The sequence below is a fragment of the Zootoca vivipara genome, chromosome 12 (genome assembly GCF_963506605.1).
Source record: "Zootoca vivipara chromosome 12, rZooViv1.1, whole genome shotgun sequence".
In the NCBI taxonomy this organism is placed as follows: domain Eukaryota; kingdom Metazoa; phylum Chordata; class Lepidosauria; order Squamata; family Lacertidae; genus Zootoca; species Zootoca vivipara.
Window position 1 is genome coordinate 23,765,697 of NC_083287.1, and position 288,358 is coordinate 24,054,054.

The 288,358-nt window shown below is 42.8% G+C and overlaps 6 protein-coding genes, 1 long non-coding RNA gene and 1 other non-coding gene across 40 annotated transcripts; 5 read left to right on the forward strand and 3 right to left on the reverse strand.

Annotated features, from left to right (window-relative positions):
* The first annotated feature begins 1,888 nt into the window (after positions 1–1,888).
* SPMIP4 (sperm microtubule inner protein 4) lies at positions 1,889–16,982 on the forward strand. Its single transcript, XM_060281057.1, has 6 exons — positions 1,889–2,022; positions 3,719–3,874; positions 9,166–9,275; positions 13,221–13,340; positions 14,546–14,637; positions 16,200–16,982. Exons 1-6 carry the CDS (start codon positions 1,889–1,891, stop codon positions 16,980–16,982), a joined length of 1,395 nt encoding a protein of 464 aa, XP_060137040.1.
* Positions 16,983–21,348: 4,366 nt separating this feature from the next.
* LOC118092242 (cytochrome c, testis-specific) lies at positions 21,349–24,943 on the forward strand. 2 transcript variants are annotated; one of them, XM_035130101.2, is made up of 3 exons: positions 21,349–21,493; positions 23,256–23,432; positions 24,518–24,943. In XM_035130101.2, the coding sequence occupies exons 2-3, from the start codon at positions 23,264–23,266 to the stop codon at positions 24,664–24,666; spliced, it is 318 nt and encodes a 105-aa protein (XP_034985992.1). In that variant the 5' UTR covers positions 21,349–21,493; positions 23,256–23,263; the 3' UTR covers positions 24,667–24,943. The 2 variants fall into 2 exon arrangements, with proteins under 2 accessions (XP_034985992.1, XP_034985993.1); XM_035130102.2 differs by having other exon boundaries at positions 21,363–21,493; positions 23,259–23,432.
* Positions 24,944–31,652: 6,709 nt separating this feature from the next.
* On the reverse strand, positions 31,653–34,259 carry LOC132592839 (uncharacterized). Its single transcript, XR_009558354.1, has 3 exons — positions 34,151–34,259; positions 33,347–33,393; positions 31,653–31,817 (listed from the first exon to the last, which is right to left on the reverse strand). It is a non-coding gene; the product is annotated as an uncharacterized LOC132592839 (long non-coding RNA).
* A 19,958-nt stretch (positions 34,260–54,217) lies between these two features.
* OSBPL3 (oxysterol binding protein like 3) lies at positions 54,218–150,909 on the forward strand. Of its 6 annotated transcripts, XM_060280715.1 has the most exons (24): positions 54,315–54,406; positions 55,529–55,661; positions 90,978–91,182; positions 102,383–102,499; positions 102,658–102,711; positions 102,926–103,039; positions 104,721–104,894; positions 106,026–106,152; positions 108,784–108,887; positions 109,000–109,092; positions 112,566–112,722; positions 117,190–117,320; positions 127,171–127,278; positions 133,612–133,746; positions 134,264–134,357; positions 136,174–136,424; positions 137,724–137,861; positions 138,674–138,737; positions 140,986–141,064; positions 142,381–142,525; positions 142,749–142,893; positions 143,485–143,611; positions 144,026–144,148; positions 145,553–150,909. In XM_060280715.1, exons 3-24 carry the CDS (start codon positions 91,090–91,092, stop codon positions 145,647–145,649), a joined length of 2,670 nt encoding a protein of 889 aa, XP_060136698.1. In that variant the 5' UTR covers positions 54,315–54,406; positions 55,529–55,661; positions 90,978–91,089; the 3' UTR covers positions 145,650–150,909. The 6 variants fall into 6 exon arrangements, with proteins under 6 accessions (XP_060136697.1, XP_060136700.1, XP_034985113.1 ...); XM_060280714.1 differs by lacking the exons at positions 54,315–54,406; positions 55,529–55,661 and adding an exon at positions 54,218–54,308; XM_035129222.2 differs by lacking the exon at positions 55,529–55,661 and having other exon boundaries at positions 54,234–54,406.
* LOC118092400 (U6 spliceosomal RNA) lies at positions 116,304–116,406 on the reverse strand. The gene has a single exon (XR_004693515.1). It is a non-coding gene; the product is annotated as a U6 spliceosomal RNA (small nuclear RNA).
* Positions 150,910–153,814: 2,905 nt separating the features above from the next.
* Positions 153,815–168,089, forward strand: LOC118091805 (uncharacterized). Of its 4 annotated transcripts, none has more exons than XM_035129220.2 (13): positions 153,815–153,932; positions 155,148–155,183; positions 157,470–157,518; positions 157,614–157,680; positions 158,571–158,621; positions 161,008–161,035; positions 161,301–161,331; positions 161,842–161,899; positions 162,735–162,765; positions 164,321–164,357; positions 164,722–164,757; positions 166,248–166,283; positions 166,920–167,086. In XM_035129220.2, exons 1-13 carry the CDS (start codon positions 153,926–153,928, stop codon positions 167,074–167,076), a joined length of 624 nt encoding a protein of 207 aa, XP_034985111.1. In that variant the 5' UTR covers positions 153,815–153,925; the 3' UTR covers positions 167,077–167,086. The 4 variants fall into 4 exon arrangements, with proteins under 4 accessions (XP_034985111.1, XP_060136703.1, XP_060136702.1 ...); XM_060280720.1 differs by lacking the exon at positions 153,815–153,932 and adding an exon at positions 167,635–168,089 and having other exon boundaries at positions 155,008–155,183; positions 166,920–166,947; XM_060280719.1 differs by lacking the exon at positions 153,815–153,932 and adding an exon at positions 167,095–167,551 and having other exon boundaries at positions 155,008–155,183; positions 166,920–166,947.
* Positions 168,090–168,752: 663 nt separating this feature from the next.
* On the forward strand, positions 168,753–202,328 carry GSDME (gasdermin E). 7 transcript variants are annotated; one of them, XM_060280713.1, is made up of 12 exons: positions 168,761–168,862; positions 175,298–175,388; positions 176,014–176,068; positions 176,469–176,708; positions 177,815–178,007; positions 180,499–180,670; positions 183,028–183,148; positions 192,786–192,962; positions 195,214–195,341; positions 195,489–195,684; positions 196,395–196,468; positions 196,831–202,328. In XM_060280713.1, exons 4-12 carry the CDS (start codon positions 176,498–176,500, stop codon positions 197,068–197,070), a joined length of 1,512 nt encoding a protein of 503 aa, XP_060136696.1. In that variant the 5' UTR covers positions 168,761–168,862; positions 175,298–175,388; positions 176,014–176,068; positions 176,469–176,497; the 3' UTR covers positions 197,071–202,328. The 7 variants fall into 7 exon arrangements, with proteins under 7 accessions (XP_034985099.2, XP_060136696.1, XP_034985100.2 ...); XM_035129209.2 differs by lacking the exon at positions 175,298–175,388 and having other exon boundaries at positions 168,761–168,866; XM_035129214.2 differs by lacking the exon at positions 176,014–176,068.
* On the reverse strand, positions 200,156–235,143 carry PALS2 (protein associated with LIN7 2, MAGUK p55 family member). 18 transcript variants are annotated; one of them, XM_060280708.1, is made up of 15 exons: positions 234,844–235,141; positions 232,348–232,421; positions 230,182–230,340; positions 224,006–224,197; positions 217,690–217,808; positions 215,978–216,130; positions 215,358–215,510; positions 214,528–214,755; positions 212,396–212,527; positions 209,004–209,103; positions 208,545–208,613; positions 207,580–207,741; positions 206,783–206,985; positions 206,157–206,285; positions 200,156–204,762 (listed from the first exon to the last, which is right to left on the reverse strand). In XM_060280708.1, exons 5-15 carry the CDS (start codon positions 217,804–217,806, stop codon positions 204,586–204,588), a joined length of 1,623 nt encoding a protein of 540 aa, XP_060136691.1. In that variant the 5' UTR covers positions 217,807–217,808; positions 224,006–224,197; positions 230,182–230,340; positions 232,348–232,421; positions 234,844–235,141; the 3' UTR covers positions 200,156–204,585. The 18 variants fall into 18 exon arrangements, with proteins under 18 accessions (XP_060136691.1, XP_060136693.1, XP_034985096.1 ...); XM_060280710.1 differs by lacking the exon at positions 234,844–235,141 and adding an exon at positions 233,132–233,867; XM_035129205.2 differs by lacking the exon at positions 230,182–230,340 and having other exon boundaries at positions 217,708–217,808; positions 234,844–235,143.
* Positions 235,144–288,358: the final 53,215 nt, after the last annotated feature.

Here is a 288,358-nt window from a genome sequence, read left to right on the forward strand (position 1 = left end):
TTACAGTGGTCAGGCAGATGGCAATGGGGAGCTTGCAAACAGGACCCAAGCACAATAACACTCTCTCCCCTCTTGTGGTTTTCTGCAACTGGTATTCGGAAAGTTTACCGCCTTTGACCGTGGAGGCACGGCAGGTTATTAGTTAATAGCCCAGAATGGGTGGCTGATGAGGGATAATGGCTAGGTTGATAGCTGGCGTCAGGCTGCAGGGAATCCGTTCCCCCTCCCTCACGGCAGGCTGCCAGTAATGGGGGAAAACAAGAAGCTCTTACCAAGGTGTTTTATTCAATATTCACAGAGATAGACATAGGATGCAGTCTCTAAGATAATGACATTGCTCCGAGTAAAGTCCCACCCCCTCCGTTTCTCCTATTATACATCATCCCTGCCATCAGCTAATCTGTGCTTTTTGCCTCTGAGCTTTCTGTTCTCCTACTCTCAATGCTTGCCAGGTCCTGCGAGAGGGGAGGATCAGGAATGCTTTCCAAAGACACTGCATTTGTCAGCTGCCCCTCCCTTGCTTCTTCTTCCTGCTCCTCTCCCAATATTCCCCAGCTTCTCCCCTCTGCAGCCTCTGAACTATGACCTTCTGCAAACCACTGTTGTAAATCTATATGGTCTCCCTCTTCTCTGGGAAGTGCAGGAGGGGGGCGGCCCCCACCATTCCTCCTCAGTGTAGCCCCTGACAGCTGGGATGCTTTCTATGCCTTTGAATGATGTACCCATTGGAGCACAGAGGAGGTGACCTACAACCACCCCTCCAGCTGAGAGGCGGAGGATGATGTGAACAGTTTGTGTAAACATAGACTATTTGCCATTTGGAAGAAAGGAACACAGAAGGAGTACTGATTTCTGGCTGAGGGCATCTTGGAAGTGCAAGGTAACTCTGTTTGGGAATCTGCTATGGGGCAGCGCATCTCCTGCCTTGGAAGAGGGCCTCTTTGCTTCTCCTTGTGCCAAACCTGTGGCCCTCCAGATTTTGTTGAACTTTGGCTTTCATCAGACCCAGTCAGCATGGTCAATGGGCAGAGATGATGGGAGCAACATTTGGAAGGTCACAGGCTTGCCATCCCTGCCTGCCTTATGCTCTGCTTGTATATTTCTTCCACTGGGGGGCATGGTACAATTGTATTTCTGCCATGAACTACATCTTAAGGCCAATCAAAGTAAGAGCTAGAGCAGGCATAGGCAACCTCGGCTCTCCAGATGTTTGGAACTACAACTCCCATGATCCCTAGCTAACAGGGCCAGTGGTCAGGGATCATGGGGGTTGTAGTTCCAAAACATCTGGAGAGCCAAGGTTGCCTATGCCTGAGCTAGAGTTTATTGAATGGCTGCTAAGAAGAAACTGACCCAGATTCTTCCCACGTACCATTTGGTACAATACCCAGAAGCAGAAAGAGAATTTCCCCTCATACAAATAACTTTAATCCAGCATTCCCCCAACATGGTGTCTCCAGATGTTACTGAACTCCAACTCCCATCAACCCCATCCAGCTTGGCCAGGGATGGCAGTTCTAAACATCTGGACTGCATCAGATTGGAAAAGGTTGCTCTAGTCCCTTCCAATTTTTTTAGGGACTTTATTTTAATATGATACTGTGTCACTTTGAAAAAACAAAATTGGCTTCTTCTTTTCCAAAATCCCAAGTTTTCAATGTTTCTAGTTCATCGTGAAATTCTTTGTCATGTCTAATTTTCTCCAGACTCTCTCATTTTGACATTGCAATCTGAAAAGTGATCTCTTTCAGTAATGAAGTTGGCGCTGTTGCAAAGTCAATTCTAGTTACCTATTGAAACAGAATTTTATCTGTTCAAACTAAGCAAAATGCTAGTTGCTTTGATCACGGACTTTTCTGTGTATAAATTTACTCTGTAGCTATTAAAGATGGAAATGCATACGGGTATGACCTATTACAATAATGAACAAGATGGAACAGCCTTGGTAACAAAAACCTTGGAATCTACAAATCACCTGACTCCGCTGCATATCCCCCCGGGCCCACCTATATCACCAGAAAGGTAAGAAGTAGCTATTCACTCTATTATTTTTTCAATATCTCTATGTAGCTGACTTAGGTCTTATACAGTGATACCTCTGGTTACTAACTTAATTCGTTCCGGAGGTCCATTCTTAACCCGAAACCATTCTTAACCTGAAGTACCACTTTAGCAAATGGGGCCTCCCACACAATTTCTGTTCTCATCCTGGGGTAAAGTTCTTAACCCGAGGTACTACTTCCGGGTTAGCGGAGTCTGTAACCTGAAGTGTTTGTAACCCGAGGTACCACTGTAGTATGAATATACTCATCAGCAGCCATTAACACCCATCTACAGGTTTACCACTCCCATCAGCCCATCTCCCATTCCCACCCACACCCACCACCCTCTGTATATATATAGGGTCTGACACTTCTGTTTCTAGTGTATCTGAAGAAGTGTGCATGCACACGAAAGCTCATACCAAAATATAAACTTAGTTGGTCTTTAAGGTGCTACTGAAGGAATTTTTTTATTTAACCCCAGAGTTGTTCGTGACTGGACTTAACTGTCAGGGGTCCTTTACCTTGTTTAAACACACACACACACACACACACACACACACACACACAGGACTGGGCTACACATTTTGCAAGTAGCAACCCATGAAATAGCAGAAATTGCATGCATGTCAGTTGATAGTTAACATGGACTGAGCAGGGACCAAACTAGTCGTGATATGTCTGCATTTGTGCTAGTTCCTCTCAATGCAAATAGCAGCCTCAGATGAGTGATTCCCCCCAGGAATTTGGCAGGGGGGATACCATGCCTAGTCCAGCATCTCAGTGCCAATAGCATTCAATGAACCTTGTTGTATGGAACATTAAAAGTAACCTTTAAAAGCACAGTCACAGCATAGATGTTTCAGTGGAGGACAAACTGGCTAGCTAGCCATAAGTTTTGAAACTTATGTTAGCTAGCCATAAGTTTTGAAAGGCCTCCTTTCCGTACTCCGTCTCCTGCTTTTTGCAATCCCCCTTTGAGCCACACTTGCTTGCTTGCTCTCCCCACCCTCCATTTACCTTATCAAAAGATTGGGGGGGTGCCTATACTGCGTACTGTTGAGTACTGCCAGGGGGGAAAGCCTTACTTACCTCTGAGTATACAGTACATCAGGCATAGGCAAACTCTGCCCTCCAGATGTTTTGGGGATACAACTCCCATCATCCCTAGCTCCAGATGTTTTGGGGATACAACTCCCATCATCCCTAGCTAACAGGACCAGTGGTCAGGGATGATGGGAACTGTAGTCTCAAAACATCTGGAGGGCCGAGTTTGCGTATGCCTGGTATACATGGCTAGACTTGCACTGTTAGTCACTATGAGCTAGGTGTCCATGTGTCCTGCTTTATGAGGGACAGTTCTCTGTTTGAAGGGCTGTCTGTTTCAAGTCTGATATACACAGAAACGACTCTGAGAAGAAGACGAGAGAGCCTTCAAGTTGACTATCAACAGTCAGAGCCTGGTCAGCAGTCATGCCCGCTATGGCAAGATGCATTATATTTCTATTTAAACTTCAGCAAATTGCTTCCAAATGTGAACCAATGCATCTTAATCAGCATGTGCAAATCTGTGTCCTCTTTTGAGGTAAGTGGCCAGCCTAGCTATGAAGCAAGCTTCACTCAGGTAGAGTATCGTTGTTGCAGCTGCTCTTTGGGAACATTTGGTCTGATTTCAGATATGAAGAGCTAAGGGAAATATTCCAGCTGCGCAAGCCCATCTTGAAAGGAGAACAAGAATCTGAACCGCTATTGCCAGAAGCCCACAGAATCTACGAGCCACCTTACAAGTTTGATCAGCAACACCAGTACTATGGCAGAGATGCCCCACTAAGGTAGGCTATCACCTTTCTCTCTATCTGTGGATGGTTGGATATTTGTGTTTACATCCAGAAGCCAATTCAGAAATGCTGGTGTCTCTTGGAAAGCCAAAAGCCAAAAACCGATGAGGACTAAACCTGGAAGAATATTTATTTTATAAAAACACCCCCTCCATCCTATGGTCAAAAGAGACTGCCCAATGTGAACAGAGAGCTTTCATGATCTATGATACACTAAGCTCACGTTTAAAATACCTGCAGTGTTCAATAATGAGGCATTGGTGTCACTACATTAACAAGTATGTTATTATTTTGGCAATAGTGCCATAGCAAAGAGCACTCCTTGTGGTTTTGCATTTATGTTGGTTGAATGGGTTTTTAGTCAGCATCACTAAGATACACAGGTATCTTCATCACAAGATTCAGGTCACATATATCCTAATATTAAAACCACAAATTGTATTGTGACCCCTTTAAAGACAACTGTATTATAAAATGGGCTTCTGTGGACTTGACTCCAACACATGTCAGTTCATAAAGACTTGTGTTAAAGATGAACAGCTTGGGCTTCCATTCTTATTGGTTTGCAGGAAGGTTAGGCAACTTTGGCTATTTAATAAGCTTTCATTCTTATTTGTTTCTGGGGAGGTTAGATGACAGAATTCCACTTGAAAATAATGGCAGTCTAAAAGCACCCTTTGTTACATTTGCAGCAACAGGCTAACACGGTTGTCTCTCGAGATGTTGTTCCCAGCTCATACTGTCTTTAAATAGCACATGGAGCTTGAGTGCTGCCGTGGTTGTGTCTTTAGATTTTGATGCAGGGTCTCAGTCCTTGCAGAGAGCTTGTGGTTAAGTTAACAACTGATGAAAAGGTTACAGGTAGGTAGCCGTGTTGGTCTGACGTAGTCGAAACAAAATAAAAAAAATCCTTCCAGCAGCACCTTAAAGACCAACTAAGTTTTTATTTTGGTGTGAGCTTTCGAAAGTTTTTATTTTGGTGTGAGCTTTCGAATCTTTTGTGAAGAAAAGATTCTCTCATTGCCCCTATGAAAACTTAGCCGGCTGACAGAAATTTAAGCATTGTGGGATTAGAACTGCAGAACTATAGTTTTGCCACCTGGTGGCACCAAAACACAAAAAGTGATGGCTACACGTTTTTAGAACTGGAATAAACATAAATATTTGCTTGAACGCCTTTATCATTTAGAAAGAAACACATTTGCATAATGAAAAAATTAGGATACATTCCAAAAGCAACTATTGCAGCCCACGTGAGATCCTTTTAAATATATATATATCTATTTGCATTTATACTTATCCAAAGATATACAAAGGTTCATTCCCAGTACTGTACAAATTATCTTTTATAATACACCAGAATAAAATAAATACTTTAAAAATCTAATCTAAAAAGGAACAGAAGGAAAAAGGAAAAGAAAGGAGGGGAGATTAAAAGACTTCTGGTTTTCTGTCCTTCAGCTAAATAGAGTATTCACTCATTAACACCCACCTATTCTATTTTTTATAACCACATATTTTTTTCAGTCTTCAAATCCATATATTACAATGAGTCCACTTGAGATCCTGAGCTGTGCCCCTCCCCTACTAGGTGTTGATGTAGGGAAGTAGTGGTTCCTTATTTTAAAACATGCCGTACTTCCTTCCCATGTAGTGTTTGCAATGTTTGTGGTTATGTCTGGACACACGTCATGTCAGGAAACCAGCCTCCAGAAAGCTGGAAAGAACAGACTAGATAGATTAAACCTGCTCTACAAATTCAGCAAAGTGGTATGTTTAGAACTGCTCCCCTTCATAAAATTGCTCTTCTTGCAAGTTAAAAACCTAGCACATCTGGAAGAAAGGATTGTCTAGCTGGGCCCATTCCATGTTGCCCTAGCTTTCCGCTTGCAAAGATTCCATACGCAGGTAGACTCTGTATGTGTGGGTATTTGTTGTCTTCATTATTTGTTTTTTTGCCCATTATACACGGATCTTGGAGACGCGTTCTAAATCCCGTTTGATCAAGACAGCAGTCTCTCCTCGGTGGAGAGAGTTCTGTGGTTGTTGAGTAACTCTAACACCCTGGGGCTCATAAAGTCACTCCTTTTGCACTAGCGGCAAGAAAGATTAGGAAGAAGGAATTGGACAAAATAACAGTAAATTTTAAGGAAGATTTGGAGTTCTAAATTGAAATATGCTGTATGTGGTTATGGAGGCTCCCCATTCTCAGTCTTGCTTGCAACAGATGGTTCTGTTTGTTCAAATAGAGGTTTTGCTTTATATTTTATATTACCTGTGTTATATGGTTTTGTCATGTCCTTTGGCTAGCACAATAAATTTACTGAACTACTTCCAGTGAGTTGTTTATGTACGAGGAGTATTCATAGATGTGATCTACCACCTGCAGTTTGAAATGGCAGTCTCTTTTACCACCTCAGAAGTCGACCACCTCATTTTACTGCACACATGCAAGCCTTGCTCCCTATAATTTTTGGTTGCTGCTCCTGCTGTTATTAATTTCATTTTAAAAGCGCCCTTCAGCCCATAGGATTCCTGAGCAGTGGACAAAAATAATTAAATAGAAGTTACCTGCTAGAGGTGCAGCAACAAAACTGCTAGCACATTTGCAAAGCTAAGCAGGGTCTGGTCTGGTTTCAAATTGGATGGGAAACTGCATGCTGATATTCCTGCCTTGCAGAGGGTTGGACTAGATGACCCTTAGGATCCCATCCAGCTCTACAATTCTATATGATTCTAAATACAATACAAAATACGCTGTTTAATAGCAGAATAATTATCAAAAGCAATAAACCACTGACGTAAATATTTTGCAACTATGAATAATTCAGCACAGTGCAGGCAAAATACTAATTGATGGATTCCAAATAATATTTGTCTCCCAAAGTAGATCCATCCAAGGAGGTTCTACTCATTTTCACTCATAACAATGCAAAGTGCTGCTGTTACAATCTATGTCCAAAACATGAAGGACATTTATTATTATTATTATTATTTTTATTATTTTTAATTATTGTTATTATTATTATTATTATTATTATTATTATTATTATCAATTGAATTTATATACTGCCCTATACCCAGAGGTGTCAGGGTGGTTCACAGAATAAAATCGAAATATAAAACCACAAAATACATAATCAAAATAAAAACAACAACTCAATAACCCCCTCCAAAAAAAATATTAAAAGGGCATAGGATGTCAATCAAATCAACCAAATGCCTGATTAAACAGGAACATATTTGCCTGGCACCTAAAAATGTATAATGAAGGCGCCAGGCGAACTTCCCTGGGGAGAGCATTCCACAGATGGGGAGCCACTGCAGAGAAGGCCCGTTCTCGTGTTGCCACCTTCCGGACCTCTCCAGACTGATGGGTGAAATTTTCAAAGCTTTGAGTATATCCTAAAGTCATTTGGTCAGATTCAGCTGCAGCAATCAGAATAGTCCAATTACGATTTCCTTTTGGAAGTATAGGGTATCCTATACACTGACGTAATTGGCTGACCTCTCTCTTATTACAGACTTCCTGACTTGCCAGAAAATTCACCGGAGTAAGTATAGTTAACTTACATCTGTGTTAAAATCTGCGTGTTTTATATTCAGATAACAGAAAAAGTATGACTAACATTTTTTTATCCATTTTCCAGCCAAACTGGCTTCTAAAGCAGCTTACAGTTCAAAATGTACAATATATTAGGACTATATGGAGGAGTTTGTGGCTTCTAGTTCCTGGCAATTGATGCCCCAGTCCAGATTCCCAGCTCTTCCCCCCTGAGGCGACAGAAAGAGCTGAAGATGACCACAGAGGCTTGCTGGTGACAAAGACCCTTTGGTTTATTGTCAAATTAGTTTCTGTATAATTTATTGGCTAGGAAATGATGGCCCAAGCTTACCACTGGACCTTGTTCCCGAATTCTGCATTACCCTTCCTGAAGTGCAAAAAAAAAGTTAAGAAAGAAAGAAAACAGGTGTGTGCATTTAGCACTCCGGATTCAGAGAAGGGCAGGTGTGGGGTCATCTTCCTAGGGAAAGAAGACGTGCTGAGTAATAATAATAATTTATTGCTTGCACCCCAGCCACTCTGGGCGGATTCCAACAGAACACCACACCAAACATTGAAAGCTTCCCAAAACAGGGCTGCCTTCAGATATCTATGAAAAGTCATATAATTGTTTCTTTCCTTGACATCTGATGGGAGGGCATTCCACGGGGGGGGGGGGGGTGACAACCAAGAAGGCCCGCAGCCCAGGGGCGTACCCAGGATAAAAATTGGGGGGGCAAGGGGCGGGAGGGGAGGGGCCACAGTGGGAATGTGGGCAGGGCTACGTTGCCTGCGCCTCCCCGGTCTTCCGAGGAGGCGGCCCCAGGCTCCTGCTCCCGGCGCGAAGCTCCAGAGACACGAGGGGAACGCGAGCCTGTGGCTGCCTCCTCCGCTTACGTTCCCTACTCCTTCTTAGCGCTCCTCCGCTTACGCTCCCCGCGCGCCTCTGGAGCTTCGCGCCAGGAGCGGGAGCCTGGGGCTGCCGCGCCTGCGCCCCTCAGCCTTTTGCTGCTAGGGGGGCAATTGCCCCCTCCTGCCCCCCCTGCCTACGCCCATGCCGCAGCCTGGTTCTCTGTAACCTCAATTCTTGCAATGAGGGAACCACCAGAAGGAGCTGGACCTCAATGTCCGGGCTGAACAATGGGGATGGAGATGCTCCTTCGGATGTCCAGGGCCAGAACAGTTTAGGGCTTTAAAGGTTAACACCAACACTTTGAATTAAACTCAGAAACGTACTGGGAGCCAGCGTAGATCATTTGGGACAGGTGTTATATGGTCCCAGTGGCCACTCCCAGTCACCAGTCTAGCAGCCGCATTCTGGATTAATTGTAGTTTCCGAGTCACCTTTGAAGGTAGCCCCACGTAGAGAGCATTGCAGTAGTCCAAGCAGGAGACAACCAGAGCATGTACCACTCTGGTGAGACAGTAGGGATGCCCTTCCCCCCCGTGCCTTTGGCTCATTCTTAGGACATCTTCTTTCTTTCTTTTTTAAATACTGTTAGTAAAATCTGGGTGAAATGTGTTGCTGTAGCCTGTAGTTTAACAGCTGAATCCCTCGGCCGAACTCAGGGCATTCCTGTTGGCAGGTATGGAACAGCTTGTACAGAAGTCAAGGTAAAGGTATGGAGCAAAATTAAAGGATTGTATTTCTTCATCTAAAATCCATTCCAAGCAACTGAAGCCCATCATGACCATGCAATGTTCTTTGTCCCTGTCAAAAACTTTCTGCTGTATTTGATAGATATGAGAAGTATCTAAGGAACAAGTCGCCCGACAATCAGGAGACTCGTCTTGTGGCCGGCCGTCACCGGCCACTTCATCCTTACGTCCACAATAACATCAACATCACAGGTAAAAGCATTGTTCATTTGTGCCTGTGTGCGGTTTTGGTTTAAGCCTTCTATTTTCTCATGTCTTTTTTTGTCAGCTAGAGAAACTTAATTTTAAAAACTGCTCTTAGGATAGCTGTAAAGAAGTGTGCAACCAGAGACCCTCCAGATCATGCTGAACAAGAATTCCCACCTGCCCTAGCAATCTTAGCCAATGGCAAAGGGATGATGGGAGCTGTAGTTTAGCATCTGGAACAGTAAATGTTCCCCACGCCTATTGAAGATCATATTCTCAACTGTATAAGACAGGCATCCCCAAACTGCGACCCTCCAGATGTTTTGGCCTACAACTCCCATGATCCCTAGCTAACAGGACCAGTGGTCAGGGAAGATGGGGATTGTAGTCCAAAACATCTGGAGGGCCAAAGTTTGGGGGTGCCTGGTATAAGATAACAGACTTCTCTATTTAGAAGCTTTAAGGCATTATATTGTGGGAAGGTGGGGAAGAGCATTATTTCTAGATAATTGGAGGGTAGAAGTCAAACCAATGGCTTCAAATTACAAGAAGATTCTGACTAAACTTCAGGAAGAACTTTCTGACAGCAAGAGCTGTTCAGCAGTGGAACAGACTCCCACAAGAGGTGGTGGACTCTCCTTCCTTGGAAGTTTTAAAGCAGAGGTTGGATGGCCACCAGTCATGTATGATCTAGTTAAGATTCCTACAGCACAGGGGGTCGGACTAGATGTCCCTTGGGGTCTCTTCCAACTCTACCATTCTGTGATTCTATTATTTGTTATGCTACCTTTCCCAAAAGGCAGGTAAGTGGAGGAAATACTGACCATCTCTGTATGCAGGGCTTGCCCATCTCCCCCTCACCTGCACACTTCTGCCCAAATGCTAAACATCCTCTGACTCCGAGATCCATGTAAGGCACAAAACTATTTTGGAATCAACAGAAATCTGCTGGTGAAAAAAAAAACATCAGACTCAAATCTACTGAGTCACGGGAGGCTAAGCCACAGACTCAATCTTGATGGCTGAAACTTGACTTTTGAATTCAAGCTCTGTACAGGTGCACATAATATAATGGGTTTATTGGCAGGCTTCCATAGAGTTCCTGGTGGGGCTTTTAACTGAGGCCTGCAGCAGGGTTTCTCCTGTTCCAAGGAAAGGGGGAGATAGATCCTGGAGATTAGGTTGTAATGTAGTGACATTATCAAGGCTCCTTCAAGTCCTGCTTTTGTTACTTTATACATCTGTCCATGCAATACAAACGTGTGCCACTGAAAGCAAGGGCTTTACAGCTGTGGCCCCGATATCTTCTGAAACTGAGGGATTGTTCTTCTCAGCCTGATCTTTCGGACAAGCCATCCCTTCTTTATCTAGCTATTGGGGTTTGCCCCTTACGGTGCTTTCAACTGGCTAATACACACACATTTGGTTTTTTTATTTATTAAATTTCTATAATGCATCATCATCCCAAGATCTCAGGGTGGTTAACAAGATAAAATATAAAGCAAAAGCACAAATAAATAGTTAAAACAATAACCCCTCCTTCTGCAAACACATTTAAAAGGTTGTAGAATATTAATCAGCCAAGCCCTGGTTGAAGAGGAATGTTTTCACCTGGTGCCTAAAGATGTTTAATGAAGGTAGGGGGGTGCAGGTGGCTCTGTGGTCTAAGCCACTGAGCCTCTTGGGCTTGCCAATCAGAAGGTCGGCAGTTTGAATCCCTGCAATGGGGTGAGCTCCTGTTGCTCTGTCCCAGTTCCTGCCAACCTAGCAGTTCAAAAGCACGCCAGTGCAACTAGATAAATAGGTACCGCTGGGGTAGGAAGGTAAAAGGCATTTCCGTGCACTCTGATTTCCATCACGGTGTTCTGTTACGCCAGAAGCGGTTTAGTCATGCTGGCCACATGACCCCGAAAGCTGTCTGTGGACAAACGCCAGTTCCCTCAGCCTGAAGCAAGATGAGTGCTGCACCCCATAGTCACTTTTGATTGGACTTAACCATCCAGGGGTCCTTTACCTTTACCTTTTACCTTATAATGAAGGTGCTGGATGAACCTCCCTGGGGAGGTGCATGTATATGCATGTTTGTTTTTATTTTATTATTCCAGTTTTAATTTTTCTCCTTTTCCCCCCAAATTGCTTTGAATGTGTTGAAAAAGTAGCATAACAGCTTTGAAACAAATGAATGAATGAATGACCATACTGCGCATTGAGACTTCTATAAACGTGTTGGCAGTAACACAAAATGGATTACAGGCATGTAAGAGGGAAACCTCCTGAGACTACTGCAGTCACAGAACATTTGTCCAGTTTAAATGCATACAGTGTTAAGAAGCTTTAATCATTGGGAAGTAATGGCATTAAGCAACAGGTCAAGTTGAGTTAAGGAGCTGTTATCTCCAACCCCCCATCATCACAATGCGGAATAGGAATGCTGAAGCACATTGTGGGATCTTTGCCTAGTTAACAGAGGAGGTTTGTAAGACATTATTGTACAATAGTGTACAATAATAGCATTCCTCCTTCTGAACTTTCTCCCTTCTGCCTGTACTTCATTCTAGACTGGCCCTAAGCAGTACAAAGATGGATAGATGTGCGGTTCTATTTTTGTTTTGCAAGGGACCATCAGAGGACAAGTTCTATTCCAAGCAAAGCTTATCAGGTTAAGAATTATGGCCTTCCTCTTCTTCAGCTGTGTTCCTTCTTTGCAATCAGACGCTGGCAGCAAAACACACACCGCTACCACCGACCCAGAAAGAAACCTGGGAACTTTAGTTGACCCTTCACAGAGCACCCTTAACAAACTACGTACCGTGCCCAAGATTGTGCTTTTAATGTATGGTGTGTGCTCATTTTTGCCCCTCTTCCACAAACACTGTTAAAAGTGCTCTGCAAAAGATGGTACTCTTCTCCCTTCTGCCCAACTGGGACACAGACCAAAACCTACTGGTAGATCTCTGATTTGCGGTGGATCAGAAAGCGTTTCTTGAATATAGCAAAGTAGCTGCCCTCTTCCAAGTCAGATTCTTCCTCTTACCTGAGCTGCTTGAATTTCATATTATGCAACCAAGTATTTCCTCCTGAATTTTAAAGGTGGCCCCGAAAGAGACGAAAGAGCCGGCGAACCTTTAGACAGACGGCTTGGATACTTTCCTGTAGGTAATCGCTACTATGCTTGGGGATTTTAATATTAGAGGGAGGGCTACAGCTCGGCAATCAAAAAGAACCAGGTTCAATTCCTGGTTATCTCCATCTTTAAAAATAAAACCTTAAAACCTCAAGTAAGAAAGAGGTCTTGGAGACAGCTCTGGTAGAGTAGACTAGCCTTTCCCAACCAGCTTCATGGACTATAATATTATTGTTGTTATTTATTAACTGCCTTCCACATATATGTCTCGAGGTTATGCACAAAATAAAAACTACCTTTTTTAAAAAAAGTTTTAAACAGAACAATGACAGGAAATGTCATTTTTTTTAAAATCATACAAAGTAGACATGCCCATGGCAGAGGCAATGCCTTCTTTGAATGGAGGAGGTGGGGGAGGTGGCAGAATGTGTGTAGAAAATATCCCACAATACTAAGGTAGCATTCATATTAATAGCCCATCCCCTTTTGCCTCTGGTCCTGACCTCCACTAGCACATGGCCTCTGGAAGGTTGCTCAAAAGGGAATGTGGCCCTCAGGCTGAATACAGCTCCCCACCCCTGCCCTAGACTCTTATCTGGAAAGTGCATCCAAACTTTTACCACCCTCATTCATTTGCTCCCAATTGGACAGATTTCTAAAACCGTATTTTAAACCTTGACAGCTTCAGTTCTGAAAGCTGTGTCCTTCCTACCCTCTCAGCAAACACTCGCACGGTTCAAGCAGGAGCATTTATCATGCCTGTCCTACTTTTTATTCTCAGAATGGCGGTGAAAATGGTGAGGCAGGTGACCCAAATGCTTCCCCAGAGGGGGGCCGCAAGATGACTTCCAAACCCCCGGAGCTTGACATTTCGTACAGAGCTGCCAACATGCTGGAAAATGTCAAAAAGGCCCTCTGGTTGTCGACTTACAAGCGTGACTACACAGGTACACACCTTTTAAACATGCAAGATTAAGGCTGGAACACAAAATACCGGCAGATAAAAATCATCTTGAGACTTGCTCTGCATTTTCCAAAATACAGTGGTACAGTGGTGCCTCGCTAGACTAAATTAATTCGTTCCACGGGTCTTTTCTTATAGCGAAAAATTCGTCTAGCGAATCCCATAGGAACGCATTGAAATTTTTTTGAATTTTTTTTTGCCCATAGGAACGCATTAATTGAATTTCAATGCATTCCTATGGGAAACCGTGATTCGCTAGACGAATTTTTCGTAAAACGCATTCGTCTAGCGAGGTAACCTCCGCTCGAAAAATCCTGTTGTTAAGCGGAAATTTCCTTAAGCAGGGCATTCGTTAAGCGAGGCACCACTGTACCTCGGTTTATGAACACAATTGGTTCCGGAAGACTGTTCATAAACTGAAGCGTTCATAAACTGAAGCGAACTTTCCCATTGAAAGTAATGGAAAGTGAATTAATCTGTTCCAGATGGGTCCGTGGCGTTCGTAAACCGAAAATTCGTAAACCGAGGTGTTCATAAACCAAGGTTCCACTGTATTATGATGAGGGTTGGGGGGGGCAGTCTTGCTGATACCTGGGGTCCCAGTTCTTGGGACCTGTACCTGTAAGGCTAGAATGTATAAGAGGGAACTTGCAGAATGGGTCGAACTTATCATGGTACTGGCTTTAGTGGAGCCTTCATGAGCATCTCAAAGAACGAGCTAAGTGATGCTACTCTCCAGGAAAGGGGGCCATAGGAATCTTCCCCACTCCCCTCACCTGACTAAAGGCCACATGATCCTAGGTAGAAGAGCAATGCCCAGAATTGGTATAAGTGTGAGACGGGAGCTGGATGTTAAAGCTGCAGACACAGGGACATGACTTTGTGTCTCCCCTGGAAGCTTAAAGGGGAAGCAACAACTACGGAGGGTACTGATGCTGCGAGCCGCTCCATCCTATGCTTGGGATCTATATATGTGTAAATAAAACCAGTTAGCCTGGAGACATCACCATCTCCATTGGCTTTCATTCCAAGGAAACCAAATCCTGGGTTAAGCACAGGTACCCCTGGAGTCTCCAACAGCTTGGAAACTGGGGTAACACATAACAATATCATTGCTATTTTTCAAAGAAAAGTACCACATATTACATATTAACTTCCTAAACTGATGTCAACATTGTTTTGCTTAAGGTAAAGGTTCTATGAAACCCTTGCTGCTGGATGACCATGATTCCAAGATGATTGGCAGAGCAACTGGAGAACTGGGCAAGGACGTTGAACTTGTAAGTATGGCAACTAGGACCTTTCAAGCTGGCCGTTCCCTTCTGTTTCTGATGTTCAGGCTGCGAGTGCCATTGACGATGTAGCCAGAAGGGCAGCACCCACCCACAGCACCCAAGAGGGAGATATCATCAAGCTGGGAGGCGGGCACAGAGTTTGCAGAAATGCAAAAACAAACCAACATGTCTCTAAGGGAAGGGGGGAAACCACAAAAACAGTCCAATGAGGACTGAGCATGCTCAGTTTCATAGAACAGCCAGCTGGCTGTCCTAGAAAACCAGGTGGGAAGGAGAATGGAATGGAGAGGCTGGAAGTCTGAACAATAACACTCCACACTGCAACCTTATTGTTGCAAGGCACACTTTTTCTATGCATTACCTTTGTTTGTGATGAGACACGTTTTAATGATCTGTAGTGATGAAATGTCTTCATTAAAGCTTTTTTTTAATGGAGTGTAACAAATAAACTATTATTATTACTACTAATAATGGAAATAAACGGTAAAAAAGGTAATACCCTGAACATAGCTGTCACCTTGCAATGCCTACAGCAGCTTTTAATCCTGCATTGACACTGAAGTTGCGAGCACCAGGTTAAGACTTTCCTCTTTGATAGGACTGGGGGACATATCACTATATATGGTATCGGCTTCATAATTTTTGACCTGGCAATATATCACTAACCATGATGCGTGTTTTTGTGTGCTATGCAAAAAATCACAATGTGGGAAAAACTGTGAACCCAAACAATGCCTTTATACATAGCTCCATCCTTATTTCAGACATCACGATATATCAGTATATCGCAATGTGTAGCTGGTGATATATCACGATGTTGAAAACCAAATATCGCCCGGCCCTATTCTTTGACCACCCATTTCTAAAGGGTTACATCTGTCCTCCAGTCTGTTTGTTCATTTCATAGATGTTGTCTTTTGGTTTCTTGTATTCTCTTGTTGCTGATATTACCATACACTGCACTGGAATTTGCTTGCACGAAGGACAATTTATTTGAATATTAAATCATCAAGCAAATGATATACAGTGGTGCCTCGACTTACGAATTTAATCTGTTCTGAAGGCACCTTCGTAGGTCGAAAAATTCGTAAGTCGAAAAGCGCCATTTGAAACGCGATTTCCCATAGGAATGCATTGGAAATGGAAAATTCGTAAGTTGAAACAACCCCATCTAAAAATTCGTAAGTCGAAAAAACCCTATCTAAAACCACCGTGGTTTCCGTTTGGATGTCGAGAAATTCGTAAGCGTGCGGCCATTTGCCCCATTCGCAAGTCGAAAAATTCGGTTGTCGAGTCGTTCGTAAGTCGAGGTACCACTGTATCTAGTTTGGTCCTAAAACAGAAATGGGGAATTTCTGGCATGGCAAATACTGCTGGACTACAACTCCCATCATCCCTGATCATGCTGACTGCAGCTGATGGGAGTTGGGAATCTAACTGCATCTGGAGGGCCAAAAGTTCCCCATCACTGCTCTGAGAGTTGTATTTAGAGAACATCACTGTAAACAGAAAGGGTGGCTATCAATCCCAAACTATCTGTTTTTCAGAGAGAATCATTTCCGCCAGCTGAGATTCAAGTAAGACCATTAGAAGGACATATTGCTTGCGCACTTCCAGGAAGACCAATTCGCCCCTATGACCTCCAGCAGCAGGATCCTGGCTTCGTTTGTGAGCACCCGCCTCTATGGACAGGCGATTCACTCATACGCAAATGTTTAGATGTGGTGCAGAGCGGCGGTAGGCAAATGCCTCCGGAAACAGACAGTGGAGGAAAGGCTGAGGACTTCCAACAAAATCAGATCGATCGTCCGGTAGGTAACCCGAGAGAAAGCATGAAACATACGAAACTTCCGTGGAGCAGGTTTCGGAAAATTACAGATACTTGGAAGACGGAGAAGTTATATCAAAGGCAGCTTGCTGTTCCCCCCGAACCAGAGATTGTTCTGAAGCCCGCTGAATCCATTCGCTACGAAGATCTGCCCCCCTCCCGCATAGGCAATTACATTGTGTGGCACCATCCCATCAGCCTGTCTAAACCAGGCCAAATAGAGGCGAGCTTTGGAACATGTGACGACATACCGGCTGTTCAAGGTGTTCCTACTGTGTTCACAGGGATCGAAAGCAAATCCGGTTTCCCGGAATGGATTCCTAACTGCGGGATAGCTCGGCCTCAAACAAAACTAAACGATATGCAATATTGTTTTAGGAAGGGCGAAGCCATCAAGCGCCTGAGTGATCTAACTAGAGGAGGAATGAGGGACCTGAGGGATCACGACAGGAAAGGCAGAAGGCACAAATTCTACGGCGTGAATGCCTATCACTATAACTGACACACGTCCTCATCCTTTCGAAAAAAGGGAGGGGCGAAAATGATCTCAGCCGATTTCTTCAGCTGCTGCTTCTGAATTGGTTTGCTGTGCTTTATAAAACACTCTCCTAGTTTTTCAGTTTTTTGCGTGAAGTACTGATTCAGTGTCGTCCAAAGTTAGGTCAAGGCAGCTCTGAAGGGAGTTGGTAGGAATCAAATGAGAACTAGACAGAAAGCCTCTTTGCACATAGGGCCACACCTGCTAGCCATGCTTCTAATATTATGAAGTACAGTGGTACCTTGGTTCTCAAATTTAATCCATTCAGGAAGTCCGTTCCAAAACCAAAGTGTTCCAAAACCAAGGCGCGCTTTCCCATAGAAAGTAATGCAAAATGGATTAATCCGTTGCAGACTTCTAAGCAGCAATTTAACATGAATTTTACTATCTAACAAGACCATTGATCCATAAAATGAAAGCAATAATCAATGTACAGTACTGTACTATAAAATAAATATGACAGTATTGTAAAGGTAAAGGGACCCCTGACCCCTGACATTAGGTGCAGTCGTGACCGACTCTGGGGTTGCGGTGCTCATCTCGCGTTATTGGCCAAGGGAGCCGGCGTACAGCATGACTAAGCTGCTTCTGGCGAACCAGAGCATCACACGGAAACACCGTTACCTTCCTGCTGTAGCGGTCCCTATTTATCTACTTGCACTTTAACGTGCTTTCGAACTGCTAGGTGGGCAGGAGCTGGGACCGAGCAATGGGAGCTCACCCCGTCAGGGGGATTCGAACCACCGACCTTCTGATTGGCAAACCCTAGGCTCTGTGGTTTAACCCACAACGCCACCCGTGTCCCTATGACAGTATTGTACAGTGGTACCTCGGTTTATGAACACAATTGGTTCCGGAAGTCTGTTCATAAACTGAAGCGTTCATAAACTGAAGCGAACTTTCCCATTGAAAGTAATGGAAAGTGAATTAATCTGTTCCAGATGGTCCACGGAGTACTTAGACTGAAGTGTTCATAAACTGAAGTGAACTTTCCCATTGAAAGTGATGGAAAGTGGATTAATCTGTTCCAGATGGGTCCACGGAGTACTCAACCTGAAGCGTACTTAACCCGAAGCATGGGTGTAATTGGTTCCGGAAGTCTGTTCATAAACTGAAGCGTTCATAAACTGAAGCATGGGTGCAATTGGTTCCGGAAGTCTGTTCATAAACTGAAGCATTCATAAACTGAAGCGAACTTTCCCATTGAAAGTAATGGAAAGTGAATTAATCCGTTCCAGATGGGTCCGCGGCGTTCATAAACCGAAAATTCGTAAACCGAGGTGTTCATAAACCGAGGCTCCACTGTAGATGATAACAATTTTTTTTAAAAAAAAATCTTACCTGCACTGATTATAGTCATTGTTTGGATGACCGGCTTTTATCCATTTCTGCAGCCACACAACCAATCACTCAGTAGCTGAACCGAGTTCCACACGGTCACAAAAACAAATTAACCGAAAAAGCCTCAAAAACAAAAACGCAAAATAAATAGCAAAAACAAAAACACCAAACTTAATCCGTTCCGGAAGTCTGTTTGACTTACAAAATGTTTGAAAACCAAGGCACAGCTTCTGATTGGTGCAGGCACCCCAGAAACAATAGCCAACAGCCGCATCGGACGTTTGGCCTCTGAAAAACCTTCAAAAACTGGAACACTTACTTCCGGGTTTTCGGCCTTTGGGAACCAAGGCATTTGAGAACCAAGGTACCACTGTAATTGTTAATTTGCATTTTTCTTCAAGGAACTGAAGGTGGCGGTGAGCATGGTTCTCCCCCCCTCTCCTCATTTAATCCCAACAGCAACCCTGTGAGGTAGGTTAGGATGAGAGGCAGCGACTGACCCAGGGTCAGCCAGTGAGCTTCATGATCGGGTGGAGATTTGAACCCTGGTCTCCCAGGTTCTAGTCTGACGCTTTGACCACTACGCCACACTGGCTGTCATCAGCACACCTCTCTTTCTATGCCCCTGACATTTGTGTGTTCTACTGAATGTGAAAGGAATACTCCTTTATGCAGTATTGCATATGCAAGGATCTCATTCGTGTACTCAACTGCATGTGAGCAAGCAGAAGGGCGATCTGCGGCCTAATTTCATGCACTCATTGAGAGCACCGAGGGAGAGGAAAGAGGGAAGGATTTAAAATGTGGGGAGGAAAAATTAATCAAGTGATGGAAAGTGGAATGAGCAGGGAGCACTCTGGAAGCAATTAGGATATGTCTGTGGCAAGACCAAATCTGTCTCCAACAGCTCACAGGACAGGAAGGCAGAGGGAGGGCAAAAGAAAGGGGGTGACCCCACCCACTTTTGGCTCCTGTCCTGCCTACGGTACTTATGGAACACAGCCCCTGATAGATCACCCCAGAATAAGTGCAGCCCGCAAATGAAAAGTATTCCCCACTCATCTATATGCACCAATCCCCCCAGAGAGAGAAAATATTTTCAGCTCTTGAAATTAATTTAAAATATAGTGGAATAGTCAATTTGCTACTCACTTGTCAATCTATATGGAGATCATGTGCTTTTAAGAGCTCCATAAAAGTGAGAAGCCAACAGCCTTTGCCTTCATACCTGTAGAAGTACTCTAACTTCCTTGTTCAGGCAATGAAGCGGAACTTTCCGTTCATTTATTATGGTGGACGTAAAATACACAGAATGCAACATGTATTTGCATTTACTGAGAATACTCAGTAAATCCATATCAGTGAACTTTAACCACCCACCAGCATTTCCAGCTAATTATATGGCTAGCAACCACATCATGGGATTTAAAATCAATATAATGCTAGGTGGGGGTGTGCAATTGTTTTCGGGGCTGCAATGCACAGGGAGAAGAGACTTAACCTTTTGCTTGCCTGACCAAAACCTCAGCAATTTGAATCAGCAAAAAGCACCCATGCCTGCACTATGATGCTGGTGGGTGATTTTCTTGGGGATCCTATCACATCACATCATACAAAAGAGTTAAAGCTGCTCTTCCCATGCAATGTGGCCTTAAAAATCCTCTTACCCACCGTGCCTAATATTAAATTTTTGTCAATTCCTTGATATGGACTCTATCCATGTGATTGACGTAACATCTAGTTAGGCTATCCCTGCCTCACTGTGACTGAGCCTGGAGTAAGGGTCATTGCAGTTTGCACCAGATGTTGTTGGACTACAGCTCCCATTATCTCTGACCACTGGCTATGCTGGCTGTAACTGATGGCAGTTGTAGTCCAGCAGCATCCAAAGGGCGCCATGTTGGCCATCCTTGTAGTAAGGCATAGGACCTTGGGAGCTTTGAGTGGGAATTCAAAGGCAGTAAGACAGGTGTTCTGAGGCATATACAATTGTGGGAGAAACGTGCTAAGAGGAAGGCACGTTTGGCAAATCCACATCGTCATCAACTCCCGCCCAGAGACCAATGTCCCCACTGTGGAAGGACGTGTGGCTCCAGAATTGGCCTTTACAGTCACTTACGGACCCATTGTTAAAAAGACAATCTTACTCGGATACGAGTGATTGCCAAAGAAGAAGAAGATACAATTGTGGCACACTAAGTTTTGCAATGTCATATCGACACAATCACTGTCACACAGGACACTAAAAGGCTTCTTCAAAAACAAAATTATTATATTATATCCCTAATGTAAAATCTACACTAGCTAGAATATGCATTTCATTCCAACAGCTGCAAACCTATACATGTCTTCTCAGAAGCAAATCCCATTGATTTCAACGCAGCTTGCTCTCAAAAAAATATATAGTTGGATGCTAAACTGTTTTTATCCACCCCTTTCTTATTCTGTCTTTGAATATTTACTCAGAGAGATACAGATGAGAAAACAACCTTTGGCCCTTAAAAAAAATGTGGCATAATAATCCTCAGACTATACAATTTAATACTTTGCTCTGGGTGCGCAGGTTAATAGAGCCGTTCCAACTTGTCTTGCTCCGTAATTGCATCATTTACCTGTAACCTTGTGACTACACCATGATTACCTGAATGGGGCATCCCCCTTCCTTGTACGAAGAGAAACTGCAATATCACACACTGGGCGAAATTCCCACGCACGTCACTTTCTGCAGGGAGGAGCATCCAATCACATGATCTTTTTTAAAAAAAGCAGAATTCTCAAGCGCGCTTGACCTTGCCGCTATCCCTCTTCTGCGCACGCGCCGCTGTCGTCACCTCCCTACGTCCCTGCCTTTGCGCAACGCCGAAGCCGGCTCACCCGAGATCCCCTCGGGCTCAACCTAACATGCTGAGATTAGTCACGTTGACAGGCGTCCGGCTGGCCCAATAGAGCTTCCCCGAGCCGGCGTCCGATTGGCCAACTGGGAGAGACGGCGGCAGGCGCCCGGACGGAAGCTTGGTTGCGCGGACACCGGTTACATATCGCTACGTACGGGGTGCCCTTGGGCTCAGTCTGCGGAACTCTTGACCGGGAGAACGCGCGGCGGCGGCTTTGCATCCCTTCCTCTACTTTGCGTGGTAATGAATGGGGGAGCGGGGAAGTGAGGAATGGAGGGGGGGCACCCCGAACCGGAGGAGCGGCGTTAGGGGAGAAGCAGAAGCCTGCGCTGTAGGCCGGGCAGGGTTGAGAAGCGGGTCGAGGCGGAAGCGGGCTGTGCGGAAGGCCAAGGTCAGGCAGGCGATTCCGAGGGGAGAGGCTGGGCCGCCTCCACGTGGCCTGGAGCAGGAGCGCGGCGGAGCCCGGCGCGGAATCGCGGCCCTTCATGGCTCCCCCGGTCATCTCCTTGGAAGGGGCTTTAGATGCAGCCCCTGCAACGGTCCTTCCCTTCCATGGGCGCTGGAGACGCCGGTGTCTCCTGCCGGAGGGACCCGGCGTCCCCAGAGGCCCCGCTGCGGTGACTCATAGGCGGCGGCGGCGGCGATTTTATCAGCTTTCGAGCATGCGCCTGAGAAAAGCAAAGCGTAGCCTGAACATTGCTGCACGCCGGTTTGACCCCCCGCGTGAACTCGTGCCCTTCATCCCGCCCTAAGCAAAGCTTTTCGCGCGGCCTGGAGCCTCCCGCCAAAAACCAAGCATGGCTAAAGGGACAGAGTGAACTTGGTCCCTATATATAGGGCGTCCACATGATCACACCGAACAGCAGGGATTAGCAGTCTCTATTTGCCAGCCACACTCACAAATACTGTACGGGGTTGGTGTTTAAAAGGATATATTTTAAATATATACACACACATATGTGATATATGTATATTGAAATATTAAAACAATCCTTTTTACCAACTCCATATTTTTGAGGGTGGCTGGCAAAGAGAGGCTGCTAATCCCTGCTGTTTGGTGTGATCTTGTGGACGCTCCCTTAAGTCTGAAACAGAAGGCTCTAGAACAGGCATCCCCAAACTTCGGCCCTCCAGATGTTTTGGACTACAATTCCCATCTTCCCCAACCACTGGTCCTGTTAGCTAGGGATCATGGGAATAGTAGGCCAAAACATCTGGAGGGCCGCAGTTTGGGGATACCTGCTCTAGAAAGCATGCTGGACCAAGGCCTTTGGCAGCAGTGGGTCCTGTTGGGAAAATAAGGGTCATGTTAAGGGTTATTTCTCATCTTGCCTCTCAGTTTGGGGGCAGTCTCAAAAACAGGGGGTTAGGACAGTGACACCAGGAAAATGGCTGTTGCTCTGCAAATGTCTGTGTTACAGAGGTCAGTGTGAGGTTGGAATGCCTCTTGCTTAATAATTTCAGCCATGTGTATGTTGATTTGGAAGCAAGAACCTCCCAAGTAAAGTACATAGGATTGTAGCATTGCACAATAACAGTGTCATGAACATCTTAGCTTCCCCTGATTGTATCCTGGGTATGATGACACTACAGGGATATACAGTACTATGAATCAGACAGGATTGAAAATATCTGATACCTTGTTTTATGCAGACAAGCTCTTTGATATTCACTTATGTTGAAGGTTATCTTACTCTAGAACAAATGCCCCAAATAAATTTCCTGAGATACAGTTTTGAACCCAAGGGACTGACCATTTTATTTAATGTTTCATTTTAACATGTAACATTAGTAAAACCTAATAGCTTTTGAAAGTTGATTTACTGATCATAGTCACTGGCTTTAAAAATGCATTGTTTTGTGCTTGGTTTTTTGTTTTCTTTATGGCTGCTTTTAGAAGTACCTGGATCTTTGCATTCTTTCTGCTTTAGTCATTCACTTCAGATGAGCCCAACTGACCTTGAAATGCTTAATGTTGTATGATGTTCTTGTTTTTCTTCAGCAGTGACCATGGGAGACGTTGAGAAGGGCAAGAAGATCTTTGTTCAGAAGTGTTCGCAGTGCCACACAGTTGAGAAGGGAGGCAAGCACAAGACTGGCCCTAACCTGCATGGTCTTTTTGGCCGAAAGACTGGTCAGGCCGATGGTTTCTCTTACACAGAAGCCAACAAAAGCAAAGGTAAAATGGAAGTGTCCTATTAGCTTTGCAAATCAGATTGCAAGAAAACTAGTAGCAGTCAATAGGGAGGACATGGCAGTAACATAGAATGCATGCTCACTCCCATGACCAGGGCATTCTGGAATGTGCTCTGCCTCTTTCCAAAACTCAAATCAGTCCCACTTCATTGCCTGTTATGTGCCCTGCTTTTAGGTCATCAAGGAAAGGTGGCTTGGGAGTTGACTGCAGCCTATCAGGATGCAGGGGAGGAAAGTTAGCTCTGTGTGCATGGCATCAGTGGGAGAGCTGGATTGGCTCCACTGGTTCATCCACAGAGCACTGACCTTGTCTCAGCATTGGAGTGGCTGCTGCCACTCCTGCCTGCTTCCCAGAACTAACTTGCCATTTAATTTCTCTTCTCTCTGGAGTCAGCCTCCTAACTTCCTCTTTGCAACAGTTTTGAGCTGCCATTTAATCATGAGTCAGCCCACGCTAGATTTGTGTCTCTCTTGCACCTCCCAGCCCATAGCTTTTGGTGCAGGTTAGCTGGCAGAAAATAGTTTGCCAAGTAAAGAAACACCACCTAGTGGTTGCATGCAGTTGGCAGGCATGTAGGTTTTGACTGTCATGAGAATGAGCAATTTCAGAGTTCCTAAAACAAAAATACTCAGGACCTCATCCTAACAAATGCCCGCTTAGGGGAAGACTTGGCCATGCATTGCACGGCAATTTACTGCCCATATGTGACTTGGCTTTTATCTAATATAGCATGGAATTTTGTAGGTAGGATCATGTACAAACAAGCTGTACAAACAAGCAGGGTTGAGCAGGAAGTGTAGACTCCCATCATGTGCTTTCAGTTCAGGGCCAGTAACATCTTTAAGAGTGATGCCTCAGTGACTGGTCCTATAAGTTGCCAGTTCATGTCCTGATTGCCTAACTTGTCTGTCCAAATCTGCTGGTGGTTTTAAATTTAAAATGAACCATATGACATGGTTTTCATGGTACTTAACATTGGACCCACAGTATTGAATTTTGGGGGGCGGAGGGGTTGTTGGATTCTTTATCTATAAAACATCTTGTTAAATACTGTTGTTGTTTCCTAGGTATCACCTGGGGAGAAGATACACTGATGGTTTACTTGGAAAACCCCAAGAAGTATATTCCAGGAACCAAGATGATATTTGCTGGCATTAAGAAGAAGGGGGAGAGGGCAGATTTAATAGCATACCTTAAGGAGTCCACTTCTAACTAATGGCTTCTGCTGCCTTATTTATTTCACCATACAAATGGAAATGACTCTCTGATGAGATTGGTTTTTAAACTTTCTATTTTTACATGCATTATATTGTAACAACTTCAAAAAGCCTTCTCGTCAGCCAGAGAACTTTTGATCATGGATGGTTCTTAACATGTGTACTTGTTCTTGTATTATAATTTATAGAATTGTGAAATCAGGCTTGAATGGGTACAGTCAGGGTGACTGTAATGTTTCCTGATCATGTAATTAAAAAACAAACAACCCCTGTCAATGTGTCTTTCTGCTTTTTCTTTCCGAGTTCAAGCATATTTGAAAGCAATGAGCATGATGCTTTCTATAAGCAAGTACATGTGGCCCTGTATGCCTCTCCTGTTATCCTTCACCATAAGACAAATCAAACACAAACTTTTTTCGGCAGGTTCTTGCGTTTTTATGAATACTACGGTATTTTTGAGGGCTTTGAAGGAAAAGTCACTACAAGATAAGGGCTTGGAGCAATGCCGTAATTATACCAGCTTTAACCATAGCCAATATAGCCCAACGGTTAGGGATGAAGGAAATTACAGACCCAACAGCTAGAGGCCTACAGATGCCTCACCTCTGAACTAACCAACACAACCATTTTACTTCCAAATTCTTTTTCCTTATCACTGAACTCATCATAAATGAGTTGAAAGGTTCATTGACTACTTTATATAGCTTAGAGGTAAGACATACTCAAACCAGATTAAACTACCTGATCAAGGGGAGTCGGTACCACTCTATTCTGCCTTGATCAGGCCACACCTGGAGTATCCAGTTCTGGGTGCCACAATTTAAGAATGATATTGACAAGCTGGAATGTGTTCAGAGGAGGGCAACCAAGATGATCAAGGGTCCGAAAACCACCCTTATGAGGAACAGTTGAGGGAGTTGAGTATGTTTAGCCTGGTAAAGAGGGGTCTGGGAGGCAATATAGCCATCTTCAAATAGTTGGGATAGCTCAGTCAGTCAAGCATGAGACACTTAATCTCAGGGTTGTGTGTTTGAGCCCCACATTGGGCAAAAGATTCTTGCATTGCAGAGGGCTGGACTAAATGACTCCCGTTGTCCCTTCCAACTCTACAGTTCTATGAAATGCCTAAAGGGCTGTCACATAAAAGATGGAGCAAGCTTTGTAAAATGAGAAAATCTGAAAATAAAATTTATTTTTTTAAAAAGGGAAATGAAGAGCGATGTCAAGGATATTTTTACTCGGTGCGGAAACAAAAACAAATAGAATTGAAAGCTTCGACTGTGCTAATTTGTGCCACTATCTGAAGTAAAACATTCATCCAGTTTAGCCCCCAAATAAAAACGTTATATAGACTGTTGGTGAGGGAGAGCAAACCTAAAGGTGTCCACAGACCACAGCTGGATGAATTTGCAATTTAGCAACTTTCCATATTCTGTGTATAAGACACGGGTTTTTTAAAATAATGTCCAAAATTTGGGAGCATCTTATACATGGGAGCGTCATATACCGGTAGATGGTAATTAGAGGGTGCTATGATTTCGTCCACTTCGGTCAAAAGTGGTGGTGGAGGAACCTTATAGTCAAATAATGGAGAGAAAATGAAGCATCTTCCCCCCCCCCCCACGCAGATTTGGACACTGAGCTGAATCAGACAGCCTCTGAAGCACTTCGGAACAAATCTTGCCCTGTTACAGAGTGCCAAGTCCAAGCTGAATATTGAGATCTGCTCACAGCCCTACTTAGGAATTTGGTTGGATAATTGTTTCTTCTGTATGACCAGGCAAAGGAGCCAAAGGAAAGGAAAGCTCATTGATTTTACAAATGCACATATTCCTGACAGCAATAGTGGAGGCGGTATTATCCTTGAATAATCCGATTCAAATTATGAATATTATAATTTTTAAAATTATGGGGGTTTTTTGGTAAGTGACACCTTACCAGAAGTTACAATAAGAATTCTTTCTATGACTTGCACTATTTTTTTCTTTTGATGCATATACATCACTTAGCTATCTGGGAATATTGCATTATTTTCTTTCAGGGTGTAGTGAGAAGAGTTAAGGATCTTTTGGGGCACCATTATTCCTCTGGGGAAAGTGCTTTTCCCACAACACTTTGTAGAGATCCACCCTCTGGAGGCTCAGGCAGACTCTCAGAAGTGCCCCCCTTCTAGGCATGCCCCTCTCAGCTTATCTAGTCAAGGAGCTGCCTCACTGCCCTGCCCTGGTACACAGTGGCTTTCCCCATTAGGGGAGGCAGCTCAAGGTAAATCTGATAAGAAGCTGGTACCCACCTGGCCTCTGTAACAAGGTGTACAGGAGACATGGAGATGCCAGTCCTGACACACACAAACCTCCCCTAGCCAGCCCACCAGGAGGAATGTGTTTGCTTGCCCAGTCTGAGGACTCCAGCCACTTGCTGTGCTAAATGCCATGTCCATCCCATCCTTTAAAAGGAAGCAAAATTTTAAAAATTCCTTCAGTAGCACCTTAAAGACCAACTAAGTTTTTATTTTGGTATGAGCTTTCGTGTGCACGCACACTTCTTCAGATACGCACACGAAAGCTCATACCAAAATAAAAACTTAGTTGGTCTTTAAGGTGCTGCTGAAGGAATTTTTAAATTTTGTTTCGACTCAGACCAACACGGCTACCTACCTGGATTTAAAAGGAAGGGGAGAGACAGATTTTGGGCAGAGTGACCAGTTCTGCCGCACTGGGCGCCGAGCCTAGGGGGCGACACAGCATCTCAACATATGATGGAGTGAACTGAACAGAAGGCGAGAGGCTGGCGGGCATAAAATTATGGCTTCACACAGGGTGACGCTGAAATTTTCAAGACCAAACTCCATCCCTGGGAAGGGGCAGAGGGGGTGTCACTTGTTGCTTCAGCATCTTAGCTCATGCCTCTCATGCAGCTGCTGATCTTTGTAATCTGTGACTTGCTTTTCGTACCGTTGTAATATGAAATTAAAAGCAAAACCGGAGTCACGAGTTGCAGTCCCTCATCGGATAGAGAGTTAAGACCAGGCATCCCCAAACTTCGGCCCTCCAGATGTTTTGGACTACAATTCCCATCTTCCCCGACCACTGGTCCTGCTAGCTAGGGATCATGGGAGTTGTAGGCCAAAACATCTGGAGGGCCACCAGTTTGGGGGTGCCTGGTTAAGACAACTGGCAATAAATAGTGTCCGGCATCTGTTGCCTTCATGCCTCCTTGTGATCTTCCGCTAGGTGTCTGGTTGACCACTGTGAGGAAAAGGACAAAGGACTAGATGGGCCTTTGGACTAAACCAGCAGGGTGGTTCTTAATGGAGTGCAGCCAGTTCAGTACATGCTCCAGAAGCTTCAATAGAAATGGACTACCAAGAACTCTACTTACGCAGCCAAAACATGAGATAGAATTCGCCCTGCAGGGAAGCATTCTGTCGCAGCTACAGAGAATCCATTTTACACTCCTGCCCTTTCTTTTATTCCGTGGCTTTTGATATCCTCCTGTGTTCATTTTTGTTGCCTATTAATAAGTGGCTGGAGAAACAACAGTGTGACTGTCGCTTGCTGCATATATCAAATGGCAACTTTGTGGAGTTCAGACTCTGATCCCTCTTGTGAAATGCTAGACTCTTGGGTCCTCCATTAGATGGTATGATTGAATTTCAGAACACTCAGTGTTATCCTTTGATTTCGGCTTGGGATCAAGTATTTACCTGCGCAGCACAGTGTCTGCATTAGCTTATTGCATTGAGCAGCAGGCAGGCAAACAAAGGAGAGAAAACGGAGACTGCCGCTATGGATTGCACTTGTGGCTCACTTTAACATTCACGGGATAAATAATCCAGAATGCCTCTGAACAGAACAAGCCAAACGTCTGGTCTGCAATGCTGGAGGGGGTTTGGATACAGTAGAGATGTTTCACACCCAGACCTGCCAAACTCTGGGAGATGGGAACCCCTGTTGAAGATAGTGAAATTTCAGCAAAGAAGCTCAAATCATATATATGATTGACAACCTTCTTTGAAAATTAAACCAATGTCAATACTTTAACATTCAAAAACTTTACTTGCAGAAACTTAGTTATAAATGAATTAAAACAGAATATTTACAGTCATGTGCTTCTCCAAGCATGGGCTTACAGTTTCTTCTTCTAACTTCCAAACAAACTGTATTTTACTCCTTTTCCAGAGCTCAGTACTCAGCCTTCTGTATCTCAGTTAGGCCATGCCTTGCAGCTCCTATGAGAGATTTCCACTTTTACCTTTTCCTTCAGCTTTTCTGTCTTTCTATCAAGCAAAGAAGAAGCTTCACTTAAACATTCTATTCAACTTAGCAGTGTTCACAGTGGATTCTAAAACACAGTCATCTTGCTTGACATTAAATGGCGTCTCCCATTCACTAGATACCGCCATGTGACTACTAGACAACTCTCTAGAATTCAGTTACCAACCAATCAAATTTAAACACATAGTCATGCATAAAAGTATTTTAAATATCAGTCAATTAAATTACAGTGGTACCTTGTGTGGCGATCACACAGGGTCCCCGGACATTTCACGGTCTATTGATCCCTGTGCCACCACTTTATTTCCCGCTGCCACCAACCAGACTCTACCTGGTAAAATACTGAGTCCAGTCAGGGTTAAATTGGAACATAAAACTTCTGTTCATTTATTGCAGTTTAGCAAGCATGTGGTTTCATAAACGGTCTTCAGTCAATTATAAACACTTGGTGCCTATAGCGGCCTATACCTTCCTATACCTGCTAACACTCCCTAAACCAACCCCCTCCTGCATCCAGTTCCACCCTTCAGTTATCTACTGAACTTCCTAGCAACTAACTGTTACTGACTCAGCTTATATTCCACTACACTAACTCAACCTACCCACAGATTCCCCCGCAATTCAACTCCCACTCCAATCCCAACTGAACTAACCACTTCGAACTCACTGAACTTCCCCCCAGAGCTGGTTTTATAGTCCCTCTGACTCCACCCCCCTGGGTTCTTATTGGGTAACCCGTTTAACTATTTCAACTCCAGCACTTATCATAGGTCAATGTCACACCTTGGTTCTCAAACAGCTTAGTTGACGAACAAATTGGCTCCTGAACGCCGAAAACCCGGAAATAAGTGTTCCAGTTTTCAAACTTTTTTGGAAGCTAAATGTCCGACACAACTTCCACTTGTGTGCAGGAGGCTCTTGCAGCCAATCGGAAGCCGCGCCTTAGTTTTCGAATGGTTTCAGGAGTCGAACTGACTTCCAGAACGGATTAAGTTTGAGACCCAAGGTTCCACTGTACTATACTTAACAACCCCCACCGGCAGGGAGAGCCCCAATACACCTGCCAAACCAGATAGAAGTTACCGCTGGTGGTAACCCATGCAACTGGGTACTTTGGAGGTGGGGAGAGAAGGTGGCAGTCAGAGTTGGAGCAGCGCAAAATCTGCTGGGTCTTAGGCTGGTCCTTCTACCAAAATGTGAGGGCAACAGTTGTTTGTGACAAGCCAGAAGCTGGGATTGAAGAGCATATCAGGACAAAAAGATAAATCAGGATTGAGGAGCAAGCTCACTACCCAGTAGTGGCTCTCTCAGCAAATTCACTCCATATAAACTGTCTTGCAAGCTTTTCATTAATAGACTCCTGCTAGGCAAGAGTTATGAAACTCTGCTGATGAAGTCAAAATAATTATAATTCTCTTACTTGGAGACGGATGCGCATAGTGAGGCTGCTTAATTGCTTCCAGAAGAATTAGAAAATATACATTTTCTAATAAAACTCCCTAAGCTCCTACTTCTGGGAGAGATAATTCTAAGAATTCCTGTAATATATGCTTTCAACTGTGGCGCTGAAGATGAAAGACATCCGTTGAAAGAGTTTTCTCTGAATCCGTTTTTTTAGAATTATGATTTAATGCTGCTCTCTGCTATTTTGTAAGGAACTGGAAACTCAACTCATATCTTTGCTGTTATATGACATATTACGAGGGGATGTAATACAAGTGGGGTGAGGGAATAGCCCCACACCACAGAGGCCCCAGGATGCAGGAATGAGGCAATGGAGGGTGACGGAAGTCAGTGGGAATGTCAGGGGATGAAGAGAAACAAGACATGCATAGCTGTCAAGTTTTCCCTTTTCTCGCAAGGAAGCCTATTCAGCGTAAGGGAATTTCCCTTTAAAAAAGGGAGAACTTGACAGCTATGAAGACATGGGTAAGGGAGATGAGAATGGACCAAAGCAAAAAAGCAAATACATAGTGGCATTTCAGCCATCATTATGACACAATTACGTTCTGAATATTTGGTACTAATCTTTTCTATTTGAATTCCATCACTTGACAAACATCACATCACAGCAAGATGGACTTGTGGTCTTGATTCAACACAAAAAGGTTGCTACATCGGTGCATCCTACTGTGTCTTGTCTTTACCATTCTGCCCACCCGGTATAGGGTGGTATATAAATTCAATAAATAACAATAATAATAATAATTGCTGTTATGGAATGTTAATGTAGCCTGATGAGCCTTAAAAATGGCAAAATAACGTGATCTGCTCCTCAAGCCAATAGTCAAACCAAATACTGGTAAATTTGCGTTTTCACCACTTTTCTCGGTGTCTCCAATGCCCTAGTCTAGCCACCAGAGGGAAATCTTCCTCTCTCTTTGTCACTGAATTCAGACACAATCTAAACCAGATCGGTCAACCAGTTTTTCAAACCGGATGTCTTGACGCAACTGATAACTGATATTCATTCAGTCTGTCACAACAGTAAAATAAAACTGACATTTCATATGGTGTCCAAGGTAATAAGTGTCAGAACACTGTCATCAAGCACAGAAGACATGCCATGTTCTATAAAACACTATTGTTACGTAGGTCCAATCTTGGGGAGGAGAAAGCATTATTTGCAAAATTTGATGCCCTCAAAGAGCACCTGAGTTCATTTTCATCTGTATATAAGAACATCACACACACACACACACACACACACACACACACACACGGTAGATTAAGTGACTACCTCTGGATTCCTAGGGATGGTTTCTGGCAACTACTTACAGAAGAAAATTGCAGATGACATTAGACTTACCTTCCATTGGTTTGCGAGGACAAAGTAGATGGTCACAACCAAAGTGTTAGGTTCCGATTCTGTGCTGGATTATGTACAAAGATTGGCAGAAAATATTAGTTTCAACTACTGTTTTTGTTTTTTAAATACGTTGTCAGCCCTGTTATGCAGCAGAGTGGACTGACCTGCTTCTGGTGGTAGATTCAAGGGGGACAAGTGAAGGCAATAATTGGTGTATAAACAATGCCTTCCTGTATCATACAAAGTGTTAGCCCTAGATGAGGAGCATTTCAGCTCTGCTTCAGGCAGCAAAAAAACTTATGCTGGCACTGAAAGTGCTTTTTCCCATAGTAAAATATGACCAGTTCTGAAGATGTGCCATGATCCACATCTCTCTTGGGTGCCAAAGGACACTGTATGCTTTTACTTTCAAATACAGGACTTTGGTGACCCTAGTCATAGCTGCTTCAATGTGGCACCCATGGGTGCAAAGGCATCCCGAGGGCTTCTGTTGCTCACAAAGCCTCTCCTCCCTCTCTCTCACAAACCTTTATCCACAGAAGGCTGCAACCCAGGTTAGTGCTCCTTACCAGCACATAGCATGCCAGTGCTAAGTGATCTGCATTAGCTGCCTATTAACTACCCAGCCAATTATAAGGTTCTGTTTCTTGCATATAAAGCCCTAAACAACTTATCTGAAAGACCATTTCCCCCTCCATTGCCTCGGGAGGGGCATTAAGAGCAAAGCTACAGCATGATAACTGGCTACTCATAACATGGAGGCAGGCTTTTTCACTGATGGCACCAATATTGTGGAATTTTACTTTCTAATCTCCCTATTAGGGACCCAGGTGGCGCTGTGGTTAAACCACTGAGCCTAGGGCTTGCTGATCAGAAGGTCGGCGGTTCGAATCCCTGTGACGGGGTGAGCTCCCGTTGCTTGGTCCCAGCTCCTGCCAACCTAGCAGTTCGAAAGCATGTCAAAATGCAAGTAGATAAATAGGAACCGCTACAGCGGGAAGGTAAACGGCATTTCCATGTGCTGCTCTGGTTCTCCAGAAGCAGCTTTGTCATGCTGGCCACATGACCTGGAAGCTGTACGCCGGCTCCCTCAGCCAATAATGCGAGATGAGCGCGCAACCCCAGAGTCGGTCACGACTGGACCTAATGGTCAGGGGTCCCTTTACCTTTACCTTTACCTAATCTCCCTATTAAAATGTGAGAGGTCCCATCAGTATTGCCATGCTGATACCTCTTGAAGGCACGCTTTTAAAGGCAAGAATTCCCCTAATTTCCTAATTTTTATTATAAGTGAAACAATAATATTCTTATACAGTGATACCGTGGTTCTCAAACTTAATCCGTTCTGGAAGCCCGTTCCAAAACCAAAGCATTCCAAAACCAAGGTGTGCTTTCCCATAGAAAGTAATGCAAAACAGATTAATCTGTTCCAGACTTTTAAAAACAACCCCTAAAACAGCAATTTAACACGAATTTTACTATCTAATGAGACCATTGATCCATAAAATGAAAACAATAATCAAAGTACTATACTATCAAATAAATAAGACAATAGTGTAAATGATAAGAATTAAAATTATTCTTTTTTCTTACCTGCACTGATGACAGTCATTGTTTGGATGGAGGGCTATTATCCATTTCTGCAGTTACACAATCAATCAGTCAATTAGTAGCTGAACTTGGTTCCATACAGACACACAAAAAATTAACCAAAAAAGTCTCAAAAACAAAAACGCAAAATAAATAGCAAAAACAAAAACGTCAAACTTAATCCGTTCTGGAAGACCATTTGATTTCTGAAATGTTAGAAAACCCAGGCACAACTGGGTCTGATTGGTGCAAGCGCCCCGGAAACAATAGCTGACAACCACATCGGACATTCAGCTCCTGAAAAACGTTTGAAAACAGGAACTCTTACTTTCGGGTTTTGGCGTTTGGGAACCAAGGCATTTGAGAACCAAGGTACCACTGTATATGAAAGCTTAATAATAGTATAACTTATTTACTTGGAGGTAAGTTGTAAAAGAAAACTTGGTTTATTATTAGGTACAATGTGTTAGTAGTAATTAATGGTTTTGCTACTCCTTAAAGAAGATAGCTAGAGGCCTGCTCTAGTACCTCTCTGTGTATGATAACCTCCTTAGCCAATTACTCTCCAACTCCAATCACACACACACACCCTGCCAGTTAACTCATAGGCTTATCTGGAGGACATTCCTAGAAGTGTGGCTCAGGATTCATTGCTCTAGGGTACCTTTTCATTCCAGCTTTACCAAGATCGTCATCTAAAGTCTTCACTCTGGTCAGCTTCTACTTGTTGTTAATCTGACCTCAGTTTCCCCCAAGACTGCTGCCAGAGTCTTCCAAGCCTCTCTCACAATCATCCTTAGTTCTCACCTCAAATCATTTCAGCATCCAGCAGAGGTTCTCCATTTTCTTCAGTTTGCTTTGGGCTCAATCTCTCGGCTTCCTTTTGGCTTCAATGTTTCTTTTCCCATTCTCTTCACTGTCCACCGACGACTGTTCAACTGACCCCTCAAACAGTGCCTTATATCCCCCTCAGCTGGGACCTCCAGCCAATCAACTTGCATCTGATGGATTTCCAAATTCCAACCCTTTGTTGGCCTATAGTTATGGACCAATAGCTTAGGACGGAATGTCCACCAAATGACCAACCATGCTGACCGTTTTTGGGTGCTGTGAATGAAAGCCCAAACCAAGCCATCACCTTAGCAACGGTGAACAACTGTGACAGTTTAACTGCCAAGTGGCAGGCCTCATATATTCTGTATCTGTAGAAGTCAAGATGATTCCTCTTCCCACAGCTAACGGCTTACATTCCAGTCTCTGCTTAAAGCCATCACAACTTTCATAGCAATACAAATGTACCTTACAAAAAATACGGTACCTGCACATGAGCTATGGGCATCTGTCAAGAGTGGAGTCAGGAGCTGTTGCCAAGATGCAAACCAGTGTATGACAGAGCAAGGATATCACTCTTCTTATCTCTGCGGCTGCCATCTCCTGGGTGACATGGATGCCATTAGGCAGTTCATAGAATCATAGAATCATAGAGTTGGAAGAGACCACAAGGGCCATCCAGTCCAACCCCCTGCCAAGCAGGAAACACCATCAAAGCATTCTTGACATAGGCCTGTCAAGCCTCTGCTTAAAGACCTCCAAAGAAGGAGACTCCACCACACTTCTTGGCAGCAAATTCCACTGCCAAACAGCTCTTACTGTCAGGAAGTTCTTCCTAATGTTTAGGTGGAATCTTCTTTCTTGTACTTTGAATCCATTGCTCCGTGTCCGCTTCTCTGGAGCAGCAGAAAACAACCTTTCTCCCTCCTCTATATGACATCCTTTTATATATTTGAACATGGCTATCATATCACCCCTTAACCTTCTCTTCTCCAGGCTAAACATACCCAGCTCCCTAAGCCATTCCTCATAAGGCATCGTTTCCAGACCTTTGACCATTTTGGTTGCCCTCTTCTGGACACGTTCCAGCTTGTCAGTATCCTTCTTGAAACTGTGGTGCCCAGAACTGAATGTGCATGCGCAATCCATCCATTTCCCTCCCCCCCCACCCTTCTGCATGGCCCCAGATGCTGGCAACCCACACTATGTCACAGTTCTAGTGCAGCTACAACAATGCCCAATCTCCTACCTAAACCATTAGAATAACCATTAGAATATGAGGAATGCCTTGTGGACTTTTATGCCTCTGCTTCCTCCATGCTTGGGGATGAATTCCACTCTCCCCTTCATATTCGGTGCAAACTGTGGTTAACGACTATCATATTTGCACCGGAGCTTATGAATCATGCTTTTAATTTAAAGCACCTACTTCTAACCATAGTTTGCAACTAACCACATTTAGATACCCGCTATGCTATCCATGGTTAGCTTTGAAAATGAAAGGGAGAAGATAAAGCAGGAGTAGTACCAAAGACCTCACTTTCTTAACTATGATTAGAGGATCATCAGGTAGCATTATAACTGCTCTCAGCCTCAAAGTTTGCAATAGAAACCTTTATGTATCCCAGCAAAACTATTGTCAGGCTCATTTGCCCAGGCCTGTCCGTTTAACTTCCTAGAACTCGATGTTCCAGTCCAATCTTGGAAAGCAGGTGAGGCTGGGAGGTCAGCTTCAAAGCCAAGAAACATGACCTTTGTAATTAAAAAGATAAAGCAGTCTGGTGGAGTAAGTCAGGTGTGGTTTTTTTTTCTTTTCTATTTCTTAGTTCTGCACAGCAGCAAATCATCTCTGTGACCCAGAACACTCAGTGACTTAGCTGAGTTGTACTTCGTGAGCAGTCGTGAGGAAAAGACCTAGAAACCTGTTTACTGAGTCATCCAATGGTGCACAGTTCTAAGAACTGCTTTGTGATGCCAGCGGCGTCGGGCACCCGGAGTGGCAACCCGCTCCGTACGGCGCATGCGCAGCATCACTCCATATGGCGCATGCGCAGCGTCGCTCCATACGGTGCATGTGCAGTGTTGCTTCGTACGGTGTGTGTGCAGCGTCACTCTGCACGGCGCAGGCACCATACGTAGTGACGTTGCGCATGCGCCGTATGGAGCAGGTTGCCGGTGGTGGCACTCGAGCACCATGATCCTCTGCTCGTGGCTATGGATCCCAGCGCTCGAGCGCCACTGGCGGCAAACTGCGAGCAAGCCGCAGAGCGGGTTGCCGGCAGTGACGCTCCAGCACCGGGATCCTCTGCAACTCCATAGGACTCACAAAAGTGATTAAATCTCTTGGAAATTTCTGTTCGTGTAGGTGAGTTCTGCTATCAAAGGGTAGCATCCCTAAAATAGCCATCTATGAATCCTGACTTTGCAAAAATAAAAATCTGTTCTGTGACCCTGGTTGGCATTCGATCTTCTCTTTTAGGTGTGTTGAAGATCAGAATTTAATATGCTAATGATGAAAGTTGATATTTAAATTTTTAACAATTAAAAAGTCCGCACTTTTACTTCAAAGTCCTACTGTTAAGTTGGCTGTTTGAGAAGCAAAGTGCTTGATGTATGAATCACTTGGTATCCTGCAGCTGTCACTCTATTTAGAATCCTTTACTCCAGTTTAGCAAACTTCCTTTCCAACACATTTGAAAAATAACTCGAACTTGAGTGGTGCTTAATGCCCTCTGCTCCTCTGTCAAGTATATCAGGAATAATGACATTTGCAATTAAACAGAAGGAACACACTATTGACGTTCTCCTAGGGCACTCTGTGGCATTCGGGTTTAATGGCTGGTCTAAAATTTAAGCACAGTGTCGGAACAGAAAGATATAGATTCCACTGGAAGACAAAGTTGGCTGGAGAAACAGATTGAAAGTGCATTAGCAAGGCATTACTTCATTTCAAGGCATTAAAAAGTTAGTATTTACAGGAAGGCAAGAATGAGATTGGCAAATGTGACTGAGCTGCTGGTTATTTTTTAAAAAATGACAAAAGAGGTGGCATCATCTTGAAACCTTCATTTTGTTCACCTCTTTCATGTTAGAGCTCCAGTATAGAGAACATTTAGAGTTTATTTGGGTGGGCTTTCTAATACCGCTCTTTGCAAACTGCTTATATAATTCCTTCCTCTTCTTTCCTGCAGTGCTATCTGGCCTCTCAGCTCAGCTCTCTCCAGTCCCAACAAAGTGCTAGCTCCCTCCAAGGCTGCTCTGTCCACTTTGAAGATTAGTGATTGTGGCACCCTTCCATGATGGCTACCGGGTGTTGAGCTCAAATGGCGAAAGGGCATTTTTTTTTGCTAGTCTGAAATGCAGTCCTTGGGTTCCTATCAAGGTTGCCTTCACGATGCTGCACAAAGCATGTGAGATTTCCCTTCCGACCAGTCAAAATGAAATCAGGCACTCCCTCACCTTTTAGGATGGCATTATGTAGTATTTAGAAGGGACGCGGGTGGTGCTGTGGGTTAAACCACAGAGCCTAGGGCTTGCCGGTCAGAAGGTCTGTGGTTCGAATCCCTGCGACGGAGTGAGCTCCTGTTGCTTGGTCCCTGCTGCTGCCAACCTAGCAGTTCGAAAGCACGAAGTGCAAGTAGATAAATAGGGACCGCTCCGGCGGGAAGGTAAATGACGTTTCCGTTCGCTGCTCTGGTTTGCCAGAAGTGGCTTAGTCATGCTGGCCACATGACCCGGAAGCTGTACGCTGGCTCCTTTGGCCAATAAAGCAAGATGAGTGCCGCAACCCCAGAATCATCCGCGACTGGACCTAACAGTCGGGGGTCCCTTTACCTTTATGTAGTATTTAACTTACTTCAACATGCAGTAAGACTCTGCTTGCTCCATCTGCTGAGTGAGGCCCTGGGCTTCTGCCCTAAAGTCCTAGATTGAGGGCCTTTTGGACAGCAATCATCCTTTAAGGACAAGCATATTTCTTCTTTTCCGTTCAGCTGCACGTTGGTATCAGTGACTAGATGTCAGATTTCTGTCCTCATTCCATCCTCATTTTTCATTTTGAAAGGCTGATAAATTAGGGGAACTGGAGAGGATGCTGGGACTGAGAATTGTTGACTGTGCACCAAAGAAAGAAAGCACTCAAAAGCAGTACAGTATTACACAACCCCACTATCGGCTAGGGATGAAGCAGAAACTCAGTTCTGTCCTCATTTAAATATGAACCTACCAAATGAATGAAAAATAGGATGTGGAAATCCCAAGGGAGCAGAACAGACAATTTATGTATGTGACCACGGCTGAGCAGATGTTATTGGCCCAGAGATGGAAATAAGATAAAGTCCCTACCAGAGAAGAATGGCAGATCAAGTTGATGGATTCTGCTGAAATGGCTAAAATGACCGGAAGAATCAGGAATTGGGAAGACCAAAATTTTAATAAGGAATGGAGAAAACTTATAATTTATCTTAAAAGCCATTGTAAACAGTTAAAATACTTGGTAGGATTGGAATAACACTTGTACAGTGGTACCTCAGTTTAAGAACAGTCCTGTTTAAGAATGATTCGGTTGACAAACTCCGCAAAACCAGAAATAGTGTCCTGGTTTGCGAACTTTACCTCGGTCTAAGAACGGAATCCGAACGGTGGAAGGGCACCGGCAGCGGGAGGCCTCATTAGAGAAAGCATGCCTTGGTTTAAGAACGGTTTTGGTTTAAGAACGGACTTCCGGAATGGATTAAGTTCGTAAAGCAAGGTACCACTCTAGTTTAATGGTGAATTTTGGACACAATGGAGAGGTAAAAGATTTGGATTATTATAAAAGATGCAGGAGGAAATGATTAACAATAGGACCCACAAAGGGGAGGAGGGAAGTCCAGGAGATTCTTTGGAATCCTGTTTCTATGTTGGATATGTGACTGTAAAACTTTAATCTGAAAAACCATATATATGGGATGTGGAAGTGTAGAGAACGAAACTTAAAACTGGAAAAAAATGAGAAACTGATATTGTCAGATTTGTCCATACCTAGTCCCAGCTAGCATGGCCAATGTTCAGGGATGATGGGTGTGGGAGTGTGAGGCAGGGAGAGCCTGCAGGATCAGGCCAGTGGCCCATCTAGTCCAGCATCCTATTCACACATTGACCAATCAGATGCCTGTGGGTAACCGACAAACAGGACCTGAGCATATGATCACTCTTCCTTCCTCTGGTTTCCAGAATTCAAATCTCTGGACGGTACCACACAAGCTACTCCTGTTCTAAAGCCCCATGGTCAATTCCCATGGTTTTGGGGGCAGGAGTGGTAGCTGGGAGAGAATAGATGGATTATATATGGGACAATTTACATTTGAGCTCCGTAATCAGGACTTCATTTGGTATGAGGCTCTTGGACAAATATTGAGAAGGGAAGGTTGCCTTGGTGCTCGACTGCTCTGTGCCACAGATGGCAGAGTCCCAAGCAATGGTTTGATTACTCCAAAGACAAATAAGAAATAGAAGGTCCCTCATGTGCTGCAGTGCACACCCAGGGTTCGTAAGTGAAATGTCAGAGAGAACAAGCCTTAATGAAAACAGAGAGGGGAGGTCCCTGCTGAAATAGAAAAGAAAAAGTTTTAATAACGTTTGGAGTTAAAGCAAAAAAATAATAATAAATCCTTCCAGTAGCACCTTAGAGACCAACTAAGTTTGTCATTGGTATGAGCTTTTGTGTGCATGCACACTTCTTCAGATCACACGAAAGCTGATACCAATGGCAAACTTAGTTGGTCTCTAAGGTGCTACTGGAAGAATTTTTTTTTGCTTCGACTATGTCAGACCAACATGTCTATCTACCTGTAACTAGTAGTTTGGATTTAAGTAACAGAAGTCTTTTTGCATTCTTCTAGAATATTTACAAATTCTAACCTCCAGAAATCTCAAACAACATCTTTAATGGTAATTTCTGAGGTCACAAGATGGTCAAGCACTTCAAAATGTCACTTGCAAGGTCTTAGCTCACAATTTCCATTGTTTTAAGCCAGGATTCTGTCTCTTTAGACTGCCATCCCAGTCTCCTCCTAATCTTACTTACTAGGATCTAAGATCTATTAAAATCAGTGCAACTGACTCCCAAGAAATATGCTAGGCATTAGCCTGCCAGCTACCTTCAACAGTTCCACACACCAGCATAACATAAAAAGGACTCTAATAGCTGGGTCCTAAATATGTTTACTTGGAAGTAAGCCCAAATGAGTTCAGAGGGACTTGGCTGCCACTAAGTATCAAGTCATTTTCAAAAGAATTCTAAAGAGATATCACTATACAGTCATATCTTGGTTTAAGTATGCTTCGGTTTGAGTACTTTCAGTTTAAGTACTCCGCCGACCCGTCTGGAACTTTCCATTACTTTCAATGGGAAAGTTCGCTTCAGGTTAAGTACGCTTCAGGTTAAGTACAAACTTCCAGAACCAATTACACTTATACTTCGGGTTAAGTACGCTTCAGGTTGAGTACTCCGCAGACCCGTCTGGAATGGATTAATCCACTTTCCATCACTTTCAATGGGAAAGTTCGCTTCAGGTTAAGCACGTTTCAGGTTAAGTACAGACTTCCGGAACCAATTGTGTACTTAAACCGAGGTACCACTGTATTAGCTTTCTTTTGAGGGGGGGTTATTGTTTTTATTTTGATTATGTATTTTGTGGTTTTATATTTTAATTTTATTCTGTGGACCGCCCTGAGACCTCCGGGTATAGGACAGAAGAAGGAGGAGGAGGAGGAGGAGGAGGAGGAGGAGGAGGAGGAGGAGGAGGAGGAGGAGGAGGAGGAGAGGAAGAAGAAGAAGTTCCTGTCTTCTCCCTTGTACTTTATGCAGTACACAACACAAGTTCTGACAACAGGTTATAGTCAATGGAACAGAACCTCCCAGGTCTGCTCTTGGAATCCCCCTAATTCTTCCTGGCAGAGATTTGGGGAAAATCCCCCTGCACTAGTGCAAATCTTTGTGTTAGTCCACAAATGTCATTGAATTGCGCCCAATAGATCAGCCTTCCCTAGTCTCGTGTCCTCCATATGTTCTGGACTATAGCTTTCTTCATCCCAGACCATGGGCCATGCTTGTTGGGGCTGATGGGAGACACAGTCCCAAATATCTGGAGGGCATGACATTGGGAAAGGCGGCTAAAGGCGGGGTTCTGTTGTTAATACAGTCATACCTCGGTTTAAGTACTCCGCGGACCCGTCTGGAACGGATTAATCCACTTTCCATTACTTTCAATGGGAAAGTTCGCTTCAGGTTAAGTATGCTTCAGGTTAAGTACAGACTTCCGGACGCAATTGTGTACTCAAACCGAGGTACCACTGTATATTTCAAACAGGAGTGAGTCAGCTCTCCTAATTTGCTCACTAGAATTAGAGAGATGAAAGTGATCAATGGAAAGAAATTTCAAGGGCATGACTGATTATCAGTTTATTTATGGAAAGCTAGTAGGTAGATGTCAGATAATGGAGTCAGATTTTCAGTGATTGCAAAAAAAAAAGCCTGAAAATGAAAGTTTTAGAATCCTTGTTGGAGTGGCTTCCAAGACTACGTAATAATAATAATAATTTATAATATCAGATGGTGATGATGATTATCATTCAATTGATTATGTGGTCTTCACCAGCAGGTCCCAGGGCAGGCTGCAACAATTTAAGATTTAAAAATGAAAAGCAGTTAAAACAGATAACAGCCACAGGGAAAGGGTAGGCCCTGAGAATACACACCTCACGTGTCAAAGGCCAGGATAAAAGATGTCAGCCGTGCTGGCTCTCACCAATTTATTTATTTTTACAGGTATTTCACCAATTAATATAAATGACCTAAGCTTCTCTTGAATCTTCTTAATGCCACATCCCCTCCAAAGGGATTTGCCACAGTGAATCAGTCTCTTGCCCAGAAAACAGATGCTCTTTGGAAATGGTAATATTGGATGAGCTGCATCTGTCAAAGCTTTGCTGTTAATGCTACTAAATCATACCAGGCCATATGGGGTGGTATCTTGCTATGAGAGAAGCTAAGCAGTGTGAAAATACTAGTGCAGCTATTATTCTGAGGAGACCGACTGAAGGGAAGCCGATTCCCCATGCGTGTTGTGGGTTCGTCTGGTGACAGAATCTCGCTGTAGCAAAATCTGAGCATAGGGCCAGCTTCTAAGATCTTTTATATCCTTTATCTTCAAGTCATGAACTTTCCCTGGGCTTTTTTAACCTGCAAGATGTGGGGTGTGCAAGCATTGCCCCAGTTGCAAAGTACAAACAGCAATGCTGTTTTCTTGAGAACTACTTGTGGTTCACCACATTCGTCACTGAAGAAGTAGTCAAAGTTGACATACAACAAATATTGCCTCATTCAAGAGGTTTCTCACACATTCCATCCAGAAATGGAAGGCTAGATTGGAATGATCCCAAAATTTCATGGAAGGAAGAGTTAACAGATCAGTTAAACTCCCAGTGTTTAGGCAGTTTCTGTGACTGAAATTGTGACTAAATTTCTAGGATGTCCAACATACTGGTTGCTACACTGAAACTTCCTCTTGGAAATTCAGAAATAATAATGTTTTACTCAACAGCTTTATGGTTTGGGACATAATTTCCAAACCCTCTCATTCAAGACCCAGAATGAGATAGCCCAGAGTTTTTCTTCAGGCTATCTCCAGATCTAGAGATACGGAATCAACTTTAGCAGAAGAAGACAGAGAGGTTGTTTGAGACCTAGTGGAGGAGAAATATTAGAGATTTTATTTAAGTCCTGTTGGAAGGTGGTTGCTACAATTCTATTTTGACTGAGAACAGGCAAGGGGGTATAATTATATCCACCTTTTTCTAACTATTTTCTTATTTAATAATAAGAAACTAAATAAATAATTCTTTAAAAATATGGATTCCCTGGCAGTTATACTGCTTTGTCCTTTGCTCTGGAAATCACTTGTTTCAGGTGCTCATCAAATGCAAAATGCCCCTTGCAGAAACATTACATTTCCCCTTATCATAAAGTCTTTTCCATGGCTTTGAAGGGATAAAATAACAAAGAATCTAGAAACACCTTAGCAGATTTCTTATTATGACATAAATTTACAAAGACCAGATTCAATGATGAGAAGCATGAAAAGCGATCTTCAGTTAGGAGGTCTGACGTCTGCCTGCCTCCCCCTATATATATATATATATATATATATATATATATATATATATATATATGGAAATAAATTTTTATTTGTTTTCAATCGACATTAATACATCTTAGACATTATATACATTATATACATCAAGATCCACAGCGTGACTTCCCTCCTTCCAGCAGATGGTAAGTTATTTCAATCTTATATCCTATTGTCTATTTAAATTTATATGTACCATTGTAGGACTTATGTAATTACCACTAACATTTTCATACCTTTATAATTATCCTTAGCGTATTCCACAAATTTACTCCATTGTAATTTGAACTTTCCCTCGTCCTGTTCCCGAATTCTACAGGTTAATTTGGCCATTTCCATATATTCCAAGAGTTTCGACTGCCACTCACTAATTGATGGGATTTCATTGGTTTTCCATTTCTGGGCTATAAGAATTCTCGCTGCCACAGTGGCGTAGAGGAAAAAATATTTATCAACTTTGGGGATTTCTTAATCAATTAAACCCAATAAAAAAAGCCTCCCCCTATATAAAATGGTAAACAGTAGAGACAAAATACAGCAAAAGTAATACATCATTATTAATGATTACCATTCTATGTAAAGCTTAAATGTATACTTTCTAAGCACCGTGACCATATCCAACAGTAGTAACTAGTGATAATTGAACTGATAAACTCTGTAAGCCTTTAATCTTGTAAAAGAAGCGTAGCTGAGGAATCTTTTTAGCATATTAAATCCAACTTCAAAGAAATTATTGTCAATGCACCTGGCTGTGAGGGTCTTGTGAACACTGATCAACATCCTACATTGGCTCAGATCCTCAGAGTTGATTGGAACCAAGTTGTCTAGAAGCTAAATCCCTCCTTCTCTAGCACCCACGTTGAAAAAGGTTTGGCAACTACCGATGGGTAAATGTCAGATCGCTGTCCATTTGTGGGAACTGTGCTGTCCATCCTGTTAACAAGATGTGAGTATTGGAATTCTACCCGAGTAACCTGCTCACTTTTAGAAACGGCACAGTACTACAGCTGGTGGAAAGGACAGACGTACAGTCAAACCTCGGTTTGCGACCGCCTCCGTTTGCGACCGCTTCGGTTTCCGACCACCGCGGACCCGGAAGTGTTTACATCCAGGTTACGCGGCGCTCGGATGCGCAGAAGCGTGCCTTCGGCGAGCAACCGATTCAGGGAGCGACTGGCTCCGCGGAACAGGTTGCGGTCACAAACTGAGGTACCACTGTAGCTTTACTCTCTTTTTGGCTGCTGTTGCCTATTTTCATTTTTCTACGCCTTGTCGACACATTGTGTTCTAGACAGGTTGTCCCTGAAATCTCTAAATCCACACAAACATGCTTAATTAGTTGGTGACATTACGGATCTGAGAGGAAGGGGAAGTTTAAGAGGCTACCGTATACTGTCCTGATGTATTCAAGGAAGCAGGTTTCAAAGGAGTCAGTAGTAGCTGAATAAAAACGCCCGACAGCATAGTCCAGAGAAGTGAGTTTTGTGGGAATGCACAAGATCATATGTGGGGTTGGGTAAAGCTCTTTAGGAGGTGGCTTCCTCAGGTGGCAATTGTGTGTGTTGTCCAACACATTCTGTGCTCCCTGGTCTAATTTGCTTTTCTCATATGCAGTGGAGGAAACTGTCCTGTTGCCAGCACAGAAACAAGAGTCAACTGACTTTCTGGTCAGCATCTACACATGGAACAGAGGGTGGCCCCATCTTGTCCTGCAGGAAGATAGCTTGGGCCAGCCCTGAGAGCCCTTTCAGGGATTGGAACCTGCATTAAAATTACCATTATATTTAATGAAAGAGAATACAATGGCTTATGTTCCAAATCAAAAAAATAAATAAATATTTCACTTTCTCTCTCCCCTCTTTCTGCCTCACCCTTTATTGGCCACCTGTTTATTTGGCAACTAAACACACAAGGACAAATTTAATGAAATGGAGGGCAGGATGTATGGGGAAGAACCCAGCTACAGGAAGGTTTGGGGTCCTTTAGAGAGTGGCGGAGGGTGGGAGGAACTACATGAGCATATCATAACCCACCAGTTAATTAAACCTCAGAATATAAAAAAGAGCATATTTAATCAAATATGCTGCAAGCTTTTGAAGACACTTTAATTAGCTTGATAACGAAATTATTCCGCTACTTTTTTTTTTCCTAAGGAATTTCAGAGAGCTGTTCAAATATGTTGATTTTGAGCTGGACTGAAGTGCTATTAAAGCCAAAGGGATTAATGGGCTGGTAAAGTGTACTGAGCAACCACACCATATTGGCATTAAATACTGGAGCCATCAATTCAAAAGCCCCATCAACTTCAACAGGGCTTAAAAAGGTAAAGGGACCCCTAACCATTCGGTTTAGTCGCGGATGACTCTGGGATTGTGGCGCTCATAAATGCTTTTAATCTTATTCCTTATTATTATGGTTAAAAGCATTTATGAGGGAGTAAGCTCTGTTGAAGTTGATGGGGCTTCTGAATAATGAACAACGAAATTCCAAAGAAATTTTAGAAGAATTTTCATGTATGCTACAGTAGCAGCTAGAATTTTAATCGCAAAGAGTTGGGAAGGAGATGCTACCCCATCCAAACTAGACTGGCAAAACAAAATGTGAGAATATGCAGAACTAGCCAGACTATCAGAAAGGTTTCGAGATGTCACTGATCAAAAATTTAATAGAGAGTGGGATGTGTACAGAGTTTATTTAAAAGAACATTGCAAAAACATAAATCTGTTGGCAGGTCTGGATTGACTTTCTGTGTGTAACAAGAGAGCTTTATAAAAGCAATGTTATCAAAATAACCTAGAAGAGATAAAGCTTAGTGTGTAGTAAAAAGAATGTAATTTGGGAACCACAATGGGGGGGGGGGCGGAGGTCATGTGGAAACCGACTACAAAATGTTACCTACAACAAGCACTAATTATGGTATGGATGTTTGTTTATTTTCTTTCTTTCTGTTGATTACTTTGTGTTGTGTAAAAAGGTAAAGGGACCCCTGACCCTAGGCTCTGTGGCTTACAAATCAATAAAGCATTAAAAAAAACCCAACATAAATGCTTTTAACTTGTGAACTGTCCTGAGATCTTTTAATGAAGGGCGGCAGCTGGTTTCCAGTACCTCTCAAGTGGGCACCATTGCCATTGCCTAAGGCTAAGGGAATGATGGAGGTGTTTATGGTGAGTTCCAGCACCTCTTTTTTCTAGAAAAATAGCACTGAAGGGCAGTATATAAATCCAAATAATAAAATAATAACAAACCAGCATGCATAGGATTGCAGCCCCATACAGCCATTTTTAAAGCCCCTACATGTAATTAACTAAATGAAATTTGCACTGAGCTAATTGCATGAATTCAACCACAATATTACACCCAACTTTCTGCCTGTGCTATTTGCATAAGTGCATTCTCATTCTCTCTCTCTCTCTCTCTCTCTCTCTCTCCCCTTCACAGAGCAACAATTTCCAGAGTTTTAAACCAACTTTAGCTCTGGGAGGGAAATAGGGGTCTCCCGACAGCTCTTAGCATCCTTCACAAACCACAGCTCCCATAATGCTTTGGGGGAGGCAACAGCTGTTTAAAGTGTCATGTTAAGTGTGAATGTGGCCCCCAAAAAGCTTTGTCCTGACCTCCCTTTCTTACTTCTAGTGTTGGCTCTGTTCTCTCCTGTTGCCATGGCTGTTGCTGTTTTGTTTTGTTTTTTTTCCTTGGGTCAAACCTGACTTGGCAGCAAGAACACAACTTCTAGGAATCTGCAGATATTTAAGGCAGCTTGTAAAAATATTTCACAAAATGTGGAAAGACAAACGAGTGCTCAGTATCGATTGCAAAGACCGCCCGTGAGGCTCAGGCAGATTCATTTTGCAAGGCACTGACGAGTGGGAGAGAGTTCAAATGAAAGTGGTGTGGGTGGCAGCAGGGTGCAAACAGGATGTGACATGAACCAGACTTAAACCCCTTTCAGTCTTCTTCTGAGGATACAGGGAATGTGTGGGGAAGTAAGGAGCCCAGATGATGCTGTTGACCAGGGATGAGAAGCCTCAGGCTCTGGGGACAAATGTGGCCACACATCCTTCCTCACCCTCCAGGTCAAACCCCTCACGGGCTCTGTTGTGCACCCAGAGGATTCTTGCTTGGTTGGAATGTCTTCTTGAATTCTGATCATGCCTCTTGCTTCTTTAGATGGAGGATTCGGAGGGGCATGTGAGCACGTGTAGAAACTGGCCTACTGTTTACATTTGTTCTCCACCCACTTTAGTCTTTGGTCCTCCTCACTACTGGCATATGGTCCTCAGGAGGTTGTCAAGAAGGGGCTGCTGACACTGCCCTCACACTGGGAATTTAACACCAGGTACTCACTGAGGCCCATGCCCTGGGATGGGACCCGTTGCTAAGAGTCTGCTAAGCCTGAGACTCTTCCTCTTTACTGTTGCCACTTATTGCTTACTCCATCCTTTGGCCCAGAGAGTATGGGACCATACCTGCCAAGTCTCCTGTTTTTCGCGGGAAATCCCCGTTTTTAAAGCCGTTTCCCGCTGCTGTCCCGAATGGCGAAATATCCCGTAATTCCCCTGCATTTCCCCCTGCATGTCTGGGCACCGGAAATCGGGCAGCGCCGGCACTGGTAGTCGCTTCTACACATGTCTGGACATGTGTAGAAGCGACTTCCGGTGCCGCGCCGCTGCTGACCCCAGATTTTTCAGTCCGGGAGTTGACGGGTATGATGGGCATGTAAGTGGTGACCAGTGGCATAGTGTGGAGGGGGGTCCCAGGGGTGGTTGCCCTGGGTGCAAAAATGACAGGGGGTGCAAAATTTCAACACCCGGTGCTGCCTCAATGCAGCCGTGTACTTCCGTCGCTGGGTTCCATTGAAAACAGCTTCTCCATGCAAACCAGGAAGTGACCTTTTCTGCTGGGCCCCTGCAAACAAACTGCAAGGCTGCGCCTGCTACCAGAGTTCTTGATGTCAAGAACCGACCACACTATGTGTTATCCAGCAACAAGATTATAGCAGCTTTCTGACAGGTCATTCTGGTCCATCCAGAAACTTTATCACCTTGTATTCTACCAATCCATTCTCAGCTATTAATAATATATTGAATATTGGCGTGGAACACTGGTTCCAACTCTGAGCCATTGGACGCTCCTCTGTTAATTTCCTCCCATGCTGAAAACAGGTAATTTATTTCTACTCTTTGTCCCCTATCTTCTTACTAGTTTTTAATTCATGACTTTCCTAGACCAAGTCATCAAGTTTCCTCTGAGCAGGCTTTAGTCAAGAGCCTTTTGAAAACCTATAGAAATTATATCCTTTCATTCTCCTTTGCCTACTGTTTGGGATCTTTGTTGTGCCTTGATTTGCTTAGATGTGGCACATTTTATGGGAAAAAACCCATATCTGCCCCCAACCCCAGCTGAGGAGGGGTGTTTTAAAAACACAGTTGCTTGCAATTTTTGTCCTCCAGCAAGCACCGTATTAAGTTTGACCCTGATAGGTTTTCTTAAAATGGGTGAGTCAAAAGTTTTCTGATTCCCTAAATGTGGAAACTCATGAGCAAACTTTTCTAAAGATGTCATTTCCATGTAAGTAACATCATTTCCGCATGTAAGTTGTAATGTGAAACAACCCACATTCTTGCATGTGCTTTTTGATATGTGTAGGACTGTCTTATTAGATGCAGGAATTGTGAGCTTTCTAAATTCTGCTCGCAGAGGGAAGGGGGATTTGGTAATATTGGTAAAAACAGTGTGATGCAGCAGCAAAAAAGGGCTAATGCTATTCTAGGCTGCATCAACCGAGGTATAGGGTCCAGATCAAGGGAAGTTTAGTGCCACTCTGTGACTAGTTCTGGGCACCACAATTTAAGGAGGATATTGACAAACTGGAATGTGTGCAGAGGAGGACAACCAAGGTGTTGAAGGGTCTGGAAACCAAGCCTTATGAAGAACGGTTGAATGAGCTGGGTATGTTTAGCCTAGAAAAGAGGAGACTGAGAGGATATATGATAGCCACCTTCAAATATCTAAAGCAGTGTTTCTCAACCAGTGTGCCTCCAGATGTTTTGGGACTACAACTCCCATCATCCCTAGCTAGCAAGACCAGTGGTCAGGAATGATGGGAGTTGTAGTCCCAAAACATCTGGAGGCACACTGGTTGAGAAACACTGATCTAAAGGGCTGTCACATGGAAGATGGAGCAAGCTCGTTTTCTCCTGCTCTGGAAGGTAGGACCCATACCAATGGATTCAAGTTACAAGAAAGGAGATTCCGACTAAACATCAGGAAGAACTTTCTGACGGTAAGAGCCTTCTGACAGTGGAACAGACTCCCTCAGGAGACTGTGGACTCTCCTTCCTTGGATGTTTTTAAGCAGAGGTTGGGTGGTCATCTGCCGTGGATGCTTTAATTGAGATTCCTGCATTGCAGGGGGTTGGACTAGATGACCCTTGAGGTACTTCCAACTCTGCGGTTCTACATTTGATTTGGCCTTTCAAAGAAGTTGAACATCCCTCACCATGTTGAGCTGCTGTTTCTTTGTCTCTTCAGACTGTTGCATTGCAAAAGCAATCAGCTTTTTTCTGAGTGGCGGGGGGAAATGACAAAAGAAGCTGTCTCCCGGTTGGGCAATCAAGCTCATTTGACACCTAACAAGACAGACATTGATACACACATCTCGTGCCCAAGAAGAGTACAGTATATGAGCATGAGAAATATTGTGTGAGACAACTGATTGGCATCAAGCCGTTCTGCATTTATTTGCTCCCAATTAGCCTGTTAGAGATGAAGGGGGCTGATCAGATTGTCAGTGGTACCCAAGCCAGCTACTTGGTTTTGGGTAATGATGGACAGCTTGGTGCTAGGTTAATGAATGGCACTCAAGCTTGCATGGAGACTGCAAGTCAGAGCTTTCCATCTTCCTCTCGCCTCTTCTTTGTTATTCTTGCTCACATACTGTGCTAGAGGCAGAAACATGTGGGAGGCTTTTGCATCTGTGTTCACAATATTGGTTGATCTTCTTAGATTCTGGAAGGGATCATTTGCAATATTATTGCTTTCTTCCCACTCAAAAATATTCTTATGCACAGACAGAGGGTTTTACTGTTTTGATATTTTCACTTCTGCCTTTCCATCTAGATGGTAGTTGTTGTTCAGGGAGGAGGAAGGTGAGGGGTGAGGACTTGGAATCCTGGACCTTGACAGCAAAGACTCATGAATGAACTTAGGAAGCTGCCCTATAGCAGCTCAGACTATTTGCTCAGGCTCCCTCAGCCTCACTCATACATGTGCATGTTTATTCATCTTCACTTCTTTAACGTTCTCCTGCCATCAATGTTCTCCTGGGTGCATGATTGAGAAAGTAAATGTGCATTTAGAAGCCTTCCCGAAGTACCAGGAATTGAGGGTGCGGGACAGAAGGCCGTTTTAAAAAAAGAAAAAAAGGGGTTAGGAAGGAGAAAGGTTTATTTCTGCTTCTCCAAAATGCCTTTTCCTTAAGTTGCTTTTCCCTATAAGAAGTGGTCATTTGGGTTTTGGACAAATGCAGCTTTGCCCTCATATGTGTTCGTATTATTTATTTCATTTATATAAAACCCTTTTCTTGTATGGAACTTCAGGCAGCAGATTTCCCAGCAGCTCTACCATGCAGAAAATGATGTGCCTTCAAAACACATCATAGGAGATAAACACACACCACACACAGAGAGAGGGGGGGGGGGAGAGAGAGAGAGAGAGAAGGCTCTGTGTCTTCATATATTTCTGTATACAGTATAATAGTAGATATTGTATACATAGATATGCTTTTACCTAGGTATACTGGTCTACTTTTAAAGTAATGGTCAATAATACATATTCCACTGTCCTAGATTTCAGCTGGCAACCCCAGTCACATAAGGATGTCCAAAATGTTTGGTCATAACCAGCCCTTTGAACTGGGTCCGTAGATAGTTCCATAGCAATGTCTGCCTCTCCGTGAATTGGTGCCATCAAACGAACCATGACTGTTAAATGACATGCTAATTTATGAAAGGCAAACTGCGTTTAGATGGTTGTGATAGCTTAGCTTTTATTTCAGAGAACGATTTGCCTTTGTGATCTTGCAATTTAATGTTGTAGTTAATGTAATTCAATTTATGACTATCAAAGAATAATGGGGACTTCTCGTTCAGACTAGAGGCCAGAGGCAACAATCAAAGCTCAGCTGCACTCTGGGCATCGATTCTTATACAGTAATTGGTTCTGGGTGGCAGCTTCCGCTACTGGGATGTCAGATGAAAAACTGGAACAGGGCTCCCCTCCCCTCTGCTCCTTCTTCCAGGGCCTAGCAGCTTGTCTGAAGTCACCCTGTGGGACCACTTTGACCACGGCTCCATCCCAACTTGCTCAGGAGTTTCTAACGTGCTTGACCCTTGTCAGTAAGTTGCAGAATCATGAGATTTGTTCATGTCAACCCAATTCCATCAGTTAGTTCACTTGTGTTTAGAAAGAAAAATGAAACCCAGTTTCATTCTAGAAAAAGTGGTTATCCAACTCAGAACCCCCAGGTGTCTCTATTTTCTATTTGATTTGATGCTGAAATGTCCTGCGTTTCCCCAGGTCATCCCTATTTTCATCAGAGAAATGTTAGATGGTATGGAGTTATCCGACCCTCGAACCATCTGAAGGCAGCCCTATATAGGGAAGGTTTTTTAAATGTTTAATTAAAATTGACTACGGAGAGTTGGGAGAACCCCCCCAAAGCAGATTGGGTGGGGCATGTGGGGTGAGGAGAGGGTGAGGATATTCCTTTGCACAGCCAAAAATTCTTGCACCGGTGGTTTGATTTCGCTGGACACCATGCAATATTTTCCAATTTTTCAATCTTTTTCTAAGGGCAAGGAAGAATGCTAAATTTCCTTTGATGTGGAGAGCATCCTGTTGTTTCCTTCCTTCAACACAAAAAATTCTGGGCCTCAGAGCTGCATAGGCAAGGCTCTGAAGAACAGCAGGCATGAGAAACTAATGGGGGAAGCCCCAATTTTCTGTATGGCTTAGACTGTTGAGTGAAAGGGGTTCTATAATGGAAATAAACACTGCTCTTGGGACATTGAAGAACTGCTATAATGTTCAATGTGAGATGAATGAGTATATTGTGAAACATGTCAAAAGAAGCACAGGAGAAACCAGCCCCTTACGCCATATCAAAGAGAACTACCACTTCCTAGAAAGAATGTTTGAAAAATACTGGCTTAAAGGATATTCCTATTAGTGTCCCTTTTGCTCCCAGTAGATTCATTTCCTGCTGAATTGCATGCACACGAAAGCTCATACCAAAATAAAAACTTAGTTGGTCTTTAAGGTGCTACTGAAGGAATTTTTTTATTTTGCTTCGACTCAGACCAACACGGCTACCTGCCTGTAACTATTATTTAGGTGTCCTTTTTTTGGCTTTGTTTCAGCATTTGGGTCAGAGTCCAGTTGCTACAGTGATATTGCAGCTCCTTGCCCTTGAGTAAGGCTATAAAAAGACATTGTGCAAATGCTTTGAAATTAGCAGTAATTAAACCATCCCACTTCGCTGCTCTTACATCTCTGCTCTTAGTCAGCCATCCCCCTCATTGTCAGGGCTCTGGAGCAAAGACCATTGTACTGCTCTGCACAACTGAACCTCCCTTTTCTCTGTATGCAAATGGTGCCTTCTAGGCATCCGCTATTCCCTAGGGGAGTGTAAATAGTATTCATCCTGAATTCTGTGCATTGCAACCCACTCTTAAGAATGGTGCAGAAAACTAGGCCCCACTGAAATGGATGACACAACATGCTTGGGATCAGGTAATGCCAATGCCTTGGTGTGTGTGTGTTGCTTAGATCTATAACTTGACAGATGATAATTTACAGGGGGGTGGAGTGAAGGCAGGGGAAAATGTGAAAAATCTTGGGTATTTCGGTTGTGCATACTTAGGTTTAGTTACAATTGGGCATGGGCGAGAAACATTTTTCATTCTAAGGGCCAGTGATTCAGATTTTGGTGCTTATAGAAACTTTGAATAGCACAGATGAGGAGTCAATATCCCTCCCAAGAATGCAGGGAGAGAAAATGTGTTTCATCCTTCATTACCTTTTTTTTTAACAATCCTCGCTAGGTTTCAAAGCGTATTTTCAGGTTTTCCATTTTTGGAGGCCATTGTATTATTGTCCAGTAGCAAGGCTGGAGACAATGAGTTCCGCAGGTCAATACTGCGATAATTACACCTGTATTTTCTTATGTTTATTTTCTTGAACAGTTATGGTTTTCTGCACCCTAACCCAGAAGCATGCATGCTCCACCACATTTTAAGATGTCAAAAACAGGGCAAAAGCAGACGGAAGAAACTTGCAACAGTAGCTTTCAAAACGATAAGCAGCGTGGTTTGAGCCCGAAGTAGCATGCCATCCGTTCTTTGCTTTCACCCACGCAAACTGCAAACTAATATTTTTAGAATGCCCACGTTAAAGGCTGTGAAAAGCCTTCATTTGGATACGTATTTGGATCTTCAGTTGCAAAAATACCTCGCCGCCCTCTGCTTGATTCCGTTTTCGAAAAACAACCAAAACCCCAAACCTCCTGCTAATTTTAACATTGCAGTGAGTTTCTATTTTGCGCGGTTGGGGCAGAAAGTGTTCTAATCGGAACCAACGGCGTTCCTCGCATGCGGCAGTGGAATGTGGGAGCCCATCTCACCCCAGAACTGGGTGTTTACGGGGCAGCGCCCTAATGAGCTGTCTGTTCTTCCGGGGCGAGAAGCGCCACAGTTGGCTCCTCATCAGCCCAAATCCTGAATGGTGCCAAGGCGTTGATGAGATTACTTGAAGAAATGCAAGGCGAAACCCCGCCTCCTTGAAAGCAGCCAGTAAAACCCGCCGCCTGGGAGGAATCTGGGTGGGACTGGCGGACTCTTTCCTTTGTCGCTGCATTGAGAGAACTCACAGAATGGGAAGGGAAGGAGTCTTCTCGAGAGGCAAGTGTCCGCAACTCTGAAATCTGTGGCTGGGGCAATTTGAATATGCCTGGGGATGCTTCCAGCTTTTTAATTTCTATATGCAAATTAATAACAAGGTATTCATCTTGAGAGCCTTTCTGCATTTTGCAGTCTTTGTGGAGTTTGATTTCTCACTCGGATGGTTTCATGATAGCGAGGGGCTATTTTCTTAAAGGTTTAATGGCTCTGCTTTAATTATGTGTACAGGTTGCGAGTTCTTTTAGCTAAGTTGTGGGAGTGGTTGGGCTTCTTTGCAGCAGCTTCCTCCTCCAAGCTTTTCCAGCTGAGTTTTCAAATCTGGGCTCGTGTGTGCAAATATTCCTTAACTAAAACGCCTCTGCTTTCTTCGGACGCTGTCCCCGGCCACGGAACGACGGCTTGAATGGTTCTTAATGGTGCTGCGCGTTCCTCGCTGGCGAAATGGGCTTTTTTTGGGGGGGGGGGACACTTTGGCAGGACAGGCGACTGCAGGAGCGGGAGTTATTCTAGAATGGTGTGTTCATCCGACCGAGCCGCACTGCAAAGAATGGGAAATATTGCATGCGTTTTGTGGTGCAAATCCGAAGTAATTATGGAAACTGTAAATCGCTAAGCTCAGGAAGAGGTGCAGTAAAGCTGGTTCGGGATTAGTTTGTTACACTGAAATCCTGACTCTGTACTGTAACAGGGAAGCGGCCGTTCTCCCGACTCTAAATCATGCCTCTTTGCCTTGGGCAGTTTAAGCCCACCTTTCGGGTTAAGCACCTTTGCCTCTGTTCATCCGGGTGAACTGCGATCTCACGCGAAAGTCTTGCCCCAGGGTGACGGGTGCCCTTGGTGCCGGCCCGCCCGCGCCGCATCTCCTCTCCCTACCTGTCCGAGAAACATTGCTCGCTGACATCATGGAAACACCCGACGGCTGCCCGGGAAAGCGCGAGCGAACGCCGCCTTGGCGCTGATCCGTCCGGAGATTCCCCTTGGTCAGCGCCGCTGTCAATCAACCGAGACGATTCTTTGCCCTCTCCGGAACCTCCCTGGGAGGAACCAAGCTGGGTCTGGCCGAGATGCTCCGCCCCTTTCTCGCCGCCAAATGGGAGTAGCAGGGAGCAGGCAGGTAGAGCAGCTTATAGGGTGCATCTTTGTGTTTGTCGCTCCCGCCCGCCTCGTCGCGGCTGTCTGCCTGTCAGTGGCTTCTCTGACTCCTGGCTGTGCTTTGGCAGGTTGCTCAGAGGTGAGGAAAAGCCGCTTGGATCTCGCTCCCTCCAAGCCCTGCCTGCGGTGGGGGCACAACCGCAGCTCGGAAGAGCTTACTTTATAGCCCGACTGATGCTTGCGATCGCTGTCAATTCCCAGGTAGGAAGAGGGTCGAGTTTCCAGAAAGCTTGTTACTTGTTCTGATGTAGTTTCCCCCTGGGTTTTCTTTGAGGGGCGGGAGAGTAACCAACTTTCCAATTGCATACAGTATATCGATTTACTGCTCCTTATTTTCTGTCCAATTGCCCTCTCTGGTTTTCCTCTGCAATTTGGCTTGTGTGAACGCTCAGCTGTTACGTAGCTTTGTTTTATAACTACATGCATAGACACTTTTAGCCATAAATGTGCCACTGGGGAGGAGAGAAAGAGAAGGATGTATGGCAAGTTGGTTTGGGAAGATTAGTGATGCAAATAAAAGGACTCTCACTATTATTTTGTGAGCTTCTATCTTCTGGCTGCTCACTGCTGGGAGACGGAATACTGGGCTCAGGAGACTCTTTGGGTCATTCCAGCAAGGACATTCCTACCCTTTCCCCATCTTCACCCAATGGTGGTATCTTACTAGGTTTGGGGAGTTGTATGCTACCTTGCAAAACTCAGGTGCATCTTATATTCTGTGCACAATTTTTTCACTTGGTTGCTGGAAAGGTTTGCAAAAGAGGTATTTTTTTAAAAAGAGCTTGATAATTTGTCTGTGAAGTTATACATGGCATAAGAAATATTTGCATTGTTTCTTCCAGTACTGAGTTAAATTAGAGAAATCTTTGAGAGAGGTCTTTGCTTAATATCTGGCTGCTACTTTTTATTTTGCCAGAGTTGTGTGGATTGATTTGTTTAAAACTTGAGTACTTTTTCCACCAATGGTAGTTGGCACTTCAAAAGAGCTTGTATTATTTCCATAGTTCTTAGGAGTTTTTTTTTTTTGTGTGTGTGTGTACTGGTATAGTTCCTGTGGTTCTCAGCATCTCAGACCAATACAGTAATATCACTCTGTGTCGTACAACTGCTACATTACGAGAAATTTATCCCACAGCAGGCTTGGTGTTGGGGAGCTTGTTTCCTGTGAAAGCTGTGATGATTGCATGAGAGGCTCTGGTCTGGGTGATTTAAATAAAGATGCCTCATATAAAGACATTCAAAGCATCAAGCTGGAAGTTCAATGCCCCTGCCATCTGCAAGATACACAGGAGTTCCCCATACTGATTCCTGCTGCCCCAAATAATACGCTGGGGCTATCAGGATCACAATACGGGTGGCACTTTCAATGTAGGGTATTGTAACATGAACTCACCATGCCCACTGGTAGTATTTATGAGGAGGAGGGGCAATAAACCACATCCAACTGTGGTTCAAACTGCCATTTGGATGCAGCCTAATCATTGCTTTCTTATCTATCTTTGTGATGCTGTGCAGCAAGCATAAATGAGCTCAGATCTTCTGAAATGTAGAGTGCAGCTGCATGGTTCCCCTGTTAGCCGTTAACTGGAAATGAACTCATTAGCCTGAATAGGCACGAGCAGATGTCCTAGTTTGCTTGCATTCTCTGAAACGATTCAGATTCTGAACATCATCTCTCATAGTCATCTCTCATAAAGTCTATTGCAATCCTCAGTGGTGCTGTTAGAGAGCAGTATTTGATGTTCCTGTATTGGTTTTTATCCCTTCAAGAATACGTCTGTAGGAGCTTGGAATGAACTGCAATGTTGAGGATTTTAAATACATTTGTTTTGTTTTGTTGTAAGAGTTTACTTTGTGCACTGAAACATATCTAATTCTGGATTAATTGATGCATTCACCATGTATTGCTTACTACATCTGGGGGTGGAGAGCTGAATTTCTGGGAGGCCCATCAGCAGGGAAGTACCACAAATCTTGCCTTCTTGCTGTGTGCCTTGGAAATGGCAATAGACAACCAGCTGGCTGCTGAATGTAAGCTCAGAGATCCTGAGAATATCTGCACTTTTGCAGAAATAGCTTGTGGCCTCTTTAATTCCCCCCCACCGCCCGGTTTGCATCAATGGAAAATTTCTCTTTTCTCCTTTCTTGATCACTTCTTAAGAAAGGGGAGTAATCAAATCTAGTTACTTCTAGACACAATGCCACTGGTTTCCTGTTTATTGGATTCAGAGAAAGCAGCCTGATCTCATGGCCAGCCAGGGCAAAATGGTCACTGCATGCAATGATGCAAACACATTGGTGTCAAACTGCCAGCAAGGGACTAGCAATTTTAATGCTAGGCCCAAACTGGTCCTCTGGTATCTCAAATGTTTTCTTCTTCTGCAAATGGGGCTTCAATTTTTCTGTTTCATTTCATGGGCACTTCAGAATTTGTTTAGGGTGTAGCTTTTGAGCTGGCTGAGGGTGGTGTGGAACCCTTTCTCTAGCGCTCTGCAGCTTCCCTGACTGCCCAAACTTTCTGATCTCAACAATCTCTAATGGAGGATTTGCCTCATGATCTCTTTTCTTGGGCTTCAGTTGAGGAAGGACTGTAGTTCAGTAGTAGAACATCTGCTTTGCATGCAGAAGGCCCCAGGCTCGAGCCAGCCATCTCCAAGCAGAGCCCCCTGTCTGAAACCCTGAAGAAGCGCTGCCAGTCAGAGTAGACAATACTGAGATAGGTGAACCCAGTGGTCTGAGTGTGGGCACCCAAGAAGGACGTATAGTGCAGACCCCCAGTGAGATTTGTAGAATGTAAGAAAGGACACTCCTTTGGACCACCTCAGAAGTACAGGTGGTATGAGAACAGCCCTGTATTCCACCCACTGAATTTCTTCCTCTCTCATATACACACACACACTTTGAGCATTTTCAGTTGCAGTTTCTGTTCTCATTCATTGAGAGAGAAGCGGAAATAACATTTCTGATAGCCTTATTAAGTGCTGAAAATTTGACACCAACCACAGTGGTGCTAGTAGCAACCGTGTACTACAATTAGCCATTCCCACAATGCTTTCGGACTGTTTTTCTTTATCGTTTTTTAAATATTTGCTCCCCACACCAAGAGAAAGTGGTGCCAGGATTCCTGGCAGTTGGCGCCCTTGGAAACAATTGCCCACCTCAAATCTGCAGCTCACAAAGAATGGGTGCCGCAAGGGCTGGTGGTTTTCCTGTAAGTAGTTGGCTCACAGATGCTATGAATTAGAGGTCAGCAAACTTTCCCAGCAGGGGGCCAGTCCACTGTCCCTCAGACCTTGTGGGGGGCTGAGCTATGGGGTTTTTTTGGGGGGGGAATGAACAAATTCCTATGCCCCACAAATAACCCAGAGATGCATTTTAAATAAAAGGACACAGTCTATTCATGTAAAAAACACGCTGATTCCCTGACCGTCCACGGGCCGGATTTAGAAGGCGATTGGCCCGCATCTGGCCCCCGGGCCTTAATTTGCCTACCCATGCTCTGGATTGTGAACTATATGAGGTTGTGGAAAATTAGCGTCCCTCACTGAATGACTGCCTGAAGAGCCCTATGGGAATGTGACATCTTAAAACAGAGAGAGAGGTGAATATAGCCAAGGTGGGTAGAAGGTAGATTGGAATTTACTGGCAGATCTCTAGGTCATCTGTAGTAGAGTGGCAAGGGTTTTAGGTCCCTGATGGCTTTAACAGCAGCAGCAGTAACATTTCCCCTGTGCTAAATTATACTACTAAAATGAAAACAGCGTGGAATAATCAGGATTGGATGTATGTGTGGAAGGACTATGAGCTCAGTTTATGCATCACAAATTACTGGGTTCTGAATCCCTTAATTCAAGGCCTTTTCCTTGCAAGTTGGATGGATCTTGATGTTCATGTAGCATAACATGCCCTGTATTGGGAAGTTTTTAATGTTTAATGTTTCATTATGTTTTTGTATATGCTGGGAGCCGTACAGAGGCCGGGGCAACCCAGTCAGATGAGCAGGGGTACAATTATTATTATTATTATTATTATTATTATTATTATTATTATTATTTATTCAATCACATATGCTTGTGTGCTTTTCATGGCTAGCCCACAACTTTTCAGAATGGAGAGTCTGATAGTGCTACTTTTCTAGAAAAAGAGGTGCTGGAACTCACCATGAACACCTGCCTTGTTCTCTTAAAATGGCAATGGCACCTACCTGAGAGGTGCGGGAACTGAGTTCCGGCTTTAAAAAAAAAGCCCTGCTGCTGACATACACTGCATTTTAGCAGATCTTGTAAACTAAGTTCTGTATTTAATACATGAGCAATGACTTAACAAAGGAATAAAGCCTGTGGCAATCTTGAATCTATTTCTAGTAGCGCTTGGAACTATTTAATGCTGAAACCAATACAGTAGCTCCCCAGTTATAGTATTCTCCACTCTTATTTTTTTGTTTTTGTCCAGTATACCTGAAGGAGCGTCTCCACCTCCATCGTTCTACCCGGACACTGAGGTCCAGCGCTGAGGGTCTTCTGGCGGTTCCCTCGCTACGAGAAGCCAAGTTACAGGGAACCAGGCAGAGGGCCTTCTCGGTAGTGGCACCCACCCTGTGGAATGCCCTCCCACCAGAGGTCAAAGAGAACAACAATTACCAGACCTTTAGAAGGCATCTCAAGGCAGTCCTGTTTAGGGAAGCTTTTAACGTTTGATGTATTTCTGTATTTTAATGTTTTGTTGGAAGTCGCCCAGAGTGGCTGGGGGAATCCAGCCAGATGGGCGGGGTATAAATAAATTATTATTATTATTATTATTATTATTATTATTATTATTATTACCGGTATTTGCTATATAAGCTCAGCAGTGCAGTGTAACTGGCCAAAGAGCTCTGTTTTGTTGATTTTGGCCAAGGCTCTCCACTCAAGTTCTCTGCTTGAAGTAAGTCTCAGACACATTTCTATCTCGAGGTAGAAAAACCTTGCACGGCCAAGGTCTTTTTAAACCTTGTCCTCCATTACCTGTTTCACTTGTACACAGGCCCGGCTCTAGGGGTAGTCTCGGTGGCGCGGGGCTGGCAGGAGGGCGCTGCGTGGCAAAGCCGCGCTGCGCCCGCCTGCCAGAGTGGGGGCGCCGGAGCGATCTCCGCGCCACGGCACCAGGGCGCCCGACCGGCTTGAGACAGCCCTGCTTGTCCGCTTTCTAAAAAAACAATTTGTGGCCGCTGGGTCGTTTCCTCCAACCTCTTCTCCATCTTCTTCTCTGGGCTGTGCTAGGTGCTTCTCTTCCTCATGGCGGCCCCCAGACACAGGTTCCAGGCACCCCATTTTGCAGGACAAACCAAAGATATTAGGCTCCCTGTGGTAGAGCTGGCAATTGTGCCGCACCAAGGCCAGTGAAGTTATTTTGGTGCCTGAGGCTGAAAATCCCACAAGTGCAACCCCCCCCCACTTCTTTGGCAATAAAAGATAATAAATTGAATAACTAACAGTGTGCTGCCCTTTCTGACACCCCAAACAACTGCCTGAGGTGAATGTCTTTTTCTGCTTAACTGTGAAATTGTGTCCTTGATAAGTGAAGATGCACCTGATACACTGAAGGAGAAATACACCCCTTGTCTTAGACCTGGAAATACCGTATTTTTTCATCTATAAGATGCCCCCATGTATAAGATGCCCCCTATTTGGGGCGGGGACTCAGATTTAAGAAAATGTGAGGAGATGGCCCAGAGTATAAGATGCCCCCTATTTTTTGACATTATTTTTTTGGGGGGGGGGCTAGTCTTATACACGGGAAAATACGGTAATTTCAGGCCGCACTTGTCCTAGTGCTATATGAATCTGCCATTTTTCACCCATTTAAAATTATCCTTTTTTTTTTTGATACGGTCTTTCATAGCCCCAGCTTCTGCTTTGTGGCACTGTGTGGTATCTTGGCAGGCTTCAATGTGTGTAGGTTGATACACACTAAATAAATAAAAAAACCTGTTACTCTCAATATGAAATGGGATGCTGTGGTAAATCCTTTGTTTTCGGCTACTCTCAAAGTACAGGAAATATGGATGAGGTTTGTCTCTTTAAAAACAACAACGCTTAACACATTCTGCTAACACTTTTGTGAAACAGCTTGGAAATTAGAGTACTATTTGTAAGTACTTAAGGGTTGTTGGTGTGTGTGTATGTGTCTTTTCAGTCATAAAAATAACGCTTTGTTGCCTCAGTTGAAGCTTCAAGGAATAAGTGTAAAAATAGAATAGTTGTAATGTGTGTATTTTTTAAAATTTGAATGCATACTTTCTGAGAGTCAGATGGAAAATGATCCAGAGTTTTACAGCAACTGTAACAACCCCAGTTGCCAAAAAAGGATGGCATTCATATAAATGGACACACGCATACACACTATTTAATGTCCATTTTCAGGGTGCTATAATGGAAGATAGCACGAGTGACCCTTTTATTATGTGTTCAGTCTACAGGCAGATTCTGATTCTGCTGAGGGTCATGGGGATTTTGCTTCAGTAAAACATTTGAATCCTATAATCCCTCCAAGGATTTTAGGCATTCAAGTAGTTATGCCAGGGGTAGGATACCTCTGACAGGCAGTTTTCACCAAACCATACTCGCCCACCTATCAGCTGACATCTCTAGGGATGGATGAGAGGACGGGGTTTAATCCTGCATCTGCTGCTCGGCCCATTTCCCAGCAGGGAACAGGATCATGCAGCCCTAGGCAGCAGGATCGAATCTCTGGGTATTAGCTGATGAGCGGAGATTAAAGATCAGCATGAGATTGGGAATTTAGAAGGGAGTAGGCGAAACTCTCAAAGACTTCCCATGCAAGCCTCTTCCCTTCCAAATTCCGAAACTCAGAGACTTAAAAGGAAAGTTGGCGGAGGCTTGCAAAAGCCTTTGGAGCAGGCATGTCAAACCTGCGGCCCTCCAGATGTTTTGGCCTACAACTCCCATGATCCCTAGCTAGCAGGACCAGTGGTTGGGGAAGATGGGAATTGTAGTCCAAAACATCTGGAGGGCCGCAGGTTTGACATGCCTGCTTTGGAGTCTCCCCACTTCTGTTCATAGCTGCCAAGTTTTCACTTTTCTCGCGAGGAAGCCTATTCAGCATAAGGGAAAATCCCTGTAAAAAAGGGATAACTTGGCAGCTATGCTTCTGTTCTAAATTCGCAATTTCACCCTGATCTTAAAACGTGTGTGTATGAGGGAGACTCTCAAAGGCTTTTGGATGCTTCCTTCTGCTTTCCTTTTAAATTAACTTGGCTCACAGGACTATTGGATTAAGGTAGGGTGAGAGATAGTGACTTTGCCCTGTGAGCAGGAGTTTCGAGTCATAGACCTGGAACAGACCTCAGCAGCCTGCTGGTGCAGAAAACCCACTGTTTCAGCATCCTGGATAGGTGGTTCTCCAACCCTTGCTTAGATACTTACAGTATCATACTTATCATACATTGAAAGAACATGGCTTCCCCCAAAGAATCCTGGGAATCATCGTTTCACTCTTGCAGATCTCCAGCACCCTTAACAAACACAGTTCCCAGGATTCTTTGGGGGAAGTCATGTGCTTTAGATGTGTGATGTGTATCAAGTCTCTTTCCAAGCTTGAATTATAGCCAGTCTAGCACGTCACAAATATTTGTCGTAGCTCAGAGAACTTGACTACAACTAGCCTGGTGTTTCAGTCTTATGATTCCAGTACTTGCTTGCTGATAAGTACATTTTCTCAGGTGCCCTTCAATCATGGTCCTTGGGTACATGGGACCCACTTTTTCCATGATGTGCCCCCCCCATGTGATTTGCTTTGTCCTTGTGCTAAGGTGCTGCAGAAAACCAGCTCCTACGTGGCTGAGGTTGGCAGCTGAAGGGCACCTCCATAATGCACATAGTTTACATTTAAACTGTTAGCTTGCTTCTTGTTAATGCAGTTGTTACTTTTAAAATCTGCTCGGTCTTTATCTTGCCAGCCAGGTGTTTGGTTATGGGATATGTTTAAACATGGGAATAGCGGCGATTAGATAAATTGCAGTGGAAATCTTGTCATTTGAGGTAGGCAACATAACAGCCAGTGTGCATTTCCTTAATTTGAGGTCATCTGCTCAATTTGTGCCTACACCTTGAAATGCTGCTAAAACTTCTGTATGAAAATTATCAGTTGAATATATCACCATAGATATATCTCCTAAACTGCACGTGCTTAAGGCAACAATCTGCAGCCGCTTAGTTTAGTGCAGGCACTGGTCAGGGATGATGGGAATTGTAGTCCAAAACATCTGGGGGGCCGAAGTTTGGGGATGCCTGGTTTAGTGCAATCCCAGCCTATTTAATTGAACTGCTCTGGAGTAAATGGGTTGTCAATTACAGCCTAGTTTTCTGGAGCTGCTTAGATTTCTGGAGCACAACAGCAGTTTGTGCTGCCACAGTAAAGTCAACATTCTCTGGTAAGCCAATGATCCAAAGCCATGTGTCTCTGGCAGTGTTCGAAATTAGCTAGGTGCCAGGATCACACCTGACATCTCCACCATCTGGAGGTGCATGCCTGGGGATCATTGGATCTGGACTGTTTTCACACACTAGCAACATATCCTGTAGAATTCTATCCATGGTATTTTATCTGCACAATCAGAATGAATTTCAGGAACCAAAATGCTTTTTCTGTGCAGCCTGAGCAGGAGTAGTGAACACCACCACAGCTAATTGTTGTAGCTTTTCTTCACCTCACCCCCACTGCCCTGCTCACAAGTTGTGAAGAATATCCGTACAGTATGAATGATCTGTGTCACCATTAAGAAAAATAGGTAGAAATAGGCCAATATATACCGGTATGTGGACTGTCCCTGGATCAAGCGGTTTTTTAATTATCAAAGCTTAGTGGATTTAGAAGCTGACATACGGTAGGAAAGGGTTGCCTGTCTTCTAGACAGTTGAAGAAGGCAATTTGTCAGCCTGCAGGCACATTGCATTGTTAGACTCTTACTGAGGCTGAAGCCTGATCTACCTTGAATTTAGAAGTCTTGGCAAGGTTTTATTGCCTGTGTGTGAGAGAGGTCAGCTAGAGATCTTTGCATGCCTTTGGTCTGCTTTTGAGAGATCAAGGGTTGGTTTTTTGCACAATAACTTTAGCAACTGTCTTCAGGTGGGAACAGTATTTAAAGGTTTTGTATTTTCTTGTGAGCTCCAGCAGCTGCCCCTTTAACTGAAGAAAGGGCATAATTTGGAGAAATGCATATGGCTGTTTATAAAAGTTCTTGAGATATAATTGTGAAGTAAGCAATTGTCTTTCCTAACCAGAGTTTGGCTGCTGGGTGGCTGTATGCCCCCTCTGACATCAGACATGCTGTGCCTATTAATACAGGTATGCTGGGAAGCAGAAGTGGGAGAGAGTTATTATTGTCCTCACACCCTGCTTGTACGTTTCTCAGAAGCATCTGATTGACCACTGTAAGATATAGGGTGCTGGACTTCATAGGCCTTGTGTCTGCTCCAGCAAGGCCGCTTTTATGTTTTTAAGCTTGAAAGATGAATTACTCAGCCAGACATTCCAATTTCTGAGGGATCACTGTACTGGAGGAATGCATAAATGCAAGAAAGAAGCTATCTTGTGGCATCTCTGCTTTTCAGGAGGCAGCTTTGATTCAGTAAAACAGGTTTATTGTTTTCACTCCAGAGGATTTTCTTGCAACAAGTATTGTCCTGTCCTAGTCAAATTATTTTGATCATAAGAGCCTACTCATGCTTGCTTAAAAGCTGAGAGAAAAACTAGTTGATAAATTTAACCAATTACCATTTTAAAGCTTAATAATAATAATTTTATTATGTACTAGCTGGCCCTGCCACGCATTGCAGTGGCTCATCCGTGTGATTTCCCCCACCTTATGCCGATGCATAACGTATCCCGCCCCCTCCTCCCCCCACCCCTGGCTTATCCCTGTGGTTCCCCCACCATGTCCCAACCCATGACGTATCACACCCCCTCTTCCCCCCACCCCCCGGCTCATCCCTGTGACTGGTCCCACCATGTCCTGACCTATCCCATCCCCTCCTCCCCCCAACCCCCACCCAGGCGAGTCAGTACCTCCATTCGGCCTAGTCTGTAAAGGTTTCGGCCTAGTATGTAAACGGGAGCCGAGGTGCTGTTGAGAGGGAAGGTTTTATAGGTGTAGTACCAGTGTAGCCGCCGCTAGAGGCCGCTGGTTTGCAACCTGTTTCTTTTCCCAACATGCATTTTCCTCTGAGTGGTGTGTTTTGAAACACGGGGTTTGGTTTTTTTTACATGGCACAGGTGTGACATCTGTCTTTGAAAACGGTACGGGGTTGCTCTCATATTCGCATGCAGCATTGTGTCAAAATTTGAACACAATCGGTCAAGCGGTTTTGGTGAAACGTGGATACTAACGGACATGGCCAGTTTACATTTTTATATATATAGATATGCCACCCATCTGGGCAGCTCCCAATAATATTAAAAACACAACAAAAACTTAAAACTTCCCTATACAGGGCTGCCTTCAGATGTCTTCTAAAAGTCAGATAGTTGTTTATTTCCTTGATATCTGTTGGGAGGGTGTTCCATAAGGAGGGTGCTACTGCCAAGAAGGCCCTCTCTGCCTGGTTCTCTGTAACTTCACTTTTTGCAATGAGGGAACCAGCGGAAGGCCCTTGGAGCTGGAGCTCAGAATACCAATGTCTGCAAATGTATGTGTTGCTGTTGCATCTCTGGCATGAGAAGGACAGAGGAAAGGGGAAGAATTATCCGAGGCCACTGTATGAAAAACCCTATTGAAATATTTTAGGTAATAAAAATAAATGTGAAAGTGAGCATCCCATTTGGAAGGAGTCCCGCCGTGTTAATTGGTGCTTGCTCTCAGGTAAGTTTGCCTTGCAGCCGTCTAGCAAACTATTTAATTCTGCCCCAGTCCCACCCACCCCCTTCATGAGTTTTTCCACAGAGTAGCCAGCTGAAGAATAATAATGTTGACATCTTAAAGGGGAGGCAGCATTAATGGACTGCTCATTCCCACTTACAATTAGTCTGGCAGTTGAGTTTTATTTATTGAGGTGATGAGTTCCTCAGTTTGTCTGATGAAAGACCATCTCTCTGCTGTATAAATAGACGTCTGGTGGCGGGGATGGAGGGAGAGGGAGAGAGAATATAAAAGTGATTGGTTGGTAGTATATGCCTGTATTTTATAGGCTGTAAAATTTGTGGGAGTGTCTTTGTGTGTGCACGCTGATTAATTTTAAGACGCATTAATGTGTTTCACAGCTTTAGTTTGTGCTGAACATCACGGATGACTTTGCTCAATATTGTGACAGTCTTGCCAGGCACCTTGTTTTAAACATTTCAGTTTAGAGCTTGTTTTAAAAACAAAAACTTACCGGTAGCTTTCTAGCAGACATCTTCTCCTGAATCACATTAAATAGAGTGGTGATAGCAAGATTATCAGTGCCGTGATACCTTCATTCTCTCCTGGGAAGAGAGCATCAATTGGGAAGAGAAAATCCCAGCTACTGTATACTTTTACCTAGTTTGGATTTTGCACATCTAAAAGTGCTTATTTTTATTAGCTGAGATTTAAGTAAGCTGCTTCTCAGGATATCATGGTATGCAGCTATTTTTCTAGAAAAAGAGGTGCTGGAACTCACCAGGAAAACCTCCCCTATTCTCTTATAATGGCAATGGTGCCCACCTGAGAGGTCCCGGAATTGAGTTCCAGGGAGTTCCAGCTGAAAAAAAGTCTGATGATATAGTTTTAGCAGGGAAGTAAGGGCACCTATGTGCGATTTAGACATGTAATTTTATCCATCTAGGTTTTTCCTGAGTACATCTACGGTATATACTGTACACAGTATTTTCTTACTCCTTGCTATTATTATTATTTATTAATTTTAAACTGGGCCTAGAAACTAATTGGCAGCCATTGCAGTCGGGCCAGGATCAGACTGCCACCAAATTCTGCACTAGCTGGAGTTTCCGAACCATCTCCAGAGGCAGCCCTGCGTATAATGCGTTGCGGCAATTTCACCAGAAGCGAGGTATTGTTGACATCGCTGCATGGTCAATGGCTGTATCTATCCACCCACATCCTCTCCCTCCTCCCTGTTGGAAATGTTCCGGTACTTAATTGGAAACTCGAAACCTGCTTGAAAGTATGGATGTCTAGTACTGTGTTTTATTTATTTATTTAAGGAGAAGATAAATTGCATCTCCCTCTTGCAACTTGATGTAATCTTGCTTCTGGTAATATAGTTGTGTTGCATTACCCAAGGTTGATTGCTACGCAAACATGCCTTATTTACTGAAACCAGGATTACATGGGTGGCGTGGTTTAGAAGGACGGTTGCATCCTGCGAAACTGGGCTGAATCTCGGAGGCTCACCCTTGTATATAATGTTCTTGAGGTTTCGGGTCAGTCCTCCATCCGCTTGGCTGTTGAATGGACACGATATTAATTTTAAGATAAGCATCTTCTCCCTTTTGTTGTTCAACCTGTTGCCACTCTTGGAAGCAGTGTGCTAGATTTTAGCAGAGTCCTGCACATGCACGAGCAAGGGGCTTAGCCTGCAGTCCTAGCCCCAGTAACCTGGGAGAAAACCTCACTGAATTCTGAGTAGACATAGAATCATAGAGTTGGAAGAGACCACAAGGGCCATCCAGTCCAACCCCCTGCCATCAAAGCATTCCTGATAGATGGCTGTCAAGCCTCCGCTTAAAGACCTCCAAAGAAGGAGACTCCACCATACTCCTTGGTAGCAAATTCCACTGTCGAACAGACATGGTGAGGTTTGCACTGTAAGCAAGTGCTGGATGCATTTTGGCAACAGGGGCTGTTTTGCAGTCTTCCCGCCATCAGGTAATGAACTTGTTTGGGCACATTTATTTACCTTTCATCCTACTGTTAGTATATGCACACATGTGTTTGCATGTGTCAGACAGGCTGGCCAATATCTGAAGTAGTGTGCATGCACACGAAAGCTCATACCAATGACAAACTTAGTTGGTTTCTAAGGTGCTACTGGAATGATTTTTTTAATTTTGTTTTGGCCAATGTAGGGTGCTGGATAAGAATGTTCCAATTGTTTGTGAAGGATCCATACTCAAATTCCTGCAGACTCATGAAGCTGGCTGGGTTTAAGTAAGGGGTTTCTCTCTCTCTCTCTCTCTCTCTCTCTCTCTCTCTCTCTCTCTCTCTCACACACACACACACACACACACACACACGCACACACACACACATTCTCCCAACTGGCAACTGATATGATGGAAAATGCCTTTTTGTGATGCCAGGATGTGGTAGTGCTGTGCTACTCATTTCAGTAACTCATTTCAGCTACAAAAAAAGGGGTTGCATGCAGACTGGGCTATATAAAAAATACAAATGCTATGCATTTCTGTTCCTTTTCCAGGGTCTTTTGCCTCAGCCTCCTGCTTAAGAAGTTAAGCCGAGGAAGTACACTAAGGACTCATTTTAAAGGCCCACTTTTGAGAACAGTTTCAGACCACGACATTTTCAAACCCATCACCAAGCCTAGAATAATAAGAGTTGGAAGGGACCTTGAAAGTCAATTAGCCCAACCCTCTTTTCAATGCTAGATCTGCAGTTTTTAGGGAACTTCTAGGGAAGTTTTTAATGTTTAATGCTGTATTGTGTTTTTAATATTCGATTGGGAGCCGCCCAGAGTGGCTGGGGAAACCCAGCCGGATGGGTGGGGTATAAATAATATATTATTATTATTATTATTATTATTATTATTATTATTATTATTATTATTTATTCTTCAGTGTGTGTTGTATCTACTGTGTCCTTGACATCTAGTTGTCCAGCCTCTCTTGTATGAATCTCTCCAGGTAAAGAGAGCCCATTATCTCCTAATGGTTAACTAAGATCTGCTTTCCTTTAATTTCCACCCATTAACTCTACTCCTGCCCTCTGAAACAGCAGGGAAAAAAAGCCTGCTCCGTCTTCTGCATGACAGCCCTTCAGGTATTCGAAGGCCGCAATTATGTCTCCCACTAAATTTCTCCTCTTCAGGCTATATTTCATCGTACTAAGTCAGCAAGCTCAGGCCTTTTGAAGATGTGACATGCACAGAGACCAACGTTTGTCGCGTGCAGCTGGGAATTACCGGTAGGTTTCGGAATTAGGAGAAATTCCGAAAGCTAGTTCACACTTGTGGAGTTCTGCTTGCAGCAGATTTCTCTTCTAGATTGCTTGAAAACACCCCCCAGTTACATTGTGTGCTGCTTTTGTAGAATCTTAGAATTGTAGAGTTGGAGGGGACTTTGAAGATCATCTAGTGTAATCCCCTGCAATGCAGGAACATGCAGCTGTTCCATAGGGGGATCGAAACTGCAACCTTGGCATTATCAGCACCACAATCTAACCAACTGAACTCTCCAGGTACTCATTTCTATTATAAAATAATGATGCCAGCATAAAATCCTTTCATCAGGTAATATTGCCATGAACAAAAGGTTTAGGATTAGGGGCATATATTTTTCTTAAAATATGTTCATAACTGGCTCCCTCCCTCTTTCAGTCACCCTGGACTGAAAGTTAATTAAGGATCTGTTGAAATGAAGTACAATGTTAGTATGAATTTAGCTTAGGGGAAAGGAGGATTTCGGCAGCTGATCTATACAGATGGCTACCGAAGAAATTGCTAATCATAAAATGTGCTTTGGGTTATGGATGAGGAATACTTTACAAGAGGAATAACATTTGGCATTGTGAGGAGTTGGGAGATTATCAGATTATCAGTCCAATGTAGGACATACGGAGTGATAATATCAAATGATACTCCAAAGCCTTGCCATGTAGGTTAATGTCTTGTTTGTGCAATTTTTTAATAGGTTTCAGGTAACCTATTAAGTAATTCATTGGTCAAACTGCTTTTAATAACTGCCTTACACAGCATGTAGAAATGGAGAGCAAAGTCCACTTAAGTCTCAGCCTGGTTTGTGAAATCTTCTCCCATTTCTAGGAAGCTTATTTGTATGTCATAATATTTCTCCTTGGTTTAAAATAGCTTATCCTCTGCCTTGCCCCAAAACAAAATGCACATTCCTTGATTGCATCAGTTCCTTTCTTTCTTTCTTTCTTTTAAAACCAACACATGTGTGTATGGGGAGGGAAACCCAGACACAATTCTTAAGTGTTTTCCTAATTGACTTCTAGAAATATAGTAGTGAGCGGCAGGTATAATTTATAAGTGCATGGCTAATGCTAATACTTGACTGCTCTTTGAAAGCACCGTGATACAAGAACAAAGCTTTTCTTTACACACTAATGGACCGCAGTCATAGTTCCTCTTTTTAAACTTCCCTTGCCGTTGAGAAAGAAACAAGCTCATTACAGCAATTTAACTACAGGTTTATAGTATGTTACAGAGTTAAAATGCAAGTATGTGGAATGGGGAAGGAGGTTGTTCATTCATTTTTCCAACTCTGAGGGCACTTCCCTCTTTTTCCCTGGCATCTTAACTTGACTAGGTCCTTTAACCATTGGGCTGTCACATGGTTGATGTGGTCCAGTGGTTAGAGTGTGAGCCTTGGACTGGGCATGCTCAATCCTACTTGGGCTGTTTGCAGGGGGAATTACCTCCCCCCCCAAAAAAAAGTACTTCTGCAAACTTTGAGGTTCCACCAAGCATGCTGATACTTCCCTCGTCTTTCTCAGTGTTCCCTTGTTTTCTGTACAGGTAACTCTCAACTTACGCTGGGGTTACACTCCGGGGATAGAGCATAAAGGATAAATCACGTACACTCAAAACACGTTGGGTTCAGTGGGGGATGGGATTGCCAAAGTATTTTCCTCCCCGGACACCTGCCTTCTTTCTGCCTCCTTTTTTAATTTTTCTTTTTGCCAAGTGCATAAAGCTGAACACGCAAAAGTTGAATGTGCGTAAGTTGTGAGTTACCTGCCCAAGTCTGGCAGCGCTTGCCAGCTGCATTTGCTATTAGAATGGAAGATGAACCTATCCAGATTAAGAACACAGGCTGGAAAATTTGTGTTTCCACCTGAAAATATTTCTCTTCCATTAAGATAAATGAGATTCGTAAGACAGTAGGGTTCTTCGTGGTTTTATTGCACCATCATCTTGAGGAAATGTGTGTGCTGGGTTCCCATTTGAGGATGTGCTATTTTCCTTGTGGTCGGTGATACATGGACTCTCCACTAGCCATTCTAAGGGAGCATAAGAAGAGGAAGAGGAAGCCACCTTTTCTTCCTTTTTCCTTCCCCTCCCCTAACTGGAATATCAAAACAACCTAAAACTGGCTCCCAAATTCGAATAACATATAGTTTCTGTGAAACTAGCACTGGAGAACTTGTTTGGCAACTTTTGCAGGTGTGGCAAGTAAAGGGGATTAATGTTGTCACCTTCCAGAAAAGAGACCAGCTTTATCTCTGTTAATGTGTGTGCATGTACGTGTGTGCATGGTCAGAAGAAACATCAGTGGATATTTGGTGAACCCAGTATGCAACATCACCTTAATCCACAATTAAACATAAGTAATCTTCAACTGAGTTTCTAGTGAGACCAGTGAAGATGTGAGGCAGCTTCTTCATTGGACGTAAAAACAGGTCTACAGATGTGAAGTAGCATGTTAGCTTCATTGTTTTCTGGAACCTTATACTGTAAGCTGTTTTGGGTACAGTAAGATAGGAAGGAGGTCTGCAAATTAAAAATGAAATAGTAGGATATATGTGACAATGAGTACACACCTTTTTTTTTTTACTCTGAATATATACTTGAGATTAGTTAAGACTTGGATTCAGTGAGTATCTGTGCCTAATCAGTTCATACATTCATACGAACCATATGAATGTATTCGTAGCATCTGCACATTGTTGATGACACCAAAAACTTACTAAAATTCACTGGTTTGCAAAGATGTTTTGGGAAAATGGTGTCTAGAGATGGAATTATGGGCCCTTTGGATTATGTCTTTGGTGTTTCCTCTTAATATGGAATGGTTTACTTTGATATCTTTCACTGCTTTCTTAGGGCAGATAATATGTACAGTGTGTCTCTGTGATATTCATACTGGACATGAAGAGTTGTGACATTCTGGTTTGTATTTCTATAAGCCACTTTGGTGAGTCAACAAAGTCTGTTTCTGTCTCTGTGAACATAAGGAAGGAAGTCTGACACATCTCTCCGCCCTTCACTAGGCTTTTCTGTGGCATGTTTTTGTGTTGTGAGCCTACTTTCCCCATGTTTTCTTCCATTTTTAATACCAATAAGACTTGTTTACTAGGTAGAGGTGGAGTTGCATCCTTTAACCCAGGCACCCCGAAACTTCGGCCCTCCAGATGTTTTGGACTACAGTTCCCATCATCCCTGACCACTGGTCCTGTTAGCTAGGGATCATGGGAGTTGTAGGCCAAAAATCTGGAGGGCCGCAGTTTGGGGATGCCTGTTTTAACCTGTGCAGCATCACTTACTGGTGTTGGCTGGCTGTTTACAAAATCCTGCATCTTTCATACACAGCAGTATTTGAAGCCCAACTCTGATTTCTGAGTTTTTTTCATATGGACCTTTGCTTCTTTGTCTTTTTTTTTTTTTAAAAAAAAGGTGTGTGATAATAGAACAGCCATGTTATTCGGGTCAAAGGAGATCTTTCCCATTGCCCCTCCCAAATAACAATCCATTTTGAGTTGCTGGTACTGGACCTATCACCTCTGTTCAGGAACACAATCATTACTGGAAACAGACTGAGGTGAGGTACAAGCTGAGAAGGGTAATTAAAAAAAAACACAACATTTTTCACCCTGGGTGACTCACAGGTACTCCACAGTTTTTCCCGAGTTTCAAAAGTCTGAAGATAAGGAGCTGGTTTTTATGCCAGAGACACGTCCTATTTTCTGTTAGGAAAGTATTTGTGATGCCTGTGTGCTGTGTGGAATCTGGCGAAGTCTATTCTAACATTCTGTCTTGAGACTCCTGACTATAAACGAAGGCTAGAATTGTACTTGGGGTGGAGTAGAACTCAAATATTTCACATGCCTGTGGCTGGTTGTGCCAGTGCTCTTGCAGCGTAGTTTTTAAAATCCCATTTGCTGTGCTTTTGCTATACTGTATTGACGCTGTGGTTAAACCACTGAGCCTAGGGCTTGCTGATCAGAAGGTCGGCGGTTCGAATCCCTGTAACGGGGTGAGCTCCCGTTGCTTGGTCCCAGCTCCTGCCAACCTAGCAGTTCGAAAGCACGTCAAAATGCAAGTAGATAAATAGGAACCGCTACAGCGGGAAGGTAAACAGCGTTTCCATGTGTTGCTCTGGTTTGCCAGAAGTGGCTTTGTCATGCTGGCCACATGACCTGGAAGCTATACGCTGGCTCCCTCGGCCAATAATGCGAGATGAGCGCGCAACCCCAGAGTCGGTCACGACTGGACCTAATGGTCAGGGGTCCCTTTACCTTTATTGATTCCAGAAGTTGGAAACGAAAGACAAAATAAAAAGTACCCAACTGAAATTAGAGCAATTTTCCTCTTCCTTTCATTTTAGAATGTAGAAGGGACCAGAATAAAGTGGTTCTTAGGGTGGCATCCAGTATAAAACTTCATGATAGAAACAGTGTCCCACTTCTCAGGTATAGATTCCCCCTATTTGGATGATGATTCAAATTTACTGTTAGGAACTGAACTTTGAATTATTACAGTCACAGATTTGGAAAGATACCTACTGAATGCACAGGCTTCCTGTAAGAAGATAACTGCAGAGCTGAAAATGTGCACAGTATCTTTTAATTTATTTAGTTTTAGGCTACCTACATACAGTTAAAGCATGCTGACCCCCAAGGATCCTGGAAACTGCAGTGTACACCTAGCAGAGGCATAATTCCCAACACTCTTAACACACTACAGTTTCTAGGATTATTATTATTATTATTTTTAAAGGAGAACATGCTTTATATGTGATGGTGCATACATAGCCTTATGTAATAACAAACCTGTTGCCCACCCATCAAGTGAAAATTGTTAACAGTAGAATACAGGACTACAGATCCTTAGCATGTTATCCTGCTGGTACATAGAAAAAAATGAGTGTTGCAAGCAATGACACTTATTCAAAGAGGATTTAAAAAAATCTCAAGAGGGTATAATTACAGCTAATGCAGATTTCAGGGGAGGAGTGTGCTTTCTTAAATCACATTAATTCCCCCCGCACTACCCACAATTTCTTGCTTCATGCCTTAGCCCTGTCTCTTGTACAATGCTTCCTCTAAATTACATTTCCCCCCCTTTTCCCATCTTCCTGCTTTGACTGCAAGGTTAAAAACAAAAGGAACACTCCTGTTTACTCACCCATGAATGTTGGCAGCAGTGCTATGAAAATTGTCAACTGGCTGAAAGTGGAGCTGGGCAAGTCAGGGGGATTTGCCAAAAATTTCCAAAGTGCACAAAGATGGATAAGGGTTTTGCAGCACTAAATCTGCGGCGGGGGGTGTGCATGCCAATAGTGTGTACCAGATTTTTGGGATAAAAACGTGTCCTGTCTTGATCAGCGTTTATAGACTTGCAAAACAATGCCTTTAATTCATTGCCCTCCTCCTTGCCATTATTCTACTCTTTCCTAGGCAGGTGGAGGGGTGAAAGAAAAGAGATTTGCATACTTGTTACCTGGCTTTCAGTGCTCAGTACAGGATGATCCACAGTCAATAGCAAATGAGAAGGGCACTTTTTTTGGGGGGGGGTGTTGATTGAAGAGGAGACTACTTGCAACTTTTAAAGGTCCTATCACACAGGAAGGTGAGGTTTAGTTTATTTACTTGTTCGTGGCATTACGGATATCCAAACTGACAAACAAAGGCATCCTATGATGACAGGTGTAATAATTGGCTGAAAATTCTGAATGCTTACTTTGGCCTCCTTGTGAGGCCGCAGCTTGGGTGATGAATGGAAGCCTGTTTTTACCCCTGAGTTGATGTTTTGAGGCTGCAGTCCTAATCATGCTTATGAGGGAGTAAATGTCATGTTGTTGTTTAGTCGTTTAGTCATGTCCGACTCTTCGTGACCCCATGGACCATAGCACGCCAAGCACTCCTGTCTTGCACTGCCTCCCACAGTTTGGTCAAACTCATGTTTGTAGCTTCGAGAACACTGTCCAACCATCTCATCCTCTGCCGTCCCCTTCTCCTAGTGCCCTCAATCTTTCCCAACATCAGGGTCTTTTCCAAGGATTCTTCTCTTCTCATGAGGTGGCCAAAGTATTGGAGCCTCAGCTTCATGATCTGTCCTTCCAGTGAGCACTCAGGGCTGATTTCCTTAAGAATGGATAGGTTTGATCTTCTTGCAGTCCATGGGACTCTCAGGAGTCTCCTCCAGCACCATAATTCAAAAGCGTCAAATCTTCGGCGATCAACCTTCTTTATGGTCCAGCTCTCATACTTGGTGGTATTTTATTCCAAGCAGAACATGCATCCTGTGACCCGGGGAGATACCGCCTGTGCTAAAAGATTGCTTTTATAGTGTGCATGCACACGAAAGCCCATACCTATGACAAACTTAGTTGGTCTCTAAGGTGCTACTGGAAGGATTTTTTAAAAATTTTGTTTAAACTCCCTGAGTTCAGTGGCCGCAGCAGATTTCAGTTGGCTTTCTGCGAGCTTCAGAATGCCGCATTTGCATGTAATGGCAATGTCAGGGGTTGGCTGGAGTGAGTGATGGCTGGATACTTATATGGGGAGAAAGGGGACTGGAGTCTGACTTGGAAGGAAGGGATCGGTGACCTGGAACAGCCCGAAGATGAGAATCGGTGGCAGGAGTAGCTGCAGGATTGTAGCATGAAGAAGAGGTACAGGAGAAGGGAGAGATAGGTCAGGCTGATGTAAAGTCAAGGGCTTCCACACCTCTATCTTCTGCTCCCAACTCTCTTGCTCCTAGGACCAGTGGAGGATTGAAGAGGGAGAAGCAGAAATAGGTCTGTGTTGCTGCAACTGCCTCATTGGATAGGAGTAGCTGAAAGACGTTGGGTCGATGGACATGCCTTTTTCTAAGTTGTAAGTGTACTTTTAACAATAGTAAACAGTTACTGTACTTCCTCACTCTGGACATTCCTTGCCTGGCAAGTTTAATGAATCATAATGTACACAAGCTTCATGCTACTGGTGCTACTGGATAAACCAGGTGCAAGGAATTTGTGGCACTGCAGATGCTGTGGAACTCCAGTTCCCATCAGCCCCAGCCAGCATGGTCAGTGGTCAGCAAGCAGAGTTGTAGCCCAGCAGCAGGAAGTCCTCAGGTTCCCTACCCCTGGGATAAACAAATCAGGAAAGGGCTAGCTTAGCAACCCCCCCCCCCCGGAACATAGTTCATGTCACCCTAGCAAAGCACAGATCAATAAACCAATAACAAATCTTGATTTAAGGCTGCCCAGTGATTCTGGCTTGTTAGGACAAAACAAACCATGATCCCAGGTTTGGGTGTAATGCTAAGCTACTCCCCTTCCTGGTATGTTTCCCTGTTGCTGGGGAAGAGCAGTGATCTGATTGAAACCTTGGCTCACCATTAAGGGTGGTGGCAGCATGCTCAACCAATTATCAGTATGTCTGCGCTGGGATGTCCCAATGCACGATCAAAATGCCTGTAAAATCTGCACATGGTCCTGGTAATGTTTTGGGTAAGGAGTCTGGTTTCCTAGCTTTGTTGTTGGAAACACTGGCACCACTTTAATGATGTTGCTCATTATTTCTAGATAAACATCACAGAGAAAGTTGTCCGCATTAGCTTGCTGCTCAGATTAGCATGGAAGGATGTCTCCTTATAAGTGATTAAGACTATTTAGCCTGCAGTCCTGTACCACTTATGCGGGAGTAAGCCCCATTGAACTCATGGGACTGAAGTCTTAGTAGGTTTGTGTAGGACTGCACTGTTAATGTGGCCTGCCAAGAATTTTCAGCAAATAATCTTTTCCAGCAAATAATATTTTCCAGCAAATAATCTACTTGGCAGGAGGTGACCTGGGCAAGGTTGGCTAAACATTTTTGCCTTTTGAAAAAGTTCGCGTGCGTTCAGCTCTGTCTCCTCCTTTCTCTCCCGGTTGCCTGAAAGAAATGCGCTTACAAGGAAAGGAGATAAGAAATCATGAAAGTTGATCTTGCCTGCTCACTTCATTCTGATAGACGAGGTGGAAGAGAGATAAAATAAAAAATAATTCCTTCAGTAGCACCTTAAAGACCAACTAAGTTTTTATTTTGGTATGAGCTTTCGTGTGCATGCACACTTCTTCAGAAGAGAGAGTCACACAGCAGCTATGGAAGGTAGACCAGGTGAGAAGGGGTTTCTCTTCAATTCCGTGCAAGGAAGAGGAAGTAAGTGACATTTCAGTAGATGATACTATTGTGAATAAATGGCTGTGAAAATGATGTCTTATGTCTGAAAATTAATTGGAAAGTATATGGGGCAGAGGAGGCAATTCTTCCTCTCTGAGAAGGAAATGACTTGCGAGGGGCCATTTTACAAGGGGTGGGGGGACCTTTTCCTCAGAGCGCGTCCCTGAGACAATCGAATTGCTGACCTGTGCATTGTACCAGTATGGAGGCAGTGGTGTTCTGAGTCAATGTGTAGATTCGGAACATCTTACTGTAGACTTCCAGCCTTTAAATACGCCCAAATCGTAGGCAGCTATGTCAGTCCATTGGGGAATAGTTCAAAAGCAATAGTAGGGTAGTGCCTTTATTAGGCCCAACTAAGAGTCTCAGAGGAAGCTTTTGAGTTGTGGAAGGCACATCTTCAATATGGATATTAAGCAAATCAATAATGTGAGGAGGGCAAAAAAAAAGCCTGGTAAAGATGGTGGGGGGACCCAAAGTCTTAAGATAGAAGACTAGGAATATTACCCAGGTTTAATGGAATTAGAACAGGCATAGGCAAACTCCGGCCCTCCAGATGTTTGGGACTACAATTCCCATCATCCCTGACCACTGGTCTTGTTAGCTAGAGATGATGGGGATTGTAGTCCCAAACATCTGGAGGGCCGGAGTTTGCCTCTGCCTGGATTAGAACATGCTATGTGACATTTTGACCTGCTTAAATAAACATATCTGAGTGAAAACGTCCTTGTTGCAAACCAAGTTTAAAACACTATTTAAGTGGAGCTGTTTTCACTATGGAGATATTCTTGCTGAAACACAATGTGATTGAGCAACCCTAACCATAATACAGGGTGCATGACCTTTCTTTAGTCTCTGTAAATCATCTTCAGGATTGATGTCTTAATAGCAGCACTGTTTTCATCGCAACTGTTGATAGGTATGGTTCAGTTTTTTTAAAAAAAAGAAGATTGCCTGGGTAACAAACATATAAATATTCTAATAAACTGGAGTACTGTTTGTTTAGAGCAAATGAAATTTTATTATAGTACTAGCTGTACCCTTCTACGCACTGCTGTGGCTCTGGTAGGGCCCCCGTTTAGGCACACAGACGGAGGATGTAATGACAGGCCTCCCTCTGTTCCCCTGGTGGATGACGTCATATTCCCCCCACGTGATGTCACCCTCCATCCCGAGTCCTCTCTCTCTCCCCCTCTCATACTGTCTGGCCATGTTGGGGAGGTTCTGCCCAGTTCCCCCGGCAGATTCCTCTGGGCGAGAGGCTGGGTCTCGAGGTACGGTCTGGGTCTCCAGGCAGCATGGATGCCGGTGGCGGGGTGCGGCCTGCCTCTCGTGCCGTCGGCAGAGGCGGCTTCGGGGCTGGCCTGGGTCTGGAGACCCGGCCTGGCTCTGGAGGCAGCGTGGACGGCAGGGGGGGGGGTCCGCCTGCCTCTCGTGCCGTTGAGGGAGGCGGCTTGAGGTCTGGCCAGGCTCTTGAGGTCCGCCAGGCTCTCGAAGCGGAGGCGGTGGGGTCCGGCTTGGTGAGGGAGGAGTCGGAGGAGTCGGGGGAGGGTGGGGCGTGTTGGTACTACACAAATGGTGTCTGTTCCTTTGACATCCACTGGAGGGAGCTATTATTTTTCCACAAAATCATTTTTTTACCTGTGAGAGGCGTCACATCTGTGTAATCTAAGTTTATGCAAACACTCACATATTGGACTGGAGCGTTGTGTCCCAATTTCAACGCAATCGGTCAAGCGGTTTCGGAGAAAAGTAAAGATCCACAAACATGCACATTTTACATTTAGATAGATGATAGATAGATAGATAGATAGATAGATAGATAGATAGATAGATAGATAGATTATGCTGCTTCTTGACCAGATGGTTGAAAACTTAGGCATGCTGCCAAATCAGCGAGTTGTTTTGTATAAAAGTCCTGGTGGGCAACTGGTTTCAATTGGAGGCCTCCTATCCAATTTCCTACTGCGTAGCTGCAGCTATACTGTACTTCTGAGTAGGTTGAATACAGAAGAACTTACAAGTCAATTTTCTTAGCCATTCTCTAGCTCAGTTCAGATCAGGTATCCACAAACTTCGCCCCCCCCAGATGTTTTGGACTACAATTCCCATCTTCCCCAACCACTGGTCCTGTTGGCTAGGGATCAGGGGAGTTGTAGGCCAAAACATCTGGAGGGCCGCAGTTTGGGGATGCCTGGTTCAGATGCACTGCTAAGACAAACCATGGCCTAGCATGAGCATGTGGGCTCCTGGAAAGGCGGTGGCAACCCCTGTGCCTTCTGGGTCTGTGATGCCGTGCTACCTGAAGCTAATCCATGGTTTGGTTTAGCATGTTGTCTGAACCTGGGCTCATGCTTTGTCTCCTCCAGACAAACCATGAGCTGTGAACCAAGATCAAACCTTGATTACAGCTTCTAGGAACCCACACACTCATGCATTTGTGTGCCAGCTGTTGTTTGACTTGGTGTTACATGTGAACCAGGTTTCGGTTTATAGTTTTCCTGCTTTGTAGACATGCTGCCTCAATAAATGGATGGGGTGTAGGATTAGTGAATACCACTCAACTCCCCCCTCCCGCAACTTGTTAATCGCTTAAGAATGACTGGACAGGGCTTTGCACTTCCAACTCACAGAAGGGGTTGAGATTAAGGCCTTTGCAGATACTTCATTACAAATTCTCTCTGTGCTAGGTTATGGGGTAGGGAAACTGTGGACTCCATCTCCCATCAGTGTTAGAAACTCAGATATATAAGCTAGGCACCAAATGGCTCCTAAAACCTGGGTTACAGTCGCCAAAATGGAATGCCTAGTTTGCCATTTTGGGGCCAGACAGCTCGAAAGTCATATATTTCAATACGGCTTTTTGGTTCCTGAAATTCATTCTGATTGTGCGGATAAAATATCACGGAAATAATTCCACAGGATGCATTGCTAGTGTGTGAAAACAGTCAAGATCCAAGGATCCCCAGGCATGCATCTCCAGATGGTGGAGGCCTCAGGCTTGGCATCTTCACTTGTCCGCGAGTGGTCAATAGCCAGGTGCAAAATGCGCCTAGCCCCTGGTGAATTTCTAAGGCTGCTTCCCATCCGCCACAGGTTGCAATATGAACTCCAGTAGCTGAAACTAAACTAGCAGAGCCCAAACTGCAGTGGTAGAACCTCTTCTGCCTCCCTTCTGTCAAGTTGCGTTGATTCAGTTTATATGCATGCTTCCTTCAGGCAGTAGTCAGCTGCTACATTATCCTCCCAAGGACACAGTGAGCGAGCTGTACTGAAAGGGAAGGTCATAGCTGGGTAACTTTGACTGCACTGGTCTTATGTTTTTGCCTGGGATATTCCAGATAGGTTTTTCATTACAAATCTGTACTTCGTTGCTGAGTACTCGAGTGTTGCAGATGGTTTCTGGCCATGGTGTCACTTGAGGTGCCTGTCATGCTTTCTTACACTTTAATGGTTCAGAAGAGAATAAAAATTATGAAGACTCTGCAGCAGAACTGTGAACAAGTAATTACCTCCGTTTCCATACCCAGTGCTTAGGAGCCAATCAAACCAGAACAAAGATCCCTGAATAATGCTTGTCTGGTGAATATTAAGGAGATTATTTTTTCTTAGGCAGTGATCTCCACAGCCACCAAAAGATAAATAAATTTGCAAGAGAAAATTGCCAGTGGTGATCTACAATATTCTTTCTTTCTCAAATCAGAAGCCGCTTTCCCCCGAATTCCCTTTGCAATGATTCTCTTGAGGAGTAGTTCAGCTTAACTCCTTGTTAGCACAGTTTTGTGTCAGTAAATTGCACTATAATGAATACAGTACCTATTCATTCTGCTGTAGGGATGAGTAATGTTGTGTCTTGTTAGACAAGCATAAATCTGTGGAATTCTGTGCTGTGTTACTGACAGCTTTCTTTTCTCCTTATTAGGCATGGGAGAGAAAACTAAAACTGATCAAGAGATAATATCCGCATAAAAGACAGATAAATGTATTTGCAAATTGATGCCAAGAGTGTTCCATGCTTACGACTGCCAGAATTTATAGCATTAACCACATGCTGTTCCTTTTTCGAAAGGGGACTGCATTACACGTTGAGTGTATTGGCAAGTAGAAAAATAAGATGATGCGGCCCTGTAATTAGTTCCCCAGCCCAGAAGAGCGAAGCTCCTCTGAGTAGCCACCTCCATTATTCAGTGTGCCATGGTGGGGAGGCCTGAGCCAGACAAAAACTTTGCGAGCTGGTAAAAAAGGAGTGATGGAGCTGCCAGCCCAAGAGCCCCCCAGGGAGGACTCCAAAGTTGAGCCCTGAGCCTGGTGGTGGGACATCGAGGAGCAGTCGGCAGAAGGGATGAGCTGGCAGCTGATAGAAGCAGGAGACTTGAGTGATCAGGGGGGATTCAGGAGAAGGAGGGCCCTCTAGGACATGATTAGAAGCTGAGAGTCACTCCGTACATGCAGACAGTCCCACTCCTGCTGTCTCTCCTCCCCCTCTGACCTCCTGCTCCAGGAGGGTCCTGCATGTTGCTGAGCAATGCGCCAGACAGGACCAGAGGAGGAGCCCACCTGCTCGACACAGTTTGCTTGGGAGGGATCCAGAGTGAGAGGCTAGAAGGAAAGGGAATGCCCAGAGCTTAGTTTCAGCAATGTCTTTGTTGAGTTAAGACGAACCAAGGACACTGCAGTCTTGTTTTCCCCCTGCTAATAAAAAGCTAATTGCATCCTGGGTCTTCTGTGTGTATGCCTGCCTGGTAGATGACCTCGCTCATGGACAGCTCCTTGATATTGTTGAACTCCCATTTCCAATCAACCTTAGCTTGCATTGAGTCAGGGTCGAATGGAGTTGGAGTCCAGGAACATCTGGAGAGCAACAAGTTCCCTACTCCTTCCATTATCATCATCATCATCATCATCATCATCATCATCTTATCATTTATACCTCACCCATCTGACTGTGTTCCCCAGCCCCTCCAGGTGGCTTCCAACACATATAAAAACATAATAAAACACCAAACATTAAAGTTTCCCAATGCAGGGCTGCCTTCAGTGCGCTACTTAAGGTTGCAGTCCTATACACCAGTAGTATTAAGGTTACCAGAGGTCCCCGGATTTACAAATCAGTCCCCATAAAAAATCTATTGAAGTTGAAAAGTGTCCCCAGATTCATTGAAAAGAAATCTGGTAACCTTACAGCAGTAGCTAATCTATTTCATCCTAAGGACAGTATTGACAGTCCCCCTCCAAGGACCACATAGCAGCAATATAGGCAATCTCTGGACCCTGCAGTCACACATCGTTCTCCCCCTCTTTCACACACAACTTGCATCCACAAAACCATCATTTCCAGCCCGCGCCCCCACTCCAGTGTTAGGGTGGTGGTAGGGATAGAATTGCTCTCCACTGCAGGACCTGTCAAAGTAAAATGCAGAGTTTCCACCCATCCCCATTCCATGGTTGAGCTGGGGGGAAATGTTGCCTTTTGCTCCTCAAGAGCAGTTGGAAGGTTTGTCTCTAATCTCAGCGCTCTGTTGCTTAGTGCTGAGATGGAGATAAAAGATCCCCCTGCGACAGGCAGATAAAGCACTCTGTCTGCCCTTTAGAGATTTATCTCCCAACCAAATGGAAAGATAAAGCTGTGGGGACTGGGAGGGGCCTTTCTGTGGCTTGGCGGCCATGTTGTCACTCGTGGCTTGGCCACCCATGCTATGCATGCATACGCACTCAGGCGCAATGAGAAACTATGGTTAATGAAAACTTCCTGGGTTACCCAGCACACTGAGGAGAGATGGGGTCTGAAGGCACAATGGCTTTTGCACATCTTGGCTTATTGTGCTGAAATATGGTTGGCTGAATGCAGCCTGTGGCAGAAGCAAGATCCAAAATATTGACTTCATAGGTCACTCTTGCACTACCTTGGATGTGCAAACTATCTGCAGCCTTCTAGCTTTGAATGCAGCTGCAAGGGGTATGCATGCCCTCTTCTGCATTATTTATTTATTTATTTATTTCGTACACCTAGCAAAATCTGCAAGTTTTCTCTTTCTATGAGGGGCAAATAATATGCCCATGAAAATGTGTGGAACAAAGATCCAGTGGCTGCTCTGTTTTCTGTTTTCTTTCAAATGAAAAACAGCTTTATGGTGAGAGTCATTTTGAGCAAAGAATTGGCTTGGGGAGGTAGTGCTTGCCTGGTTGCTGTTTTACCCATCCAGACCACTCCCAAGTTGTCGTCCCCCACTCCCCAATGCTAGTTGCCTCTCTGCTCATGAGCATAGCCAGGGGAGGCAGGGAGGGGCAGCTGCACCCCTACATCAATAAAATTCAATAAAAAAACATAGGAAGCTGAGGTTCTGCACCCCCAACAAAAAGCATCCTCCCCCCCCAAATATCCTTGCTATGCCCATGTCTCCACTCCTCAGCATTTTCCCTCCCAAAGCTTGCTTTTCATTTTAAAATCAAGGAAACATGCATTGGAGTGCAATGTGTTTGCCCCTCAATAAATGGAAGCTAATTTATTTGTAAGTCAGTCTGCCATATTGACTCTGTCTGGATTCCAGAATCCAATTAGTACTGGGAAGTGATGGTACCTGAGCTCTTATGCCTTTCAGACTAACAAGAGAGGACAGCAGGCTATAAAATATTTAAGCGCTCTATCAAAAGGACACAACAGCCATGCACTAAATAAAAGAAAGGGCTGATCACTTTGTTCAAGTGTGGTAAAGGCTGCAAAGTGTTTTCCAATTGACGCTCTTCAAGTCTGAAAGGCAGCATTTGTGTGTTTTGAAGAAGCATGCTTGCTCAAAGAAGAGTGATGTATGAATGCTGTCGGCCCAATCGGGAAGCTCACTTTATTTAGGGTGTGAATCTGAAACGGACGGGCTATGTTTAGAAAATCCAAGCAAGTTATTTTATGAATGTGGAATATATTGGAGGTTAATGGGGGCAGATGGTTGCGCTTGCAACGTACAAGCCCTTCTTCCTCAGTGTAAGCTGTATAAAAGCACCTTCTGGCAGTTGTGCTAACTTAGACGCACTGCAAGGATGAGTACAATCTGATAAGCTGGTAAGGAAACCCACTGCAGGATGCAAGCAGCATGGACTGCTCACATTTCGCCGTTAGGTATCTCAGGCAGAGAAACGGAAGATGAAATCAGCACAGGAGGAGATGGTAAGGCAGGATAGGTCCCAGTGGGCTAGCAGAGGCATGGAACCCGATATGAGGAACCTCTGGTCCTCCAGGTGTTGCTGAATTACAACTCCCATAATCTTTGATTGTTGGCCGTGCTGGCTAATGGACTTTGGATTCCAACAACATCAGGAGGGCCAGAGACTCCCCTTGTCTCGAGTTAAAGCAAGATGAAAGATGAGGTTGCTGTGCGGAGTAGTAGACTGAGGCATCGGGAAGGAATGATTGGGCCCAACAAGAGAGGAGACTGTGGACCAAAGGCAGCAACAAAAGAGGCATGCATTTGTAACTGGAAGTGATGACGGATGCAGCTAATGCTCTTGTTCCTGGGGAGAGAACCCAACACAGCCAAAAGAGAACTTTCTGCTTAGGGAAGTAAGGCGGCAAGTAGCACAGAGACTCAGGGTGGGTGGGGAATTTCTGAGCCTGGGAGGCAAGAAAGGCACACAAGGATGGTCATTGTACCTATAGCTATGGCTGTTTCAAAAGAGAGCTTGCAAACAGTTGCCAAGACTCAACAGTGGTAGAAACGTGAAATCTTATGGTACAGAAGTATTCCCCATGAGTCCTATGGTGGGACAGTCATTTCCAGGACTCAAAAGACCTTGCATCCAGATGCACCCACATACTGATTGATAAGCTGCTATTATTATGAGCAGCATGGTGATCAAGCCGTTAAGATTACCTGAAGCCATGTATGAGCTAGTGCTGTGCTGAAAATGTCTCTGGCAGTTTCTTTTCTTTATAACCATTCTTCATCAAGCGACAAGAAAATAAATTGCCTTCAAAAATCATCAGAGGGGAGAGATTTTTTTTAAAAAAAGGAAGTTCTCATAAGTGGGTATGTAGGATTTTGTTGCACCTACCTTCCTGGTGTGATTTCCTCAGGGGTTTTGTGTGTCCTTTTATTCTGCATTCAACAGTAGCCTGCAGCCTTCCTAGGACCACCCACTTTCCCCTTTGGCCCCACCCACCACCGGGATTTTTGTTCAGAAGGGAATGTGGAAACCTTGGTGCTAAGAGAGATTCTGCAACCCTGGTTTACTGGGAAGAAAAGCACATCTAGTACACAGGGCTTTTTTTAAAAAAAATCCTTCTGTTTTTCCTCTTGCTTGGAATAACCAGGGTAAGAGCAGATGCTAGCAGAACACACCAGTTGTAGCCAAATCGTACTTGAGTGTCTATTTTTAGTTACCTACCTGCTTAGGGAGTTCAGCACGTGTGGTGTATTTTGGGAATGCTCATCAGTTCTTCATAATAGATCCCATATGGCTGCTAAAAGGGTGGGGTGGGTATCCAGGATATTTAAGGAATAAAAAATGGAATGGAAATACTGGCCAACTGATGCTCAGGGGCTGTTATAGATTAGAAGTAAACTAACACAAAATGTGGTGTTGCTAATCAACCCGTTTAAATGATTTTTTAAAAAAAGAAAGAAAGAGAGAGAGAAATTCATTTTATTTCCTTTGTCCTTGTGAGGTCTTCTGTCAAAATCTTGAAATAAGCAACCTGATGGAACATAACTGAGTTGATTTTTGTGGATGTCCTGGAGCTGGTCACATTGGGAATTCATTGCTACTCTCCTTTTAGCTACTTAAAATACTCTGTGTAGACAAGGCCTGAAAATGAACGTGTTTTCTTTACGTTATTTAAGGAAGAATTGCATGAATGATCAAGCAGGTTGTATTTATAGATACAGTTTTGTATATTCTAAAAATACAGTTGATAACTACTGGGTTAGAGATGAGGCATAATTTCTAAAGAGCTGTAGAAAGTGCTAAGCAACAACAGAAAAATTATAATTGCTCCATGGCAACTCCACCGCCAGCTTTCCCCTCTAATATTTCTTTCAGAGGATCTGAGATCGAAGTCACACATTGCTATGTAATAATAGTACAACATATTGTAACAGTGAAGCATTGTGACCATGAATGCAAAGGCACACCAAAATAGTTCTCGTGTCTTGTTGAAATTATTGAAACTTTTAGATATATATTTGGAACTTGAGTGTATCGACCAGGGAGGGGGTGGTAGCTGTTCAGATATTTTTGCTGTTTTTTCAACTTGCATGCTGCTTCAATTAGGAACATTTGTATTAGGATCCCCCTCTCCAAAAAAACCCCCCACCAACGCAGCCATTCAACAAACTTGAAGTATGAAGCAAATAACCTGCCACATTACATGAGCCGCTTCCGCAAAGAACTTGTGGTCAAAGGTGAAAACTGAAAGTGGGTGGAGCAGAAATTTGCAAATTGCTGAAACAATTCTCTGGAGCGAATTCTGTGGCCTTCCTGCTTCTTAGCTGTTGCATAATGATTTCCAGAACTGTCTGAAACACCTGTACAGGGTCTCCTCCCCCTTCTTGTTTCCAGAACAATTAGAAAGAGTGTTGAAAATAGAAAGGCAGAGCTCAACCTCTAGGAGGATTTGTGCGGTTTCCCATATGAAACGCCTTAGCAATAATAAATTCAGAGTTCTGACAGCAGAGCATGATTGTACCTCTGCCCCAAGACTAAATTCTAGCAGCTGAAGATGCTGCTGGATTTTGTTGATGCAGGAGATACTGTTTCATGGTAACGGAAAGTGAAATGAGTTTCACCAGGCCTAGACAGTTGAAATAGATAATTAGAGGATTGGCTCTTCCCAAAGAGCTCTTGGGAACAAATTGAGAGTTCCTTTTTAGAACCTCTGAAAAGAGAGGAATGGGTGCTTTAAAAGTACAGTAAAGCTTGAATCATAATGGAAGAACCTTATTCTGCTAACCGAGAATACGCTCAGGATCGTATTAACGTAGGGCTATGCCATGCCTGAGAGTCCTGTCTGTGGTTTTCCCCACCCGCTAGCAACAGTTAGCCAGTGATTCCTTCGCACACTTGGACTTGTGATGTCAGGATCTGGGGCAAAAATAATCAATTCAAGAGAACCACAGCTGGCCATAGCTGTTGAGTACAGTGGTACCTTGGTTGTCGAACAGCTTGGCTCCCGAATGCTGCAAACCTGGAAGTGTTCCGGATTAAGTTTGGCAACCAAGGTACCACTGTATTGCAGCCACATTAGGCAACTTTATAGCAGAGTTTTAAAATATCCCAGTGGTGCTTTTTAAATGTTGGTTGCTGCATACAAGCTATTGGCAGCCATTCACAAAGGCACTTGAGATGTTGTTGGTTTTTTAAATAGAACGAGTGTGATATGTAGTGTTTAGATCGCAGCACTTACGATGAGATGCCCTCTCCTTTCTGTATCCCACTGAATAGGAAGAAGACAAATGGGCCCTTCAACAAAATCTTATAGTTGCATTCTTTCCCCTTAGCAGGCGTGTTCCTAACTGCTGGACTCTTATAAGGTGTGGTAAGGCTAAAGCAGGCCGATTCATTCATCTCTATTTACCAGCTGGTTTTCTTTTCCAATTGCCAACATTCCCTGGTCCCTGGAATGCATGAGCAATACTCAAACTGGACTGTTTCTGAAGGTGTTCAGATGTTTTGTACTTCCCCATACCTCGGGGTTCAGCGGAACATGCTGCTTTTTCTTCCTTCTTTCTCAGTGATCCACATTTCAACGCCAGTGCTGTTGGCACTCAACCACCTGAGTTCACTGTTGGGGGGAATGATGACAGATCTGGCACAGGATTCACTGAAGCAGACCTTGCCATATGTTGTCACTCAGGCAGCTTGGGTGAATAAATGTAGCCATGGTTCTTAATTCAGCACCAAGTAGCCAGGCATGTAAGCGGCTATAATGCAGAACTAGCTTGCTGCAGACAAAAAAAACCAAAGTGAACTGGCATTGTCTGGGGAACATTTTAGTAGAACACACTGCATGAGGCATAATACCATAAAACTGATTTTAGCAAGAGCGTATTCTGTGGCCATTGTGCAGACACAAAGAACAGGAAAAACTCCAGGGGTGGTATCCGAGCATTTTTTAAAAAGCAAACTCTATAATCTATAAACTAGACATTGGTGTATGGCTTTAAAATGATTAGATTTCATATCCTGAAAAGAGTTGTTGGCAAGACATAAGAAATGTTTTACAGTATTTAGATCAGGCTTCCTCAGCCTCAGCCCTTCAGATGTTTTTGGCCTACAACTCCCATGATCCCTAGCTAGCAGGACCAGTGGTCAGGGATGATGATAATTGTAGACTTAAAACATCTGGAGGGCCGAGGTTGAGGAAGCCTGGCTTAGATTATTTATATATTGTCAGCTTATATATTGTCAGCACTACTGGAGTCCAAGAAGAAAAGATCAAAGTTAAATATTGATCAGTATTCTGAACCTTCCCCCACATATTACATAATTACATTACCTTATTTTGACCACTGTTGAATAATACAATATTTTGTGTAATAGTACAGTAAGAGACTTTCTTACCCTCAAGTTTGTGAAGGGTGCTGCCCTTTAGTCTAGCTTTTGTGAAGTGGGAAGAATCTGTTGCCATGGTTACCACAGCTCACGTTTTCTATATTGTCCCTGGGACTTCCAGCAAGGTTCTCGATGCAGACTGCCACCTTGGTGCTGCTATTAAATATTGTTTTCTGGCAGACTTGACAACAGATGCCTACTTAAATATCTGACCTCATCATGCACTAGAATTGCCATTGTGCGGCAGTTAAAGGTGTTGTGTTCTTAGGGGCGGCAGTTTCCATAAATGGGTTTTCCACCAATCATATTGGCATTGTTAATACCTTTGCCTCCTCTATGGGGGTCACTTATTGCTCTCTAATCATTTCCTATGGGTATTTTCTGTTGTTTATCTGTTCACAGCTGACAGGTTTTTAAATGCCCACACCTTTAAGTGCTGCTTCAATAATTGGGCAATTAAAAAAAAATATTAAACAACAACTTGGATGAGTTTAAAATGTGAAAATGACTCACCAGATCAACTATAAAGACAAGGTGGTCCTAGAAGTATTGTCTTCTGGTAGAGGTACAGTTAGTATGGTCTGTGAGCTCTGTGTATCTGTATGGATACATCAGAAGGTCAAACTCTCTCACCCGAATCATGGAATCCATGCTGGGAAGTGTTCCCACAAATCACCCCACCCATACCTCTGCCCCATGCCTAAAACATAGTTGAGGGCTGACATAGTGTACTGGCTTAAGCATGTGGGTTCGGAGACCCTGGTGCAAATCTAGCTTTGGACATAAACACAATCGGGCTTCCTGCAATTAAGAAGGGCTTATCCACGCTTAACTTTTCCTCAGCACTATTGAGACATGGTCTGTCCTTTAAAGCTTTATGTCTGAGCACCCTTTCTTTTGCTCCAGAGCTTTCCCCACAAAAAATGTTCTTTAAAGCGGGGAAAGTTCGTGTGTGTTTGTGTGTGTGGCCAGGAATGCTCAGCCATGAAGTTTTAAATTGCAGGCCATGCCTGAAAAGAGTGGAGGAAAGTATGGGTATAAGCCTCAATATGAAGTGTTATGAAATACACTCTGGCACTATGTAAATAATTTTTCTATTGTTAATTATTTAAATTCTCCGCCCCCCCCTTCAGAGCAAGCTCTCTCAATGATGCCTGTGAATAAAAGATAAAACGATATTTCATGATAAAGAAATGTACAAGAATTAAAACTTCAGCAGGTAATAAACCTTAAAGTGAAAAAGGAAGAAAACCCTGCCGGTCTTTATTTTCGGACCACTTCTATAAACTGTCCGAGAAGTGGGGTTGGCAGGTTGTTTCACGGTAATCAAAGGCCCTATGTATCCCTAATATTACCTGGTTCCTATTCAGTTTCTTTTTGCATGCCTCCGAAAAAGGCAGAACATTACACTAAATAATACTCCGTGTCCATCTGCCTTCCCATTCTTTTGTGACGTATTTCAACACTACTCATCAAGTCTTGAATGTTACCCTTCATAGCTTATTGGTTTGCTAATTTTATAGCAATGGTGTCACGTTGCATTGCTGAAAATCTGAGCTCTTTATTGTTGTTAGAATTGCTCTTGACTAAAATTGATGGTGTGCTGTTGTCTCCTTTCCCCCTTCTCACCCTCCTGCTCTGTCTTTTAGGAATTTCCTTTGAGCACCACCCTTGGGATGCATTTGGAGATGCGATGACTCTTGCCTTTCTCTCCCATGTCTTCTCGTTTTGTCGCTGAAAGAAGAAACTCTTTCGGAGACCATGACTGAAGAAAAGAATCTCGGTGTGTCTCAGAAAGTCTTGTCGCCTTCAAGAAGTACTAGTAGCTGCTCCTCTAAGCAGGGGAGTAGGCAGGTAAATATAAAGTGTTTTTATCGTCCCCTTTTGTTTAACACCACATTGATTGAAAAAATATAGATCAAGATCTGTATAGAAATATAGATCAAGGTTGGAAACCTGTGGCCCTCCAGCTGTTGCTGGTATGACCATTGGTCAGGGATGATGGGAGTTGTAGTCCAACAATCTCTGGAGGACCACTGTTTCCCAACTCCTGTTGCAGATGATTCACTTCCTGATAGTTTGCCCCTTTTCACTGTTTCTGGTACTTTGGATTAATTCACATGACCAAGCTGGTGTTCTGAGTATGGGGGTTGAGTAGATCTGTGGTGAGTTGGTTCTGCCTTGGTTTCACGCAACAGGCCAAGTTTGCAACCTGGCTTTCAGTAACGTTTTAATTGGCACTGCTAGTTCTCTCTCTCTCTCTCTCTCTCTCTCTCTCTCTCTCTCTCTCTCTCTCTCTCTCTCTCTCTCTCTCTCCCCCCCCCCTTGGTGGATTTCAGTAGTCATATTTCATTTTCAATTGTGCCAGAAAGTTCATTTACATAAAAGAGAGCGTGATGCCACTTTCTTAGGTTGTGGATGGTTGAGCGGAGATGTACTATTAAAAAATTGGCCATGTATGCATGGTATAGATAGCAGACCAGATAAGGAAAGTAGATTATGCAAGGACATAAGAGCCTGCTGGATCAGGCCAGTGGCATATCTAGTCCAGCATCCTGTTTTCTCAGTGACCATCCAGTTGCCTGTGAGAAACCAGCCAGCAGGACCTGAGTTAGTGCAAAAAGCATTCTTCTCTCCTGCAGGTTCCGGATAATATGGTTTCATATTATCATGGCCCCTTGCAAATTCCTTTCGAAAGCCAAGATCATGTTGATACTGGCTTTCATTAGAAAGATCCACTAAAATCCATGGCACTTACCACACATCCACACTTGAGTGGAAGTTCAGAACTTGGTCACACACTTTCAAGTTCCTTGCAATCCTAAGGACTGGAACCTTTTTAAACAATCAATAGAGGCAGAAGAGGAGAGGTATGATGGGTTAACCAAAGATCTGTATCAGCCAGCATTTTGTTTCTAAATGCTAGCCATTCAAATGCTTCTGGGAAGCTTATAAGTGCACTCTTGTTTGCCCCCAGCATCTGTTACTTAAAAGAGGGAGGGAGAGGGAGGGAGAGATTCTGGGCACAAAGATCTCATATTAAAGTGAAAGCTGAGATTCTCAAATACATTTCTGCATGTTTATAAAGTAAAAAAACACATAATTTTGAATCAAAACCAGTGCAAGAACCCACCCACCCCAATGCAATTCCTTATTTATGAATATTTAGAGATTTAGCAAGAGTTGCACTTTTTCTCTTCTGTTCCATTTGGTGTAGTTCCCCCCCCCCCAAAGCACATACAAATACTGGTTTTAGCCGGACTTTCTGCTTTCTTATTAACCGGCCAAGTTCTCTGGGAACATTTCCTACTTTTTCACACTGTCTGTGCCGTTGATCAGATTAAGTAAATCAGATTATGTGGAAGAAGACTGTATAAACAGATTCAAGGGATAACAGCTGCTGGCAGACATTTTGTTTATATTTCGAGGCATCCCTTTCCAGTGGTTGGGAGCAAGCATATATCTTTGCTGTTAGGGTTGCCAGGGCAACCAGGATGTGGGTTCTATCCTTGGCTGTAGCCCAATCTGTCTGCGCTTGGATTTGGCCACTTTATTAACGACCTTCCTATGTTGTCCGCATGAAGGGGGGGCACCATGTGATTATTGGGGAGTTGGGGTGTACTCCTGGTCCCCATACCTAGCATCTCTGCTGGAGACATCCATATTTTAGTGTGGCTGTCTGTAATGAAGAAGCCCATGCACAAGTAGCCATTGAGGCTGGCTCATTGAGATAAATGGGGAACTGCCTTACCAACCTCTGATGCCCTCTTGCATCTCTGCCTTCCAAAGGCTTGCACAGCTGTTTGTTGCAGTGGCCCTGGCTACAAGCTTCCCAGCCGAATGGTGCTTCTGGGGCTGGCTTCCTAGGCCCCGTGGGGCAGAGTAAGGAGGCACCTCTCTTTGAGGCAGGGTGGGGGGACAGTTCAGAGACGACGGCAGCTGCCCAGAGGACTCTGAAGGAGAAGGGGAGAGGAGAGGAGGGAATGCTCCACTAGCCTTCTCGGTGGTGGCGCCTGCCCTGTGGAACGCCCTCCCAACAGATGTCAAAGAGACTTTTAGAAGACATCTGAAGGCAGCCCTGTTCAGGGAGGCTTTTAATGTTTAATAGATTATTGTGTTTTATTTTTCTGTTGGAAGCCGCCCAGAGTGGCTGGGGAAACCCAGCCAGATGGGCGGGGTATAAATAATAAATTATTATTATTATTATTATTATTATTATTATTATTATTATTATTACCCTGTTTCTCATATTTTAAGACATACCCATAAAATAAGCCATAGCAGGATTTTTAAGCATTCAAGGAATATAAGCCATACCCCGAAAATAAGACATAGTGATAGGCGCAGCAGCAATGCCGGCCGCGGCAGGAGGAGGAGGAGGAAATAAATAAGACATCCCTTGAAAATAAGCCTTAGTGTGTTTTTTTGAGGAAAAAATAAATATAAGACATGTCTTATAATATGAGAAACACGGTATTATTATTGGAAGGGTGTTCAAAATAGGGTGAGAGGCTGCCTGCTCTTCAGCCAAGAGGTGACATAACTGGGCTCCTGAGCCCCACAGGGGTGCCACAGAAAGAATGTAGTTGGTCAAGGCTGAAAACCTCTGCTCCAACTAACCAAACCTTAGCTCTTGGTCCTCCCATGACATTCCTGCTCTTTTCACTCGAGGTCATGTTTCTATTGCAATATTTATGAGCAAGCAAGGGATTACAGGTACAGCTGAATACTTCTTTTAGTTTAGTTTACCTCCACCACCCTTGCTTTAGCTACCTTTTTTAGAGGGAAGCCATTGTTTTCAAGCCATCATTTGATGACACTGTTCTTTTGCTAGTGCATAACTGATGACTTTGGGCTGTGGCCACAACCGTTTGAGTTGCTAGAAGAATCTTTCATGGGTATGAAATAATAAGTTTCTTTGATGGTGATTATTTATACCATTTTGTAAGCATAAGATAGGGTTTGGGCATATGGAAGAAAAATATCTTAAAATCACTTCATTGGAACCTTCTTTGGATCAGAGGCGTCTTTGATTCGGCCCACATTAGAGATGCCCCACTTTGCTTTGAACCCAAGGCAAAGCTTTGCTCTACCTTCCTCAAACTTCAGATGTCTCCCCACTACTTTGAGAGTAGCCAGTGTGAGATCAGGCAGGAGCTGCCCTGAAGTCACGAAAGAGGAAAATACAGGCTTGTTGTTGTTTAGTCGTGTTCGACTCTCCGTGACCCCATGAACCAGAGCATGCTTTGGAAACTCTCACTTTCTTCTCAAAGCTTCTCCTTTTTTTATGTCCATTGAGTTTTCTTGGCAAAATACTGGAGTGGTTTGCCAGTTCCTTCTCCAGGTGGATCACATTTAGTCTAAACTCTCTGCTATGACCTGTCCGTCTTGGGTGGCCCTGCACGGCATAGCTCATAGCTTCTTGGAGTTATTCAAGCCCCTTCACCACGACATGGCAGTGATCCATGAAGGGGGGAATACAGGCTACATCCCTGTAAATGGCTGGAGCTGGGGAAAGCTAACACCCCAGCAAGGATCCTTGGGCAGTGGGGTTCATGTTGGGTGGTGGGCTTCCCTACAATCTTTTTTTTTTTAGTGCAACCTTCCCCCCCCCCCCCTTCATCACATGCCTCCATGTATGTCTTCCTATATTGGGGTTTTGACAGCTGCCCAATATCCTAAGTTCTGAAATTGATTCAAAGCTTTAGGGATGGCCCACTTTGCTTCTGATTGCTTCAGAGATAACCTGCTTCACTTCAGCAGAAGTCCAAATGCCCCCAACATGACCCTCTTCAGTACAGTATTTGCCTTTATCCAAAACAGATGCGCCCCCCTACTATAGAAGGTGGAGTGCAGAGTTTGTTTCATGTCACTCAGAAACCAAGCAAGCAATCATTTTATTTGTATGCCGCCTTTCGAAAGTTAAAACCACGCTCAAGGCGGCTTACAACATATTACAAAGTACTGTGCATAATTAGACATAAACAATAAATCGCCGTTTAGTCCTCTTAGTCGTGTCCAACTTTCCGTGACCCCATGAACCAGAGCATGCCATGGAAATTTCTTCTCAAAGCCTCTCCTTTTTAATGTCCACGGACTTTTAATGGCAAAAATACTGGAGTGGGTTGCCAATTCCTTCTCCAGGTGGATCCCATTTAGTCTAAACTCTCAGCTATGACCTGTCCGTCTTGGGTGGCCCTGCACGGCATAGCTCATAGCTTCTTGGAGTTATTCAAGCCCCTTCGCCATGACAAGGCAGTGATCCATGAAGGGGAAACAATAAATTCAAACATCAAAAAGTGCACAACCAAATTGAACCATTTCCACATAAGTCATAAGATCTAAAATAAAGAGACAAAAAATAATACTAATAACAGCAACAATAGCTCAATACTGTAGTCTGTTAAGGAGCCTCAGCTTTTGTAGTTGAAGTCAGTCAGGGCCCCGCCCTCCACAGTCAGGTGGGAAAAGGCCTGCAAGGTCTTCCAGGACTTGCAGCTGAGATGATCTCTGGCCTCTTCAGCAGCCTCATCTTTTGTAACTGGAGTATCTCTTGATCTGCTTTAGATTTTCTATAGAACTTGAACGCTGTCTGGACAGTAAATATGAAACCCAAGGGATTTGCATCTGGTTACACTGGGATTTATTTCAGCTTAACTTGCAGACCTTTTTAGCTTTATTGTGTTTTATGTTTTGTCTGTGGAGAATTCTTACCTTGTAACATGCAAGAATTGTGGCTGTCTCTGCTGATGTTTTTATATTCCAGAAATGTGCTAGATGTGAATTGGAAGAATTACTGTTGGCAGGATACTGGAAGGGAGCCAGACCCTGTTCGAATTATTACTGTTTGCGTATCCATTTATTACCCCTTTCCCCTTCCACCTTGGCTACTCATAAAACCAACTCTGGCTTCTGACTAAACTTTTTGTATCACTTGGAAGATTCTGATGGTGGATTCCATTTCTTTATTGTAGTTCACTGTAACAATTGCTACTAATGCAAGGCAATATTTGCTACTGCCACTGTCTTCTGAATTTAAGAGTCAGTGACTTTGCTGATCTGCAGAATGAAAAGTAGCAAATCAGTCCTGTGCCCTTTTGTTCAAAACTAAATCCCAGTGAGTTCAATGGGGTTACTTCCAAGTAAGCGTTCTTACAGCCATAGATGCTTAAGAGTGTATACTAATGATAAAAAGGAACAATATAGAGAATATTTGGGTCATGTGTGGTACCAGAGAGAAAACGTAGCAATGGCTCTGGTGGGAGTAAAAAAGAAAATTTAAATTTAAAGTCATTTGTGCCAATTTTATGAACTGTAACAAATGTTGGTGCTGCTGATGTAAAACCCTGTCTTCCCCCACAAAGATGCTTTCTATTTTTGGCACTTGCAAATATTCACTACAGCAGACTGTGTTTTATTCTAGACAGAAGTCTGGCGCTGTCATCTGGTATGTTCAAGGAGCTGTAAGAGAAAATTTCAGCCTGATAGTTATTCTATTTCATTGCTTCATTCTTTCAATATGGCTTCTACACAATATGCATACTGTGCATTGGAAATTGGGTGGCTTCTAGCTTATTGCATTTAATATCATTTTATCATCCAGGGCTTTTAGAAAATGGGCTATTATTGTCTTATTAGATCACACCAGCAATCCATCTTGTCTAGCATTCTGTCTCTATCAGTGACTGGCTAAATGCCTACATAAGCTAACACATAGGACAGGCTTCCTCAACCTCAGCCCTCCAGATGTTTTGAGACTACAATTCTCATAATCCCTGACCACTGGTCCTGCTAGCTAGGGATCATGGGAGTTGTAGGCCAAGCCAAAAACAGCTGGAGGGCCGAGGTTGAGGAAGCCTGACATAGGACATGATGGAGATAATATGGGGAATGGGCTGGCTCCTAGCATCCTTCAGTACACAAATGTTCCACCTTAATTATAATGAATAATGAGCATTGATAGATGTGTTATCCATTAATTTGTACAATCCTTTTAAAAGCCATCTGAGTTTCTAGCCATCACCTTTTTTGGCCATCAGCTCATCTCATGGCAGGGAATCATTTCAACAGTTTGTAGTGTTTCCTTATTCTTTTTTCTTTCTTTGGTGATCACTCGTAGCCGAGTAAGATTGTCTTCCATAAACACGATTTTAACAATGGGTCTGTAAGTGACTGTGGAGGCCAATTCTGGATCCACACGTCCTTCCACAGTGGGGACATTGGTTTCCGGGCAGGAGTTGATCATGTTGTGGATTTGCCAAGTGTGCATTCCTCTTAGCACGTTTCTCCCTTGCGTCCTGAGATCGAGTTTCTTCAAAGCCCATGACACCTTTGGTAAAGGCTGTTCTCCAACTGGAGCGCTTGCAGGCCAGTTTTCCCCAGTTGTTTCCTTATAACAACAATACAATTTGGTAATTCTGGTCCAGCATTGGACTGACTGGGTGTTGCAATTATAGAATTATCCATATGGTATCTTCTGTGTCTCCTAACACATCAAATATGCATGGTGAAGGGAGCAGAAGGCTGGTGAAAGAAGAAAGGCTGGAGCAATGTTTACTTTCCTCCGGGCTTCAGCCTGATGTTTCCAGAGGTTGTATAATGTTGGGCTGTGTTAGATATGTTTCTGGAATGTGAACTCTAGTAGTTCTGGCCACAAATTGCATATTGCAAGTTGAGAATTTTCCCAGCAGAAATGACATGAACTGAAATCCTCATCGTGAAGTGCTAGGATCTATTTCATGAACCTTACTTGTTGTCCTAGAATCCCACATGCTTCTAAATGAATATTTTTAATGGCGGTTTGATTTTCTGATAATTTCATCTGGGATGTTTGGCACCATTTCCATTGCCTTGCATCCAGGAGCCAGGAATACCTGCAGATATTCCTACAGTCTTGCTGCCTAGTAGCAGCAATTAGATTCATTGTATTCAGCGTGAGATTAAATCGATTGTATGGGGCACTCAGCTAGTAGCTGAACTCAAATTCTGAAGAGGCAATTTATAATGTATCATATTGGCTAATTTTAGTGTAGAAATCCATCTAAATAGTGAAGCACTTCCATTCCCACAACAAACAATTTGGTGCAATTGTGCTCTTTTTAATGTAATCAGTTGTTGTACAGGTAATCACAGGTTTCATACACTGGTCCTAGTCTAAATATTATATATTTATGTGGGGAAATGTTAGGAGACCTCTATTCCCTTCAGCTAGCTGGTTGCCAGAGTCCTCCCAGAAAAGCAATTGATTTTTAAACTGCTCTGGGAATTGTAGCTCTTTGAGAGGAATAGAGGTCTCCCTGCAACTTACATCATCCTTAACAAAGTCCTGTTCCCATGATTTTTTTGTGGTGGGGGAGCATTGATTGTTTAACATGATATGACACTGATTTAAATGCTTAGTGAGGGTGGGGATCATTGTATATGTGTGTGCATAATCTTGCACTCAAGGGTAGAACTACCCTGTTAAGGTCATGCATCATTTGGCCTGAAGTCAGTCTTTAACTGCAGGATTTTAGGTTTCAAGAGATTGCTTTCATGCAGAGCAACTCTATCTTTAACAGAAATGGAGCCTGGTTTTGTGACTTTCTTTTTTGTTGTTGTTGTTGTTAAAGAACAGATCTGCTTTTATAATAGTCCTCTGCTGCTCTATAGCCTATAATGCATGTTTTCAGATACCTAGATATCTTTTGCCTCTGTGATGACTGATACTTCAGGCTCCATGTGACAGACGCCATACCTTTTGTCTGCTGAGAGTTGGTAATCTGCCCCCTCAGTCCCATTTTAATTAGGTATTGTCAGTTTTAATGAAAAGGCTCATTGGCAGGAAATCTGATGAAATATGAACCTTCAAGCATCCACAAAGACTCTTGAGTTGCAGTCTTTTTTTTCCTTTTCCCCTCCTTCCACAGCAAAATAGTTGACGGAGAAGCCAAAATGGCCCTCTCTGAACTATAGTATAGCCATTTATTTCTGAGGGCCATGTCCCACGCGTTCTGGCACAGGTATCTGACAGCCATACCCACATGTCCGTTGAAAATGTGTGCATTTATACTGCTACTTTCGCCCCCGTGTAAAGCCCTTCTTTGCAATTTTGCCGAGAGAAGCCCTGATTTTAAGTGTACATGCACCATTCCCTGGAGAAGATGTGAGGATCTGTTTTGTGCTCTGGTACCTGCGCCAGACTATAAAAGCGCAAAATGAGAAAACTGTCCTCCAGGAACATGTTTCTGATGCGAAGCTGTTCTAGCTGTTCTTTGCTTTCAATTTGCTGCTCACAGGCTTTTCTTCTGGTCCAGGCAAACCGATGAGATTACAGTGGTACCTCGGGTTACAAACGCTTCAGGTTACAAACTCCAGTAACCCAGAAATAGTACCTCAGGTTAAGAACTTTGCTTCAGGATGAGAACAGAAATCGTGCTCTGGTGGCGCGGTGGCAGCAGGAGGCCCCATTAGCTAAAGTGGTATCTCAGGTTAAGAACGGACCTCCAGAACGAATTAAGTTCTTAACCAGAGGTACCACTGTAGAGGGGTTTCTCAGAGGTGTTATTAAAAGGTTAGACTTCAGATAGTGGAACACAAGTTGCTCAAAATGTTGCAGTTTTCCTGGTTTTTAAAAGGTTTGTGTCCCTCATGCATGGCAGCTCCTGGAATGGAAATGTTTCCTATTCCCCTTTAACCCATCCTAGGAAGCTCCCTTCCAGGAGGCCCATCTGCCTCTCTCGTGGGGACTGGGTCTGCAGGCCTGAGATTCTCTGACGAATCAAACAAAGCATTTGTGCCATTTCATTTCGCTTTATCAAATCCTTTGCGAGATTAAATTACCATTTTGAAGAAGGCAAGGACAGGTGGCCGAGAGGATTTGCCTTTGGCCTTGCAGTTTCCAAACCACTTTCAGTGATTTGTCCCTGTTTTCCATGATGAATATGTTCCCTCCTATCTTGTGAAATTAATGTTAGCATTCTTTTGTTACTACTTCTTAATGCATTTATATACAGTGGTTTGCAGTGTTAAAATACTACAGCAAATAAATTATTATTTTTTAAAATGGACCGTTCGCCCGGGATGAGAAGGTTTCAGGTGACTAATTTTTACCTTTTGGGAGTTATTCCACTGACATTTCCGCAAAGTTTGTTGGCAATTTGAAATGTGATCAGTTCACTAACTCCTATTGCTCATTGCCTTCTCACTTGTTGGGTTTGATTTGGGCTCTGAATGTTGTCATATGCATTTTCCTGCTGTTTTGCAGCTCTAAAATGTGGAATAAGCATGCATATTTCATTTGAGGCAACAGAGCATTTTAGGCTTTGTTGTTGTTCATTATTCAGAAGCGGGGGAAGGGAAATGGGTAATAAATATTCAAAAATTTACAAGGATCTTCTGGGCACAAAATACCACATATGGTAGGAGAGGATGGGATTACAAGAGATAGTTTAGCATGGAATAATCACACTACCATGAGAGCATATAATGATCATTGTTGTTGCATTGATAATAACATTTAAAATATTCCTGTTATTGCTATATTAATGTACTTCATGATACTTTGGCTGTGTTTGTACATTCATTATGGAAATGAGCCTATGAATCTTTAGGGTTGCAGGCTTTCCTTCTATGGTACAACTACAAGTGGCAGATCAGAAGCTTTTGCTTCTTCTTTTTTTGACAAACCACAGATTACCATTATGAAGTTAGAGAATGTCTAGATTTGGACAAACCATGGTTAGTCTTAATCATGGTCCATTAAAACAATGTCCAAACATAAAGAAATTTCAAACCATGGTTTATGAAGCCTGTTCGTTTTAATAGACCATAACTAGATTAGACACAGGGGGTTTTCTGCAGTTATAGAGGTATAATTGCTCTTCTCTCCAGATTTTTTAGCACACTGCCACATGACATCATCATTATTCATCTAGTGTTCTGGAACAAAGACCACTTTTTTCTCCCGACCTACAATTCTTAATAGTTTCCATTTGTGTACAAGTATTGCCCCAGTTTTTGTGTGGAGGTAAGGTTGGAGAGCATGGCTTGCGAAACATCTGTTTCACTCCACTTCCCTATGACGCTGCAAGATGTCAGTTCATGGGCTCAGTTCAGAGGAGAGAGATTGCAGACTGAGATGGTGATAATGATTCAGAGTTTTGCCCATAAGAGCAAAAATTAGCTGCGGACAATATTCCTCACAATAACTAGGTTCACCAGACATAATAGTTCCTCTTCTTATCTGCTATACTATTAGAATTCCAGAACACCGTGAATTAAATTAAAAAAAAGAGCCACAAAAGTGATATTCCTTGGACATGTTCATAATTCTGACATTTACCAGAGGAATATGAGAGTATGTAAGGGGTGTGACTGGAGCCACACAACGTTTCTCAGTTCAGGCACAACCTACTATTGTAGAAAGAAAATATTTACTCGTCCCTTTCTAATAACAGCAACATGTGGCCAAAGGTACAGACCATCAGCTACAAATTCACTCTTAAAAACATTAGACCAAACAGCAACTAGACCACCACAAAGGATAAGTGCGGAAAGGCCCACAAGTTCTCACATTTCACTTAACTGTGCAGAAGTGGAAACAGAAACAAAAACTTCCAGACTTTCCCTCCTGGTTGTGCCTGAGGAGTAAAAGGAAGGGGACATGCCCTATTCCAAGGCTTACTTAGACTTGCTCCTGTAACCATTCAGTATAGTTTATTGTTTCATTTGTTGCATATTAAAAAGTGTTTAATTTACTTGGCATGCTGGTAGATGGGAATTGTAGTTCAGAACACCAGGTTGGCAAAGACTGCTCCAAACAAATGGATTTATAGGCGCCTTTTGTATTCTGTCCATAATGACAGTTCAACCCACAGCCCACTTAGACTGCATTAGCTGCACTCAATCTGGAAGCCCAGTGGGGCGGCCATCTTAAACCCAAGTGACCCCAGTCTGCTTGGGATTTTGGCCTGCCATTAGCAAGTTAAAGTTGCTGCTTTTGTCACTGTCCTCTCATTTGACAAAAGTGGGGAAACCACACGGTTAATATATTCTGGGCCTTGTTTCTGAACAGGACAGCTGGGAAATTGTAGAAGGACTGCGGGGAGCCATGAATTACACGCAGGAACCACAGAAACAGGAAGGCTACCTGCTGAAAAAGAGGAAATGGCCTCTGAAAGGTTGGCACAAGGTGAGGACATCTGTCATTGTTGTTTGTTTCCATTAACATTTAAGTCACTTAGTCTGGTGCCCTTGTTGGAAGCCTGGGCGAAGGAGTATTACAGCTCCTCAAGGAACAGTCGCACTGTCTTACACTTCCTGACTAAAAGAGTTTTCTCTGTATTACAGAGATGCTTCTTTCTGGATAAAGGGATTTTGAAGTATGCAAAGAGCCCAGCTGACGTGAGTACCCCAAAGACACATTGTGCAAATGTCGTGTGAATTAATTTGATGTCTGCTCAGGTTTTTGTGAAATAAATCAGTGATTGTTTACAAGGATATCAGTAGGCAGAAAGAGGTAATCTGGGAAGTCGGGGTTTATTTGTGGTTGTGTTTTGGTTTTTTTTGCTGTCCTCTCCCTGAATTGAAATAGTTATTTTTCAACGACTCTTGACAGATAGCACGAGGGAAGCTGCATGGGTGTATAGATGTTGGGCTTTCGGTGATGTCCGTGAAGAAGTCAACAAAATGTATAGATTTGGATACAGAAGAACACATTTATCATTTAAAGGTAATCCTGTTGTTAAGTAGAATGTCATTCTGGTGCTGGAAAAGATTGCATTCAACCTAGAGATCTCCATCTGTTTCCCCAGAATACTGTTGAATTTGCTATATTTTGCCCTATTTACTTAGTTTGCTTAAAATGCAATCTTAGTCTCAACTTGGTGCAAGGTCATATCTTTCTCTAAGCTTGAACCGAAAGTGTTGTATGTGACTGAAATCAATAGTGTAACTTGAATTTCCACACATGAGAATAAAGTTTGAAGAACAGCATAGTTTTAACTACTTAATACTATTTCGATGTTTAATGTACATTTAAAGTATGTAATGGTGCCAAAAATTTATTATTAATAGGCTAAAGCTTATTATATGCTTTTTAGTGTGAATGATTGTGATTTTGCATGTTAATATCAAAGGATGTTATATATCAAAGGATATGGGCATAGTGTAGTATGCTGCAGCATGGTGCATCAGAAAATCAGAGTTATAGAAGATCTGCTTTTAATCTTCAGAGGAGTGATTGGACTGAGGGAACTAGAACCTCTTTTGCCCGTCAGTAATATGTGTGTAGCTAAGGGAAATCACGCTTCTGCAGTTGCTCCTGCTGTTTTCCCATGGTGTTCAGTGCTCTGCTTTCTAAGATACATGTACAGTTTAACTTTATGTTATCAATTTTTAGCTGTAGGGTATTTCTTAAAAGCCTTTTGATCAGAGCAACCCTGGGGGATGGAACCTGAAGCTGGAATTTGTATTTAGCGTTGGCTCCAGATGAACCCACAGAAAAGGAATAATGGTTTGAAGTGGAGCCGCAACTGAGTCACAAGCCATACAAGACAAAATTGGCTGATGGGGTAGTGCCCCAGTGGCTGCATATAAGAAACTCTGCCTTAATACAGACATTGATTTGTTTTTGTTTTATGCGTGACTAGAGTGTGATGTATTTGATATGTTTTAAATCATTATGAACTTATATAATAATTAAGTTGGACTTGGGATCCAAATTGCTGCCCAGGAACTTCAGACTCGAACTTCGGTCCAAAGAATTTGTGTTGATCAGTACAGAATACAACTTGCATATATAGCAAACTCAAAAAGAAATGCAATAGGAGCTGAGTATTTTGGTGTAGAATCCGTTGCTACTTTAACTTTGGTTCGCTGGTCTGATTGGTTATTTGGAACAGGACATGGTCTCTGTGTCACCCCTTCTACACTTAGCCTATAGCTTTCCCTTTGTTCTGTAGATGCCTGTGCCAGGCCCTGTTTGCTACCATGTTCACTGCCTTTTGTCCTTCCTGCATCCCCTCCATCACTAGGCTGAGAAGTAGAATCAAATTACCAGGACCTCACTAGGACAACTCCCTTCCATCTGCTGCAGCAAAACCTCCTCTGTCATTCAGTTCAAAGGAGTGTTGTAGGAAGAGTGGGGTTGCGCTCATGACCTGTTTCTGGCCACTGTGAGAACAGAATGCTAGACTAGTTGGGCCTTGATAGGTGTGGCCCAGCAGGTTGCTTCCTATGTAGGTTTTCCAGCTGGCAAAGCAGTCCTGGACTGCAGAATTATTCATTTAGTATGGACTTTGAACCAATTGAGGGAAGATAAATGAGATCTTTCATCCCACTTATGCTGGGTAGTAGTAGTAGCAATGTGGAAAAATATAACTATTGTTTTTGTAACCTCTGTTTTCCTCTAGGCAAAATCTCAGGAAGTCTTTGATGAATGGGTAGCAAAGCTACGCCATCATAGAATGTATCGTCAAAATGAAATTTCCATGTTTCCGCATGACATCAACAACCATTTCTTTCCAGCATCGGCTTCTGTTACAGACTCCGTAACAGGCTTTCTGGAATCCACGGCAAGCAGAAAGGTAGAAACCACAGGAATGGCAGATGATGGGCTTCCCTTGGGGCTTAATTTGGTCTGACCTCTGTGTGCAGAATACAACAAGAAATAGAGTTGATACTTGAGGAATAAATGCAATATGTTCCTCTCAATAAACCACTGTGGTGCTCATTCTTTTTCCAGTGCCAGTGGAGGTAAAGAATGAATGTCAACAAAGGTTGAGTGTTTTGTGGCGATTTGGGAATTTGGTGGCTTCAAAATAAAACATAAAGAAATCGAAACAAAGCTTCATCCAAGTCAATTGATACTAAGCAGCATAGTTTAAGTTTACATTAACTGAAGAAAGGGCCACTTTTCATGCCCTCTTTATGTGCTGTGTGACCTGATGAGTATTTATATGGATAAGCAACATGGTGCCCTTCAGACATTGTCAGACTACAACTCCCATCATCCCTGCTCATTGTCCTAGCTGATTGAAACTGATGAGAGTTGGAGTACAGAACATCTGGAACGCACCAATTTGGCTAGCCTTGTTCTGTGGCGTTTGGTTGGATACAAAGTGCACTATAGCTCATCTCATTCTTGTTGTTCACTTTCCTCACTTCTTGTTGTTCTGGCAACAACTTGGTCATTTAGGTAGAGAAACTGTCCAGTTGCCTTCCTGACAGACCATGGATTTTCTTTGCCCAAATGTCTGTAACGGCCTGATGGCCATTGATAGGAAATGTCAGTGGTGAAGCAGTTGGGAAGTATTTGCATTTTTGGCTTGTAGAAATGACAACATTAATGGGACTTTGCTAGTATGTAAGAATTTAGCTTGAAATTCGGTTATTTTAGCAGGGCAAGGCCTCTGGGTATACTTTATCTTTCAGCCAACCTGCAGATTAGCAATGGTGCAGGTTGAGCTTTACTTCAGGGATGGAGAACCTGTGGCTGCCCAGATGTTGTACTCCAACTCCCATCAGCCCCCTCCCCAGGTTTCCCATCCCTGCTTTAATGCATGCAGCTTTATTACTTGGGGAAATTGCTTTTGCAAAGCCTTTTCCACCTGAAGTTAAACGTCTGTACTGTCATTCACCATAACAAACCATGGAAAGTATTTCTCCCTTTACTGGAATATTTTTATTGATGATGTAATCCTGTTTCCACGCAACAGCGAGGCAGCATGACTCAGCAGAATTCATTGCAGACTGGAAGTAGTTTGTCATTCTCCTGCTCAAACAATGACTCAAGGATCCCACCTTGGCTGCAGTCTTCGGAGGATATGGAAAGATGTTCAAAAGGTAACTTTTCTGTAGTAGAAATTCATACTTTTAAGTTACTTAGCGTTTACAGGACGTTCTTCAAGGTTCTCTGTCCTGATGCAACATCCGCCTTAAAGTCTTGGAAAGCAATTTTTAAAGCAAGCTTTGATAATAGACCATGTGGCTCTGAAGTTAGGGTTTCTTTTCTTCCTCTCCATTTCAAGAGCCTATCACCTGCCTTGTCAATTGCTTCAGCCTCTAAAAAGAACTGGACTGCAAATAACAGGGGACTGAAGTTCAAATGGAGAGTTTGAAATAACTTGTTCCTAGGTGGGACATAGATGGGTGGTGGAAAGATGTGTAAAGCGTGTGTGTGTGTGTGTGTGTGTGTGTGTACCCCCTGGGAATGAAAATGGGGGTGGGGGGTTGTTTCCTTTACAGCCTTTGGGCTGGAGTTCCTTGGGCTAAAGGTGATGTTGTCAGAGGTGTTACAAAACATAAGTTAGGCAGCATAGCTAATGATCAGGGTTGGTGAGAACTGCAGGGCAAGAAGAAGAGGAGGAGGAGGAGGAGTTTGGGTTTGATATCCCGCTTTATCACTACACGAAGGAATCTCAAAGCGGCTAACATTCTCCTTTCCCTTCCTCCCCCACAACAAACACTCTGTGAGGCTGAGAGACTTCAAAGAAGTGTGACTAGCCCAAGGTTACCCAGCAGCTGTATGTGGAGGAGCGGAGATGCAAACCCAGTTCACCAGATTACGAGTCTACCGCTCTTAACCACTACTCCACACTGGCTCTCCCAACTTGTCCTAGCACTATGCTCCAGCTCACCCCAGCTGCAGGACTCCTCACTGTGAAAGTATATATGGCATGTGGGTGTGTTTCCACTTTTCACCGAAACCGTTTGACCGATAGCGTTCAAATTTGCACACAACGTCCCATGCTACCGTGAGATTAATCTTATAAAGTTTGCTAAGACAGATGTCACACCTACGCCACGTAAAAAACCCCAAACCCCGTGTTACAGAACACACAACTCACCCAAAAGTGCATGCTGGGAAAAGAACCAGGTTGCAAACCAGCGCCCTCTAGCAGCGGCTACACTGGTACTACACCTATAGAACCTTCCCTCTCAACAGCACCTCAGCTGCCATTTACATACTAGGCCGAAACCTTTACAGACTAGGCCAAATGGAGGTACTGACTCGCCTGGGTGGGGGGAGGAGGAGACGGGATACGTCATGGATTGACACAGGGTGGTGGCAGTCACAGGGATTAGCCACGGCAACGCGTGGCTGGTCCAGCTTTTGTGTGTGTGTGTGTGTGTGTGTGTGTGTGTGTGTGTGTGTGTGTATATATATATATATCACAAATGTTTGTTGCTAGTGTCCTTTTTAGGCTGGGAAGGAATGAGGAACGTGCGGTTGAGTACTCTCGGCATGGGGAGAAAGGCCGAGAGGACATGCAGGTGCACAGGAACTGAAACTTGGTTTCAGAACAGATTAGGAACATAGCCAGCAGCCTTCTAGTGAGTTAAGCCAGTGAGCTACAGCCTTTCCTTGGTTTGAGAAGAACAGATGGAGGACGATTAGAATGCCCCTGAAGAAAGGATTTGTTCCAAAACGCATTGAGCCTAATAAATCCTTTTCCTATGTACTTTGGGGTATATTCCATTTTTCTTCCTGTGACTGGGGTCTGAGTACTGCCAGCATCTTCTATTAGTGTGTTCCTCTCTGCTTTCCTACCCAAAACTCTCTCAGGAGCTCTCTTTGAGAAAGCAACTAAGTCAGGCATGTGAGCTACCTTTAAAATACTTTTTTTCTCCTAGCCTCTGTTTTCTAATGGGGTGTGTATGGGTTTGTTTGGGGTTTTTTGGTGGGGATGGAGAGGAAAAGAAAGACTGGCCCCCAGAGCCTAGTTTATGTGGAACATCTTCTGCATTCTTGTTTACATGTCACTCAGTTTTACTGCTTTGATTTTTGATAGGGCTGTTTCAGTTACATTCTTGTAAGAGAGTGCTAACTTAGCTGCATATTAAGAATTAGACAATCTCATCCAGTCCCTCGAGGAAGCTAATAATTACAGTGAGAACAATGCTTTATGGTGCTATTAGTCTAAAGAAATGGAATAAATGAGGGCCAGGACTCCCTCAGAAGACAGTGGACTCTCCTTCCTTGGAGGTTTTTAAGTAGAGATGGGATGGCCATCTGTCAGGGATGCTTTAGCTGAGATTCCTGCCTTTCAGGGGGTTGGACTAGATGACCCTTGGGGGGACCCCTACCAACTCTATGATCCTATGCTCAAAGATGCTGGTTAAACTCTTTTCTCCCTGGAAACGCTAATGCAACCCTTTAAAACATGGATCATATATTTCATAGGTGCCGTGGTATGTTTTTGCTAAAATTCTACCCGCCTATTCGTAAGCTTCACTTTTAATAGTTGCTTCAACAAATCCTGGAAGAGTAACCGCAGAATCAGAATGTAACTGACAGCCAGGCACATCCTTAATATCTTCTGAATTACCTAGTAATCAGTTACCATTAGAGTTCTGCTGAAAGATACATTGTGCATACACTTGATAAATGGAGGGATAGATAACCTCTTCCTCCCTCTCCCCTCCCCCTCTCTTTTACAAAGCACTGAAAATCCTCTCTTTTCTTCCAAACAGACCTCTCCCACTGTCATAACTATCTGTTGGAAATGAGCCAGCTTCTGCAAAGCATGGAAGTTCTCCACAGGACATACTCAGCACCTGCCATAAATGCCATGCAGGTTAGTTGTGGAAATTGCTACTTCTGTTCGGTCATGCTGCTAGCTCGTGTTAGCTTTCTTCCTAGATTTGTGATAAATGCCGTTCTTCTCTTTCCCGTGTGCTGTTCTAAAGGGCATCCCCTTTGAAAGTCCTAAAAAGGAAAAAAGAACACACCGGAGGTGGCGCTCCCGAGGTCTTAGTAAAGATGCGAAAGGAATGTTGCAGGTAACCAGCCTCTCTTCACCCAACCCCTTCCAGCTTAGCCTAAAAATGTAGTGTGGATGAACTGGTGAAAACCTCATTTTCTCCAATATAATTGATAGTCTTGGTAATTGCTCTCAGTGACAGATGGTGATTCCGTTCTGCTGGTGTGATATAAGCAGAGGGTGCTGCATTAACTAATCTATTGAGCCTTTCATTTGCTGAACTTTTGACAGCATAATAAATAACATTTATATCCAAGATTGGCTCCATCCATCTGGAGAATGCACATTTACAGGGGGCTGCAGAAGGGTGAAAGGGGTAGGGCAGTCGTCAGAGTACACACTTTGCATACATAACACCTCAAGCCAATGCCAAGCATTTCGTAGTGGTTTCTTAAGCCTTAGAAAGCTGTTGTCATTTTGGGGTAGGGAAACTAGGCTAGAATTGGTTTGACGCAGATGAGGGTAGAGTTATGCATACTATAGGGTTGTCATGCTGGTCAATTGATTGGTCAAATACGATTAATTGGCTGTAGTCAGACATGTTAGGAGCACCCTGAGTGACTAACAGCTGGGACCATAGCTGCCAAGTCTCTTGTATTCCCCGGGAAACCCCCGTTTTTCCAGCCGTTTCCCTCTGGCAGCAAAACCCCCTGTAAATCCCCCGGATTCTTACCGGCCCGGGGAGGCTCCTTCTGCGCATGTCTGGAGTCTCTGGACATGCGCAGAAGTGATTTCTGGCGCTGCGGCCATTTTGGAAATGGAGAGAGCATGCGTAGAAGCAACTTCCAGTGCTGCTCTGCCCATTTCCAACATGGCCACAGCGCGACTTCTGGCTCTGCGGCCATTTTGGAACTGGGCAGAGCTTGCGTAGAAGCAACTTCCGGTGTCACTCTGCCCAGTTCCAAAATGGCCGCAGCACAACTTCCGGTTCCGCGCAGCTGCCGTTCCTGGATTTTTCAATCTGGAAGTTGGCACCTATGGCTGGGACTAACATCCCAGTGTCATCTGACAGCAATACAAACAGTGAGAGTCCCTTGCTGTGCAGCCCTGAAGGAATCAGGGCTGCGCATGCTAGCCCACTCCTCACTTTTTGGAACAACTATTCCCTGACTTTCTGAGTTCTCCCTCACTTTTAAGCAGCATGGGGGAGCTTCTCCTACTAGTCACGTATTGTAACCACAGCCAGCTTTGAACAGGAACTTGTGCTTCAGGCTGGAAGCATCAAGGAAACATACACAAACAGTCCTCATGGAAGAGACACTGGTCTAAGCTTATTGGCTAGCCAGAAATTGACCCTGTAGCATAGGGGTGAAGAAACTTTTTCAGGCCAAGGTCCTCATCACCCCATGGTAATCTGTTGGGGGAGGGGGACATTCCAGTAGCAGGTGGGGCCAGGCCCACACACCATTGCACAACAATAGATCTGTTTATATTATCTAAACTTCACTACCATTAGGTCTTTTGGGAATCCACTGCTTATATTTCAAATCCTGCCTGCAACTTCATGTCTGGATGATACTTTGATAGATAATCTATCAATGGTCCCAATTCCTCCTTAATCATGATGTCCTCTTAGTTTGGCAGTTAATTTCACTGTTTCAGCCTAGACCATCAGTTTCATAAGCCAGTATTCCTTTGAATTGTTTGCATTTCCTGTGGGGAGGAAGGGCTTCAAGTGTTTTTTCACAGTGCTCTATAAAGCTTCTGGGAGGTCCCCTAGCTCTTTGGGCAACTAGCAAATTCTCTTTATAGCATACGTGTTTAAATGCTTGTCTATTATTTGACCAGTCAATTGACCAAGTTTTATGTTTTTGTTTCATTTTTTTATTTTCTTGACCGGTCAAATACCACCCCACCCCTAATATATTGGCCAATGCGCTTTCTGTCATGTCCGTACTCCAGCCTAGCAATCCCACCACCCCTTACCTTTTCCTTCCCCATACCTCCAATCCTCTGAATTCAGCAAAGCATTTAATGAGGAGCTGGAGCACATCCTTTCAGGTGAGTGAATGACAAATTCCTCCGCAGGTTAGCTGGGGACTTTCTGAAAGAGAGCAGGAGGCTTGAATAAAGCTAAGAAAGGAGACTGTTGAACTGAGAGGGGGAGGGGGAATTGCATAGATCGACAGAGGAGGAGAGGATCTAATTCAGCTGCAGAAAAGAGAGTTGAATGATGTACTCTGTTATCACCTTTTAAGCACATGTTAATTGACACTTGCATTGGTATTGGCATGGCCTCAAATTAACCTCAGGTCCCACCCACCCACCCCATGCACAAGCAAATCCCACAGTACTTACACTTATTTAAAGTCGGGTTGCTGTTGTTTTTGCTAAGAATATAATATTTGGAAGGACAGATCGTGAAGCTGAGGCTCCAATACTTTGGCCACCTCATGAGAAGAGAAGAATCCTTGGAAAAGACCCTGATGTTGGGAAAGATTGAGGGCACTAGGAGAAGGGGACGACAGAGGACAAGATGGTTGGACAGTGTTCTCGAAGCTACGAACATGAGTTTGACCAAACTGCGGGAGGCAGTGCAAGACAGGAGTGCCTGGCGTGCTATGGTCCATGGGGTCACGAAGAGTCGGACACGACTAAACGACTAAACAACAACATAATATTTGGACTTTCATGGGATTCTTTTGCAAAGAGTCTGTAAAGAAAGTAGAAATGATTGCATTAGGCCCAAGCACATGGTTTGCCATTCAGTGTTTCAACTGTAAGCTGCTGTGGGCATCTGCTTGTGAAGCGGGAAATAAATTTTGTTAAATAAATCAAGAAATAAGGAGCAGGGAAGGAAGAGATCAAGGAGTGGTAAATAAGTAGTGAGGGGGAAAGCGAGGTGTGGAAGTAGTAAGGGGGAAAGCGAGGTGTGGTATAGCCGTCGTTCCCAGTGAAGCTGGGATTGTTCAACCACGGTTTTGCTTGAAAATGTGGGTATTGAGGGAGGAGAAAGTGACGGTGTTCAAGGAATAAGGAAGTTCCTAGGCGAAGGAGGCAGAAGGGAATTGTTGGCAAATGACTCTGGGTAGAATAGAGCAAGTGAAGGAACTATAATTGTGGATAAGGAGCAGGAGAGTTTTCAGGGTAAGGTCTAGAGAAGGATACTGGAGCAGAGGGTTCAGGATAGAGGGGACAACTTAATGGAAAGAGAGTAGCCCAGCATCGATTTTCTGAGCAATCTGAAGTGAGAAGAGAAACAGCAGGAAGGAAAGCTTCAATGAGGAAGGTGCAGAGATGAAGAGCACCACTTGAAATGCTCCAGCAAAACTTCAAAACCCTTAACTAAGGGTTTGGGTAAGCTACATGGACAAAACTGTAGTGTAAAATGTGTGTACAGAGGGGTGGGGGTGGGCTCCTTCTGATTTGCAAGTGGCAATGGTCTGTTTCAGATCAATGTCTTTCCCTTCCTTTCTGAATCTTGAATGTAAGTTGCTGGCAACCTGGAACCTTTTGTACTAATATCGCAACGCCGGTGTGTGTTCCTTGTAGGTCCCAACTGTTCTTTCTGGTCCATTGAGACTGCACGCTTCCAACCCCAATTTGTCCACGTTAGATTTTGGCGAAGAGAAAATTTACTCTAATGGTTCCGAAACAACATCGGAATTCTCTAAAATGCAAGAGGACTTGTGTCACATAGCACACAAAGGTAAATGGGATTTTGCTCACAGTGGCAATTTTTTTATATAAACAACAACATGGAAGTTAGAGGTGGGGTTTGTGAGAAATCCAGTAAAAAAGTGGTGTGCAGTTAATGTTGTAAGAATTCAGTTGCTTTTAAAATGTCCCTTGCACAATGAGTTATCAAAGTATGGAATTGTGATTTGAGCTTTGGACCTCCTTTTGAATAGCTTGAACCAGACTAATTATTGTTTCTTTCAGCCTTATCTGATTTAATGCATAACTTTATGTATGCGCACATATTAAGGAGGCATCTAGAAAAGAATGCTCTGGTCCATTTTGCAAATCCTCCCCATTCATCATAATTCTCTGAAGCTGGCCTTCATCCAACACCCCTCATGAATATTTGTGGCAATCTAATCCATTTTTGAACTGTTTATGTAAGTCTAGGGAATCTTCTAACCTGAAGAGCAGTTGCGAAAGCCTTTATCTGAAAATGCAGCTGTATATTGCATCTGGTTTATGTGTACAGATGTTGAACGTAGCTTCCTGAATTTCAGACTTGGCATTTGTGATGTAAGGGGGTTGCTATGGTAGTAACCTATTTTTAGTGGATGCAGAATAGGGGAAAAAAAATCATTTTAAGGCGCTATGAGGCCAGCTCTAGCTGGCACTAGTCAGCCCTTTTGCAAGATTAATAAATAAACCAGCAGCTCACACTTTATTAGTACGTCTGCTAAATCATACCATCTGTATTCATTTGAACAGTGTTCTAGTTGCAAAGGGAAAGGAAACCTTGGAAATGACATGAGATAATTATTCAAGCCTTTTATAAAAAGGATTTAAAAAAAAAACACACCATTTCATTAATCACAGAAAATATTCTGTTACTTTTCCCACCTCACACCATCTTTTTTTTGTAGGTAAAATGCTGGCTTTTTGAAGCTGCTTTAAATCTCCATGTTGCTTTGCATGATTAAATCCATTAGTTAGTTCAGGCTTTGCTCAGGGTTAGGAGGTGAAGCTGTGTTTGTGCAGAATCACAGAATTGTAGAGGTGGGAGGTACCCCCAAGGGTCAAAAAGTCCAACCCCCTGTGGTGCAGGAATCTTTCCCCCCCAACATGGGACTCAAAAACCACCACCTAGAGATCGAGAGTCTCATGCTCTACCAATTGAGCTATCCCAGCATAGGGGAACCTGGGTGGCCCTGTGGTCTAAACCACTGAGCTTCTTGGGCTTGCCGATCGGAAGGTTGGTGGTTCAAATCCTCGCAACAGAGTGAGCTCCCGTTGCTCTGTCCCAGCTCCTGCCAACCTAGAAGTTTGAAAGCACACCAGTGCAAGTAGAAAAATAGGTCCCGCTGTGACAGGAAGGTAAATGGCGTTTCTGTGCACTCTGGTTTCTGTCACGGTGTTCCGTTTCATCAGAAGTGGTTTAATCATGTTGGCCACATGACCCAGAAAGCTGTCTGTGGACAAACGCCGGCTCCCTCAGCCTGAAAGTGAGATGAGTGTCGCACCTCATAGTTGCCTTTGACTGGACTTAACCGTCTAGGGGTCCTTTACCTTTACCTGTCATCGGTATAATGATGAAATACTTCATTATGCACCCAGAGAAGCCGTGCCTCAGGGGTATCTTGGTTCCTCCTGCTGCCATCCCTCCCTGTATCGTTGTTAGTATACATTTGTAGTCTGTCCCTCTTACAAAGGATTCACAGTTTCATATAAGGACTGAAACTGTGACCTAGAGCCCTGTAGCTGTCATCACATGGTGACTTTGAACATTGACTTCAGCTGGAAAAAGTGCCCAAATGATGAGATTACCATTAGGCAATGGGTAGTTACATCATCCAGGTCCACCATTAGCTGCTGTTACATATTTCCTGTATCTTGCAGTGATAACATGCCAAGTTATTTTTTTGCTCAAGGCTGCAGATGTACGTAACATGAAAATAACTAACCTAACCCTTAGCTTTGCATTCCTTACTTGCTGTTCATTTGTATTTTGTTGTTTAGAAAATGAACACACCGAAGATCAATGCTCTTAAAACTCATTTCAGTTTAGGTGCTTACTGCTTTTCATATTGCTGAGAAGCAGCCTGGTGCAGCAGTTCATGTTGGACCTAGGCTCCAATCCCCACTTAATCCTATCGCACAGAGGATAGAGTGGGAATATAATGCCAAATACAGATACAAAAGTTATCAGATCAGTAGGGAAGCCTTGCAAACAAGCCCACAAAAGTTACTAAGCTGCAGGACTTCTCTTAGCCTGCTAAGAAGCCTAGTGCCTAGTGTCAGGGGCAGCAGATCCCTCTGTAAATCCAGTCATCCAATTTACTTTTTAACTGCTCGTATGTTTTTAGCTTAAACTGTCCTCCTTCTTCTATCAAAATATCTCTATATTTTGGCCATCTGGTTTCCATATTCAACTTTTTTTGAGCCTTCGCCTCTATAGGTGAAATCCATTTAGGTGTTTTCCTTTCTAATAGATCTTTATATCTATTCCACACGTTAAACAAGGACTTTCTAATTATATGATTTTTAAAACCTTTATGACCTTTGACCTTGTCATACCATAAATAAGCATGCCATCCAAATACATTGTCGTACCCCTCCAAATCCAACACATCTGTATTTTCCAACAAAAACCACTCCTTCAACCAGCAAAAAGTAGCTGCTTCATAGTAAATTCTTAAGTCTGGCAGGGAGAAGCCCCCTCTATCTTTGCTATCTGTTAAAAGCTTATATTTAATTCTGGGTTTTTCCCCCTGCCATATATATTTCGAAAGTACCTTTTGCCATTCCTTAAAGCACCCCATTTTATCAATAATTGGCAATGTTTGAAACAAAAATAACATTTTTGGCAATACATTCATCTTTACTACAGAAATACGGCCTGACAAGGACAGTTTTATATCCGACCATCTATCTAGATCTCGCTTAATTTCATTCCATACCTTTACATAATTTTCTTTATACAAATTCAAATTTTTTGATGTCAAATTTACACCCAGGTATTTCACCTTTTTCACAAAAGACAAACCAGTGGCCTCCCTTAAATCATTTCTTTCCTCTGATGTTAAATTTTTATCTAACACTTTGGTTTTACCCTTATTCAACTTGAAACCTGCGACATTTCCATATTCTTGAATCAAATTCAGTGCTTTAAGAAGAGGAAGAGTAGAAGAGTTTGGATTTGATATCCCACTTTATCACTACCCAAAGGAGTCTCAAAGCGGCTAACAATCTTTCCCCTCCTCCCCCACAACAGACACCCTGTGAGGTGGGTGGGGCTGAGAGACTTCAGAGAAGTGTGACTAGCCCAAAGTCACCCAGCAGCTGCATGTGGAGGAGCGGAGACGCGAACCCGGTTCCCCAGATTACGAGTCTGCCGCTCTTAACCACTACACCACACTGGCTCTCATTTCTGATTTCTGGTTCTTGTAAAGTCAAAACCAAATCATCCGCAAAGGCTTTTAATTTAAATTGCTTTTTCCCTACCCCCACCCCTTTAATCTCTTCCTCCTTTCTAATCATTGACAATAGCACTTCCAGGACTGAAATAAACAATAGGGGTGATAGAGGGCACCCCTGCTTGGTTCCCTTTTTTAAAAAATGGAACGCTTCACGAATTTGCGTGTCATCCTTGCGCAGGGGCCATGCTAATCTTCTCTGTATCGTTCCAATTTTAGTATATGTGCTGCTGAAGCGATTTTTAAGCATTCAAGGAATATAAGCCATACCCCCAAAATAAGACATAGTGATAGGCGCAGCAGCAATGCCGGCTGCGGCAGGAGGAGGAGGAAAGAATAAGACATCCCCTGAAAATAAGCCATAGTGCGTTTTTTTGAGAAAAAATAAATATAATAAGTGTCTTATTTTTGGAGAAACACGGTACATTCTGAGGTTTTTTAATTGTGGATTTCCCGCTGTTCCTAGAATTGTGCAAAGCAGCAAGATAAATAAATAGTAGGTTGCATTTCCATACTGTTCATAGAAGACGGAAAACCATCTCTTCTCTAGCCAGCATGGAAACTTGAGCTACCAATTGCGCAGGCAAAGGAGGGATGGATTGCTCTGTCTCTTGTGTCAGCTCTTGCATTTCCATATTGACCACAGAGGGAACAGGCTGGTGGGGTGGAGCGATTTGCTGCTTCTCTGCCAGCCTGCTCACTCACCTGCATGAAATTCATTAAAGCTGCCAAGTGAGTAATTAAATACAAGGCTTATCTGGTCTTGAGCAAATAATCATAATCATTGCCCACAGTTGCATTACATTGTGGATTTTGTGTGTGTGTTTATTTTATGAATCTGTATCCCCCCCCTTTTACATTAAAATCTTGCAAAGCACATTGCTTAGTATTTATGTAATCAGCAACAGAAATGTTTCAATTCTTGCTTTTTGCCATGCTGTGTTTGTCTCTCCAGCTGCTCTTCTGCACACATTTTGCCCTTGCGGTTGTGTTGTTTCTGTAACTTTGACTATTTTCTACAGTGTACTTCACCTTAAAGTCGGCTTTCAGTGCAATCTCGACGGAGAGAGAGAAGCTGCAGCAGATGTTTGAACATGATTCGGCCTCATCTCCATCTGCGCAAATAGCTGGACTGAAGAATGCCTTATCATCTGTAAGTGACCCACATGGATTGCTCTGATGTTCAGAGGCATGCCTCATAAATCACTTGCTTATCTCGTTTGATCTTTGCCTGTGTTTACAACTCACTGAAATGATCCATCGAATGCATGAGGAGCCTTTCGTGTCCTGAACCTTTTGATGTGTGCATATTCATTTCTTTCGGTCATGAGTTGTCAGTCATTAGAATGCCAGGTTGCATATGAACAACCTTGTATGTCTAAGGGGTGTTCAAAGGAGATGCTATGTTTGTCTGTGTGCTGCACATACAGATTTATGTTGCAAACCCCTAAACCAACCTTCCCCAACTTGTGGTCCTTGAGTTATTTTGGACCAATAATCATGCCAGCACAGCTAATGGTTGAGGATCATGAGAGTTGTGGTCCAAAACAACTTGAGAGCACCAGGTTTGGAAAGACTCTTGTACGCATCGTGTGAGCAGGTCTTGCATTTTCAGCAATGTTGCGTCCCAAGTGTTTCCTTTTCCCCCATGGGAATGAATGATAGCCATTCTGCTACATGGCGGAATGAGAAGTAGAGCAGTTGAAAGCAACAGTAAGGGCTACTTGAGAGATGAATCTGATTATGTCCAGAGTGTGTTCCCAACACACTTAACTGTGGCTCGGATTTTAGCCCTTTTTTCTTTGCTTTATATAGTTCATTGAGAGATACTGAGAACTATCTGCATAGCTCTGGTTTATGTTCTGCTTCTTGGTTGAGTCTGCTGTTTTTCTGGGCCATGGGATCAGGTGACAGAACTCAAGGCGGCTTTATAATACACATATATTGTAATATATACACATAGGGAGATTTTTTTTTGGGGGGGGGGTAAAGTAGACCAAACCAAGTGTGTCCGTTGTTGGAATCCATCTGTCTCGAGAGACAATAGAGTGCACCTCCAGGGGTGAAGTTAAACTGCTGGAGAATCACAGCGCCTGTTGTGGCTGCAGAGACCAGTTATTCATAACTGCTGCCTCCAGCATTGCTTCTGCTGTGTTAGGAGCACTGAAGTGAGCACAAGCCTGGGCAGAGTGTATGGAGGTCCTGGGTTGTCCAGATGGCAAGACCCACCCACTCCGGCTTCGCTTGTGGGCCAAAGGAAAGCTTAGCAATGCATTTGGCGTCATCGTGGCTACAGGAGTTGGAAGAAGGAGATGTACAAGGTGCCATCCAACTGCCTTAGGGACTCCACTCCAGATTTGTGTAGGGTTTACTCCTTAACCCTTTCTTCTCCCCAAAATATCCCACAAGGCAGTGGGTAGGGATTTTTCCTCGGGGTTTACTCCCAAAGCCTTTCTCACCATTGAGTATAGCTGCAAAGCAAGTGGAGGTTTAGGCTCAGAGTTCTCCTTCTCCCTGGTATCAGTGATGGATTTTTCAGCATTAGTTTCTTACTTGACAGATGCAGTTCGGCAATAGGGCCCATGGCTCTTGCTCACTCTTCCACAGTCTTCATGCAGAGGCTGCATTATGGAGGATACTCAAACTCTGGATTTTCTGCATTGAGCACTAGAGGCCCCCTATAACTCAAAGACTCTAGGCAAGCAAAATGTGGGCATTGTATAAATATCAATAAACTTACTCAGTACCTATAAATTAGTTTTTAGAAATGGTGGGGAATTAGTCAGCAACAGATTAAACTGAGTATTTCTCAAAGCCCATGTAGGTGTAGTTCATTTTTAAAAGGCTGTTTTACTTTTATTGTGAAGATTTTTTTTATTTTTATTCTAAAAAACAACAACTACAACTCATCACTGGAACATCTAGTATGTTCCCTGTCTGCAGTGCTCTGTGTTGGGTAGAATGCATTTCACACTTTCTTTCTTTTTGTGATAACAAAATCAGACAAGGTTTTTGCTAACTTGATGCTACTGCCACTAGACAACCTGGACCTTAAAACCAGATTACTCTTCTTCCTTAGATGCTCAATGACATTCTAGCATTCACCTGCTCTCCTTGCTCTGTTCTCTTGGCAAACCTACCATGTTGGCTTACAGCTTAGGTCCTGCTTTGGAAACCAGCCTGAGACCTGGGGAATATGAGAAGATGACTTACCATTTTATGTATTTTTATTACATGCATGGCTTTCTTCCCAGGAGGCATCTCAAAGTGATTAGCAGTGAAGTTTGGCTGTAGAATACCTTCTGCTTGGGCTGTCTGTGATGTGAGTCATCAGGTTAAGGGTTGTTAGCTTTGACAGGGGAAAGAAAGGCATCTGCTGCTCTCCTAGGTTAGAACATATGGCGTGCACTTGTAGTTGGAAGGCAGGAATGAATCAAGGACCGGTTAGCTTGACAGAAACGCATATTCAGCTGGAGTAGATGCAGAGTGGCAGCTACTGCTCATTTGACAGTTGCTTTCTGAACACTTTCAAGGTTGCAAGCATTTGGCTTTATCTGTACCTTAGGGCTCTGTGTGGAGCAGGATGAACTGGTAGGATCCTGTAGATCCAGGATCCAGCTTGAAGGGGGTGGGCCCTTTTTCATGCTCCCCTTAGGTATGTCACTGAAGCAAATAAAAAACCAAGTACATCAGGGAAAGGGGTTCTAGACCAGTCCTCTAGTTTTATACTTGCTCGGAAATGGTTGTGCAGAGAAGAATATTTATTTAAAAATAGCACTCCCTATCTGAAGGTATGCTTTCCATTTACCACTTCATGACTCTTATTCCCTCTTTATGTAGCTTGCATTTACTGTATAGGCCAGGCATGAATCGGAGGGCATCACTTCCAAGCACTAGTTCAAGTTCAGTTTCTTAGCCATTTTAGCCATGGACTTTTGTAAAGATGGATGAGGAAATGGCAACAAGCAACGTTAAAATTTTACTCGCTTTCTAGAATAAAAACAGCCGTAGAGTGCATAAAAGTGTTATGTATGGGAAGATTACTGTTCTTCAAAGGTCCCACGAAATCGAATTATAAAATCATTTAAAAACACAGTACCATTAAATCCCACGGCAAAGTAACCCCGCGCTAATGCTTCGTCCCATTTGTCTGGCTTAAATATTCTGCATCCTGCAGCTCTTGATTGCTGTACTGTACATTCTTGTTCTGGATGCAATACCTTGGCTTTTGTGAAGAGCTTTAAATGTGTGTTCGGGGGTTTTCCATAGAATAAAAACTCAGGCTGAGTGCCAAACTATTCAGCCATATTTTACGGAACTCTGTTGGAAGCACAGCCTTTCAGCTGCCTGTTTCTCCTTTCAGCTCTGCCCAGCCTTGGCAAGCTGGCATTTGTGCCTGAACCAGCAAAAATGCACAGGGGTTGTCAGTGGCAGATGGTTTCTCCCCCAAAGCAGGAATGCTACAAGTCCCACACAGACTTCTTAAGAAACTTCTTTCTGCTCCATCTTATCAAAAGCTTCTCTACTAAAGTTCCACCCATAGGTAGATTCTATCAGCCATAATAGCTAAATTAAGCTTCCAAGATCAGGGACATTATATCTGCAGAGAGGAGCAACAGTGAGTGTGGAACTAGATATGATTTGCCCTAGGCCCTAGTAGGACAACTAGTGAGGTGAGGTGAGACTATTCTCTGGACAACAAAGCAGGCACAAGGTATGGGTGGATTTCAAACCCCGAGCAGTTATCACTCTCTTCCCTGCCATTTGTTGCAGTCAGACATGCTCTGGAGTTATTTCCTCTCCTGCCCCTTTCTGTACAAGAAAAATGAGTTCAGGCAGTGTTATGAAGCAATACGGCAGGCATTTTTTCCTGCAACACGTCATGTAACTTAGCAGGATTCATAGCCACGAGGCACAGTGATGAAGTACTACCAGAAAATATTGTTTCATACCACATGTTTTTCCTGAATGTTTTAAGACTTGGTGTTTGGTGCTGTCTATTTAAGACACTCGGTCAAGCAGATTTTGTTGGTTTGTTTTTCTCTGTCCAAACATATTGGGAGGGAAGGTGAGCACCTTCCTTTTTCTTTCTTATCTCAGAAAAGAGCATTTATATTCTTCCTTCTCTTACTCTTTCACAAACAAAGTCTGTGATTATTGAGAGAGTAGTAACTGGAAACTACCCTGCACACAAACATATGCAAAGTGCACTCCAATTCTCTCCTTTCTCCTTGGTTCATAGTAGCTACAGCTAGTCAGTACGGCCAGATCAGTTACCGTAAACAATGGCTTACCTCCGAAATGGTTTGGGAGTCCGAAACAGGCCTTAGAATACTGTTTCAAGCTGCTGAATGCGCCATATTGCAGCTTGTTTTTTGGCCATGTAAATCTGCAGGCAGTGTTTTTTGTCTGACAAGTCACAGACAAGAAATGGCCTTGAAACACCTGGATGTATTCTTAGAAGAAATAGTGACTATAGCTAAACGTCTCCAGGAAATGCTAGGGAGGAAGAAGTGCTTGGCAAAAAAAAGGTGTAAACACGGTTGGCCCTGCCAAATGCCCCCCAGGAAGGAGAGGATACAATTCAAAAGCAGTTAATGAAAGTGGTCCTCTGGCGTTATTCCCAGCCACATAGGAAAGATTTGATGCCTGATGAGAAATGGATGCTTGGATTACCCGGGTAGGGAAGGAGACCCATCCCCCTTAACTACTGACTGGTTTCGAAGGCCACAGAAGGAAGGGCTGTGATTTTGCTCAGGGAAATGGAGTGTGTTGGGTTTCATGTTGGGCGCTCAATAATTCTAATACTCTGGTAAATGTTAGGTGTACTTCAAGCTATTTCTCCCCAAAGAACTATCACATTCAGTAAATAGAACTGGCACCAGCCAGGGAGCCAAAGCCCCTGTTTACTGCTGGACAGTTTTGACAGATTTTAAAACGTATTTTAAATTGTCTGTGTCTGGGGGGCAGGGGGCGGGTATTGATAGAAGAATGCGGTATCTTGATTTACAAGTGTTAAAGGAGGGCTTCAGCATTGCCTCCACATTCATAGCTTCTTGTTGACATCTAAGGTTATTAAAAGCCTGAAACAACAAATGCCATGGCATTTTCCTTTGCCGCTTCTTTAATGGCAACATCGAGTTGCTTTGAAATTTCGTTCTGTATATGTAAAAATGCCTAAAGATGGGACATGAGACAGAGTGGGCGAAAGAGTGGAATTTTATTATCTTGAGAAGAGTATGGAGCATCTCTCAACTATCTCAAAAATAAAATAAAATATGGAGACAGGGCGGGGATCCTCTGACCCAGGGGTCAGCAAACTTTTTCAGCAGGGGGCCGGTCCACTGTCCCTCAGACCTTGTGGGGGGCCGGACTATATTTTGAAGGGAAAAAAATGAATGAATTCCAATGTCCCACAAATAACCCAGAGATGCATTTTAAATAAAAGGACACATTCTACTCAAGTTAAAATACCAGGCAGGCCCCACAAATAACCCAGAGATGCATTGTAAATAAAAGGACACATTCTACTCATGTAAAAACATGCTGATTCCCGGACCGTCCGCGGGCCGGATTTAGAAGGCGATTGGGCCGCATCCGGCCCCCGGGCCTTAGTTTGGGAACCCCTGCTCTGACCCCTGAGCGGAATGCTTTCCATCCAGCCACCAGGACTCAACTACCTTTGGGCTACTGAGAGAAAGGAATAATAATAATAATAATAATAATAATAATAATAATAATAATATATTATTATTATTTATACCCCGCCCATCTGGCCGGGTTCCCCCAGCCACTCTGGGCGGCTTCTAAAAAAACAGAAATTCTAAAATACAGAAATCCATCAAACATTAAAAGCTTCCCTAAACAGGGCTGCCTTGAGATGCCTTCTAAAGGTCTGGTAATTGTTCTCTTTGACCTCTAGTGGGAGGGCATTCCACAGGGTGGGTGCCACTACCGAGAAGGCCCTCTGCCTGGTTCCCTGTAACTTGGCTTCTCGTAATGAGGGAACCGCCAGAAGGCCCTCGGAGCTGGACCTCAGTGTCCGGGCAGAACGATGGGGGTGGAGACGCTCCTTCAGGTATACAGAGCCCTGATGTGGATTGGGAAGCTGAGGTGGCTGATACAAGGGCTCTAAACCTTTCCCCTCAGCTAGGATCTCAGTCCAGATTAGGGGGCCCCACGCCTGCTGATTTGCATTGTCCAAAAAACAACCCCATCGATGCAAAGAGATCCCACAGCTCAGTTCCTTTCAATTCAAATCATTCTGGATCAGGCATCTGTTATGTGCATTGGTGAAAAAACCCCAATTGGAGTGTGTGTATTTTGTGTGTTTAGGTAAGTAGGTATGGATGGTGTCAGGGGACCTTCCTACAGGGAGGTTTCCCCCACTCCTGCTGACCAGCACTTCGCCCAGTGAAAGCAGCAGCAGCAGCGGGTCAGAGGGGAGGAATGAGGAAGTTAGTGGGATGGAGGAAGCAAGGCTCAGTGATGTGGGAGAGCCCTTGCAATGCCTTGACCAGCAGGTAGAGGGGAATACGCAGCCCCTTCCGGCGCCCGAATTAAGGCGCGCCACCAAACGTAAGGTCGGGAGGAGGCGTTTCGGGGTGCCCAAGCTCTTATGCTGGTCACATAACAGGAAACGTCCACTCCTGGATTCTGTTATCTCTGCACTGTAAATATTATGCACAATAAAACCGTTAAAGACAAGCACGGACTTGGGCATCTTTACTCGAGAGTAGCCACAACAACACCATTACAGTTGGCTAGTTGGTTAGATGGATGGATGGATGGATAGATGCACAGACAGACAGACAGACAAACAGACAGACAGAGAATTGTGTATTTGTACATAAAGGAGACTGAGTAGATCAAGGATTCCCAACCTTTTTTTGGCCATGCCCCACCTAAGCATCTCTAAAATCCTGTCATCGTCGTCCTCCCAGTGACATATAATTATTATTCAAAAAGTGAACTCCTATTCACGTGGAGGAGGCCTAAAAGGCCATTAACTGTTAATAACTCATTCTCGAATTGCCCCCCCCCCCAAAAAAATCAAATTGCCCCCCTGCGGGGCATGTGCCCCACATTGGGAACCACGGGAATAGATGGTGGGTCAAGGGGGTGTTCTTGTTGAGACAGGTTGATAGGGATGGTGCTTGTGAGTGTGAGAAATGCCCACATTTGACTCAACCCCTGGGATCCAACCCCTGACACATTTCCCCTGAGCTAAGATTAGTCTGTAGCTGAATATAGATTAAACCACATTAATGGGCCATTTAAGGTTGTCAAGTCCTAAACTGACCAACTTGAGAGCCCAGGGGATTTTAGGACTGCACATTGGTTAATAGCATGACTTGCAGCCACAACAGGTTGTTTTATTGCCCAGGTAGAAAAGGTTTAACCCTTCTCTCCCCAGCCAGGACCCTGCCGATGTGATCCTGTTGCGGCAGTGAGTCTGAAGGGGGAAAGTCTTCCTAGTGCCAATGGGAGTTTTTTCCATTGCCTCTTGCAGCATGTGGGTCACTTTTCATCAAGTAGGATTAAACTTTACCTCCTCATGCACTGGAGTACCAATGAAAATCCAGGGATTGGGCTTATTTTTTAAAACAACAACAACTTGATATTACAGTTAGGCTCCAAGCCTAAAGGGAACTGGTACCTTTTTTTATCTAGATGCATTTGGGATTGTGCTAGAAATGACCCCCTAAAGATCAGAGCAGAAGTCTTAATTAACCCATTTTTGCCTCACCTGATTTTATCAATAAAGGAGGGGCGGACATAGACACTTGGAAAATTCAGATGTTTTCAACTTTTCCATCAAGTTGAGATACCGTCCAAGCTCTGAAGATCTCAGGACATTTGTTATTCTGGGGACAAAGTCCCATCCATAGAAGTTTCATAGAATCATAGAGTTGGAAGGAATTCATGGCATTTGCAAGTGCATTTCAGAATCCACACTTCTGGTTGCCCCACCGCTTCTCCCTGGGGAAACCCGTGGTTTTTTGTGGAATTGAAGCAAATGGCAACCAGGTTTTCTGTGGATTTAGCACTATAAAGAGCAGGCTTTCGGGGGCAAAAGCGGCAGGGCAAAGGCAAAACCGCTTGCAGCCGCTCATGGAACTACATTGGCTGCCATTCATAGAATCATAGAGTAGAAAGGTACCCCGAGGATCATCTAGTCCAACCCCCTGCAATGCAGGAGTATGCAGCTGCCCCATATGGGGGTCAAACCCACAACCTTGGCATTATTAGCACCATGCTCTTAACCAACTGAGTTAATGCTACTTGTCCAGAGCTTGACAAGCAGAAGTGTGGGTGAGCCCTAAGTTTCATTCAAAATATGTCTTTTAAAAAAATAGCTAAGTAGAATAATTTAAAAATATAAATTCTCAAGTGATTCATCACACTTGCCCTAAAAACATATTCTTGTTTGAGGAAAGCAAGTGTTTACTCCCACTTGCTGAAGAGGCATGTTTGATCTTGCCCTGGTTATTCATAAATCAATTTTAATGTCAGTTCCTTATTACCATCTGAGAGTGCTTTCCCTGTCTTTCACGGGCTTTTGTAATGGGTTTGGCTACATGCCACTGCCACTAGAACTTTTCTATAGAAGCAGGGCTGGTTTATACTTAGTAGGCCTTACACTTTTAACATGCTGTCTTCTCCCGTCCCCTTTAACTGGTCTAAATTTGAAGATTGACAGGAGAAATGTCACCTTGTAAGTGACATTTTCACCTAGACGCAATAATGCCCATTATAGTTTTCTAACGCAAAGCACAGTAAGTGCTCACTGGTAGATGTTTAGTTATTTGGTGCATGGTGATCTGCAACAGAGAACCCTGTGTAGAACATAATTAACCAATGTAAATTCCAAAGTAGTTAGTCATACAGTATTCCGTTCTAAGGAAGCCAAAGGAATGTGAGGAAATGGGTGTTGCAATGGTTTGAGACGAAGATATAACCCAAAAAATAACATTATTTTTTTTACCAAGTACAGTGGTACCTCTACTTACAAATAACTCTACTTACGAATTTTTCTACTTACAAATGGAGCTCCGTCTGCCATCTTGGATGCGGTTTAGATAGGATTTTTTCTACTTACAAATTTTTAGATAGGGTTGCTTCGACTTACGAATTTTTTCTCCCAATGCATTCCTATGGGATTCGACTTACAAATTTTTTCGACTTACAAATGTGTGTTCGGAACACATTAAATTCGTAAGTAGAGGTACCACTGTATCTAATGAAGGGCTTATCTGAAGTCACTTGCTATGTCTTCTACCTTTGTACGTTCCAAAGGCGAACTTCAGTGTCTTCAGGTGAGGCAGGGCACACAATAACCACTTTAAATGTTACAGTGTGCAATAGGAGTACAATACAGTGGTACCTCGACTTACGAACAACTCAACAACCGAATTTTTCAACTTACGAATGGGGCAAATGGCCGCACGCTTACTAATTTCTCGACATCCGAACGGAAACCGCGGCGGTTTTAGATAGAGTTTTTTCGACTTACGAATTTTTAGATAGGGTTGCTTCGACTTACGAATTTTTCCGTTTCCAGTGCATTCCTATAGGAAATCGCGTTTCCAATGGCGCTTTTCGACTTACGAATTTTTCGACCTACGAAGGTGCCTTCGGAACGGATTAAATTCGTAAGTCGAGGCACCACTGTAGTTTCATTTAAGCCCAATGTTAACCGCACCTTTTGTTTCTAGAAATTAGTATAAAATATGTAGCACAGTAAGTTTCTAAGCAACTAAAGTGCAACTCCCCGTCACCTAAATCTGCTCTTTACTTTAGAGGAAAGGAGAAACTCTTTGAATTAATTGACGGTGCAAAAAGAGCCATAAAGAAACATGTGGGGTTGGGTTTTTTTTGCCTTTCAAATATCTTTAGAGCACTAGACTATCTGTGTTTTGAACCATAAAGGCAACCATATAAGATCAGCTGAGACACCTTAATAGCCCAAATGTACTTTTTTTTTGTCTTAAACATTTCAGGCCATAGCACAAAACACAGATCTTAAAGACCGGTTACGCAGAATACATGCCGAATCTGTGCTTCTTGATTCAGCAGCTAATGCAAAATCCAGCCCTGATTTGGCAAAGGTGGGTATAGATTTTTCTGCCCTGGTTTGGCAAAGGTGGGTATGGATTCCCTGTCCTTCTGCAAAGCTGCTTGCTGCATCTCCCCACCCACCCACCTCAGCCCAACCAATGCCTTGCTTCTTTTCCCACCCTATTCAGCTGCTCCTTTTCCTGTGCTTATGACTCATCTGTTGTGACATGAATTATTGTGCATACTTCCCATAGAACAGCTTTATTTCCAAGCATGTTTTTAGTGCTTTTTGCTGACAGCCTAGTAGTTGTTGCCCTTCCGCTGCTAGAATTTTGTTAGCAAAAGTTGTCCTGTCATTTTCTTTGGTGTCGCTGAACAGTTTTGTGTCTCTAACTAGTTTTCTATAGTTCCTTCCATTACAGCTTTTGCGCACGCTCTCTCTCTCTCACACACACCCCACGTGTCATGAGACACGACTTGCATTCTGTTTTGTAAATAGCCAAAGTAGAATATTTCAACACTGCTCATCAGCCTGAAAAACACATCTCTCAAAAGCTACTGAAAAAGAAAGTGCTATAATATGCCAATGTGCCACCACCATGCCAGGTTTTGGAAGAATAAGGTGAAATCGCAAAGCATCACTGGAGCTGCAGAGTCTCCCTGCCAGTAGCCAATTTTACCTCTTTGCTTGAATGTCTTTTTGGCACTTGCCACTGCGATTTCCATCAAGCTGAACAGAAATATATTTATAAATCGTAGCAGGTAGATGGTGGCTATTTTAATATGAGGGAAGCAGGGCTGTGTTACTTACAACACACTTTCTAAATTTTGACTAGCGCAAGAACTTAGTCTGATCATATGTAATAATTTTTGAGGAGCCAGATAGAAATTGGTAGGCTGATTTAACACTGATTGACATTTTGAGTAAACAGGTGGTGCCAGTGAGCACCTCATGATTAAACTCTGGAACGTACAGTGTTACGACTTGGAAGGGAGGAAAGATCGAAAATTAATGGCCTTGTTTGCACATAGTGCTGGGCCAGTAGTGCTTCCTATGTACTTTTTTCACTGATAACACAGAGACTTACAGTAACACCGCAATCACAAGAGGCAGCAGAGAATGCATTCAAGGGCTGCGACAGCCGCCAACTTAGATAGATGGTTTTAAGAGAGGCTTAGACAAATTCATGGAGGACAAAGCTATCAATGGGGCTAGCCCTAATGGCTGCTAGCAATAGTTTGCTAAGGTGTACCTCCACAGGCAGGATGTCTTTGAATGCTAGTTGCTGGAAATGGCACGGGATGGGATTACCATTGTGCTCAGGTGAACCTTGTGGGCTTCCCATGAGCATCTTTCCCACACTCTGAATATCACGCTTTGTGTGTTCTTACACCCCCACTACGTTCTGTCCACAGTAATAGGCATAACATAACCATATGGGATGCGGGTGGCGCTGTGGGTTAAACCACAGAGCCTAGGGCTTGCCAATCAGAAGGTTGGCGGTTCGATTCCCCACAACGGGGTGAGCTCCCATTGCTCGGTCCCAGCTCCTGCCAACCTAGCAGTTCAAAAGCACGAAAGTGCAAGTAGATAAATAGGTACCACTGGGGAGCCAGTGTGGTGTAGTGGTTAAGAGCGGTAGACTCTTAATCTGGGGAACCGGGTTCGCGTCTCCGCTCCTCCACATGCAGCTGCTGGGTGACCTTGGGCTCGTCACACTTCTTTGAAGTCTCTCAGCCTCACTCACCTCACAGAGTGTTTGTTGTGGGGGAGGAAGAGAAAGGAGAATGTTAGCCGCTTTGAGACTCCTTTGGGTAGTGATAAAGCAGGATATCAAATCCAAACTACTACTTCTTCTTCTTCTTCTTCTTCTTCTTCTTCTTCTTCTTCTTCTTCTTCTTCTTCTTCTTCTTCTTGTAAGGTAAACGGCGTATCCGTGCTCTGCTCTGGTTTGCATGACCTGGAAGCTGTACGCCGGCTCCCTCGGCCAGTAAAGCAAGATGAGCACCACAACCCCAGAGTCGTCCGCGACTGGACCCTTTACCTTTTAACCATATTGGGGGGGGGGGTAAAAATACACACAAGGGCACAATTTTAGCTGTGAGTTAATTCTTTAAATTTATATTTTTTAGATTCGTGCCAAAATGCTTCATTGATTTCGTGCAAATTTTAAAATATTTTTCTTTTTTTAAAAAACACATCTTGTTAAAACAACACTATCCATAAAGAATTATAAGAGAGGTGCGTGAAGAGAAGAGACGTGGCAAATAGGGCTCAACCTGATGAAAAGTTTTAAAAGGATGGAAGGATTTGCACTAACTTCTTCATTTGCAGAAACTCTGCTACTGTTTCATTTTCATTTTTATTTTTTAAGTCGCCGTTTGTGAATGTTCAAAGGAAAGGAGAATGTTCAAAGGCAGGAGAACAACTGTTGCTCACTTTTTAGAGGCTGTCTGTGTGATGTTGTCATGTAGCAATTCCAGAACTTACTTTGATTGTTGGTCAGGATGATAGGCATAGACTTCACCAGTTCTGAACAAGTGATTTGATTTATTAGACTTGTATATCAATTTATACTTTTTTTAATTAAAAAAAAGAAGTATCAAAATGGTGTACAATATTTTTAATACACCGAAGCATGATAAAACATATTAACATAGGAAACTGCCACATACAGAGTCAGACCAATGGTCTGTGTAGTTAACTGTTGTCTACACTGGCTGGTAGCAGCTCTCCAGCAGGAGTCTTTCCCAACCCTACCTGGGAAGGTCAGGGATTGAGTGACTGTAATAACAATATCACTGAAGCTGCCCAGGATGCTTAAAAATAATAATTATGTGGCACTGAAATCATAGTAAAGTAGACTCCAGGCATCCCTATCTGGGAAGCTCATTGAAAAGACAGAGAAGGCATATTCTCTAGTCACCCATTCTCCATACTTATTTTGGAGATGGGACACAGAAAGGGTGTGTCCCAGAGGATGAGCACAGAGTCTAAGCAGGAAAAGAGACGATCCTTTAGGTATTTAGGTATTGGGGTTGAAGTGAGGCTGGAGGGGAAGAAGTGGGAGTTCACAGTTTAGAATTAAAAGATGTTACCAACAGTGGCTGGTTTTTTTTTTATCCGTTATTTTCATCATGCATGCCTGCAAAAGACATCTGAAGCGACAATGCTCAATTACTTTTAGAGAAGCTGATAAACGTTAGCCCACCCTTGGTCTGGGTGTATTTCATTTTGCAGCTGAACCATATGACATTACATTTATATTAGAGTTTGTAATATGATGTTCCAAGCCCAGGTTTTGCAAAATGGGTTTTGAGGAGGCATTGATTTTTCTGTTCCAAGAGATGCAATTGATCTGTTTTGGATGGAATGTTGTTGGTGAATTATCCTTCACAACCATATATTTCTGATTGCTAAAGATTAGTTGTCTTCCTTGAGCTGCAGGAACGGCGCAGAGTTCTTAGGCGCAGTGTCAGGACTTTAGCCTCCCATCAGTTTTGAACTGAAAGCCTGAGGAATATCGGGCAGTGGCTTAACTTGCGAACCACCACTGAGCTCCGTTGAAAGCAGAGAGCTTCAGGGAATAAGCTTCATCTGCCAAGGAAGCTTCCCTTCCACTGGTGGGGCAGAATTGGTCTGCTGATGCTCCATTAGCTCTGTAAAATCTTCTGGTTCAGGACTGTTAACCATCTAAGTTATAAAGTGACAAGCTCTTACTATTTGCAGGCTTCCTTTCTTCCCTCTCTGTTTTTGTCTCCCCTCACCATTGGCTGTGCAGAAGCTGAGTCTGATGCACAGAAAACATTAAAGAATCCCAGTGCTGGATCATTTAATGCAACTTCTTTACGTCATTTGTTTCTCATCCTATACAATGGAACCTCAGTTTTCAAACGTAATCCGTTCCGGAAGACCATTTGACTTCCGAAACATTCGAAATCTGAGGAGCAATGGGCTAGCTGCAAAGTCAATGGGGGGAAATGAAAAATGTGCCCCGGAAGCCGTTCGACTTCTGAGGCACGTTCAAAAACGGAAGCGATTGCTTCCAGGTATTCGGCATTCAAGTTCTGAATCTTTTGGCTTCTGTGATGCTCGAAAACCGAGGTTCCACTGTGCCAGTCTTGCCTAACCTAGAACCCTCCTGATGTTTTGGACTATAACTCGCACCATCCCTGCTCAATGGCCTTTCTGGCTAGGACTGATAATAGTACAGAACATCTGGAGAGCACCAGATTGAGGAAGGCCATTGGTGAGAAGTTAACTTGCCTACACCCCAGACCTCTCTTCTAGTGGTTGTAAAGCAGGAGTAGGGAGCTTATGGGTTCTCCAGATCTAGTTGGATTCCAACTCCCACCTGCCCCAGCATGGCCTACAGTCAAGGATGAAGGGAGTTGTACTCTTGCAACATGGAGATCCACAGGCTTCCTACCCTTGCAATAAAGCATAGAGCAGCTCACAACAACTATTTGTGGTGTCCTTCACCCCCCCCCCATGGAATGCCTCTTTGCATTGAGTCTGGATATAAATGGCAGCAGTGAATGGGACACGAAACCTTTTTACACGATGGGGCTGTGGTTTAATATTGGGAGTTGTGTGTTTGTTTTTTTGTTAACAGCTGGACTATACTAACATATGGATACCCTCCCCAGAACCTTTGGGTCACAAACATTGAAGAAATGGAAGAGGAAAGGGAAGAAAATGAGGAGTTGTAGTGATGTTTTCTATGGCGTAATAGTGGCTGTGACTGCTGTGTATTGCATTACACCAAATCTATTGGTTGGTTGATTTTTCCATTAAAAAGAACCATATTAAGCTTTAGACATTGTCAAACAAACAAGAAACATGTTTTTACCCATCCTACTTTGGTAACAGCACCTCTTCTCCTTTCATGAATGCTTTGATCCATCATGGTGTATTTATTGATAAAGGTAAACCTAGCAGTTCAAAAGCACACCAGTGCAAGTAGATAAATAGGTACCGCTGCAGCGGGAAGGTAAACAGGGTTTCCGTGCACTCTGGTTTCCGTCACAGTGTTCTGTTGCGCCAGAAGCTGTTAAGTCATGCTGGCCACATGACCCAGAAAGCTGTCTGTGGACAAACGACGGCTCCCTCGGCCTGAAAGCGAGATGAGCGCCGCAACCTAGTTGTCGCCTTTGACGGGACTTAACTGTCTAGGGGTCCTTTACCTATTTACTTTCTTACTTATTGATGCTGAGCTTCTCTTGCATAAGGCCAAATCTAAGAATCCTAGTAACTTACTTGAAAGCCAACAAAAAACTTTCAGTGATATAGCCAAGGCTCATGGAGTCGAGTGTTCCATGTGCAGTTGGACTTTAATGAGTTATTTTAATAATATGTGTAGTGCCAAGGCATGACACATCAAATAGCTCTTGATAGTTAAGTGACCAAATTATCAGAACTAAAACAGCAAAGCTGTCGAGTGGAAAACACTATTGTAAATGCCTTTTTAATAGAAAGAAACATTACAGATAAGCTTGTGGATAAGCTAAGGACGTCACTTTCAATTAGCCAAGTGTGCTGCTTACTTCCCAATCAAAATCTATAAAATGCACCATAGAATTGTAGAGTTGGAAGGGACCTCCGACAGATGCCTTTTGGGGGGGGGGGAGGGTAAAGAACCTTTCATTGGCACGAAACGATTGCCCAGATTTTACCCACCTCAAGTCTGTATAAAATGAAATTATGAAGTAGCCCTCCCCGTGCAAATGTTGTTGGATTACAGCTCCCATCATCCCCAACCATCAGCCATGCTTGCTGATGCTGCATTTCGACAAGTCAACACAAGTTGGGATATTGATAGTACACCTGCCAAATTCTCTGTGGCGGACAAGAGGAAAAGGTTTTTTAAAAAATGATTAAAATGGGAGCTGACTCCCTCCCTCCCTCCCTTTTTTCCCCTTTTTGTTTTGTAAAACCAAGCAATTAGCCTGATCTGATGAAGTGTTGGGGCTCTACCACTTTACCGAGCATGTGTCCTGTTTTATTTTCACAAGGGACGTGCAGACTCATAATCTGGGGAACCGGGTTCGCGTCTCCGCTCCTCCACATGCAGCTGCTGGGTAACCTTGGGCTAGTCACACTTTTCTGAAGTCTCTCAGCTCCACTCACCTCACAGAGTGTTTGTTGTGGGGGAGGAAGGGAAAGGAGATTGTTAGCCGCTTTGATACTCCTTCGGGTAGTGATAAAGTGGGATATCAAATCCAAACTCTTCTTCGTCTTCTTCCACTTTGAATGCAGAAGGTCCGAAATGCGACCCCTGGGAGTCTCTGCCAGTCAATGTAGACAAAGGGGAACCCCCTCCTCCTTCTGTATTTAACAATGAAACTTTCGCTCAAGGCTCTTTTCCGTCTCTCATTTGCAGGAAATCTCGGACGACGAGAACAGGGGTCTAGTTCACCAGCTTTCCAACGAAAGTCGGCTGTCTATAACGGATTCGCTCACCGAGTTTTTTGATGCTCAGGAAGTCTTGCTGTCTGCCAGCTCTTCAGAAAACGAGGTCTGGGCACCGGTGTCGGAAGCAATGGTCTCATGTCGCTTGTTTCAAAGCTGTTTGACCTTTACCATCTTTGCACACTAATTGCAAACCCAGGGTAGCAAGTGACATGTTATGTACCTTTCAGAATACACAATTATTTATCGCTGCTAGGTTTAAAAAGGATTTTTAAAGAGGGGAGGAGGGGGTTGCAGGAAATGCTGCGTATAGATGTTACCATGGAGGTTGTTTTGTTTTGTTTTTTAAAGAAAGCTTATGTTCAAATATTATTTTCCCTGTGTCCGTCTGACAAATGTTACAAAGGTGTGTGTGCGTGTGCAATCTAGGGATGTGTATTTAGGCTTTTGTTTTGCTCTTGACACACACAAGTAGAATCCCTAACAGCAGGGTTTGGTTGTTGCAATATCAGTTTCAAACTTCATGGCCTCTTTTTATCCACTTTTTCAGTTTCACAAATACTGTGATGGTGTTCTGCATGTTCCTTTTAATCAGAATGAAAGCGTATTTCCTTCCACCTCAGGTATCTGATGATGATTCATATGCCAGTGATGTGAGTGATAACATCTCCGAAGACAACCTAAGTAACGACATAGAGAATGAAAGGCAAACCCTCGGTAGGAGTTACAGATTTCTTTGCGGTCTGTCCTGGGGGTTTCTGCTTTCTCTTTACCAGAAACTTGTAGTGCAGAAAGGAAGGTGCAGATGCGTTCAGGATTGTGTTTCCTTTTAAAGGATTGTTTTTGCAACAGTGAAATGGCACACAGTGATCTCTCCCCATGTAGGAGAAACCACCTGTACATGGAGGGAATAATAATAATAATAATAATAATAATAATAATAATAATAATAATAATAATATACCACCCTATACCCGCAGGTCTCAGCGTGGTTCACAACATAAAATCACAACATAAATGCACAAAATACATAATATGAATAAAAACAAGAACCACAGAGCTCAGAGGTTCTTACCCTCCCTTTCCCATCCCTGTACAATCATACACAAATCCTTCATCCCTAGTAATGGCCTGATGCGCTGCAGCACACAATGCCAAAGAGGGTGGGGAGGGGAGGAACATAGCTCCATTGACTCCCATGGCATTGCTTCCAAATGCACAGCACTTAAGTGGGGATGGATTGCGCCCCAAGGCCTTAGTCCAATAAGCATGCAGCAGTTGTCGGGTCAGCCGGGGGCAAGAACGATCCCCAGGCATAATGCAGGAACAAATCCAGCCCGTCTCTCCCATCAGCGTGCGGCGTGCAGCTCTAGGGAGTTCCGACAGCCCTTTCCCGACTATTTATTACGACTTGTGTCTTGGAGACACTGAGCACATATTCAGAGCCCAGCAGGGATAAAACGCAGGCGGAGCCAGGCTGAGGTTGTGTACTAAAAGCTTCTTTATTAAGCGTAAGGCAGAACAAAAGAAAACATGTCTCCTCTTGCTGAGAGAAGCCCGAAGGAAAAACAAACAAACCCAAACAGAATACAGCAAACATCCGCTCCCGTGATTCCAACAATCTTCGCTGGAATGCATAACACAGGCATGTGACCTGCACAGTGAGAGCAATAGAAACCTAACAGCAGTTACCCACTTTTGTGACACAAGGCCCAGGTGCTTTCATTCCCCTTCCACTTGATCAAGAGGTGCCAACTACAATCAAATATGGCGGGGCAGGTAAGCCCGCTCCCCCCTCCAAACATGATGGATCACAAGACTTGGCACATTTTAATGGCAATACTCACCAACTTTGGGGAGGCCCAGCCCCCTCAAATATTTTATGGGGGGGGGGCAAAAGGACCTCAGCCCTTAGGAGTTGGGCTCCTATGCACTAGAGTTACTGGTGGTTGTTTTCTCTTTCTTCACAAAGGAGGCAAAACAAACAGAACGGTCCAGAGCTATCAAACATATATGCTTTCCCTGGAATAAAAGGTCCTGCTTAAAATGTGGCAGGGTGTTGTTGTTGTTGTTGTTGTTGTTTTATAAAAAGTGTAGCTGATAAAACACATGGCACCTTTGGGATTCTTTCCCATGGTTCTGGGCTGGCAATTGGCTGCACTGGTCCCATGTTGCGCATCGTTGGTGCTGGAATTTGAAAACTAATTTCCTACTTGAATACACAGAGATGATCTTCCCAACTGAGGCAAAATTAAACACTTGCTTAAAATGGGGTGCAGTTCAGTTTCAGGGAAACAGATGGTGGGGTGGGGATAGAGGTCCAATTTGGTGCAATAGCTGAGGAGTCTCAAATTCCTGCACAGCTATGAAACTTTGCTGGTTGGTCTCAGGCAAGCCATTGTGTCTCGGCATAACCTATGTCCTTCTCAGGACTGTGTTGAAGGGAAGCCTCTTTGCATTTTGCTACAACTGCAAAAGTGTGGATATTAACCATGGGATGTTGGCAAATTTAATCCGGGCCTCTGTCTTCTAGACAGTGTTCCCGACGACAGCTTGGAATGCCATTCCAAGCGGAGGACGTGTCTGCCGGCTCCGTGTCCCAACACTAGTAACATCAGCCTCTGGAACATTTTGCGGAACAACATCGGGAAAGACCTCTCCAAGGTGGCCATGCCAGTGGAGCTGAACGAACCGCTGAACACTTTGCAGCGTCTCTGTGAGGAATTGGAGTACAGCGAGTTGTTGGATAAAGCGGCACGTACGCCCAACCTGTTTGAGAGGATGGTAAGAGGAAATTAGGCTCCCTCGGCAGCCCTAGAAGGAAAGTGAGTTCTCTTTTGCATGTCCACAGGCATGTAATGGTTCGTGGATCAGCTGTCAGGAGCGAGCCAGCCAGCAGTAAATCACACCAAGTAAGTGGAGTTAACGCTTTAGCAGAAGAAACAGGAGATAAGCACAGGAACTCTTCTTCGGTAGGTCTTGCCCCTATGAAGCAGTTGCGGAGACTGAAGATTCCTGCCTTCCCTCAGTTGCCTTTGTCCCCTCCTCTCCAGGGCTTTTCCCAAGCAATCTGAGACTGTGTCTGTGTGCCCGTCTCTGCTCCTTCCCCTTCATCTCTCTCCTGGTCCTGGGAAACTAGGGGTGAGGGGAGCTTGGCACAGCAGGATGGGGAAACACCCATACCTTTTCACCAGCCTGACTCATCTCTTCCTCTTGGCCTCCCTCTTCCCACTCGCATGCTTCAGCTTCTGCCTTGGATTCTGGACATCTCTCTGCCACAGACTCTCCCAGCTCGCTAAACCCTGCTTACCTCTTCAGCTTCCGACACCTCCCCTTCCTAGTCTGCTCTCTCTTCTCTCTCTGACCACTCATCGTCATCCCACCACCCATCGAGATGAATCCCGAGTGTGTTGGATACAGTAACGTATAAACTGTCCCTTAGAAAATAACCAACCAGTTTCCCTCTGTTTCTTTGTATTTGCCTTCTGGAAGCTATTTGTTGGTGTTACGATTGCAGGGTGCCTGGACCCCCCATGAAAAGCACAATAATCTGTTTTTGCACCCCTTTCATTCTGTGCATGAAGCAAACATTCTGGCTGCCATTCAGAAAAATTCACGCTGACAGCTCCATCTGCCCTCGATGGAGCTTTGACATGGTTTGTCATGGGAGTCTATCTCTGCTATTTCTATGAATTGGTCTGGAGATGCTTATCGTGCTTTTAATGAGAATGAAACCATAATAAAAATCCAGTAGTCATTTTATTCATTGCAATGGAATTCAGTTCAAAAGAGCCATTTAATTTTTGTTTTCTCCTTAAAGTCTATTGCAATTCAGGAACTTTAGTGTCATTCTATAAATACTGAGTCATGTTCCCATGCTAAAGATATTGTTCCAGATTGCAGGAAACATATCTGCAAATATTAAAATTGCAAAGTAGGGAGAAATGGTGTCTGGAGTCAGTGTGAGATCAAAACACCCTCCCAAAAAATATATCATTTTTTTAAAAAAAATCAAAATGCAGCAAGACATGACACATACCCCTTTACTAATGACCAACATAATATAATGTCTTCTGTTTTTAGGTATACGTGGCTGCTTTTGCCGTATCGGCTTATGCATCTAGTTACTACAGAGCTGGAAGTAAGCCATTTAATCCTGTGCTTGGAGAAACCTACGAATGTATCCGAGAAGATAAAGGCTTTCAGTTTTTTGCTGAACAGGTACTACTTTTCTGTTGTGGTCCAGGCTGAAAAATTTGCTAGTTCTGATTATGTGGCAGGAGGTTAATTTTTATACTGAATGGCTTCAGTCGACTTTTGCATGCATACATAGCTTGAACTGTTGAGCTTGGTTGATGTTTCTTGTAACGCAGAAATGTTACTGTTTCTTTTCTGTTATTTAAATCTGTAGCAAATTTCCGTAAACCACTCCAACCCGATTAAACACTTCTCAGTCTATATTTCTCTAAGGTGAAACAGACATGAACTTCAAAAGGGCAAATTATTACTCAACAGGAAATACTTCGCTTTTTCTCAGGCCTGATCCTTATCCTGTACTAAATAACACTCTCTTAACAATAGCTCTGACTGGAAACCAAACTGACATTCAGCTACCTTCTTTTGGTATTTGTGTTTCCCTGCATCTTTATTTTATTTTATTTTAGGATTTAATTTATTTTTGGGGTTTTATTTCTTCGCAAGTGACTTGATTTAAGACAGTTTATATACCGGCATTTATTTGTTTTTATTATTTATTTTTTAAAAATAGCAGTCCTCATTAACTTCCCATTCAAATGGGAACTGAATACAAATTAGTATTAATCGCTTTATACCCGCTCTTCTGGGTTGTTGTTTTTTAAACATTTTTTTAAAATGTTTCGTTATCCATATCCAACACTGGCTTTGCTATCACAAGCTCCCTCTTGTGGTCAGTGCTGTGCTTAAAATAAAATGAAACTATTACAATAATTCATGAGAGAGAAATGGAAGCCATTTAAAAAAACAAAAACCTGTAACTTTTCCCTTCCTCTTAGGTCAGTCATCACCCACCTATATCTGCATGTCATGCTGAATCTGATAACTTTGTGTTTTGGCAAGGTAATTATTTAGCTTATTCTCTCCAGTTTTTACTTGAATGTGAAGGAAATCTATAAGCTCAAATGTTAGTGGCAGATGTTAGTGCAGCTTCAGGTGTTGTGCTAGCCCTGCCAAAACATCTGTTTGTATGGCATTGTGGGGAAACACAGACATTGGCATAACAAACATATGTATCCTCAACCTTGGCTAACCTCAACCAGCCTTCACCAACCTGGTGTCTTCCAGATGTTCTGGGCTGTAGCTCCCATCAGCGATGCTGGCTGAGGCTGATGGAAGTTGTAGCCCAGAACATCTGGAGGACATAAGGTTGGTGAAGATTCTTGGCAGTCTTGGACTTTAGGATGTAGTGAACCATCTGTAAATTGTGACAGCTTGATGTAGCCAGTTTGGAAGGGGGTGTTGTTTTAGAAATGGCTGCTTACCGCCTTCCCAGTAAGTGGTGGTTGCAGAACCACCCAGGTCCCCTTGCTGCATGACGCCATCTTTGCAGCCGTTGCTGTGTCCCCTCGTATGGCGCGGGGGCCCTTGGGTTCCCACGAGAACCCTCGATTCAATAGCCAATCTGCGGCATCTCAGGGAGGCAGGGCTTGGGGAGTGGACCTGGCTGAAGCAGGCTTCACTCAGGTCCACTTCCCACCTATTTATCTTGGCCAGCCCTGCTTGCAGCAGCGCAGTCGGCCGGGAGTATCACATTTGTAGTGTTCATTCATTTAGCCCTCTCTAGATGGGAGCATCGGGGTAAGGGGACTCTGTAGCTGGGCACACAATGCAATTGATATCATCTTGCTACCATAGACTTGAAACTGGTCTGTGGTATCAATACTACTCTACAATATTTGTGTGTGTGTGTGTGTGTGTCTTTTAAAACACACACAGAAACAATGTAATACAGTGGTACCTCTACTTACGAATTTAATGCGTTCCGAATGCACATTCGTAAGTCAAAAAAAATGGTAAGTCGAATCCCATAGGAATGCATTGGGAGAAAAAATTTGTAAGTCGAAGCAACCCTATCTAAAAATTCGTAAGTAGAAAAAATCCTATCTAAACCTCATCCAAGATGGCGGACGGAGCTCCGTTCGTAAGTAGAAACATTCGTAAGTAGAGTTATTCGTAAGTAGAGGTACCACTGTAATGGGCTTTTACAACATTATTTGAAGAAACCAATAGGAAAACGAATTCTTGCCCGTTTCCCCAAACATTTGAATTTAAAGCAATTTAAAACTGCTACGCACTAAGCCCTATTGAGTTTACATTTGAACAGCACCGAGTGGATTGCACTCAGGGAAACGAATGCAAGGACAATTGGCTTATGCTTAAGGCTTCTGGAAACCTCCACTACTTAAGACACTGAAGTATTGTATTCTCTGCTTGTCATAAATGTTTCCGATGACTTTGTTGTATAAAACAAGAGTCCGGTTCCAATCTCCAAAGAGGAAAAATTAAAGCATCTAGCCATATATGCTGTGGTTATACGAACTGCCATGATTTAGGAATCATGATATGTTTGCTTTAAGCATCTTAAGTCAGTATAATTAAGTGTCACCAGGCTGAGTTCTGTTCTGATTCTATTGAGCACCATTTGAAGCTTAGGAGCTGTGATGTTACAGTACTGTAGTGAAATACGAAATTTCACTATAGAGTTACATCTGACTGCAAATCCGTAAATATGCAATGAAACGTATACTGTAGTTTAGTGCAAAGTGAATGAGCCGCAGCAAATTTCAGGCTCATGCACTCCTCTATCCTCCTTCAGTGTGGCTTGTTCAGATTTTGGTGAACCATGGTTTGTTGTGTTATCTGGACTTACAAGCTGTGGTTTGCTTTAGTTATGATTCATTTCAAACAAGTCGCTTCCAGCCATGGTTTCTGAAGCTTCTTGTTTTAAAGTAACCATTGTTATTATCAGCCACAGTTTCAGGGCTGCACGATACACCAAGCTGTGTAGTTAACTAAGAGTGAAAGCAAAAGCTTCCGAATTCATCCTCGTGGGTGACTGGGAGCAGAGAGAGAATCCATGAGCTCCATGTTTAGTGTGATTGCTCACATACCACTAAACCATGATTTAGCATGACATTCAAATGCAGCCACTGTTTGATACCTTTGTCAACTTACATTTATTGATGCTCTCAGGCTTAAAGTATAACACTTAGTAAACAATTCAACTCAACAATAGCAATATGTCTTTGGTGTTAAGGATGTACTTAGTTTATTACTGATTTTTTAATTGTTTTTTTTTTAATTTCAGATATCAGATGGAAAAACAAATTCTGGGGGAAATCCATGGAAATTGTGCCAGTTGGTACAACACATGTAATTTTGCCAGCGTAAGTTCTGTAATTGTATGCAGGCTGTATTCTACAGCTCCGGGGTTGTCAAAACGCCTTTGGCTCAAAAATCTCCATATTTTTCCCCACTTTCCGTAACCTAGCAAATCATATGGTGCCATAGAGAGAATTATATGCATAACATGTACACAAGATACTTACTATCAGAAATTCTTTTAGCTAGGAATATCTGGAACTGAACCTGGGACATTTTCGGTGCATGGAAAGTGTATGCTTCACCACTTTTATTTAAAGTATATAAAACTAAGGGGGTCCTACCATTATGGGCTCAACATTCTGTAGCTTATAAAAATTTCAACAGCTTAAAATTTATCATCCCATGATCAAAGTTTTTGAATGTGGCAAATTCAGACTGATCTGATAGAAATTGCAACAGGTTTATCAGTTTTTAAATGGCTACAAATTGAACCATTCACCCTTTTTTAAACAGGCGTATCATATATTACTTTCCAATTTTGATGAAAACTATAAATGCACTTTATTCAAGTTTATTGAGGAAGGCCATTTCTCATTGGTATGGTGAAGATCTGTGCAGCTGTTGAAAAGTTGTTAAAGCTTATGGCAGCAACTACATGCAAAATAAGGGGTTGCATATGCAGTTCAGTTCTGAAGGGGAAATTCTGCTAGCACTCCCAATACGTATTTGCTGAGAGTGCCACCTAGTGGATGCCATGTGTGATGCTTATTCCTTTCATTATGTGTATGGCAGTGTACTGTAATGATTAGGGGATGTGCACAATTGAAATCTAAGAAACTTGTGGGCAGCACGTACCACAACCCCCAACACGCGAACACGTTGTGACCTTCATCATAACCCCACTGCCCACTTGCACTGCCATTCCCTGTGCTTCTGTACCGACACAAGCATGAGTCAATTCTAAGGAGGATTCCTCCAGGAATACAATAAAATTCAGATGCTTCAAAAGGCAATACAGAGCCATGTGTCTTACCTCTTTTTAGCTTCTGTTGATTTTATTAATCTTTTGGATTTTTAAAAATATCTGTTCTGTTTTTAATGAGAAATGTAATGTTTTATATTTTTGCAAACCAGGTTTTCTTAGACTCAAGTGGTATATAAATTTTGCTAAATAAGATAAATAAATCTGCTATCCCCAAGTGCAAGTTTTCTATCTTGGTGAGATATTTTCTCTCTTTGCTTTGTCTTTCCTTGTCTTGGAAGGGAATCAAAATTGGATATTCAGGGTGTTTGAGATGAACGTTTTAAGTAAAACCATTGATTTTATTAACTAATATTTTATTTCAACATGAAATCACAGTCCTCTGTTTTCTTCTAGCTATAAGGACCATTATGAATGGAATAAGGTGACATCTTGCATTCATAATATATTAAGTGGACAGCGGTGGATAGAACACTATGGGGAGATCATAATCAAGAATCTGAATGACCACAGCTGTCTCTGCAAACTTACTTTTGTAAAGGTAATATTAAAATTACCTTGGATGTTCTCAAGAGTCTGTGCCATTGAATTTAAAAAGTTAGTAAGTTTAGTAACGGAATTTCCTGGGCAATGAGGATGTTGAATAATATCATGAGGTTGTAAGCTTACATAGTCATTTCTTGGCATATCTATAGGAGCAAGCTAATTCACATTTTTTCCCTGACCTTTTAAAGTGATTTTGGTTTTGCTCATTTTATCTCCAGACAAAATACTGGAATCACAATGTACATGAGATTGAAGGAAATGTTTTGGACAAAAATGGGAAAGTAGTACATCGTATTTTTGGGAAATGGCATGAGAATATATACTGCGGAACACCATCTTCGCCAAAGTACATCTGGAGAGCAAGTTAGTGACCAATCAACCATTTTATTTTTATACACGTATAAAGCATTTGCACTCCCTACCCATGTTCTTCTATTGGCTGCCACAATCTACACATCTTAAGTTTAAGTACATTTTACTATAATTCTTTACTATGCTATATACTATGGATGGAGTCTTGTAATGGAGAAATCCATAATAATTCACTAAAAAGGACTGTCTAGATAGGTCTAAGACATTGGCCATAGCAGATAATGCAGATAATGGCAAATAGTTCAACTGAATCTATGGTTAAGGGTTATCTTCAAACCAAAGCATAGCAGTTGAAAACAAAACAGGAGTGAAAAACAAAAAATAAAAATGGGTAAAAAAAGTGCATAGAATAAAACCACAGAGACACATAAAATCCATTGTTGTTAATTTTAAAAACTTGTGGAAAGGCCTCTTGATGTCTGAATTACTATAACCAATTTTTGCCTGGCAAACATCCCTTGGAGGGAGCTCAGAGACAGGGGTGTTGCCACAGAAATGATGTATGTAATAATTGCTCTAAAGCCATGAACTTATGAATAGATTTGAGCTGGAGAAAATAATCAAGTACATTTTTATTTGCAGATCCAATGCCAAAAGATTATGAACAGTGGTATGGTTTCACACAGTTTGCATTAGAATTAAATGAACTGGACCCGCTCACTAGGCCTCTGTTACCATCTACTGACACCCGATTTAGACCAGACCAAAGGTATTTTTATTTTATTTTTGGATACAAAAATTAAGTTTCCTATAGTGGAATACATACTGAGGCAGCACTTATTATCTTGCATCCTTCAGAGGCAGGATGTTCATGTGTTTTGCCCATCATCAAGGAAAATGAGTTCTTATTGGTCAGTTTTTTGGGAAGGACAAAAAGGGAGTAGAGATCATTACCTGCCTCTGAAATGTCAGGGTCCCTGCCCCCACCCCTACCCCCAATTATTATTATTTTTGAGTTCTGGAATCAGTTCACTGGTTGTTTTTCCCAGTCTGTAGCCTGGGGCAATGATCTGGTTCTTGGTTAAAAACTCTAGCTACTTCACAGTTTGCAGATACTAAGCTAAGGAAGCCACAAAATAAAATGCCAACAATGCTTTGTTCTTTTATTGTTACTTTATGGCAGGCTCCTAGAGGAAGGGAATATTGAAGGAGCAGAAATACAAAAACAAAGGATTGAGCAGCTACAGAGAGAGCGGCGGAAAGTTCTAGAAGAAAACAATATGGAGCATCAGCCTAGATTTTTCAGGTATTTTTTTAACATAGCAGATTTCTTTGCTGAAATGTCTGCTAATATGCTAGAAGAGTGGCACAGAAAGTGATCCACAAGATCCCGCTTCTTAGTTCATTTCTCAGAATACTTACCTAATTGCTAAAGCCATAATTTAATTTATGTCTTGTGGCTGAAACAATGGGCTAGGAAAACCAAAGAAATGGTTTTCTTGCAGTGGGGTGGCTGAAAGCTAACTCGGAAACATGTTGGGAGAAGTGAGGAACCAAGGAATAAATGGGAAATCCTGTGGCTCCCTAGATGTTGTTGGACTAAAACTCCAGTCATTCATGTTGGCTGGGGCTGATTGCTGATGGAGCTGAATAACAGCTCAAGGTCCAGGACACAGCTCCCAATATCCAACTCATGGATTTTTCCTGCAGAAACATCGGTTCCTCATCACTGCCATACATGATGGCATTTTTTGAATTGCCTAGCTAGTTTAGGAGTTGGGCATACAGTTGTACCTTGGATCCCAAATGCTTTGCAAGTCGAACATTTTGGCTCCCAAACACCGCGAAACCCGGAAGTGAGTGTTCCGGTTTGCAAACGTTCTTTGGAACCTGAATGTCCGACGCAGCTTCCTCGGCTTCTGATTGGCTGCAGGAGCTTCCTGCAGCCAACCGGAAGCCACGCCTTGGTTTCTGAACGTTTTGGAAGTCGAACGGACTTCCGGAACGGATTCCAAGGTACCACTGTACTGTGATGGTGGTTTCAGTTCTAGCTATCAGAAGGTGATCATAGGGGATTACTGTTCCACGTCGTGAGGTTTATTCTGTGGTGTGCCACAAGATTCAGTCTTATCCCCTATGCTCTTCAGAATCTACATGAAACCTCTGGGGAAAGGGATTTGGGATAAAGTATAATCAGCATATACAACCCTATACCTAATTTCAGTATTCCAGGTGAAGTGTTGTATGTCTGTATTTGAGATACAGTGTGGGATCCAATGAGATTAATCAACTGAAGCAGATGTGGCAAAGGTGTGCAGTGTGAAAGGTCCAATTGATCGGGAAGTTGGTGGTTCTCTTGCTTGGATAGGGTTACACTCGCAGCTGGTTCCCATGCTTCTGAAATCTCCAGTGGCAGCTGAGCCCAGGAGTTCAGTTTTGGCAATATAGCTTGATCTGCCAACTGCTACCACTTTTAGAGAAGCATAATCATTAGCCACTACTGAGTGTGTGAAATGTCAGACTCAGACCAGGGAAATACAAGTTAAAATCCCCACTCAACCTGAAGCTGGTTAGATGTCTAGCCTTACTTTGCAGGGTGGTTCTGAGGATTAAATGGGGTGTGGGAGGGATATGACTGCCACACTGAGTGACATAAGGCATGCATGTTCACAGGAGAATTTTTAAAAAAGCTCTGTTAATTGTTTGACAGGAAATCTGAAGATGACTCCTGGCTCAGCAATGGAACTTATCTAGAACTTAGAAAAAACCCTGGCTTTTCCAAGGTGGATAATGCTGTCTTATGGTGAAAAAAAGAGGAAATACGAAAAGGACATTGTAGCTGCTATTTCTCTGATTATGGAAATGCTGCGTTTCACCATAACCTTCTAGACTCCTGCTTGATTTAGATTTTTGACAAGCACATTTACGTTATTCTGTTTGTCTTCTGCTATTTTGATAGTAACCACGATTTATTTGAATGTACAAAAAAACTCTAATTTTCTTTACATATATATTTAATAAATGATGGTTGAATGTTATTTCTGAAAGAGGGGGTGGGGTGGGGAAGAGAGAAGCTTTAACACTATTTTTTTTTCCAAAGGATAATGCAAGTTTAGATTTAATGCCTTATTGAGTTCTGTGATAAACAGTATTGGCCAGGAACCTTCAGCTGCACTATAGTAACTGAATGGAGGCAGCTGATCCCACCCCCCAAGATGTCAGTAAGCTAACCAAAGTCAGAGTGAGTGTGTTTCTGTCTCTTGCCTGGGGTTCCATCTCAGTGACTGATCTTTTTGGAATCTTATTTTGTAGTTTGGATTTGCTTTGTTTTTGAAGAGATGGGCAGAGCAATGCATGCCACGAATCTGGAGGGGGGTTGGACGAGATGGAGGTGTTCCTTCACCCAGTTCTGCCTGGCTGTGCTGGGCACTGCTACCATGGAGCGGCTAGCTGCACCCACCTCGACTGTGGATGAGTGGAAGGCCCTCCTGTGGAATCCCTGCTGGCAGTAGCTGCTATATATCCCCAAAACAGGAGCAGAGCTGCATCAGCTAAGGACCCCCTCGATCCTCAGCCGGTGCAGCCACCAGTTACTTGTGGAAATGGGCCCAATCTGGGCCTCTCTGTTGTACCAGCCTGGAGCTGGTAGAGTAAGGAAGCAAAATTGTCGTTGTCCCTGCCCTGGCTGCCATTGGGCTCTGGATGTGGCCATTGGGCTGCTCTGTTTAGCCCTTCTGTTTCAACCTGCTCGTGGTTTGGATTGCTCCTGTTCTTTTTACTCCATTAGGTAACCTATTCCAAGAAATAGCATTGATGGTTCTATTGCCTTACAAGCAAGCAAATGGGCACAGTCACCTAGGAACTTCTCTTATGCCTTGTTGACCTTTACGGAAGCTGGACCAATGCAGACTTCAGCAGGGCTCGCACAGTGGAAGTTCCAAGTAGAACATGTCCCAGATTTGTACAGTGTGTGTATATGAACCGTGCTGTGTAGACTGAACTTTTGAGGCACAGTCCAACCAAAGTTAGCTATGGCTTTATTCATATTAAAATCCAATAGAGAAGCTGTTAGTTGAGAGCAGCTACCTTTTCTCAGAAAGTACCATTTGGTTAAATGCAATATAGTGGTACTCCTAAACAGAGCTTGTGGGTAAAAAATATATATGACCAAATGGAAAAGAAAGATGGTTTTCTTTTGGGCTGACAATATCTTTACAGAGCATGAACTCTTTATTTCACGATTCTGGTTTGTTTTTAATAAGAAGATCCTGCTAGACAATTTTTTTAAAAGCCCTCCTTTTTAACTGTTTGCAAAGTAACTAATTGTGATTAAGAGACAGGTGTTTTCTGAAATAAGATTTCGGTATTTTCTACCTCTTCTGAGCAGCACATTTATTATCTTGTATTATTAAAAAAAACCATCTGCCTTAGATACAATGTATGGAATATATGCTCTTCCTTTACCTGTTTAGTGTTTTAAGGTAAATTTTTGTCTTGCACTAAAATGGTTATGTTTTTCCTATATCCTCTCTATGTATTCTAATATCTTCATGAGCATATTTAGCATGTTGAAGAAGGAATCCAAAGTAGACAAAACAGCACTTTGGAATGTAGGTGGCAGTCTTGTTTGTTTTGTTAAATCACAGATTTAATATCATGATAAACAGGAAACGCGTGTGCAGAAAATTAGTCTGAAACACATACTTCTATAAGCTTTCAGGTCCATTGCCTACAAATTGATGGGAGAGTGGTCCTGGTTTACAGTGTTGAATGGTACCTTCTGTAAATTAGTAAAGCATTCTTTCTTCATCTTAGTATGTAGTACATGTCTTGCATCCAAGTGCTGTGAACAGAAGTAAAATACATTAATTTGAATATGTGTACGGAGCTTTTCCATGTGTGAGCTGCCCCAAATCACTTATGGCAAAGGGAGCAGCTCTATACAAGCATTTTGTCCCAAATGGTTTAGAGCTGTTCCTTCTAATAAGCAAACAGGTTCGGGCAGGGTTTTGCCTGCGTACTGTATAGCGCACAACTAGATCATAACTAATTTAAATAGACACAAGATGCATGAGGACGAGCATTCGCAACGGCACAAGCACACCATCATACAAAACTAAAGCTAACATAGTTAACCAGTCTGTTCTGCAGATGCACATTGATGGAGTGGCAAAATAGAAAAAGTTAATGACCTTCTGAACTCTTCCATTTATATATGCCTAAGCAGAAGGGAAACCAAATTTTAGCAAAACTTCATAAACTTTCCATCTGAAGGGGGGTAGAGGGAACCCCTCAGACATCAGTTAATAACTTTTCCATTTATTTATTTATAAGATAATCCATTACAATAATATCATGTCTATCACTCAGCACAGCAATTGCTTGCTGCCTCATTAAACACAGGGTCAAACTAGGCACTATGTTGACCCCATATTTGTGCCCTTAACTGCAATGGTGTTGTTGTTTCAAATTGGGATTGTGGCGAGCGAGGTAATGCCCCCCCTCCTATACTAGAGCCCCAATGTGAATTGGGGGCCCTAGATCGATATGGAGATAACATACCAAGTTTTTCATTCATATAAAGCAATGGCAATTATTATAACTTTTCTTCCCCACACCCTTGTATCCACATAGCAATTTACTTGCAGCGTCTCAAAGAATCCTAAATTTTTAATCAGCCACACTATTCGACAGTATCACACAATTATATATATATTTGCACTAATTTACATTTCTTGTAATTTGTAATTTTCTTTTGGACAATTCCTTCTTAAAAAATGTAATTATTTTCCAGACAAATTTTTCCCATTTTTGGACAGGTTCACTCTTTCACGTACAATCCATTTATTTGTATATCATCTCTGGCATAAATCATATTCCGTGCTTAACAGCCAGTTAAGATTTGGGTATTTAATTTTTTCTTGCACTTTCAGAAATGTCGCTGCTGCTTAGCTTGTTTCCTATTGTCTTTTATTGCTTTGTACAGTTGAAATGCAGTTTTAAAAAAACCAAAACATTTAATGCAGCTTTTAAAGAAACCGATAGATACAATCATTGTTCATGAGCCAAGAGCTTACCGTAATGCATGCATTAGTCAGTTAATGCTGGGATAGAACTCTAGGCTCCAATTCAAAAAGGAACATTGCTCTGTGCATTGCTTCAATTTTTGTTTGCTAGATTTTGTTTTGGTTTTTAAAAAGAAAGATTTGCACACCCTGTGGGTCACCATGTTCATTTCACTGTTTTCTCGATTGCACATACATAGAATGGGGAACTGGATGCATGATGAAACAGTCATATGGACAGTTCATCACACACATTGCATCACTTATGACAGATAGCTTAGCATCATTTCATCTGACCTTTATCACGTTGACACAGGGCCGTAATTTCACCTTTTACACACATATCATCCAGTCTTCTGCAAAACCCATAGCTTTTCTTTTTCAAAGGAGGGCAGAGCTCATGAATGCAGCAATTGAAATTGAGGGTTTAATCACGTATTTTTGTGATCTTTTAAATATTTCCAGCCTGATCACCTCTTATTCTCCTGAGTATATGCATATGGTAAGAGGAATTATCAGCCCACCTCACTAGAGCTAAACGTGGCAGGTAAATATGCCAACAATCACCACCACCATAGTAATTCTGGATATTAGGCAGCCTGATTTTCCAATATTTGGGGGAGGATACTCAAGTATGGTGCAAAGCCATGCACACATCATTTGGTGCTGTCTTAGCCCTTCGGATCCAGTTATGTAATTGGACTGGTCCCACACCACTGAAATTTAGAAATAAGTACTATAATTTAATTAGAAAGTCAATACATCTTATAGTGGAGAAGACTGACCAGGTGAGCTATCCTGCTGTCCAGGTATTAATCATTGATGAGCAACTTCAAGGTCTTCTCTGCTCTCCCTTCTTGTGGTTCCTAAATCTATAAAACAGACTTGAATCTGACAGTCTTTCAAATAGAGGATTCCATTTTGAGAAATAGGGCATCCTATCATTGGTAACCTTGTCTGGGGTGTGTTAACTGACCATGGCTACAATCAGGTGGGGTACAATCATGTATCCATCTATCCCAACTCTTATTTTTGAATTAAATTGTTCCGCCATTGTCATTATTTTGTCATGTTCATTCTATGCTTTGTTCAAATGTACCAAGCACAGAATCTCCTCAGTTTGGGGCTGGTGCAGATTTGATGTATTGGATAAGTAAAAGTTGGCTGCTTTTTCTACGGGTCTACAGTTTTTTCTGTTCACTATTACCCTGTATTACATAAATATACAGAATAGTGGAAGTTCTTTTTGTTTGGAAAAAATATATAAGGGAATTTCTTGTATTCTCTAAACCATCTAAAGTAGTTGAAAGAAGAAAAATAACAGTTCAGGGTGCTGTGAAGAAGGTGGATTGGACGGTCTCTCTCCATACTGAAGGATTTACTAGCTTTCTGTTGTCAATAAATCATAATTAATGTTACTGCATATCTTTTTTTACTTAAAGCAACTATTTTTTCACCTAAATCTAAGGACAATAAAGCTATCAACCTTCTCTACTTTTCTCCCTATTTAGCTGCCACATTAATATATTTCCAAATTCTTTAATACTGTTTTGAATTTTTTCACACAATCTTGTTAGACTCCTTGCAAAAAAACAAAACAAAACACCCCAACAACAATCCTGGCCTCCTCCAGCTCCTAATTTAGTAGAAATTAGGTGAAATTGTTATCATAACAGGCTGATTCTTTAACATTTTGGTTTTCAAGTTACTGTTCAGAGATTACTTCACATGAACGCTTGACCTGCTACAAATATTTCATTATTCAAATGATAATCTCATTTGGATTGGGAAGGTACTTACTTAAACCTGCTGATGGACTGTATCATTATACAACGGTTGTTTTCACTGTTGCAATATTATTGTCTTCCAGTTTTCTTTGTTTTTCTTTTTACACCATCAACTTGCTATAAAAGTTCTGGCTCATCTTACTGTGTAACATATTATGCATTTGATCCCCTGTAACTAGTTTAGTTAGATGTTAATAAATTTTACATCTCAAATACCATCGCACATCCTGGTGTTTTGTGTTGCGGTTTTTAAAAATTCCATTGCAGTCTGCCTTCCAAGCGGACAGTTGGAAGCCTGATGCATCCTATTTATACTCGCCCCAGGATATCGCCATTGTACATTTTGCCAGGCAAAAATCCTCAACGGTTTGCTGTAACATCTGCGCGCTCTCCAGATTAATGAAGCAAATGAAAGAACATGCCATAGAAATCCCATGCCACAACACAGATCAGAAAAGATACAGATTTCATGGAGTATAAGAATGCACACAGGTTTAATTAAGTTGGAAAGAAAGCCTGAATATGACGCACACGAGAACTTGCTCAGTCTGCAGGCCCATATAAGCAGGCCCTTCAAATGAGACACTTCTGTTCATTTTATTCCTTAGATAAACAACTCTGGGGAAATAGACTGCTGACAGGCAAGGAGACCTCAGGAATGAGTGATCCCTGCTCTGCTCATCATCTCCAAGGCAAGAATATAAGTGCACTAGGATTCCTTATGCATCGCATGCTACAGTTGACAAATCTGGGAATCCCAGAAGCAACACCATTGCTCAGAAAGAAGAATTCCATGACTCCCTGGGAAAGGGGAGGGAAAAATCTTGGGGTGAACAAAGCTATCTTACTGTTGCAGGTGGGATGGCTGATCGTGGTTCTAAGGGCTGGTTGAGAAATGATGGGCTGGATTCAGACGAACTCAATTCCTGTTTAATTTAAGAGGGTTTGTTAAATCATTACTTATTTGTCCCATTGATTTCAATGGCATCCAAGTTTAATGGAACAAGCTATTCATGACTTGATAAGTCCCATTGATTTCAATGGAAGCTAAGCACAACTAACACGGGCTGATTGCAACCAATATAAGCAAGGATAAAGTGAGATTCTAATTTCAATCTGGGGGCGGGGCTGTTTCTCAACAATCAGTATTATGGGCAATGCTATCTCCCATCTTCCAGTGCTTGCATTTCTATTGGTTCCCAAAGACAGATCTAAAAGTCTCTGTTTTGTCCCACCCTTTTCTACTCTTGTGACAAGCCACACACCCCAATCCCAAACATTGCCATGCACACTTAGAAGAAATGTGCATAGAACTTTCTACTTGTCATATGCATGCACACAGAAACAGGGAGTTAATACAGGGTGAAGGTTAAAATGAACAGAAATCAGTGAAAGCCAAATTGACAAATGGATTTTCAAGAGTGCCGCTCACTGGGGGCCTTTAGCTAGGTTGAAAAATAGCCCTAGATTATTTTGGGTTGGTTTTTAATTGGGGTGGGGAGCTGGGAAAGGAAGCTTGTTTGACATTCACCATCATCTAAAGCAAATATTTATACTGAAGTCAAGTTTCATGGTAACATAACATGCATGAAACAATGGTTTAGTGGATGTGTGTTTTTTTTAAATCTTTTTTATGACTAAGCCCTAAGGCAGCAAGTGTTGGAAAAATACAGATCCAGATGGTTCTTAATAAAACATGAATGAGGCCAGATGGCTCTTAACAAAGTACTGCTGAGGCAAATCTTTTAAGATATATCAGGGACTATTGTTCAAATTTTATCTGAAATTCACAACATAAAAGTGAACAATCAAGAAATGAAAGAACAATTTGTTTGATCTACATAACATGCAGGTGGTAACCACTTAAGATTATAAAGGTGCAACTATATTATCTCTGTATTTGTGTGCCCTGTGGTGTCTATTGCTCACAGGCACAATACATCAGGAACTCATCCTGCACAATAATTCTCTGATGAATTTGAGTTGTACAAAAATACAGATCTGTTCCAGTGTTGTTCCCTCTCACTTAAATAGTTCTTGTACAGAAAAACCGCTCCTGCGTAATTGTGTTAAGCTGTGATACATCATTTCTGAAATTCTTTGGGGAGTGGTCCCTATACTATATGCCCATAGCTTTCTGCAAGGATTCATACTTTTTGCATACATGAGCAAATAAATACCATCTGTTGCAATAGTTGGTAAATATCACTTGGGTAAATTGGCCTCTTGGACTATGACACCTGGTGGCTGAAATAAATAATTGACACAAAGTTCTGATTTGTTGTACTAATAACTAAGACTTCTTGAGTACATCTTGCAGCCAAGTGATATAAAAACAAGCAACCTCTCTACCAAATCTCCCATTATTATCACAGTCCATTGCAGTTATTTCTTTAGCTAAACCTTCCTGGAATGCTGAAATGACAGAACCCATTGGGTTGTATCAAGTGTTGTTTTTTTCCGGGGGGACGGGACGCATACCCCTAAACATTTTGTGAATCTTTGTACTTTTGTCCATTTACTGTATTTATTTTCCCCGATCTGAACTATAAAATGGCGATTTTCTTAATGAGAGTACTCCTAAACATTTTTAAAAGGGAAAAAAGAGCACTGGTTGTATCTCTGAGATGGAAGGAGACATTCCTTTGGGGTGATTCCTTTACAGAGAACTGAATATGAAGAGTCCCCCCCCCCCGCCGCCGCAAAAAAAAAAAAAGAAACAATCGGGAAGAAGAAGGTAATAATTCCAAGGGCGCGCGTGATTCAGGCATTTGTTATCTAACTCGCAGTCCGTTCAAATCCACCAGTCAAAATCCCCAACGCTATTCAGTGGGAGGTAAAGCGCCATAGGACTTGCTCCACAGACTGAGCTAGGATACCCTGCTGCGCGTGCGCAGACGTATGACAGCGCGTGAGCTACAGGGCGACCGTTGGAGCCCAGCGTCCCTCCCTCGCCCGGCTACCAACGGGCGTTTAACGCTTGCCAGGCTCGGCTCCGCCCCGCGCGCATGCGCACCTCGGGCTTGAGAGGCTGGTGGGCGGGGCAAAGAGAGAGTGAGACTCTGGCCGGGTGGGTGGATGGGAATAATAGCAGCAGCAGCAGCAGCAGCAGCAGCTAATCTACGCTCTCCCGTCTAATGGTCCCCTTATTTATTTTTCTTTCTTTCTGGGCGTACAAGACACTTTCAGAAAGGGAGAGAGAGCTTTCGAGATAAAGGGTGGTAGGGGGATATGGAGGGTGAGAGGAAATTTATTATTGTTATGATAACGCATGGATTCCCCTTCTTGGTATCTTTCTCTACAGGGCCGGATTTAGGTATAAGCTAAACAAGCTATTGTTTAGGGCTCCACTCTCTTGGCCCCTCCAAAAAAAATACTGCTTAATATACTACTTGATTTACTTGATTGTATTTCACTTCAACAATTACTTTGATAAAATTCATATTCTGTTGTGTGCAAATGGCTTTAGATACCTATTAGGTCCATAAATTACCATATAGCATATATTCAACACAGAAAACAGCGACAATTTGTTGATGACAAAGGACAGCTGGACATATAAAGGGCATAATTACCTTCAGTAGCTTAGGGCCTCATCAAACCTAAATCCAGCCCTGTTTCTCTATATGGGCTTGTTTATTCAAATATAGGCAGGGTGTGTGTCAAATCCTTAGGGCTAAATGGGGCTGCATTTTTACCCACACAAACCCAAAACAAGAGAACACCCTGATGTACATGAAATGATTCTCCCCTCACTTTCCTGGAGCTGGGGAGAAGGGCATATCATGCCTCATTCAATTCACCTCCACCTTTATGGATTTAAAAGGTTTCAGCCCCAACTTGCCACCCGCCAACAGGCCTCCAAGGCAGCCGGTAGGTGGAGTATACATAACGAAATGATTATCATAAGTGACAAAACATTATACTAAACTTAAGGGAATGTTCTCTCCTCCCCCTAACTTTTGATGCATGCTTATTTATGGTGAAGTGGGGGTTTATTTGTTTCTGAAATTTGTATACCTCCCTTCATCCGTAGATCTCAGGGTGGTTCACAACTGAAATTAGTGATTGTAAATGAGGGGAGAGGGATTTATTCCAGATTGATTGGCAGAGTGCATGGGGCTGTGACCTTTTTGTAATTGTATCACCATATACAGAAACAATGTTATCTGGTATCTAATCCGGGTTCTGTACGTGGAGATAGTTTATTCTTTGCTGTTCACTGCCAATTGTTCAGATTAGTTATAAAGTTGTTATTCCACCCACCTCTCCAAGTGCAGTTAATAATGTTTCTTGATTATAGTAGTCTATATATAAATTAGGGTATTGATGCTCTCGCACATCTTGCAAGCGTTTTAAGGATTGCAAGATGTGTGAACAATAATAGTCTTTATCTGTAGGTTGTGTTTTATCAGGTTTGACCTGATGGCTTCATGTTTATTCCTGGTTCTAGGTTTTTCTTTTAAAATGCCACTACTTGAGAAACAAGGTAAGAGAGACTTATTTAATGCTACTTTTTAGTATGGTGGATACTAAAGTGATCAGATATGCATAGTGAACTGTTACTTTCTGAAAGTGATTGATTTCTCCACTCCAGTTATGTGCCAGTGGTGGAAGGTATTTTTGCAGTGCAAAATGTGATACCATCAGATAATATCTGTTGTTCCATGTGTATTCACCATAAGAAGGGCCACTGCTACAAGCAAAGAGTGTATAAATATAGAATTGTACTGTGGCGAGTGTTTTGCTAGTTGATTAACAGCTCTGGCAATAATTTTAAGAGCTATTTTATTTTCGTGCGTGATATCTTCTCATTTATAGGCATCTTTTAAAGCCCCCCTTGGGTAACCCTTAAGCCTGTTACCAGGTATTGTGAAGGATTTATGTAAAAGAGATCCTATTTGGAAGACGCACTGTGTGCGGGGCACCCCGAGCTTCCCTCTTTATGTATTTGTGGCCAGGGAGAGATGGAAAATACTGTTATGTATTTATTACTCCCTGCATAATTGTCCTAGGGATATATTTCTCAATTTCTTCAGAATTTCCTTTTTTAATGGTAGGAAGAAAAAATGCACTTGCTGATGGATATACTACATATAAGGTTTCTACATTTCCTTTAGGAGCCCAACAGATTAAACAAAATTTCATTTTACAGCATGGGTTCCAGTGTGCTGGGGACTGGTTATGCTAAAATGTACCTCAACTAACATTGTATTTTTGTTATGATCAATAGTTTTTAGGAAATAAATTTGACTGTGTGATAAGGAATTATAAGTCTATCTGATAATATTGTCTTTAGAACATGGCAGTGATCTATTAACACCACAACATCAGCAGCAGCAGCAGCAGCGCACAATAACAAGTCTGCTAATGGTGATTAACTAGGCAGGGGCGTAGGAAGAGGGGAGTGATGGGAGCGTGCCTCCCCTGGTGGCTCGATCCCGATAGGGTGCCATTGCAGCTGTCCCTGCCCCCAGAACGCGGGCCACGCCCCTGCGGGCGGTGCGCCATGCCCCCAGAACGTGTGTCACGCCCCCAGAACGCACGCCAGCCCCGCCCCCGCCTGCTCTCCGCCCCCTGTGCTGGAGCATGAAGCTCCGCCACTATAACTAGGTGTCTCAATGTCATTCACAATTAATTAATATCAGACACTTTTGACCCCTATGACCCAATTTCACAAAATGTGGAGAAACAGCACATTCTGAAAGTCTATTCTGATCGGAACCATTTGTGATACAAATTTGAATGATACCCCATGTTCGCACCTCACTGCATGTGAAAAACTACTCCATCAGGGACCAAAGTTTTAGCCTAGCCATAATACATTACATGTATGCTTTATGCAAGGATATCATCAGATTTTTGGTCATTCTCCTGCATTTTGAAGTGGAACAATCTAAGACTGTGCCACATGCTACTTCTGCAAATGATGGGCTGAACTGTCCAGTCTCTGAAGATGAGGGCTAATTGCAGCTATAAAGGTCCATCCTCCAATCTGTCTTCCTGTTTTAAAATCTATTGAGCCTAATAGTGAGTGGAAATGTATTCCAAGTGTTGGTTCTTCCAGATATGATAATTTAAGGAAAGGGTGCTCTGTATGTAAACTGCCCTAGAATCTCTTCTTAATGGTGGTCTATAAATTTTTCACAGAAATAAATGTAACATTGAATGATCATGTTCCAAAGGAACTTGCAAAATGATCCATATGACCTGGTTCCATAAAATCACTAAGGTGTGTGTGTATTATTATTTGAAAATGTCAAAGCAACTAGTACCAAAACTAGCAGATACGATAAACTGAAATATCACTGTAGGACAAAATTAATCAAATAGATTACATTCTTCCCCCCACAGGAAGTTTTGTGCATCAAACCGACCATGTCCCTTTACAATTTTCTGCAAGCAGAACTTCAGAATTTCAATTGTATTTGGCATAAAATGGTCTGATGCATGCTAGTAATTTCTCATCATGCTAATCATCAACATTCTGCAACTATTTCTTAACATCCTGGCCTCCTTCTGTGACATTTTGCCACCATTCCCATAAATATAATTCTTTATTAGCACCTTGCCCTCACTGATATTCTTAAATGTTTTTATCTTGTAAACTCCACTCTATCTCATAGATCTGAGTGGGGGTTAATATATTCAGTATTATATACAGATGCAGTGATGAACTAACTTATGTAAGCAAGTAGTAAAGACACAAATATATTTGTTTTTAATTACCTGTTTGTGATAGTATAACCTACCATCTCTGCATGTTTAACCATAGAAAATAGTGAGCAGATGCTAGTGAAAAATGAAACCTATCTGCAGATTTTGTAAGTACTCCCTTTTGAAAGATTGATGTGACTTTTAAAAATTAAATAGTATGTAAATTAAAATTCATTATAAAAATGGATCTTTTTTATTTAAGAAAAAACAAGGACCAGAGAAAGAGGCTTGTACATGAAATCTGCACCTTTTTGGACAGCAGCCAATCTGTAAGTAACTTATGAAACAAATCTTGCCCGTGAAAATGAAAACTCTGTATATGCAGGTAAGGAATGCCTTATGGAGCAATGCTTAATTTTATGGGTGCTCTTTAATTTTCCCTGTGTTGTGTTGTATCTGCTCAGAGTAGATGCCTTAGTTTATAATGTCTGTTAATTTCAGCGGGTCTACTCTGAGTAAAAGTAACACTGGATACAACTAGAGAGTGTCTTCTTTGAAATAGTTGGTAATGCCCACTTGCATCTCTTTTCAAAATGTAGAACTTTCACCCACTGGCTTTTACTGTACATGCCGTTACTCCATTATTAGCGTAATACGTTTGGCGTATACTCTGAGACACTATTATTGCATCACATAGTCTAGGACTGTGTGCTCATGAGTCTTGGCTCAAACTGAGCCCTTGGAGCTGCCTATGGCTTCCTTGAGGTAAAGAGTCAATGGGCTACATTTTAAAGCTGCCGTAAAATTTGGACTGTTGGGGAAGTCAGTCCTGTTGAATTAAATGGAGCTAACTCCCAAGTAAGTGGGGTTAGTGTTGCAACCTAAATTATTCCACAACTTTTTCAGAATTTAGTTTAAAAAAATAAAAATATTTAAGTGCCTGCAAAAAAAGAAGAGGATAATAATAATAATCTACATGCTTGGCCACATGTACCTATATATCAGTTGAAAGCCTAAGCACTGGATGTTTCTCAGAATTGTGATATTTCAGAAGCAAGTTTGGAACTGCCAAATTCCATGTATAAAGCAAAGAGCAACCATTAAAGCCTTTGGAAATACAACAATTATCTGAGAATAGCAAACCTGGGCTTTGAGAGATGTTACTTGGACTGCAACAATAATGTTTTGGTTGTGTGTGTTTTTTGTTTTGTTTGTTTAGGTTCAGGAAATTGATGCTCTGAGAACAGAAAATAGGAAGCTAAAAAATGCGGTACCTATCTGACATTTTATATACATTTATGGCTGGCTTAAAGTCTGTTCCTATGCTTCAGTGCCAGGGTTGGAGGTGGTTGTTTCAATCAGAACTTTACTCCATTTGATGGCATGGGTGTGGTGGCCAGAAATAATCCCTTGCTTGAGTTCTGAATTAAATATTAGCTACAGAGGTAATTTATGACAGTTCATAGGACCTAAGGGAGTAGTTCCCAATCCCCCCACCCAACAGACCTCTTGAAAATTGCTGAGGTACTTGGTGGACCACTTAATGACTTTTCTGCCTGTTGTAGCCATTGTAATGCAGTGTGCCAAGTGCTATCTGATTTTTAATTGCATTTTAATTGCTTTTATTTCTTACATATTGTATTTTAGTGTATTACAATTTGAATTCCATAAAATCCAAATTGTAATACAACAAAAAATGAGAATTTTTTTAAAAAAATCAATTAAAAATCAAAATGAATATGTTATGCAATCAATATGCCACATACTGTTTTCAACTACAAATCAGTTAACATGCCACATACCACCTGAATGAAGCTCGTGGACTACTGATGGTCCATGGACCACAGTTTTGGAACCCCTGATCTAGGAGGAAATATATCCTACATCTCAAATCTGCCGGTTTTGGGCAAGATGTTGGAGCATGTGGTGGCTTCTCGTCTTTAGGCAGTTTTGGATTCTTCCAGTCTGCTTTGGGGAGGGAGGCAGATTTGGTCATGCTTCTGCTGGCAAATACATGCAGAAAGTGCTACCCTCTTAGTTCTTTTGGACCTCTCAGTAACACTTGAAGTCATTGAAGATGGCATCCTTCTAAGTTGTTTATATGGGCTGAATTTAGGATGCATGTTATGCTGCTTCCAGTCCTTCCTGGATAAGCAGCCATAGAAGGGTGGTGTTGGGGACTGCTCCACTCCATGGCCATTGAGGAGCCGCGAGGTTGATGCTTTTTTAACTGTTGCAGTAAGTCATCTGGAGGTTTGAAGTGTCATCAGCATATGGGTGACACCCAGCTCCGCATTTCATTTCTATCTTCTAACCCCAGGAAGGCTGCTGAGCTCTTTGAATGGGTTTCTGGAAGCGGTTTTGGTGGGGATGAGGGCAAACAACCTGAGGCGGGAAGGCGTGTCCCATTTTGCTTGAGGCAAAACTGAAAGTGCCTCCCCATCCTACTGCCGCCACACCACCTCACCGAAGCATCCCTTACCTGGGTTGTATAGCATCATCTCGACATAAATTGGCTCCAATGCAGCACCGCTTCTCTGCTGCTGGCAGAAGCAGTGGGGCATGAGGGGTGCCTCATGGGTGAGCTGGCTCTGACCTTAGGCTGCATCCAGATACAATGGAGGTATTTTGGTAGTGGAACTGACTGCTCTGGATTGAAGTTTGCAGTTTATCTTTGATGGGGTTGCAGTCTCCTTTAAAGACCAAGTGTGCAGTTTGGTAGTTCTCTTGGACTCAGCACTAACAGGATAAGCTCAGCTGGTGGTGGTAGCCAGGAGTGCTTTTTTGCAGTTTAGGCTGGTTTGCTAACTGCAGCTTTTTTGGAAACTTCAGCTGATATAGAATGCACCATGTTGATCATGTGATACCAATACTGTGTTAGTTGCACTAATTGCTGGTGTGTTTAGAAGCCCAATTTAGAGTTCTGTTTTAAGCATTAAAGCCCAAAATGAATTGTGTCCAAGTTACCTGAAGGTTTACCTCCACCCATACCAGTCTGCATGTATTTTGATATTCTTACATACCCACCTCTGAGAGCAATTAGGTTTGTAAGCATGAGGGAAAGGGTTTTTATGCTGTGACCCACATTGCTGAAATTATTTACTAGCTGATCACTTCAGGAAAGCTGATCACTTCAGCTGATCACTTTGGGAAAGTCCTCAGATCCACTTGGTTTTGTCTGCTTTTTCTTTAGTTGTGATCTGTGGATGGCTTTTGTTGTAGTTATTTACTGTACTTTGTGGGATGGTATGCTTGTTGATTTTTCCCTGCTTCTGCCAACCTAGCAGTTCGAAAGCACGTCAAAGTGCAAGTAGATAAATAGGTACTGCTCCGGCGGGAAGGTAAACGGTGTTTCTGTGCGCTGCTCTGGTTCACCAGAAAGTGGCTTAGTCATGCTGGCCACATGACCTGGAAGCTGTACACCAGCTCCCTTGACCAATAAAGCAAAATGAGCACCGCAACCCCAGAGTCGTCCACGACTGGACCTAACAGTCAGGGGTCCCTTTACCTTTATTTTGTTCTATTGTATTGTATTTTAGTTGTATGTGGCCTTGGTGAGTTTTTCCTCTTAAAGGAAGTGACTTAAAATATTTAAAATCGATAAAAAGTATGTAAATATTTTGATCTAATACTGTTCTAATTATTTTCCACATTAGAACTCCCGGCTGCGTTATAAAACAAAAGGTATGTATTTACAAAAGTAAACCCATTGAGGAGCATTCTTAGGAAAGCAGCATATTTTATTTTGTGACAGGCAATAAGGTGATAAGGATGAAGATATATTCAAACAAGTAAGTAGGTTTCAAAGAGTAGGTGGTTTGTGGGTAAGAGAACGGGCAACATTTGTAGTGATTTTTGCAATACCATGTTGGGGGGGTACTTTTTATCTTAAAACAGCAACTAAAATGCCACTTGCAAGGAGCAGAATTATATTTTTCTTTCTTCTTAGATTGGGCCCTAAAGAAAGAAGAATATGAAAAGTAAGACATGATACGTTAACACAACATTTTAAACAACAGACTGTGGTTGCATCTAAACTTCCACTATTTTGTGGATATGATTTGATACACTTGGAAATTTAGGTTGTGCAGTTGAAGTAAATTTAGCATTCTTGCACAACAACCACCTATGTCACCCCCCCCCCAAAAAAATACTCTGGATTTTTTGTGATAAGATAAGTGACAGGGAAATGTATGGAACTGTGTGAGATAACACTAACAATGAGCAACATCATATAACTTCTGTGCATTTCAGAACAGAAAGATCACACACACACGGGCTTGTGGTCTGTCAGCCTCTACCATTAGGCTAGCATCTTGTCAATGCACATTTTATATTTGCTAACCATTTTGGTTAGCATCCTTCACATGATAAAGATTGGCTTTTAAATGTAAACATTTTGGTTAGCATCCTTCACATGATAAAGATTGGCTTTTAAATGTAAACATTTGAATTTGAATTTGTGTTTGTATTCTGATTTACTTTCAAAGTGAGATTGAGAGGCTTTCGGGTGAGATATCAAATTACTTGAATGTCACAAACTTCTGGGTGAGTATAAATTATTTCATGGGTTCTGAAAAAGTGGTATCTGGTACATAAATATCAAGTCATTGGGTTGTATCCATTGCTGTGCCATCAGAGTTCCAGTGATGCAATACCGGTAGGACTTCTGTTTGCTCTTCTCTCCTTGTCCCTCTCCCCAAATCTTCCCCAGAAGGTCTCCCAACCTAATTTTGAGAGTGCACAGAGGGCAGGAGAGGGAAAGAAGGTTCCTTTGTTTGCATGAAAATTCCTTGCCCCACTGGAGCTGTAGCGTTGGATACAGCCAATAGACTGGCCCAATCTAGCTAAAGTAACCCATTAAAAGCAAGGGAGCAAGTCATAATAACTATGGAATTTCCATAGTACTTAATCATTACTACTTTTAGCTTGTTGAATCTAGAGAATGGCAGAAGCCCTGGCCATGAATTATATACATTTGTTGCTCTTTACAGATACAGTATTAGATAATGTTTTGAAGTTTTCATTCTCCAAATGCAACATTTGTTGTTGGCTTATTTTATGCTCTCTGCTGGATTTTTATGCTGATTTTTTCCCCTATGTTCTGCTTTGTGTATGTGTGTTCATACATGGATAGTGATATTTTTATGTTTTGTCGTTGTATTCCATCCTAATAGTTTTGTATGTGTATGATTTCTTACTGAAGGGTGTCCTGTAAAAAAACAAAACAAAAGCCTTCCACAATCTAATAAACAAATAAAACTAGGATTGGAAAGGTTGGGGGAGTGACATGTCATATATTACTTTCCATTACACTTTAGATTATAAAGACGTTTTGCTTGGTTTGCTGAAATATCAGTTAGATTGTGTCTTTCTTTTTTAGTATGAAGAGTCAGAGCTTCTCAACAGCCAAGGTCTGTTGTTTTAGTGACTGTAAAGGACATTGATGTTTATTATACATCTGCTTACTTTTATGTTAGTCTGTATGTCCTTCCTAGTGATCCTACTGTGTAAGGTGCCAAAATTTCACATTACTGTACTAATTGTAATCAGCAATAAGAGGGGAAATTCAAGCTGAACCTTCATATGATATGAAGGCTTGATTCTGAACTACAGTGAGTTACAGTAATGAAATTAATTATTATTATTATTATTATTATTATTATTATTATTATTATTATTATTGACGGGACGCAGGTGGCGCTGTGGGTTAAACCACAGAGTTTAGGGCTTGCTGATCAGAAGGTCCGCGGTTCGAATCCCTGCAACGGGGTGAGCTCCCGTTGCTCGGTCCCAGCTCCTGCCCACCTAGCAGTTCGAAAGCACATCAAAGTGCAAGTAGATAAATAGGGACCGCTCCGGCGGGAAGGTAAACGGCGTTTCCGTGTGCTGTTCTGGTTCGCCAGAAGCAGCTTTGTCATGCTGGCCACATGACCCGGAAGCTGTCTGCGGACAAACGCTGGCTCCCTCGGCCTATAGAGCGAGATGAGCGCCGCAACCCCAGAGTCGGACACGACTGGACCTGATGATCAGGGGCCCCTTTACCTTTACCTTATTATTATTATTATTATTATTATTATTAATACCCCCACCCATCCGGCTGGGCCTCCCCAGCCACTCTGGGTGGCTCCCAACAAATTCAAAACAGAATAAAACATCACACATAAAAAACTTCCCTAAACAATCCCTCTGAAGGAGCAGGTTTGCAGGTTGGAGGTACGTCTCGATCTATTGCTGTCACTTGAGACCCAAGTGGCCTCTGGCGAGCAGTGCCTTCCATCCGCTTCAGCTGGTAGCCCAGCTGCGCCCCTATCGGGACAGGGGTAGTCTAAATTTTATGCTCTGGCAACCTCTAGGTTAGATCATTGCAATGTATTATATGTGGGGCTGCTTCTGAACTTCAGCTTGTGTAGAATTCAGTAGCCAGTGGCAACACAGTTTGAACATATAACACCAATCCTAGCCTGACTGCACTGGGCGCCAGTTAGTTTCTAGGCCTAATTCAGAGTGTTGGTTTTGACTTATAAGGCCTTAAATGGCTCAGGACCGCAATACCTCAAGGACTGCCTCTCCCCATACGAGCCAACCTGGACCCTGTGATCATCATCTGAGAATGTTTCTTATGTCTGGACAAGAGGTCCAGAAGGTGGCAACACAAGAATGAGCCTTTTTCTGCAGTGGCTTCCTGTTTGTGGAATGCTCTCCTCAAGGAGGCTTGCTTGGTGCTGCCATTATATATCTTGTCTAGGGCAAGATAAGGTGACTTAACAAATTTAATGAATAAAATAAAGTCTGTGGCACTGGTTAAGATCCCTGAAATTCTGTTTTCATCTTTTCTAATGTTAGATGCTAGAAGTATCTTATGCACTTGCTGGCTGATACAGCAAGTTTTAGATTGTTAGACCAAGAAAAGAGATATTGAAAGATTCCCAGGCATGCATATGTATAACATAATATTCAATTTTACAGATAAAAGAATTCTAAGTGAACCTAGAAAACATGCCAGGTGAGGGCTTGACTTTTTCACCCCATTGTCTACTTACAGAAAGTTGTTCTAAGTGATTGACTGTGTATGAAGTCTGGTAATATGTTTTCTTTAAAATGCAGTTATTTTAGCTAAAACACTGCAGCCACACTGCTTAGCATAATACTATAAAAAATATTCAGTGAGTTCTCACTTGTCTGTGGACATATTTTTCATATGTGCCTAATTGAAACACAGTTTTAATTAGAAAATGCCTTTTCCTTTTGAGCTCTTTTCCCCTTGAGCTATGTACCTGAATAAACTACGGTATCTGCTATTTTTTTTTACATGTAAGTCAATATCTGTTACTTTTTAAATGATAAGATTTTCATTTGAATATCCGCAGCACTCAGACAGAGGGTGCTTTTGTGCTCGAGAAGAGGTAAGGGCAACTGCATAATTTAGTTTGTTTTGAAATTGCTTGTATGTGAGAGGCATATCCCTGGTGGAGTTTTCCCAAGGAATTAATGCTAGTTTGACTAAGAAGAATAAGATGATCCCCGTTTAGAAGCACGCTACACATTTGCCATTTTCGCATAGTGCAGAGTGTGTATGTACAAATGCACCAGCATATTTGACTGGAATATTTATTAACTAAAAGGGGAATGGTTAAGGAAGCTGAAAATTACACAGCTTCTCTTTAAACACCATTCCAGGTAATGGCAGGGTACATGCAGTTTCACATTCTCCTATGAAATAAATGCACATTTATAACTATGTGGGATACAGAATCACTACATTTATTTGTTTTTGGCTGGCTGACATCAGTGCTTACCAGCTTCTTGAGGCATTTTATGTAGCCAGTTGCTATAGCAATTACTTATCTCATTTGATTAGTTCTTGTTTAATAAACAATAACATCAAAATAAGTTTCTTAAGAGGCCTCTGTTCCCAATGCCAGTTCCTCGAAGTACCTAAACACAAGGGGTTGCCAACTGCTACTCTACAATTCCTCAGAGTATAAATATAGAGGCAGCAAAGGCCAAGTATTTATTATTATTTTCAGAATTGTATAACCTGCTTTTCCCCCCTTCCAAAAGCAGTCAATCAAAGCAGCTAAGAAGTACAAAAGCAAGAGCGATTCAACCGTTAAGATACAAATCATCAAATTAAAACAGCAAAAATGACATAAGGAACAACACTAACAAACATAGAACCAACAACAACATATTGCTTTAAAATGCTGGTGGAATATAAATATATGACTATAACCTAATTTATTGAGCAGGGATTTCCACATATGAAGTACCACCAGTTTTGTCTTAGAACACATGCAAGAGGCAGGGGTGGTTAGATTGGCTCCTGCCAAGGGCCCAGGCATAGAGTGAAGTCAGCCTGCTTGCCTGTCTGTACACTTCCGGGGCCACTCCTTCGCTGCTCTGGGTGGCCGGATGAGGCACACAAGCTCCTCGGGCAAGGGCACAAGGGACAGAGCGGGGGAGCACCAATACAGCTCCTTGCCAAGGATACCAGGGAGCCAAGTTTCACCCAGATGTGGGTAAAACAGCTTATCTTAAATGATAGACCCCGTACTATTTAGGGCTTGGTAAGTAATAACCAAGACAATGAATTGCACTCTTTTGATGTAAAGAATATGTAGCAAACTTCCACAATGAAATGCTTAGAATCATACCAGATATGAAATTGGTATAGGCTGCAATCCTATTCCAATTTACCTGATAGTATGCCTCAACAGGACTTAATTCTGGTTTGATACGTATGTATGGGATTGCACTATAACTGCAGGATTGACCCCTTGTTCATTTGAGGACTGTGGTATATGAGGAAGAAAGATAAAGTCTTCCCTCCTGCTGTAGTCATGATAAAACTCACTCACTTGAAGGTTAATTTTGCTTTTATTTCATCCCACAGAACTGTTGAAACTCAGACTGGAGAAGATAGCTCTAGGTATCGTACAATGAAAAATTAATTCTTCTTTAAAACAGTAATTTTATTCTCTGTGTACTTATAATTAATGAAGCGAGGGGTTCACTAAATAATTCAAGCAGTTTGCGAATAGTAACGCTTTGGATTTTCCATGAGGGTGACTAGGATTATCCTTGGTGGATTTTAAGGACAAGTTGCTACCCACTGACTTAGTTTGGCAAAATTGCTGAGACTTTCATATCCAGGTCAGAGAATGGTCGCTGTGGACAGGCAACTTTAGTGACAATAATGTGATGATGCAGTGTAGTTATTGTGGTGTGGGGAATCCAAAACCAGCTAAATGTTGAGGCCTTAAGGATTTTGCACCAATCCTTACATGGCCACAAGTGTGCTCTGACCTGAATAGGAGAACAGGACACCTCTTATCACTCCCACTTTCCACCTTTTACCTCATTGTCCTGAAGATCCCTACAAATTTAAAGGGATTGGTGGACTGTAGTTCACAGTTGCATGTTCCATACAACATAATCCACAATCTGGAATTCAAGATTTATTCTCCAGCGAGTATGCATAGCATTGCAGTCATAAGATTAAGATAAAGTGGTGGACCACATCACAGATTATGAACCTGTTCTGTTATTATTTTCCCCGATTTAGCTATGTTGTTGAAGACTCATTATCACAGGTAAGCAAAGTGTCTGGGGCTAGGTGGGCAGCTGCTGTGCAATTCTTATACTTTAAATCCAACACATTGGACATAGAAAGTCATGCTGATTCTCTGCCAAATAATTTCTTTAATAATTCTAAAATCTGATCTGCCCGCTTTTTACAGCCATACCAGCCAGCTTGAAAATGTAGCTGTTTTTGAGACTTCCTGTGGTGGCGGCAAGCTGGAATCTTGTACTTGCAGTGCTTATGTGTTTCTGTTGTGTTTATCATTGCCTGTAGAAGAGTCCTTGCCTATATTAACAATATGAAACAAACACAGGATCGAGTATATCACAATTTATTCACTGTGACATAGTTTATTGTACTCAAACTTTATGTATTCCTTGATGCCTATTTATCTGACTATTAAAATTACTCAGAAAATGCAAATAGAGAATTGTATCCAACTAACTCAGAGTAAACCTACTGAAATCAATACACATGACTAACTTAAATCCATTGATTTCAATGTGTCATATGACTTAAGTTGATACAACCCAGTATACATAAATACATATACATACATACATATATTTGGGAGGATCACACCAGTTGCTTAATCTAGGTGCTTATTTGTTGAAGTGGACTTTTTTGTAGAAATGCTTACAATCTTTTTTTAAAAAAACAACAACAACAACTTATCCATCTAATATTCTCTTTGCAGGATGAGTTTGAATAGCGGAAGTCCAGTGTGGTGTAACAATAGCCTATTTGAGTGCTGGAGAGCTTTCATGTTTGACATTTTAAATTTTGGTGAACCATATTAAAATATTTATAACTATATGCCAAATAAAGATATTTTAATCCTGCCATAGTTTGAGTTAGTATAGTTATTATTAATAACTTTTTGGTGTTAAAAGCATCAAAAGTATTCACTTGGCCAGAATTGCATTTCATCTGGTGCAGTTTAGAGATAGTTTATCAGTACAGTGAAGCATTACATAGGCATTGGGTCCATAGGGGCTATGCATGATCTACCACAGTGTTTTTCAACCTTTTTTGGGCAAAGGCACACTTGTTTCATGAAAAAAATCACGAGGCACACCACCATTAGAAAATGTTTTAAAAAATTAACTGTGTGCCTATTTTGACTATATATAAAGTAATTCTCCCACGGCACACCAGGCAACATCTGGTTGAAAAACAGGAACAGTGGTTGAAAAACACTGACCTACCACATGTTGATGGGGGCAGCAGCTTCATGTTCTACTTAAAGCTACTCCTGAAGACTGAAATGCAAAATGTAGTCTGTGACTGTGACTGCATATACATTAAAATACATGTAGAGTAGGCACTTTGATTCCTAACAGTTCTAATTTGCAATAGGTTAATAGTGGATTCAGGGAACCATCCTCTCTATTTGAGGTCAAACAGGAGTGTTAGGATTGCGTTTGACATCTTTGGGTGTTTTTCCCTCCCTCGCATATGAGAAGCCCCTTCCCATTCCATGCTGGCCAGACTGACAACTATTTTTAGGGTGCTTCCTAATGGGTGTTTATTGTAGAATGGGCGCGCATCAAACGTGCCCATCTTTTACAGCGCATATTGTTACCATCAAATGCCAGCCTGTATCCCGCCCCCCTAATTTAATTTGATAACATCGCAGGAAGTAGCCTTGGTTAACCCCAATACTGTAAATCGGAGCAAATCCACCCTTTCTCTACCTCGGAGCAAATCCACCCTTTCTCTACCTCTAGGCCCGCCCTTTGTCCTCCACGCGCTCTTCCAGCAGCATACTGGGCGGGGGGAGGGCGTGGCCCCCGCCGGACTGGGCGTGGCGGCCTGGAGTGATAGGCAGGCGCGAACAATGAGTTGCAGTCCAGCTGCACCGAAGAGGGTCGCGCAGACGTCGGGTTCGCGAGCAGCGGCGCGCGGCCGAACGCGGAGCAGCCGTGAGTAAGGGCCCTCCTCCGCGCGAGAAGTCTCCACAGCTCCCCCCCCCCTTCGCCTCTTCTGTCGCTCGCGGAGTTCTGCCTTGCTTTCTCTCCTGTGCTCCCTTCGTGTAACGCCCCACAGCCCTCCCTTTCGAAAGCCTTGCCTTAAAAAAAGGACAACACATTCTGGACGTGGTTCCGTCTCGCTCGCGCCTGCTTTTCCTCAGGGCTCGCGCTGTAAGAACGCAAAAGAGCCCCACTGTTGGAAGGGCGAGGCTGAGACTGCAGCCCTTGGACCTTGTCTCCTCAGATGGACGCCTTCCTCCCAGGTCAATGGCCTTCACGCTGCAACCTCCAGTTCTCCCCACAAGTGGCCAGGCAGGTGTCCCCACTTTGGGGAAGTCCACAAGCAGGTGTCAAGCCAACAGTACCTCCTCTCACGGAGGAGACGGCCATAGATGGCTACTGGCCACAATGGCTAGACTCTGTCTCCACGGCCAGAGGCAGCCGTGCTTCTGAAAACCAGTGGCTGGAAACCACAGGAGGGGCGAGGGCTCTCGTTTGTGCTCAAATCCTGCTTGCACTTTTCCAACAAGCATCTGGTTGGCCACCGTGGGGACAGGATGCTGGACTGATCCAGCAGGCTCTTCTCATGTTCCCTCCTTGTTTGCTGCCGATGGAGAGGTACACTGCCCCTGAACCTGGAGGTTCTGTTGAGTAATATTGGCTAATACATTGTTTATTTTCTCGCCTATCTTCTGCCATGGAGCCAACCAGAGTGGCTGTGGCAACCCAGTAGCAATGGTCAGGGTACAGATGATAAAATCATCAGCATTATTATCACCTGAGGTAATGTTTATGTGGTTCCCAGGTGGTCACAGCAGGGCCAAAACTAGACTTTATTTCACCTGGGTTCAGCTTGGCACACACCCCCACAACATGCATTTGTGTACACACACTGAGGCTGGAAGCCTCAATGGCGCCCCTTTGGAGACTTCATCCGGGGCAAAAAACCCAGCTAGCCCCCCCCCCCCCACCATAGCTACAGCACTGTACACAGACTGGTTTAGCTTCACCGAACTGGTGGCCATTGATAAACTTGCTTTTGGGCTTTCCATTTCCTTTTAAAGTCAGCAGCTATTGCCACATCATACCATGGTCAATTTCCAATATTAGTTATGAATACTCCAAAGAGCTACTTCCCTTTGTCCTTCCTGGATCTTCTGTGATGTAATTTCATTCTGTCTGCTACTCACCCCACAACACTCTAGTATTGAAAGAGGAAGAGGAGGATCCTCTTTATCCACATTCTCTTCTTGACTATACATAATTCTATAATGTCACAGCACCCCTAAAATAATCTTAAAGTGTTTTAGCTAGTTTAAAAACTTATTTTTTTGTGCCCTATGGACACTATATACTATATTCCATATTAAGTTGCTTCACCTTTTTCTCTCATGCACACTCTTAAAATAGAAGTGCTGTAAAAAAACAAACCTTCACACACACATGCACCATTCCCTATTCTACCCACAGATTGTATACCAGTGATATGTTTTCTTGGGTCTTACTTATTGATTTTTCAGGCATGTTTTGTAACCACACAACAGTGTTGGCCTCTTCCCCACACATAACTGTATAGCTGTGTATAGCAGTGATGTAAACAATTTACAGTTAAATTCTGCCTTTCTTCAAGAACCTCAAGGCAGTCTACACAGTTTTGTTTATTTAAATACTTATCTGTTACCTTTCTTGGCCAAGTTAATTTCCCTCTTCACATTTGACTCACTTCGCAATTTTTCTTCACAATGGCACAGTGAGGTCTGAGAGATAGTGACGACCCCAAAGTTACCGGGTGAGTTTCATGACTGAAGTTGTGGGTGCAGTTTTCATTAATTGCCCAACAATACACTCTGCTTTGATTTTTTTTTTGTCTTCTGCCATCTCATGCTTTCCTATTTAAACTCAATGCATTTCCACTTAAGCTTTCCTTGTACATGCAACTGCATTAACGTATTTGTATGTTTCAAACACTTGTTGCCACATTTTTAAGTTTAGCAGGCTGGTTGGCATTACTGGGACTTGTTTAAGTGTTTTGCTACCCTCTCCTCACCAGTGCCACAAGATCCTACCTATGATTTTTCAAAAGTAAGCTCCACTTAGTCCAATGGGGCTTATTGGATAAGGTGGTGGACTCTCCTTCATTTGAGGTTTTTCAAAAGTGTTTGGGTGACCATCTATCAAAGATTCTTTAGCTGTGATTCCCACATTGCAGGGGGTTGAACTAGATGGGGCCCTTTCAACTTTAGTGTTCTACCATTCAGAATCAGAGAAGTCTTCATCTGTTACAGCCTTCTCTCATTTGAATCATTTGAAATGTCTGTAAAATTTGGAACCAATTCATACATTTATTTTTGAGGTACAGTGGAGTTCATGTGATGTCTTGACCACTTCATTTTCATTTCTGAAAATAAGGAGCAGTTTGTGTGAAAAATAAACTGTTGCTAAGAGCACGAGTGTATTACGTCAATTAAAAAACAGTTATTTCATTCAGGACTACAGTACTGCAGCTTTTCAGCTTCAGGGAATTTTGCACAAATGGCTCCCTGTGTGAAAATAAAAAGTATGAGGCCAACACACAAGGGTGTTGCAACTTCAAAATAGTTATGTTTGACTTGGAAGAACACATCCAGAGCCCTCCACTGCATTTTAAAATAAGGGAAATGCAAGGCATCCTGGGAACTGTAGTTTGTTATGGATGCTGGGAAGGGAGTAACTACAATTCCCAGGATTTGGGGGAAAGCAATGCACAATGTGCATTGAATACACTTTTAATGTATGGTGTGGATCTGCCCACCCCTGATCTAGACATTCCTTTTTCGTCACTTGTAACCCTGTTTTAAGGAGCCATTTGGCGCCTGGCTTATATATCAGCGTTTGTAACACTGCTCCCTCATTAACATACTCAACTAACCATTGTGAGCTACAGATGAGGGCCTCATGCTGATATCATTTATGTGTTTGCCATCCTGAGCAAGAGCATATAAATTGAATGCTAGAGGTTGTAGTAGTAGTAGTAGTAGTAGTAGTAGTAGTAAAAAAATTCCAGCCTTCCTTTAGCAAGTTGTGTGTTAGAATGATATCTGGAAAAACCCAAATGATTGTTGAGGGTGGGTCAGACTTTCACTATAATTCCCACACAGAAATATTCTAGTGCAGCAGCTTGAATTTTCATTCCTGCACACAAGGGTTACTCCACAAAACAGATGGTTGGCACTGCTAGCTTTGGCAGCTCTGATCAGACATTTGGGCGAGGGTGTATTTGGAATTGGTCTTCTGCCCAAAACAGATGATTAGAGCAGGGAGTGCTAACCAGAGCAAAACGCATTCTCCATTCCACAAGAGGTCTGTTTGCACAGACTTTAACTGAGATGCCGAATGCCCTGCCCCACTTTGGACAGTCTAATGAAGGCCCTGTTCTAGAAAAACTATCCACCTGCTGGTCTGAATGTGTTCTGAATGAAGGTGATGGTGTTTACTCATATATATTTTTAAACGATTTTTAAAATGTTTTTAAAATGATTACATTTCAAAACATGGCTTTAGGCAGTAGATCTTACATGCTACAGTTCAGACAAGAACATTTGCTTCACACTTCATTGAAATTCAGAGAAGTTAGGTGTTTTGATTTATGACAGTTAAATAACTATTATGCTATTAATGTTTGGCAAACAGCATGCTTTTTAATAAATCTCACCTCTTGTCAGAACCCTACTTCAAACAGGAACCTTTCCTCCCCCCTCATCTATTTGTTGTCAGTGTGCTGCAGCTATTCAGTTCATTTCACAAAAGTTATTTCCCTACCAAAATAGAGATAAAAATTAATAGCTTGCCCATTGCTACATGCATGGATTTTGGGGTGGGGGAATCTGTCATTTCCAGTTTTAGAAAGCACTGGTTGTAAATAGCTAGTTGTTCTGAGGATTACAAAACTTTTCTAAAAAGAAGAAACCCTTAAAAAGGAAGGAGCAGGAAATACTTTGACTAATAATAATAATAATAATAATAATAATAATAATAATAATAAAGTACTTTGATGTAACCTCAAAGGAATATATAGAAAAATCATGGCCAGAGTTTAAGAGAAAGGCTTTCATTTTATGTTCCTATTTAGGAATTCTAGCTGATCAGTGCTGGAACAAAAAAAATTGCCTCAACTCTGACTGTGGAAGTGTCTATATCTCAGTGACAGCACATGTTTGCATGCAAAATATCTCAAGTTCTGTTCTCAGTATCTTCAGGTGGTGTTGGGAAGGACTCCAGTCTGGATCCATGGAGAACCATTGCCAGTCAGCAATATATAATATTGAGCCAGGTGAACTGATGGTCTGATTTGTTGTAAGACAGCTTCCTACGTACAACAAAACTATGTAGGGCTTTGTGAGTGATCATCTGTATCTCTTCACTCCCCCCTGCTCCCCTTTAATTCGAGACACTTTGCTGGAAGATGGATCAGAGCTTGTTTTTACTCTCAGGGTTCAGCCCAAGAATATGTGGATTGCTAGGTGATTCCTGAACTAACTAACTGAGTAATCGTTGGAAGATCCCTTAAGTAGACTGTATACAAAAACAGTTTTTGGCTTATCTTCTGAAGGCAGTTGCAGCTTTTGTGTCAGATTCGTACAGCGAATTAATTGGACTTCACAGTTTAGTCAATTCAAAAATCTTTTTATTCAAAAATGTATTCTCAACGAACTGGGCAGTTGACACCTTTTCTTTATTTTATGTTTTAAAAGATGCTTACAAACACTTGAGTCTTTTTTTCTTCCTTTCTCATAAGATGGAGTGGCTTTTCTAAGACGCTGCCTGCTTGGTATTATCTAAAAAAGTCCCCCCCCCTCTCTCTTCAGAACCAGGATTTCATGCGTGAACTCATGTCATTGATTAGTCAGTTAGAATTCATGTGATTAATTGGATAATTTTTATCTTTTATCAGCTCTTCTTATTAGAGTTTACTGCATGCCTTCCCCAATGACTCAGTGCAAGAAAAACGAAAGATCAAGATCACTTTGCAGAGCACAGGCAATAAGCTGATTCTGATCTCAGGGTCAAATCAGATGTGATGGCAGTAGCCTCAGAAGCCTATTGGGTTTGTCTTAGTAGATCTTTCCAAGAGACATTGGTCCCTGAAGAGCCTGTGCTGAACTGAATCTGGCAGAATCATCTTCATAGCTTTCCAGGATAGGTGAAGAACAAAATTAATACTGGCAAAGAAAGACGAAGACTCCTGGGAGTTGTAGTATAGTATAACAGACCGGCATTGCTGTTATAGTTCAGAGAAGACTCAAGAATCAAATGGGTCCGTGATGTGATTCTGCTACTGCTGCTCTAATAGATAGATAGATGTCTTTATTCGGCTATGAGCCCACAACATAGATAAAATAAAATACATTCAATTACAAAAGCAAACGCATTATAATCTTCGACACAGCAGTTAAAAAGACTAAAAGAACTAATACACCCAAACTTCTCAATTTTACATCTGCTCTAATACTTAAAAACATGCCTGCTGCCTATAGATAGACCGTCAGTGAAATAACAAATTTGGACAATACAACTTCAGACTGAAGCATGGAGCTATGGAGCTTACATGCAAACCAATGACTTTTAGTCATCTACTGTTTGCCTGGGGGCAATTTCTAGTAGCCAGTAGAAGACAGCAACATATTGATGGCAAAGCTGTAATCCAGGGGTCAGCAACCTTTTTCAGCCGTGGACTGTCCCTCAGACCATGTGGTGGGCCAGACTATATTTCTTTTCGGGGGGTGGTGGTGGTGGTGGTGAATGAATTCCTATGCCCCACAAATAACCCAGAGATGCATTTTAAATAAAGGCACACATTCTACTCATGTAAAAACACCAGGCGGGCCCCATAAATAACCCAGAAATGCATTTTAAATAAAAGGACTCATTCTACTCATGTAAACACATGCTGATTCCTGGACCGTCCGCAGGCCGGATTTAGGAGGTGATTGGGCTGCATCCGGCCCACGGGCCTGAGGCTGCCTACCCCTGCTGTAATCTGTACAGGTAAACTCTACCTTTGTTGTAATCTCCTTATCCTTTTGATAAGTATCTACAGGGGAGCTCTCAAGCACTTTATATCAGATTCAGGTAGCTGTGTTGGTCTGACGCAGTTGAAATATATAAAAAAATAAAACAAATTGTCCAGTAGCACCTTAGAGACCAACTAAGTTTGTTCTTGGTAAAAGCTTTCGTGTGCATGCACACTTCTTCAGATACCAGAGCCATACGAGAGTTATATCAGAGTCAACCTTGATATCTTTCTAGTATAAGAAAGAACAATGAATTATGGATGACATTTCTACTTCACTTCTGGCACTCTGAAGAACTCTTTTTAGCTGGAAACTATCTCTTAATATTTTTGCTTAGAATTGAATCTGGACCACTAGTCTGTCAAGGCGGTCTGTCACTTGCATCTGACACTTTGAGCTACAAAGACACATGTCGTCTCGTCAGCAAAGTGAGTTGTTTGCCACACTAGTTAAAACTAATTAGTTCCAGTTTTAAGGATTATATGTTGCCTGTTCTAATACATCCTGCCTTGTGGCTTGCTTGGTTCAGTATTTAGTCACATGTTCCAGTCAAACTGTGGTTGTATAAAAATGGTAGATTCATCAATTAAACTCAAAGTTGTGCACATAAATTATAATTGGCAGTTAGATTAATATAAGTTGTTTACATATTGGGTAAAACAAATTTCAAACTACTTTATAGAACTGTATTCGTAAATGCTTTGCAGTTGTTGGTGGTTTGGGGCTCTGTTCTTTCTACTGAATGTTCCAAAATCTTTCCCACATAGAATCATAGAATTGTAGAGTTGGAAGGGACCACAAGAGTCATCTAGTCCAACCCCCTGCAATGCTAGAATCTTTTACCAAACATGGGGCTCAAACCCACGACCCTGAGATGAGGAGTCACAGCTTGCTTGATATACACTCTGTCCATGGTGCAACCATTCTTCTTGCTGCATTTAAGGACTGAAACTTGCATGGAAGTTTGTACTTGGTAGTGGCACCCAAGCATACACACCCTATCAGATATAAAGTGTGCTTATGTATGAAATGGACACTTTCTCTTTAAAATAGGTTTAAGCAGAGGCTCCTTTCCCAGTCATCAAGAACATGTATTTTGGAATGAAAAGTAAGGATTTACATGTGCACATTTTGTTGTTTGTTTATTGTGGCCATTTATAGTCTGCTGTTTATTCAAAGGTCCCAGTGTGGAACATACATAAATATTTTAAACCAGAAATTAACAATATAAAGCCTTACAAAATACAATGTCAGTACAATTCGCAATATTTATTTATTTATTGGTTAAATTTGTATCCCACCCTTGCTCCCAGCAGAGCCCAAGGCAACCTCTGTAGTATAAACTTTGATCCTGGCAATGGAGGTAGAAAACATCACCTAGGGAAGCTACTTTTTTCCTTTCTCATATATTGCAGTATACCTGCACTGTTGCAATTTAAATTTCCCCAGGAAATCATCTATCCATGCCTGCAACCATCTCAATTCATGTCTTGATTTTTCCCTTTCAGGTATTTAAGGAAGTGAAAACAAAACCAGGATGTTTGCAAAAGCAACGAAGAATTTTGTGAGAGAAATTGACTGTGGAGGAGACTTGATCCCCGTATCTCGGCTCAATAACTTGGACAAATTACAGTTCCTGAACTTAGTGACAAAGAAGAAGAAAACCTGGTGCTGGCAGAAACCCAAGTATCATCTCTTATCAGTCACATTGAATGATGTGCTTGCTAAAGATGAACCCATAAAACCAGGTAAAATTAGTTACACGTTGCCACAGGAGATAAGAAAGTATAAAGTCCAAGCCGTTAATAAAAAAAAGTATTTCAAATCAGCCTGCAGAAGATTTGCCCACTTTAATTTTTGAAAGCTTTTAAATATTCAGTTTCGTAAAGGCAGATGTTGCCATGTTAATGCATTTTAACATGTCCTTTTAAAGTGTATGTAAGATACTAATAATTTTTCCAATGCAAACACAAATGGAATTTTATTGCGCTGATGTTCTTCAGTGGCTATCAGGTTTTTCTGTATTTCAGATACAAATCCTCAAGTTGGTAATTTTCAGAGGAGTAAGTCTGTTTCAGAAGAAAAACCCACAGCATTTATATATGTATTTGCTTATTGATAAAAAATATGTATATACCACTAACTTTATAGAAAACATGTGCAGTGGTGCCTTGACTTACGAATTTAATCCGTTGCAAAGGCACCTTCGTAGGTCAAAAAATTCATATGTCGAAAAGTGCCATTGGAAACACAATTTCCCATAGGAATGCATTGGAAACGGATAAATTCGTAAGTCAAAGCAACCCCATCTAAAAATTCGTAAGTCGAAAAAACCCTATCTAAAACCACCGTGGTTTCCGTTTGGATGTCAAGTAATTTGTAAGTGCGCGGCCATTTGCCCCATTTGTAAGTAGAAAAATTCGGTTGTCGAGTCGTTCGTAAGTTGAAGTACCACTGTACAACAAGTGCAACAAGTACCATTGTACAACAAGAAACACAAGAAAAATTGGAAAGCAAAAAAATTACAAGGAAATGGCCAATCAAATAATATTCATCCAACTGAAAAATCCTCTTGACACACACACAAATAATACTAATAATAATACTGATGGCACTTCGCTCCCAATGTTTCCATATATTAAATAACATTGGGGATAGCAGAGTCTTGTGACGCCTCACATACATATAAGATTTATTGTGGTGCAAGTTTCTACATCATCAGGTGTAGTCAGGATGAAGCAACTTTAGCAGAACATAGAATTGTAGAATTATAGCATTCTGTGATTTCTGCTTGTCTTTCCAATCTAATGTTTTGATGGGTAAGCTATTTCTATGTTTTTGCTTGTTTTCCAAGTGGTTGTGGAGTCTGATTTTGTGAAGTACGAGGGGAAGTTTGAAGACTATGTCAAAGGAAACATTGAAACTTCATTTGGGACGATTAATCTAGGAGCTGGAGGAAGAGGTGTTGTGGAAAGCCAGTTGTCATTTGGAAATCTGAAAAAGCAAGAAGCTGACTTGCAGAAGCTTATGAAGGATGTTGAGGGAAAGTAGGTATTCAGCTTCAAAGCTGGTATCCTTGTGAAGTTTTTTTTAAATGCACTTAATATTAAGGCAACGTAGTTGAAGGTGCAATATTTCCACAGTACTTTCCAAAATTGTGATTTTAATAATAATAATAATAATAATAATAATAAGTATGTATTTGTTATGAAACAATCTGCATACTTAAAATTGGGATTAACTGACTTTGCAATATGTTTTGCCATTTTGCTTTGATGAAAGCTCTCAAGGTAAGATATCTAATGAGAAAGTTTCAAGCTACCATATTTTTCAGGCGCCCCCATGTATGAGACGACCCCTAATTTTTTTAAACCCATAATTAAGAAATTAAGTTGTTTAGCTTTTGGGGGAGTGGGGGTGGGGGAGGTCACTTCCGCCAATCGCTCACCCGCCTGCCCGCCACTGCCGATCGCTTGCCACAGCCACTGCCGATTGCACACCTCGCTGCAGCCCCCAATTGTCTGCCCACTCGCTGCCACCAACAGCCCACACACCCACTTGCCGTAGCCGCCAATTGCCTGCCCACCTCGCCACAGCCGCCAATCACCTGCCCAATCGCTGCTGCCAATCTCCTGCTTGCTGCTGCCATTAATTGCACGTCCCCCTTTGCATTCACTTTCCTTGTATAAAACGACACCCAATTTTTAATTAGGTAGCATGATCGTTGGTGCCTTTACTGCTCTTTCCATAATTGCAGTGAGCTAAGTAACCATCAAACTAGGTGTGGCTTTTAAATGGTTTTTAATTGAGGAAGATACAGAACAAGGTACTGCCACAACCTGGAAAGCTGTTGAGCCAAACTGAAGCTTAATAGTACGGATTGTGCTTTGTAAGCATGCCTGAAATTAATCCACTGGAAAGCTGTATTTTGAATTGGATTAATAGATGAACTAACATGGGGCTCTGCTTGGTGGAATGTGACAGAGGATTAGATTAGTGTGTGCTGGTCTAGTTAGCTCCCTTCCAAGGGGATAAAACCTGGCTTTATACAACTGCAGACGGTGTTTTGGGTAGAGGGAATGAGGTGGTGGTTTATTGCTCCAGCATGCTGAGGAAAAACAAGAAACAAGATTCAGAGTTCAAACCCCTTTGCAATTTCATAACTATATGCTATGGGGATTTTTTTCACCAAAACAATAATTCTCTCTCCCCCCCCCAACCTCCTTTGTGTATACTTGTGACTCCTGATCAACACCTGTAGAAACCTACTGCTTCCTATGGAATTGAATAGCCGAATAATGAATTATCCTTGGTGTTGATTAATCATATTATTTACTGATATATGTCAGTTAGGTGAAGTCAAGAGGGGATAGGTAGAGTGCATATTATAGATTATAAATAGTATTTATACAACCTTTAAGAAGAGACACAACAGCAGCGTGTTTGGAACGTATGCAGAGAATGCATATTTGGAATCGCACAGATTCGCACAGGGCAGTAGGCAGCAATAACAACAAAAAGGGGGTTAGTGAAAGGACCGAGTACTAGGTCCTGCCTCTCACCTGTGTACACAACCCTTCTGCTTCAAATACAACCTCCTTAAGTGGCTTTTCCTTGGATGAGCATCTGGGATTTGTTACAAATGTTTGCATGTAACATCTAGTTCAGGTATTGAGTCTGCTTGAAACAGAGGAAGGAGCAAGAACTTTTGCACTTAACTGTGCAAAAGAATGAATATATCCTTAATTGTTTGCTATCCTCTTAGATTTACCTGTTAATTGATATTAGGATGCATTTTCTAGGCACCGTAATAGCTAGCTTGTAAAAGCTTGCTGTAATTGATGTTATTAGCTTAACAGTGTGCCATTAACAAGTTTCTTTGACTATAATGAATCCTGCTCTCTGGAGATTATTAAGGAAGTCTACAATCTTCTTTGGGGAATTTTTTTTTTCATTCTCTTGGCACATTGGAACATGCTTACCTATTAATACCATTAGATTTTTTAAAGAATTGCCTGCTCCCATACAAACCAGCCTTGTTGAGACTTTCATCGGAGGTTCCTGCTTGCTCATGGGATGTGGCTGGCTGCCAGGCATAGGGTGATGCCCAGCTATGGAATTGCATCCTCAGATTGATTTACCAGACACTGACAAACTAGCAAGGAGCATCCGCTTGCAGAACTAGGGTTGCATCTCTCTTGTTTGTGCCTCTCTTGTTTGCAATTTGCCACCAAAGAATGAACACTTTATCAGCCTCTTACAGATCAGTGCTCTGCATGTAGTTCACGGGTTGTCAACCTGGTCCCTACCACCCACTAGTGGGCATTTCAGGATTCTAGGTAGGCGGTAAGGGGTTCTACAACACCAGCTGAATCCTCCTTCCATCAAGCACTGGTTGGCGGCAAGAAAATTTTTACCATCAAAAAAGATGCATTAGTGGGCGGTAGGTATAAAAAGATTGACTATCCCTGGTGTAGTTAATAAAGATACTTTTTTTTCTTGGTAGCAATTTTTGTCTGTTTCATACTCCTCCTTCAGGGCTGTTAATCTGCACAATACATTGCTGCAACAAATGCTTGAAAGAAAGCATGAAGTTCTTTGTATCCTGACAGAAAGAATAGTAACAACCCAGAAATGTTTAATATCTGAACATATTCAGACAGAAGAAAAAATGGCTAGTATGGTGGGGATAAAGACAAAAGTTATCAAGGTAAGAACTGGAAAAAAAAATCAGTGCAGTTCATTATAGATACGTACTGTCGAATTGCACCTCACACACAGTTAACTTGAGTGATTTCTGCTTCACATGCTTGGCAGTTGGCCAGCTGAAATCGCACAGATTAAATACATGCAAGGCAGAGAGCTGAAAAACTCTCAGAATAGCTTGCCAGGCTTTGGGAAGCTCTTGTGTGGACTCTGGGAGGCTGTCACGAGATCTCGGACAGCCCTGCAAGATCTGGCGAAAACCTCCCCAGAGCCCAGTAAGCAAGGCGGAAAGCACCTTGTGTGGGGCAAGATCTGCTTGGCGCACCAACTTCAAAAAGGTAGGGATGCTCGCACGGAATACGTTCCAGGGTTATTTTGACTGTACACGATTTTGGCTTTCTGCACAATCCCTGGAACATAACCCCTGCGTAAGCTGCAGTATGACTGTGTTTTTCTAAAGTAAACTGAAATGGTCACTTTAGCGTTTTAAGATTATCTGTGTTGTTATAGGTCCCTCTAGCTTTCTTGATTGTGAACACTCCTCTGCACAAGAATGCAGCAATTCCACATGCCGAGGTACAGCTCTGTGGGACATTCTCCTATGGAAGCTCAGTTGCAAGGAAAGCTTTGCAATAATAGGTAAAGGTAAAGGGACCCCTGACCATTAGGTCCAGTCGCAGACGACTCTGGAGTTGCGGCGCTCATATTGGCCGAGGGAGCTGGTGTACAGCTTCCAGGTGATGTGGCCAGCAGGACTAAGCCGCTTCTGGCGAACCAGAGCAGTGCACGGAAACACCGTTTACCTTCCCGCTGGAGCAGTACCTATTTATCTACTTGCACTTTGACGTGCTTTCGAACTGCAGGAGCAGGGACCGAACAATGGGAGTTCACATTGTCCCCTAATTCTAATCAGTAGTGGGGAAACCTTTGGCCCTCTGGATTCTTTTGGACTACTACCCCCCACTGTAACCTTGGGTCCTGATGGCTGGGGCTGGGGGAGCTGTAGTCCAACAACATCCAAGGAAGCCACAGGTTCCACATCCCTGGTCTGCTTACTAAAAATTATGTGGCTTCATAGAACTAAAGCTCTGTATATGGTACATGTTTGTGTCCGCCCCAGCCCCACAACTTTCTGCTGGCAGGTGTTGAAGAATATTGTTGCCTGTGAAAAGAAAAATTTCCCTATGGCAGGATTACTCTAGAGCAGTGCTAGCTGGGGCTTTGGGCAACATACCTCCAACAGGCTCCGCTCTCTGCACCTATCTCCACGTTGCAACTGCCCATTTGCTTGCCCTCTCCTTCTGAGTGCAATCTGCATGACCACGCAGAGGGAGAGTGCAAAGCAAGTGGAGAGCATTGCTTTATTCTTGCCCTGCTTGGGGATGGGAGGCAGCCAAAGAAAGGAAGAGGAGTATCAGGGCCACGAAGCTCAGGAAGTCAGTAGCTGGTCTCTTACAAAGCTTTGTACCCAGGTGCCCAGTGATGCTTGCCTCTGCCTCTGAATCTGCTGCAGATTAAGATTTTGAGACAGCTCTGAGGGACATTTGTCAGGATGTTTTTTCCTAAACATGTACTTAAGACACTGCAAAAATGGCGCACCATCTTCCAATCCAGGTTGGAAGCTATATATCAGCATAGAGGTGCTTTGCCAAGCCTATGTCACAAACTCAGGCTAACAATATAAAACACTGTTGCTTTGGATTGAAGTCCCATTGAGTCCACTGCTCTGGACAGCAGTGTACAAGCTCACAAGCAGTGTTACAGAGATGATCCCACATGGGTGTGTCTCTGGTACCTGGTAAGCAGAAAGTTATATACTGCCTCTATTGCTGGACGATCAATATATAGCCATGGAGGATCATTCTTATGGTAGACCTGTGGACAATTCCGATAATGGTTTAAAAACCAATTTAAGCTGTTTGGGCATAGCCAACTAGCAGAGGTTGGTATATTAGGACAAACGGGGCACTGTCCTGCCAAACTCAGCTTGCCCTCTGCCATTCCTCATCTGCCTACCCTCTCACTTCTGCATCAGGCAGAGCTCTGCCTGTCCTTGACGCTGGTTTCACCTAAGGTTTCTCTAATGGGCACCAGCAACTACTTGTGGCCAACCTTGTGGAAACAAATTCTGTAATGTCTGCACCCTGTGAAAAAAGAACTCTTTTTTTTTTGTTTTCTGTTTCATCAACTTGTGTAACTGGCTTAGAAAAGATGGAGAGAGCCTTTCTTGTGGGTTTTTTTTTTTTGTAGTGCTACATAACTAAGTATGTTGTTTATCTTGACATTCGTTTTGTCTGCAAGTTATTACTGGCACTGAATTAAGCCAGTGTAAATTAAAGAGCGGATTAATATCTCCCTCAGGTATCAGTGAGTGAAAATGGGAATGTGATAAAGGATTCTAATGTGATCTTGGAGATCCCTGCTCCCACAGCTATTGCTTATGCTGTAATAGAACTTTATATAAAGCGTGACGGACAATTTGGTAAGTACCGTGTTTCCCCCTTTTTAAGACACCGTCTTATATTTATTTTTCCTTAAAAAAACACACTATGGCTTATTTTCAGGGGATGTCTTGTTTTTTTATGGTACAGCAATCTACATTTATTCGATTTTTTTTTTTAAAAAAACGCCCAGATCAGATGGCCCCAAAAAATAAAGACGTGCCGCTACTGCTGCGTCGTTTCCTTCTAAATGCACAACAGAGGAGGCTGCAGAGTCCCAGCCACTTGCAGCGCGATCCTATGGCTCCTAACTCAGAAGAAAGCCCCGTGGAGTTCAGCGGGGCTCTGACAGCCAGGGACCAGCTTTGGCTGCGATCCTGCTGCTGCTGCCGCCGCCGCCGCACACATTTCCCCTGGGGGTAAAGCGCGCCACTGAATGCGCAGGATGGCACTGTGCGCAAGCGAGGGGACGAAAGTTAACTGACCCAAACGGCAGATCCCCAAACCAAAGCGCACAGTCGGATCAAATGCCTGCGCCTCCTTTTGTGCATTGCTTCCTCCCTCCAGCTCCGCAAGAGGGTTAAAGGCAATAGGGCAGCCCAATCCTGTGCAGAGTGAACCTCCATCCGCCCGCGCTTCAGTGTGCGGGACCCGGGAGCGGGAGACGCTGCAGCGAGGAGAAGAGGCAGCGATGGCAAAGGGGGAGGAGGAGGAGGCGGGGGAGGAGGAGGAGGAGGCGGTGGAAGTGGCTTCGGCTTCACCTCCTTTCCTCCCTCGCAAGGCTTCTCAGGAGCCCCGGCGCTAGGCAGAACCTTGGGCCCGGGAGCCGCCGGCCGGCACTCACCAAAGGGAAAGGACCCAGCGTGCCTGCGACGTGCGCTCTGCACCAGGGCCACGATCCTCGCCCCCATCTCCTCCAGCCTCCCTACTCGCCCTTCCATGTTGGATGCCTTGCAGAAACTTCGCTTCTGTAGGTGCAGAGTTGCAGCCGGACGCTGAGTGCCGCTTCCCGGCTCCCCCCCCTGCGGTTTCCCTGCGGTCTGCCTCGATCCGAGGCCAATCAGGCTCCCACATTGCTTCGTTCGATCACCTTGAAAAAAATCAAAGTGGGGAAATGGCGTGGGCGGCCGCCGCTTTTGCTCTCTTTTCATCCAGTTCTTCCTCGTTTTCACTCAGGTTCTTCAGCTTTCCTTTAATTGCTGCTGCTGCCGCCGCCATTGCTATTGTGCTTTTTACAGCAGAGTGGATCCGGCGGCCTGCCGGGTCGGCGCCGATCAGCGCTGCGCTGAGCACCGGATCGAGGAAGTGGCCTGCAGGGTCGGCGCCCAGCAGCGCCACACGGAACACCACCTCCTCAATCCAGCACGGCGCTGCTGGACGCTGACCCTGCAGACCGGCTCCTCGATCCAGCACTCTGCGCGGCGCTGCTGGGCGCCGACCCTGCAGGTAGACCTATGGCTTATTTTCGGGGTATGTCTTAAATTTTACAAAGTTTAAAAATCCTGCCCTGGCTTATATTATGACTACGGCTTAAAAAGGGGGAAACACGGTAATATGTTCATCTTCTTCCCTTGAGCAGCATTACCAAGCTCTGTAGCTTGATGAGCGATGCCTTTTTGCTAGGATTAGGACATGATACAGTCTATCAAGTTGTTCACTGTCCGATAACTTTTGAATAGAGTTAGAGGAGGGAAACAATACAAGGATTTGGAAGTGTACACAGTTGCTTAAAGCCATTCTTGCCTTTGCTGAATTTGAAAATGCACTTTTACATTTAAGAGGGACTCTCCACATTGTGTTGTCTTTGGTGTATGACAAAAGAGTCTTTCTGTTATCGTAAATGAGCAAACGTATTAGTGACACAAGAGTCTTACTCCCCAACAGATCCATCTGTCAGAGTCGGTCTTGTTCTTTTGCTAACTCATTCAGCTGCTATAATCCATTGTTGCTCATACACCATCTGCTTTTACAGTAGAGTTTCTCCCAGCCTTCTTTTCAATCATTCACCTCCTTCTGAACCTCTATACCGGTAGTACTTCATAAGCACCCTGCAGGGTTTTGTGTATTTTTTGTTTCAGAAATTTATGGATGTTCAACACAAAAATGGAAGCAGAGAAAGAAAACTTCTTCCACTCTGTTCACTGCCTCTGCCTCCCAAACCTCCCACAGGACTCAAAGCATCAGGCAGGATACAGTTAGACTTCTTGAAAGGGAAATTCACAGCTTTGCAGTAGACATCATCCAGTGAGGGTTGCCTTATTTGACCTGCAAGGGATGATCTGACTAGTGCAGGGGAACCAATTTGTCAAATGGTTGGGACCACCCGCCTGTCAATCAACTGACATCATAATGGTTGGGGGTGGCCCAAGACATTTGGGTATCTGAGCCGGACCCCAGAATGGTGCTCTCCCTATCAGGGAAGATTTACATCAGGAGCAACAGGAGGAGAAGGAAGATCAACCCTGCCACCTTGCCCCCATGGGTGGGCTGGCTTTCATAATGGTGTCAGGTGGTTTGGCACTTTGAAGTTCCAAAGTCAGGACTTCAAAGCACTTTAGCTGCTGCTGCTGTGCTGATACAAGGAAGGAAAAAGCTATTTTAGCATCACTTTACTGCTTGTGAAGGTGCTTTGAAGCCCCAACTTGAGGACTTCACAGCACATTCAAACTGAGCAGGATTCGGGATGGGGGTTGCATTGAAACCACTGAAAGGGGAGAACTTCATTTTAGCAGAGGTTTCTATCCTACTTAACACTGGGTTCGCCCGAACCACGCTGGATTGACCTCCCTGGCCAACTCTACCTTGTGCAATGCTTTAGAAGCTCCCAACAACCAAGTGGTGGTTGGGCACTTCAGAAGCTGCCCAAGGGGGCTTTGTAGGTGTAGGATGGGCGAGTAAGTGTGGCTTGCCCCAGATGGCTTTGTGGGCAGGCAAAGTTTGGCCTGTGGGCAAGTGGTTCCCCACCCCTGAACTAGTGAGAAGGAATCAAAGGTTTCCTCATTATGCCCCTCTGGAGTTGGTGACCTGCAGTGCCTTAGACTTATAGGTGTCAATGTGGGAATTGATGTCTGAAGGACCTGATGCCTGAATTGACCCTTGCCTGCTGGGTATCTAGTATGCTGTGATTTCAGATAGAATTTCTTTTCTACCATTTATGACCCTCTTCCACTTGCTCATCCTCCTCAGCAATGCAAGAGTATCATATAGGCTTGCCTGGAACTCATTTGACATTGGCAAAAGCCAGTGAAAAGATCCATCTGAGGGGCAGGTTAAATGCAAAGCCTTCAAGCGCCTCATTTGTTTGCAGTGTTCATGGGTTTTATTTGGCTGATATAAGAGAACAGGGCAGATATTATTGTTGCTGTAATTGTGAAGATATCCTGGTTCATCTCCACATATCAATTTTTAACACTATGGACATAATTTGATAGAGTGCTTGTGTGTATGCACAGATCTTAAGATGACAACTAAGCACTAACATTAATGATAAAATATTAACATTTCCAGCCTCTATATCTTCTCCCTATTGGAATGGTTTGTTTGATCGAGATAATAAGTGCAGCACCCTTGGGTTTATTAACTTCTGTCCTCTTTGTTGCTGCCCTGCCCTTTTTGGTATTTGGTGATCTTATCTCTCAGGCGTCATATAAGATGGATGCCTCTACTATCTCAGTGTATGCATAGGGAAAGGTTTAAATGTTTTCTTATGTTTTTATGTGGGGCCTGCCGTAGAATGAGAGTCCACAACCCTACCTCATGGGGGACGCCCAGTGAACGAAGTGTGTCACCAAGCAAACCATATTTCCTCTAATACCCAGTTAGTCACTCCTCCCACAGGAGCTAGTGAAATAAGTATGTCAGCATGGGAATGCAGATGCTGCAAGGCAAGCTGTTTCCACTATTCAGGGAGAATGTGCTGCAGCAGAAGGGCGTTCCTGATCTCTCCTTGGTGCCCAGCAACTTGAGCAAAGAATAACTCCCCTCAAATTGGGCCCATAAAAGTTTTATTGACTTGTGTAGTAAAGTTTTATGGCAGCAAATTGCAAGGGATTATTGGATGTATGATGCTCAATCAGTTTTCCATAATCTATTTCTTCCCATTGAATTGCAAAAAGGACCAAGTCTTGAGTTGTGGATTAGCACCATCTGTACCCTTGGTATATCATCTTTATACTGTTGTGATGCTCTTGGAATACTTCTTCTGTTTGCTATATATTTAAATTTCACAGTAAGTTTGCCTCTCTGTAGCCCTGCCCTTTAGATGTCCTCCAAATGGCCAGAATGTGTATGAACACAGTCTCGGCTCATTTACGGTCCCCTTCTCAGATTCTTTCTCATTTTGCATCCACTGTGAGCCTCTGGTTGCAAATTGATATATTGAAGTGGGGTAGAAGTAAACCCTTGCCACATAATTTCAGGGTAGCTCGTATCTGCTCACAAGGGGGTGCTTTGCTTTATGCTTCTATGTTTTCCTTAATTTCCAGTGCTCTTTCTGGGAATGCGTCTGGTAGTATTGGTAGCACATGTGGCTCTTGAGTGCTTTATAGTTCTTAGCAAACCACAGCCCATATTTCTTCGTGGCTTTGCCAGCATGGAATGCACAGTGCCTTTTTGCCAGCTAGAATTAGGGAATTGTAATCATACAAATAGGCTTTAGGAAGAGTGGGAAGGGGAGTGCTCTAACAGCCACTGATATCACATAGGTGGGAAGCTTGCACAGTTGACCAGCTATGGTATGGTTTGCCCATATTGATATTTGCGGGGAGGTCCTTTGGCTGTATGCACACTCTACATTTAAAGCACATTTTGCCCCCCCCCCAAGAATATTGGGAACTGTGGTTTGTTAAAGGTCTTGGGAACTGTAGCTCTGTGAGAGGTAAAATGCAGTTCCCAGAATTCTTGGGTAGGCAATAAGTTTTAAATTTGCTTTTCGTATGGTGCAGATCTGGATCACGGGTCCAGATGCCACTTATTCCTCGCTGTTTCCTATCTGGCTTATGAAGATATCTCTTCCTCCTGCCTGATCCTGGAGTTCAGAAGGATAATGCAGGCTTCCAGACAGACTTACTCACTTGGGACATTATTAGATAAGATTGCCCTGGGAACAGAAGTTAATTCAATAGTGTCACCAATCTCTCTTCCTTCCAATGTTCACAGCCAGCTCTTATTAGCTTTAACAGAGGCACGAGGAGCACAATGGCAGAGTCTCATTACTCTTGGGAATAGCTTTAATTTGTATTGCTCTCTCTTCCCCCCTTTCTGTGTAGCTTGCCTTGATCTCAAAGGGTTTTTAATATGCAAGCAGCTCCACGAACAATTGCTTCCTTCATCTCATTCTCCAGCGCAGAGGTTCGCGTGGCTGCGGCCTTTTTATCTTTGTTGGAAATGCTTCTTTCCTGGTGCTCTGTTTGTATTTCCCTTTTATAGATGTCCTCAATCCTGCGAGAATTGATATGGATGTGGAACAGTTATATTTAAATTCCGAACATGGGCTGTGAAGTCGACAGCATTGCTCCTCCCATCTCACATTTATCCCCAAGTCTGCTGTTCTCTTCGTGCAGATTTCATTGCAGTTTTGCAAGAGTGCCGGGAAAAGTGAAATCTCTTTCTTTTTCTCATAGACCCGTTTCTCAAGGCATCCGTGTTGTTAACTCTGGCTCTGATGAGAATTTGTTTTCTATGCAATTGCCATGGAATCCGTTACCTAGATGAATGACGGACACACCTTCACTAGGAGTCTTTAAACAGAGCCAGTGGAAAGCTATCACCTGTCAAGGGATCTTCTCTAGCTCTTGAGTCTTTTCAGAGGAAGGAGTTGAACTAGAGCAGTGATGGCGAAACTTGGCCCTCCAGCTGTTTTGGGACTACAATTCCCATCATCCCTGACCACTGGTCCTGTTAGCTATGGATGATGGGAGTTGTAGTCCCAAAACAGCTGGAGGGCCAAGTTTCGCCATCACTGAACTAGATGAACATCACTCCCACTGAACATCACTCCCACTCTTTTAGAAATTAAAAGATCATGGCTTCCACACCCCCACACCCCCAAGAGAATCCTGGAAACCATAGTTTGTTGAGGTTGCTAGGGCAAACTTCAGGAATCTTTGGAAGAGGCAATGCACTTTAAATGTACGGTACAGCTGCATCCAGAAACAAAGCATATAATACTATTTTAGTCTTTCCTTCTGCAAAATCAGAGCACTGCTATATGTATTTTCTAAAGCTTATAAAGCACAGGGTGAGTTGGTGATACTCAAAAGTGCTCTCCCCCTCTTTCTTTTTCTCTCTCTTTTCTTTTTAAAAAAGACCACACCTTGCATGGAAAGGGGCGGGTTGTTTAGTTGCTGCCTCTTCAAGATTCCATATGAGTTCTCTAAAGAGTCAGGAAAAACCTCCTTGACTCGAAAGTCCTTTCCTGGTTGGGCTGTATGTGTGGCCTGGTGTCCACTAGGGGGAGTGGTGGAGCCAGATCCAAATCTAACCAGTTCGATCCTTTGTCAAAAGCAAATCTGCACATATTTCTGTGTGGGCCACACAGAGCAAACCTACTGTATTTTTCGCTCCATAAGATGCACCTGACCAAAAGACTCTCCTAATTTTTAGAGGCGGAAAGGGGGAAAGCCCTGGTTTTTGGGGGATCAGCTGAAAGTTGTGCAGCTTCTTTTGCAAAAGGGGAAAGCTCCATTTTTGAGGATCAGCTCAAAGTTGCTGAGCTTACCTTGCAAAGGGAAAAAATCCTGCAGCTTCTTTAGGAAATAATAATAATAATAATTTATTATTTATACCCCGCACATCTGGCTGGGCTTCCCCAGCCACTCTGGGCGGCTTCCAACAGAAATATTAAAATACACTAATTTCTTAAAGATTAAAAGCTTCCCTAAATAGGGAAGGAAAGGGAGCCATTTCTACAGTTTCCAGACAGATAATCTAATTAGCCAGTCACATGTAGCTGCAGCTTCCCTCTGCAGAACATTCAACAATGGAGGCCTGGGCAAGGGGTTGGGGCCTACAAGGGAGCTAGAGTCCCTTATCTCCCTCCCAGATCTCTTGCAATCAGCTGCTGAGCAGGTTCCTTTCAACTCGTCTCTCTCTCTTGTTAGCCTTTAGCTCTTCCTAAAGCTGCTTTTTGCCCCTAGGCAATCCGGCTCCAGGGACCATGCATTCACTCCATAAGATGCACAGACATTTCCTCTTACTTTTTAGGAGGAAAAAAGTGTGTCTTATGGAGCGAAAAATACGGTAACCCAAAGCTTTGTGTGTGGTCAAGCAGCTCATCCTATGGGAACGGTATTTAACGATAGCAAGCCACACAATATTTAGGTTTTTATTCCACTCTCTTTCTGTAGAGATGGGACAAAGAAGGGAGTATGAATCCTGAATAGCTAAGACGTAAGTTCCTTTGGGTGGTAGTGGAAAATCTTTAACCATAATGGTATTCAATCCTAGTTGTTGTTGTTTAGTCGTGTCCGACTCTCCATGACCCCATGGACCAGGGGCGTACCCAGGATCAAAACTAGGGGGGGCAAGGGGCGGGGCCAAGGCGCGGGAGGGGAGGGGCCACAAAGTGGGAATGTGGGCGGGGCTACAGAGCCCAGGTGAAATCAAAATAAACAGTAAAAACTACAGCAAACTGATCACATATTTTAGGAAGGGGTCCCCAGAGTTGTTGACCTTTGGGAACTGACACCACACTTGCGTATTATACCCCAGAGGACAGGATCACACTTCAAAATGACCTTAACAGATTAGACAACTGGGCCAAAGCAAACAAGATGAATTTTAAAAAGGAGAAAAGTAAAGTACTACACTTGGGCAAAAAAAAATGAAAGGCGCAAATACAGGATGGGGGACACCTGGCTTGAGAGTAGTACATGTGAAAAGGATCTAGGAGTCCTGGTGGACCACAAACTTGACATGAGTCAACAGTGTGATGCAGCAGCTAATAAAGCCAATGCAATTCTGGGCTGTATCAATAGGAGTATAGCGTCTAGATCAAGGGAAGTAATAGTACCACTGTATTCTGCTCTGGTCAGACCTCACCTGGAGTACTGTGTCCAGTTTTGGGCACCACAGTTCAAGAAGGATACTGACAAGCTGGAACGTGTCCAGAAGAGGGCAACCAAAATGGTCAAAGGCTTGGAAACAATGCCTTATGAGGAACGGCTTAGGGAGCTGGGTATGTTTAGCCTGGAGAAGAGAAGGTTAAGGGGTGATATGATAGCCATGTTCAAATATATAAAAGGATATCATATAGAGGAGGGTGAAAGGTTGTTTTCTGTTGCTCCAGAGAAGCGGACACGGAGCAATGGATTCAAACTACAAGAAAGAGGATTCCACCTAAACATTAGGAAGAACTTCCTGACAGTAAGAGCTGTTCGGCAGTGGAATTTGCTGCCAAGGAGTGTGGTGGAGTCTCCTTCTTTGGATGTTTTTAAGCAGAGGCTTGACAGCCATATGTCAAGAATGCTTTGATGGTGTGGGGGGGGGAGGCGGACGTGAACCTGAAGCGACGGCGGCGAAGGGGAGAAAACCAGCGGCCGCCTAGAGGAGAAGAGGGAAGTCTGGGGGTAGGCGGGGGGGGGAGAGAAGGGAACCAGGCTTGGATCGGGGCCTCCGCGGAGGTCTGGAGCAAAGCCCCGGCCTCCGCGAAGCCTTCCGAGGCTCCGTTGCTGCAGCGGTCTGGCAGGCGCTGAACGACTCCCGACGTTCGGGAGACCTTTGAGCACAGCCGCGCTGTGCGCATGCGCCCTGCACGGCGGCCGCCGGAGTCCACAGCCGCGCTGTGCGCATGCACCCCGCTTTGCGCATGCGCAAAGGTCTCCCGAACGTCGGGAGCGTCAGCCCTTGCCCCCTCCCACACAGCGCGGCTGTGTGGACTCCGCACGGCTCGGGCGCAAGAGACTGCTGCGGGCGCCGAACTCGCGCTCCGCTGGGCTGTCCTCCGCCTCTGCCCACCAGCCCCGCCGGCAGCGCCACTCTTGCCCGCAGCTGCCCGACCGGCCCTGCCTCTAGAGTACGCCCTTGCCATGGACCAGAGAACGCCAGGCACTCCTGTCTTCCACTGCATCCCGCAGTTTGTCAAACTCATGTTCATAGCCTCGAGAACACTGTCCAACCATCTCGTCCTCTGTCGTCCCCTTCTCCTAGTAGTTTGATTCTCAATCCTAGTAGTTTGCTTCTATTACCAAATGTGTGTTCCAATGATCAGACAGCCGAGTAAATCGACAGATACAATCTCTTTCACATAACTGGGTCTCGTGGTGAGATGTGGTATTTACCGTAACATGATGGGGGGGGGGGAATGTTTCTCATGGCAACCTTCACTAGTTAAAAAAAATTAAACATGGTACATGGATCCAATTCTCATTTATATCTTTGAGGAACTGTAAACTAAACATACCATGTTTTAGCAAACTTGCTAATTAGCTACGATTTTGTAGCCCTCCTTCCCAACCAGTTAAAGACACTCCAGGTGGCTTGTATAGTTTAACTTACTGGGCAGTAATTTAGCAGTTTCCTTTTTCTCTCTAAAAGTTCAGGTGCACAGGAAGAAAAATTGAAAACGTGTGTGTTTGGCAGGCTAACATGTAATCAAAAGGCATCTGCTGGGTAATTTTTTGTTGCTGTGTTTCCAAAGTCTTTCTGGATAACTCAAATCAAGCCCTTTCTGTTTGACAGAATTCTGCCTGCTTCATGACCAGGAGGGTGGCTTTGAAAGGGAGAGCATGGAAGGACAAGCTTATCATTCTGCAGCTTTCCGAGATGCTTTCTTCCCCCATCTTCTGGATGCTGTCGATAGCGAGAATCTGCCAGGCCCTGTCCCCAGTGATGCCCCATTAAGTGTTTTGAACAAAGGTAGGACCGGGGGGGGGGGGGAGTTAGTGTTAAGAAGTACAAAAGAAAACCTGGCTCACATTAAGAACAAAATGGGAGATCAACCTGTTTTCAGTTTTAAATAGGTCTTCTGAAAAGCTCTTAGAAATCAAAGTTGGGAAGTGTGTGGGAGAAGAGTGGTGGAGATAAGTTTGCCAACCTGATTGCTGCAGCATGGAGAGGAGGGGTTAAAATTCCCCTCCTGGTCTGTATTTCCAGCTCTTGAACCTAAGAAATAGACAATTATGCACACGTTTTTCAAGGTGTGGTTTCCTTTTACAAAGCATGTTATTGGTCTATAAGTTCCCCTCCTGGACAACCATCATGGCATGTGAAGGTACCAAATGTCAAAATGTGGTGCTTTGGAACATGTGCTTCCTGTTCTGCTCGGAAGGTAGATCATCCCTTGCCGTGAACTTAATTGCGAACTATTTTGGCTACACTATGCCCCTGCCAAACAGTTCCAAATTAATGTTTTAGGATGCACGCATGGAATAGCAATTTTTTGAGAGCATTTGTTGCACAGCATGGAAACATTTTCTTAATTAAATTCCCCAGCAGAGGCTTACTTAGCACCTTGACCCTACAGAACCTTGTTTTTGCTCAGGAAGCGCTGCCTTATTTGACAAAACCATGAGAGGTAGATGCAGAAGCTGTAAATGAGGGTCAAATTGAGATTTAGGGCAGCGAAAATTGTGTGCTGGTGTGTGCTTGCTGTATCTTGCCCAATTAAGGTCTAGTCAGACAAAGTTGTGACAAGAAAAAGAATTAGTTTGTAGGACAGGAGAGAGCAGGTTGTAGTTTGCTTTGCCTTACAGCTTCTTAGCTGCTTTTACTGCTTCAGCAAAGCTGTTCCACAACTCACCTTTGCATAAGGCCTCTGAATGTGGTCTTTAACCCGGTTGGTCCAGAGCTATCTTTCAATCAATAAAACCGGCCATCTTTCAATCAATGAAACAAAATAAGACTTTCTCTGGAATAGGTAAATTGATTGAAAAAAAGGAATCTCTTTGTATTGCTGAAATTGAAGTGTTTTTTTTGTTGAAAGTCTCCCCATGACTGTTTTCTTGGTTTACTGCTCTAGGTGACTATTTCAAAGGTTTGTGGCTGCTTCTTGATTTCATTGGCTTACTCTACACAGTTCAAGCAATCCTTAAACGTATTTGCAACTGATCCAAATTTAGGCCTCATTTGCCATTCAATCCCAGGTTTTATTATCTGCTCTATAAATGAATAGTACACGAATGTACTAGGGGTTTTCCTCTTTTACTGGCCGAGTGCATCCAGAAAAAGCATTTATGTTGCAGTTTGAGTTATGTTTGAGTTCTGGGCACTCACTGTGCTAGCTACTCTTCATATATTTTCTGCACCTACAAGCTTCCTCTTTCTAGAATTGCAGGTTGTTTTTTAAAAAAAGAAATCCATTTTCAAAATGAATGCTGCATTTGTAGAGTTGCCCCATATACACCTTGATAAATCATAATGGAGTAAAACATGTATATTTATATAGATGTAGCATTTATTAAAATGAAACAAAAAACAAGGAATAAGCAGTGCATTGGGTGAAAAGGGGCAAATTCAGCATTTAAAAACAACAACCCATGTTTCTGTTAATGAAGAAGAGGCACAACAGAAACTAGGAACAGATATGCTGTTAAAAAAGTGGGGAACCTGGGGCCCCGCCCTCCAGATGTTGTTGAACTCCAATTTCCATCAGGTCCAGCCAGCATGGCCAATGGGAGTTGAAGTCCAACTTCTGGAGCGGCACCGGTCCCCCACACCCCTAAAACATCTTACTAAACCATTTGCAGAGTTTTACCTCTCAAATGCAGTGCAAGCTTTCCTGCAACAAAACCCAGAAGTGGAGTGCAAAGAAGTTAACAAATGGTGGGCAAACTTTCCACTGCGCTGTGATTTCTATCCCAGGAAAGATTGTATTGTTACGCCTTGAAAACATATGTAGTAATGCTCTAATTCAGAAATGGAGATCTTGTCCCTCCCCCCCCCAACTGCAAGCCCCAGGCCCAGCCAGCAAGGCCAATGGTCAGAAATGATGGGAGTTGTAGTCCAATAACATCTGGTGTCCCATCCCTGCTTTTAAAAATGCTTCATTGAACTGGTAACCTTTGTTTGAGATGCTGTTGAAAGTGTTGCCCCTTCAAATCCCCTTCAGTGTGGTTTCTTGCTTAATGTGTGTACTTGCTTAATGTGTGTCCCCTTTTGTCTCTGAAAGATGCCTTGCAGTTAAAGACCCATTTCCAGCCCTTCATGAAGCTATCGGAGGAAAAGCAGGGAACTTTATACCAACTACTCTGTGATTTTTTGCTTCAGGAAGAAATGGTGACTGAGCTGGAGGATGTGGTAATCTTCTTTATTTCTTTAAAAATACACAAATACACAAACTTTCTTTTTAAGCAATAATAGGTGATTTTCAATTCCCCCCCCCATGGGTTGATGTATTTCTGGTCCCATATTCAGCATCCCGTCAACATTGTCTGTTCCTTACAGCTGGACCAAATATGTACAGAAGACAAACCAGAACTCCTTGTAATGGTGGAGTCAAAGCCACCAGTGCAGAAAAACATAGAGGATTTCTTACAGCTTGTTGGAATCCGTTTACGGAGCAAACAGTTCCTGCAGAAGGACCCACTTTCCAACAAGGAGCTCCTCTTAGCGGCTCATATCCTCCTCAGTGCTATAGCAGGTACAGTAAGAAAAAAGAAATTAGCTCTTGGTGGTCCTAGAACTGGGAAAGAAACACCCACCCTGAAAGACTTTGGAAGACTGACAACAGCTGTAGGCTAGATTGGGTCAATGGCCAAATTTTGTGTGAAGCAGTTGCCATTTCTTCTCTTCCCTGACATCATCTGTCTACTCTGGCTCTTTCTCCACTGTTCTATTTTTCAACTGCGTGGAATCATGTAAGATAGTTGGAGGGGACCCCTGAGGGTCATCTATTACAACTCCCTAACGTAGGACTTGAACCCTCAACCCTGAGATTAAAAGTCTCATGCTCTGCCGACTGAGCAATTTTGCTTTCTCCTGTGATAGAATAGCATGCAGTCTTGAGCAGCAGCATTGTGAGTGCAAAGCTCGGTTGCCTGGTTCAAGAAGCCAGTTTCCTACATTCTGTGAAGTTGATGGCTTGGAAATTGAGGCTGGAGAGATGTTCGCTTCTGCTGGGAAACTTGTTAAGCTATTGCTGGTTCCTGAATACTGTAATAATGATGTCTGTTCTGCTACTTGATATATATATATTTAAGGATTATTTTTCTCATTCCCTCCCGTCCCATTTCTAGATTCCCTGAGTTTACGTCGTTAAGGTTTCCATATAGGCTTGTTTCACTGATATGTACAAATGTTCAATTTCATCCTTCTGAAAGTTTCGGTTTGCCTCATATTTCCTTGCTGCAGAACTGTCCGATTATGCGCTTGTCCTGCTTCGCGCCTGCTGCGAACTCCAGGTTGTCCCCGCTCTATGTTGCTTGGTAAGTCCTGCAATCTCGTGTGCAAAGTCACGATAGCAGCGTGGCTTTGCCCCTTGCATCATCTCCGGCCGGCATGGCCAGTAATCAAGGATGCTGACAATTGTCATCAGTAGCATGTGGAGGGCCAGAGGCTCTGCCATTCCTGGCACATATGACCCCGCCCCCATTATAGCCTCATGTGAGCCCTAAGGATAGGCTGAGAGATACTGACTTGACAAGGTCATCTAGCGAGTTTCCTGCCCGAGTTGGGATTTGAACTCAGTTCCTAGTTCAGCATATTTAAGTTCACCCTCGCTACTGAAGAGGTTCACTTGAAACTTCGTTGTAAATGCCTCTTAACCTTTCTTTCTGTCTCTGAACAGCCTAACGTGACCTCGGCGGATGGCACACTAACACTTGCAGATCCAGCACTAGCTCCCCTTGCTGACACCCAATGGTTTCAGATAGCACAAAGGCTGTTTGCTTTATCAAACATTAACCTTGAGATGACCGAGTCTTGCATAAAAGCTGTAACCATGAAGAAACCCAGGTTTTCCCCAATCATTCTCTATATAGCATTGTATGGACTTCGTGCATTAGGCTGTAAAACAGCTCAGGCTTGAAGCAGCGGCCTGGGTGGTTTAATAGGATAACTAACGGCAGTATTTAATATCTGTCATAATAGAGTTGGACCTGGCTGATTTGCATCATTACAGTGGGAACATGGGCAAATTGGCTGTGCCACTGGAGCATGGCAGAAGTTGAAATGGAGTGTATAAATGAATATATTGAAGAGCCATGCAAGGGCGATTCATCTGCAGTGCACATATTAAAACACATCTTCAGTTTTTGTCCCCTCAGAGGTTAATTCAGAAGCATTTATTTGTTCTATAAGCAGCCTTTGCTTTATTGCTTTGTTAGCATTTGTATATGAGCAAAGGTCTTCAAACAGTGAGTTGGGACCTCTAGTGCAGGCATAGGCAACCTTGGCTCTCCAGATGTTTTGGAACTACAACCCCCATGATCCCTGACCACTGGCCCAGTTAGCTAGGGATCATGGGAGTTGTAGTTTCAAAACATCTGGGGAGCCAAGGTTGCCTATGCCTGATCTAGTGGGTCTCGGCCTGATCTACCGGCATTGCAAATATATAGTGAAAGAGTAGGAAAGGAATCTCCAAATGCATGTTTCAGTTAAAAGCGATCTTAGGCCTGAAAAGGTTGAAGATCCCTGTACTAGAGTGTTTTGTTATCCAGAACATCTTTGTGGAAGGAGTCATTTCAAATCTGACCCAATTCCCTTTCCTTGAGGAAGAGGTTGTAGCCACATATGCTTTGAGTGCAAAAGACCCTTGGTTTAATCTCTGACATCTTCATGTAGGTGTTAGCAGAAATCTAGGGGTGCATAGTATAAGGAAGCATTGTGTATTCGTCCTGCTCATCTGTGTTCCACCCCATCCTTTGAAACATGCCCTATGTTAACTGGGATGGCGTATTCAATGTTTTACTCAATAAAAGAGGGAATTCACTCGTATGGCTAATCTATACATTTCTGTCTGGCCCCTCTTTGCTTCCCCATTTTCTCAGCAAAGCAGTGATGTTCAGTGGTGACATTTACCCTACAAAATGATGTTCAGCAACATTCCGTCACAGGCATTCAGGAAAGGGCTAGGAAAACTTGCGAGGCAACCCTTTTTCCCAATATTAAATTTATTTCATATATACAAAAATACTTTATTAGGAGTTAACAGGATTTCACAGCTTTGTACATTTCAACAATTATACAGAACAACATATGCCTTTAGCGTGAAAACATTGAGGGATTTTTTTTTTTTAAAAAAAAGTTACTGTAGTTTAGCTGAGTAGTACTTAGCCTTGTTCTATGGAACTACTTTAGCAGTTAATCCGATTCCCCGTGGTCCATCAGAATAATCTAAATTGATCAATATACCAGACAATATTTTTCTGAGATTAGGCTATTGAGGGACATCTTACAATTCTTATCAACAAAAGTCCTCTTCGGGTGTGACTGCCTAGTGAGACAACATGAACAGAAGGGAAGCGCAAGGCTGTGCACTTAGCTCTGTCTCTTGAGGCCATGCAATTCCTTCCAGCCCTTTGCACAATTGAAATAAACTTCTGCAGCGAGGAGCCTTGTTAGTTCCACTGAAGCTCCCCATGATACTGCAAACATTGACTTTCCTGGTTCTCAGTTGTATAGGAAGCCTCCAGGTACAAGTCTCCTCACCACAGAAGTTTACTTAAACTATGCACAGCCTTCCTCTACCAATGCTGTCTCTTAGGGCAATAAGGCCTGGAGAGGACTAAAGTCCAAGGTTTAATCAGATTGCACAAATAATACATATCAACTTCAGTGCACATACAGAAACTAATAAGTGACAGATGCTTCATAAAAACCTAAAACGTACCAGCAACCTAAATTATGAATTGTATAACCTTGACATAATTCAAAGTTTTGGAATATATCATTATAAAATACAAATAATAATAATGTACAGTTGTGTAGGACTTGAATATAAAAAATGCATGTTAGTGGCAGTTGATATGCTACGTTAGTTTGAATACTGATGCCTGTACAAAGGTTTGTTTTTCCTGATCAGTGCACTGCCCATTTGATAAAGCTTACCAATTTTCTAGTAGCATGTAAGAATGGCTATTTTAGGACAGCCTCAATGACACATTTCTCTTGTCTTTAAACTGAAAGAAGCAGGTTAAAATTAATTCATGGAAGACTGAGCATAGTTCTCTGCTGCAGTGCCGCCAAAACAACAGATCTAACCTATGCCTATTCAGTAGGGAAAATTAAGGGGAGATTACTCTCCTAGCTGCAATAAACTATTTGTTTGTCTACTATAGAGGCTGCACTATAGCATTCTACAAAATAAACCCATAGGAGGCAAAGCCCTTCAATACTTTTTTATAGATCTTTTAAATACAAAAAAAGCAAGTCTTCACTTACAACTAGATTGTGGTCAACTGTTTTATCCTCTCCATAGCTGTTATTTACTTAGTTTTTATAACGACAAAGTTCCTCTTTAGCAGCTATAGTCATAACACTGAACTGTAATTTCAAATGTAAGCCAAACTAGTTTACAGCCAAGACAAAAGCTTCCGATTTAAATTTGGGGAAATATTTAAAATTTGGATCAGTGATACCAAAACTGTGATTAACTTCTCCATGCTAGACCACACAACTTCCTTACGGCTTATGGAATGCTATACCTTGCTCTGAGGTTATAAAAAAATAGGTACAGTACTCAAGATCCCAAATCAGCAAGTTTCATACTATTTCATTACATCAAGTAATTTTGCTTGCCTGTTTTGTTTGTGTCTAGTATCATCATTCCCAGGGTGAAAACCAATATGGAATACCTAGTTGATACCCAACTCTGTGCATATCTGTGCCTTTTGAAGAACGGAACAAGATCATCTTTCTCCCTTGCTCACAAGACTCCACTGGAGTTCTTGAAAGCAGCTGCCACTATCCTCCCAAAGATTCTACAGCCTATATAAAATACAGTACCCAAGCTGACACACAGTTTCTTCTGCATCTGTAGACAGTATAAAAACAAAGCACTGAAACCCTGGCTATACCACTGCATCTCCCTTTTGCGATTTCTAGCCCATACATTTCACTCAGACTTGATTTTTTTTTAAAATGAAGCCTTAAGTTGCTGGGTTTTCTTTAAAAAAAAAAAGTTCCCAGGAAAAACTCATGTTTGGAAATATGTGACCCCTAAAGCAAGATTTAGCAACCTTCCTGTAGTTTTCTCCAAGGTTAAATGGCTTGTTTATTCATAGATTATCTAAAAAGAGAGTTCATTACAACTGTAGCAAAGTTGTTAGCACAAGGCAAACAGGGCCTCACACTTTTAAGCAAATGGATCTGTGTTTTTGGCATACACACCCAGTAAGTTCACAGGTCCTGCATGGATGACAAAGAGATACATGTACCTCTAAGGCATAACTGCATGGTGTGAAGTAAAAAAGGGAAACACTTGTTGACCCAAGAACCCCTAGTCTCAATTTCCCGTGCCTTTGCCATGTCCTGGCTCTACATCCACCCTTTACTCGATGAGAATATTTTAACACTATAGCAGCTCTGTTGTTCAAAAGATCAAGTAACCGGATACATACAAATAAGCTGTATATAAGCTAAACTTAACTTTGAGTAGATCTGAATCAGCCTCATCCATATTGTCTGCAATCCTCAACATTTTGGTGTGAATTTTTCAAGTGAAAAAACTGCAAACAAAATTCCAGTATTCTTTCTAAGCTTATGTACAAGTATCAAACTCTGTATCGCTCAATGAACTGCATAGTACCCAAGGAATTCAAAATAAAAAATTTCTTTAAAAAAACATATAAGTTGGCTTAAGATCTACAGTTCACTTTTAGAAGATTGCCAGATTTTTATCCCTCAATAAAAAGCTAACTCAAGAGACACTGAGCACATAAAGGTGTTCCAGTTGTTTTCTACCAGACTTATCTACTATAGGACATATCCACCCATCTTTCTAATTCCTGCTGCTCCGTGTGACTTTAGACTATGTCCAATAGAGGCAGTCAGATAAACCAATGCTATTTTTATTGTATAGGTGGCCCACAGCTGAACATGTGCAGTTCAGTAAATGAGTCAAAAAGTGGCATGCCTCATTGACAGCAAGCAATTGTGTTTTGGCAGAATTGACAAATGGCTTCATTGGGTAATTAGTATCAGTTGAGTTCATTGGTGCTTACTCTCAGGTAATGGAATATACACGTGAAGTTGCCTGCATTCTTCTCACTTTAGAAGGGAGGGAAACAATATTTTAAAAACCCAACTTGAGCCCCTAAAAGCACATAATGTAGCAAGTGCTCTTTCCAGTATCGTTTGGGATCATTATGTACTGGAAGCTGCAGAGGCAAATGGCTCTTCTGCCTTGGAGTGTAGCTACACTGGCAACAGTTCTCTGAGAGTTCAGACAAAAGTCTTTCCAGGACTACCTGGAGGTGCCAGGGACTGAACCTGGTATATTTGCATGCAAAGCAGATTCTCAACCAATGAGCTGTGGCCCTTCTCTTAAAGAAGTACAATACAGAGCACATCGCCATGGCACTGTCCTCAGAAGGAGGACTGGAATTTTGGCTGCTATTATCTGCCTCTCCCCTCCAAACGTATGATAACAATACACGGGCTCAACATTTGAAAATGCTGCAAGCTCAGCATTTCGAAGTACAAGTACAGCAAAAGTTGATTTAGTGGCACTGTGGTGTGGAAAGTAAAATCACTTTTTGAGTATTGGGGAGGAGCTAGCTCAACCCTCCTTTGGCATCACAGTTCAAAAAGTCAGTTTATTCTGCCTTCTTGAGAAAAGGCATGATTTCATGTTAAACACAGTTGTTCCTAGATCTGTTTCCTGCTGGAGAATGGCAATGACACATGTTGTTTCAAACACACACCAGACCACAGTTGGACTCAAAGGATCAACCCATGGCTTGGCTACTGCTGCTCCTAATGACACAGTTTAACCAGTTCTTCCAAAATCTTCACAGTAGCAGTATAAAAACTGCATGTCCAGAGAGCTCACTAGCTCTCTCTCAATGTGCCTGACTTTAGAGGCAGCAGTTAAGACAAACATTAGTGTTTCCTATCACTTTTCTTTTCGTCTACAGCCCCTGGGCATCACTATCAATTTTCAGAGCTTGTGGGACTTATAACCAACATCTAATTCCTGTTAATTTTTCATGAAACTCTGACCTATTTGCTAGTAGCTCTTCCTGCTTTCCAACCAAAGTGAGCCATACCCATCCACTGTGCTAAAAGCAGAACAGAACGCTAAGAGGATAGGGAGCAGATTATGCGGCTATTAAGTCTTAGGATTCTCTCTCTCAAAAATAGTTCACGTTTGGAATCTGAGCAAGAAGAGCCCCAAGCCCAGGCTACCTTTGTTCAAGCTGGTCCAAAGATGATGCACCAAACCTACTGAAGCACTGGAAAACAAAGGAGCAGGATATTACAGGTAGGTAGCCGTGTTGGTCTGCCGTAGTCGAAACAAAATTTAAAAAATTCTTTCCAGTAGCACCTTAGAGACCAACTAAGTTTGTCATTGGTATGAGCTTTCATGTGCATTCACATACCAATGACAAACTTAGTTGGTCTCTATGGTGCTACTGGAAGGATTTTTTAAAATTCTGTTTCAAAAGGAGCAGGAGTTAACATCTGAGATTAGGATTCACTGACCTCTTGCAAGCTTCCATTTAAACACAGCTTTGTCCATCAAAAGTAATCATCACATTGTACCTCATCCTTTAATCCTACAACAGCATCAAAACTGCAGACATACTCTTTTAAAGTGTCATTCTGGGCACCACACAGGAATATAATCTTTCCACAGTCTCAGCTGAATACATTTTTCAAATGCGTAGCCTAGAGATTTAACATAATAGAAGTTCTTAAAAAATATGTTATATTGTTAGAAGCTAAAATCTTAAGTAGCAACAGCAATTAAGACAAAGGTATGCAATAATTTGCATAACATTTACAAAATATACTGAAGTATTTAAAAAAATACCTTAAAGATTTTAAATATATAATACCTTTTTGGTGTCTCATCGTGTCTCTGTATAAGGTAAAAACTATCCAAACCCTGTTTTCTTGTGCACAATCAAAAATAAAAGAAAACATTTTAAGAACTTGTTTGCACTGTCTCAGCCTTTTCCAAGCTTCTCCTTTGTTGGCATCCTATGTATGGAACTTTGGTGTTGAAAATAAAATCTGAAGCCAAGTGCCTGCCTTCACATGGAAAAAAAATAAATGAAATGGCAGATGACAACCAGTTCAGGCACCTAGCATGTTAGTGATGAATGGGCATATTTACAACAACAAGCATAATATAAACTATGGTCACCAGACTAGTCTGTCTAAGTGACAATCTGCATTTATATTCATTAAACAATATACATCAGCAAAAGTATTTAAGTGAATATGAACCTAAGTTAGTAGATGGATTAATTTTGCTGAAAGGGAAAAGTTACTATGAACACTGGAAGAAAAAGAAACATGATTGTAAAACATAAATAAACCCACTTATAAATAACATTGATTTTTAAGAACTGACAATAATTTTAGGTTCACAAGCTATTTGGTGAATAACACAAGGACCCATCACGTCATATTTCATAACACACATAATCACTCATAATATTCTGGCGTAAAATAAAAGCGCATCACAGAACAATATAGGAATACAGGGCAAAGTCATTGTAAAGGAGCAGGTTCTGTTATTTTAAAGCAATGGTTTTTCACAAGTGAGAACAAACATCCTACATGCTGAGCCTCACTGTAAGGTTCTGTGTTGTAAGGCTCTCTTAGGCTATTTCACCATGATCCCAAACACAATGAATCACATTACATAACTCAGACAGTAATACTTGTTTCTAATGGGTAGAAATGTTGGCTCACCAAAGCAGCCTCCTAGGGAAAGTTCAAGGTATTGCTTTTACTTTCGGTAAAAAGATATACAGGGAAGTCTACAGTACATCTGCCTAAGACAAGACAACTGCAAAACATGTCTATAAACATTAAGCAAAAAGGTGTCAGTAACATGGCTCAGTGCTGGTTGCTTAAGTATTGAAAATTCTGATCACGTCAAGGAGAGATACATGTTTATTAGGATAAGGATTAGTGTCTTCTTCTAAATAAGAAAAAACCAGCCAGATAAACACTTGATTTAAACAGAGTTTTACAAAACAACAATATTTTTTCAAGTATTTTTCTCCTTATCACAGTGAAAATGTAAGACCAGATGTAGAAGTGAATGTTCCTTAGATGAGTAAAAGGCAAAGTAGTAAATCAAAACATTTATAAAAATGCTTCAACGCATTTCCTTCATGTGGTATGAATAGAAAGATTTGTAAAAAGTTAGAAAAATTAAAATAAATTACATATTAAGTACACTTTCCCTTCAATATATTGTATAAAAACTTGGAATAGCATACCATTATCTAAATATACACAGATTACAAATGCATCAGGTGCTGTTAGTGACTGGCACCTCTGTACAATATGTTATCGGTATAATGTTTATGATGTGCAGAAACCCCAGTTAGGTGCTTACACCAGTCTTCAAAAAGAACTGTCAGTATACCCAGCTAATTGGAACCCACTGTGGTTCCGTCCTCAGCTTCTCTGTAGCGGTTTGCAACTTTTCAAAGGCTTTGTCTAGATTGTCATTCACAATGATCAGATCAAAATAGTGGCTGTAAGCTCTCTGGATCCGTGCACTCTCATCAACTGTTTTCTTCAAATCAGTGTCCTGTTTGAAGATTGAAACAAATAAAAACATGATCTTAAAAGCAAAGGGAACTATAAATTCTGCTTTTGTTTTTGTTCAGTTAAGGTTTTAAAACTGGCAGCCAGATTTTAAACATAATTTATTCAGAAGACATTCTTGAGGATCTCAGTGGGAATGCTTCTTAGCAAAATGTGGTAGAGACAGGCTTAGAAATGCAATGATATCCTAAAGAGTACAAGTTTTATTCAATGCATGAATATACTATATTTATTATATGAAGGTCTAAAATCCTCTTGATGTCCATAATTACATATAAATACTCTAGAATAGTATTTGCACGTTAGTAAGTTGACTATAGCTCTGAATCAGCCAACTCTGAAAATATTTTTTTAAGCAGCACTCTTGCCTCCAGATCAGATTACAGCAATACAATGCATGTGCACTTGAAAAAGCCCCAGAAAACTTTAGTTAGTAACACAGTGAAGCAGCTGCATCTGTACCAACATATCTCACCGCTAACCCTACAAATGATGCCAGTTTGTTGCCAAATACATTTCAAAGAGCTAGTGATTATATACGTATAATGCTCTAAAAAGCCTGGGACCCAAGTACCTGAAGGACAGCATTCTACCACACAAAGCTGCTCAAATTCTGGGATCATCATCTAAGGCCCTCCTCTATCTGAAGTTATATATGAGTGGTGACTTGGGAGATGCCCCACCTGAGAAATATACTTCCCAGGGAGCCTTTACTCTTCAAGTTCTTTTTATGTAATTTTAGCACCAGGGAAATGCCTTTTAATTTGCCTAGCTGTTTTTAACATGTAAAGCAAGTCATCCTGATTATGGTTTTACTCATACAGTACTGGTGAATTTATGGGTTGATTTCATTGTTCTTCCTGATGTTTCATTGCGCAGCTTTCATATACTTTCTATTTTCATTGTTTTAATGCATTCTACCCCAAGTGATTTTATTGAGGGATGGAAGAAAAAAACCCAGGTGCCATGCTAAGATAAGTAGATAATATAATGCATCTTTAAGATCACATCCTTTCACAAAAATAAGGTGTATGGCCATCTTTCAATTAAACAGCCACATTTCGTGGAAATGCTGCATTAACTTTACTTGCTGCATTAACCTTATCCACACACCCCAATCCTTGTGTATTGGGAGGTTTTTAAAAACCCATTATGAACATCACTCAGGAAAGCCATGAACCTACCTAGACCTTCTGGAAGGCAGCAGTTATCAGGGGGAAGGAAAAGTACCACCTGCAGCAATTCATGGAAGCATTCATGGTGTAAAAACCCAGGAAAGGTAAGAAACACAGGGATTGAAGGTGCCCACCAAGTACACAAGGCATAGAAATGTTAGTTTGTTCATATATACATTTTTAAAAGTTAGATTTGCCTTACTGTAAGCAGTTTGGTTGTAATCCCTGCATCTACCACGGCTTTGTGCATGGCACGCAATGTCTCAAGTTCTGGAGCAGCAATGAACACTACGTAGGGCATAAACTCTGAAGTCCGCAATATTTTAAGCGCCTAGAGAAAGAGAGCACCAGCTAGATCACACAACATTCTGAGATTAATTAGAAAGGAGCATTAGTGCAAACAACTTCATACACTAAAAGCAGGAAACTTTAAGATGATGGCAGTGTGCAAAAGTGCTACCTTACTAATACATAATATCCACCTCTCCCATTTAAAATATTAAAATTCAGCCTTGCATGGTTCAAATAAATTAGCAAATAGTGAGAAGAAATTATGTAACGTCATAACTGAGTGTTACTTGCTTCTCTAATGATGGCCAAAGGCTGCGGCCCTGGAGTACAGTATCTTTAGCTGCACTTTTAATGAGAAGGGTTCTGCTATGCTTTGGCATCTGTAAATCAAATGTTCCCTTCACTGCTTAGTTAATGGGATTATAGTCACTATCTGTAATGCAGAGGCTCTCTTAAGGTTAAAATTGCCTTCATATGGTCAGCTATACAATCTCTCCTTTTGCTTCTCTATTTGAATATAGTATTACTCCGGCATACCTGTGGATTTACATCCAAGATGCATGTCCTTCCAGTCTGAACCACTTCAAGGATAGAATCTATTTTGGTGCCATAAAGGTTTCCTTCATATTCTCCATGTTCCAAGTATCTTCCAGCTTTAACATCTGCCTCCATTTCAACTCGGGACACAAACCTGTAGGCTTGACCATCTTTTTCATCGTCCCTTGGCTTTCGTGATGTAACTAGATAAGTTTGACAAATGCACAACACATCAAAAGTTAGACTGACATCGCCACTTGTGTATTCATGCAATTGGATCTTACAGGGCTCAGATCCAAAACGTGTCCTACATGAGCGGAATGGCATTTCATCCAAGGGTGGGGTCCCCATTTTTACCAATTTGTATTCTCAAATGTTGGCACCAAAAATCTGAGAAGTTCCTGAACAGAAACATCAAATGTCACTTATTATAAACAAAATTGTCAAGGTATTTTTAAACCAGAACTGCAGACATTCTTACATAACATACAGCCCAAAGTTTAATCAGAAATAAATCCAAGCTCCATGCAGCTTATTCTCCCCAAGCGAGTGTGTTTTGGTATGCAGTTTGCTGGCACTCAATTACTGCTAGTCAGACAAAGCTACACCACCACCCCAAAAGCACTGTAAAAATGTTTACTTACAAAATATAAGCCAAGTTTATTTCTAGTGTTCTAATCTGCAGTTACTCTAGCTTTCTTCTTGCATCACAATATATAATACCAGCCTGAATCTAACAGCATCCAAGAGAAAGAAGGGAAAGATCAGAATCAAGGGTGACGGTACATACAACTTACATGGCACTGTGGTTCCAAACTTTGTGGGATTTAGTACAATAAACCTGTTTTTCAAACTTCTTCGGCCCACTCCCTGGGCTCCTATTAACACCAATGTCTTTCTTTGAAACGGAGGCATTTTGGCTACTTCCTCATATATCTGAATTTCATGGCGGTCAAATTCTGGACACATTTAACATAATAAAAACAAGACAGTGGAACATTATACAGTTTCGACACTGTTCAGCACTCTTGCTATACCTTAGGATACAGACAATTTCCTCCAAGACAGAACTTTCCCAAGGATTCTAACATCCTTGCTGGGCTTTTTGTGGTCTACATACACATACTGAATCATAACATCCATGCATTGTGAAAGGGGTTCATTCCTTCACACCAATTGGGAATAATAAAGACCCCATGGTTCCCAATAGAATGGAGGAACCTATGCACACGGGACTCCTTGCCCACTAGTGCTGAATGCAGACACAGAGCAGAGCCAGTGGGTATCCTCCCACTCCCTACACCACAACACTAAACAATATGGGGAAAACACTTTGGAGTTTATTATTTTTATTATGGGTTCTGCATTTCATTTGTTATGTCCTGTACTTTAATACTACATAGAAGCCATTGGGAAGGCAGCTATCATAAAAAGCAGCAAAGAAATATTGTAAATTTCAAGATTAATATAAAATATTCCAAATATGATTTGGAAAACACGACACTAGATTGCAAGAATATACCAATGGAAATAGAGAAAAGCTAAATTTCGCCAGGAGCCATTTTCTGGACTGGCATGGATAAGAACAGGTGATCAATATATAAGTATCATAACAGGAGGAAATGAAGATAAAAGTGCCTTTTTCCAAATTAATATTCTCCTTATGTTGAAAATTATAAATTAAGAAACAAAACACAAATCAAGCATGATTCAAAATGTTCCTGCTGGGTTTGTTCTGTTGTGATGCTAAAATTTCATATACCTGCATTTCTAGTTGTGAGATACATCATCTTTTTCTTCTTTTTACTACTTATTGTTCCACAAAAAGGACCTGAAAATTAATGGGGAAAAGTAAAAACAGAAAGTTTTAAATACTCCATTGCAACTCAGAATAAACCTTCTGCTAGGAAAGATTGGAATGATCTTTTACAAGCAAAAGCTATGCTACCCTTGAGTAAACTGGGTTTGTGCAGCTGTAGCAGACAAATTCTTGTGTTTATAAAGTGAGTTTGCTTTCTACTTAATATTGCCTGTGTACCAGCAGGTGGCAGAAAGGTCTCAAATTTGCAAGGGAGTGAATGTTTTAATTCTTGCTTTTTATTTTATCTTGGGTCAAATAATTTGTAATTGCCAAAACCACTGATGCACTTCCATTATTCATACCTTCTTGATCGTGCAGATTCAGAAATGATGCAAAGAACTACACTGCTGTGCTCCTTACCTGAATTGTCCCAATCCCGTCGAACAAATGCTTTCCTCTTTTCTTCCAAGAACTGGCTAGGAATAAGTCCTGCACTTCCTCCTTCTTTGACATGACTAGCCTGGAATCAAATTAAACATATTTTGGCACCAACCCATAGTAAAACAACAATAACAACTAATAATGTTACAAAGATCTTACTTAATATGCTGCAGTTTTGCTACATCAACATGTTTGGATTTAAAGCAACACCACATACTGCTACTAGTAGTTCAACATTTAGTTCAATGTGGGTGTCAGAATAGATGGATCTTCTGAAACAGTGATTTGAATTTTCTCCCCTGCACTCCACCCAAAAAACCCAACTACAACTTACTCTTCATTGAACATCCCTAGAGTGTAGTTCTACTGGTTTATTACCAGTTAAATGTTTAAGCATTCATTTCATAGTCTTATTTCTAGTATGAAAAGTTGACTCAAGTGGTTCATAAACAATTTCAAACATTTTATAGCCAGATTTAGACTGAGGTCTACATGAATCTTCCGATTTCTTCAGAAATCTCCCAAGAACTTCATTTGTTGTTATTTTGCAAACCAAAATGTCATCCCAACACAAGGAAGAGCTTTGCAGAATCAGATCAAAGATCCATTTATTACAGCATCCTGCTTTTTGCTGTGACCCAGGAGATGCATTTGAAAGCCCACAAGCAAGAAATGAGAGCCACAGCCTTCTGCTGCTGTCAAAATCAGCTGCTGTGGCATATTGTCTCTGATCCTGGAAATTGCATCATGACAAGTACTCCATACTAGACTTATCCTCCATGAATTTGTCTATTCTCTAAGAAGCTAGAGGCCATCTATCTAGAGGTCATCTCCAGAACTTGTGGCAGCAAATTTCACAATTTAACTGAGCACTGTATGGAGTCCTTCCTTTTTCCTTTTTCCCTTTTTTGTCTCTCCTTTATCTCTTTTCAATCAGCTTCATTAAATTACTTCAGAGTACAAGTATTACGGGAGAGAGAGAGAAACCTTTGACCATTTCCCCCCCACCTTAGACATAATGTTCCTTTGTTCATCTTCCCCCCTCACCTTACTCACCCTTTTTCTAAACTAAAAAGCCCCAGATGTTGGAGCCTTTTCTTGCAAGTTACATCCAATCCCTGTTCATTTTGACTGGCTTTTTCTACACCTTTTCCAGCTGTGGGGTATCCTTTTCTGAGATGCAGCATCCAGAACTACACAAAAGATTCCAAGTATAGGTGGACCAACAGAGCACACCATAGATTTGTATAAAGGCACTACAATGCTGGAGGTTTATTTCGGACCTCTTTCCTAATCATTCGTAGCATGGAATTCACTTTTTTTACAGCTGCTGCACACCACAGCTTCTTTAGGAGCTATCCACCATAACAAAGATGTCTTTCCCGATTAGCCACCACCAGTTCAGACCCCAATGTGAAGGTATGATTTTCTGCCTCATGTGCATCGCAGGAGAGACAACACAGAAGCCTACAGGATCTGATAGCATTAGTGACAAGGAGTCAGACAGTAACTACCATAGCCCCCTTCTTGAACCATTGCAAAACCCTCTTATTGCCTACATCATAAAGCCTATACAGAAAGAAACCATGGTCAACAGTTATCAAAAGCCACTGAGAGGTCTAGAATGGTTTGCTCTCCTTCTGTTTTTCTCCCAGCCTAGGAAGGACAAAGCAGTCTCAATAGCTTGCCCATGCTTCAAAAGCCAGACCTGAACCCTGACTGAAGAAGATCTAGAAACTGTGCCTGACCCATGTGCCTGAAGTTCTATAGCAACTTTGTGCTTGAATATTCAGCCCGGACAGGAATATCAGCAACCAAGCAATAATTAAGAACTTCTGGGCCCAGAGTAGGCTTATTCAGTAGTAGTCAAGCCACTGTCTCTTTTAAAAGTGGGCCACTTTGACTATCAAGCAGATGTTTAACACCTTCCTGGACACAGCTGATGAATCCCTGGCTGTTTGTAATGAATCAAGATGGGCAAGGGTTGAAAAGACACAAAGTGGGCTGTACTCGTCCAAGTAGCTAGTCCACATTCCTCAACCTCAAAAACTGAATCCAACTGAATCAAGACCACAGGACCAAGTAATGTTCTTATCACTTCATAGACTGACATGATTAAAATTGTTGCATCTGATAGACAGCAGACACAAGTGCCTTTATCCTTGAAGTGCTTTGCATACAAGTCCCATTGGATTCCTTATCATCACCATATGGGCCAAATTGCAGGCCCTGAACCACACAGAAAAGTTCCATTGGAAAGCACTCCAAAGCTTTCTACCAATTTATTTAGAACAGAAAGCAACACAAACCACAACTATTTCCTCTAATTTCAGTAGATTGTGCTCTTAGAAAGATAAACAAGCTTGACTTTTGTAACCCAACCATAAGTGTTGAAGATAGCAGGTGTCGTTCTTTCTCCTTATACTTATTCTTTATACTGGTGTATAAACTTAAATCCAGTTCAAATTCAAAAACTTGCATATGTTGCCAACAGCCCATAAATAATGTCAGAAAATGCAAACCAATGTAATCCAAACAACTTGAATAAAACCACAATATTCACATGAAATTCATATTCTGGCAAGGGGTGGGAGAGTGAGGAAAAATGGAGCAAAAACAGAGCAAAGCTGCTTATTGTACTAAGCTATATGGAAATAAGGCAAATAATTCCATAGGAAGTGTTTCTTCCATCTCCATTTCTCTTGAAATATCTGGGCTGATCTCCACTTACACAGCAGGATCCCCAGTCACGCTCTGGAAAGAAAGCTAGAAAAAAAAAATAGAATGTACTGGACAGAATGCTAGGATGAACCACAGCTACTAGAGCATGGCCAGCAGTGAGCCTAGTGAAATGAGATGGTTTGAATCACAGAGCCAAGGGAATATCAAAGTTCTATCACATCCTTTTTTGCTCACTAAAATACACAAAATCTGCCAACCTCACTAGCCTAAATTTATATAAGAAACCTACCACCTCACACATTGTTCCTCACTAGGTTTTCTATGAAACATTCATGCTATATTCAGATTGAATAAAGCAGCCTCAGGTAACCTGTCTCCCTAGAAATCAGCCGTGGACCAATTTAAATCATTCCTGTATCTCTCATTCCATTATTTTTCTTGATATAAAAATTCATTGCAACCATTTGAAATGAATGGTCTAATTCTGACCATGAGGGGATGTACGGTGCATTAAAAATAGCTGCCTACAATTGAAGTTTGAAAGCAATCCCTTAAGACACTGAATCATAGGCAGATCAGTCTTGGATAGGAAGACTTTGCAAAACGATAAGTTATGCAATAAATGAATGAATAAAGCTTAGGAATTGACAAGTCTAGAGAAGATTGAATTAAACTTATTGTCTTCTAACCTGCCACCAGTTTGGGTCTTCACGATTCACAATTTGAAGAATTTCTCCTTTAGAAAACTTGAGCCCTGCTTCTTTGCATGGAATCAGGTTGTCGTTATATGGATTATAATCAAAGTGACACTTAACAAATACCTGTAATGAATAATGAAAGGGCTTAGCAAGTTCACATGATGCTTACTGCTTAACTCCAGACAATGCACAGAGAAACAATTAGGTTTCTAGCAAGTATAAAAGCAGTTAGCACAAATGGGCACAAATTGCTGACATTGGCCTGCTTTTCACATCACTTACCCCGACCATGGCTAATCATGGCTTAGCCCAAATGAGTAAGTGTGTGGGCTCCCAGAGAGCAGAGCACAGCCAGCTTGGTCCTCCCTGGTTGTTTTGTTGTTGTGCTTTGCTAAGCCATTGTTTTGCTGAACTTGTTGTCTGAACCCAGACCTGTGCTTTATCTCACTCCAGACAAATCACAAGCTGTACACCATAGGGTAAACAGTGGTTAAAGATTGTGGCTTGTCTAGAGAGAGCTGACGCACAAGCCTGGGCTCAAACACACTAAGCCAAACCATGAACTTGTCTTAGCAAAGCACAGTAATGAAACTGGAGAGCAGCACAGCAGCTCCAATTTCCCCTCTGAGTGCCTACACATTCACTCATGCACATTTGACTTGTGTGATGTATGAATGAGGGCATTAAACTTAGTGACTGCATTAACTATGTTTTAAGTGTTTAAAATATTTCCCAAACATTCGCTAACAATAATCAGAGGAGGTGAGAGCAGTGATTAATTTTTAATTAAGAAGGGTGCACGACTGAAACTTGTGTCTCAATCCCTGCTATCTACCATGAAAAGAAACCTGCTCCTTAGTTCCAAGTGAAGAAAGGCTGCAGATGACCAACGGAATGAAGAAATGTACTCTTTACATGCTCAGCTAATATGCCCTCCTTGCTCCTCCTACTACAACCACCTCAGTTATCAATGGAATAGTAAGCCTTAAGAGACTTCTTTTTGAATGCATTTAAAGTTTACATTTATGTGGTGTGTTTTATTCCAGTTTTTCTGCAGGTTAGCAGAGCATACATAGGTGGTTCTATACGTTATGCTGCATATTGCTTTATTTTATTTTTTTATAAAATGCAAACTGCCAAGAGCCTTTTTGGGAGAAAATACTAGGGGAAAATCAAAACAAAAATGTAAACGCTAGTCAGATACACATTACCGAAGAAATGAGAACACTTTGAATGTCTACCAACAACTTACATTTGATGACAAAACTAATACTTTCCAAACATTTCATCAGTATAGTTTGTTCTGTGCTTTTCAAAGAAAAATATCCCTTTTGACATAACAAATTGATCCAGCAAATCCTTCTTCTGTAAAGATGGGCTCACTTCTTATGCAATGAGGTTTTCTTTTCTACTCTGCCTATTTGAGAACTGGATCAGAGCCCAGCCAGCCAAATGTAGCTTCCCAACATGTTAGTACTGTGTAGACTTAATATTTTTCATAAATATGAAAAAATATATTTTAAATATAGAAAGTTGTAATCTTGAGCAAAAACAAAATGCTAACCTAAGAATTTATAAAAGACTAAATGTAGCTCATTTTTTTGTTTTAGCTATAAACTGTATATAGTTTAAGCATATGTTGGACACAAAGGTATCCAAGTAAATGATATACTTTTTCTCATTTAAGAGGAATTCACAAAAATAGAACTCCTTCAGGAAAGTAACGTAAAGCCCTTTTGTAGACAGTAATGAGTAGCTTCAAAGGTAATCTCCTGCTCTGTTGATACATTGATGAGTTGTGGCAACGTATGTATTCTAAGTGAAATAAAACCTCGTGCAATTATGGCACATTATAATCTAACAAGAGAGTCGTATTAATCCTGCATAGTATACATTCTACATAAGGATTTTATATTCCATCAAGTGGCCATTGGTGATCCACTGACTGTAGACAACTGATTACTATAGTTATGAGAATATGCACACACACAAACACAAATATAAAGAAAATAAAATAAAACATATAACCAAATTTATCCCCTGCAATAGTTGATTTAATTAACATTAGAGTAAAGGAAAGAAAACAAATGAAGTGCCTTCAAGTGAAACATAGTACTACTCACCTGTTGGGGAATAATATTATCTCTGTAGCTAGGAAGGATCTTTAGAGTGACACTCCCACTAATACTCTTCAGAAGTTCTTGCAACTCTTTTGGATTGTTTCCAACTTCATGACCATTAACCTCCTTAATAATATCGCCCACATGTAGAAGACCTTGTCGATCTATCATTCCTCCATGAAGGATTCTTGCAATTACCAGATCGTTATTCTCCACCCTAAATGTCACACCCTAAATGAACAGTAGAAGGGCATCAGTTTATCTCTGCAACATATATCCAGATTTTAAAACTAGACTCTTAATACTGTGATTGGTTATCACATGAGACTTGTTAAAACTTGTACATTTTTATGTCCCTGAAATCAAAAAAAATGAAAAGTAATTCAAATAAGAACTGACTAACAAAAATCTATTTGTCAGGCTTTCATCTAACTGACAGCAATGATTCCAGACAATTCTGAGTTCATTAAGGTTTATTCAATGGTGTAGATAGCAAGAATGTATGCTACCCAGTTAACATATATATATATAATCAAGCTTGCTGTTACCAAGGCCCCTGAGGAGTTTCTGGTAAATGGCATTATTTTACCCCACACAGCTAAAGGTTTGAACAGCTCTTGAAAACTCTGAACTACTCAGATACACTTAAGAAGCTTTCCCTTCCCTACTTCTGTTCCACCTTAGGCTATAGCTTCAGTTCAGAATGCATTTATCTTCTTACAACATAGGTTAAGAGAAGCAAGAAAGTCAGTATACACAGACATGTCAAATATTCCTCCCCTCTGTATGTAGGGAAGATGGGAAAACTGAATGTTCTTTCACAATTTACTTACCAGTGGCTCCCCTGCTCTTTTGTGAATGCCAAGTATACGGATGGCATCCACGGGCACTATCTGATTGTTCACTGAAGAATTATTGATTTCTGGGCTAGAGGGAGGAGATTCATAACACTTTGATGCCACAATATCATGGGCTTCCAAGAGTGACTGCAAAAAAACAAAAAAAACATATGTAGCAGTGTAGTTACTAAAGTTACATTTGTTTCTATCTAAGTGATAATTGCCCCAACAGTCAGAAAAGGAGAAATGTGATAACTCTTCAACATTTCTGTGAACAAGTAGACACTGCAAAATTTCATAAGCTCACCTCACATGTCAAAAGAGCAAGACAGTGAGCTTCTAGTTAACCCCTTTTTACTAGTTTCCATTTTAAGGTCATTCTTCCTATGCATGTGCTGCAATTTAGAAAGTGGTGCTTAAATTTCATTTAAACTAGAGCAACAAATTGTTTAAGCTTAACAGAGGTTTCTTCCATTTCAGCAGGACGCAAAGCATAACTAACTCTCTCTGAATAAAGGACACAGTGTTTTATCTTTAATTAGATGAAAATTGATTCTGATAATTATAGTAAGTGAACGGAAGTATTTCTATTGTTAAGAATGAAGTAATCTTACCAAAAAGTGTGGCTCCTTCAGTATACCAACCAACTCTGCAATGTTTTCATCTTTGTTTATTAATGGACTGATGTCTTCAAGAATCTCATTTACCAATTCCAGATTGTTGTCACTTACAGCTTCAAGCTTAGAATCTTCCAGTCGTTCATGAGCCTGTGAAGATTGGAAAATAGACCTTACACTGACTGGAAAAATTTTGATTAACAACTCTGCTTCTCCAACTGTATTGCCTCTGAGTTGCTTGTTCAGATAGTCTAGCATACAACTCTATCTTCTGAATAGTTATTTGGTTCCCCTATCTCTAGCTATACAAACAAGATACTATGCCTAGCATACAGTTCTGTGGGACCAATGAAATGTATCCAGCCACAGAAACAAGGTTAGCAGGTTTTTTCCTCACCTTGGCAACTGTTATGGTGACTAGTGTTCACTTCCAAAAAATTCTGTACACAATCACCATACATGCTAAACTGATTTCTTAAAGCATAAATAGGCCAACAAAGTTGGCAACTGTGGGTGATATATGATTAGTGAAAGCACCTTTTACCCAGAATCACAGAATTGTAGAGCTGGAAGGGACTCTGAGGATCATTCTAGTCCAACCCTCTGCAATGCAGGAATATGCTGCTGTCTCATCTGGGGATCGAACCTGAGACCTTGATGTTATCAGCACCATGCTCTACCCAACTGAGCTATCATAAATTCTCATTGGGAAGGCTTTTCTCTGGCCTTCCTGAATTGTGATGTTGCTGTCTTGTATACTGTTTTGCTCACTGATCTTTTTATGGCACTTTATTACTTTAGTCTGCTCTTCACTGCTATGAGTGCCTTTGAGCTAAAAAAACCAGCATACAAATAAATTGTAATCACAGTCCTTGCGATCTTGATGCAAGGAAGATGTTGCTAGCAAACTGTAATCTGGATATCCAGATTTCCAGCATAAACACATTTTATCTTTAAAAGTCTGTTAACAGTGCATTCAAGAATTCTGATATGGAAACTTTAAACTCATGTATTTTGTTTCTCTCATTAAGCAGCCATCAGATTCTCTACTTGATTCATTTTTTTGGCACAAGTATAGATTTATCCTCAACAATTATAAATTTTAGAAAAACAGATCAGTGTTCCTTTACTGAAATTATGTATACAATTTTGTGAACTTAACTGTCTATAATATGGGACACTGCCTGAAGTAATAGTTGCCAGTGAACTCAGAGTCACCAGAAACATATCTAGTGTGTCTGTGGGAAGAGTAGAACACCGGGTTGAAAGGAGCAGACGACCCCCCCCCCCCGAAATGCTCGTGCCTTTCAAAAGGCTTATAATTATAATTCATTTCATTTCTATATCACTTAGTATTATTAAGGAAAAATAATCTGAAATCAGTTTTCAACACATTATAACATCAAATACAACAATCCAGTTCTAAAACATTACAATCCCCTTTCCATGCTGGATGACATCACTTTGTACACAGGGACTTGAAGCATATTCAGCTGTGAGTGTGAGGCAAGTTCTTCACACTCATTGCCCTGTAGAATGTTGCTGGTCCATACCAAGAGGGTTATAGACACAGAAATCTAGGCCCCACTGCACACATGATAAAGTCCAGCAACTCTCCATATACTGAGTTCTTTCCAGCCCCACCTTCATGCTAAATTCTGAAGGTGAATATTAATTTATATATATATATTTTTAAACAACACTGTCACCTTAGCAAGAGATCTTACAATAGGATTCTCCATAATTCCTTTCAAGAAAATAAGGTCTATTTCTTCAGCTCCTGCTGATGGAGGCAAGTCCGTAAGGTTGTCCAAAACTTGCTGCATTGCTGCTGAAAACAAAGAGGAAAAGGTAGAAGTTGAGTAAGAGCTCATTTTTTAAAAAGTCAGGTTTAATCGAATAAATTTAGCATGCCAATATTTCTTTTAAAACTGTCATTAAACTATTTAAGGCTCAAGCACACTGTTTTCACGTCATCTGATCATCTATTTTTTAAAGAAGCACTTCAACAGTCTACATGTAAGTGTGTAAAAACTAAGTCATTATTAGTGCCTATGGTACAGATGAAACCCAGAACAAGAGATATAAAAGACATGGTCAGTAGTGCTGAACCTAAATGGATGTACCAGTAATTACTGGCCCGCAATTGTATTTGAAGGCACAAGTATACACTCACAGTTGCATTAAATTTTAGCTTATCAAAATAATCCCATCACCATTAAACAAAACATCTTAAGTGCATAATATTGAGAAAGGGGGTATCGCAGTGTTCAAAAATAAGCTGAGAAGAGAAAGAAGCTACCCCTTTCAAAAACACAAGCAACAAGACTGTTAAGAACACATCTTAATAAAGGCAATATGGATTACAACAGTGCAGAACCTACTGGAATTTTCTCAAATGAGATTTGTGTTCTTGACAGTCTTGTTGCTTGTGTTTTTGAAAGGGGTAGCTTCTTTTTCTTCTCAGCTTATTGTTTTGTTTAATGGTGATGGGATTATTTTGATAAGCTAAAATTTAATGCAACTGTGAGTGTATACTTGTGCCTTAAACATTAAAATCGCAGACCTATCCACACACTAAATTATTCTTTTATATAATCCAAATGACAGTGTGTTAAAATAAAGGACAAATGCCTGTTGAGCAAATGAGTTTTGAAAAGCCAGCCAATCTACACACAACAGAGAAAGTCAAAATAACTCTAGAGATACCATGGTGTCCTTCCTTGTCCCAGCTTTTTCTGGCCAGTTGTACTGCCATAAGTACAATTTTTCAGCCATATACTGCGTTTCTCACATTTTAAGACGTGCCTATAAAATAAGCCATGGCACGATTTTCTGGAGGCAATAAAATATAAGGCATCCCCCCAAAATAAGACGTACTGGGGTATTGTTACGGTAGTGGTGGGAGCAGGTCTGCATGGCGCTTCTGCAGTGCGCGCCTCGCCGAGCCCCGCTGTCCTTGCCGGCTGTGCCGAGCCTCGACTGAGTGGGGCCCGGCAAGGACAGCAGCGCGCGCCGCACCGAGCCCCGACCCAGCAAAACTCTCTGAAAGCTTAATACCGGTAAAAAATAAAAAAGCTTATCAAAAAAAAAAGACATCCCCTGAAAATAAGCCGTGGTGTGTTTTTTGGAGGAAAAATAAATATAAGACGGTGTCTTATTTTGTGAGAAACACGGTAGTACCAATCTCAAAGTAAAATGGAGTTGGGTTTTAAGGAATAGCTGCTATATCCACACTTTCTAATAAATGCATCCCATTTCTTCCTAGCAAACAAGTTCTCACTGAAAGCATGTGTAGGAGGCTAATGACAGTCACATTATGCTTTCAGAAATTCTGATAGCAAAGGGAGTTTTTTTCTTTAGTGGATAAACCAAGGTTGTTGCCAATCACTCTTAAGGTTTCTGAAACATAATGCAGTTGTGCTAGTTAACAAAGATCAGGGGGAGCAACGCAGGCATGGCAGAAAATTCAAGTTAATATTCGAGGCTGTTCTGGAACTTGAAGAAACAGATAGTAGCACCTAGCCGTCTAAAATATTTTTCCAGTTCTGCCTAAAGAAACCAAGACAACCAGTGTAAGCTGCCACTATGTTTAAACTCAATGACCTTGAAAGATGCACAGAATTTTTTTTTCACATCTAATATGTCTGTGTACACCCACAGGTTTTCTACAAGCTTGAGACAAATGTATAAGCTACACTGTGTTCAGTTCTGGTCTCTACACCTCAGAAAAAGGTATTAAACATCTGGAAAAGGACAACCAAATGATCCACTCCCCTATGATGAAAGGTTACAATATCAGGAGCTTTTCAGGTTAGATAAAAGAAGAAGAAAAAGTAAGGGCAGGACATGACAGATGTGTGTAAAATTATGCATGGTGTGAACAAAAACAGACACACTAGAACAGGGGCCATTCAGTGAAGCTGAATATTGCAAGATTCAGGACAGACAAAAGAAAGTACTTCTTTACAGGGCACACAGTTAAAATTGTCTCTCAATGGCTATGTTTCACCAAGTAACTGAAGTTGCCATTGTCTTAGGGAGTAATGTGGTAGAGACAAATGATGTTTGTATAATACCTATTACTGGAACCAGTTTTGTATAATAATTGAGAATATACCCGGGGGGGGGGGTTACAAAAAAAAATCTACTTCACTAAACCCAAGGCTCACTTCCTAATCAATATGTATAGTAGCTCTTGAAAAATTATATTGTGCCAATTGTACAAAACACAATCAGTCTTGCTGTTGTAATTTATTTGATATGGGCCATTTCAGGTACACATCTTGCAACATGAGCCCACATTATGACTGTTAATTGTTATAAAAGCAAATGAATTATTATTAGAAAATGAATAATATGCTATTTCATAAAATGTAACAAGGCTGCTTACAACATAATAGTAGCAATGAAATCAGTCTTTAACTATGTTTTATAGATACTTATAGACCAAATAAAGCATCAGTAGATACTGGTTTAAAGAAAAACTCATATTGTGAAAGCCTATCTAAACAGTTTAGTTTTTAGAAGATGACTGAAAGTGGGCTGGGACAACTTCCCTCTAATAAATTTGGGAGCATGTGCATGACACTGTCTCTCTATCCGAATTATTTAATCCAAACAACCCTGTAAGGTAGAGGCTATTCTGAGAAATGAGACTGGCCCAAGATGACCCAATTAATGCCATGGCTAGAACATAACCTATTACAGTGTGACTGGCAGTGAATCACCACGGCTTCTCTTCCCAACATCCCATCCCATCCCACCCCATTCCGGGGACAGATCCACAAATTTTGCATTCATACCACTACCACCAGGCTTGCTCATATCTTGCCTCATATCCTTGCCACTCCACTGGAAGTTTGAGGAGCAATGGCTTCTCATTCTGGCTCAGTCCAGTTGCTATAACTGGGACAAGGAAGGACACCATGGTATCTCTAGAGTTTTTTTGACTTTCTCTGTTGTGTGTAGATTGGCTGGCTCTTCAAAACTCATTTGCTCAACAGGCATTTGTCCTTTATTTTAACACACTGTCATTTGGATTATATAAAAGAATAATTTAGTGTGTGGATAGGTCTGCAATTTTAATGAATGTTTATTCTCTTTATTCAAAATCCAGAGATAGATGGCAACCAGCCCAATCCATTAAGTTCATGTCCACCATTCTAAAAAACAACTTCATATCAGACTTCTATCAACAGTTGTTCATATAAAGCTCCACATACAGGCAATTAAGACTATCTCAACCATTTTCAAGCAGTGGCAGTGTATCCAACAATAATATCAGTCTTGTATAAATTATATTAATCTATACTATTAAAATGCAGTGGCTGACATTTATCTTTGTGAGGAAGCAAAGGCTTCCTCAGCAGGATATAAATGATCTTAACATGTTAGGTTAATGTCCGTCCAGCCCAGAATGTAATATTCAACTGTGGTGGCCAGTATAATTTCTTTCTAAGGGCATGTATTACAAGAAAAGTTATATGGAACTGTAATTCACTCTAAGCTTAAGGAAGACAATGTTTTAATGGCATCTTACAAATGAGCGTCATCATACTGGTTAATAGCTATAAATCAGGACTACCAGTTTAGATATGTCTAATCTTTTTCTGAACCCAGTCATGTTATTGGCTTTGGTAATATCCTTCAGCAATTAATCAATAGCTCCTTAGTACCATGCATGAAGGCCTTTTCTTTAAAGTAAACATACAAATTATACAGTTCTCTTGAAACAAGTTATCTTTAAAGAAACCAAATACTTATCATGAATTATGCCCATCATATTCCACATGAACACCAATTCACATTTATCGAGGTTATAAACCCTAAGTCTTTACATGTGAATGTATAAGATACTATAACATCTAATCTGAAAGCTACACACGTCTTAGGAAAATGGCCCTGGTCTATCTATCACAATACAGTACTGACTGGCAGCAGCTCGCCAGGATTTCAGAGAGGAGTCTTTCCTGTTCCTACCTGGATATGCCAGGAATTGAACCTGGGACTTACAGCATTCAAAGCAGACGTGGTACCACTGAGGTATGGCCCTTCCCCACATATTTTAGAGGCACAGCAAAACATAGGATATTTCAAACATTCTTCATCTTAAGGTACAATGTAAAAGGTTGAAGGCAACTGTTTCTCATTTCAGGGTCTCTTTCTCTTTCTCTTTCTCTCTCTCTCTCTCTCTCTCTCACACACACACACACACACAGAGAGAGAGAGAGAGAGAGAGAGAGAAAATTCTATTACTCTACAATTTTGAAGGAAATGATACATTTTTCCCCTTCAAGAGTAGCTTCAATTCAGCGCTTCCAGCAGAATTGTGTAAAGAACGGTGGATACATTAAAGTCTTAAATATTGTTTCTTACACAATACAAGTATGCCATTAAAAAAATGCTTTCCAAAATTAGGCCACTCCTTTGCTTATTCCAGGCTTGCATAGTTACCTATTCATAATCCACAGCAGCTATGTAGTGTCAAAAATTCCCAGTGCAATTCTAGGCATGCTTACTCCAAAATCCTGCTGAGTATAATGAGAATTGCTTCTAAGTAAGTGCACTTAGGAATGAAGCTTTAAACAGATTACATCTCTCTATTTTCCTGCTCTGGCCACAAAACTATGTTCTATATAGATTAGGACTCCATGATATTTAGAATATGCTTGCCATTAGTAATCTGCCAGTACTATTTATCACGTATATAGTTCTCCCAAGCTGAACAGTTGTTATCACAGCCACAATTCTACATTAACTGTGACATCTATGACTTTTGCAAGCTACTGGAGAAAACTGAACATCTGAAGGACAGAAAACAATCTTATAATTCAATACAAGCAGTGACTCCCATCAGAAAACAACACAGATGCGGTAACATTATTTGTTTTCTGCTAGATTTCCAATTGGGTCCCTAACTGGGTTACAACAGCTCCTACCATACAAAATACAAGCCCTCGGTTTGAAAATGTCACAAATGTTAAAATGGTTTTCCAGGCTTGTTCCCACCTGCCACACTGTTTCACAGCAGTTCACACATTAGTGTGGCATGCAAACATGTTAATGTGCCACATCAGGTTTGACAGGCAGAAAAGCAGGCAAATAAGTTGACTGGACACATGTATGCACAGCATAAATCCACATCCAAACTTGGAGAGTAGGGCAAATCTGACTTGCTCCTGGCACCCTACTATGAAAATAGAGCACATGCTGCGCCAGAGTGCAAGTCGACCCTTGATCTCATGCAAGATTCACAGTTTATTGATCATTCAAAACCAGGGCTTCGGTCTAAGTGGCATCAACTCAAGTATTATAGTTTGATTCAGTTAATGAAGAACACAGGAAGTTGCCTTATACCAAGTTGCCACAGGCCAATCTAGTTCAGTGTTTGCACTGACTGGCATCAGCGCTCCAGGGTTTCAGACTATGCTTCCCTATAGGCCAGCCTTTTCCAGCCCTTTCTATAGTACATGAGTGCTATTGCATTCATTTTCTGTTTGTGGGCTTCCCATAGGTATTTGGTTGGCCACTGTGGGAACAGAATACTGGACCTTTGGTCTGACCCAGCAGGTCTCTTTATGTTCTTAGCCTTGAGACGCCAGGTTGCACCTAGGACCTTTTCATGCCAAGCATGTGTTCTACAACTCAGCTATATTGATTCTCCTAAGGCAGGGATTACCAACACAGTGCCTGCAGGGCCCTCCCCCATTATATATAAACTTGAAAGCAGAATCCTATTGTAGCCAATTGACTAGGTTATGTGTTACCCACAACTATTTCTCTATTTTGCAACTGTACCCAAGAGGACTGGGTGAGTTAAGGTTTAGTTCCCTATATTTCAGATAATGTTACATCATTGTTAGAGCCTCTAGTAATTTTGAGGAATATATAGCAGCTATGTGGAGATCCTAGGGATTAATATATGGATACAAACAACCATCAAAGGGATTGTTTTTCCATGAAAGATGCAAAGCTGATACTAGCTGATGCCTTTTGGGGGTTACAAAAACGTTAAGTAATTGCCTCAAGTGTTTTAGATGACTCCTGTGAACATTTAATGATTCTTCTGGCACCTTCAAGACAAACATTTGTGGTAGCATAAGGTTTCATGGATCAGAGCCGACTTTGTCAGATGCATGCCATGAAGTGTTCTCAGGACGCAGATGTATCTGCACACATGGGTACAAAGGGTGCAAAGAGTAGAGCCAAAAGGACCTGTCATGTAAGAAAAATCATTGTCAGAGACAGAAATTATCAGCTTATACAGAATGCAAACTGGGGTCCTCCCCGAGCAAACTGCTTACTATCTAGGCAATCCCTTATCCATGCTATCATTATGAAAGGCTCTGGAATTAAGTGTGTATGTCCAACTAAGTGTGTGTGTTCCTTATTAAGTGTGTGTATTCCTTATTTGATACATTCACAAGCTGAGCAATAGCTAAAAATCCATGACAACATTTTTAAGTTTTCTGAATTGTCCTCCGAGGAAAGATTTAAGCCTTGCTTTCAGTGTTTAAATGGCTATTTTTACCATTTAACTTTCAGCATCTGCTTTGCCATCACCCACTGCCATAGTTTTTCTTTCCTCCTGCTTCTCAGACTATTGATTTAATGCATGCTCCAATAATACATTAAAGTGTTAAAAACTGCCTGAACCTGTAAAAGTTTTTCTATGGCTTGTGAAATGGAAGGGGTATGATCACAGCAATAGGAGTAATCAAAGGGCCATAGGCGATTTCTATCGCTATATAACTGCATGTATAAGATGAAAGGACCGCAGAAGTAGGCTGCACTGCTACCAGAACTCTACCTTTAGTCACTTGAAGCCAAACCTACTGAAAGTTGCTAAAAATATATCAAAGCTGTACCACTATCCCAAAAGAAATCTAACAGGGCACCAAGTTCATTTAGTTCTAAATAATTCAACAAACATAATTAGAAAAATATTAGTTTGCACTCTGGTTGCCCGTGTGCCTTATTAGCAACTGATATGGAGCGCACAATTACAGTGACAGGAGAGGAAGTAAAGCTGCATCTGGGCATCTTGAGTGATTTTGCCCTCATGATAAAGAGCCTACATAACAAAGATTGAGAATCCCAAAGGTACGTATGCAGGAAAGAATTCTCTCTCTCTCTCTGTGTGTGTATATGTGTATATGTATATATATATATATATATATATGAGAGAATGGCCGGGCTTTCTAATTTAACAGCCAAAACTTTAACAATATTCTTGCTTATGTTGTGTGTGACTAAGTAATTGCTAATGTCTGAAGGAAAAGATGGGTCCAACCAAAAATGTGACTACAATCTTTCAGATGAGCAGCACAACATATTTTCAATATGTACAGATGTAAGTGGTATGTCATCATCAGTGGCTAAACTTGGGTGTCTAAATACTTGGCTATCTCCATCCTTTTTCAGGGGGGGGGGACTTTTTTCCTTCCAAATTTCAAACTGAGAGCTGCAAATGCATGTACTATTTTGATTATTATTAAAGAAATTTTATTGGAAAGAACAATAGCAGTGCTTGCTTCCAAGAGACTGCCAACTGAGGAAGTGAACATACTGAAAAAAGTTGAAGTGCTTCTGAAAAGGAAGACATTTTGTCAACTTTTCAATGAATTTCCTTTAAAATTAATTTTCTCATCTCAATCTACCACTGTAAGAAGTGGGGTTCGTGTCTTTTGATGTCTTGGTATCATACACAATGGGACATCAGACATGAGTACTGTAATTTTTTAAAACAAAAACAAACATGCTGTTTCTTATATTTAGCCACATCAATTAACTTACAATCCTCAAAAACTGCTGATGAGGGGAGTGGTCTAAAGTTTACTCTATACTGTAAATCAAACTGTTTGGGCTTTTTCAGTATTAAAAAGTGATTATATATCTAAAGCTTCCCCTGTGCTGGAAAACAGATATCCACATTTAGTTTGTTAAAACAATTATCTGAAAGGCAGATTAGAGTGTGTCAGACAATTTGTACATTTAATTTGTATCAAACTCAGATTTCTCAGGTGGTGGGAAACAGCCAGCCTTGTATAGTCATCAGATAGCTGATGAGCCACTGTTCAGCTAAGAAGTTCAATTAATACACTGGACAAGTCTGGCTTTAACACTGTCGTAAGCTCCTCAGAGGAAAGAATCCAGCAAGAGCTACAGCTGAAGCTTGTGTCATCCTACATAGGATGGCTTTTCTGCCAAACCCTGCCTACACAGGTTGATGAAAGTGTGTCATGTGGCAACTGTTGGCTGAGCTACTATGTAAAACTGATTAGCAGCATCCTGTTTTGTGTTAGTTCACAATCTTAAATATTTTCATATTTCTTGTCTAATTACATTCCAAACAATCTAAAGCTGCATTCCTAACACCAATTACCTGGTAGCCTCATTAACTCAATGGGACTTAACTTCTGAGTAAACAATGTCATTCATACAAAGCCATTAAATAAGTTGGAGCACTTGGTTGATTTCCTGCATTCTCCCTAGTTCTGTTCCAGGCTTTCTGCCTTCACTCTAGCACAGGCATGTCAAACCTGCGGCCCTCCAGATGTTTTGGCCTACAACTCCCATGATCCCTAGCTAGCAGGACCAGTGGTTGGGGAAGATGGGAATTGTAGTCAAAACATCTGGAGGGCCGCAGGTTTGACATGCCTGCTCTAGCAGTTAAGTCTGCTTGCTTAAATCACTTGCTTTTCAAGCTTCTAGAAACTGGTGTCTTGCTCACTTGTACTTGTGGGGCAGCTGTTAACCTACACCAATTTTTTGACAAGAGTATCTGATGTAGTTGAGGTCTGAACAAGGAGCACACATCACACAAATGTAAACATTTATTTTACCTTCAAATCGTTTGGGCTCTCGTTTCCAGAACCAGGCAGAAATAAAATACATGCCTGCCCAACATGGTGCAAACATCAGACCCCATTAACTAAGAAAATTGTGTGAATGAACTAAGAAAAGGGGGCTAAGGGGATCCTGCCAAGGGTTCAGGGAAGATGATATTCTGGTCATATTTCAAAATGCTAGTGTAGAAGAGGAAAGTTAAGGGAACTTCAGAGGCTGGGTCATTTGGAAGAGCAGGAGGAGACAATTTTTTTATCATAAACAGAAAGGTCTGGGTTCAATCTTCTAACCAATTCAGTAATGGATCTAGTGAACTGAAATGGAAGAAATCAGAAATGCTACAAAAACAAGAGAATGACTTAACACATTCATATGGCAACTCCTGAAAGGCACAAATAGAAAGTCAAATAACTCAAATAGTGCAGAGAATCTAAAAAATAGTCCAATCCTAATCATGTTTACTCAGAAATATTTCAATGGTAAAAAAGGTAAAGGTAAAGGACCCCTGACAGTTAAGTCCAGTCACGAACGACTCTGGGATTGCGGCGCTCATCTCGCGTTATTGGCCGAGGGAGCCGGTGTACAGCTTCCAGGTCATGTGGCCAGCATGACTAAGCTGCTTCTGGCAAAACCAGAGCAGCGCACAGAAATGCCGTTTACTTTCCCACCGGAGCGGTACCTATTTAGCTACTTGCACTTGACGTGCTTTCGAACTGCTAGGTTGGCAGGAGCTGGGACAGAGCAACAGGAGCTCACCCCATCGCGGGGATTCGAACTGCTGACCTTCCGATTGGCAAGCCCAAGGCTCAGTAGTTTACACCACAGCTCCAAGTAAGTTTAGGATTGCAGCTTAAGTATCCTAGCAACAACAATAATACTATTTAGTTCAACATGTATGTGGGCAGGGTATCAGTCATTCAATTTCAAGGAGAACAGCACCAGAAAGAAAGAGAATTGGCTAAAAAACAACAACCAAATACACGCAGCTGAAAATCAGATTACTGCAGAGAGCATGCAAATTACTAAAGGATCAAATAGGAGGCCCTTCTTCATGTGTCTTCTCCATGAGAGGTATGGGGGGAGGCAATGCGAGAAAAGGCCTTTTCTGCAGTGGTTTCCCATTTGTGGAATGCTCTTCCCAGGGATGTTTGGCTGGCACCTTCATTATACAGCTCTTCAACCATAAGATGATTAACATCTTATGTCCTTTTAGTGGTTTGTTTTGTTCTTGTTATTATGTATTTTGGAGTTTTATCTTGTATTTTTATGCTGTGAAGGGCGGTATACGAATTTAATAAATAAATACTGTAATAATAAAACTGAAGATTGATTCAAAGGAAAAGAAATACACGTATACAATCAAATTATGAAGATCCATATTCACTTGCTAGACCAGGTAACCCAGGGAAACCTACATCTGTATCACTGGTGCAAATATCATGCATTTTGAAAAATCAAAACCTCAGTTGACAAAGGACAAATGCCAGAAAATACCAATATAATTAAACAGAGCCAAGGAAGAGCTACAAAGCAAAGGAAGACTTTATAGAAGGAAAAGCCTTCTCCAAATTGATGAAACGGAAGAACACAACTCTAGCAAGGTAACTGTATTTTAAAGGGCACCAAGATGTCTGTTTAAGAACACTCAGTAGCAGCACTAACTCAGGACATGGAAAGGATTAGATGAAGGTCATAAAAGCAACCCTGAAAAACCTTAATTTAAAAATTCTATTTGCTTCATCACAGACACTACTGAAGAAAAATAACCACCTAAGCTACAACTTTGTCAATACAACAGAATCATACATTCATGTAGAGGGAATAAATGAAAAGTAAAAGAAAATCAATTAAACAGTAAGAAAGCATAAGAACCAGGTGTCACTTAAAATCTGAAATGGCAAGGCAATTTAACCTTTAACAAAACGTTAGCCCCTATCAGACAATGGAAGGTAGCCAGCAAAAAACTGACTTTTCAAAAAAGGACCCAGGGAGTTATCAGTACACAGGACATCAACCAAACATTTGACAAGCATTATGGTAGAAACCACCAAGGCTAGAATTGTTAAACATAGATGTACATGCCATGCATAGAAGTGTCAGCACAGCTTCAGCAAAGTAAGTAACATCCCACCAAACTATCTGAGTTCTCCAAGGCTTTCAGCAAAATGAACTCCATATACTGGGTTTTTCAGAATATTTTTTATGAAAAGTCCTTCCAACAAACGATTTCTAGTGTAATTTGGGTGTAGCCAAAAGCATTTTAATCATAACCCATAACATTTTACTCTAACATTGTTTTTTCTGCATGTTTTGGAGGCCTTGTACAATTCCTTTGTTCACAGTACATGCATAACTCCTCTAAGTTTGACTGAATTATTATTTGCATTTGGGGAATATGTGAGCCCCATCAGATGCTGCTGACTCTGCTTGGTATGCAAAATAATTAAGAGGAAGAGAAAAATAAAACAGAGGCCAAGAGCCAAAGACCATTTATGGGTGTAGTTTTCCAGCACCTGTAAGTGGTTAAGAGCAGTGGACTCGTAATCTGGTGAACCAGGTTCGATTCTGTGCTCCTCCACATGCAACTGCTGAGTGACCTTGGGCTAGTCACACTTCTCTGAAGTCTCTCAGCCTCACTCACCTCACAGAGTGTTTGTTGTGGGGGAGGAAGGGAAAGGAGATAGTTAGCCGCTTTGAGACTCCTTAGGGTAGTGATAAAGCGGGATATCAAATCCAAACTCTTCTTCTCTTCTACCTTCCAATGGCATATAGTTCAGCCCTGAAAGCTGCTCCTGAAGGTTTTGCATCCTCCACAGCAAGATTTAACATGATGATAGGAAAACCTGATATCCCCCATGCCAAGTGTAATAAAGTTCTTTCAACCAAAACAATGCAGAGCAAAGGTTATCACTCCTGCTTCTAATAATAGTTTCTATGTCATTGTGCTAGGCAATAAGTCAGCTCCTAGTAATCAAGATTTTCTGTAAGACAACTCAGTACATTTGTTTCTCCGAGGTACATTTTGACCAAACTTCCCTTTGCTTTACAAGACTGATCTGTGGTACCAACTACTGAATAAGGTTGGTTTTCTATGCAAGCTTTATTGCCAGCTCTTACATCAAAGGTTCTCTTATATATACTGCGCCTTGATATCATGATGTATTTATTCATGAAAAGCCTCTCACCGAAGAACCAGCAGCCATCTGATTTTATATATATATATATATATATATATATATATATATATATATATATATATATATGATTATCTGAGTCAGCCATATCTATATAAGATCTGTCTAACAATTAAATGCATGTCCTAAGTAGGTTTGTTAACTGCTGTTACTTACATCATTTGGACTGACTGGGTGTGTGGAGTGCCTTCAATTAGCAGAATCTTGGCTGACTGAACATTTGTAAGGGTTGTCAGTAACTAGTGTTTGGATAACCCCAGAGTAACATGTAGCCAAGCCTTCTCCAGGTGATCTCCAGTTGTAGTCCAGCAACATCTGGAAGAACACAGGTTCAGTCCCTGGCAAGTAAGGTGGGTTTATAAGAGTCGTACTGAATTAGCTAAAGTCAGTTTTTAGTTTCCTTTCTTATTTGGAATGCTGAAACTACTTCAATGCTACACTACTTGCTACTGTAATAGGAAAGGCTGTCAAGCTAATTATTGCCATTAAGAATATCTTTAGATCAGGACTTCCCAAACTTGGGTATCCAGCTGCTTTTGGATTTCAATCATCCCTGACCACTGTTCCTGCCAGCTAGGGGTGATGGGAATTGTAGTCCAACAACAACTGGAGACCCAAATTTGGGAAACCCTGCTTTAGATGTATAGTCACTTAGCATGGCCGTGAAAACAACTTCTGGTCTAACCCAATCCAGGTGAGCAATGTCAAGTTACAACTGCCTTTTCCAACCCCCCAAAAGTATTTCACTGCTTTAAATAAGGGAAGAGGACCCTGGTGACTGCCAGATAGTTGGACTATAACTCCCATCATTGCTGGTGCTGGGTGGAAATTATGTGAGTTATAGTGCAGCAACATCTGGAAGTCACCCAATTCCCAATCCTTGCTTTAAACCAGGCATCCCCAAACTTCGGCCCTCCAGATGTTTTGACTACAATTCCCATCATCCCTGACCACTGGTCCTGTTAGCTAGGGATCATGGGAGTTGTAGGCCAAAACATCTGGAGGGCCGCAGTTTGGGGGTGCCTGCTTTAAACTGATGATTAACACACAAAGAATGCCAATTTAAGATTTAATTTCAAGATATGCACCAAAGTACACATAAGAAGTTCCAGTGAAATACGCTTATTTCAAGTACATTACCGAATTTAAAGTTAATATTTTTTAAATTAATACAAAACTTTTGATGAAATTTTGTGACTTTATTATTGCATCTAACCCATTTTATTTATTAACATCAGCATTCCAATGAAATGTTTTTCAAGAGCCCTATTGATTGTCTACTATGTATAGATTCAGGCCATTGTATTACCATGTGTGTTCAAAACTCACAGGCCAGTGACGTAAGAGAAAGACTTATTCAACTGGATTTTGTGTGATGAAAGACTGAATCAGACAAACACATTACACATTTGACAAAGATATAAGATTGGCAAACACAACACAGGGCATTGTATCAATGCAGTGTCAATTTGCAGAACTACTGTACTAGTCTTTACTAACATCCACTTTCATAAGCAGTATATTGCACTATGGCTCCAGCTTTCAAGTTTAAGAAAGGAACACCATCATGAGGCAATCATTCTGGGGATAGCAACATGTTCTGGTAGCATTTCAATCCCCCGCACACACACTATTACCACACAAGTCAATATATCATTTGTCAGTTTACAACATTTAAAAGTGTTCTTACCCTTGAGACCCCCACTAGATCCCAGTATGTCTTTTTCTCAAAACTCTAAACTATGACACTGAACGGATATAATATTCCATATTTACATGTTTTTACTTATCCTACATACACAGTGCACCCTCCCCAAGTAGGCTAAAAATGATCTAGAAAGCGAACAAGACCCAAGAAGAAGTCTAAGGTCTAAAATTGGCTTATCCAACAGCCCCCTAGATACTTCAAATTCCATATTCATGCTATCTGAAAATACTTTTCTCTCCAAACATAATTTTCACTTGTCCTTTTTGTAGCAATCAACAGCTGCATACTAATAATGTGCTATGATCTACAAGTTGCTTTGATAATTTAAATCTTATCCAAATGTACCTCAGCATGCACTGAAACCTGGAAATCATTATGAAAATAAAATTCATCCTTTAGATGCACAGCTTTCCACATATGTCATTTATTTATTTCAACAGTATTTATATACGGCATAAAAAATTTTAAACCCTCTAAGCAGTTTGCATAAAATGACTTCCTCTTATCAATGTTTTCTGACAAGGAATTATTTTCAATGAGCTGTTAAATAATATCAAAAATATGTATGAATACATATCTAACACTGCAATTCATTAATAAAGCTTGCAACACACCTGCTTAGACACGTCTTCATCAGGATTTTAGGCTAATTCGTGAGACATCATTTTTTCTTCCACACAGCCATTCCCTTTAATGAAAGGGAATAGGAAGTTAATTAAAACATGATACTAATTTATTGCCATTTGTAAATACAGCTGCTTCGTTTAGAAGAAACACCATTGTACCAATTATATAAGAGCTATTCAGGCTTTTCATAAAGATTTTTGGCTTGCAAAATTTGTCCCAGTACAGCAGACAGTCACTTCCTCAGGGTTCTGTCAGTCTCCATATTAAATAATTATTGACAACATAAATATAGTCAGAATAACGATCCAGGAGTAAAACTCTAGATATGATCAAGGCTCAGATGAGACGATGGACAGTGAAATATTGAGATGCCACTGTAATATTAATACAAAAGACAGCTACTTAAAGGAACATTTCACAAAATTAAGTGGCCTATATATCCAAAAACAAACTCCATTATCATTCAGGGCACAATGCCCTGCTGCAATAAACATCTAGCTCTAATTAATAATTTTCAATAGTCCACAAACAGCAAAAAGGAGATGGTTGAACCGTCTACCGTTTTATCAGCTTATATATCAAGTACAAGATTATTAGAATGACAGAGAACAGTAGCTAGCCTTTTAGAAACAAACCCCACTAACATGATAGAAGCCATCAGCCATAAGAACATTATGACAGTCATCCAATAAACAGATACTAGTGGTTCAAATACAATATACCAGAATTTGCTCAAAGCTTCCTCTAGTCCAAAGGTCTATTTATAGTTACCCTGCCTCTGTTCAGTTTCCAAAGGCCCCTCCTCTTCCCAAAGCCAATAAAATGAAGTTTAATGGATGGATGTAATCCTGATCTCTGTGCAGCAGAATTGGAAAGGAGCTCTGCAGCACCAGTCATCCAGATCCCTGCACCTAGCTCAAACAGGTGAAAAGGAACAACATAACCAGATCACCACCACTGCTTCTACCACGAGCCAAACGTGATTATCTTATACTGCTGTGTCCTCAGAGCATTAATTTAAATGACGCCCGCCCTTCCTTCTGTCAGCAATAGCCACAACCAATTGGCGGAAAGCCAGAAGCAAGTCCACTCCATTCAGAGCCCAGCCCAAGTTACAACAAATGACACCCATGCAGGGTTTTTTCCCCCCATTCACATTTTGTGCGTTAAGTAAAACTATTTCAACTGTTGTGGTGTGAGAGGCACCCAAGGCATTTCGAGGAGTTAAAATCCAAAAAAAATGGGGGTGGGGGTGGGCTAATAGGTGGGAGAAAGCTACGCTCTACAGTTTCGTAAGGATGAAGCCGATCACACCAAGAAAGCATGATCAAGCCAACGAACCGACTGGCTGCCTTCCCCTTTCCCCCCCGTACAGCAACACCCTGGGCACTCAAGACTTGCTACCGTGGGAGGGGGGCGCCGGCACGTTGCCACCCGCAACCCCCCCACCTCGCTGCATTTGTGGCAGATTGCAACACTTACCTACCTTCTTCCCCCTCCAGCCTCCCTTCCCCCGCGGCCAATCCATGCGCTCGCCCTGCCTCCCGCCCTCCTGAGCTCCAAATCCAGCGAGGTGACAGCACCGCCGTGGCAATCGCAGCCCGCCCACCACCCCTTTTCTCCCTTTCCACCTTCAGTTTCAATGCGGACCGCAGCCACCGGTTTCCCCACCACCAATTCCCAATTTAATTCCCAAAAATGAAATTGAATTTTAAAAAAATAATAAACAGCCCAACGAAATACGTGCCTTTCACCTGATGGAAGCAGCCAAGGTTTTTGGGGAAGGGAAGGAGCGCGCGGGAGCGACTCTGGGTGGGTGGGATTTGTCCCCACGCCGCCCCGAGGATTTGCTGGAGGAGGCGGGGTGAGCGAGGAAAGGGGGGGGCGGAGGACAGGATAATCCCGCAGAGGGCGGGGAGATAATCCCGGGCGGGAGGAAAAAGATTATCTCCCCTCCCTCCCCCTCCCCCTCGCAAGTATTTTCTCCTCCTCCACCACCACCGGGGATAATCCAGGGGGGCGCTAAGAGAGGCTGGCCAAGGAGCTGTGAGAAGAAGGGGCCATACGAGGCCCGACCAAAAGGGCTGGGGGGGGCAGAAGAGAGGCGCCAGGAGCCACAACGGGGAGGAGGGGGAGGGTCGTCTCTCTACCTGAGGGAGCCCCGCCAAGCAAAAGGCAGGCGAGGCGAGGCGAGGAGGCCGCCCCATGGCTCCCTTCGCGCTGAGAGGAGAGTCACGGGGCAGCTGCTGCCGCCTCCTCCCCCTCGTCCCACATGAGCCTCTCTTTCCTCAACCCGAATAGTAGAGAAACTCCCGGCTCCACACACAAATACACACAAACACCCACCCACACACACCCGGGGCGGGGAGAGCAACAGGACCGCGCCGTCCCTCCGCGTGGAGAGGCGCGAGCGCCCGCCCGCTCGCCCGGCACAGCTCGCGCCGGACTGTTGAGGAGGCAGCAGCTGCTGCTGGGGCAGTTACCGGCGAGGCGGCCGTTGGTTGGTTGGAACGCTGGTCGGTCGGCTGCCTGGCCTCGTCTCGCTCGCTCGCTCGCGCACACCCTCCACCTCCTCCTCCTCCTCCTCCTCCTCACTCAGTGGGCGCCGCTCTGCCTCAGCCCCATCTAACGCTCTGGAAGTCTCCAGCGAGGAGCCCGCGAAACCGCCACCGCCACTACTACCGCCGGCAGCAGCAGCAGCAGGGCGCGCGCGAAGAGCGCTCCCTGCCTCTTGAGAGAGGCACTGTATCTCTCGCGTGTGTGGCTCTGTGAGCGCGTGCGCGCGCGCACTCCCACAATACACGCGCAGAGAGGAGAAAGCGGGAATCCGCCGCTCTCTCTCGCGCGCGCGCCCCGATGGAGACGCGCGCGCGAAAGTTTTCCCTCCCGTTTGGCTCCCCAATTGATCTTGCTGGGAGCGGGTGAGCGAGCGTGCGGGAAGGACGGGGAAACCCCACCCCTTTTCTTCGAAGGCTCCTCCCCCTTTTAACCCCTTATTTTTTTGGATCCAGCCTCGCTTCGCTTGGGAGCAAAGGGTTGCCCGATTGAAGAAGTAAAGCGCTGCAGCTTTTAATATCTAAGTAAACATCGCAAGAATTTCACTGTAAATATGCCTTCTTATCAGAGGCTTTTTCCCCCCCACTGCAGGGCGCGATGTGGGGGAAAGGTAGCTAGGGTTTATGTAGGCTGCGGGCACACCGTGCATTTAAAGCGCATGGCTTCTCCCAAGGAATGCTGGGGATCGTAGTTTGCCCCCCTTCACATAACTACAGTTCCCAACACCTTTAAACTACAGTTCCCAGGATTCTAAAGGGAGACACTGTGCTTTAAATGCGTGGTGTATATGCAGCCTAACCTCCCTCACAGGGCTGCTGTGAGAATAAAAGGAGGGGGAGAACAGGTTGTTAGGATATAAATGGTGTACTGTAATACTAATACTAATATAAAAAATTAAAATGATTGTTTCTTCTTTTTATCTGAGCTAAGTGAGAACGTGCTCCTGTTGTTCATGCAATACATTTTTTTACAGCCAAGACAGAACATATACTTGACAATAAACTATTGATTTCCATAAAGTTGACCTTCAAATAGATAATCACTTGTTCATAGTTTGTGTGGACTGATCTTGCAATGCAGCCTGTTTGTTTAATAATAATAATAATAATAATAGCAGCAATATTAGCATTAATAGCCATGATAAGAACAATTTGTTATAATATTATAACAAACAAAATCCAAATGGAAAACCCTAGACTACATGAATTATGCATAACAAATCTGAGGCTTTGTTTCCCATGTTTAAAGATCCACGAGGATTTTCATAAGCTATGGAAATGGTATTAAAAGCAGGGAAAAGAGGCCATTCTTAAAAGCAGGAAACAACCATGAGGTAGCAGAGTACTTTTTCTGTTTTAGTACAGTATAGCTGTACTTCCTGTTCCTATATCATTGTATACTACAGACTAGCTTCAGCATGTTTTCTGACTGAAGTAAAGGCTATGAACAGTCACAAATGCATTGTTCTCCCCTTTTTTTCTTGTTCAGTGAGGTCCACACCCTAGGTCTGTGTGCCAATCTCAGATTGACACTTCTACTAAAATGGCAGACAGGTATGCTTAGTTATTGATCTGCAGTCCTTTGGGGGCCCAGTATGTGTGTTTTAGTGCATATCTTAACCTGATAACCTCAACAGAAATCTTGAGGGAAACAAAGTTAAGGGCTTAGAGGGAAATTTGATTTAAAAAAACTCTTGTGCCATGAGCCTCTGTGCATTTCTGTGTACTGAAGAAAGGATTTGGCTGCCCAGTACAACAATGTGGCTTTTTCCTGAGTGTGTGCAGGACTGTGGCATAAGGCTCATGCAAGAAACAGAATTTATTTATTTACAAAGTGCATGTAACCATCTCATCAATAAATATCCCCATAGCAACTTATGAGCAAGGCAGTGTTAAAAATACAATACAGTACATAGTAATTCCCAAACAACAATAAAAGGCAAAACCAAAATGTTCCTTGTAACAGATACAGTTTGCAACCCAGATTTAAAGCAGATGAGAGGGTGGCTGCTGTACACTGTCCAAAACAATTACTGTAGCTCTGTCTCTTGGTGTGCATCGGACCAGAGACATGGAGGGCGAGGGAGCTGCTACAGTGACCTGCAACACCGTTGCCATGTTTGCCATTCTGCCAGGAAACAAGCAACAGTACACTTGTAGCAAGTGCAAGATGGTTGGTTGTCTTGCTGGAAGAGAAGGTGCAGCAACTTGAGGCCCTGCCTAGCCACACTTCAAGCAACAGGGCAACATGCAGAGTTACTTGATAGAGCTGAGTTGATTGAGATTGAGCATCAAGATAGATGGGGTGCCCCCAGGGTGGAGAAAGATTGCCTATTGCAAGAGTCTAACCCAAGGGTAGGCAACCTAAGGCCCGTGGGCCGGATGCGGCTCAATTGCCTTCTCAATCCGGCCCACGGATGTTCCGGGAATCAGTGTGTTTTTACATTAGTAGAATATGTCCTTTTATTTAAAATGCATCTCTGGGTTATTTGTGGGGCGTAGGAATTTGTTCATTCCCCCCCCCAAAAAAATAGTCCGCCCCCCCCCCCCGAAAGTCTGAGGGGCGGTGGACTGGCCCACGGCTGAAAAAGGTTGCTGACCCCTGGAACCCCTTGAGGAATGTGACGCACAGAAGTAGGACAGTCACAAACCACACTTTGTCATTAGAGTTACAAAATCGCTTCCATGCTCTCGCTTTGGACACCAATTCTGGGCCAGAGGAGCTAGGACAGAAGTTGTCAAGGGAACTTCTATGCTCCTACGTGTGATGCAGCTATGGTACACCTATGCACATTACTTTTATTTTTGCTGCCAACCTAGCAGTTCAAAAGCACACCAGTGTAACTAGATAGATAGGTACTGCTGAGGCGGGAAAGTAAACAGTGTTTCTGTGCACTCTGGTTTCCGTCACTGTGTCCCGTTGCTCCAGAAGTGGTTTAGTCATGCTGGCCACATGACCCAGAAAGCTGTCTGTGGACAAACACTGGCTCCCTTGGCCTGAAAGTGAGATGAGCACCACAACCCCATAGTCACCTTTGACTGGACTCAACTGTCCAGGGATCCTTTACCTTTTACCTTTTTTTACCTGGTATAGTGCTGTGCCTTCCTAACACAGAGATTTGTGCCCAGTGGGCAGAAATTAGCTAGGGTGACACTGACCTTTGCTGAAATTAACAAAGCAAATCTTCCCTACTTTTGCCTTTGGGAATGGCCATTCTGAGAGTCATTTCTGTTATATAATATTTTAGCAAACTGTTTTGAGATACAGTACTAAGATGCGCATTGCATAGATGACGTTTTTAGAAAGAACTGAGACTCAAGGACTTTTGTTGTTGTTGTTGTTGTTGTTGTTGTTGTTGTTGTTGTTGTGCACTCACTCTGGTATTCATTATATTTGCCTTAATAGGGCTGCTCTGCAACAATTAGATTATGGACTGCAGCCAAGTGGACTCATTTGCCTTTTACTCTCTCGCATTTCTCTGCAAAATTTGGCGACATTTGAGAATAACCAAGCACAAGTGTGTGCCCCACCGCATCGTTTATGCTGACACTAACAGCAGTATCAACACACTTTACTAGAGAAAAGGCAGAGCCAGTGACCAACAGTAATGGCACCAAGGAAAGTATCCAAACAGAAGAAAGGAGCTAATCATCCAAACAAATGGCCACAGCGTAGCATTCATAGCTTGGGAACGAGTTTGAGCCATCAAAAGAAAATCTAAACTGTCAAGTGAGCAAAAATAAAATCAGATGATGTTTCATGTTTCTATTTCCATGCCAAAACGCCACTGTTGTTGGCTCTTGCGATGGCATTTAGGAATGCACATAGACATGGTAATGAACTTTATTGAGAGAACGAGATCACAGTGAACATATGGGGCTAAATGCACCCAAATGTAAGCAGTTTTAACAACTCTCATTAATTTTGATAGCTGGGTTAATAAATAAAAAAACACCTGCGTGTTCTCCCACTAAAATCTATGAGACTATGGGCTGTAGTCCTAACCCTGTTTACTGGGAAGTAAGCCCCCTTAGGACTTATTTCTCAGCCATAGAATGAGGATTGTGCTGTTAAATGAGCTGAACTTGAATGCATCCTTCCTTAGCCTTCATATTGCAGTCAAAGAGGATGATACATCATGACAGACTGGAACTCGGAAAGTGTGTGTGTGTGTGGGGAGAATAATGAGGTGCAGGAACACAGCCATTCGGGATTAAAGTTCACTTGCAAACAAAATTTATTACATATTGATTTTAATTTGCTAGGCAGCAGTAGCCCTTTCCACCTGACAACAAACAATTTGAATTCCACATACCTGGAGGCTCAAAAGGTACAGATTTACATTTGACCTACCAGGAGAAATTGAAACGGCAACCAATCCTTAACAACCCTTTTGTAGATTCGAAAACCAGGAAAATAAAGCCTTGCTTCACGTGAGTGAGGCCTGTATCAAGGGACTGAAATATTAGATGCCGATGTGGCAATTGCTTGAATTACAGTAGCAACTGTGGCTCCGTGATCTGTGCTCTGATATTGTGACTGTACCAAATCCACTGGAAGGCTCTGCCAGCCCCGGACATCAGTGGGAACGAGGAGCATGGGATACAGACAAGGAAAAATAATGATTTCCTTTTTTTTTTTTTAAATATATTTTATTGATTTTACACACAAGGACAACATATATAACAAATTAATTCCCTCCCTCCACCACCCCCCACGGGCCCTCTTCTGCCACTAGAGCCACCCATGCGCGGCGAATCGACGGAGACAATCCATTTTATAGTTGGGTTTATCCCCACCCCCCTCTCCACCCCTCAGAGCCCTCCCCTGCCACCAGAGAGCCCCAAGAGCCTGGGGAGGATAAGGGAGGGTACCCTCCCAACTATTTTCCGTGCCTGTCCTGTAGGAAAAAAAAAATGAAAAATAGAAAAAAGAGAAAAAGAAAGAAGAAAAAAGGAAAAAGAAAAAATACCTTATTAAATCTTTATCCATAATCATTGTTTTTCTGGCTTCCCCTACCTCCCCCCTACCCCGGTCTTCATATTAATTCTCCTTTACCAGTTTTCTAATATTTTACTATATTAATCTTTTTTTTTAATTCCTCTCAAAACTTCCTTCCTTACTAATCATTTCATGCCGTCTTGCTTTTACCTATTCCAAATCTAATTTCCTCCCTAGCCTAATTTTTCCCTCCAAAAACCTCCATAAATTTTAGACCAATTTTCCTACTAATTTTCAATTCCATAATTAACTATCCTCAATACGCCTTCCCCTCCTCTTTTCCCAGCTACCCCCCTCCATCACAGCAAGCTTCGTAGTCTTCAGACCAATTTTCAATCCTGTTAATCAATCCTATTAATCAAATGTCCAATTTTCCTTCAACCCACCCCCTTTTTCCAGTGTTTTACAGTCCAATCATCCTTGTACCCCCCCTGGGTTTTTCCTCTTCTTTGACTGATCTTTTCCTTGTGTTTATTCTGTAAATCCACCATATCCTGTCTTTCCCCCCACAAAGGAGGGGTGTTCCTCCAACCGTCTTCCAATACCAAATTGTCTTTTCCTTCGCGTTGTACTTCCTTTTCATTTGTGCTGTTCCTGTCACAGTCGCTATCATTGTCCTTCAGTTCAATTTCCGTGTTGTCTCCGACTGAAAAGTCGCTATTTCTATCCACCATCTGCGGTTGTTGCATTGTCTCCTGCGATTGTGCTTCTTCATAGTGCCTTCCAGTAGTCATTTCCCACAAGATTCTCAAAACATTTTGTTGGAACCCAGCTGAGTACTCTTTTGTTGACATTTTTTCAATCCTTCCAAGGTCAGTGTCCGTTTTGGGGGAGCGGGAAATGGTCGCTGTTTATTTTTCCAACCCCATTTTAACAAACTGGCTGCAATATAAGTTCTCAAAATCAAACAGATGTTTTAAATATAAGTTCCAAAAAGTTTATAATAAGTTCTTTTCTTTCTTTCTTTCTTTTCCTCTAAATACTTGATATACTTGCTGATCTGTCAGGCTGCTGGCTCCGAGGAAGGGATAGGTTTTCCCAGCTTTATTTCCACATTTTGCAGGGAATTTTAATCCACACACTGTTTCTCCCCCTTTGCCCTGCTTTCGGGGGGGAACTCTCCTTTCTCTTAAAGTCTTTGAAGGAATCTTTATAAATAAATCTTCAAATCAAGGCTTGGGACCCTTTTTAACTGGGTCATGTAGATACCGGTGGGAGGAGGTGGCTTCCGTTTCTTTTTTTTCCTTCCTCCCAGTGCCGAAATAAAATCAAATAATATATTTTCGAATTCTTACTTACAGTCTTTATTTTAAATTTCTTCTTTGGAAGAATCCAGCGCTCTCCGCCTCCGGCTCGGAGCTTCCCTCCGCCAGGGTGACGCTGACACTCAAAATGGCCCCCGCGACTTCCACCCTCCTCGCTCCGGGGCTCTTACTAGAGCTTACCGGAGAGTTGGGGAGTCCGAATTTGGGGCACTGCTGAGTAAATTCGCCCCAGGGACGCTCGACCCTGGGTTCAAAGGGGCGCAGAGTCGCTCTCTCTGCCCTCCCCCCCCTAGCGAAAGCGGGCCGTCTCGGACGCGAGACAAAACCCCGCCGATCGGCGCTGGCGCTGGACCGGAAGCCCGGAAAAATAATGATTTCCTAGTAAAACAAGCAACATTCTTTTCTTTTAACCATATTTTGTAAAAGGAAATCAAGCGTGAGTTGCTTTTTTTAAAAGAAATATCGAACAACTTTTCAAACTTCAATTATTTAGGGGCTTGAATCGCCTAGGGATTTTTTGCCAAAAATATTATGCAGTATATAAAATTTCTAAATACAGGTGGTGACCATTTTAGGTCCATCCAATTCATGCGCAATTGCCAATGTGTGGGCCCTTTTGGACCTGGAAGAAGGCAGCCCGAGGGTGGAGTGGGGCGTAACCATTTGCCTTTCGGGTGGCTTCTCCTCAAATGGATATTGTAGAGGTGGAAAAGGTGCTGAACAGAGCAACTCCTCTATGTTCAAGCTCCTCTCTGAGGAAAGGTTACAACACTGGAGTTTTTAGCTTTGAAAAAAAGTCAATAGAGAACGCGATAGCTGTCTACAAGGCTATGCCTTACCTTCCAAGTCCCGGAATGCAGAATCCGGGATCGGCAGCTGTGTGACACCGGAAGTTGCGTCAACGTAACTTCCGGTGTCGCTTTGCCCTTCTATGGGTACCAAAAATGGCCACTGCCGGCTTCAAAAGTAGCTCCTACGCATGACCGGAAGTGCGTCGACGCAACTTCCGGTGTCGCCCCGCCCATCTATGGGCACCAAAAATGGCTGCCGCCGACACCGGAAGTCGCGTCTACACACTTCCGGTCATGCGTAGATGCGACTTTTGAAGCCGCCGGCGGCCATTTTTTGTGCCCATAGAAGGGCAAATCAGAAAAAAATGGCTGCTGGCAGGAGAAAATAACGGAGAAAAACGGGAGACGAAGTGATACGGGGGACCACCGGGAAAAGGTAAATAAAAACGGGGTTTCCCGGGGAAAACGGGGTACTTGGCAGCTATGGGCTATGCATAATGTGGGGAAAGCGGATAGAGAGAAGCATTTTTCCCTCCCTCATAGTGTAGAATACAGGAAAGATTTGTGACAGAAAAATAATGTTCTTTTCACACAGTGCATGGTTAAGTCACAGAATTTGCTCTCACTAGATGTTGTGATGCTCACCAACTTGGATGGCTTTAAAAGGGCAATTAAACATGTTTATGGAGGATTAAGCTATCAAGGACCACTAGTCACAATGGCTGTACATGCCCAAATACTATCCCCACAAGTGGAGATAGTGCTATATTGTGCTCGCACCCTGCTTACGGGCTTAATAATAATTTTATTATTTATATACTACCCATCTGACTGGGTTGCCCCAGCCACCCTGGGCAGCTTCCGCCAAAATATAAAAACACAATAAACCACCAAACATTATAAACTTCCCTATACAGGGCTGCCTTCAGATGTCTTCTAAAAGTCATATAGTTCTTTATCTGTTTGACATCGGATGGAAGGGCGTTCCCCAGGGTAGGCACCACTACTGAAAAGGCCCTCTGCCTGGTTCCCTGGTAACTTTTTCTTCTTGCAGTGAGCTTCCCATAAGTATTTGGTTGGCCACTGTGAGAGCAAGATGCTGGGTCAGGTGGGCTGCTGTTCTGAACTAGCAGGATCCTTCCAATGTTCTTACACACCAGGCATATCAACAGGATTAAGTTAGCCAAAAGAAACATTATAAAACACATCAATTTCTCATCTTCCTTTGTATCTTAAGGCAGTATACATAAGGTTCCAAGGCAGTCACCCATCTAGGTACTGACTGGAACAAGACCTGCTTGGTTTCATCAAGGCTGCAGTATCACAGGCCTTCAGAGCATGTTCTGGGACCATGGGAATATGCCAGTGCAAAAAAGTAAAAAAGAAATGAAGACAAGTCTGATAAAGAAATTGGGGACTGGAATAAAGATGCAATACTTGGTATTTCACAATACAAGCCTGCTCAGTTGACTCAGAAGTAAACAGAGTTCGACAGAACTTACAGCCAGGTAAGTCTGTACAGGATTGCAGCCTTGATCTCAAGGGCGTACCCACCACGGGGCAAGTTAGGGCAGCTGCCCTACTCTAGAAGCCAGCTGCCCCCCCCCAAGCTAAAAAGAAAGAAGAAATCTCAATGCAAAAAGCGGGGCGCGCGGCCCCAGCCAGAAAGAAACAGACCAGCCCTCCCCCCTTTCCCCTTTCCACAACCCATCACACTTTCTCCTCTCCCCCTCCCACTATTGAGCTGCAAAAGCGGTGGGGTGTAAACGTAAGAGACGGAGGGATCCTCGCTTGTTCTCCCCACCCCACCCTGACCACCCCCACCAAGAAGTCACTTCTTTGTAGTTTTCTCCCCTGCAGCAGGAGAAACAGACACTCCCCCAATTCGAAATACAGTCAGTCAGCAGCAGCAAACGCACACACGCACACACACACACACACACACGCGCGCGCGCGCGCACACACACACACACACACTGCAGGCTCCTTCAACCCTTCCAAGATCCTCCCTCCCCCCACTTTCTCCCCGGATCGAGGCACTCACACTCACTTTTCTGGCTGGGTGCCTTGATATCTATGCAGAGCAGCTGCAGGGGCAGCTCAGCCAGGGACAGTGGCTGCGGAGCCAGCCCAGGAGGCACAGTGGGGAGCCGGGTGGGAAGCAGAGGAGGAGGAGGCTGAGCCGTCTGCGCTCGGGGCAGAAACAGCGCACCTGGGGGATGGGGCGAGCTGCCCAGAGGGGCGACCAGTGCCGTGGGCAGGGGGGCAGGAGGGGGCAATTGCCCCCCCTAGAAGCAAAAGGCCAAGGGGCGCAGCATGGCAGCCCCAGGCTCCGGCTCCCAGGGCAAAGCTCCAGAGGCACAAGGGGAGCATAAGCGGAGGAGCGCTAAGCAGGAGCGGGGAGTGTAAGTGGAGGAGGCAGCCACAGGCTCGCGTTCCCCACGCACCTCTGGAGCTTCGCGCCGGGAACAAGAGCCTGGGGCTGCCTCCTCAGAAGACCTGGGAGGACGCAGGCCACGTAGCCCCGCCCACATTCCCACTGTGGCCCCTCCCCTCCCGGCCCTTGCCCCCGCCCCTTGCCCCCCCTAATTTTGATCCTGGGTACGCCCCTGCTTGATCTCTTTAATAACACCCCCATGTTTTCTCCTTTAAGAACAGTTTACATGGAAGCCGATAATTTCATAAAGGCCAGTTCAGAAAATACACACAAGGGTCCCTTGCTAGGATCTAAATCTGAATGAAATTGTATGTGTTATGAGCCAACAGGAGTGTCTCTGAACAGTAATCATGCGCATATACCAAATAAAGCTTTCACAAACCATGCTATTCATGGTTTTATAACTGTGTGGTGAGCTAAACGCCTTTCACTCATTGGGTGTGAGTCAGATATTGCCACACACAACCTAAAATGGTATTTTATCCATTGAACACCCTGCACCAAGGCCAGCTGCACACATGAGGGGCCTTTACAAAATAAAAACAATGCAAAATAATAATAATCCTATGATAGACATTTTTGTAGGCATCCTGCCAAGTATTCATGCTTCACATGTCTCAAACTAACAGCACAGAAACCAGATTTTTCTTTCACACTCGCGCATTAAGATCCTGGTAGTTTGGTTTGATTTGGTTATTTTGCATTCCCCCTCCTGTACAAAGCCCTGGGAAATAAGCTTTGCCATCTATCGAAAACGTTCGTTTCTGTGTCAGGGAGAGTCGTACTGAGGCTGATGGAAATTGTAGCCTAAATCATCTGGAGAGCACCACTTTCGCAGGAAAATTTCACAGCAACGTAGTGGGAATTTCCTCCAATGGGCACTTTCCCCATGCAGTTTGACTAATATACACATTTTTCGCAAGCAATTTCCCCATGCAATATTTTTTAAAACAATATTTTCCTGAATGCATTCATTTTTTACGCACGCTTTCTCCAACTGCATCCCAAAATTTGGAGAAGTGCAAATTTCGACAGCCAGCTGCGTTTCAGTTCTCATACTGGAGTGGGAATGAGAGTGTTGTTTCTCATTCAAGTGCAAAGAAAACTGACTCCCCCCGCCCCATCCTTACCGCTGACCCAAACGTAGCAACGTGCAGCAGCAGCTTGAGGAAAGTCCAGCTTTTGGTGCCTGCATGGGGTTGTCAAAAGAGGGAGGGGCCGTTGAGCACTCGCCATATTTGGCATATGAAGCATCACACAAGGTTGGACCTCATCAGTGGCAGCCTCTCCTCCTCCTTGCCAGCTCTCCAGCAGCCCAAGGGTGGCATCCAGCAGTGACCATGGAGAGGCCATAGGAAGCTCCCTCATAGCCACCACTGCTGGTGCACCTCAGGACGAGCACCAGGTCCAAGTGTGACCTTGAGCTAGTCACACTTCTCTGCAGTCTCTCAGCCCCACTCACCTCACAGAGTGTTTGTTGTGGGGGAGGAAGGGAAAGGAGAATGTTAGCTGCTTTGAGTCTCCTTCGGGCAGTGATAAAGCAGGATATCAAATCCAAACTCTTCAAACTCTTCTTCTCCTCCCTGAGCTCAGTGGTGCTGGCACTGGCGGGGGGGACGGGGACGGGGACGGACATTCCGGGATCAAATCAGAAGCTGGGATACTTTCTTAATTCAAGGACTGTCTCTGGAAAATTGGGACACTTGGAGGGTATACAAATAAATCTGCTCTTTGTTTTTAGATGCAAGGTTGATTGGAGGGAGTGTACTTGCAGGACTGGCCCTTGGCCAAATGGTACAGCACATGATGAACAAGCCTTCTGCTCTTTTTTTTTTAATTTCCCATTTCCTGAGTTTGATGCACAATTTGCTCCTGTCACCATATAAGATGATAAATGGACATGCGTGGATCTGATCACAATTGTTCACATGCACACTCTTCGTTGAACTGTGAATTTTCTCATGAATAAAGGGGGGGGGAACCTACTGTTAACACAACACAAGTGTTGCCAGTTTTATAAAGGAAGATGACCTGTTGGTGCTATTTGTTTCAGCAGCTGAATAGATACAGTGGTACCTCGGTTTACAAACACAATTGGTTCCGGAAGTCTGTACTTAACCTGAAGCGTACTTAACCTGAAGCGAACTTTCCCATTGAAAGTAATGGAAAGTGGATTAATCCGTTCCAGACAGGTCCGCGGAGTACTTAAACTGAAAATACTCAAACCGAGGCGTACTTAAACCAAGGTATGACTGTACAGTGCTGGATTTACGTAAAAGCTAAACAAGCTATAGCTTGGGGCCCCACTCTAATGGGGGCTCAAAAAAATTAAAGGAAAAAAAACTGGATGTACATTTCCAAAACATAAGATAAAAAACAAATAAAATAAAACCTACATACAGCAACAGTGTTTTGTGTTGCATAGGCTCCTATGATGTAAGTAATGGGCCCCGCCTGCTAGCCTGCTCCCTAAAATATCACTGGTTTGCTTATTTCTATATATAGGGTGGCCACATTCTTCATGTGCAAATGGCTTTAGATACCTATTACAGTGGTACCTCGGTTTATGAACACAATTGGTTCCGGAAGTCTGTTCATAAACTGAAGCGTTCATAAACTGAAGCGAACTTTCCCATTGAAAGTAATGGAAAGTGGATTAATCTGTTCCAGACGGGTCCGCATAGTACTCAACCTGAAGCGTACTTAACCCGAAGCATGGGTGTAATTGGTTCCGGAAGTCTGTTCATAAACTGAAGTGTTCATAAACTGAAGCGAACTTTCCCATTGAAAGTAATGGAAAGTGAATTAATCCGTTCCAGATGGGTCTGCGGCATTCATAAACCGAAAATTCGTAAACCGAGGTGTTCATAAATCGAGGTTCCACTTTAGTTCCATAAATTACCATATAGCATATATTCAACACAAAAAAACAGTGACAAATTGTTGTTGACAAAGGACAGCTGGACATATAAAGGGCCCCATTACCTTCAGTAGCTTAGGGCCTCATCAAACCTAAATCCAGCCCTGAATAGATAGTTGAGGAATTTGTTTGTGGTAGGCACGCCACTAAGACTGGTGTTTCTTCAAGACAAGACCTGCACACAGCATGCTTTCACCTCCATGCAAACCCAATCCTGCACACTTTGGACTTGGGCCATGTCAAAGATAATAAGATCATAGTGCAATATATATATATATATATATATATATATATATATATATATATATATATATAAAACAAGATCATGGTGTTTGGAGGGATTTCAAAGGCTATTTCATACAACTCCCTGATCATGCAGGAAATCCATTAGTAATTCTCCCCTTGATAGAAGTGACAATCTAGCTGCTGCCTGAAACCTAAAGAATGAGATTCCACCACCTGCCAGGGCAGTCTGTTGCACTTCGGGATAGGAGATGAATCTAGTTTGGATCACTAATTTGACTTTCCAAAAAATTACAAGAACCGAAACATGGCCATCTTTCAAAATTTGCAATTATCTGAATTTTGCAGTGATGTTCTCCAGCCAAGTAATGTGTGCAAAAAGGCAGAAGCTAGGGTAGCGTGGCATAAAAAACACACAGATTAGTGGAAATAATGTTCAGAGATGCATTACTCAAGGGCCAATTGCAGAAATGTGAAGATTAGGCAAAAATGCATGCAAAGTTCATATTAAAATGCTGTTGAAATATCACAAGGACTTTTAAAAGATGAAAACTGATACAGATGTGGAAAATCAAACTTATGACTGGAAAAATGAGAAAACAAAATTGGCATATATCCTCATCTCTAGTTCCACTGCCAAATAGCTTGCCCCATATCAGGAAGTTCGTTCCAATGTTTAGTTGTTGGTTCGTGTCCCACCCTCTTCTCCAGGCTAAACACACCCAGCTCTTTCAACCTGCCTTTACATGAATGACTCTCAAGGCCAGTGTTTTTGTTTTGTTTTTTAGGGGGGGAAATGTGCCAGTACTGCATATACTAGTCTCATTTAGCCCGTTAAGAAAACGGGCGCTAGAGGTGCGACGGGGCCGCAGCCTTCCCTCCCTATCTGCGCTCGGCCGCGGGGCGCGGCGGGAACGCAATTAAACAATGCGCTCTCCTGTCGTGTCCCGCGGCCGAGTGCAGAGAGGGAGGGAAGGCCGCGGCCCCGCCGCTCCTCCCACGGGCCAGGTAGGGTTGTCAGGAGGAGGAGGCGGCGTACCAAGATGGCGGCAGCCCCGGGGCTCCGGGGCTGCGGCCCGCGGCGGCAGCCCCGGAGCCCGATGCCGCCATCTTGGTCCGCCGCCGCCGGGGAACGGGAGGCAGAGTGTTGAGGAGGGAGTGTGTGTGTGTATGTGTGTGTGTGTGTGTGTGTATGTCCCGCCTCTTCGTCCAGTCCCTGTGTCCGTGGGGCACATGCGCATTAGCGCGGACACAGGGACACAGGGACTGGACGCAGAGACACAGGGACTTTATTATATAGGATATATATCCTCCATGGGTTCCATATTTAAAATGAAGTTTTCTGCATCTTTTACCATTATCCATCCATAGTTACTATAGTTAGTTCCACATTACAAGCGACATTACATCCCTGCCAGTGATTTTAACTGTTTACAGTGGCCTTTTAAATAAATTAAGAATTTACTCCAGTCTTTTAAGAATACTTGATCTTCCTGGTTTCTGATCTTTCCTGTCAGTTTCGCCATCTCTGCATAGTCCATCAGTTTTATCTGCCACTCTTCTCTTGTTGGTACTTCTCCTTCCCTCCATCTCTGGGCTAGAAGCATTCTCGCTGCCGTTGTTGCACACATAAAAAGTATTTTATCCTCTTTTGGTATCTCTTCTCCTATTATACCTAACAGAAAAGCTTCTCGGTACTGCATACTCTTGAGGACCCCCAGGAAAAAAAGCACTCCCAGGGCCCACATGACTAACTTCCCACACAGAAAGCATTTCCATTTGGAATTTCCATGCAGGCCATCATGTGTGTTGTAGGATGAATACTGTATACTGCAAAGCACATTTGAAGGACGTGTCTTCCCACCAAGAATCCTGGGAGCTGCCATTTGTTAAGAGCGCTTGGAATTGTTAGCCCTGCGAGGAATAAAGAGCAGATCCCAGGAGTCTTTGGGAAGAAGTTTCATGCTTAAAATGCACTATAAATGGATGGTGTGTGAACAGCCTTATCAGTCCCAGGGCAACTGGCAGGGAGGAAAAAGCAAATTTTCCTGCAGCAACTTCTTCGTTGCTGCCAAATGCTCTTCTTGGGAAGCCGAGTGCAACCTGCCAGCAGGCCCTTGATCTCCTTGCCTGGTCTAAAACGTGCTCACTTCTGCTTGCCAGTCTCCGTTAGAAACACTGAGGATTCTTTCAAATGATTAGAGCAAAACGACATGATTCTTTTTTGAATGTTCATCTCTCACACACCCCCTCCTTTCCCCCCTTTTTGGCCTGTCACATTTCTTTCCCTTACCTTTTTCCATTTCCCTAATGATGGATACACACACATACACACACACACACACACACACACACACACAAGCACTGTAATTTTTTAAAAACAAAAATGTTAAAATGCATTTTACCAACAACCGAGGCACTTTTAAACCTTTGGGTGAAACATAAAAGACAACTTGTGGGAGGTGTTTAAAGCTTAAGGGGCTGGTTTCTTTTTAGAAAATCAAAAAGCAGGAAAGTTGCTGACTAGAGTCAAGGTAGGAGAATATTGTCTGAAAGCCACAGTTGACCTCCTACCTTCAAAAGGTAGGATGAAAGTCTTTTTTAATATATATAAAAAGAGAGAAAATAAAGAGAGAGAGACTGCCGGTGGATTTTTAGCTGTGTGCCATTCATCTGTGGCTATGTCAAGCAGGATTTTTATTCTTGCTGGAGACGAGCTACTGTAAATCTAACAAATTAAACACTTCTTTAATTGAATGATTTTTCGCAAGGAATTGAAAGTGAACAGCAGTGCCTTGTTATAAGTGACCCAAAAGCTAAGCCAGATCATGCGAATAATGACTCACAACATGGAAGGAGTTCATTGTGTGTATCATAGTAGACTAGAGTCTCTGGATCAGGAGAAATATATATGCATGGGAAGCTAAAAAGGATCAGACAGAATTCCTAATTAGGCCAGCATCCTGTTTCTCGCAGTGGACTTATGGGGAGCCCACAGGCAGGACCTAAGCACAACAGCACTCATCTTCCTACTCACAATTCCCAACAACTGGTATTCAGAGGTATATTGCCTTCAACACTGGCAGTGCATAACCACCAGGGTTGGTAGCCTCATCCTACATGAATTTGCCAAATCTCCCTTCAGAGCCTTTGATTGACCAGATCCTCCAAGAATTCCTATTTTCCAGGGACAGTCTTAGATTTACAGGAGCCACCCTGGTTTCTGATTTCATAGAATCATAGAATTGTAGAGTTGGAAGGGACCCCAAGGGTCATCAAATTCAGCCTCCTGCAATGCAGGAATCTCAGCTAAAGCAACCATGACAGATGGCCATCCAACCTCTGTTTAGAAACCTCCAAGGAGACCACAATCTCCTGAGGGAGACAGTTCCTAGGATTTGATCCTGGAATGCCCCACTTTTCCTTAGGATGTCCCTGTTTTCATGAGAGGAATATTGGAGGGTATGGAGTTATGTGACCCATGAGCCAAGGAGATAAGTTACCATTCAACCTTTAGAAGACACCTGAAGGCTGCCCTGTAGGGGGAAGTTTTTTTTAAAAAAATATGCTTAATTATATTTTTATATTGTTGGAAGCCACCCAGAGTGACTGGGACAGCTCAGTCAGATGGGCAGGGTTGTTGTTGTTGTTGTTGTTGTTGTTGTTGTTGAATAGGACATTCCTATTTTCATCGGAGGAATGTTGGAGTGTGTGAGATTTCACAGTTAGCTGAGCACTGGTTGAGGATTTATTTTTTGTCTGTCCTGAATCTTGCAACATTCAGTTTCAATGGATGGCCCTAAATTCTAGCATTGTAAAAGAGGGAGAAGAACTACCCTCTTTGTCCACATTCATTTTATACACCTCTACCATGTCCCCTCTTACTCACTTTTTAAAAATAAACCAAAAAGTCCCAAACTCAAACTTTCTTCAGAGGGGAGTAGCTTCACTCCCTTGATCATTTCGATTGCTCCTTCCTGCAACTCTTCCATCTCTACAATATCCTGTTTGAGGTACACAGTATTTTGAGTGCAGTTGAATAACTGCTGAAAACTGCATTCGCAGATCTTCTCTTAGTCCTCTAGAGAGTTTTAAAAGTATGAGTAACTTACTCTGAAATATGGTAGGGCCGTATCATCTAACACAAGTGATCCCCAGAGTGCTTCTACATTAGGAAGTCAGTGTGGGAACTATCTGCTTATTTTTCTATGTGGGCTCAATTTTTGGTCTAAGGAATGCGCCTGCAGACACACGAGCCATGGAAAGTTTAAAAATAACAAATGCAACAGCATTCATATTACAATTATTTCTGATGGCAACCGGTGTGTGTGAGAGAGCGAAATCGATACTTTTTCTTACCGTTGGTAACGAGCTAGCTATGGCTGCGCCTTCTGATCCATCGTTCTGGTGTGGCAGGAAACAGATGTAGCAGGATATTATTAGCAGGTTATTCTTTTGATAAAGTTTCATCAAAATACATACACAAACAGTTTAAATTAAGTTTAAATGAGCTACATGGAGAGGAGGAGGGAATGCATACAAACATATTCCTCAGTCATGTTTCTGTTATATTCATATTTAATTACAAAAAGAAGCAATCAACCATACTTCATTGCCAGGTCCATAAATGGTCATACTTTGGAAAAGGACCACTTCTACTGGTACATTTAGTAAAATCCAAGCAGGTTCTAACAAAAATATATTGTTTACTTTGGCCATTTTAATATTTTCATTTTGTTGGTAGGCTTTTCCAGAAGCGCTACCTGCTAGACCTTTGGAAACAAGATTTCAACATAGTAATGCTGATGTTCTTCATAAGACTGGCAACAATAGCCGTTGCTGCAAGTAACAAGTGGTTTCGAAATCAGCATATTGTTCAAAAAAAAAGAGTTAAGCAATGCCGATTGTGGAGAGGGCAAGATTGACAGTTTCACAATTCATCCAATTTCTCTGAATACTTTGCACTTTGCACCATTCCGCCATATGCATATATGAACCAATAACATGGCATCCTCTCCAATCTAGTGGGGACTCAGGAACCACCAGAGGCATTTTACGAGATATGAGGTACCACTTATGAGTGATCTGTAAATACAATTATGTGGTGTTGGCAGACATAACCTAAAAAAGAGGCTTGGACCAGACTGGAATCATAGAATTGCCGAGTTGGAAGGGAACCTGATGATCATCTAGTCCAACCCCTTGCAATGAAGGGATATGCAGCTGTCTCATATGGGGATCAAACCTGCAACCTTGGCATTATCAGCACAGCACCAAAGACATGTTCCCACATAGGAGACCGTATAACACTGGTCCTGAAAGACCTTCATTGGCTCCCAGAATGTTTCTGAGCACAATTCAAAGTGCTCGGAAGCCCTAAACAGCCTCAGCCTGAAGGAGCGTCTCTACCTCCATCATTCAGCCCGGATACTGAGGTCCAGCACCGAGGGCCTTCTGGCAGTTCCCTCCATGCGAGAAGTGAGGTCACAGGGAACCAGGCAGAGGGCCTTCTTGGTAGTGGCACCCGCCCTGTGAATAGGGAAGTTGTAAGCTTACCTTCTGACATTTTCATCCCCAAAATCGGGACAACAGGAGGCACATCCCTTCCAGCCTGGCACTCTGGCCCTCGTCCCTTTTCTCAGAGATTTGGAGAAGCCATCTCAGTTTCTGATTTGATCCCAGAATGTCCCGCTTTTCCATTGGAGAAATGTTGGAGGGCGACTCCCAAGCTGTCTGAAGGCAATCCTGTATAGGGAAGTTTTCAACGTTTAATGTTTTACTATAATAAATAACAAGATGAAAGATGAAAAAAAAATTTTTAAAATAATTCCAGTGGCACCTTTAAGATCAACTAAATATAAGCTTTCAAGGTATGAGCTTTCGTGTGTATACACACTTTGTCAGATACTCTGAAGCAGAGGTCACTTCAGCCTTATAACTGTTGATGACTGTTATGGCAGTTGGTTCCACAGGGAAGGGCAAGGGATTTTTAAAGGGATAGATGACCAAAATTAGCTTTAGTATGTATAATGGGACATGAATCCAATATCTCTATTCAGACCATGTCTCTCCATAGTTTTTAATTTGGAAATGAGTTGTAATTCAGCAACATATTTTACTATGTTTTTATATATTTTGGAAGCCTCCCAGACTGGCGTGGGCAACCTGGTAAGATGTGTGGGGTATAAACAGTAAAATTATCATTATAAATGGGACGTTCCTATTTTCATTGCAGAAATGTCAGAGGGTGTGAGAGCTACAGTTCCCAAAGCGCTTCAATCAACCCTACTCATAGGGAACTCTGAGAACTATAGCTCTGGGAAGAGAAGAAGGGTCTTCTGACCACTCTCAGCACCCTTAACAAACTACAGCTCCCAGAATTCTTTGGGGAAAGCCATGACTGTTTAAAGGGGCATCATGGTGCTTTAAATGTATGGTATGAATGTGGCCATGCTCTCTGGAACTCCCTGCACATTGGTTTTAGGCAGTCACTTTGCTGTATTGTTGTTGTTTTTTTTGAGACCTAATAAAGATATTTTTTTTAGGCAGGCCTACCCAGACATGTAATTTTATTATGCACATTAAAAAAACACCTGTTAATTTTATTGATTTTGAAATCATTTTTGTTATGCCTACTGTGTTGAAAGTCTGCTTTTATTGCTATTTTTAATGAATATTTTATACGATTTTCTGTCAACTGCTTACATTTGTTAAAATTTAGTGGCATATACATTTGGTTAAACAAACAAATAAATAATTCAGTCCTAGCCTCAGCTGAACATACGTTTCATGATAGGACTCAGATGTTGCACCTACTGTGGCTCCAGAGGTTTCAGCTGTAAATGGAAATGGAAATATCCCCCAAATGGCTTTTCCCTTTAGAGTTTGCAAAGTCTTGAGTGCTTTTCAGAAAGAAAGTAAAAAGTTTTCATTCGTATGGGTCTCTCTGCCTCTGTGAAAATGGGATAGAAAAGAAATACCCAGCAGAGTGTTGGTAAGAGGTTTAGCAGTGAACACTCTCAGCAAAATAATGATAGTAAAAAAGGATGGATTATATACATTGCCCCACTTCTGTGAACAGAGAGAAGTTCCAGGATGACTGTTGCAACACGTAGTTTCCTTTGGATGGGACGGGGGGAGGGGCGGGAACAGTACTGAAAACTTATATTACTTTTTGCTATTTTTGCTTTATTTACAAAGATGCATACACAGCCCACTGAAAGCAAACAGACTGATAAAAACAAGCAGCAGATCTTCCGGGAGCAATTTGTGCAACCTCCTCAAAGTTGCGCCCTGAGTTTCAGCTACCTCCAGATAGAAACTCTCTGCTCCTGCTGTCTCTAGGCCAGGGGTTGGCAAGATCGTCCGTGGGCCAGACTGGCACAGCGCAATGCTGGAAATTGTACCTGCAGATGTCTGCGGCACCGGAAATAGCTTCTGTGGATGCCCAGATGCCGAAAATCGTGCCTGCACAGACATGTGTATCTGCGTGTGTGCAGTATCTGGTTTAGCGCAGTGCGCGGGGGACTCGCCAAGCGGGTGGCTCGGTTCAGGGGTCGGCTCATGGGCCAGTAAAAGTGTCTTCGTGGTCCGCATCTGGCCCATGGGCCGCACGTTGCTGACCTCTGCTCTAGGCCAAGGATCTCTGCAAAGCAGATGCTGTTATCATATATGTTTTTCCTGTTAGGACAAACGCCAGTTTCAGAGGGGGTATGTAAGTTAGTAAATAAAGAAAACACATCACTTTTTCTGTCTCTGCCCACTTTTAAACTTTGATCTGCCCGCTTCTCACAGACCCTATTTTCCAGGATTTACAGAAGCTGTCCCAGTTTCTGATTTGATCCTGGAATGATTCACAAATAGGGTCCTTTCACAGGTAGGTAGCCATGTTGGTCTGACGTAGTCGAAACAAAATTTTAAAAAAATCCTTCCAGTAGCACGTTAGAGACCAACTAAGTTTGTCACTGGTATGAGCTTTCATGTGCATGCACACGTCTTCAGATACTTTAAAGGTCCTTTCAGACGTCTTTTTATTATTATTGTGCATTCATGATTATTTGTGCCGGCGATGATGGTATACCGCAAAAGTTATGGGGTGGATGTTCTGCTTTGTTCGCAATCAGTGCATGTCTGGTAATATACTAGACAACTCTTATGTCACAGTGCCCCTCAGTAACTTATAACTGCTCCTACATGTTCCAATAATCATAATCATAATATAATATTACTTATACCCCATCCATCTGGCTGGGCCTCCCCAGCTACTTAGGAGGCTCCCAACAGAATATTTAAAAAGCGATAAAATATCAAACATTAAAATAGGGCTGCATTCAGATGTTTTCTAAAAGTCAGGTACAGTAGTTGTTTATTGCCTTGAGATCTGATGGGAGGGCATTCCACAGGGTGGGCGCCACTACCGAGAAGGCCCTCTGCCTGGTTCCCTGTAACCTTACTTCTCGCATGGAGGGAACTGCCAGAAGGCCCTCGGAGCTGGACCTCAGTGTCCAGGCTGAATGGTGAGGGTGGAGACACTCCTTCAGGTATATTGGGCCGAGGCTGTTTAGGGCTTTAAAGGTCAGCACCAATACTTTGAATTGTGCTCGGAAACGTACTGGGAAACGTACTTTATGTACCACCCTTCATCATAAGATCCCAGGGTTGTTCACAGAATGAAATACAGGATAAAAACGAAATAAAACGAAACAGCAAAACAATAACCTCCCCCTTCCCACAGACACATTTCATAGGCTGTAAGATATTAATCAGCCAATGACCTGGCTTAAAAGGAACGTTTTCGCCTGGCACCTAAAATATATATAATGAAGTTGACAGGTCAACCTCTCTGGGGAGAGCTTTCCACAAATGATGTAGATGTATCTGCACACACATGACATTAAACAGTTAGTTTCACATGCAAGCCCTGATCAGCATCATGTGTGTGACTCCTGCCACTGTCCTGATGACGACCGAGAAGTCCCTCTGCCTGGTTCCCTGTAACCTCACTTCTTGCAGTGAGGGAACCTCCATTTAGGGCTTTAAAGGTCAGCACCAACACTGAATTGTGCTCGGAAATGTACTGGGAGCCAATGAAGATCTTTCAGGACTGGTGTAATATGGTCTCGGCAGCTGCTCCCAGTCATCAGTCTGGCTGCCGCATTGTGGATTAGTGGTAGTTCACCTTTGTAGAATTCGTACACCTGGAACCTATTGCACCTTTGCCTATGAACATAGGATTGAGCTGAAGGTGTCACTTGGTTTGCTTCCTAAATGGTCTTGGCACATTTTGCAGTACATTACTTCTGCCATGAAGCTCAACAGGACATACATTAATGGCCTATTAACATGCGATTTCTGTGTGCAGAGTACATCGCTTCAGCCCTCTGAGTGGTGTACTAATTGCCTATTTGCATATGCCCAGCCGTGCTATGAAAATTCAGGCCCTTTTACATCCCCCCCCCCAAATGTCAATGCTGACTTTAGCAAATTGTACGTATCCTTTGGTTGCCCTTTCAACATGAGCAATCCATGTTAAGAAGTGGGATTTTATTTACCTGTTGGGACAGTGATTTAAATCAGACAGCTTTGCATATCCTTCTGAGTCATGCCGTCTTGCTGGCTCAGTATTCAAACAAATCCCCTCCCCCATGTTGATATACATACACGCTCATAGAGCCATGCAAAGCAAAACGGAAGATGCCAAGGGTTTTTTAACACACACTTTGGCTACTGTTGATTCTTTCACTGTCAACAGGAAAGGACAGCGGGACCATAGATGGATGTGTGTCAAGCCACACACGCTTCTTAGCCGCTCCAGAGGAAGCGGCTGGGAAGGGAATAGATGGTGGCAAGGCAATAGATGGTGGCAGGCTGAGGAAGGGATGCTAGCAGGAGAGCTCTGTCGCTGTAATGTTACAGGTGCACTTTCCCAACATTGTCAGCAATAATTTATACCAGTTCCACCTTAGTGGGACTGCCTCTCCTCAGTAGGGTTTCAAGGACAGCAGCAGGTGGACAACAACTGGTTCTGCTTACTTTGCAGTATGGAAGACAAGCACCTCCATCAACCACATTGGACATTGGATGGCAGAGTTTTCCAAGCCAGCCCCCCTCACTCTCCTGTGTAAGAATTAAAAATCCTAAAGACCCTCCAAGTGTCCCTATTTCCCAGGGACAGTCCCAGAATTACAGAAGCCGTCCCAGTTTCTGATTTGATCCCGGAATGTCCCGCTTTTCCTTAGGATGTCCCTATTTTCATCAGAGAAATGTTGGAGGGAATGGAGTTCTGCGACCCCCTCAGCCAAGGAGTTAAGTAGATATACAAACTTTAGAAGGCATCTGAAGGCAGCCCTGTATAGCGAAGGTTTTAATGTAAAATGTTGTGTTATGTTTTTTTAATATATTGGAAGCTGGCCAGAGTGGCTGGGACTACCCAGACAGGTGGGCGGGGTATTATTATTATTAACTAGCTGGCCCGGGCACATGTTGCTGTGCCTGACTCAGGGTCCTTGTTTCCCAAGAAAGGGGGAGGATGTGTGTCCCCCCCCCATGGACTATGTGTCCCCCCCCGTTGTTGTGTCTCATCCCTGTGATTCCTCTCATCCTGTTGCAACCCATGAGGTATCCCGTCCCCCTGTTCCCCCACCACCACTCAGGGCTCCACTCAGCCTAGTCTGTAGGCTGTAAAGTAGAGCCAAGGCCTAGTCTGTAGGCCTTGGCTTAGCCTAGTATGTAATTGCAAGCCGAGGCCTCCACCCTGTATCTCTATTCCTTGGCCCCCACCCTTGGAAAAGGAACTGTCAGCTTCCGGGCTCTATTTCCCAGCATGCACTTTTGGGTGAGTTGTGTGTTCTGAAACATGGTATTTGGGGTTTTTTACATGGCCCAGGTGTGACATCTGTGTACGGAAAGTGTCTTAGGTTACTCTCTTATTCGCATGTGGCGTTGTGTCCAAATTTCAACACTATCGGTCAAGTTGTTTCGTTGAACTTTAGAGAGGAATGGATATGCCCAGTTTACATTTATATATATATATAGATATTATCATGAAATTGGAGAAATGTTGGAAGGTATGTAGACACACCCATGAGACATTCATTTCAGACCCTGCCCCTGCAGCTGGAAAGCCCGGAGGAAGTCATTCACAGATTAACATTGCTTAGTCAAGTCCGTGACTACTGATTCACAGGAATCAAGAGTACAGGAGGAGTCGAAGCACTCTTTTCCTTCTAACAAACCTCCTGCTTCTTTGCAGTATTGCGGACTTGGCGCTACATCCCAGTCCAAGTCTACAGACTCCATTGTGTTGCCTCTGGCAGACATTTCAGCCCGTTTACAGTCCTCCGAATAGCTATGCTTTCCAATTGCAATTTTGGCTTTTCTCAGAAAGTAAGACGGAGGCCAAATTAAGGTGATTCATGCTTAGGAATGAACCTGAGGTTATTTTGTTTCTTAGAATTGCTATTTCTGCTCCAATGAGCTTACACGGCTCCTTGGGCAATGCTTTGTTTATCTTGTTTAGCTGGGAGTCATGCTCCACCCGCTTTCGTTGAAGGGTCAGGTGTGACATCAAGATACCAAAAAGAGTCCATAGTATCTTTCAGCCACAGCTTAGTATTGCCCTGGAATCGTTTTTCAATGCCGGGGGAGGGGGGGGGGGTTGAGGATATTTCTATAAGAAACTGATTGCCCTTCGACATCTTAGCACTCAACCTAGCATGCCACACTCATCTCGCGTTATTGGCCGAGGGAGCCGGCGTACAGCTTCCAGGTCATGTGGCCAGCATGACAAAGCCGCTTCTGGAGAACCAGAGCAGCACACATCTATTTGCACTTTGATGTGCTTTCGAACTGCTAGGTTGGCAGGAGCTGGGACCGGGCAACGGGAGCTCACCCCGTTGTGGGGATTTGAACCGCCGACCTTCTGATCAGTAAGCCCTAGGCTCTGTGGTTTAACCCACAGCGTCACCCACATCCATATTCTCTTGCATCATCACACACAAGAAAACATAATTAAAACACATTTCAAACGTATTGAATTAAAATACAGTCGACGTGTGATTTGTTAGATGTACTGTATTTATATTTTCTTTTAAAATTATATATATATAATATTATTAATTATATATGTGTGTGTGTGTGTGTGTGTGTGTGTGTGTGTGTATGAACATTTTGTTTGCCTCTCTAAGTGGCTTCATTGTCAGTTTCTCTTCCCATAGAGGTGGAAAGCTTTAATTACTCATTCCAACTTTTCTATTCACCATTAAAAAAAACATGTCAGGATATCAGTTATTACATTATTACGATTTTCCCCCTACACCCCAGCAGGAACTGACATTGAGGGAATTGCAGCACACTATTATGCCTGTCAGATCATAATTGTGTCTTCTATGCAGGGCATCTCAGTTCTGGCACCTCTCAGGTGGGCACCCCGACATGGTAAGAGAACAAGGGAGGTGTTTGTGGTGAGTTCTGGCACCTCTGTTTCTAGAAAAATAGTATTGCTTCTATGGAACAAATGTTCCATAGAAGTCCTGTTGGAACAAATGGATCTTGTGGATATGTCTGACCAAGAAGCCTTAGATGTCTTCCTTAATTCAGGAGGAGAGGACAGTACTATGCCATCTCCTATGATAGGATCAGACTGGTAGTACTGGTCAAAATGAAATCAGCCTTCAAGTTCCTACTCAATCAGCATTGAGAGAGTTGTCTTCCACAACATCAGCCTGGACTGATTCTGCCAGCCAAGATGCCAGTGAAGGAGAATCACCTGTGGTCCAGTCAGATGAGGAAGATGTGCAAGTAGGCACTGCCCTTGTTGCTATAAATGCGGAACTGAAAGGCCCTTCTGATGTTAGTGATGAGAGTGATTTGCAAACAAACTGAGTTGTCATTATGCTCTAAAGGAAACAGGGCCCTAGAATGAATGAGTAAATAAGTGTTTGAGCTTGCTTTTGTTAATCTGAATTATTATTATTTTTGAATTGGTTTCTATTGAGGTTTTCCTTGTGCAATAAGCAAACAAAGAAAGAAAAGTAAAAAAAAATCAGAAATATTTGATTTTAGTGTGGATATAGCACGACAGACTTAGGCTCTGCAAGGGGCAAAGCAGCAGATATTCCTCACTAATCCCCTAGGCTGGTTCAACAAGAATCAATAAAACAAACAGAATCTGCAAATTGGGAGCTTTCAGTCAGCTTTAGAAAGGATCTTTGCTAAACGGAATTTACACGTGAATAGACCTTATTGAAGGGACCCAGGTGGCGCTGTGGTTAAACCACTGAGCCTAGGGCTTGCTGATCAGAAGGTCGGCAGTTCGAATCCCTGTGACGGGGTGAGCTCCCGTTGCTTGGTCCCAGCTCCTGCCAACCTAGCAGTTCGAAAGCACGTCAAAATGCGAGTAGATAAATAGGAACTGCTACAGCGGAAAGGTAAACGGCGTTTCCATGTGCTGCTCTGGTTTCTCAGAAGCGGCTTTGTCATGCTGGCCACATGACCTGGAAGCTATACGCCGGCTCCCTCGGCCAATAATGCGAGATGAGCGCGCAACCCCAGAGTCGGTCACGACTGGACCTAATGGTCAGGGGTCCCTTTACCTTTAGACCTTATTGAAGGATCTTGACTGTTGAGATAATTCAGTGCTTTGTAGAAGCTCTAATTCCACTTTCAGCTAATTGCAGAAAGACAGTAACCCAGTGCTTAACAGTGCAATCCTAGGTCTTTCTACTTCTACTCAGAAGTAAATCTTACTGAGTTCGATGGGACCTACTCCCAGGTAAATCTAGATCAGAAGCCTAGATCTGAATCAATGAGACTGAAAAGTGCTCAACTTTGGGTGGAACTTGTCCTGTAATCCCCACCCCCACCCCCACCTTAATACTTTTAATTGATTGATGTTTTAAAACTTGCCCACAAGGCAAAGTGACAGCATGGTCGCTGACCTGCAAGATCAGAGGACATACTCAGCAGCCCATCAAATTGGAATATAATTTCCATTGCTGCGCTTTCACATTTGTATGTATAACAGTTGGAATAGCCTGGAGTGAGCAATGTGGCTCTATGGGACTTCTAATGTTTTTCAAAGGCAATACAACCTACATTTCTCTGAACCAAGTATTCTGATTTTAGCAGCATCCTTCCTGCTGCACGCAGTATTTTGGACCCTCTGAAGAAATGACAAAACATCTTTCAAAATGCAATCATTCATAAAGAAACATTTTTCATGGAAGGTGTGAGAAGCACAACCAATTCTATTAACGCTCAATTCATAAGCTAAAGGCTACTTGTTGGCATGCTGTACAGTCAACCCTGTGCTACTTCGGGTTGCAGGTAGGAGGGGACATATTTTTGAACGTGACCTTGCAATAGAACACTTTCTTCCTATTATATCAAGGAGAGGGCTATGCGAAACTTCTCTCTTTAATATATCAGTTTATGACATGGATGCATGAAATTTATATACCGTGTTTCTCCTAAAATAAGACACGTCATATATTAATTTTTCCTCCAAAAAACACACCACGGCTTATTTTCAGGGGATGTCTTATTTTTTTATTACCTAAGCAGGGTACAGCATTATTAAGTATGGTACAGGGCTTTCTTGCGCCACCCGCTGAGCCTGCTGCCGGGTCCCAGGGCTTCACGTGGCGTGGCTGAGGCTGCTGCCAGCTGCTGCCGGCTCCTGCAGCTTCGCGCACCGCCTGCTGCGGGGTCCTGTGGCTTCGTGCGGGTCCCAGGGCTTCACGCGGCACGGCTGAGGCTGCTGCCGGCTCCTGCGGCTTCGCGCGCCGCCCGCTGCCGGGTCCCGGGCTTCACGCAGCCAGCTGAGGCTGCTGCCAGCTGCTGCCGGCTCCTGCGGCTTCGCGCGATGCGGTGCGGCTGAAGCTCCTGCCGGCTCCTGCAGCTTCGCACGCCGCCCACCGCCGGGTCCCAGGCTTCACGCAGCCGGCTGAGGCTGCTGCTGGGTCCTGCGGCTTCACGCAATGCGGCGCGGCTGAAGCTGCTGCCGGCTCCTGCCAGGTCCTGCGGCTTTGCGCGCCGCCCGCTGAGCCTGCTGCCAGGTCCTCCCGGGTCCTGAGGCTTCGCACAGCGCGCGCCAAAGCTCCTGCTGGGGCTTCGCGTGGCGCGCGTCGAGGCTCTTGCCGGGTCCCAGGGCTTCACCTCTCTCTGGGTCCTGCTGGGTCGGGGCTTCGCGCTGCACCGACAGGCACCGTCCTTTTCCTCTTTCTACCGTAACGGAAGCGCCACCCAGACCTGATCCCAACACTACCCGGTATGGCTTATTTTCGGGGTATGTCTTATATTTATTCTACTCATGAAAAGCCTGCCATGGCTTATTTTTAAGGCCCGTCTTATTTTAGGAGAAACACGGTATTATGAAGCGTTGAAAAATGAAAAACAAACAAACAAACAAGAACCTGAAGTGGTACAATGCAGTCCTTGGTCATAACCACACTATACATTTTAAGCAAATGGGTTGCTCCAAAGAATTCTGAGAACTGTCATTTGTTAAGAGTGCTGAGAATTGTATCTCAAAATCCAAGAGGCAAGGATATTCCGAAAGCAGGGAGAAGATGCAGGAATTAGGGATTTTATCATAGTCCATAGGCTACAGCTGACTCCATCTAAGCAATCTAATGGACAAAGATGCCCTAGATAATGAACTTAACTTAAAAAACCAGAACCCCTTTAATAGGCTATAAAGATTTAATTCAATGTTATTAATCATCATCATTATTCTTAGGCTTCCACCCTTGAGCTTAAAAATTGGTCTCTGCCAGAGCCTTTAACTGTCCCTTCTCCCACAAAATTTGCAGAGGTTGTTAATTTCTCAGATCGCACTCTGATCATATTTTATAGTGCTAGGAACTTGCCTTTAAGAAAATTAAATGGATTTCTAGTGCTTACCAGGGCCACATTTAGATGAAGAGAGGCCCCAGGCTACTCCACTTGTGAGGCCCCTCCTCATCCCAATCTTAGGATTCCCCCCCCCGTGTTGCAGTCATGGGATTGGTTATATCACATGACGGTGTATGTTTTCATGCCTGTGATGTAGGGCATTTGGCCTTTGCTCTTTCTCTTTGCTGTCTGATGCTAAAGAGGAAGGAGCTGAGTTACGCATATGTAAATAAATGTAGTTTAGCCAAATCGCTGCGCTACTGAGTCTGAACGCTGACTGCCTATACTCTGCTGATCCTGAAGTGTGCTGATGCCTCTTGTTATCAGTCGCTGTGATGTTGACCTGCCCTTGCATGGAGTCTTGGATTTGCAATTTTGGGAGAGGGGAGACTGCCCACTGGGGAGCGGGTGGGCTGGTGAGGCCCTAGGCTTTAGCCTACTTAAAGGGTAAAGGGACCCCTGACCATTAGGTCCAGTCGTGACCGACTCTGGGATTGCGGCACTCATCTTGCATTATTGGCCAAGGGAGCCGGCGTACAGCTTCCAGGTCATGTGGCCAGCATGACAAGGCCGCTTCTGGCGAACCAGAGCAGTGCACGGAAACGCTGTTTACCTTCCCGCTGTAACAGTACCTATTTATCTACTTGCACTTTGACGTGCGCTTTTGAACTGCTAGGTTGGCAGGAGCTGGGACCGAGCAATGATAGCTCACCCCGTCGCGGGGATTCGAACCTCCGACCTTCTGATCGGCGAGCCCTAGGCTCTGTGGTTTAACCCACAGCGCCACCCATGTCCCTTAGCCTACTTACCCTATACATAAATCCGGCACTGGGGCTTACTTACAAGGCTCTTCCTGTGGCAGCACCAGGAGGGGGGAAAAGGGGCGTGACAAGAGGAACAAACACAGCACAATGCATTTCTGGAGAGGGACAAACTATGCCCCATTTGGTTTCTGTAAGCGGGTGGAGAAATAGGAACATAGAAAGTGGCTTGTGCTTATTCACGCTATTGGTTCATCTAACTGCATTGTACACAGTGGTGTAGTAGCAAATTCAGAAGGCTCTCTTCATGATAGTCACAACCATGCCCCCTTATAGCCATGTCACTTCTAAAAACCATGCCACTTCTAAGATTATACAATAATTTTATACTGGTAAGGGACACATAATGCTCCTGCTGGGGTCGTTTACCCACCGTTGGTTCCCACCCTGCACTCAGCTCTCACCTGTGGTAAAATATGGAGTGGACGAGGTAACTGTTAGGTGGATTTGTAACTGGTTGACTGGCTGCACCCAAAGAGTGCTCATTAGTGGTTCCTTATTATCCTGGGGAAAAATTGATCATTGGAATGCTACAGGGTTCTACCTTGGGCCCACTGTTGTTCAGCATGCTTCTAAATGACTTGAAGGAATTGAAGGGATGCTCGTCAAATTTGCAGATGACGCCAAACTCCAAATGATTTGAAGGAATTGAGGAGATGCTCATCAAATTTGTAGATGCTGCCAAATTGGGAAGGGTAGTTACAGTATTGCTGCAGAAGACAGAATCAGGACTCTCCTTCATTGGAGGTTTTTAAGCAGAGGTTGGATGGCCATCAGTCATGAATGCTTTAGTTGTGATATGGATACATGCATTGCAGGGGGGCGGAGGTTGGACTCTGTGTTGGACTGATGTCAGCAAAGAGGGAGGATAGTTACAGGGTACACAAGTCATTTCTTTTGTTGTCATGGTGTTTGAAAATAATTACTTGACTACCCTTGGCTCTGTAATTCATATAGATTGTTCTCTCATATTTTACATGATTTAATTTACTTTTAAAAAATGTAATCTAGGCACACCGGGAAGCCTTCTCAGAACTATTCAGATGGGCACAACGCAACAAAAATGTATCATTATCCTCATTAAACACATAATCTCCCTTGGTTCATCTGCTAAAGAGGCTGTTGTTCGCCAAAGGCATTTCTGGCAGTCGCTGAGTGCTGAAACTCCTTAGAATGAACCTCTCCAGGACAGAGTGGAGGTGTTGCTTCCAATTTTTATTTACAAGACTTTGAGCAATAACATAATGGATTTTGCATGTAGAAATGTGTACTTCATTTGCAGAAAAGTTTGACTTTTACTTAAATTATATACCAATACTAGCCATGTTTTAAATGCTGCATTACAATCATGCGCCGCAGGCAGGTGTATTTTGGAAAGCATATACAGTGGTACCTCGCTAGACGAATGCCCTGCTAGACGAATTTTTCGCAAGACGAATGGGTTTTGCGACCGGAGGTTGCCTCGCAAGACAAATTCATTTTGTGAAAAATTCATCTAGCGAATCGTGGTTTCCCATAGGAATGCATTGAAATTCAATTAATGTGTTCCTATGGGCAAATAAAAATAAAAATCAATGCATTCCTATGGGATTCGCAAGACGAATTTTTCAAAAAAACGAATTGACTCACAGAACAAATTAAATTCGTCTTGTGAGGCACCACTGTACCGGTAAGACAAGGTAGAATCTTTTGGTGCAGCAATTTTACCTACTCCCCTGCCCTGCATGTTCATCAAACTATTGGAGCCTTCACTGTGTTTCTGAAAACAGACTCTGAAATCTGTGATTATGCATTATCCACATAATGGTAACCATAGTTTAACATTATATGGATGAGCTGGGGAAGTGCGGGGAGGCACTCTGTAAAATTAATTTCCCCCTTTCCATTTTCTCCTGTGGGTTGGATTTATTTACACCTGCCCTTTTTGAATGGCCTTTTGGAAGTCCTGCCAGGTTCTGAGGAAGCAGTAACTACTTGACAAGATTTGGCTGTAGCAGATCTGTGCCTATTAGCTTTGACCGTGCCCACTCCCAACCCTCAGTAATCCCATTTGTAGGATTTCAGCCTCATGTTTGAATCTAATTAGTGCATGAAGGGGTTAAGCCATAGAGTAGGCTGTCCTGCCAGGCTTCGCCTATGTCACTGTTTCCCACCTTGAGAAGAAACGAGTCATCAAGGCTTTGATATCTCTCTCTCTCTCTCTCTCTCTCTCTCTCTCTCTCTCTCTCTCTCTCTCTCTCTCTCTCTCTCTCTCTCTCTCTCTCCATGTGGATTTCAATATGTAATGAGCTCTGAGCATGGCTTTAACCAGCCTCTTTGGTTTCAGTCCAGAACAGAGTCCAGAACTAGTGGGGGTTTTCAATACCAATAGTTTAGCATTTTTTACATTTTGTAACTAAGCAACATTTTGACTGCCTGTGCATCTTTTCTGACTGCTGTATGGAAAAGCCCATGAATCTGACCTTTGAAAAGTCTTGTAGGTATTTTATCACTTACCAAACATGTGATCTCTTTCTGTGCTAGGGAAGTGGGATAGCTTGGAAAGAGCCTTTTAAAGGGGATGTTTTGGGACTAATGGGAAGGACACATTTTAAAGGTTCTACAGCCTATATTTCTACAATTTTCTTTGGTGCATGTTTTGCAATGTTAAATCTCTGCTGGGGTTTTCTCACGAAAGAGTACTTGGGACTTGGGGTCCAAGATTCAACACTATTTTTGACCTTCCCAATGATGTGGCTCCCACTAGGCAAAATTTCCACATGCCATGCTCTCCCTTGGTAGGCAGATCTGATTCCATTGGTGTGTGGGTTTAATACTTTAATACTTAATACAACTCTTTTAATACTTTTATGGCTGCTCACTGTGGCTAAACAAATCTGTCAGTTTCTCCTTATCTCCAATCTTGAATTTATTTCCCTTTACAGTATTTCTGCAACAATATGCAAGTGCAAATTTCTTCTAACAGAGATATGTTTGTATGCAATTTTGACCAATATACATACTTTTGCAAGTAATCCCCCCTTATATAACGTATTTTTGTATTTCAAACGTTAGTTTCACCAGTACATGCAATGCAAAATTCTCAGGAGTGTGAATTTTGAAGAATGGTTTTGCTTTGCTTTGTGTATTGTTTCAAAAAGTGTGAATTTGGTAGATTCACCTTTAAATGCAAAATGAATCAAATTTCTCCCCCATCTCTACTATTTTAGCACCTCTTTTTAACAAAATGCGTTATTAAAAAGATGGAATGCAGATCTGTAAGCAGTCAGCATAAAAAGAGTCATTTATTCTTATCATTTATTGTTGTGGGTAGTTATTCTTGGTTTGACAATATAATTATAAACACTTCTTTAGTCTATTCCAGAAACTTTCTTATTTTTTCTCTGCACATGTCTTTTTTCTGCTCACGTTTATGCCAGTCTCTTTTGTGCTATTATTAATTTATAAAAAAAAACCATGAATGCAGCTTAAATTGAATCCTATGATTCCTCCACTTATTTTTATTGCCTCTATATCTTCCTGCCTTTGGAAGGAATGAAGTATATGAACACCCTGGTTATTTTATTTTATTTTAAATACAATTTCCCCCCACACTGAGTTAACCTTCTAAACAGTTGGGTGCTCCTTTTCTTCCACAAAGTAGTTCCTCCCCCCTCACACACAGGATTTCAATTTTAGCAGCCACATTTACATTTCTCCTCCTTGTTTAAGCTCCTATAATTTATTTCCTAACTTTTTATAATTGCTTCTTTGCTAACACGGCTATCTTATCTATGGTTTTATAACTGCCAGACCCTTGTGTTTCCATATCTATTTCTCTCTATAATTTTGCTAGCTTTCTCTTTCTCTTTGTGTAATTCTTTCATTCCCTATGGAGTGTTATCTGTCTTATATCATTTTGCTATATTATTTCCTCCAGGGTGTGTGGGGTGTTAAGAGAGGGGGGAGAAGGAATACACATTTGGTCCCCAACCTGCACTCTGCTTCCACCTGTGGCTCCTAGAAGGTGTCAGCATGAGACAGTGGGGTTGCACCCCGGAAACGACTTCCATTGGTCAGCCAAACCAGGTGAGGGTAGCTGGCGGATCTCAAACCCTCAGTGAGTTAGGGACTCCCCCTGCATGTGAAGACCAATAGTGGGTCCAATGGTCAAGAAGGTGGTTTCTGCACATGCTGTAGAGCAGGGGTCCCCAAACTAAGGCCCGGGGGCCGGATGCGGCCCAATCACCTTCTAAATCTGGCCCGCAGACAGTCCGGGAATCAGCATGTTTTTACATTAGTAGAATGTGTCTGGGTTATTTGTGGGGCATAGGAATTCATTCATATTTACCCCGCAAAATATAGTCCGGCCCCCTACAAGGTCTGAGGGAACTTCCTACTGAAAAAGTTTGCTGAACCCTGCTGTAGAGAGAAGTGTGGGATAGATGGGGCTCATCATGTGTGTGTGTGTGTAGGGTTTTTGATAATTATATACATATAAAACACAACCATTTCAAACATTAAAATACAAGGTGCTTTTGAACCTTCAGACCTCCTTGCCTCCCTCTATGGGTTTCATATTTAAGTTTAAATTTGCTGCATCTTTTACCATTATCCATCTGTTATATAACCATAATTATCATAAATATTTTTTCTATTTTTTAAATTCATTTTATAACAACACATAATAGAACAATAAACACAATACAATACAATACACACATCAAGACCAAACAAAACAAGGAAAAACTATATTATCATAAATAATTGTCATTACAAGTGTCATTACATCCCTGCCAAAGATTTTAACTGTTTACAGCGGTCTTTTAAATAAGTTACATATTTACTCCAGTCTTTAGAAAATGCTTGATCTTCCTGGTTCTGCATCTTCCCCGTCAGTTTCGCCATCTCTGCGTACTCCATCAGTTTCATCTGCCATTCTTCTTTAGTTGGTACTTCTCCTTCTTTCCATCTCTGGGCTAGCAGCATTCTTACTGCCATTGTTGCATACATAAAAAGTCTTTTGCCTTCCCTTGGTAGTTCTTCTCCTATTATACACCTAGTAAAAAGGCTTCTGGTTTTTTAACAAAAGTATTTTAAAAACATTTTCTTTTATTCATTATATATCATTTCACAGAAATCCTTTACCAATGCACATGTCCACCACATATGATAAAAAGTACCCTCCTTCTCTTTACATTTCCAACACAATTTTGAACTTGTTTCTATACATTTTAGCAATTTTACTTGGTGTTGTCTTTGTCTTTGTCCATAGAATTTTCTTGGGAAAGATTGAGGGCACAAGGAGAAGAGGACTACAGAGGACGATATGGTTGGACAGTGTTCTCAAAGCTACCAACATGAGTTTGACCAAACTGCGGGAGGCAGTGGAAGACAGGAGTGCCTGGCGTGCTCTGGTCCATGGGGTCACGAAGAGTTGGACACGACTAAACGACTAAACAACAACAACAACAACACTTGGTGTTAGATACCAACGGTACATCACAGTTGGGGCTCATCAACCTGGGAAGAAAACTCTGATCATAAACCTCTGCTGCCTTGTGCGATCTCTTCGGGAGAAGAAAAGGCTATGGAGTAAACCCTGCACAAATCTAGAGTGGAGTCCCTAAGGCAGCGTCTTGTATGCCTCCTTCCAGCAACTCCTGCAACCAAGCTGGTGTCAAACATGTTGCTCTGCTTTCCTTTGCCCAAACCTCCTGCCCTTGTTTTTCTTTCTTGTGTGTACTCCTATCTCCCTTTTCTATTCCTAATATGGCAACTTCATTTATCCCTCTGCCCATGCTCAGAAGTTCCCACACTCCCAATGTTCTGCTAGTACTGTCTATTTTGTGGTCTGCCTTGAACTCTTTTTCGATCTCTTCTAAACTGATTATTCTTTTGGTTTAATTGTATTCAACTGTCTAAGAAGCAGATGGTCCTTCTTATTCAGTGCCTTTGACACAGTCGATCATTCTTTTCTTTTCTTTTTTGTATACTCTAGTTTTAGTACTTCTGTGAAATTCTTATTCTCACATCATATTTCTACCATAGTTACCATGCTTTCCCACCATCAATAATTCATTCTCCTTTTCCTTTCTTCTGTCCGTCAGGGCTCCTTGAGGGTCAGCTTCTAGGCTTTTTATTCTCTGATCCTTTAGATCAGGGGTTGCCCACTGTCTGGATTAGGTCATGCAAACCATTTGAAGTAGGTAGTTCATCTGCCCCCCCCCCATCTTCTTCCCTCCAACTGCATTGCAAACCTGAGACAAAAGTGCTACTAATGTGTCTTCAAATCTGAATGGAATCGAATCTTCACCTCCCTCCAATTTCTTCGCATCTCTATCTGGGAGCGGTTCTTCTTTGAACATGGTGGGATTTCCTTCTGAGTTACCACATATAGGATTGCATGGCCGGTGCAATCTTGCACTCCAGAGCTTCTCCCACCCTGCCCTCCCTCAGTTAAGCCTTCCTTTGCAGGTTAACCTCTTCTCCACAGGTACGCGGGCGCTGCTATGTCATGGTCGCTGTTGAAGGGCTGGAAGGGAATTTTCCTGAATTGGCAGGTTTTGCCTTCCCTGTAGCAAAATGTCACAACTTTGGCTGTTTCAGGCATCGGGCGGATTCCTTTAGTCTTAATTGGGGGGGCGTGAAGCGGTGCCCCCCCCCATGGCGGTGATCCCAGGGTTCCCCGTTAAAGGGGTTGTTGTGAGGAGAGACATTGGCCATACGCCAATTGGATGTCACTGCTCTCCCCTGCAACGGCGGCAAAACGGGGTGGGGGTGGGGTGGGCTCTCTGCTTGAACATATGTTCTCCAGAGCCAGCTCAATCCCCACACACTCTGGATAACCTTGATGTTCCCCAGATCCCCAGCCAGGGACTGGGAGGGATAAACGCCCAATGCCTGAGCCAAGGTCTCCCTACAACTGAAACTTTAATGAAGTTGTGGCCAATTTTAATCCCATAGCACGTTGTCTTGAGTCGTTATGCCACTCGGGAGACGTCTGGGGTTGGGGGGGAACTCCGCCTGTCCACGCAATTATCCTTACTACAGATCACAGATTAAAAAGGTATGCTGTCATGGGTGGCTCGGCTCCATCAGCAGGATTTGGCTGGAAGAGGAAGAGGAAGAGGAAGGAAGAGCAGATGGGCTGGAAGGCTGGCACTCAGGGATGGAGAGAACCCCCTTGTGGCTCTGGATTTCAGAGAGAGGGAAGCAGATCGGCCGGTTCTCTCCAATGCCCCTTCTGTGGAGTGTAGAGCCTCATCTGGGGGCACATTGTGGCCGGGCCAGCTCTGTTCCTGAACAACTGCCAGAGCCTGTCGAGTGGCTGCCATCCATCATCCCTCCAAAGGATTTAGTATGCCAGGCAGATAGGCAAGATAAAGAAAATGTATTATTATAGTCATCCATATCATAGCTATGAAAGCAGAGGAGCAATAGGATGAACATCTGTCATGATGATTGCCTTCCACGAGTGTTCAGCAGTTCTTGGGGAAAAACAGGCCAGGAAGGCACCGTTATTTTTCTTCCTTTGACTTGTAGGTGTTTCACTCAAGGAGTCTTTTCTGCCACCTGAACCAATAATTTTCAGAAGAGGCAAAGCTGTGTACACACTACATTTTAAAGTGAGCTCAATGCAGTTTGCGCTTTGTTGTTCTTACTATCGTCGGCCCGGAGATATCCCAAAGTTTCTTCTGATTTTAATGTGCTCACTTGGGTTTTCAATGCAAAAAGAAAAGTATGATTAGTTTGAATTAATTAATTAATTTGCAGTGTGGTCATTTGAAAGCACCCAGTTTGAAAGTGCACATTTGCATCTGAACCTACCCTTTATGTTGTCAGTGGACATAAAAGGTAAAGGTAAAGGGACCCCTGACCGTTAGGTCCAGTCGCGGATGACTCTGGGGTTGCGTCGGCGCTCATCTCGCTTTACTGTTACACCCCCCCTTCCTTTTGTGTGTGTTCCTGTTCAGACTGCCATTCAATTTTATTTCTGGTACCCAGTCTGACAGAGCAATGCAAAGTATAGGAAGTTAGTGGAACTTAACACTAGCGTACGTTAAGCCCGTTTAAGTTACCCCATTTCTGAACTCCATTCAGGAGCAGGACTGCTGCCGTCTGAGCCAGCCTGTGTGGCAGAGGGAAAACAAGCCTTTGAAACAGAGCTAGGCTTATGCCATCTGTTTTGCTTGTGCAGGTTCTGCAGGGCTGCCCTCCTTGACCCATTTTGCTTCTGCCATACACCTCAGATGCCCCATTTCTTGAGACTTAGGCCAGTGTAAGCCCCACTGGCATAGCCCTGGCTAAGCCAGGTTGAATGAGTTATGCTAGCTTAGCCAGAACAGCCCACTCGCTCATCCTCCCAGATGCTCTTGGATTTTGATCGTGCTGTTAACCTGTTTGCAAAGGTTAATGGATGAACCTGCATCCCTTTCTAATTACTCTTTACCAAATCTCAAAGCAACTCCAGGGGAGGGAACCCTAAAACATGCCTCTTGCATAATAAAACCAAACTCACGGCACCATCCGTTTTTCTGCACCCCACCTCTACATGCTCTGCCTATAGTACGTTGAACATTCGATGCTTCTGACAGCGTGAAAGGAACACATTAATGCCCATAGCTTTTTATTAGCTGAGCCAAAGTTGTTTTAATTTTCTGCTGGCAACTGCTGTAGTTCCATCAGACTGCACACCTGAGTTGAATCCAGAACAGGATGCCTTCCTCTTTCTAGTTAGGGGAGTTTTTAACGCTTTAGCAGCGTATGGGAAAGGAAGACCCAGAGCGGCACAGTACATGATGCTGAATGATATTCACCTCACATCCAGCAGACTTTCCTCAAGTCAAGGACAGCCTGTATTTCATGTAATGCAAATATAAGCCACCTGGGCACATTTATTACCCAAAGTCTATCTCTGTGGCAGAAAACTGTCTTTTTAAATGATTCCAAACAACAGGCATATCTTCCCAGCTTCCCAGCGTAGTTCTGACTTTATAAAACCACATGCCAATAAAGAAACCAAGAGCATCACAGACAAATAATGTGGTTTTGACTGAGCATCTCCCTACCCATATGATTGATTGATTGATTTGTACCCTGAAGGTAGATATTTAAGGCAGTGTGCCAATAGCCTGGGCTCATTAAATCATTCAACCTGTTATTCTAGCCATCAATTTCACCTTGAATTGGCATTTTAAAAAACGAGTTAATGCCAAGCATAACTATCAAATCGGCTTCCTTTCTCTCTCTCGTGTCTTCCAGGACTCATGTGCCTTTAATAACTGCACAATGCATAGGAATTCAGCATGCAACTTTCCCCCAGCATGGAAATGAACTGAATGAGAAAATAAACTGCCTGAGTTAAATTTCTGCCTGTTGTGCAGGAAGGGCAACTCAGCACTTCCAGATGTCAAACTCCCCCCCCCCCCTTCCCCACAATTGCTTTCTCCTTGCTTGGTTTGGATTGATTTTGTTTATAAGCTGACCAGACGTTTTATGAACAGCTGAGCTTTTCATTTCTTTTTCATACCAACCTATTAGGGTTGTCGGTGCCTAAAGGATATATAGCCAAACACGGCTGGTTGTTATCTTTTGACAGGACTGCCATGAGAGAGGCTCCATCCGAGCACATTCGTCGACAGTTGTGGCAGCCATCGCAGTTGGCCTGAGCTCTGTGCAGCCTCTAGAGATCTGCTGGGAAGCAATTTGGAGTCAATTGCACAGGTTGACAAAACACCCCTGCCTCGGCTCACTGGCATCAACAACAGCTTCTAATTCCAGCTAGGCTTAGAGCCAAATCAAACCTGCCAGCACTTAACTTAAGTGGCACAGTCCTCTCTCTCAGCCACCCTGGAAGACATGTGAGGATGACTTGTCTCCAGGAAGCTCCCAAGTGTAAAATATTGCTTGGGATGCAAAGGCTGGAAAGCGAGTTCAACCTCTTAGAAGGAGAACATGGGGTAGTCCCATGGACCGTAACATCAAGACACTTTCAAATCTGTTATCCCCTTTATGCAATCTACTGCAAGGTGATACTCGTCTGTGAGGACTGTACCACGTGTTCTTCATAAACATTTCAATTGGTCCAGAAGACGTCTTCCTGATGTGTGTAATTTCTACCCAAAAAAGGAAATAAATGCTCCCCTATCTGGATTCTGGGGTGATATAGTAGATTAAGAGGTCTCGTTATCTGTTGACTACAGATGGTGTTCTATTTATCAAATTCAGAATATGAATTGGGCACTCCTACAATGCACATTTATGTTCCAAATAGAGAATATGTCTTCCATAGTTTTTCTCTGTCTTGGATTATAATATAAACCAGAGATGAATTAAGGGGAAGAATGAGTTGTTCTTCCCTCCAGCCGTTACCCCCTGACTGTGGCTGCAGGGCCGGCTCTAAGGCAAGGCTGGGTGGCACAGGGCCGCCAGGGGGCGTCGCGCGGCTGTGCCTGCGGCAGCCGCACTACGCGCAGCACCCGCCCGCCGCGCTGGGAAACAGGGCGGGGGGGCCGCCGGAGGGATCTTCGAACCACAGCGCCAGGGCACCAGATACGCTTAAGACGGCCCTGTGTGGCTGTTTACTACAGAAACAGCAAACACAGCCAAGAAGTAGGTCTCCCTTTCCCCTCCCTTGCTCTCTCCCCCTCCACTCCCATTTCTTTCCCTGACACCCGGACTAGCCCCCCTGGGAAAATCACATTTTCCCCGATCCCCTGCCATTTGGAACACTGTCTTTGCAGTGGGAGAAGTGAGATGAGAGAGATATACAGGTAATCTGAGGGATAATGTCGCTGCACTTAGGTCCTTGTGGTTATCTAACATACAGTGAGCCCCCTGGCCCCCCCATCATGGTTTGGATACATATTGTGTACAAACCATTTCTGCACTGCAGTGTTTGCTGCCATGTGTCCTTTAAGCTCTGGGGAGCTTGAGGCAAGCAGCTCAAGATCTACAGTGGCAATTTTCCTCAAGATTGCTGTGGGAGGCTGACTCGTTCCCTGGCCAGCCTGTATATTCAGCTCCAGTTATGTTTCTCTCACATGCTTAATCTCCACAGAGGCATCTCCTCACAAACATGGACCCTCATCACGAAGACATCTGCTTTCTCCATTTTGTTTGGCATTTCTATTCCAGGTAGGACGTGGCGCCTACATTTGGTTGCTGTCATTCTTATTGACCCCTCTATACTCTTTCCCACCCCTCCATCCCCCAAAACAAAATTGCCTGATTGGAATACTTACCGTCCTGCGTTTGCCCTGCTTCTCATTCACCGCGGTCTCATTTTGTAACCAGCAACGCTCCACACTGCTGGTTTATTGCACGTCGCAAACCAAAGATCCGCAAGACAAATTGTGCAGTTTCACCGCATGCGGAGTAAATGAGAAAAATGACATCAATTATGCAAATGTTATTGAGGGTCTAATATAATTACTCAGGCTTGATTTATGAGACACAGCATATGAAAGTGCATTATCCTGAGTCAGATGATTGGTTTTTTCTGGTCTGGCGTTGTCTACTTTGACTTACAAAAGCTTCCTAAGATATCAGCCAGAGGTCTTCCCCACTGAAGACTAAACATGGGACCTGCACACAAAAAAAGGATGTGCTCTGCCACTGAGCTACGACTCCTCTCCAGAAAACTCCATTAAAATTATCTGTTGTTGTAGGAGCTTATGAGACACTTTCACATAGGCTGGGTGCTCTGGTTTCATTGCACACAAAAAAAAGAGGAGCAAAACCAGAATACTTCTCAAGAGAGTTTCCATGTCACAGTCTGGCGATTCCCCTTGTACTTGCTACCTCCACTGAGTGTGTAAACCAGCTTTCTCCAAAACACTGCTCTTCAGATCTCTTGGACCACAACTCTCATCATCCCTGGCCTGGCTGGGGTTTATGGGAGTTGTAGTCCAAAAACATCAGGCTACATCAAGTCGGAAGAGGCTTGAGCATGGAGGAGGAGGAGGAGGAGAGGTCAGGTTGGGGTGGAGGAAGGGGCCAAGCGGTGGCAGATTGGCACCATGCTAGATTGGTGGGCAGTGGCTGAGGAGGAGCACCAGTGAGAGGGAAGGAGGGAAGGGAAGGGGTGAGGGAGGCGGAGGAGGTCGCACCTTCCTTCTTCTCTCTATGGTCGCTTGCTTTGGGCCAGGTTCCTCATCAGCCACAGCAACAGTGATGCAACTGCCATTTTGGGCAGGCCGAACTCAAATACGGGAGGAAGTCCAAACGAGACAGGAGATACTTTTGTCTAAAAATGGGGATATCCCATTTTTCCATGGACAGGTGGCAACCCTAGATGGTAATTCAGTCCAAACCAAAGTGTCAAATGCTTTTTAAAAAATCTATTTGTTGCCCAGCATTGATTAACAGCAGTTCTGTCATTAATTCTGTCATTTTGCGGGGAGCAGAATTTTTTTGCACACAATAGATACTACATGCTAATGAAAGCTTCTTCCTTTGGCACTGTTCTTGGCTTGCAGGCACCTTTGACAAAATGACAAGCTCCCACAAGGCCTGGCCTCTGTTAAAAGAGCACAATACCATATCTCTTTGACTATGTCTGCACTCCCTAGTCCAGTGTTCTATGCACGAAGGATTATTGCTCCTTGTTCTCTATTGCTTACTTTCTTTGATATTGTGGGGACATGTTCTAGGAGGAGGAACAGCATGGTCACACAGATCCTATTTATAGAAACAATACTCTGTATTCATCATCGGTCATACAGCAGAGCAATTAATGGCATTAAAGAGATAAAAACTGTTTTCATCTATATACCCCAAACCATAATACCTCTTGTATTGCCAAAACAATATATATTTTGTTGTTACAGGTAGCAGGAACTGCTTCTCCCTGTGTGGTGTTGCCTGAAACAATAAATAGATGATTGCCTTCCAGAAACTTCTTCTCATTCCAGGTTCCCAAGCAGTAGAACACATCCAGTAAACATGGAGAAATCTCCTTGATACTACTGATTAATGGATCATGCTAATGTAGCACTTTTTCAAACCAGGATGTGGAGAATTAATGCCTGCCTGAGTCAAAGCTCTCCAGTTCTTTCCAGACATGCAGAACTTAATATTCACCAGGGCTCATTTCCTGATTTTTTTCTCAATACCAGGGCTCAGACTTTGGACAGAAGAAATGTTGGCAAAGAACAAAATGCCCTTGAGTACAGCCTGACTCATGAGGCTGTGTGCAATGAGGTGTACGGTTCATATCCTGCTCGTGGGTAGGGTAGGTTTGCTGGCTCAGTCCCTTCTTGGCCTTCATCCTGGTTTTTATCTCAAGCACAGCCTGATGCCTCTACTCACCTGCTGTGTCATATCCTTCAACATTCCACCAATGAAAATCGGGACACGTGGCTTTTGGGGTTTGACTAGATGACCCTCAGGATCCCTCATAACTCTACAGTTCTATGATGTATGAACTATGTGAGGCAGGCTGGGGCTGTGTGGAACTTGCCAACTGCATAATGGCTTCAGCCAATGGGGGTCTCGTCTTCTTCCCTCCCCCTCCCCCGCCACTGTTTTCCATTTTCCTCAAACACCTTTCTTCTCTTCTCTTTTTCTCTCCCCGCCCCGCTGCCCTTCCCAATGCGGTCTTTTCCTCCTCCTTGGAGTCTTTGCTATCTGCTCCGTGCATTGATGGGTGCTGTGTGCAACTTCCCCCAACTGCCATCATCCCAGTCTGTTAGCCATACTAGCTGAGGCTAATGGGAGCAATATGGTGGGATCCAACAACCTCTGAAGGGCTCCATTTTCCTAATCCCTACAAAGTGTTGCCAATTTAATGTACGGTTGTACATTAAATCTCGAACACCTTGGCTACTGAACAAATCAGCTCCTGAACGATCGAAACCTGGAAGTGAGTGTTCGGGTTTTGGAACGGTTTTCGGAAGCCAAATGTCCGTCGGGGCTTCCGTGGCTTCCGATTGGCCACGCTCTGGTTTTCAAATGTTTTGGAAATCGAACGGACTTCCAGAATGGATTCCAAGGTATGACTGTACCTATCTAGGTTTCACCCAAACACAGGTGCACAGCTTTAGTGCAGAGAGTGATTTCCCTTCGCTGCCAAGAAACCCTGATACATGGGATGGTTTGCAGCTCAACGTGCGTGGAGTATACAACCAGGTTAGTCATCTCCTTGCGGGCATCTCATGCTATAGAAACGATCGCAGGAGAAAAGGAAATGCTCTGCTTTCAATTTCTTCTCCTGTTTCCCATTTAGGAACGAGATGTCATGAAATGGCAAAGTGTGACTCAGTGACAGCAATACTCTAGATGCCCCCCCCCAGTCATTTTCAGAAACCTCTAATAAGCCAACGCTTGGTGAAAACCTATGGTCATTACTTTTTCGGGAACAGATCCAAAACAGGAAAACAGAAAGACAAAAGCACCAGCAATCTTCTAAGCCCATCAAATCCACATAAAGTCTAGTTTGCTTAATAGTTGCTGACTTTTACTCTGAACATGTAACAAACAGATCATGATGCTTTTGAAAGGTTTCCTGTTTTTGTCTGTGTGCGCATCTCATTTTCTCTTTGCACTACAATTGTTTTTTCCTCTGTAGCTGCTCATTAGGAGTGTAATCATTGTCATATTCTGCTCTGCTTTGACCAAAGAGGTACGCCATCTGTTTACATCTTACAGTTAAACCCAGCAAGGGCTAACATTTACTTGTGCATATAGAATCATACAATGGTAGAGTTGGAAGGTGCCCTGAGGATCATCTAGTCCAACCCTCTGCAAAGCAGGAATATGCAGCTGTCCCATACAGGGATCAGACCCATGACCTTGGCATTATCAGCACCATGCTCTAACCAACTGAGGTAGGTGCTGTTTCATGCTCCCTACCTCCCTTGAGAATCTCAGGTATGATTTTGAGGCATGCTTCTAGTCCTCATGAAGTTAAGAACAAAATATAGCAGGAACATTCCTGAAACAATATGTCAATGAAAACAACAGCTGTCTTTCAAAAATCTCATTTCTCCAAATGTTGTAGTGTAGTTCTCCAGCCATGTAATGTTACAAACATGCATATGCTAGGCAGGGACATTCAAACTGTGATCTACTCCCAGTATAAAATAACTGGCAGTGGTCTACCCATTGTCAATGGAAGATTGACCAAAGTTGTTGAGCTTTTTATAGGGAGCCAGAGTTGTTGAGCTTTGGGGGGGTGGGGTTTGAGTACACTCAGAGTCCAAAGATCGACGAGGAACACACCTGTGCTAGGGGAAAGCATTCATGCACACACATATATTTGTGAAAATACAAACATGCATTATATTAGGGGGAAATCGCTCACGTGTATATACAATGGTACCTCGGTTTATGAACACAATTGGTTCCGGAAGTCTGTTCATAAACTGAAGCGTTCATAAACTGAAGCGAACTTTCCTATTGAAAGTAATGGAAAGTGGATTAATCCGTTCCAGACGGGTCCGCGGAGTACTCAACCTGAAGCGTACTTAACCCGAAGCATGGGTGTAATTGGTTCCGGACAGGGCAGTCTCGAGCAGGTCGCGCGCCCTGGTGCTGAGGGGCAGAGATCGCTCCAACGCCCCGCCCTCGCAGGGTGCAGCATGGTTTCCGCATGGCTTCATCGCGCGGCGCCCTGCCTACCAGCCCGGCGCCGTGGCGCACGGCGCCATCGGGGGTCTACCTAGAGCCGGCCCTGGTTCTGGAAGTCTGTTCATAAACTGAAGCGTTCATAAACTGAAGCGAACTTTCCCATTGAAAGTAATGGAAAGTGAATTAATCCGTTCCAGATGGGTCCGCGGCGTTCATAAACCGAAAATTCATAAACCGAGGTGTTCATAAACTGAGGTTCCACTGTATGTGTAGATTATGTGTAGATTAGGCAAAAATGTGTATATTAGGCAAAAATGTGCCCTAAAATGCTGTTGAATTCTTTTTATTTTTTATTTTTTCTGCGACAATATTGTTTTTTATTGTTCAAAAAAAGAAAAAAACATTATTACACTTTATGAACCGGACTTTACAAACGCAAACGTGTATACACCAGAATTTAAAAAAACCTATAATTTAGACCCATGTGGCTTCCCTCCGCCACGCCACCCCCGACATCCTTTATACTATAAGATCTTGATTACATTGTGTCTTTATATTAATTGTTATATACCCATTGTTAATTTTACCCAAGTTTAGATCAACTTTACATACTTAATCTATGCATGTTATCTTTAGAACAGTGTTTTTTCATATACTCCTCAAAGCATTGCCATTCCTTCCTTAAATTCTGGTTGCACTGGTGTCTCATGGCTGCCATTAGTTTGGCCAATCTTATAAATTCACATAATTTATTTATCCAATCTTCTTTTGTGGGGATAGTATCTCCCTTCCAGTTCCTGGCAAGTAATAGTCTGGCTGCGGCTGTGGCATATAAGAATAACCTTTTCTTATGCTGATGAATTCTTATGAGGACTTAGAAGATAAATATTTGAAAACTGATGTGGAAAAATGCGAAATTAAGATCATATGACAGAATTACTCATCCCTTTGTGTGCCTGATCATTCCTTCAGGAAAGAAGAAGGCAGAAGCTTCAAGGTGTTTGTTGGGGTCCAGAATACGGGTACATCTCAAGGAGAGTGGAAGAAAGTCAATAGAGGTGAGACCATGGGCTGGATCAAAAGGCTCAGTGGTCCAAGTCTGGCCCAGACACTAGCAGTTCCCCATCCCTGCTTTACAGTTTCCTATATTTGTACATTGAACAAAGGAAGCAGCCAGATTCCAAGGCAGACAGTGATAGCATTAACATCACCAGTTCCTCCTGCCACCGCACCACAAACAGACAACAAGGCATAGCCTTTGAGTTTCCCCCAAGGCTGCTTCTCACCAGCCAGCTCCAAAACTCACATTTCTATCTCCGTTGTGGGCTGCATATTCCAAACTCCAACATCAAACTCTTTCCTCCAGTTCCCACACACGGAGGGTGGGCTGTGTTCAGGAATCAGGGCAAGCATCACCAGCCAGCAAACTGTTAACGAGAAAGCCTTAGCAGAAGATCATCTTGCATATCTAACTAGGATGCCTACAACAGTATTCTTATTCTATCTGAACTGCAGAGGGTTGGGGGGTGGGAGGAATACCCCTCCCCGCTATTAAATTATGCAGTGAAATTTGTTTTCGACGCTGCCTGGTTTTCTTTTTCCTTTTCCTCTTTCCAAGTGAGCTGTATATGGGACACTGGAGAAGTTTTTAGCTGCTGTAAAGCAATCTAGATAAGTAGTTTTTTTTTCCTTTGGAACAAGGCAAAACAAACCCAAAGCAGCAATAATAACTCCATGATGCACACACACACTTCCACTGGGTACATTTTGCTGCTTGAATATAGGGAAAAAGCAACCTGTGCTGTTGATAAAGACAGTGCAACACATACAACACATTGGCGACAATTATTTCAAAGATGCTTTTACATTGTTTGTCTGATTTGTGAACAAGAGACGATTACTTGTAAAGTGCCACGAAAAACTTTCGAACTACCCCAAATGAAATGAACTTATAATGTCCAATTAAACAAAGTTCTTACAGATTCTTGGCCTGGTTTTTCATTTCTTTGTTTTTTTTTCTTCCATAACAAGTTCAAGAGAAAACGTTGTTCCCGGTAGCCGTAGGGTGCTGAAAAATCAGTCTATAGAGTTGTAGAAAAGACAGGGTGCCGGCGTTCTACCGCTGTTTCGCCCAAGCAGTTCGTGTTGTTAGAAGACTGCTGTTTTGCCCACAGTGGGGCCAATTCATAGGGGTAGGCAAAAAGCATGCTCCCTAAGTTTTTTGGGCTTCTTCAGTAGTCTAGTCTCAAAATATTGGTGCGTTTACTGGTGTTTACTTCCACTTGTCTTATGACTAGATATACAACATGGCTATGTAAAAAAGACTTTCCCCTTTTTGTGTGTGTGATGGCTCCGTACTCTGGCTTGTTATTGTTGATATTATTCTCTTCCTTTTCTCCTTTAAAATATATATATAATTCATTTGTAACTGAAAATCAGTACTTTAAAAAAAATCTGTAAAATTCCGAAGAGGTAGCCGCGTAAGTATAAAACAACACATTTATGTTTTACAGCACCTTAAAAACAGAGCCATTCATATATGTGCTAGTCTTCAAGGTACTGTGCCTCAAGACTTGTTGTAAAATTCTAGAAGCAGATGTCCCACAAAGGAAAACATATGTTTAAGTCCAGCAGAAATTAAACATTTCTCTATTTTGCTCAACCACACTGCTTGCACAATGTCTGCTTGTGGCGGAAGACTACATATAGGCAAGCAGAAAAATTATAATTAATCATCGTTTACACAAACAGCAACCCTCAGGTGCTGAGTTATGATGACAGCAAACTACCCAAAATGGGACTGAGAAACAAGAAGTGTGAAACAAGACGTGGGTAACCCCAATGTTAGCAGCTGTGGTGTAGTGACAAATTCAGAAGTGCAGCTATGTCATTCACGAACTCATGCGCCTTCCTCAAAATTGGCTGCATAGGAATGATGTGGTTTCGCCATCAGCAAACAAGATGGTGGGCCACTGCTCCCCCCCACCTACTTCTTGCCTTTACGTACTTCTGAGAAGCCCAAAATGGACATTTCACGTCAAAATAGACCATATAACACTGGTCCTGAAAGATCTCCATTGGCTCCCAGTACATTTCTGAGCACAATTCAAAGTGTTGGTGCTGACCTTTAAAGCCCTAAATGGCCTCGGCCGAGTATAACTGAAGGAGCGTTTCCACCCCCATCATTCTGCCCGGACACTGAGGTCCAGCACCGTGGGTCTTCTGGCGGTTCCCTCACTGCGAAATGTGAGGTTACAGGGAATCAGGCAGAGGGCCTTCTTGGTAGTGGCGCCTGCCCTGTGGAACGCCCTCCCATCAGATGTCTAGGAAATAGACAACTACCTGACATCTGAAGGCAGCCCTGTTTAGGAACGCTTTTAATGTTTGATGTTTTATTGTGTTTTTTATATTCTGTTGGGAGCCACCCAGAGTGGCTGGGGAGGCCCGACCAGATGTAATAATAAATAGTAGTAATAGATGTAGTAATAAATAACAACAACAAAACAACAACAACAAACAACAAACAACAACAACAATTCAGAATCTGGCCAACACTATTTTTAGATCTGTGCCAAAATCCTGTGCCTCCCGCCTCTCACTTTCCATTGGACATAATAGTGGCGGTACCTGCCTCAGCGCCCCAGAAACTCTGCATCCTGTGCGACTACACCACTTGCATTCCCTTAGAATGCTGGCTGGAATTGTCACAAAAAAGTTCCACAATGTCATAGGATTCCCTAACCCCACCCCCTTTTTCCTGCATCGCTAATCTTCTTCTCGCTTCTATTGAACAGGAAATCCACTGCACCCTTCCTCTTTCACCCACGTGCACCTTTGGCTATTAAATTAAAAGCACAGCGCAACCATTTCTATACTTTATCCAGCCTAGTGGTTGCGCTTCGCTGAGAATTTTATTTATTAGCATTCTGTGTTGTGTTTGGTGCTGCATGATCCAAATATATGAGTCTCTTTGCTCAACAGTCCATTAAATAATAGTAAAACGCATTGTTGTAAAGTAGTATGATTGCCCTGGCACTGCGTGAAATAGTCTTTTTATTCCTTAATTAAGTCTTACTACCTTTAAGGTTTCAGGTAATAAAAGCCATTGAGGAGAAATCTTAATTTCTGGATTGGGTATCAAATGCACCATGAATTAATTTCATACTCAATAGAAACCTTACAGCTTCTGACCGAGCAACATTTAGTCCTGTGCTTCCAGCGCCTCTGCTTCCAGTTTCCCCCCAGTTTAACACTTGGTAATTGAATGGAAACCAATTGGTGAATCCAGGGGACTCCATATTTCAACATTAAAATGTACAGTAAATATGAAGGACTTAGAGAGATTAGCATTTTGAGTTGAGATCTCAGCCACAATGCAATCAGAGGAATGAATTTGACAGCATTTGGCTACCTTTTTTTAATTATGTGTCTGAATATACTGAGAAAAACATAGCTCACCGGAAAAAAATAATGCAAGTTGATAAAAAGGATTTGTTGCTCAATTTTTTTGGCATCAATTCCCCTGAATTTAGCAAGAGTAATGTTGCATTTGTATTGCAAGCACAACCAGTTTAATTCCCTGGTGCGCATAATCAAGGGAATTTGAAAAGATAATTTCATGTTAGATGATGCGTGAAGATATAAATAATTTAATTTATGGTTTATATATGCAAGCACCATAAATATAATTAAATACATTAATAGAGACATTGGGCTACAGAGCATCACTGTATAATCTTATTAATGGCTTTGAGTCAAATTTCCAATAGAATGTTGAGGGCAGTTCCTCCCTTAATTTATAAATGCAGTCAAATTAAGGGCTGAATTCTACGATGTACCAGGATTTATCGTGACTGGAATAAACTGCACTGAACCTAGGTCTCCCACATCTCCCCTTCTCCTATTTATTGAAGATTTCAATAAAAAAACTAAAACAAAAAGGTACCCCTGTTTCTCATATTTTAAGACATACCCATAAAATAAGCCATAGAAGGATTTTTAAGCATTCAAGGAATATAAGCCATACCCCGAAAATAAGACATAGTGATAGGCGCAGCAGCAATGCCGGCCGCGGCAGGAGGAGGAGGAAAAAAATAAGACATCCCTTGAAAATAAGCCATAGTGTGTTTTTTTGAGGAAAAAATAAATATAAGACGTGTCTTATAATATGAGAAACACGGTACCACAAGAAATACAAGCTGTTAAACAGCTCATTGATTAATCTAGAAGTCTAGATTAATCTAGAAATGATTAATAAATGAATGAAGATTTGTCAGAAGCCGTGTGAGATGGAGAAAATATTGTATGCCTTCTCAAAGGGTCTTAGGAGAATTTTTGCTTATTCCATCAGTTCAAGGAAAGAGATTTAACGTGTTGAGGAACTTCCACATTCCAAGATGGGGAACTGATATATACCAGGAATAAGAACTATGTTTATAGAACAGAAGGGTTGTTATCCCGAATTTTAGCCCCACACGCCTATAAAGTCACCTTGTACATTATCATACTAATGTCCCACGCTTTAGACAGCCAGTCTTTATGTGTTGGAGCCTCATGTTGCTTCTGCTTGCTTGTGCAAGCTGCCTTAGCTGCAAGATAAACCATGGTTTATCATGATGTCATTGTACAGTACTTCAATAAGAACACAAAGTATTCAGCCATTCGGCAGAAAGTTAGCTTAACACCTGTTTCTGTAAAACTGGGGGAAAGATTATTAAAAATTGCCAAGTATATAGAAGAACAAGCCTAGCTGATGCAGAACCAGCATGGATTCTCACAAACCATTTAGAGTGAGTATGTCAAGAAGCATATAAATAAGGGTGATTCAGTCAACACTGTGCTCTTTCAAAAAAGCTTTTGATAAAGTCCATCACCAAAGACACCTGAGTAGGCTTAGGAGTCACAGAATAAGAGAAGAGGCCCTTAAAGAACAGGATACAAGAAGTAGACATAGCTAAACTGTGAAATTCGCTCCCACAAGATGTAATGATGGGTATCAATATGAATGGGGTAACTGTGCCCCTGAAGGAGCAGGCAGTCTGGGAGTCATTTTTTGGACTCACAGCTGTCCATGGAGACGCAGGTCTACCCTACCTGCCCGCAGACTGTCTTGCCAGAGTGGTGCATGCTCTAGTTATCTCCTGCTTGGACTACTGTAATGTGCTCTACGTGGGGCTACCTTTGAAGGTGACCCGGAAACTGCAACTAATCCAGAATGCGGCAGCTAGACTGGTGATTGGGAGCGGCCGCCAAGACCACATAACACCGGTCCTGAAAGACCTACATTGGCTCCTAGTATGTTTCTGAGCACAATTCAAAGTGTTGGTGCTGACCTTTAAAGCCATAAACAGCCTTGGCCCAGGATACCTTAAGGAGCGTCTCCACCCCCATCGTTCAGCCCAGACACTGAGGTCCAGTGGCATCTGCCCTGTGGAACGCCCTCCCTTCAGATGCCAAGGAAATAAGCAACCATCCTACTTTTAAAAGACATCTGAAGGCAGCCCTGATTAGGAAATTTTTTTTAATGTTTAATGCTGTATTGTGTTATTAATATTTGATTGGGAGCTGCCCAGAGTGGCTGGGGAAACCCAGTCAGATGGGCGGGGTATAAATAATATATTACTACTAGTACTACTAGTACTACTACTACTAGGGATGCGGGTGGCACTGTGGTCTAAACCACAGAGCCTAGGGCTTGCCGATCAGAAGGTTGGCGGTTTGAATCCCCGCAACGGGGTTAGCTCCCATTGCTCAGCCCCAGCTCCTGCCAACCTAGCAGTTCGAAAGCACATCAAAGTGCAAGTAGATAAATAGGTACTGCTTGGCGGCAAGGTAAACGGCGTTTCCGTGCGCTGCTCTGGTTCACCAGAAGCGGCTTAGTCATACTGGCCACATGACCCGGAAGCTGTACGCCGGCTCCCTCGGCCAGTAAAGCGAGATAAGCGCTGCAACCCCAGAGTCATCCGCGACTGGACCTAATGGTCAGGGGTCCCTTTACTACTACTTCTGCTATCAATATGGATGGCTTTAAAAGGAGGCTGTCAGTGGCTACTAGCTATGATGGTTCTCTATTACCTCCAATGTTGGCAGCAGTAAACCTCTGTCTAAATACCAGTTGCTGGGAAGCTCAAGTGGGGAAAGTGCTGTTCTGCTCATGTCTTGCTTGTGTACTTCGCACAGGCATCTGGCTGGGCACTGGGAGGCCAGGATGTTGAACTAGATGGGCCTTTGGCCAGATCCAACAATTCTATTCCTATGAGAAGAGAGAGCCAGTGTGGTGTAGTGGTTAGAGTGTTGGACTATGACCTCGGAGAATAGAGTTCAAACCCCCACTCAGCAATGAAACTCACTGGGTGACCTTGGGCCAGTCACTGCCTCTCAACCTAACCCACATCACAGGGCTGTTGTAGCAATTAAATGAGGAGGGAGAACCATGCGTGTCACTTTGAGCTCCTTGGAGAAAGCGGTGGGATACAAACACAGCAATTAATTAAAATAAAAAAATTCCTTCAGTAGCAATTAATTAATTAATGTTGCTAAAATGCTCAGAGCTGGCTCCTATCTCTAGCGAGCTATAGAATTTTGATTATAGATGTTAATGAAAAACAAATCTCTAAGAGACAGGAGGCATGCTAATTTAATGCTTCCTAGTTGCAATAAATGTATAATCTGTTTATTAGTGCTTATTGAAGGAACCGCACATTTGCTAAGAACCATGTGCTGCCATGCCAGATCACTAGTTGGTCTACACACGATATAATTAAAATAATGAATCAGTGCCCACATACATCTCGTTGAAATCTCTTGAATCTGGAGAGCCTTATCGACGAAATTGCTTGAACAGGGAAATGAAATGAAACTGTTAATAAATAAAAAAATAAAATCCCATTTGAAGATTCCAATAAAATAGCAATAACCATAGAACTGAAATATTGACACAAAATCGGTATGGGACCTGAGGGCACTAGACTGAACTGATTCAAAAGTTCAATGGTTCCTTGGGATCTGAAATGTGCCTTGGACTCCCTGAAAGTGCTTCTATTCAATAGAAGAGGTTGTGCCAAATGCACAAAGCTATCCTGTGGAGTAGTGGCTGACAGGCAGGGATGGTCTCCCCCGGTGTACCCACACAGCATCAAAATCCCTGCTGCCTCTCCCCATCCTCTATTCCTCCTGGTAAGCTGCAACAACTCTGCTGCTGGGAGGTCTATCTGTGGGTTAAACCACTGTGCCGCTTGGGCTTGCTGATCGAAAGGTCGGCGGTTCGAATCCCCGAGATGGTCCCATTGTTTGGTCCCAGCTCCTGCCAACCTAGCAGTTCGAAAGCACACAGTGCAAGTAGATAAATAGGTACTGCTCCGGCGGGGAAGGTAAACGGCGTTTCCGTGCACTGCTCTGGTTTTGCCAGAAGCGGCTTAGTCATGCTGGCCACATGCCCCAGAAAAAAACTGTCTGTGGAAGTGGACAAATGCCGGCTCCCTCGGCCTTGTAAAGCGAGATGAGCGCCACAGCCCCAGAG

Coding starts and splice junctions, on each gene's coding strand:
- SPMIP4 (XM_060281057.1), top strand. CDS start 1,889: ATGGAAATGCATACGGGTATGACCTATTACAATAATGAACAAGATGGA. Junction 2,023..3,718: donor CCACCTATATCACCAGAAAG/GTAAGAAGTAGC, acceptor GTCTGATTTCAG/ATATGAAGAGCTAAGGGAAA. Junction 14,638..16,199: donor TGGGCAAGGACGTTGAACTT/GTAAGTATGGCA, acceptor TCTGTTTTTCAG/AGAGAATCATTTCCGCCAGC.
- LOC118092242 (XM_035130101.2), top strand. CDS start 23,264: ATGGGAGACGTTGAGAAGGGCAAGAAGATCTTTGTTCAGAAGTGTTCG. Junction 23,433..24,517: donor AGAAGCCAACAAAAGCAAAG/GTAAAATGGAAG, acceptor GTTGTTTCCTAG/GTATCACCTGGGGAGAAGAT.
- OSBPL3 (XM_060280714.1), top strand. CDS start 91,090: ATGACTGAAGAAAAGAATCTCGGTGTGTCTCAGAAAGTCTTGTCGCCT. Junction 108,888..108,999: donor CTGCCATAAATGCCATGCAG/GTTAGTTGTGGA, acceptor GCTGTTCTAAAG/GGCATCCCCTTTGAAAGTCC. Junction 144,149..145,552: donor CATCAGCCTAGATTTTTCAG/GTATTTTTTTAA, acceptor ATTGTTTGACAG/GAAATCTGAAGATGACTCCT.
- LOC118091805 (XM_060280718.1), top strand. CDS start 155,120: ATGGCTTCATGTTTATTCCTGGTTCTAGGTTTTTCTTTTAAAATGCCA. Junction 161,332..161,841: donor AAGAAAGAAGAATATGAAAA/GTAAGACATGAT, acceptor TTACTTTCAAAG/TGAGATTGAGAGGCTTTCGG. Junction 164,358..164,721: donor GAACCTAGAAAACATGCCAG/GTGAGGGCTTGA, acceptor GAATATCCGCAG/CACTCAGACAGAGGGTGCTT.
- GSDME (XM_035129208.2), top strand. CDS start 176,498: ATGTTTGCAAAAGCAACGAAGAATTTTGTGAGAGAAATTGACTGTGGA. Junction 195,342..195,488: donor TGACTGAGCTGGAGGATGTG/GTAATCTTCTTT, acceptor TGTTCCTTACAG/CTGGACCAAATATGTACAGA. Junction 196,469..196,830: donor TCCCCGCTCTATGTTGCTTG/GTAAGTCCTGCA, acceptor GTCTCTGAACAG/CCTAACGTGACCTCGGCGGA.
- PALS2 (XM_035129193.2), bottom strand. CDS start 217,806: ATGCAGCAAGTTTTGGACAACCTTACGGACTTGCCTCCATCAGCAGGA. Junction 215,511..215,977: donor TGAAGGAGCCACACTTTTTG/GTAAGATTACTT, acceptor GTTTTTTTGCAG/TCACTCTTGGAAGCCCATGA. Junction 214,756..215,357: donor AAAGAGCAGGGGAGCCACTG/GTAAGTAAATTG, acceptor CTGTTCATTTAG/GGTGTGACATTTAGGGTGGA.